The 288358-nt window shown below is 43.9% G+C and overlaps 1 protein-coding gene and 1 long non-coding RNA gene across 2 annotated transcripts; both read left to right on the top strand.

Moving 5' to 3' along the window:
• The first annotated feature begins 70136 nt into the window (after nt 1–70136).
• Nucleotides 70137–77584, top strand: LOC120991611. Its single transcript, XR_005776734.1, has 3 exons — nt 70137–70238; nt 76555–76564; nt 77574–77584. It is a non-coding gene; the product is annotated as an uncharacterized LOC120991611 (long non-coding RNA).
• A 34302-nt stretch (nt 77585–111886) lies between these two features.
• Nucleotides 111887–257481, top strand: GRIN3B (glutamate ionotropic receptor NMDA type subunit 3B). The gene is made up of 9 exons (XM_040420411.1): nt 111887–112312; nt 176835–177433; nt 203297–204344; nt 209528–209673; nt 211922–212037; nt 212339–212490; nt 214034–214198; nt 249621–249688; nt 257160–257481. Exons 1-9 carry the CDS (start codon nt 111887–111889, stop codon nt 257464–257466), a joined length of 3027 nt encoding a protein of 1008 aa, XP_040276345.1. The 3' UTR covers nt 257467–257481.
• The last annotated feature ends 30877 nt before the right edge of the window (nt 257482–288358 follow it).

Genomic DNA, 288358 nt, shown 5'->3' with positions numbered 1-288358 from the left:
GTGGGGGCGGTCTTATCTCAGGGTCCCTCCCCTGCCAAATGGCGACCGTGTGCCTTTTTCTCAAGGAAACTCTCCTCTGCAGAGAGAAATTACGATGTAGGAGATAGGGAGTTGTTGGCCATCAAATTAGCTTTTGAGGAATGGCGCCATTGGTTAGAGGGAGCCAGACACCCTATTACCGTGTTTACAGACCATAAGAATCTGGCCTACTTGGAATCGGCCAAGCGTCAGAACCCGAGACAGGCCAGATGGTCTTTTTTCTTTTCTAGATGTAATTTTGTTGTTACGTTCCGCCCTGGGGTTAAAAATGTGAAGGCGGATGCCATCTCACGTTGTTTTCCGGGAGGGGGGAACTTTGAAGACCCGGGTCCCATTTTCGCTGAAGGGGTGGTCGTCTCTGCTCTTTATCCTGATTTGGATGCAGAGGTTCAGGCAGCCCAGGCAGAGGCTCCTGATCTTTGTCCCCCTGGGAGGTTGTTTGTGCCTCTCGCTTTACGACACAAGGTTTTTAAGGAGCACCACGATACTGTCCTTGCTGGGCACCCGGGGAGCAGAGCCACAGTGGAACTCATTGCTCTGAGATTCTGGTGGCTGGCTCTTCGTAAGGCGGTTGAGGGTTTTGTGGCATCCTGCGAGACCTGCGCTCGTGCCAAGGTCCCTCATTCACGGCCATCGTGTTCTCTCCTCCCGTTACCCATTCCTTCCCGTCCTTGGACGCATCTGTCCATGGACTTCATTACGGACCTGCCTCGTTCCTCGGGGAAGACTGTGATTCTGGTAGTAGTGGACTGTTTTAGCAAAATGGCGCATTTCATTCCCTTTCCTGGGTTACCCAATGCTAAGACACTGGCGCAAGCGTTTGTTGATCACATTGTTAAATTGCATGGCATTCCTTCAGACATCGTTTCTGATAGGGGCGCGCAATTTGTTTCCAGATTCTGGAAGGCCTTCTGTTCTCGCTTGGGGGTTCGGTTGTCGTTCTCTTCTGCTTTTCACCCGCAGTCGAATGGTCAGACCGAACGCGTCAATCAGAATCTGGAGACATATCTGCGCTGTTTTGTGGCGGAGAATCAGGAGGATTGGTGTTCTTTTTTGTCCCTTGCTGAGTTTGCTTTAAATAACCGTCGCCAGGAGTCCTCTGATAAGTCACCATTTTTTGGTGCATATGGGTTTCAACCGCAGTTTGGGACATTCTCTGGAGAGGGGTCTTCTGGTTTACCTGATGAGGAGAGATTTTCCTCGTCTTTGTCATTTAATTGGCAAAAGATTCAGGGTAATCTGAAGAGGATGAGTGAGAGATATAAGCGTGTGGCGGATAAGAGACGTGTGCCTAGTCCGGACCTGAATGTGGGGGATCTGGTGTGGTTGTCTACAAAGAATATCAAACTGAAGGTTCCCTCCTGGAAGTTGGGTCCTAGGTTTATTGGGCCTTACAAGATCTTGTCCGTCATCAATCCCGTTGCCTTCCGTCTTGATCTTCCTCAGACTTGGAAGATCCATAATGTTTTTCACAGGTCCCTATTAAAACCTTATGTCCAACCCACTGTACCCTCCTCTTTGCCTCCTCCTCCAATTGTTGTTGATGGTAATCTTGAATTTCAGGTCTCTAGGATTGTGGATTCTCGCATTATTCGCGGTTCTCTCCAGTACCTCGTTCATTGGCAGGGTTATGGTCCTGAGGAGAGGATGTGGGTCCCAGTGGCGGACATTAAGGCCACTCGTCTCATCAGGGCTTTCCATAGGTCTCATCCTGAGAAGGTGGGCTCTGAGTGTCCGGAGTCCACCCGTAGAGGGAGGGGTACTGTCACCGCCAGCTCTGTGAGAAGGTCTGTTAGACGTTCTTCGCTACCTCTTCCATGAAGTTCTTTGTTTTGGTTTCACTTTGTCATCTCCTTCCCTTCTCCCAGCTGTCATCTATTTGCACTGATTGTCTCCCTTTATATTCCCTCCCATACTGCCTCACTTTGCGGTTTATACTTCTTCCTGGATGAGTTGTTCACTGCTGGATGCTCCTTCTCCTGATTCCTCAGATAAGTCTGTTTCCTTTATTTGTGTTTACTTGCTGGCTTGATTGTAGATGACCCCTAAAGTGGGGAAAATTGACTTGTACCTCACAGTTTTTTTTTGCCTTCGTCTGGATCAACTTGCAGGATGACAGGCCTAACTGGATGGACAAATGTCTTTTTTCGGTCTTATGTACTATGTTACTATGTTTCTTTACTGAAGATAACTTGTATCCAAGCAGTATACAGCTTTGGTCTCTTGATCCCAGCAGGTTTTAGCAATCATTGGCAGGAATAAATACTTCTGCACTTTAAATCTGGAGCTTGCAGGATCAGTCATCTGCTTGGTAGCTTTGTAACTGTGGCAGGAATTAATCTCCTGCACTTTTCTGTAACTTCTGCTTTGTGAGGACAGACTAGCTGAGGAGGAATGGCTTCTCCTAGGTCTCTAGACTTAACTCACAGATGATTTCTTAGGGGATGCTTTCTTCCTGGAGCTCTGGAGGTTGTCTGTGTTTTCTACTTCCTTTTCATCCAGCTGAGGCTGCAGGTGCTCAGCCTGGGTATATGATCAGGTCTCAGCCGAGACAAGATCCTTGTTGTCTGCCCTATGCAGGGTATCTCCTGAAGGCTATTACACAGCCTTCCCCTAGCAGGGGGGAGGCTACACTAACTCTAACTTCCTTCTCCACCCATGCTGCAGGATGTGGGCACAGCCCACTCTGCTAACAGAGCAGGAGCTAAGCTGGAATAATCCATTCCAGCCTTGATATACTAAACTGTGACTAGTACCTGGCCAATGTGTTGCTGCTACCTGCTGGTGAACCTTGAAAATTACAAGAAACAATTACATTTAACATGGTTTTATATGCACATTTGTGAAGACATAATATAAATTACATCAGATAACAATATAAAGGCTCTTAAAAGATAGTGCAGGGTAGAGGCGTTTAATAACACAATTCTGGGGTGTTACAGATGAGGACCCATTCATTTTGAAGATAGAAACATGGCTTATTTTTGTACGTTTTGTGGACAAGGATAGGACATTTCTAATGAAGTGAAAAAGAGCCCTAATGTAATGTGCTGTACACCTAGTATGTCTAAGCATGAGGCAGGCATCGCCAAGGTTAATCATTCTATCCAAGCCATCTCTGGAGCTTAGGGTGTGGGCTGACCCCACCCACTGGGTCCAGAAATTTCACAGTCAGTCTAGCTGTGGAGAGGGAGGAGGTAGGGACAAGTCTCCATGTTCTCCTCTCCAGAGTCGACTCCAGCCCAGAAGTCTTTGGCACCTTCACGACACTACAGCCACGGTTGTCAGATTGCAGTTGCTAGCCAGAGATACCAGCAGGGTTGCCGACCTAAATTTTTATTCTTTCTGGACAATGTATCCAAAAATCATGGCAGTCAATATTTTTCACAAACAAATTGGAAAACTATAAAGAGCTATAAAGAGTATAAGTGATACATGACTATAGGTCAGATACTAATGAGTGAATATATTACCAGCATTTACTGGGTGCTCTAAAATGCTCAAGTAACAACCGCCTCTGACACTGGAAAAAAAAGTACCTTATTTTTATGGACTGTCAAGGAATTTCTGGACGGTTGGCAACCCTGGATACCAGTCCCAGAGACTTTAGCAAGAGCAAGAGTATTCAGAGGGCCATAGCTGCCAACTAACTTGGTTAGCTCATGCTTGGGCATCTGGGAAGAAATTGCACAGTGTACAGATAATTTCTGGATGTACCACCACTTCTATTTTGTACACAGTAAACAGAAACCTTCAAGTAGTTAATCTCGCCTGGTTACTGATACATACCCTAGCCATTTCACCATCGTATGCCATCATATGCCCCGCCTAGCAGCCACCTGGATATTAAACCATGGGCACCTTGGAACTACCATGAGGCAGGGAGGGAGCCCACAGCTACAGGGAGTGCCCTGAGGGAATATAGGCTAACCCTTCTTTACTGCATCGACCCTAGGGAGTAACATCCTGAGGGAGTACAGCGTGACAAATCATCATCAGGATCTCTAACACTCCCATCCTCTCCTATGGCTTCTCAGGGGCTCATTGCAGTACTACCAACAAAATATTTTGGCTAATTAACAATCTATTTGAACCCCCCTTCCCACATGGTTTTAGGGTGTTGATACATGGAACTACACCCTTAGATATTAGCTATGCTCTTAGCTAAGCAGCAGCCTTAACCTGTTCCGGACATAGGGCGTACCGTTACGCCCTGATTTCCCGATCCTTAAGGACACAGGGCGTATCGGCTATGTATTTCCGATCACTGCCGCTCGGCCGGCGGTGATCTGAACCCGGTGCCTGCTGAAATCAATCAGCAGGCACCCAGGGTCAATGCCTAGGGGGTCCTGTGACCCCCCGTATTGGCGATCGCTGCAAACCGCAGGTCAATTTAGACCTGCGGTTTTCAGCGCTTTCGGGATCAGAAACTTCAAAATGGCTTTATTTTATGTTTAACCCCCCCCTGCAGCCCTCTGTGTTATGTGCCAGCGGGCGCGGCGGGATGGGAGTGCGGGGCAGTGTGGCAGTGTGGGCGGGAGGGCCGTGATCATCAGGGCGGTGCTGGGGGGGCGGGCAGGCATGCGATCATCCGCCCGCCCCCTCTCTCAGGATGGCCGAGCAGTTTGCAGAGTGTCAGCACATTGCTGACACTCTGCTTGAAACGCCTGACATCTGCGCTGGCACAGATGTCAGGCGTTTAACCCCTTCCATGCCGCGGTCCGTAGGGACCGCTGTAGGGAAGAGGTTAACAGGGAGGGAGCTCCCTCCCCCATTGGGGGCCCCCCTCCCTCCCCATCACCCACTGCTCTGTTGTGGCAGCGAGTGATGGTTACCATGGCAACCATGGTGCTGATCAGAGGCTGTCCATGGTGCTGATTAGACTTCTGCTAAAGGCAGAAGTCTAATCAGACTTTGTAAAGTGAAAATACAGTACAGTACACTATATAGTGTAGATTATGAAATTTAAAAACAGGCACTCACCATCTAATTCGTATTAAAATAAAAATATTTTATTAAAATAATTAAATGCCGTAATTGCCCATACAATCCTAGAGTATACTGTAATTATTGGATACCAAATTTCTAATCCTAACATTCAGATGTTACAATCATATTAGCTAATTGATATTAGTGCTTAAACAATGTGTCTAAAATAATAGAGTGACAGCTAGTGCAAATTTCCTTATACAATATAATTCTTAAAGCTCAATTATAAACCAATGGTGTATCGATATTAATACTATTAAAATTATGAATCCATACAATGTGATATATAAAGTGTCACAATTTAGTAATTGGGAATTGTCCTCCCAAAAGTGGTTATCGCTATTGACGCTGTAAAAAGTTGCTTGCCAAATATTAAAATAGGTGAAATTAATCTCTTTGGAGGCCAGGTATCAATAATAAGGCTGGCATCTGGGGCGTCCCCCTTGCACAGCCTCTTACCTGTCACCTCCGTTCACTGATCACCTGGCTGCGTCTCCTTGACTCTATGTGACACACGGGTATCGCGCTGTCCTGCAGTCCTCCTGGTTGTTCAGTATGTAGTGCGAACTTCCCAGCTGTGTGGAGCGCGGACCTCAGCGTCTCACGTGGTAGAGTTTGCAGCGGACCTCAGCGTCTCACGTAATAGAGTTTGCAGTCTTTGCCATAGAGTAACAGCTTGTTTGTGTCACGTGACGTCAGACAGATCAGTTACTGCTTTCACTCTGTTTGATTGTGAGGTATCTTTTAAAGGGCCCAGTGCCCCAAATAAAAGTTCCAATTAGAAATATGGAGTACAGTCTCTTTAGGGTGGTCTTAGGTGGGTAGTTATAAGTCCAAATCGGCCAGACGCGTTTCGAGGTGACAACCTCTTCCTCAGTGGCCTCGGTTCATAATGCAACTACCCCCTTCTTATATAGTCATTGACCTTGAAAACCCACCTAAGACATGGTCTGGATTTTAGGGATTTTCATCCAATCACATTATTTTATTTCTCACCTGTTATGGTGGAACTTTAGATCTTATAGAGAAGGGCTTTTGATCTTATAAAAAAATATATATAGATTAAAAACATGTAGTTGAATCTACAAGATAACAAGACGCATAAGTCTGTTGCGTCTTATTTATGTACAGTCGTGGCCAAAAGTTTTGAGAATTACATAAATATTGGAAATTGGAAAAGTTGCTGCTTAAGTTTTTATAATAGCAATTTGCATATACTCCAAAATTTTATGAAGAGTGATCAGATGAATTGCATAGTCCTTCTTTGCCATGAAAATTAACTTAATCCCAAAAAAAACTTTCCACTGCACTTCATTGCTGTCATTAAAGGACCTGCTGAGATCATTTCAGTAATCGTCTTGTTAACTCAGGTGAGAATGTTGATGAGCACAAGGCTGGAGATCATTATGTCAGGCTGATTGGGTTAAAATGGCAGACTTGACATGTTAAAAGGAGGGTGATGCTTGAAATCATTGTTCTTCCATTGTTAACCATGGTGACCTGCAAAGAAACGCATGCAGCCATCATTGCGTTGCATAAAAATGGCTTCACAGGCAAGGATATTGTGGCTACTAAGATTGCACCTCAATCAACAATTTATAGGATCATCAAGAACTTCAAGAAAAGAGGTTCAATTCTTGTTAAGAAGGCTTCAGGGCGTCCAAGAAAGTCCAGCAAGCGCCAGGATCGTCTCCTAAAGAGGATTCAGCTGCGGGATCGGAGTGCCACCAGTGCAGAGCTTGCTCAGGAATGGCAGCAGGCAGGTGTGAGCGCATCTGCACGCACAGTGAGGCGAAGACTTTTGGAAGATGGCCTGGTGTCAAGAAGGGCAGCAAAGAAGCGACTTCTCTCCAAAAAAACATCAGGGACAGATTGATCTTCTGCAGAAAGTTTGGTGAATGGACTGCTGAGGACTGGGGCAAAGTCATATTCTCCAATGAAGCCTCTTTCCGATTGTTTGAGGCATCTGGAAAAAGGCTTGTCCGGAGAAGAAAAGGTGAGCGCTACCATCAGTCCTGTGTCATGCCAACAGTAAAGCATCCTGAGACCATTCATGTGTGGGGTTGCTTCTCATCCAAGGGAGTGGGCTCACTCACAATTTTGCCCCAAAACACAGCCATGAATAAAGAATGGTACCAAAACACCCTCCAACAGCAACTTCTTCCAACAATCCAACAACAGTTTGGTGAAGAACAATGCATTTTCCAGCAAGATGGAGCACCGTGCCATAAGGCAAAAGTGATAACTAAGTGGCCCGGGGACCAAAACGTTGACATTTTGGGTCCATGGCCTGGAAACTCCCCAGAACTTAATCCCATTGAGAACTTGTGGTCAATCCTCAAGAGGTGGGTGGACAAACAAAAACCCACTAATTCTGACAAATTGAAAAAGAAGTGATTATGAAAGAATGGGTTGCTATCAGTCAGGAATTGGCCCAGAAGTTGATTGAGAGCATGCCCAGTCGAATTGCAGAGGTCCTGAAAAAGAAGGGCCAACACTGCAAATACTGACTCTTTGCATAAATGTCATGTAATTGTCGATAAAAGCCTTTGAAACGTATGAAGTGCGTGTAATTATATTTCACTACATCACAGAAACAACTGAAACAAAGATCTAAAAGCAGTTTAGCAGCAAACTTTGTGAAAACTAATATTTGTGTCATTCTCAAAACTTTTGGCCACGACTGTATATGCCAGTGATGGCTAACCTTGGCACTCCAGCTGTGGTGAAACTACGACTCCCAGCATGCTCCATTTATTTCTATAGAGTTCTAAGAGCAGCCAAGCAAGGGGGGCATCTTGGGAGTTGTAGTTTTACCACAGCTGGAGTGCCAAGGTTAGCCATCACTGGTATATGCCAATCAAATTGATTGGCATATACATAAATAAGACGTAACAGACTTATGCGTCTTGTTATCTTGTAGATTCAACTACATGTTTTTAATCTATATATATTTTTCTAAAAATAAAAACGGTGTAAAAAAAGCAATTTTTTGTCACCTTACATCACAAAAAGAGTAATAGCAAGCGATCAAAAAGTCATACTCACACCAAAATAGTGCCAATCAAACCGCCATCTCATCCCGCAAAAAATCATACCCTACCCAAGATAGTCGCCCAAAAACTGAAAAAACTATGGCTCTCAGACTATGGAAACACTAAAACATGATTTTTTTTTGTTTCAAAAATGAAATCATTGTGTAAAACTTACCTAAATAAAAAAAAAGGATACATATTAAGTATCGCCGCGTCCGTAATAACATGCTATATAAAAATATCACATGACCCAACCCCTCAGGTGAACACCTTAAAAAAATATATATAAAAACGGTGTAAAAAAAAAGCTATTTTTTGTCACTTTACATCACAAAAAGTGTAATCGCAAGCGATCAAAAAGCCATATGCACCCCAAAAATAGTGCCAATCAAACCATCATCTCATCCTGCAAAAAATGAGACCCTACCTAAGATAATTGCCCAAAAACTGAAAAAACTATGGCTCTCAGACTATGGAGACACTAAAACATGATTTTTTTTGTTTCAAAAAAGAAATCATTGTGTAAAACTTACTTAAATAAAAAAAATTGTATACATATTAGGTATCGCAGCGTCCGTGGCAACCTGCTCTATAAAAATACCACATGATCTAACCTGTCAGATGAATGTTGTAAATAACAACAAAAAAAAGGTGCCAAAACAGCTATTTCTTGTTACCTTGCCTCACAAAAAGTGTAATATAGAGCAACCAAAAATCATATGTACCCTAAACTAGTACCAACAAAACTGCCACCCTATCCTGTAGTTTCTAAAATGGGGTCACTTTTTTGGAGTATCTACTCTAGGGGTGCATCAAGGGGGCTTCAAATGGGACATGGTGTCAAAAAAAACAGTCCAGCAAAATCCGCCTTCCAAAAACCGTATGGCATTCCTTTCCTTCTGCGCCTTGCCGTGTGCCCGTACAGTGGTTTACGACCACATATGGAGTGTTTCTGTAAACTACAGAATCAGAGCCATAAATATTGAGTTTTGTTTGGCTGTTACCCCCTGCTTTGTAACTGGAAAAAAATTATAAAAATGGAAAATCTGCCAAAAAAGTGAAATTTTGAAATTGTATCTCTATTTTCCATTAACTCTTGTGGAACACCTAAAGGGTTAACAAAGTTTGTAAAATCAGTTTTCAATATCTTGAGGGGTGTAGTATCTAGAATGTGGTCATTTTTGGGTGGTTTCTATTATGTAAGCCTCACAAAGTGACTTCAGACCTGAACTGGTCCCTAAAAATTGGTGTTTTTGAAAGTTTCAGAAAAATTTCAAGATTTGCTTCTAAACTTCTAAGCCTTGTAACGTCCCCAAAAACTAAAATGTCATTCCCAAAATGATCCAAACATGAAGTAGACATATGGGGAATGTAAAGTAATAACTATTTTTGGAGGTATTATTATGTATTATGGAAGTCGAGAAATTAAAACTTGGAAATTTGCCATTTTTTCCCAATTTTTGGTAAATTTTGTATTTTTTTATAAATAAAAATGATTTTTTTTTACTCCATTTTACCAGTGTCATGAAGTACAATATGTGACAAAAAAACAATCTCAGAATGGCCTGGATAAGTAAAAGCTTTTTAAAGTTATCACCACTTAAAGTGACACTGGTCAGATTTGCAAAAAATGGCCTGGTCCTTAAGGTGAAATAAGGCTGTGTCCTTATTTAAAATGATCTGTAATGAAGTGGAATATGGAAATCAGAGCAAAAATTCTAATTTTGACACGATTTTGTCGTCATTGAAGAACATCACAACATAACCACGTCTTGCACCACTACTTCGCTTTCTTGTTAGGTACTAGGATCACAAGTTCACCCCACTAACAAACAAGCAAGAGTCCAAATTATCTTCATGTTTCATTCAGAAGGCAGACTCTTGGCTAGCCAAGCTAAAACTTTCAGTCCTACAACCCCTTACTGCTGTCTTTTCGAAGCACACTGGGGCTGAGCGGACCGTCTGCGCCTGTGTCTGATGCTTGCTTCCCCACTGATGCAAAACAAGATGTTAACAAGCAAAGTAGCACAACAGGAGTGGATCCATTATTAAAACTTTAAATAAAGGCAGACAGTGTACAAATTTTCCTTTATTCGGTCCCTTGCCACTGCCTTACATGGAAACCACATCATCAATGCAAAAAGGAAAAAAATGTTAAACACAGAAACACCTTATGACATGGTCAGGGACAGACAACATTGTTTCTGTCGGGTAGGTGAACACTACCACAAAAAAGCATTAATATAACCAATAAAACCACCATACACTGACCATATGGTGATCAGATGGTGTTCAATAGATTTTTATTGATTTTCTTTGCAAAAGAAAACAGCAACAGTACAGACACAGTGAAACAGCTGTACTAAGCCATGAGCAGAAATACATGCTTCCAGTACAGCACATTATGGATTGATTACAACAAGATGTTTATACCCTCAGATGCAAGTAGATTATGACGGGTATACAGAGATATATGAATATATCATAAGTGTAGCATGTTACAAATAGACATATTAAAAAACAAGGCATGTTTACAGGATATAATGAGGTAGAGCGGTGGCGTATTGGCTGGAAAGCCAGATGATCCACTGGTTGTGGGCCTTAGCCCTTGAAGACAAAGTGGGAGCAAAAACTAACTCGCAGTGCATATGTGAATTGACCGACCGCATAATCTTCAGCTATTGAAGGACTTTTAACCAACTTCCATTGACGAGCTATAATGTTGCGCGCAGCACTTAGAATGTGGGCAACCGACCAATGTAGATTTGCAGGTATATCTATTAACCCTATGTCCAAGATCGCTAGCTCTGCTGGGAGAGTAAAATCATCTGAGGCTACATCTTTGATAAGGTCGGTGATATCAGACCAAAATCTGCTGAACGAGGGACAGGACCACCACATATGGAGAGGGGTCCCTATTTCACCGCAGCCCCTCCAACATAAAGGAGAGTAACCAGGGACTAAGTGAGCTAGTCTGTTGGCGGTCAAATACCAACGGAGCTGGGCTTTCCTTGCCTGCTCTATATGATTAACACATTTGGAACTTTTAAAGGACCAAAAGAATGCCCCCCTCCACTGCAAGAGAGCTCAAAAGGTGCCGGATTTGAAGAAATTGATAAAACAATTATTTGCTGTGCAGCCACTCAAAATCTACCAGAGTAGAATTGTTATATAGGCATCCGATGGAACGAACGCCTTGAGTTGCCCATGCTGCGAGAGATATGGTAAGAATATGATATTCCAGTGCGGTGATAGGGAAATTGACACGTGGGATATGGGATATTTTTTTTGGAAGGTGCAGAGCTGTTTTTGCTACTCAGGGGCGTTTATCGTCCCATATAAACTTTAACATGTCAGACTGAAGTTGTGCAATCGACCCCTTAGGTAATTGGAGTGAAAGGCATCTAAAACAATACAATATTTTAGGGAGGAATAACATTTTAGCCACATTAATGCGGGCTATCCAAGATAAAGCGTGCAAGTAGAGCTCCTGCCCTATCCCCCATGTGATAAAAGGAAGACTTGAGACGACTTAGCACTCTTTCATGCTTATATAGGAGAAGGGATTTTAAGTGCAGTCTCAACTGCTGAAGATTTGCTAAGTGAAATGGGGTAGGGTGGGACTTGTATATAGTGTTGGCTACTTCAAGATTTCTAATGGTCTCTGACAATTCTTGTTCCCTGTTTTTCTTAAGTTGCGCAGCTGATTGCAGCAGGATCCCCCTCATATACACCTTGAGTGCCAGCCACAAGGTGGAGATAGAGACCTCCGGGGTGTCATTAAAACTAAAGAACTCACGTATACGAGTGCAGTACTCCACCACTCCATTGTGACGGCACCTGGTGAGGAACACCATTATCAATTTCAAGTGAGACATGCGCATGTTCAGACCATGTAGCACACCCAATGTCCGATCTTACCACCTTAAGCAATATTTCCCTAGATACCAAAAAATAGTCGATGCGAGATTGTGAAGAATGGGATGATGAAATGTGCGTATAATCTCATTCACCTCCATGTTGATATCTCCATATATCATGTAAGGATATGTCTTTAAGCTAGTTCTGTAAATCTTCACGACGGGAGTTGGCACTTGTGTGGCAATCTAAATCTGCATTGCATATTAAAATCTCCACCCACTACCACAGCTCCTTTTGCCATCTTTTGAATTTTCCTAAAGAGTTTGTGGAGAAAGGTTTTTTGTCGGACATTGGGTGCATACACAGAGACAATAGTGTATTGAGCCCCCTCAATTAATCATAATAAGATAACATACCGCCCAGCAGTATCTGTGAGACATTGCTGAGAAGTGAATGCTACTGAGGACCTAACACATATAAACATCCCAGCTTTCCGCTTTTTAACAGATGGAGAGTGGAAAATGTGTGGAAAGCGGCGGTGTACACACCTATGCTGGTCAGATTCTAACAAATGGGACTCTTGAATCAGGGCCACATTGCATCTGGACCTCAGCAAGTCAGACCACAGTTGAGACCATCTGAACAGCGAATTTAAACATCTTACGTTATTGGAATACATTTTTAACCCCATATTGAGAGAGAGGATAGCATATTATATACAAACTACTGTAAGCATGTGAAGCATATCGACACCATATAGTAATATAGACAGATAAATGCTTAGGATTTGTAGGCCCAGTAAAACCTGCAGAGAAAGTGGAACATAAAACATAAAAAGAAGAGGAAAAAAAGAAAAAAACATAACTAGCAGGGTCTGCAAAATGATCACGGTGTATAAGAATGTATCGATCAGGGACCAACATAGTGCAAGGTAGATGGTCGGGTACAACAAAATGTCTGCTCGGTGAGATATCACCTCCAGAAAGCAGAGCAGACTAAGTGGGGGGGAGTATATCAGATGACATACACTTACAAGTCCCGACAACTAAGCATCCTACAGGATGATAGAGAACATAACTTGACTCAGACTTTCTCCCAGTCCGGGGGGATCCTATCAGGTCTGGAGATGGCTTCCTTGTTTAATTGGAGCGAGGTAGGGAGCAGACCCCAACTGTGCAGCCTTTGTGCTTCCTCTTGAGGGGAAACTTCTGATCATGCCTTCATGCGTGATCAGAAGTTTAACGGGGAAACCCCAGTGATATCGGATGTGTTGATCACGGAGAGCTTTAGTAACTTGGGCGAATTCCCTTCTCTTGGCCAGAGTGGCTGCAGACAGATCGGGGTAGACAGAGATGCCTTTAAATGAAGCTGTGGGAGCAGGGTTCAGTCTCAAAGCCTTCAGGAACTGATCCTTCACTTGATAGAAGTGGATTCGCACCACAACGTCACGCGGTAATGTAGGGTCTAGACCTTTGGGTTTCGGAATGCTGTGGATTCGATCAATGAGCGGATCTCTGTCTGTCACATTGGCCACTGCTTCTTTAATAAGGCCTTTGAGGAGAGGCTCCAGGGCCTCAGGGTCAACCAACTCCGGAACTCCATGTATTCTCACATTGTTCCGCCTGTGGTGGTCTTCTAAATCTTGCATTTTGCTCTTAACAGCTGCCAGATCTTCTTCAAGTGCCTCATGGGCATCAATAAGAGAGTTGTGAGATGTGGCAAACTCTGCCATCTTTCCTTCCACATGCGTGGTGCATTCACCTAGGCTCTGCAGTTCGCGCCTAAATTCCTTCAGGAGGCCCATATAATGTCATCCTTGAGGGAGGAACGTAGGGAGTCCATCATGGAGCGCATAGCGCCTTCAGTCAGCGGGATGGAGGGAGATCCCGAGAGCAGAAGCTGGTCTGTGCCCGACAAGGTCCTCAGAGAGGAAGTGGGAGAGACCGCAGACGGAACCCATTAAAATCAATGGGCCAGTTTTTAACAGCTGTATAGACAGGAGTGCACCTGTCTAACGACCGTTAAAACAGGTATAAGGGTCTTTCAGGGTTTAAAATAAAAAAAATACTAAAAATAGACTCATCCACTTGAACATGCAGGGACACTCGCTACTTGAACTTTTTCTTCTCGGTGGATCCAGCAGGAGCAGCACTTCCAGCGTGATGTCACATGATCAGCATGTCCTACAGCATTCAGTGAGGAGAGACTGCACCTGCAAGTTCGAGTGGATGAGGTGAGTTTTTTTTTTCTGAACTATTGTAGGTTGGGAGGTGTAAAGTGTGCATTTTAGAAAACCGAGGCCACAAAGTGGGCCTTTATCTGTAGCAGGGGGCACTATGGGGAGCAATATATATATATATATATATATATATATATATATATATATATATACTGAGGGGGGCAATGCAGGGGTTGCGTTAAAATAAAAAACCTGAAAAATGAAATTCATCAGATTTTAACAGCCATTAAAAACTGATACAAAACGGCCGTTAAAAACATAGAAAATGGATGCACACACTGATGCAAAATGGCAATGAAAAAACTAACAGTGTATTCATTTTGACAGCATTTTTTTTATCATTGTCATGTGAATGTAGTCTAAGAAGCCGCCAACTGCATCATAGTACTGTGATTCACATCAGTGGAAGGGAGAACGCTAACATGCACTAGCCAGAGTGCTGCTGCAGCTTTTATGTTTGTTTGAACCATATGTTTGCAGTGCCCTAGAGGAACACTACAAAGGGTTGATTATTGCTAAAGGGGTTATTTAATGTTATTAAGTTCAATTTTATGATTTACTGTTAAAGCACTTTTTCTTTGTGCACTATGTATACCTAATAGCAATGTATTTACAGCAAATGGTTAACGAACAGACTTGGTTAGGTTACCAGGGGGATAAACTAAGTCCACCCCCTGGTATGGCAGTGTTAGCTGAGAGATGCTACAAGCAAGATGTGTGTGAGAGTTCCTGCAAAGTACTCACAGAGAGAAGCCTCATTCAGGAGACACAACTCCTGAGACTGAAAAGCTGCTGAAAAGACTGAGAGCTATTTAACCGAGAGGAATCCCCTGAGAGAGACAGACACTTCAGAAGGTCTAGAATCACTAAGGCAGGGGTGGCCAACCTGAGGCTCTCCAGCTGTTGCAAAACTACAACTCCCATCATGCCCGGACAGTCTACAGCTATCAGCCTACAGCAGGGCATGGTGGGAGTTGTAGTTTCACAACAGCTGGAGAGCCGCAGGTTGGCCATGCCTGCACTAAGGCTTTGCACTGGGTTCAGACTATAAGGGACAGATCATTTATGGCATAAAGGGACCCATTTATTAAGACTGATATTTTAGACGCCAGTCTTAATAAAGCCCTGCGCTGGGGGAGGATCCGCCGAAGTTATGAAGAGGCGCCGGCCTTTCCATAAGCTTGGCGTATCCAGCACCAGTTCTAAATGTAAGACAGCTTCCTTGCTGTCTTACATTTAGACCATTTTCTACTCCTAAAACAGGCGTAGAAAATGATAAATGAGACGGGCCTACCGGTCGGTCCCTTCAACGCCAACGATTTTAGATCTGGTGTGAGTGGGGAAACAGCGCCTGAAATGTACATAATTTAGGCATATTTCAGTATAATAAATGACCCCCATAGACTTTACTGCTTGTGGAAAGGGTTAATTAGTTTTTGCACCCACCATACTTTGAGACAGACTGGCCATCCGGATCGAAGATCTGCACCCCTCGGCCCAGAAATTGCAAAACAAGTTAATCATAATGGAATATCATGCCTGTGGTTATCTTTGAAAGATTGCAAAGTGTTTAGAGAGTGACTTAGGGACTACTCTCATCAACATTGCTGCTACGTATACACAGCTATTGGGGAGACGTAAGCTCTGTGATATACCTCGGCACTGTACCAATTGCTGCTACATATACTACTGCGTTCATCATCAATTTAGTAAAGATAGACTTTATTTTTTGCAACGAACAGGCCTGGTTATTTCCTCCACCATCTGTTGGCCCCTACATTCGCCCTCCTGCCTTGCACCCTGTCAACTATCTATCATTGTCACCCCAACTACAACCAGACAGGAGGCCCAGAAAGTCAAAGTGTGCCCCGAGGGAAGAAAGGGTGTGTCCTCTATTCATTGTGCATGGCGCAGGGAGTGTTGTTTTAACAGCTATCCTGCCCAGCGTGCTGTTTTCTCTCTCCACTGGGCAGGAGAGCATGCCTTGGAAAATCCCTTATAGAGTATTATAGTGTATGCAACTAATTTCTGTTTCCTTTTGTGAATCTTTCAACTACAGTAAAATTTGATATTTTCATTTTATATTTTATTCAGTAAGGCTGCATAGATACCAAATTGCCATGATACATTTTTGACATGTTGCTAAGTCCCACTGCCTGACATTAGCTATAATTATACTGGCAATCAGATCATGGTGAAGTCAGACCAAAGCCATGGCAGATTAACCCCTTCAGGACCCTGACATTTTTCACCTTATGTGGTAATAACTTTAAAACGCTTTTACTTATCCAGGCCATTCTGAGATTGTTTTTTTCATCACATATTGTACTTCATAACACTGGTAAAATTGAGTCAAAATATTTCATTTTTATATATAAAAAAATACCAAATTTACCAAAAATTTGAAAAATTTCCAAATTTCCAAACTTCTATTTCTCTACTTCTATAATACAGTCCTGATCAAAAGTTTAAGACACTTGAAAAATGGCAAAAAAATCATATTTTACATTGTTGAATCTTACAAGGTTCCAAGTAGAGCTTCAACATGCAACTAGAAGAAATGAGAGTGAGACAAAACATTTTTTGAGCATTCAATTAATTGAAAATACCGATTAAACTGAAAACAGGCTGTTTTTCAGCTGATCGAAATTTTAGGAGCACATGCCTTTAAAAGGCCAAATATGTGCAAAGATGTGGATTCATTGTCATTTTCTGTCAGGTAGTCACATGTTGTGATGGAAAAGGCAAAAAAACTCTCCCTTTTTGAACGTAGTCGGGTTGTTGAACTGCATAAGCAGGGTCTCTCACAGCGCGCCATCGCTGCTGAGGTGGGACGCAGTAAGACAGTCATTTGGAATTTCTTAAATGATCCTGAGGGTAATGGAACAAAAAAGTCAAGTGGAAGACCCCATAAAATTTCATCAGCACTGAGCCGGAGGATCCAATTGGCTGTCCGTCAAGACACTGGACGATCCTCGACCCAAATTAAGGCCCTTACTGGTGCTGACAGCAGCCCCATAACCATCAGACGGCATCTGAGACTGAAGGGCTTCAAAAACAAAAACGTCTTCAAAGACCTCGTCTCCTTGAACGCCACAGAACTGCTCATTTGGACTTTGCAAGACAGCACCAAACATGGGACATTCAAAGGTGGAAGAAAGTTTTATTCTCTGATGAGAAAAAATGTAACCTTGATGGTCCGAAAAAATGTAACCTTGATGGTCCTGATGGTTTCCAACGTTACTGGCATGACAAGCAGATCCCACCTGAGATGTTTTCTATGCGCCACAGTGGAGGGGGCGCCATAATTGTCTGGGGTGCTTTTTCCTTCAGTGGAACAATGGAGCTTATGGAAGTGCAGGGGCGTCAAACGGCCGCTGGCTATGTCCAGATGTTGCAGAGAGCATTCCTCATGACTGAGGGCCCTCGTCTGTGTGGTAACGACTGGGTTATTCAACAGGACAACGCTACAGTACACAATGCCCGCAGGACAAGGGACTTCTTCCAAGAGAATAACATCACTCTTTTGGCCCATCCTGCATGTTCCCCTGATCTAAATCCAATTTAAAACCTTTGGGGATGGATGGCAAGGGAAGTTTAGAAAAATGGACAACAGTTTCAGACAGTAGATGGCCTTCGTGCGGCCTTCTTCACCACTTGGAGAAATGTTCCCACTCACCTCATGGAAACGCTTGCATGAAGCATGCCGAAACTAATTTTGGAAGTGATAAACAATAACGGCGGAGCTACTCATTACTGAGTTCATGTTTGGAAGTTGGATTTCTTGGAGGTGTGGTCCTAAACTTTTGATCAGCTGAAAAACAACCTGTTTCAGTTTATTCATTGTTTTCATTAAATTGAATGCTCAAATTTTTTTGGTCTCACTCCCATTTCTTCTTGTTACATGTTGAAGCTCTACTTGGAACCTTGTTAAGATCCAGCCATGCTAAATATGATTTTTTGCCATTTTTTAAGTGGTCTTCTGTCACCCCCCAACCCCCAATTTTCAGTTTTTGACTTATTATATTTGTTAATGTAAGCAGATTCCATATATGTCCCTCTTACCTCGGGCTGTGCAGTAATTACAGTAAAAAACGTACTTTTATTATATGTAAATTTCTTCACTACCAGCAAGTTGGGCGGACTTGCTGGTAGCCGCCGCATCCTCTGTTTGAAAAAACGCCCCCTCCTCCACTTGATTGACAGGGCCAGCGAGCGCTCTCCTCCTCTCGCTGGCCCTGCCTGCAGCCTCAAATCCCGCGCCTGCGCCGTACCGGTCGTCATTCGATGCAGGCGCTCTGAGAGAAGGACGGCCGCTCCTTCCTCAGTGCGCGTGCGCCGATGACGTCAGCCCTACACCCGGAAGAGAGGAGGGGGCGTTTTTTCAAACAGAGGATGCGGCGGCTACCAGCAAGTCCGCCCAACTTGCTGGTAGTGAAGAAATTTACATATAATAAAAGTACGTTTTTTACTGTAATTACTGCACAGCCCGAGGTATGAGGGACATATATGGAATCTGCTTACATTAACAAATATAATAAGTTAAAAACTGAAAATTGGGGGTTGGGGGGTGACAGAAGCCCTTTAAACTTTTGATCAGGACTGTAGATAGTAATAACTCCAAAAATAGTTACATTCCCCATGTGTCTACTTCACGTTTAGATCATTTTTAAAGTGAAATAAAAAAATTTTGGGGACGTTAGAAGGCTTAGAAGTTTAGAAGCAAAACTTAAAATTTTTAAGAACATTTCCCAACCCCAATTTTTTAAGGACCAGTTCAGTTATGAAGTCACTTTCTGGGGTTTACATATAAAAAAAACACCCCATTTTAGAAACCACACCCCTTAAAGTATTTAAAACTGATTTTACAAACTTGGTTAACCCTTTAGGTGCCCCACGAGAATTAAATGAAAATGGGAATGAAAATTCAAAATTTCATCTATTTTTTCTGCAACACATCAAGGGTTAACAGCCAAACAAAACTCAAAATCTATTACCCTGAATCAGGAGTTTACAGAAACACCCATTGTGTGCTCAAAAACTGATGTATGGGTGCACAGCATGTTTCAGATTGAAATAGCACGTATGCATTGTACATTGCCATCTGTATAATGTGTACGGCCAGCTTTTTGTACCACACTTTTGTTTTTCGTGTGGCACTGTAGGGCTACAGAAAAAAAAAAACCCATAGAAGGAACGCCCAGGGAGAAACAGGGCAGACTCCACCCAGTATAACCAAATTAGCGAAAATACCTGGGGACATAGCGGGAGAACGGAGCGGCTCCCCGGAATAATAGTAAGTGCAGTGAGATCCCGGGGTGCCGCTCTACACAGCCTGATAGTTACCTTACAATGTTTGGACCAATGAAAGGTCCACTTTAACCGCCAGCATGTTCTCATGGAGGAGAGCTCTGCTTTCACCCATTTTCAGTGGTTGCCCTACCAAGGATCTAGGGAGGCATCTCAAATTTTTTCGCACTGTGCCGCAAGCCACAGTGCTTCTGGCAGTTAGGGACATGAATGCTGGTATAATAGTTATCCACATAGAGGTGGTAACCCTTATCCAGCAGTGGGTGCAGCAAGTCCCACACAATCTTTCCACTAACTTCTAGGATGGGGGTGCATTCTAGGGGTTCTATGCTGGAATCTTTCCCTTCATAAATGCTGAACTTGTGGGTGTACCCGGAGCTACTCTCACAAAGTTTGTAAATTTTTATGCCATACCATGCCCGTTTGCTAGGCAGGAACTGGCGAAATCTAACCCTCCCATTGAAAAGTAACAGGGACTCATCTACACATACATTTTTTTCAGGGTTGTACACCTCAGCAAACTTGGTGTTAAAGTAGTCAAGGACAGGCGTAACCTTGAACAGACTGTCAAATGTCAGATCATTTTGGGGTGGGCACGTTGTATTGTCTTTGCAGTGTAGGAATTTCCGAATTGACTCAAAACGCTTCCGGGTCATGGTGTTACTGTATAATTGGAGTCTGATAGAAAATGTCCGAACTCCAATATTGTCTGACGTTTGGCTTCTTTACTACGCCCATATGCAGCACGAGTCCCCAAAATGTCATCATCTCTACTGCACTTACTGGGGTCCAACATAGGGGTCTAGCATATGGTGAGGTAGGGTTCTGAGCTATAAATTGTTGGGCATACAAATTGGTTTGGGCCACCATTAAATTTGCAAAATATTCAGAGAAGAAGATTTTGAAAAAATCTTATTCTGTGAAGCCCGCACTGTCTATCTGTATTCCGGAGTTGCCCACAAAATCCGGAATTTGGGGCTGATAATCGTCAGGGGTAGGGTCCATATGGGGTCACTCTGGTGGGCTTCCTCCGCTGCTACCTTGGGGCACCTGCTAGAGGGTCCCTCATCAGTGGATGATGATGATGATGAGAGGGTAGTGGAGTAGAGGAAAGTGGCATCCTCTTCTCCCTCACTGGCAGACTCAGCATCAGAGGCAAGATACGTGTATGCCTCTTCAGATGAGTAAACTCGTTGGGACGGACAGGCCATTTTTATTTTATTGGGGTGTTTTGTGTGAAATGTGTAAAACTTTATTTAGTATGGGGTGTGTATGTAGTATTTTCACACGTGAAGGGGCTTGTTATAAATTTGAAATATAGAGAAAAGAGTATAAAAAATAAAATAAATTGCTGGATGCACACACAAACCTACACTAAGGCCCTTTGCAGATGAGCGTTACTCCCGCAGCGAGTCCGCAACGCAGCTCCCGGCCTGACCTCCCAGCGCTGCCGTGGGTCACATATCATTATATTGATTTATGATGCTATGTAACCCTTACAGTTCTGGAATGTATTGGATAACACTGGCAGCATTATGCCAGTGTTATCCAATACATTCCAGAACTGTAAGGGTTACATAGCATCATAAATCGATATAATGCTATGTGAATCCTGTCAGTGCTGGGAGGTCAGGCAAGGTGCTGCAATGCAGACTCGCTGCGGGAGGAACGCTCGTCTGCAAGGGGCCTAACACTACCTAACTAAAATTGATTTTTATATATATATATATATATATATATATATATATACTGTATATATATATACACTGCTCAAAAAAATAAAGGGAACACAAAAATAACACATCCTAGATCTGAATTAATTAAATATTCTTCTGAAATACTTTGTTCTTTACATAGTTGAATGTGCTCACAACAAAATCACACAAAAATTAAAAAATGGAAATCAAATTTTTTAACCCATGGAGGTCTGGATTTGGAGTCACACTCAAAATTAAAGTGGAAAAACACACTACAGGCTGATCCAACTTTGATGTAATGTCCTTAAAACAAGTCAAAATGAGGCTCAGTAATGTGTGTGGCCTCCACGTGCCTGTATGACATCCCTACAACGCCTGTGCATGCTCCTGATGAGGTGGCGGACGGTCTCCTGAGGGATCTCCTCCCAGACCTGGACTAAAGCATCTGCCAACTCCTGGACAGTCTGTGGTGCAACGTGACGTTGGTGGATAGAGCGAGACATGATGTCCCAGATGTGCTCAATTGGATTCAGGTCTGTGGAACGGGCGGGCCAGTCCATAGCATCAATGCCTTCGTCTTGCAGGAACTTCTGACACACTCCAGCCACATGAGGTCTAGCATTGTCTTGCATTAGGAGGAACCCAGGGCCAACCGCACCAGCATATGGTCTCACAAGGGGTCTGAGGATCTCATCTCGGTACCTAATGGCAGTCAGGCTACCTCTGGCGAGCACATGGAGGGCTGTGCGGCCCTCCAAAGAAATGCCACCCCACACCATTACTGACCCAATGCCAAACCGGTCATGCTGGAGGATGTTGCAGGCAGCAGAACGTTCTCCACGGCGTCTCCAGACTCTGTCACATGTGCTCAGTGTGAACCTGCTTTCATCTGTGAAGAGCACAGGGCGCCAGTGGCGAATTTGCCAATCTTGGTGTTCTCTGGCAAATGCCAAACATCCTGCACGGTGTTGGGCTGTAAGCACAACCCCCACCTGTGGACGTCGGGCCCTCATATCACCCTCATGGAGTCTGTTTCTGACCGTTTGAGCAGACACATGCACATTTGTGGCCTACTGGAGGTCATTTTGCAGGGCTCTGGCAGTGCTCCTCCTGTTCCTCTTTGCACAAAGGCAGAGGTAGCGGTCCTGCTGCTGGGTTGTTGCCCTCCTACGGCCTCCTCCACGTCTCCTGATGTACTGGCCTGTCTCCTGGTAGCGCCTCCATGCTCTGGACACTACGCTGACAGACACAGCAAACCTTCTTGCCACAGCTCGCATTGATGTGCCATCCTGGATAAGCTGCACTACCTGAGCCACTTGTGTGGGTTGTAGAATCCGTCTCATGCTACCACTAGAGTGAAAGCACCGCCAGCATACAAAAGTGACCAAAACATCAGCCAGGGAGCATAGGAACTGAGAAGTGGTCTGTGGTAACCACCTGCAGAGCCACTCCTTTATTGGGGGTGTCTTGCTAATTGCCTATAATTTCCACCTGTTGTCTATCCCATTTGCACAACAGCATGTGAAATTGATTGTCACTCAGTGTTGCTTCCTAAGTGGACAGTTTGATTTCACAGAAGTGTGATTGACTTGGAGTTACATTGTGTTGTTTAAGTGTTCCCTTTATTTTTTTGAGCAGTGTATATACATACATACATACACACACACACACACACACACACACACACAGTATATATGTGTATATGGAGATTTATACAAATATATATATATATATATATATATATATATAAAAATAAAACTAACTACATGAAAAAAAAAAAAAGAAGAAAAAGTGCACAGTAAACTGAGCAGACCAGTCAGAAAAATGGATGTTTCTGATCAGCGCTCAGCAGGTGCAGCACGCACACATATATTATGTGAGTGCAAAAATCTACATTAACACTACCTAACTAAAATTGATTTCTATATATATGTTGTGAGGATTCGCTCTGGTGGGCAGGGTAAGCAGATGCAGAACAGAGGCAAAAGAAACATTTTGTAAAACAAAACTTCAGTGTTTATTCACACAGAAAAAAAAAAACAAAGCAACAGTTTTCAGTCTTAGTGTTTGTTCACACAAAGGAAAGTCCAAAGCACAAAACAGTCACCTTATTAGCAGTTTTTTCCAGCGTCCACAACAGGCTTTAGGGGGCCTGTTTTCCCACATGTGGCTCTCAGACCTCTTGCACGGCACCATGCCTCAGATCCCAAGACAGAGACTTTGATTCTGAGCCCAGCTGCCTTTTAAAGGACAGCCAGGTGCTGCCAAAACCCAGACCGGCACTTAAACTCCGGTCCGGTATTTGATCTCACCTGGCTGGAAATCAGCCCAGCCGCCCATGTTGGGAGGAAAATACCTGCCTTCCCAAACAAAACCCCTTGATATGTCACAATGTATATGGAGATTTATATATATATATATATATATATATATATATAACTACTTGGGGGGAAAAATGCACAGTAAACTGAGCAGACCGATCAGAAAAATTGATGTTTCTGATCAGCGCTCAGCAGGTGCAGGACACACGCACGCACACAGATATTATGTGCGTGCAAAAATCTACACTAACACTAGCTAACTAAAATTGATTTCTATCTAACACTAAACACTAAACTTTTTACACCCAAAAAATAGGGACAGGGATTAGGGCTTGGGAAGGGGGGTGGATTAGGGATCTGGAACTTCTGCTGCAGAAAAAAAAATAATAATAATCACTTCAGCAGATGTTACAGATCTTCTTCGTCTTCTTCTATACAGGAGCAGTAAAGGCAGTGAAAGCTGTGGTAGAACCACAAATCCCAGCAGATCGAGCACAGAGAAGCACAGAACCTCTGAGCATACAGTCACCAGCTAGAATGACTGCATGCAGGGAGGTTCTGCCCTTTCCTGTGCAGCTATAGCACTGCCATTGGCTGGAGCGTTGTTCCAGCCAGTAGCAGCGCTGGCAGGGGACTCCAAACACTGGTGTCCCCTGCCTCACCTCGGAGGTGACCGATGCTGACCAGATGTGCCGGTCTTCACTGATCGGCCAATCACAGAGCATGGAGCTGCAGGAGGGCCGAAATACCCGATGATTTATTATTTCATCCGCATCTCGTCTCTACAGTTTGTAATGCAGACACGTTAGATTTCTCAGTTTTTCCATCAATCTCCCCATCCTGGTGTCATCCTGCTGCCACTCCCAATACTGTGCCCGTTGTGCCCCCCAATGTCCCAGGTACTATACTGCTGAAAAAATAGTGACCCTAATAGACATAATTGGGGTCATTTATCAAACTGGTGTAAAGTAGAACTGGATTTCCAAAAGAGCTGTCAAAAATGAATGGTGGAACCTGATTGGCTGCTATGGGCAACTAAGCCAGTTCTAGTTTACACCAGTTTGATAAATTACCCCAAATGTTCCTATAGTGTCCACAGCAGCTATAATGTCCCCTAGAGTGCCCCCAGTAATAATAACTCCCTATATTGTGCTCCAGCAATAATCCCTGTATAGTGTCCCCAAAAATAATAGAATTGCTCCTACCGTGCTTCCACAATAGCAATGCCACCATATAGTAATTTCCACCACACTGCACCCACATAGTAATCACCCCATAGTAATTTGCCCCCAAACAGTAATTTCCCCCACACTGTCCCCACATAGTAATTTCCCCCACACTGCCCCCATATACAGTCAGGTCCATAAATATTGGGACATCAACACAATTCTAACATTTTTGGCTCTATACACCACCACAATGGATTTGAAATGAAACAAACAAGATGTGCTTTAACTGCAGACTGTCAGCTTTAATTTGAGGGTATTTACATCTAAATCAGGTGAACGGTGTAGGATATACAACAGTTTGCATATGTGCCTCCCACTGGTTAAGGGACCAAAAGTAATGGGACAATTGGCTACTCAGCTGTTCCATGGCCAGGTGTGTGTTATTCCCTCATTATCCCAATTACAATGAGCAGATAAAAGGTCCAGAGTTCATTTCAAGTGTGCTATTTGCATTTGGAATCTGTTGCTGTCAACTCTCAAGATGAGATCCAAAGAGCTGTCACTATCAGTGAAGCAAGCCATCATTAGGCTGAAAAAACAAAGCAAACCCATCAGAGAGATAGCAAAAACATTAGGCGTGGCCAAAACAACTGTTTGGAACATTCTTAAAAAGAAGGAACGCACAGGTGAGCTTAGCAACACCAAAAGACCCAGAAGACCACGGAAAACAACTGTGGTGGATGACCGAATAATTTTTTCCCTGGTGAAGAAAACACCCTTCAGAACAGTTGGCCAGATAAAGAACACTCTCCAGGAGGTAGGTGTATGTGTGTCAAAGTCAACAATCAAAAGAAGACTTCACCAGAGTGAATACAGAGGGTTCACCACAAGATGTAACCATTGGTGAGCCTCAAAAACAGAAAGGCCAGATTAGAGTTTGCCAAACGACATCTAAAAAAGCCTTCACAGTTCTGGAACAACATCCTATGGACAGATGAGACCAAGATCAACTTATACCAGAGTGATGGGAAGAGAAGAGTATGGAGAAGGAAAGGAACTGCTCATGATCCTAAGCATACCACCTAATCAGTGAAGCATGGTGATGGTAGTGTCATGGCGTGGGCATGTATGGCTGCCAATGTAACTGGTTCTCTTGTATTTATTGATGTTGTGACTGCTGACAAAAGCAGCAGGATGAATTCTGAAGTGTTTCCGGCAATATTATCTGCTCATATTCAGCCAAATGCTTCAGAACTCATTGGACGGCGCTTCACAGTGCAGATGGACAATGACCCAAAGCCTACTGCAAAAGCAACCACAGAGTTTTTTAAGGGAAAGAAGTGGAATGTTATGCAATGGCCAAGTCAATCACCTGACCTGAATCCGATTGAGCATGCATTTCACTTGCTGAAGACAAAACTGAAGGGAAAATGCCCCAAGAACAAGCAGGAACTGAAGACAGTTGCAGTAGAGGCCTGGCAGAGCATCACCAGGGATGAAACCCAGCGCCTGGTGATGTCTATGCGTTCCAGACTTCAGGCTGTAATTGACTGCAAAGGATTTGCAACCAAGTATTAAAAAGTGAAAGTTTGATTTATGATTATTATGTCCCATGACTTTTGGTCCCTTAACAAGTGGGAGGCACATATGCAAACTGTTGTAATTCCTACACCGTTCACCTGATTTGGATGTAAATACCCTCACATTAAAGCTGACAGTCTGCAGTTAAAGCACATCTTGTTCATTTCATTTCAAATCCATTGTGGTGGTGTATAGAGCCAAAAATGTGAAAATTGTGTAGTAATTTCCCCCACACTGCCCTATATAGTAATTTGCCCATACATAGTAATTTCCCCCACTGACCCAACACAGTAGTTTCCCCCACACAGTAATTTCCCCCAAATAGTAATTTCCACCACATTGCCCCCACATAGTAATTTCCCACACACTTCCCCCATATAGTAATTTCTCTCACATAGCAATTTCCCCCACACTGCCCCCACATAGTAATTTCCCCTCACACTGCCCCCACATAGTAATTTCCCCCACACTGCCCCCACACAGTAATTTCCCCCACACTGCCCCCACACAGTAATTTCCCCCACACTGCCACCACACAGTAATTTCCCCCACACTGCCCCCACACAGTAATTTACCCCACACTGCAGTTTCCCCCACACTGTCCCCACATTGTAATTGCCCCCACACTGACCCATATAGTAATTTCTCCCACATAGCAATTTCTCCCATACTGCTGTCACTACCAGAGCTTTGAGACGTTCTCACAGCTCTGTTTCTCCACCCCTGTGATGATGTCACTACTAGAGCTTGGAGGAGTTCTCACTGCTCTGTTTCTCCGCCCCTGTGATGAGCTCTTTACTTTCTCTTTACTTTGCCCCCACATAGTAGTCCCCCATAATAATTTTTCCCCACAAGCCCCACATAGTACTCCTTCCATAATAATTTTCCCCCACATAGTAATTTGCCCCCATACAGAAGCCCCAATATGGTAATTTCCCCCCCGATGTACTCGATGTCTCTTAATATGTCCTCCTGTGTGTCCCCACCCCACATGTCCTCCAACGTAGGCACATGAAATAAAATAAAAATAATATGAAAAAAATGTAAAAGCTAAATACTCACCTATGTCCAGGACCAGGCGCTTGCTCGCAGAGGAAGGCGGGATAACGCAGGCCCGCACAGTGCTGCGTCCGTCACAGGCGCGCAATGACGTCATCATGCCCGCCTGTGCCGGGATTTCACTACCGCCTAGGCCTCAGGCCTACTAGGCCTGAAGCCTATGGCGGTGATCGGCGGACGGCGGCAGGGCAGGGAACTATGCGCTCCCGTGCCCCGCCGCAATATGAGGGGTGATTCGAGTCAGTGTTGGGACCCCCAGCGGTGCTGGGCCTAGGGCTGCCGACCCGAACGTTCCTATTGTAATCCGCCACTGACATATTATGCAGCAGAGGAAGCTGACCAGATTGATATATATAGTTTTGTGGAAAAAGATTTAGTGAAACGTAATTAATATATTGAATCCCCTGCTCTTTCTGTACTTAAAGGGTTTGTCCAAGTTATTTTTATTGATGTCCTATCCTCAGGATTGGTCATCAATATCAGATCGGCGGGGGTCCTACATCTGCCCCCCCCCTGCTGATCAGCTGGTTGAAGAGAAGGTGCACGCCTTGCCAGTGCAGCCTTCCCTTCATTGTTAACCTGCTCGCCGTCACAACTGCAGCGGTGAGCAGGTGTAATTACGCCTAAGGCGTCCCATTCACTTCAATGAGATGGCTTGTTCCTATTCATCGGTGGGGTGCCAGGTCTGATATTGATTACCTATCCTCAGGATAGGTCATCAATAAAAATAACTTGGCCAATCCCTTTAAGACCGCCCCATGTACAGCTATCAGTGACTGACAGCTATTTACACACAGAGAATGTGGAATCAAACATTGATAACAAACAGAACAGACACAGAAACAAACAACGTTCATGTGCATGTGCAAGGTGCGGTCCGCAATGCACGGGCACCTACCGTGGTCCAGCCGCATCGGGATCGCGGACCCATTCACTAGAATGGGTCCGCGATCCGTCCGTTCCGCAAAAAAGATAAAGCAAGTTCTATCTTTTTGCGGTGTGGAGGCACGGAACGGAACCACAGGAAGCACTCCGTAGTGCTTCCATAGTGTTCCGTTCCGTGCTTCCGTTCCGCACCGTTCCGCACTCCGGATTTGCAGACCCATGGAAGTGAATAGGTCCGCATCCGTGATTCGGAATGCACACGGAACGGTGCCCATGTATTGCAGATCCGCAAATGCAGTCTGCAATACGGCAACGGGCAGCACACGTTTGTGTGAATGAGCCCTTAAATGCATAAATTATAAGTTTTTTACTGAATCTGTACCCACACAACTATATATCAATCTGATCATGCTGTCTGCCTGCAGATTGTATTGCATTTTGTGGTGATAGGTCCTCTTTAAGAACCTCTCCATACTTCAGTGCTAGCATATGACATGCAAGTTTGAGCTGTAATTTTTTATGAGATCACAGTACAAAACATCACATGTGATATGTTGTCATGGAGTCTCAGTTCTAAGGAAAGACGTATCAGCAAATTTGTGTCCAAGGGCTTCACACAGTGTTGGACTGGCCCACCAGAGTACCAGAGGATCCTTTGGTGGGCCCAGACTCTTATACCATAGTGGAACCCAAAGTTTCAGGAGATAAAAAACACTTGACACTAGGGTCTGTTTCTTAGAATCAAAAGCTATTAGACTTTATTGATGCTATGGGTGGGTTGAGAATAAATTCCACTTGTGGACCCATCCAACCCCAGTCAGACACTGGCCTCACACAGCTGTTTTTATCTTCCGTGAGCTGTCATTTTTAAAAATGGACATCACATAGACCCATACAAGTCAAAGGGGCTATTCAGACATCCATTTTTTTAACAGATCCATGTGCCCAATATAAGAAACTCAATGCATGTCCTATTCTTGTCTGTTTTTGCAGATCAGGCTCGTCCATTCAAGCATTGGAGTGAGAGAAAAAAATGAACAGAATTTAAATGTAAGCCATTCGTATGCTATTCGCTTTTCACAGATTTGTTCTTTGAGGACAGAAAATTGGACATGGTCATGTGAATAAGCTAATGGTCATCCTCTTCCAATGCTGTGCTCAGCAGTACAAATATAATATCCTTGTTTAATCTACAAGGCCAGCAAGACAGTTCTTTCTCACAGCTATTTTATAATTAGTGCCAATTTCATTGCAGAATATACAAGGTTTATTACAGAAAAACATGTAGTTCAAACTATTCTCAAGATTCATTTTGAGCATGAAGGTCATCACACTCTTATAGTTCTAGTTTCATAAATATCCGCATTTGTAAAACTTAGATTTTTCTAGTCTTATACAAAAGGGTCAGAAAATCTACGCTGGCAGAAACTGTAATGAGCTTCATGTACTGTAGGGGAGGAGGTGGGCACAGCTGGTATTTAGGCTGGTACATTTCAGAAAAGAGTAGAGCGGCCTAGTCATATTTTTGAGTGGAGCAGTGACCACTACATATACAGTTGCAAGAAAAAGTATGTGAACCCTTTGGAATTATCTGGATTTCTGCATAAATTGGTCATAAAATGTGATCTGATCTTCATCTAAGTCACAACAATAGACAATCACAGTCTGCTTAAACTAATAACACACAAATAATTAAATGTTACCATGTTTTTATTGAACACACCATGTAAACATTCACAGTGCAGGTGGAAAAAGTATGTGAACCCCTAGACTAATGACATCTCCAAGAGCTAATTGGAGTGAGGTGTCAGCCAACTGTAATCCAATCAATGAGATAAGATTGGAGGTGTTGGTTACAGCTGCCCTGCCCTATAAAAAAACACACCAGTTCTGGGTTTGCTTTTCACAAGAAGCATTGCCTGATGTGAATGATGCCTCGCACAAAAGAGCTCTCAGAAGACCTATGATTAAGAATTGTTGATTTGCATAAAGCTGGAAAGGGTTATAAAAGTATCTCCAAAAGCCTTGCTGTTCATCAGTCCACGGTAAGACAAATTGTCTATAAATGGAGAAAGTTCATCACTGCTGCTGCTCTCCCTAGGAGTGGCCGTCCTGTAAAGATGACTGCAAGGGCACAGCGCAGACTGCTCAATGAGGTGAAGAAGAATCCTAGGGTGTCAGCTAAAGACTTACAAAAGTCTCTGGCATATACTAACATCCCTGTTAGCGAATCTACGATACGTAAAACACTAAACAAGAATGGATTTCATGGGAGGATACCACAGAGGAAGCCACTGCTGTCCAAAAAAAAACATTGCTGCACGTTTACAGTTTGCACAAGAGCACCTGGATGTTCCACAGCAGTACTGGCAAAATATTCTGTGGACAGATGAAACCAAAGTTGAGTTGTTTGGAAGAAACACACAACACTTTGTGTGGAGAAAAAGAGGCACAGCGCACCAACATCAAAACCTCATCCCAACTGTGAAGTATGGCGGTGGGGGCATCATGGTTTGGGGCTGCTTTGTTGCATCAGGGACTGGACGGATTGCTATCATCGAAAGAAAAATGAATTCCCAAGCTTATCAAGACAATTTGCAGGAGAACTTAAGGCCATCTGTCCACTAGCTGAAGCTCAACAGAAGATGGGTGTTGCAACAGGACAACAACCCAAAGCATAGAAGTAAATAAACAACAGAATGGCCTAAACAGAAGAAAATACGCCTTCTGGAGTGGCCCAGTCAGAGTCCTGACCTCAACCCGATTGAGATGCTGTGGCATGACCTCAAGAAAGCGATTCACACCAGACATCCCAAGAATATTGCTGAACTGAAACAGTTCTGTAAAGAGAAATGGTCAAGAATTACTCCTGACCGTTGTGCAAACTGCAACTACAGGAAACGTTTGGTTGAAGTTATTGCTGCCAATGGAGGTTCAACCAGTTATAAAATCCAAGGGTTCACATACTTTTTTCCACCTGCACTGTGAATGTTTACATGGTGTGTTCAATAAAAAACATGGTAACATTTAATTCTTTGTGTGTTATTAGTTTAAGCAGACTGTGATTGTCTATTGTTGTGACTTAGATGAAGATCAGATCACATTTTATGACCAATTTGTGCAGAAATCCATATCATTCCAAAGGGTTCACATAATTTTTCTTGCAACTTTACCTCTGAATATGTAATGTTTCAGTGTCTATAGGTTGTAAAAGTAGTATCCACATGAGAACCTTGTGTATGAGTAGGGACATAACAGACACAGAAATCACAGGACCCACCCCAGAGTGAGTGAATTATTTTTTATTAATTTCTATAATATACCTTTTTATAGGGCAGTTAAAGAGGACCTTTCACTGGAATTTTCTGGTTTAATTAAATACCTTTTCTTGCGGGATACCCCTTATAACATAGGTGTCATCTTTCACTATAATCCTCCCTGTCATTTTTATGAGATGACTGCTGAGTAACGATCTTTGCAGAACAGGAAGTGTCAGCCTATTATGAAGTTCAGTGGTCTGTGTGAGAACTGCAATATTTTAGAATTTACATTAATATAGATAGTGACATGGAAAAAACAATATTTTCTGATGATACATTTCCTGGTATACACCCAGCTGCACTTAAACTGGGGTGACACCGGTACTTTTAAATACGTAAACATTTTTTTGTCAATGTGTGTTAATGTACACTCACCTAAATAATTATTAGGAACACCATACTAATACGGTGTTGGACCCCCTTTTGCCTTCAGAACTGCCTTAATTCTACGTGGCATTGATTCAACAAGGTGCTGATAGCATTCTTTAGAAATGTTGGCCCATATTGATAGGATAGCATCTTGCAGTTGATGGAGATTTGAGGGATGCACATCCAGGGCACGAAGCTCCTGTTCCACCACATCCCAAAGATGCTCTATTGGGTTGAGATCTGGTGACTGTGGGGGCCATTTTAGTACAGTGAACTCATTGTCATGTTCAAGAAACCAATTTAAAATGATTCGAGCTTTGTGACATGGTGCATTATCCTGCTGGAAGTAGCCATCAGAGGATGGATACATGTTATCATTCTGTTTACGCCAAATTCAGACTCTACCATTTGAATGTCTCAACAGAAATCGAGACTCATCAGACCAAGCAACATTTTTCCAGTCTTCAACAGTCCAATTTTGGTGAGCTCGTGCAAATTGTAGCCTCTTTTTCCTATTTGTAGTGGAGATGAGTGGTACCCGGTGGGGTCTTCTGCTGTTGTAGCCCATCCGCCTCAAGGTTGTGCGTGTTGTGGCTTCACAAATGCTTTGCTGCCTACCTCGGTTGTAACGAGTGGTTATTTCAGTCAACGTTGCTCTTCTATCAGCTTGAATCAGTCAGCCCATTCTCCTCTGACCTCTAGCATCCACAAGGCATTTTGCCCACAGGACTGCCGCATATTGGATGTTTTTCCCTTTTCACACCATTCTTTGTAAACCCTAGAAATGGTTGTGCGTGAAAATCCCAGTAACTGAGCAGATTGTGAAATACTCAGACCGGCCCGTCTGGCACCAACAACCATGCCACGCTCAAAATTGCTTAAATCACCTTTCTTTCCCATTCTGACATTCAGTTTGGAGTTCAGGAGATTGTCTTGACCAGGACCACACCCCTAAATGCATTGAAGCAACTGCTATGTGATTGGTTGACTAGATAATTGCATTAATGAGAAATAGAACAGGTGTTCCTAATAATTCTTTAGGTGAATGTATGTCAGTCCTATCAACATAAAACGTCTCGTCATATTGAATTATGTATACATTAGTTATGTGGATAATGAATTATGTATACACTATTATTATATACACTCATCTAAAGAATTATTAGGAACAATTATTAGGAACACCATACTAATACGGTGTTGGACCCCCTTTTGCCTTCAGAACTGCCTTAATTCTACGTGGCATTGATTCAACAAGGTGCTGATTGAATTCTTTAGAAATGTTGGCCCATATTGATAGGATAGCATCTTGCAGTTGATGGAGATTTGAGGGATGCACATCCAGGGCACGAAGCTCCCATTCCACCACATCCCAAAGATGCTCTATTGGGTTGAGATCTGGTGACTGTGGGGGCCATTTTAGTACAGTGAACTCATTGTCATGTTCAAGAAACCAATTTGAAAGGATTCGAGCTTTGTGACATGGTGCATTATCCTGCTGGAAGTAGCCATCAGAGGATGGATACATGTTCTCATTCTGTTTACGCCAAATTCGGACTCTACCATTTGAATGTCTCAACAGAAATCGAGACTCATAAGACCAGGCAACATTTTTCCAGTCTTCAACAGTCCAATTTTGGTGAGCTCGTGCAAATTGTAGCCTCTTTTTCCTATTTGTAGTGGAGATGAGTGGTACCCGGTGGGGTCTTCTGCTGTTGTAGCCCATCCGCCTCAAGGTTGTGCGTGTTGTGGCTTCACAAATGCTTTGCTGCATACCTCGGTTGTAACGAGTGGTTATTTCAGTCAACGTTGCTCTTCTATCAGCTTGAATCAGTCGGCCCATTCTCCTCTGACCTCTAGCATCCACAAGGCATTTTTGCCCCCAGGACTGCCGCATACTGGATGTTTTTCCCTTTTCACACCATTCTTTGTAAACCCTAGAAATGGTTGTGCGTGAAAATCCCAGTAACTGAGCAGATTGCGAAATACTCAGACCGGCCCGTCTGGCACCAACAACCATGCCACGCTCAAAATTACTTAAATCACCTTTCTTTCCCATTCTGACATTCAGTTTGGAGTTCAGGAGATTGTCTTGACCGGGACCACACCCCTAAATGCATTGAAGCAACTGCCATGTGATTGGTTGACTAGATAATTACATTAATGAGAAATAGAACAGGTGTTCCTAATAATTCTTTAGGTGAGTGTATATTTACTGATGAATTTATGTTATTGATGTATTTACTCATTCAATGAAGTATTTTAATTTTTACTTATTCATTTATCTATTTATGTATGTACATAAGCATATACCTACAGATCTCTTTTTATATATACTTTCTTATACTCATTGATGTACTTGCCCACTCAATTAAGTGTTCTATTTTACCTACGTATTTATTTATTCATGCAAGTATACCCTGCGTGCAGAATTATTAGGCAAATGAGTATTTTGACCACATCATCCTCTTTATGCATGTTGTCTTACTCCAAGTTGTATAGGCTCGAAAGCCTACTACCAATTAAGCATATTAGGTGATGTGCATCTCTGTAATGAGAAGGGGTGTGGTCTAATGACATCAACACCCTATATTAGGTGTGCATAATTATTAGGAAACTTCCTTTCCTTTGGCAAAATGGGTCAAAAGAAGGACTTGACAGGCTCAGAAAAGTCAAAAATAGTGAGATATCTTGCAGAGGGATGCAGCACTCTTAAAATTGCAAAGCTTCTGAAGCGTGATCATCGAACAATCAAGCGTTTCATTCAAAATAGTCAACAGGGTCGTAAGAAGCGTGTGGAAAAACCAAGGCGCAAAATAACTGCCCATGAACTGAGAAAAGTCAAGCGTGCAGCTGCCAAGATGCCACTTGCCACCAGTTTGGCCATATTTCAGAGCTGCAACATCACTGGAGTGCCCAAAAGCACAAGGTGTGCAATACTCAGAGACATGGCCAAGGTAAGAAAGGCTGAAAGACGACCACCACTGAACAAGACACACAAGCTGAAACGTCAAGACTGGGCCAAGAAATATCTCAAGACTGATTTTTCTAAGGTTTTATGGACTGATGAAATGAGAGTGAGTCTTGATGGGCCAGATGGATGGGCCCGTGGCTGGATTGGTAAAGGGCAGAGAGCTCCAGTCCGACTCAGACGCCAGCAAGGTGGAGGTGGAGTACTGGTTTGGGCTGGTATCATCAAAGATGAGCTTGTGGGGCCTTTTCGGGTTGAGGATGGAGTCAAGCTCAACTCCCAGTCCTACTGCCAGTTTCTGGAAGACATCTTTTTCAAGCAGTGGTACAGGAAGAAGTCTGCATCCTTTAAGAAAAACATGATTTTCATGCAGGACAATGCTCCATCACACGCTTCCAAGTACTCCACAGCGTGGCTGGCAAGAAAGGGTATAAAAGAAGAAAATCTAATGACATGGCCTCCTTGTTCACCTGATCTGAACCCCATTGAGAACCTGTGGTCCATCATCAAATGTGAGATTTACAAGGAGGGAAAACAGTACACCTCTCTGAACAGTGTCTGGGAGGCTGTGGTTGCTGCTGCACGCAATGTTGATGGTGAACAGATCAAAACACTGACAGAATCCATGGATGGCAGGCTTTTGAGTGTCCTTGCAACGAAAGGTGGCTATATTGGTCACTGATTTGTTTTTGTTTTGTTTTTGAATGTCAGAAATGTATATTTGTGAATGTTGAGATGTTATATTGGTTTCACTGGTAAAAATAAATAATTGAAATGGGTATATATTTGTTTTTTGTTAAGTTGCCTAATAATTATGCACAGTAATAGTCACCTGCACACACAGATATCCCCCTAAAATAGCTAAAACTAAAAACTACTTCCAAAAATATTCAGCTTTGATATTAATGAGTTTTTTGGGTTCATTGAGAACATAGTTGTTGTTCAATAATAAAATTAATCCTCAAAAATACAACTTGCCTAATAATTCTGCTCTCCCTGTATATCCATAGATCTCTATATATCAAATTCTATATACGTCTTTTATACATACATATACATATATTTTCTACTATTTATTTTCTACTATATTTTTTACTATTTATGTTCCTTGTAGAGTTGATAAAGGGGTCTCGTAATAAACTTTGTTTTATCCTGCATCGGGTTGTGGTTATGTGCCGTATGATCGTCTATTAGCTGGATCACTCCACCGTGACAAGCTGAGATACGTTTTCCAATCTCATGATAATGACAGGGAGGAATATAGTGAAAGGTGACACCTATGTTATAAGGGCACAGTTTACCTCCTCCCCCATTCCTACAGACTGACTCATGCATACAATGTATTCGGAAAGGTTTCAGACACTTTCGCTTTATTCACATTTTGTTATAATGCGGCCCTGTGCTAAAATAAAAATTTAAAAAAATAATGCTTTTTCTCATCAATATGCACTTAATACCCCATTATGAGAAAGTGAAAACAGAATTTTAGAAATTTAGCAAATTTATTAAAAAGGAAAAATTTGGCATGGACATAAGTATTCATACCCTTTCTATGACACAAGAAATTTAGCTCTGGGGCCTCACATTTTTCTGGATCATCTTTGAGATGTTTGTACACCACCTTGATTGGAGTTCACCTGTGATAAATTCAGGTGACTGGACATGCCTTGGAAAAACACACCCTTCTCTATACATGCAGTACGCAGCCCTGCAGGGTATTGCGAAATTGAGGTCACGGTTACTTAGGCAAACAAGGGTTGCTCTTGGTTACTCAGTTTGTAGGGAAACCCTGGGTAGGCGTACAGCAGTGATGGAGAGGCTGGCACAGAAGTCCTCTGGGGCACTCTCTGTATATAGGGACCAGGCCTGATGGTGGGTGAGGTGCCCTGGATGTAGCAGATGTTTAATGTGCCAGGGGCAAGGTCCCTTTAAGGTTCGTGACGCCAGTGCCTGTAACGGTGGCACACCGGTTGATGATAGTGGTAATAAGTGAGGAACACGCTGTTGTGGTGAACCAAAACTTCCTTTACTGGAAACAGTTAACTTTATACAGTCTTTTGTAAGTTCCAGGCGGGGTTGCGTAGTGGCGTGACGTTCATATACTGTCTTGGCCAGTTCTTCGAAATATATTTTCTGGCGGGTCGTCTTCTTAATAGCAGCTTCCCGCACCTCCGCCATCAGTGCAGACCATTGCATAGATGGCCTGGCAAAGTCCTTCCATGAGCCGAAGTAGGGCTCAGGCTGCGATCCCGGCGGCAGGTTGGTGGGTTTCTCCGGTCCCGGAGTATAAGCTGGTGGAGCTTCTTCTTGCTCCAATTGGTCCAAATCCATTTTCTGGTTGTTTGGTGCAGACATTACGTCAGAGCAGTCTTCACTCATCAACATGCTCGATTCTTCTCTGGAGAGTGACAGGGCGGCACCAATTATTTCAGTCAAGACCTCCCATTGCTCTGGGAGGCCGCCCCCCAGGTACTCCAACATGGGGGAGGTGGAGTCCATACTGGCAGACATGCAAATTTCAAGGTAAGGCGGTGGCGCGGACATCCAGTCTTTCCCGCACTTTTAACAGAAGGCGCCAATTTTTCCCGCCAACAAAATGCAGAGATGGTGCAGCAATAAATCAGTCAGTCAGCTTAAGCTGCCATCTTTTAGTATAACGCTGTCTATTCACTGACAGCAATCGGTGACTCAGAAGCGGCAAACCAGTCCATAAAATATAAACCGGATTCCAAAAAAGTTGGGACACTATACAAATCGTGAATAAAAACTGAATGCAATGATGTGGAGGTGCCAACTTCTAATATTTTATTCAGAATAGAACATAAATCACGGAACAAAAGTTTAAACTGAGAAAATGTACAATTTTAAGGGAAAAATATGTTGAATCAGAATTTCATGGTGTCAACAAATCCCAAGGACAAGGCCATTTTCACCACTTTGCGGCATCTCCCCTTCTTCTTACAACACTCAACAGACGTCTGGGGACCGAGGAGACCAGTTTCTCAAGTTTAGAAATAGGAATGTTCTCCCATTCTTGTCTAATACAGGCCTCTAACTGTTCAATCGTCTTGGGCCTTCTTTGTTGCACCTTCCTCTTTATGATGCGCCAAATGTTCTCTATAGGTGAAAGATCTGGACTGCAGACTGGCCATTTCAGTACCCGGATCCTTCTCCTACACAGTCATGATGTTGTGATTGATGCAGAATGTGGTCTGGCATTATCTTGTTGAAAAATGCAGGGTCTTCCCTGAAAGAGATGACGTCTGGATGGGAGCATATGTTGTTCTAGAACCTGAATATATTTTTCTGCATTGATGGTGCCTTTCCAGATATGCAAGCTGCCCATGCCACACGCACTCATGCAACCCCATACCATCAGAGATGCAGGCTTCTGAACTGAGCGTTGATAACAACTTGGGTTGTCCTTGTCCTCTTTGGTCCGGATGACATGGCGTCCCAGATTTCCAAAAAGAACTTCGAATCGTGACTCGTCTGACCACAGAACAGTCTTCCATTTTGCCACACTCCATTTTAAATGATCCCTGGCCCAGTGAAAACGCCTGAGCTTGTGGATCTTGCTTAAAAATGGCTTCTTCTTTGCACTGTAGAGTTTCAGCTGGCAACAGCGGATGGCACTATGGATTGTGTTCGCTGTTCACTGACAATAGTTTCTGGAAGTATTCCTGAGCCCATTCTGTGATTTCCTTTACAGTAGCATTCCTGTTTGTGGTGCAGTGTCATTTAAGGGCCCGGAGATCACGGGCATCCAGTATGGTTTTACGGCCTTGACCCTTACTCACAGAGATTGTTCCAGATTCTCTGAATCTTCAGATAATGTTATGCACAGTTGATGATGATAGATGTAAAGTCTTTGCAATTTTTCGCTGGGTAACACCTTTCTGATATTGCTCCACTATCTTTCTGCGCAACATTGTGGGAATTGGTGATCCTCTACCCATCTTGGCTTATGAGAGACACTGCCACTCTGAGAAGCTCTTTTTATACCCAATCATGTTGCCAATTGACCTAATTAGTGTTAATTGGTCTTCCAGCTCTTCGTTATGCTCAAATTTACTTTTTCCAGCCTCTTATTGCTACTTGTCCCAACTTTTTGGGGATTTGTTGACACCGTGAAATTTTGAATCAACGTATTTTTCCTTTAAAATGATACATTTACTCGGATTAAACGTTTGATCTGTCTTTTACGTTCTATTACAAATAAAATATTGACATTTGCCATCTCCACATCATTGCATTCAGTTTTTATTCACAATTTGTTTAGTGTCCCAACTTTTTTGGAATCCGGTTTGTACAATTTTCACACCGCAATTTTTACAGTTCTTTGGCCCATCAATATTCCAAATAAACGGATAGGGCTTTATCACTTTATGGGCAATATTGGCATACAGTTTATATTCCACAATGGCGCAGGAATGATCGGATCCTGTTCGTGACACCAAAATATGCAGTACGCAGCCCTGCAGGGTATTGCGAATGTGAGGTCACGGTTACTTAGGCAAACGAGGGTTGCTCTTGGTTACTCAGTTTGTAGGGAAACCCTGGGCAGGCGTACAGCAGTGATGGAGAGGCTGGAACAGAAGTCCTCTGGGGCACTCTCTGTATATAGGGACCAGGCCTGATGGTGGGTGAGGTGCCCTGGATGTAGCAGATGTTTAATGTGCCAGGGGCAAGGTCCCTTTAAGGTTCGTGACACCAGCGCCTGCAACGGTGGCACACCGGTTGATGATAGTGGTAATAAGTGAGGAACACGCTGTTGTGGTGAACCAAAACTTCCTTTACTGGAAACAGTTAACTTTATACAGTCTTTTGTAAGTTCCAGGTACAGCAGCAGTAATAAGTAGGCTTTATAAATATATGGCAGGCACAATGTTCTTACAAGATACACAGAGGGTAAAACACCCACAGACCAGGCTGCACTTCTCCTCAGAAATCCTGTGCACTATTCCTCAGAACTCCTGGCTGTCTTTATCCCAAGGCCTGTATGCCCTAATGCTGGCTTTATCCTTGGTAGAAAACTTCCTCAGGTATATATCCTTGCTTTAGGTAAAATACTTCTGCCCTTCAGCTCTCTTGTCTAGCTGGAATACTGGCTCTGCTCTGCTTGGTTATGGGAACTTGGTTTCTCAGGAGGCAACTCTTCCCCTGGTAACAATCTTCTGAGCTAACTCTGGCTCAATATCCTCAGGCCGGCTGATCCACGCTTACTAGCCTCCTGGTATCAACTAGAAACCTGGGCTGTCTAGTTGCATGTCAGAACCTGCACCTCAGCCCCACTCTGGCTAAAGTGTCTTCTGGCTTCTGACTCTACACTCCTCCCTGCACAGGACCTGACTATTTATATTAGGGGTTCCCTAGCTCCCTCTACTGTCTTGGAGGAGGAACTACACCCTAACAGGCCTGATACACATTTAAAGCAGGAAAATGCACATAAATAACATGAATAAAGTGACATTTTGCATATAAAACACAATAGCCCTGTTCCACAGGAGGTGGAGTACGACGTGGCCCAATTGACCCTTGTGTAGTGCCCACATTTACCTAGTGGGACACTACATACAGTATAAGGTCTCTCAACTGACAATGCATATAAAAGCAAAACATGCCTTGAGGAGAAAATAAGTGCCTGTAGAGATCAGAGACAGGATTGTGTGGAGACACGGATCTGGAGAAGGGTACAAAAAATTTCTGTTGCTGCACTGAAAGTTCCCAAAAGCACAGTGGCCTTCATAATTCTTAAAGGGGTTGTCCAGGATCAAATACATTATTTAAAACATGATATTTTACCATGTCTAGCTGATTCAAGCTACCCCTGTTGTGTTCCTGTATTTTTAGCACTTCTCCTGTGCTCCTACGGTCCCCTACTGAATACTGACATGTTTGTGTATATCTGCGGTAACTTCCTGTGGCACTGCCTTGTGGGTCCCACAAGGCAGCGCAGCATCGCGGCATCCGGGCTGTCAGTCAAATTAGTCTCCACACTTCAGTGCATCCTTCCCCCTCATTAATATTCCGCCTCCTGCCCGCATATCCCTCCTCTCTATCTTCATAGATAAGGCTGCGCAATGCCCTGTGACGTCACAGGACCAGAGGGGTGTTACATATCCCTGAAGTTACCTCCTACAAACCTCCCTCCCTGCTCTCTGCATAATATTCCTGTGTGCTGGTGACGTCACCGGAGCAGAGGGGCGTTACTTAGCGCAGCCTGTGGCCGCCTACTACCCGCCCTCCCTGCACTCTGAATAATGTCCATAGGTGCCGGTGACGTCACCGGGCTCCTTGCGAAGCAGAAGAAGAGGCTTCCCTCTCCACAAAGAGGCCCGGTAACTAACTTGTAGAGAAACCGCACTTCCAGCTCAGAATTTGGAGATTAGAAAACGGGGCATCAGAAAAGGAAAATAAAGGTAATGCAGGCATGTATGTACAATTGTATGTACAATTGAGGTGACTACAGTGCACTTAAGCAAATGTCACCAATCCCAGACAACCCCTTTAAAGGGAATCTGTCAGCACATACCTTGATATAAATCCAGCTGCCATGGGAGATGAGCGCTAAGCAGCTGAATGTAACCCAATTCGTCCCAGGTAGACCCATGGTGCCAATCCAGAAATATAAGCGATTTTATATTATGCTAGTTGCCACTGGCTGGATACATAATGATCTGATGCTCTCAGTGTCAATTAGCACTGGAAGCCTCAAGTGCCCTCTTGAAAACTGTATTGCTGTCCTCAGGATGGTGATAGAGTTGAAAACTATGTTGGGGCATGGGAGCTTTGCTGTTCGCCTTCATACGTCAAATGCCACTACATGGGACAATGTGCAAATGGCGCTGGGATGCAGGCATCTCTGGTTGCAGGCTGGATGAGGCCTGTGGCCTGCATCAGAGACGGTAACTTGGAATGGGACTCAGGTCTTTTATTTTTATGCTTGGGTCTATGATCCAGTCTTTCAGAAGGTCCCTGGCTGCCATGCCAAATACTCTGCATCCTGAGATTGCATTCGTCGGGTGATGTGGTTGGGTTGCTATTGACCACAGCATCTAAGGGGTTGAACTGCCATGATTGGTATTATCCGTCACCCCTGCAGTGACAGTTGGGCAATAGCTGTATAATACAGTTGGCACCTGCAAGTGATGTTGTGGACACAGCTACTAAGGCCACGCCGTCACTATTACAGCACCGATTGTTAACTACAAGCGCTCTGTGATAGAAGGGGTTAAAGGGGCTAACCAACAAAAAAAAAATTGCCAATACACAGGATACATGTGCGGTCACCGGGATACGCACAAATCACTAGAACAGGGTTCCTGAACAGGTCCTGAACATAGGGTCCCCAATCATACATTTATCACCTATGCTATGAATAAGTGACTAATATTTTTCACAGGATACCCTCTTTAAGCATTCCGTGATGCGGATTGTGACCTCCTCATCTTCATCACAAAGAGGTTAGTTACCACAAATGTTGTTAGGGTTGTGGAACTTGGAATAGAAGTAAATATCTTCGGTATCTTGGTCACAGCTATCTCCTCTGACCCAGTGATCAGTCACTGATATATGCTCAGAGCTACTGGCTCATATAGGAGGAAACGCTCTACCACCTGTCTTGCGCATTACTCAGGTTTCTTAATGTTCTCAGTTTTTGACAGATTGACTCACAGCACTTCTGTGTCAACAAAAGTCTTGTCAGATAAATGGATGCTGGGTCACCAAAAATGGCAGGTCATTAGGGATGATTAAATGGATTGCTTTGCACTGGGGGCTGCTAGGTGAACTCTAGATCAACACATATTGATGACCATTGTGTAAACTGGGATTTCTGTACACTCTGTCACCAAGGATTACTAAACATTAGAGCTATATGTAAAAGGTACTTACGGATTTAGTTCATGAGTGGTCAAGCTTTCTGGGAAATGGAATATCTAGCTAATTTGATGTTGTCATCAACATATTGTAGTGAGCCAATGTATCATGTTGAAAATATGCAGGCTCCAGAGGAGTTGAACCATCAGTGCGTCCCCAACATCCTGAGTATAAATGCATAAGTTTGATGCAACATTTTAAGAATAGTCTCTGCATGTTCAAAGCAAATTAATGTCCCACACATTTTGTAAAACACAAAGCTACATAGCTCTATATACAGAAAACTTCAAAAGGAGAGAAAAACGCTATAGCCTGCAGGGCAAACACCAGAACCAGGCATGGGATTCAGCCCATTCCCTCAGGTTCTCCAGATCCGGTTGTTAAAATTACAGCTGAAGATGAGCGCTTCCATTCCATAGTTCAGCTCCTTAGGCCTCTTTCACACGTGCGTCATGGATTTGGGCCGGATAAGATGCGGGTGCGTCGCGGGAAAATGCACGATTTTTCCGCGCAAGTGCAAAACATTTTCATGCGTTTTCCACGCACGGAAGAAAAATCGGCATGTTTGGTACCCAAACCAGAACTTCTTCACAGAAGTTCGGGTTTGGGTTAGGTGTTGTGTAGATTGTAGTATTTTCCCTTATAACATGTTTATAAGGGAAAATAATAGCATTCCTAATACAGAATGCTTAGTAAAATAGGGCTGGAGGGGTTAAAAAAAAAAAATAATTATTTAACTCACCTTAATACACTTGTTCGCGCAGCTCGGCTTCTCTTCTTTCTTCAGGACCTGGGTAAAGGACCTTTGATGACATCACTGCACTCATCACATGGTCCATCACATGGTCCATCACCATAGTGATGGATCGTGTGATGGACAATGTGATGAGCGCAGTGACATCACCACAGGTCCTTTTCCTCCTGCGCAGCAAAGAAGAAGAAAGAAGAGAAGCCGGGCTGCGCGAACAAGTGGATTAAGGTGAGTTAAATTTTATTTATTTTTTTTAAACCCCTCCAGCCCTATTTTACTAAGCATTCTGTATTAGGAATGCTATTATTTTCCCTTATTAACATGTTATAAGGGAAAATACTACAATCTACACAACACCTAACCCGAACCCGAACTTCTGTGAAGAAGTTTGGGTTTGGGTACCAAACATGCCAATTTTCCTATGTTTTTCTTGAGTTCATCCAAAGTATGTGGATTGTTAGCATACACGTTCTGTTTTAAATTTCCCAACAGATAAAAAAAAATCAATTGGGCCCAATATTTGTGTTCCATGACACTGCGCACCAAACACCAATTTTCTGGTCGTGAAGTGGTGTTTTCTGAGTCAAATGGAGGTTTTCAGCGGACCAGTACCTCGTATTCTGTCAATTTACGTGACCTGATAAATGAAACCAAGCTTCGTCTATCATGAAGTACAGCAATGGGTCTAAATGTCTGTCAGCAATCATAGTCAGCAACCAAGTACAGTAATTCATGCTTTATCAGACTCTTTCAGTTCCTACACATGTTATTTGGTATGGTTTCAGGTTCAGAGATTTCAGCACTTGCTGACATGTCGTTCGTGATACACCAACTTGCTGAGACAGTCTTCAAGTTGATTTTTGGGGCTACTTGCAATCCGCTGATGAATTTCATGCACAACTTTGCCATCCTGATCGATGGAGGCCTCGGTTTCACCATGTTTGCAACAGAGCCAGTTTGATGCCATTTCAGAACCAGACTCTGAATACAATGTTTAGCTGTTGGTTTTGTTCCTGGGTTCTTGTCGGCAAAGGTCTTTTGTGTTTCCTTAATTGATCTGCTTCACACATAGCCTTCCACAATCACTATTCACTGTTCCAATGAGAACACCGTCTTTCTGACACAATAGGCCACTTTTATCAAACTGAATAATAAATATTAAAGGGTTTCTATCACTTCGTTTCACCTATTTAGCTTTCAGACACTAGCGATCCGCTAGTGTCTGCTTTATCTAACCATCCTAATATAAGAGCTTATTGTCCTGCCGTTTAGCTAAAAAAATAACTTATATAGATATGCAAATGAGCCTCTAGGTGCTATGGGGGCGTGATTAGCACCTAGAGGCTCCGTCTACCTTAACAAACTGCCGCCGCCCAGCGCGTCCCTCCAGCCCGCCCATCTCCTCCGGAATGCGATGCTCCTCGTATTCGGCGCATGCGCAGTGAATGTCTGATCGCTTCCCTGCTCAGACATCTCCACTGCGCCTGCGCCGATGACGTCATAGTGCTCCGAGGAACAGGCGCAGTGGAGATGTCTGAGCAGGGAAGCGATCAGACATTCACTGCGCATGCGCAGAACAGAGACGCGCACGGAGAGGATCGCTTCAGCTGGAGATGGGCGGGCTGGAGGGACGCGCTGGGCGGCGGCAGTTTGTTAAGGTAGACGGAGCCTCTAGGTGCTAATCACGCCCCCATAGCACCTAGAGGCTCATTTGCATATCTATATAAGTTATTTTTTTAGCTAAACGGCAGGACAATAAGCTCTTATATTAGGATGGTTAGATAAAGCAGACACTAGCGGATCGCTAGTGTCTGACAGCTAAATAGGTGAAACAAAGTGATAGAAACCCTTTAAGTCTTAGTTGCCCATAGCAATCAATCAGATCTCAGCTTTCAGTTCCTACAGGGCTCTGAAAAAATGAAAGCTGAGCTCTGATTGGTTGCTATGGACAACTAAAGCAGATTTACTATTAGGCAGTTTGAGTTGGAGATATTGGAGGAGGGCTACTTTATTGTGGCCCAACCTGTATAATGTTCACTGTCTCATAGTGTATATAGCCAGCTGAAGATGACAGTGGATCAGTGAAATAATGAGAGTTTGTGCTGTCTCCACAGTAAGAAAAGGGAAGATTCTGGAGAAGTTTTTGAGGTTCAGGTGACATGAGCGAGTAATTGTTTGAATATTACAGGTGAAGGAACCATGATAGTCAAACATAATGTCACAGTGTAGGGGGAGGGGAGGAACACCAGAATGACAACATAAGGAAAATGACCAGGAACTAGGCCTCAAGGCTAGGGAAAGAGAAATGATGACCACCTAAGAAAACCCTAAACCTAGCCGTGACTCCTGTCAGTATGAATAGAACTTGAAGGTGGGGATATTCATACACCAGAAACCTAGGCCCTAGTAACCCTGAAAAGCCCTAGGATTAGTGACAGGGTCTAAGACGGCTGGTTCCTTCCCAGATGAATGAACCAGTGTCTCCCTGAGGCCTAGTAAACAACGATCAAATGGGAGCAACAAAATACCAAGAGAAGTACACTTATCTTCAATAGAAAATGGATGAGCAGGAACTCAGATGACGACCCCACACCAGCTCTTCCAACTCCAGGCAGAGAATATCAACCGCATGGTATGAAGTGTGAGTCCAGACTAAATAGCAGTAATAACCACAAGCTACACCTGAGACAAGAGGTGTGGTCATTACCAACAACAACACTGCAACAAGGGAAAATAGATAGGCTGTCAGATGACCTAACATGCAGCCAGTCTATCAGATATTCTAACCTCTGTCACTGGAGGGACGTGACACATAACCCCAAGACAGCATGCATGCTGCCAAGGATTTATGGTAGAGCTGAACACCCAAATGAAAATATCAGGTTTAGGTGGGTTAGCAGATGGGACAAATCAAGGGAGGAGAATTATCAAAGCTGGTATAAAGGAAAATGAGCTTAGTTGCCCATAGCAACTTATCAGGTTCCACCTTTCATTTTTCAGAGCTCATTTGGAAAATTAAAGATGGAATCTGATTGGCTGCTATGGGCAACTAACCCAATTTAGGTTACACCCATTTTGTAGGACACCAGTTTTGCCCTCCAAGAAGTTACGTTTTTAAAATATTTAGTGACAGATAGATAATATTATGTTAGACAACCCATAATAAAAGAAAGAGATTGCTCAGGATTTGTTGGGATCTGTATGAAAACAAATGATGCCGATCATGGATCTGTTCAGAACAGAAGATGTGACGTGGTGTGACTGGCTTAGTAATGGCATTCCACTAAAGAAATATTATATTTCAGCCTGAACCGTACAAGGTCCAAAAGAAATCCCAGCAGTCGTGTCTTGTATAATCGACATGTTTTATTCCATCAAATCAAAATTGTCCTACAGCCAGGACGCGTTTCGGCAAGCATGCCTTTATCAACAGGTGAAGGTATACTTAAATGAACAGGTATATATAGAGAGATAATACCACCCATAATGACGTCACCCACCCACTCTGGTGGGAGGGGCCAAAGGTGTCAAAAAATTAAGCAATGTCAAACAGCAATATATCAGAAGCGAACAAACAGTATACATATTACCAAATATCTTAATTGAATATAACAGGCCATATTTTCCGGTGTATGATCCCTCAATGGATAATAGAAGTCTGAAAAAAATAATAGAATATATAAATAAATCAGATATGCATAATCTCATAATCCCTGTTGAGGCCCCTTGGATGCAGAGTATCCAACATATGAATCCAGTAGGCCTCTCTACATAATAACAGTTTTTTTATGTCTCCACCCCTCCTAGGTTTTTTAACCTGTTCCAATACCTGGAACCTAAGCTGGGCTATACTGTGTTTACACCGATCAAAGTGAAACGGAATGGGTAGCATCAGATTTTTAGTTCTAATTGTAGATTTATGCTTCCCAATACGATCCCTAATTGTTTGTGTTGTCTCCCCAATATATAATAAACCACACAGGCATTTTATCAAATAAATCACATTAGTAGATTCACAGTAGATTCAATTGGGAAAGACCGCCCACTATGTGGATGATAAAATGTAGAACCTCTGATTATATGGGAGCACTGTGAACAGTGCAGACATGGGAAAGTGCCCTTCCGTTGGGTTGCCAACACCATTTGTTTCAATGCCATTTTTGTACTCCCAATGTCAGAGTGCACAAGTTTATCCCTGTAGCTAGAGTTCCTTTTATTACATAGAGAATTCTTCAATCATAGGGTATGCCTTCCCCAGTATATGCCAGTGTCTACGTATGATATTATCCAGCCTGTGATTACACGGATTAAATTTGTGTACCAATTCCACTCTAGACAATTTTGTTGCCCCAATATTATCAGGATTATCAAGTTCCCTCCTAGTTTTACTCAGAATAAAAGGAGGGTAACCCCTTTCCTTAAATCTATTGGTCATCTCGTTAATCCTGGTAAATTTTAAATCTGGGTCAGAGATAATTCTTTGTACACGCTGATATTGGGATTTTGGAATGGCCCTCTTCAATGCCGGTGGATAAGCACTTGAGAAGTGAAGAATACTGTTCTTATCTGTATCCTTTCTGAAAAGATCAGTTGACAGAATACCACATTGATCCTTAATCACCAGAGTATCAGGGAAGCTCACCTTATGCATGTCACAAACCAATGTAAATTGTAACCCTTCATGTATATGGTTCAAATGGTCGAGGAAGGCCAAAAGGGTCTCATGTGGCCCCGCCCATATGCAAAACATGTCATCCATAAATCTTTTCCATAAGAGGACATTATTCTGATACCACATGGTATTATATACATGTAAATCCTCAAAATTTGACATATACGCGTTTGCATAGGGCGGGGCCACATTCGACCCCATCATGGTCCCAAGCCGTTGTAGGTAGAAGTTATCTTCAAACATGAAATAATTTTCATACAACACAAGTTTCAAAAGATGTAGAAAAAAATCCTGTTCATTCTTAGTGTATTTACTTCTATCTAACAAGGATCTAACTGCTTGAATACCTCCTATATGATCAATAGATGTATACAAACTAACCACATCAATGGTTAGCAAGAAACTATCAGTAGGAATGGATTTCAAACTAGCAATTGTATTGAGAAAATGTTGTGTATCAGACAAGAAGGATTTAGTATCCTTAATTAAAGGCGTCAATGCCTTCTCCAATACAATTGCCAGAGGTGATAATATTGACCCAACAGAGGCCACAATGGGTCGCCCTGGAGGGTCAATTAAGGTCTTGTGCACCTTGGGGAGAATATAGAAAACCGGGGTAATCGGTGTATGATTAATCAAAAGCGTATACAATTTTCCATCTATGACCCCCAAGGATAAAAACTGGCTGGCTGTTTGCACGATTTTCTCTTTAATACGAAAAACTGGATCAGTAGGTAGTTGTTCATACGTGTTTCCATCAGAGAGCTGACGCATTACTTCTGCCACATATTTAACTCTGTCCATTAGGACAATCGCACCCCCTTTTTCCATTGAGGGATCATACACCGGAAAATATGGCCTGTTATGTTCAATTAAGATATTTGGTAATATGTATACTGTTTATTCGCTTCTGATATATTGTTGGTTAACATTGCTTAATTTTTTGACACCTTTGGCCCCTCCCACCAGGGTGGGTGGGTGACGTCATTATGGGCGGTATTATCTCTCTATATATACACCTGTTCATTTAAGCATATCTCCATGCTGTCCGTGCTGCTTTCATGCTTGCCGAAACGCGTCCTGGCTGTAGGACAATTTTGATTTGATGGAATAAAACATCTCGATTATACAAGACATGACTGCTGGGATTTCTTTTGGATTTCAAGTGGATATTGTTTCCTATCCCGTTCGGCGTGCATTGAGTGAGTGCCGGCTGTTTCTTCTAATTACCTGAACCGTACAAGGTGGCCACAATAAAATGTGGAAAATTTGGATAGTCAGTGCACATTTTGTCTTTCCATTGTGTAACACAGTTATGGTTGCCGGTAAGTATATGTTCACTGCAATTTAACCTCCCAGTGCTCCAAACTACCCACACAATCCTTTTGTGATGTTAAAATAACTCTTGGGGGTCAATTGAATTTCAGCATTGCCTTAGTTTGGTCATGCTGGTTTGTAAGTAAATATTAATAGGGGACAGTTTTAAATTATCTGGCTGGCATGAGAAGGTCACCCACTGGTTAAGGTCATGTGGGACCCCAATCATTTAAAGGGGTTTTCTAATATTAGTGATTTTTTAATCAAGTGCCCGCAGCCTAGCCCTGACACAGAAGATTCATATGTATCTGCTCCATGCCACTCCGATCCTCCATGCTGTCCATGCTGCTTTCATCTTCTGAACTCCGCACTGTTTACATCCAGCTGGCCATGGTCACAAGCACCACTCCAGCAAATGACTGGCCACATCACCGCTGACCCCAGTCATTGCCTGGAGTGGTGCATTTGACAATGCCCATGGCCAGCTGGATGTGAACAGAGCAGGAACCAGAAAATGGAGACAGCTGAGGCAGCACGGAGGATCGGAGCGGCGTAGAGCAGGTAATAATGAACCTTCTGTTTCAGAGGCATGCAGCGGACACTTGATTAAACATCATTATTTCCAGAAAACCCCTTTAAGGTTCTTTTACCACTCTGGCTAATTTACATTTTACTTATCACTAGTGAGGGGGGGTGAAGGTAAATGTAAAATGAATATTAGTAGGCTATAATAGCAGCGGCCCTGTTTATTGTGTTTTCATTCTATACATTGCTTTAATGGACTTTGTTATTTATTACATATTTAAGGAGTGCCTAGTAAATTGTGTATGTTCATTTGTTAAATATTTCACCATAAAATCTTTCTAGCCTTTATTGTTGAAAAATGGACTGTTTTCGAGTGTGAGCAATAATAATAATTATCTTTAATAATCATTTACAATAATCCACAATTAAAATGTTGTTAATTCCTTTAACTACCCAAATTTATATCCTTCACAGCAGGAAATAATTTAATCTGGAAATCTGCATAGGAAGCTTTGTGATATATAAGGAGGGGAAAGTGTGAGCCAATGACCTTGTGTATGCCATTCACTAACAGATTGATACATCCAATCCAAAAACCCTATCGTCCTGCGTATCAATGTTCTCAATTATGTACAGCTCTTTCTAGACAGAAAGATAGACAGTATTTATCTGAATTATGTTCATGGCGATCAGACCATGACCCTTTAAAGTAGCGTGCTTATGAAATATACATGCTGCATGACTGCTCCGGTTATTGTGCAGCCTGCAGAATTAATTTTTCAGAAGAGTTTTGCATTAAGCAGAGTGCCTGGTGAATGTCTTCCCTGCATAAAGCAACTGGAGCTTTGAGTATTTTAGTGGTTAATCCTCAAGTAGAGGAGAAATAATTCATACTCATGGTGACAGACATCGCATGACTTGATCTGGATATAACTTGTCTCCAACAACCCCTCTTTCAAATTTCTTTGCACTCAATGTTGGGCTGAGAAGGGAATTAAATCAATCGAGCAGTGAATATAAAACTAATGACATGAAATCAGTTAGAATAGTTATTTTACACTAATAAACACAATGACACAAACACAATGACTGAATACATGGAGACTCATGCAGTTTACAATTGTGTACAGGTTACAAGACTTTACAGTCTAATTTATCAATGCAAAATTCTTGCAATTAAGAAATGTAAAGAGCACTGTTACTGGTTTCATATTCGATGATTATTAAAGAGGACCTCCCATCTTCCCTGACCTTACTGCTTTAGCAAATACTTGTATTCCCCATGAAATAACAATTTTGTTGCATCTTTTTTTAACTGTGCTTGGTGCCTTTTCCCTGTTATTCCTACTGGACATTTATGAATACACTAACAACTGGCCCTTGCCCAGTGGCATACCTACTATGAAGGCAGGTCTCTGGGGGCCCAGCTCTGAACATCTTCTTCTGTCCCCCACTACTAAGGGATGCTCAGTAGTGATTAGTTTCCTGTAAATTCAATGGTAAATACAGTTGCAAGAAAAAGTATGTGAATCCTTTGGAATGATATGGATTTCTGCACAAATTGGTCATAAAATGTGATCTTATCTTCATCTAAGTCACAACAATAGATAATCACAGTCTGCTTAAACTAATAACACACAAAGAATTAAATGTTACCATGTTTTTATTGAACACACCATGTAAACATTCACAGTGCAGGTGGAAAAAGTATGTGAACCCCTAGACTAATGACATCACCAAGAGCTAATTGGAGTGAGGTGTCAGCCAACTGGAGTCCAATCAATGAGATGAGATTGGAGGTGTTGGTTACAGCTGCCCTGCCCTATATAAAATACACACCAGTTTTAAGTTTGCTTTTCACAAGAAGCATTGCCTGATGTGAATGATGCCTCGCACAAAAGAGCTCTCAGAAGACCTACGATTAAGAATTGTTGACTTGCCTAAAGCTGGAAAGGGTTATAAAAGTATCTCCAAAAGCCTTGCTGTTCATCAGTCCACGGTAAGACAAATTGTCTATAAATGGAGAAAGTTCAGCACTGCTGCTACTCTCCCTAGGAGTGGTCGTCCTGTAAAGATGACTGCAAGAGCACAGCGCAGACTGCTCAATGAGGTGAAGAAGAATCCTAGAGTGTCAGCTAAAGACTTACAAAAGTCTCTGGCATATGCTAACATCCCTGTTAGCGAATCTATGATACGTAAAACACTAAACAAGAATGGATTTCATGGGAGGATACCACAGAGGAAGCCACTGCTGTCCAAAACATTGCTGCATTTACAGTTTGCACAAGAGCACCTGGATGTTCCACAGCAGTACTGGCAAAATATTCTGTGGACAGATGAAACCAAAGTTGAGTTGTTTGGAAGGAACACACAACTCTATGTGTGGAGAAAAAGAGGCACAGAACACCAACATCAAAACCTCATCCCAACTGTAAAGTATGGTGGTGGGGGCATCATGGTTTGGGGCTGCTTTGCTGTGTCAGGGCCTGGACGGATTGCTATCATCAAAGGAAAAATGAATTCCCAAGTTTATCAAGACATTTTGCAGGAGAACTTAAGGCCATCTGTCCACCAGCTAAAGCTCAACAGAAGATGGGTGTTGCAACAGGACAACGACCCAAAGCATAGAAGTAAATCAACAACAGAATGGCTTAAACAGAAGAAAATACGCCTTCTGGAGTGGCCCAGTCAGAGTCCTGACCTCAACCCGATTAAGATGCTGTGGCCTGACCTCAAGAAAGCGATTCACACCAGACATCCCAAGAATATTGCTGAACTGAAACAATTCTGTAAAGAGGAATGGTCAAGAATTACTCCTGACCGTTGTGCACGTCTGATCTGCAACTACAGGAAACGTTTGGTTAAAGTTATTGCTGCCAAAGGAGGTTCAACCAGTTATTAAATCCAAGGGTTCACATACTTTTTCCACCTACACTGTGAATGTTTACATGGTGTGTTCAATAAAAACATGGTAACATTTAATTCTTTGTGTGTTATTAGTTTAAGCAGACTCTGATTGTCTATTGTTGTGACTTAGATGAAAATCAGATCACATTTTATGACCAATTTGTGCAGAAATCCATATAATTTCAAAGGGTTCACATACTTTTTCTTGCAACTGTATATGAATTCCTTTGCACTGAGCTCCCTCTAGTGGCGGCTGCACGCTGGCAGTTTTATCATATATTATTTGAACAGAATCAAATTATTTAGTGCTATAGAGGAGAAGATTTATAAACGTATTCATGCCAGTTGTCTGGTGTAAATAAAGTGAGCAATATGGTGTTCAGAAAGAATGCCGTATTTATTAAGTGCACAGGTAAAATAGTTTTAAAAAAATCGGACATCGCCATATAACCCATTTGGGTGTGTGAGTGGGGGGGAGAGTACTAAGTTTTGCTAAAGGGATCTTACAGTTCTGTGTATGCTGTTGGTGCTAGGTGTGTCCCTACACAGTCTGTTACTGTTAGCCCCGACTGGACAGTGTCATATTGTGTAGGGAAGAAGAAAAAAGACCAAAGTACACGTGCATAGATGAATGCACCACAAAGTTGAAAAATATAATATAAAGTTTATTTTATATCAAAAAGACATAAAACCCTAAAGAATGAAAACAGTTGAAAAAAAGCACTAAGCTATTTCTATAAAGCATGTCTCCAACCCAAAATAAGGCCAAGGGACAACAGAAGACACACAATACACAGTGGTCACAAGTAGAGGTGAGCAACTTTCCTGAAATGCGAACGTGACAGCAACATATACTGTACAGGTAGGGCTATGGGTAAACAGATGGTATTAGTACACTGCATTGTCTGTTTTTTTATGTTTTTTGTAAAATGGGGGGGGAAACATTCCTTTTTGGGGGGAGGCTTGTGTTTGTACACACACGGTGGTATCGGAAGAAGCAATGGCTTGTTTTTAACAATCTTTGGCTGTAATTGCTGCTCCATACATCAATGGTGGCATTCACCATGACCAACAAGACGTGACAATTCCAAGGAGCAGCATACATTTTGGAGATGGCTTTTTAAAAAAAAATAATTGTGGTTAGGCATTCTACATTGAGGCTGAGCGTTCGCTATCAGTTGCCAAAAGACATGGTATCCATTAAGTGGTATGGCAGAGATTGCACTGCAAGCAGCTTGGCCAGGCAGGAGTTCAGTTGGCACACCATCAGAATACTGGGTGCCTTGTTTCCTGCCCACACATTCTGTTATGGATGTCTGATGATGAAGCAGAGGAGTAGTAGTTGGAGAAGTAGCATCTGATGGTGATGGTGACGACAATGACCATCTACTACCTGTGAATGTTGCCTGGCTTCTAGAATGAAGACGGGAAGGATTAGTACAGGGCTGGCCAACCTGCGGCTCTCCAGCTGTTGCAAAACTACAACTCCCAGCATGCCTAGACTGCTTACAGCTATCAGCCTACAGCAGGGCATGGTGGGAATTGTAGTTTTACACAGGGCTTTTTTTCTCAGAGAAAAGGTGGTGGAACTCACCCCCCCTCTTCTGGCCACGCCCCTACCCAACCCTAGGACCGCCACCTACCCGCCCCTAAGACCGCCCCCTACCCACCCCTAGGACCGCCCCCTCTACCCAAACCTAGGACCGCAAGTAAAATTTGGGGGGGGAGGGGGTATAAAAGTCCAGCCGAGCAAAGAAACCCCCCAGATGGGGATGGCACTGTTAATGGGGGATCTGGGGATGGCACTGCTAATCTGTTAATGGCGGGATCTGAGGATGGCACTGTTATGGGGTGGAGGATCTGGGGATGGCATCCACAGATCCCCCATCCTATAACAGTGCCATCCACAGACCCCCCCATCCTATAACAGTGCCATCCACAGACCCCCCCACCCCATAACAGTGCCATCCACAGACCCCCGCCACCCCATAACAGTGCCATCCACAAACCCCCCCCACCCCATAACAGTGCCATCCACAGACCCCCCACCCCATAACAGTGCCATCCACAGACCCCCCCCCACCCCATAACAGTGCCATCCACAGACCCCCCCACCCCATAACAGTGCCATCCACAAACCCCCCCACCCCATAACAGTGCCATCCATAGACCCCCCCACCCCATAACAGTGCCATCCACAGACACCCACCCACCCCATAACAGTGCCATCCACAGACCCCCCACCCCATAACAGTGCCATCCACAGACCCCCCACCCCATAACAGTGCCATCCACAAACCCCCCCACCCCATAACAGTGCCATCCACAGACCCCCCACCCCATAACAGTGCCATCCACAGACCCCCCCCTCCTTAACAGTGCCATCCACAGACCCCCCATTGCCGCTCCAGTAGAGACTCATAGAGTACTCACAGCCGGCTACTGTTATCGTAATGCAGGCGGCCGGGCAGACGAGCGGCAGCGTCACTGACTGACGTCACCTGCCTGGGCCGCCTGCTTCATTCATAAAGTAGGCGGCGCACGCACGTGACGTCAGTCAGTGACGCTGCCGCTCGTCTGCCCGGCCGCCTGCATTACGATAACAGTAGCCGGCTGTGAGTACAATATATTGAAAGTTATCTTACTGAGCAGCAGCAGGAATCATTATTCATTTAATTACACATTTTATAAGTCTCTACTGGAGCTGGGGGCCGGAGCACAGTGAACGCACCGGCCCCCAGCTCCTCCTCCCAGTCCCTCCCCGCTGATACATCGCAGGCGGCGATGTCAAAAGGTGGCGGAACGCCGTTCCGGTGCGTTCCGCCAGAAAAAAAGCCCTGGTTTTACAACAGCTGGAGAGCCGCAGGTTGGCCAGCCCTGGATTAGTAGGAGAAGGACAATCTTGCTGACATATGCATTCCAGCTAGATATTCCAACGTGAGGATGTGATGCAGCTTCATGTGCTGACGGAGAGCTGTAGGTCTTACATTTGTGCCTGAATTGCCACATCTTATTCTCTCCCAGGAAAGCTCGCACACGGCGATGGTTTTGTTGACTGGCAACGTAGAGAAAAATTCCCACATGGAATGATACTTGTGCTGCAGCCATCCATTGGCACTCTTTTAACAGACATTTTCTTTTTAAGTCTATAATTATGAAGAAAAACGATCAAAAGTCACATAGTCTATCCACTAAATGTGTACTGTATTGCTGCTGATGTTATTGTTGGCCAAGTTTGATGCGAAAAATAATTGTCACTTAGAGCCAAGTATAAATTGCTGTAGAATTGTGAAGCAGAACAATATGTCAGGCACACTATGAGCAACTTTTTTTTAAATGTTTCACGTACATTTAATTAAAACTGTCACTTGGACACAGTTAACTATATAAATGTTGTATAAAAGAATACATCAGGCACAGCAAGATTAATATTTTTTGCAGACGATTTGTGATTGAGAATGATGTGATAAATATTGGGATGATTCACATTAAAATGAAGTTAAATTGGATAGCATTACCTGCAGCATCATTCCCTCACAGCAATGGATACCAGCCTGCCTGAGGCTACTTTTACACTTGCATTGTTAATTCCAGTATTGAGATCCAGCAGAGGATGTCTAACAGAATTAAACGGATCCGTTTTGACTTTGCATATCAGGATGCATCCGTTCCATTAGAATGCGGTTGTGTGAAACCAAAACGGGAAAAAAATGGATCCGTCATTAAATACGTCACTAGGTTACATAATAAACGGATCAGACACCATTGACTTACATTGTTTTCCGTGCCGGATCCGTTTTTTTCCGTTTTTTATGAAAGGACTTAAAACCGCAGCTTGCAGCGGTTTTGTGTCCAGTCACAAAGCAGAATGCTGACAGAACGGAAGATATCCTGATGCACCCTGAATGAATGCATGAGGACTAAGCGGAAATGTTTTTTTCCCTGCCAGATCTCAATACCGGAAAACGACAACACAAGTGTGAAAGCAGCCTAAGTAACACAAGGACACTGACCAAGTCTGACTGTTTCACTCAAAAATGAGCAGCACTTACAGGCACAGGAATGGCTGCCAGCTTGCCTGTGCCTGCCTGAGTAACACACGCTAACTGACTGAACATACAAATCCCTTTAAGCTGGCCTTGTCTTTACTTTAATGGCTACTTGGCAAAAAAAAAGCTTTTAAAAAATATGTGGAAAGTTTGATAAATTTAGACTGCTGATCTCACTACCACTCCACATGAAACTTAAATTGATTCCTTACCACCCGCATTGTCCAGCTGAAAAATACCAGTTAGCCTACCATCGTTATCATGTTACTTTTACACTTGTTTGACTGCTCAGGAATTCTGTGCATTTACCATTTTTCTCACATTTCCTTTTTCCCCGCTCTCCCTCTCCATGTGATTTATGTAGCTTACTTACCCAAACTTCTTGAACCAATACTCATCAACACATACAAAATGCATTTCAGATTAACTCTGGGGAAAAAGGAAACGGTAAAGAGAGGCAAAAAGTAAAAGAAAGGAAATAACATCACACATATATCCTAAAGGGACACTATCCCATCACACAATTTGCCATTTTCTTCCTTCTTTACCTGAAAGCAGTCTCAAAATAACTAATTTTAAATTGTTAATTTAAATCTTGATATACACATTTCACTTTTCATGTCAAGCATTATGTCACCTGTTATTGAAAATACAGACAGTAGCACTCACTGAAAACATAAGCATGTCATGCATATATACTTAATAGGCTTCCTTCTGGGACAACAGCCATGCAGACTAATTTGATGCAGTGTTCGGCGTATGGTCTGAGCACTGACAGGCTCACCCCCCACCCCTTTAACCTCTGCAGCAATGCTGGCGGCACTCATACGTCTATTTCGAAGAGACAACCTCTGGATATGACACTGAGCCCGTGCACTCATCTTCTTTGGTCGACCATGACGAGCCGAGTTCTGAATGGAACCTGTCTTGTTAAACCGCTGTATGGTCTTGGCCACCATGCTGCAGCTCAGTTTCAGGGTGTTGGCAATCTTCTTATAGCCTAGGAGGCCATCTTTATGTAGAGTAACAATTCTTTTTTTTAAGACCCTTAGAGAGTTCTTTGCCATGAGGTGCCATGTTGAACTTCCAGTGACCGTATGAGACAGTGTGACAGCGATAACACCAAATTTACCACACCTGCTCCCCATTCACACCTGAGACCTTTTAACACTAACGAGTCACATGACACCGGAGAGGGGAAATGGCTAATTGGGCACAATTTGGCCATTTTCACTTAGGGGTGTGCTCCCTTTTTCTGCCAGCGGTTTAGACATTAATGGCTGTGTGTTGAGTTATTTTGAGGGCACACCAAATTTGCAGTTATACAAGCGGTACACTGACTACTTTACATTGTATCAAAGTGTCATATCTCTAGTGTTGTCCCATGAAAAGATATAATAAAATATTTACAAAAATGTGAGGGGTGTACTCACTTTTGTGAGATACTTGTAACAGCAGTGCATTTCAGTGAGGGCTTTAGTGTTGCTTATTGGAAAAGGGTGTGGCTTAACAGAAAAGTGGGCACGGCCCAATATGCTACATTTTGTACCAACTACATTTTGCACCAACTAAATCAAACAATAGTTAGGGCGGGTTCACATCATGTTTTTACCATCCGTTTAATGTATACAAAAACATATACGTTAACCCCTTAGTGACCACCCATACGTGTTTTTACGGCGGTCACTAAGGGGCCTTAGGCTGGGCCGCCGCGTTTTTACGGCGGCCCAGTTTAAGCGCCGCGCGGCTCCCCCGTGCAGCGGGGAGCGCGGACCTGGCTCTCACATGAGAGCCGGGTCCCTGCTCTAACAGCCCGGAACGGCAGGAGTGCCGATCCGGGCTGTTTAACCCTTTACATGCCGGGCGCAATGGCGCCCGCTGCATGTAAAGTGGTGACAGAGGGAGCGGACTCCCTCTGTCTCCCATCAGCACCCCGAAAATGCGATCGCGGGGTGCTGATGTGCTGGGAAGCTTACCTTGCTTCCGATGAGGGCCCGAGCCTGTCTTCAGTTACTTCCAGCAGGCTGTGCCTCTCTGGCGCAGCCTGCTGGTCAATGTTCGAATAGCATTGCTATTGAAATGCAATGCATTATAGAGATAATGCATTACATTTTAAAAGCAATCAAAATACTGTATATTATAGTCTCCTTGTGGGACTATTAAGTAGTAAAAAAAATAGAAAAAAAATACACATTTATTAAATAAAAAAAATTCCATAAAATAAAAAAAGACCGAATTTCGAATTTATTCTTAGTTTCCACCGAAAAAAAACGTAATAACAAGCGATCAAAAAGCGGCATTTACTCCAAAATCATACCCATGAAAAATACAAGTCGTCTTTCAAAAATCAAGCCCTCACACAATTCCATATCAAAAAAAAGTTTTGGGTCTTGTGAAGTGGCAATGCAAAATAATTTTTGGGGTTAATAAAAGGTGTTTTATTGCAAAAAAAGTTGTAAAACGTAAACAAAATTATAAGTATTTAGTATCACTGTAATCGTACTGACCCAGAGAATAAAGATATTATGTTATTTGTACCGAAAAATGAACGCCAAAAAATGTATAATGTAAAAACGCAGTGGCAGTATTGCTATTTTTCCCCATCTCCCTCCCAGAAAGAGTTAATAAAAGTTAATCAGAAAGTTATGTGTACCCCAAAATGGCGCCATTAAAAACTACAACTTGTCCCATAAAAAACAAGCCCTCATAAAGCTATATAGATGAAAAAATAAAAAAGTTATAGCTCTTGGAACGAGACCATAAAAAAAGGAAGAAAAACGCTTGGTCATAAAGGCCCAAACAGGCTTGGTCACTAAGGGGTTAATGGATGCCTCAGACTGATGCCATACAGTGGCATCCATCACCATAGAATTCCATTGTAACAAAAACATATACGTAAACGTATACTTTTTTTTTACAGGACTCTGCAGAATACAAAAGTGTGGTGTGCCACATTTTTGTATCCTTTCTTCCCAAAGTATATGTTAAACGGATGGTAAAAATGTGATGTGAATCCACCCTTAGAGGAAAGTGTCTATCCCTGCACCACATTTATCATCCAGCCTGAGCACTTATGATAAATCTGGTGCAGGTCTAGGCAACCTCTCTAGGTCTATAGGGTTAGTATATCTGCCCCAATGTGCCTGGCATAGCTTGATGGGTACTGTATTGTCAATGACAACAGTGAGAACATATGAATGTAGTGAAGTACAATGTGGAACCAATGTTGTGTGAGCTTTAGGCCTTATTCACATGTTCAGTGATATATATCAGTGAATGTAGGCCAAAACCAGGCGTGGGTCAAAAACACAGAAGTGGAAATCTTTTATGCTGTGTAGGTCCCATTTCTGGTTTTGGCTCACAATCACTGATGAAAATCACTGACCAGACCCTGACTGTGTGAAACGCCTTACAGGTTACAGCAATTTAGTAATGTCATACTAAGATTAAATCCTGGGATATTTTGGGAGTGGGTTTAGGGTAACAAGGAATGGTGTTTACCATGGGTTTAAGTCATTCTTGCCAACTTTTCAAAGATATGACCTGGACAGGAGACTGCGGAGCCACAATTGCTTGACACAGCATCCTGGCACACATACAGTTAAAGTTCATGGAGGACTTCTTTGTGGGATAAAGCAGTCCTCCATGGGCCACACGGGAGATATGCCAGTTCTACTGGGAGGTCTCACCTTTGTCTTGGAGCATCCCAGACTTTCGGAGAGTGTTGGCAAGTGTACTAGGGATGCCGAACGCTACAACCAAGCCCAGATCCCTTCTACTACATAATAAAACACCAGTAGCATTCAATGGGATGCAATAGTGTGGGGATCATATTACCCCTCTAGTGTTTAAACATTTAAAAAAGTAACATTAAAGTAAACTAGAAAACTAAAAGTTAGCATGTAACGTCAATAATACTGTTCCCAGTAACATTTAAGTGTCTGATTTCTACTTGTCATTCGCAGTTGTTCATGTGTAGACAATGTCGAAAGCATAAGGCTAAGAAAAGAGTCAAGCTTTTTTGTGTTATGCAGTTTTGTGAGTAACATCTTAGACAGATTGTAACACCAACCTACGCCACTCAGATCCTTGAGCTGTAAAATTCAGTTTGGCATCTTACATATTTTCTCTATTAAAGCTTTGAATTCTTAGGTCACTTATGTGAATACAGTTTTCTTTGCAATGGGCATGTGAAAGTAGTATTTATAATTCTTCTTTATATTACTTTAGAGCTGGGGCAAGCTGCTTTATTATGACTCAATATTTAGGCTGAAGTGTGGGGCCCATGGGACGATATGGCTATGGCGGTCTGTATTCACCTGATATCTATCAGACAGCTTCAACTCCACTGCAAGACTTTCAAAGAATCCAGATGAGTTTCTTTTCCAGAGTGAATCCTTGTATACATACTCCAAAAATATGGCCTCATATGGTAGGAAGGTCTAAATTGACAGGAGGAGGGGCAAAAAAAGTAGAGGGGTCAGCAATACCATAGAGCAAAATACCACATACCACAGTGCCGCACAATATATTGCCCCAAAAGCTATCCCTCCAAGTTGGCCATCAATAGCGGCCATATTCTGCCCTCCTCCTTCTCCAGTTGCCTCTGATTAAGATATGGAGCAGGGGGCTTAGGAGGTGAGATGCGCACCATAGCTGTTCAATTCAGGAGGGCATGTGCGGTCGCTGGCTGGGTACATGAGAACCTCATTCTCACAGAGTTAATTACCACTGATAGCTTATTCTGTACCCAGTCAGCAGCAGAGATGGGGACTTCAGCGGCCCCCTGGGCATTGGCCTACCGGGAAATTTTCCTGTAAGGTCTATGGCCAATGCACCCCTGCTTCCAACAAGGAAACACAGTGCAATAACAACAATAAGACATGACTGTGTACTAGGAAGCTATAGGCACTGATTGTTTTGCCATATGGTGCTTCGTACAGCACAGTATTATGAAATCATTCTCTGTAATATGGTCTAAAATGGAGAATGCCACAGTTTTTATTCAAAAGGAACTGGTGATATATTAAGAACTACAAGAACTACAGAAGGGCACCATAGAAGTGTGTGGGTGCAATAATACTGCTCTGTACAAGTTGGAGGTTATACAAAACCATAATGCATTCATGTACATGAGTCCTGTGTCTCATGATGATGTTGATTTTGCGGCATCTGGCATCCAGTGATGATCTGTTTGGATAATTACTGATTGTTTCCTATCCTGCAGGGATACGTTTCTCCCCTAACAACTACTGTTAGGGAAAAATACTGAGGCCCCTATAGGCATCAGATGGTCATATGATCCTGTCAAAATAAACTTACAACATAAACCTAATGTGTATGGTCAGCTTGCCATGGGTATTATTTTTCGGCCATGTTATCATTTGTCCTTAAGGATGGCCATACACATTAGATATCCTTCAGCTAACATCCCTTCAACTTCTGACCCCCTCCATACACATGCATGCTAAAAGATTTTGGAGAATACTTACATGTCACCATGTGAAGTACACAAGTGCTACAGGCAAACTTTTGATGTTAGGTCCAAATGGAAGTGGCAAGACTGTACCACAGCTCAAAAACTGTGACAAACCATAGCCTATACCAGAGAAGTATACAGTACAGACCAAAAGTTTGGACACACCTTCTCATTCAAAGAGTTTTCTTTATTTTCATGACTATGAAGGCATCAAAACTATGAATTAACACATGTGGAATTATATACATAACAAACAAGTGCGAAACAACTGAAAATATGTCATATTCTAGGTTCTTCAAAGTAGCCACCTTTTGCTTTGATTACTGCTTTGCACACTCTTGGCATTCTCTTGATGAGCTTCAAGAGGTAGTCCCCTGAAATGGTCTTCCAACAGTCTTGAAGGAGTTCCCAGAGATGCTTAGCACTTGTTGGCCCTTTTGCTTTCACTCTGCGGTCCAGCTCACCCCAAACCATCTCTATTGGGTTCAGGTCCGGTGACTGTGGAGGCCAGGTCATCTGGCACAGCACCCCATCACTCTCCTTCATGGTCAAATAGCCCTTACTTTCAAAGTTTTCCCAATTTTTCAGCTGACTGACTGACCTTCATTTCTTAAAGTAATGATGGCCACTCGTTTTTCTTTACTTAGCTGCTTTTTTCTTGCCATAATACCAATTCTAACAGTCTATTCAGTAGGACTATCAGCTGTGTATCCACCTGACTTCTCCTCAACGCAACTGATGGTCCCAACTCCATTTATAAGGCAAGAAATCTCACTTATTAAACCTGACAGGGCACACCTGTGAAGTGAAAACCATTTCAGGGGACTACCTCTTGAAGCTCATCAAGAGAATGCCAAGAGTGTGCAAAGCAGTAATCAAAGCAAAAGGTGGCTACTTTGAAGAACCTAGAATATGACATATTTTCAGTTGTTTCACACTTGTTTGTTATGTATATAATTCCACATGTGTTAATTCATAGTTTTGATGCCTTCAGTGTGAATCTACAATTTTCATAGTCATGAAAATAAAGAAAACTCTTTGAATGAGAAGGTGTGTCCAAACTTTTGGTCTGTACTGTACCATAGCCTATACCTATACGGAAGTGCTCCCCGGTGTCCAACAAGAGCTTATATAGAACGTGGGTGTTTGCATACTGTTTATAGCTTGGATTCAAGGTTGAAATGATACTAATGGTTTGTATGGACGATAGACCATATGCCAGCAATACAACAATGTCTTACCATTCCCGAATATCAACCTTATCATTGAGTATCTCAGGAAATAAGATGGAACGAGCTCAATATCACTTTTGCAGCAAGTTTAATGCCATCATTTCAACGAGCCACAGCATCCTTTCTGCATATTTCAGACATACTGCAGAATCCATATTAATGTGCTAAGATGAAATTGTTAATAAAGTGAAAAATGTTACACAAATTTGTCCACTAAATACTACTATCTACAAATTTTTTATTGCTCATAAATGGATGGTTCTTCTGTATATACTGCACATTCAGGCATATAAACTATGTTACTATGTTACTAATTGTCTATGGCACTTACTCAGGAGCAAGACTATATGATGACAAAATTAAGATCCATGGTCTGAAGGTTGTCAGAGTCCTCACACCTCCATACTATGGAGCTGTAGTCAGTGGCCCAGATTTACTAATATGTCTGTGCCAAAAATATGTCTAAAAATGTTGCAATTTGTCACTTCTAGGGTTTCTACACTTTTTTCCAAAATGCTCAACAAGGGGGCAGACTTAGTGGAAAGCTGTGGAGCTTCATGGAAAAGGGGGGGGGGGGGGGCTAAGATACACCAAATCTGTCTCAACTAATAGTTGGTATAGAGTCAGAAAAAAAGTGTCTATCCTTGCATCACACTTGTCATCCATCCTGAGCCACTGTGCATAATACTGGTGAATGTTTAGACAGCCTGTCTAAACTGACGCCATTTTTAGGATTATTTAATCTTGGCCAGAGTGCTGTAACATGATTTTTTGGCAGATTGAGCTATAGTTTTTATTGGGGCACATGCTACCATTTGATCTTTTTTAGTTTCAAATACTTGGTTTTATTAATGAATAAAATAAATCAAAGTTACAGAAACCAGAAAAGAAGCATCATCAAGAAGGAAAAAAGCACCTCATGCAGAAGGTGTTTCCATAATATGCATATAGTTTAATGAACTTAACACCAACTGTCACTAACTTCAAGAAACAGAAACATGGTATCCTTATGGGTGCAGAGCTTTGGATTTTGCAGAAAGATGTGAAGGGTAGGTGCTGGAGCATAAAATGATTCAGACACCCTGAATTAGACTAAGAAAGGAAGCTACTGATGTCTCACCAAAGTTACATGGACAGGTATCGAATACCATTAGATGTGTAGGAGGAGGTTAGCCACGGCTGCCAGAGTTTTAAGTATGATTCAATTGTATCTCCTATAGTAGCTGGGATGTTTTCATAGATTAGGCTGAAGTGTAGAACAATAAAGGAGAGATACCAATCCTATCTTTTCAAAGGAATATAAAATAAAGCATTCAAAAGGGGAGCAGGAAGTGGATGGGAGGATCCCGACAATGGACCGCTAATAGGACAAAACCTGAATCGTTGTTTTCAGAGGTGGGAATAGAATATTAAGATCGTAGCTGATCTGCAGATGGTAATTTACCAGCAATAAGAAAATCATGCAATCTTGTCAATCGGTTGGCGGACCACCATGAGAAACCACCAAAGTCCATCCCAGGTGGGAAGGCCGGATTGGCCAGAAAAGGAGTGAGGGGCGCAGGTTTAGATTGAAACCTACCTTGAAACGGACTGATCTCCATAGCTCAATAGCATAGAAAGGCAGTAGGGCCTTAGCTTTAAGGTCATTAAGGAGAGGGCATGTATCCCAGAATAATGCAGACCAGGAGAATGGGGCAATCATAAATGACTCCAAAGCCACCCACATCGGCGGACGTCGACGACTATGGACCAAAAGAAGCTGCGCTAAGCGGGCTGCCTTATAATATTTGATGAAATTGGGAACTCAAAGACCTCCTAATCGTTTATGAAGAAACATAATTTCAAGTTTAATCCTCGGTCGTCGACGGACCCAGATGAAAGAGGAAATATCTGTGTGTAGCCGGTGTAGATCAGCTAAGGGAACTGGGATGGGTAAGGTTCTGAATAAGTACAACAAACGGGGCAGAACAACCATCTTAATGGTGTGAATTCTACAAATCCAAGACAATAAGGGGGAGTCCCATTTAGTTAAGTCATACCTGATCTCTTTGAATAGATAGTTGGTAAGTGATATATATTCCTAAGTGGGATAACTTTTCAGAGCAGGTGCGGAAACCAAATTCTCTTTCTACCAGGGCAACAACTGGGGGGGTGTTACAATGGAGGACTTCAGATTTAGAAGGGTTATATTTTAGACCCGAGGCCCTAGAAAACTCTTGTAAGAGGGTATGGAGGTTGGGGAGGGAGACCACCGGGTTGGTATTTGTAAGGAGCAGATTGTCTGCAAATAAGTTCACCTTTAGGTCTTGCGCCCCAATGGTGATGGCGGTGATGTTAGGATCATGATGTATAAGGGCAGCTGACAGTTCAATTGCCAAGGCAAAGAGGGCTGGGGAAACAGGGCAATAATAATTGGAGAGAGGGAAGTAGAGGGCAATTTTTGTAAATCTGTGGGGCGTGAGTAGAGTGTCCCAAAGCTTGAATAAAGGGACCCTGCAAACCCATAATTTTAAGGACTGACAGCATGTATTCCCAAGAGAGACAATCGAAGGCTTTTTCTAAGTCCAATGAAAGCAATGTTAAGGGATGTTGGTATTGATGTGACCATGACATTACATTAATGATTTTGCGTACATTATCTGGGGCTTGTCTTTGAGGGATAAACCCGACTTGGTCAGGGTGTACTAGAAAGGGAAGTAGAGAGTTTAATCTGCGGGCTAGAATAGAGGTGAAAATTTTTGCATCAAGGTTTTAACCCCTTAAGGACACAGCCTTATTTCACCTTAAGGACCAGGCCATTTTTTGCAAATCTGACCAGTGTCACTTTAAGTGGTGATAACTTTAAAACGCTTTGACTTATCCAGGCCATTCTGAGATAGTTTTTTCGTCACATATTGTACTTCATGACACTGGTAAAATGAAGTCCAAAAATTATTATTTTTTTGCATAAAAAAATACCTAATTTACCAAAAATTTGGAAAAATTAGCAAATATCAAAGTTTCAGTTTCTCTACTTCTGTAATACATAGTAATACCCCCAAAAATTGTGATGACTTACCATTCCCCATATGTCTACTTCATGTTTGAATTATTTTGGGAATGATATTTTATTTTTTGGGGATGTTACAAGGCTTAGAAGTTTAGAAGCAAATCTTGAAATTTTTCAGAAATTTACAAAAACCCAATTTTTAGGGACCACTACAGCTCTGAAGTCACTTTGTGAGGCTTACATAATAGAAACCACCCAGAAATGACCCCATTCTATAAACTACACCCCTCAAGGTATTCAAAACTGATTTGACAAACTTCGTTAACCCTTTAGGTGTTGCACAAGAGTTATTGGCAAATGGGGATAAAATTTGAGAATTTCATTTTTTTGCCTAATTTTCCATTTTAACCCATTTTTTCCACTAACAAAGCAAGGGTTAACAGCCAAACAAGACTGTATCTTTATTGCCCTGACTCTGCCGTTTACAGAAACACCCAATATGTGGCCGTAAACTACTGTACGGCCACACAGCGGGGCGCAGAGTGAAAGGTGCGCCGTTTGGTTTTTGGAAGGCAGATTTTGCTGGACTGTTTTTTTGACACCATGTCCCATTTGAAGCCCCCTGATGCACCCCTAGAGTAGAAACTCCATAAAAGTGACCCCATCTAAGAAACTACACCCCTCAAGGTATTCAAAACTGATTTTACAAACGTTGTTAACCCTTTAGGTGTTGCACAAGATTTAATGGAAAATAGAGATATAATTTCAAAATTTCACTTTTTTGGCAGATTTTCCATTTTAATATTTTTTTTCCAGTTACAAAGCAAGGGTTAACAGCCAAACAAAACTCATTATTTATGGCCCTGATTCTGTAGTTTACAGAAACACCCCATATGTGGTTGTAAACTGCTGTACGGGCACACGGCAGGGCGCAGAAGGAAAGGAATGCCATACGGTTTTTGGAAGGCAGATTTTGCTGGACTGGTTTTTTGACACCATGTCCCATTTGAAGCCCCCTGATGCACCCCTAGAGTAGAAACTCCATAAAAGTGACCCCATCTAGGAAACTACACCCCTCAAGGTATTCAAAACTGATTTTACAAACGTTGTTAACCCTTTAGGTGTTGCACAAGATTTAATGGAAAATAGAGATACAATTTCAAAATTTCACTTTTTTGGCAGATTTTCCATTTTAATATTTTTTTTCCAGTTACAAAGCAAGGGTTAACAGCCAAACAAAACTCATTATTTATGGCCCTGATTCTGTAGTTTACAGAAACACCCCATATGTGGTTGTAAACTGCTGTACGGGCACACGGCAGGGCGCAGAAGGAAAGGAATGCCATACGGTTTTTGGAAGGCAGATTTTGCTGGCTGGTTTTTTGACACCATGTCCCATTTGAAGCCCCCCTGATGCACCCCTAGAGTAGAAACTCCAGAAAAGTGACCCCATTTTAGAAACTACGGGATAGGGTGGCAGTTTTGTTGGTACTAGTTTAGGGTCATTATGATTTTTGGTTGCTCTATATTACACTTTTTGTGCGGCAAGGTAACAAGAAATAGCTTTTTTGGCACAGTTTTATTTTTTTGTTATTTACAACATTCATCTGACAGGTTAGATCATGTGGTAATTTCATAGAGCAGGTTGTCACGGACGCGGCAATACCTAATATGTATTCAATTTTTTTAATTTATGTAAGTTTTACCCAATGATTTCATTTTTTAAACAAAAAAAAGTTTTAGTGTCTCCATAGTCTAAGAGCCATAGTTTTTCAGTTTTTGGGCGATTATCTTAAGTAGGGTCTCATTTTTTGCGGGATGAGATGACGGTTTGATTTGCACTATTTTGGGGTGCATATGATCGCTTGCTATTACACTTTTTGTGACGTAAGATGACAAAAAATGGCTTTTTTTACACCGTTTTTATTTTTATTTTTTTACGGTGGTCACCTGAGGGGTTAGGTCATGTGATATTTTTATAGAGCCGGTCGATACGGACGCGGCGATACCTAATATGTATACTTTTTTTTTTATTTATGTAAGTTTTACACAATGATTTCATTTTTGAAACAAAAAAAATGATGTTTTAGTGTTTCCATAGTCTAAGAGCCATAGTTTTTTCAGTTTTTGGGCGATTATCTTAAGTAGGGTCTCATTTTTTGCGGGATGAGATGATGGTTTGATTGTTACAATTTTGGCGTACATGCGACTTTTTTGATCACTTTTATTACCTTTTTTTGGGAAGTAAGGTGGGCAAAATTTCAATTTCATCATAGTTTTTTATTTTTTATTTTTATGGCGTTCACCGTTCGGGTAAAGTAACATGACCGTTTTATAGATCAGGTCGTAAGGACGCGGTGATACCAAACATGTGTAGGGAATTTTATTTTTTTAATTTTTAATCAGTGATAAATGTGTTTTTTGATTTTTACTTTTTTTTCACTTTTTTTAACTTTTTTTTTACCCAGACCCACTTGGTTCTTGAAGATCCAGTGGGTCTGATGTCTGTATAATGCAGTACTGTACTCTATATAGGGTACTGCACTGTATCTTACTTACACTGAACAGATCTATGCTTTCAGCACAGATCTGTTCAGCACCATGGACAGCAGGACGCCTGAGAAGGCGTCCTGTTGCCATGGGAACCTTCCCCGTCTGCCATAACTTCGCAGACGGGGAAGGGTGAGGACGGGGCTGGCGGGGGGCTCTCTGGGAGCTCTCTCCCTCTCCCATCGGGGGGCTGCAAAGGCACAGCAGCCCCCCGATCGGAGAGGGAGGGAGCTCCCTCTTACTGTTAAATTTTTCCATACAGCGGTCCGTACGGACCGCTGTATAGAAAGGGTTAAACGGCTGACATCGCATCACCGATGTCAGCCGTTTATACCAGGGTGCCAGCAATGTGCTGGCACCCTGGTATACCCACTGTACACCAACGATTATTCAATGGGAGGCGGGCAGGGGATCGCAATCCCGCCTGCCACACCGCCCGCCTCCCGCACCGCCCCCACCGCCCGCAACACCCCCCCTGCACCTCCCACCGGGCTAAAATCATTCAGAGGTGCAGGGGGGGGTGATAAATATATATTTTTGCCACACTAAAGTTTCTGATCGCCGCGGTCAGGGACCGCGGCGATCAGAAACTGCAGAAAGCGCAACAAACCGCAGGTCTGAATTCACCTGCGGCTTGTTGCGATCGCGGACATCGGGGGGTCACGGGACCCCCCCGCGCATTTAGCCGAGGTGCCTGCTCAATGATTTGAGCAGGCACCTTGTTCCGATCACAGCCGGCCGGGCGGCAGTGATCGGAACAACACATGACGTACCGGTACGTCATGTGTCCTTAAGGGGTTAAAGAGAAATCGGTCTACAATTAGCTGGAGAAAGAGGATTCATATTAGGTTTGGGGATAAGGGAAAGCTCATCTATGGCTTTATTCTAACTGCACATATGCTGCTTTTCCTAATAAGAGCAGCGCATGCCCAGTTGGCCCCTGCCACTGGCGCGCTCCCTGCTCCGACTCTGTCTCCACAACCGGCTTATTCCTGTCAGAGTACGGAGCGGAAAGAAAAGTAAGAGCGTCTGATCCCCGACGTGCTCTGGTACTATGCAGAAGAGGGGAAGCACTATGGGGGCCCTATATACTGCCACAATATGGGGGGGTACTATGGAGAAGAAGGGGAAGCACTATGGGGGCTGAGTACAGCAGAAAGGAAAAGTTTCCGTTTAATCCTGTTAGGACAGCAGAGCTAAAGAGCAACAGATGTAGTAGGGCTGAGTGTGTTTGCCTGCCAGTTTTAATGCTAAAACCTGCTGGTAACCAAGATAAAGTTGGAAGATTGTTTCCTGACGAACATTTATTCAAGTAAAGCTGTTATCAACTCCAACACAAGTCTGGACTTTATTTCATCATCCCCTTCATCAACTATCCCTTGCTCTGCAGCGCACGACAACGCCTGGGGTTCCAGAATATCCAGGTAGGAGCACCGTGACATGTGCACAGCCACATCTAAAGGGACATTATAGGCTACCCTTACACCACTCTGGCATTCCTACACCTGGGTACCACTAACACCATCTACTTAAGGGGACTCTGTCCCTTGTTGCTTCAATGCAACTGGCATCACAAAAAACACAAAAAAAAGGACCCCTCGCTGTGGTGATAGTGCTGCATATATGCCACAATTTTATTTCATTTGTGGCATGCTATACACAAGGTTTTTTAGATATTTGTGTCACTTTTGTCAACTATTTTGCGCTGTGTTTTGACCTAGTCTTAGACAGTTTTTGGCTCATGTTTTTGACAAAACCTATACTAGCTCCAAAGTGGTTGTGCCAGCTAATAGTTCTTATTTAGAATCTGTATTACCTTATTTTTGGACTATAAGACACACCGGACCATAAGACGAACCTAGGTTTTAGAGGAGGAAAATAATAAACCACATTTTTGAATCAGAAGGTATGCTAAAATATTTAATAAAATAACAGAATAATATTTCAAAAATGTAAACATGAACAGCAGCATTAACAATAATTACTGTCAATAAAAAATGAGGAGACTTTAATCTTTAAGTACAGAAACATCTCTAGTTGTCAGGGAACCCCAAGAACTCCTCAACATTACTGTCCGAATTTATCAAGCCCAGTTGGTCGCAATCATTGGTATCGCTATCTTTGCTCTCTTCATGCAGGATACCATCTTCAGAGCTGTCTAAGGCATTGCTGATGCCACATTTTTTGAGGGACCTTGCAATGGTTTCATCATCCTTCACTGCCTGCCATGATGTTTCCACCCACTCACAAACTTAAAGGAATAGTGGGCCTCTTCATTCGTCAGTAGGTGCCAGGTTATGATTACCAGCAGCAAGCAGCAGGAAAAGTCCAGAGGTTGCAACTAGCAGGTAAGCACCCCAGGAATTATGGCTATTGGTCAAGCCCTAATAGTAAAGGTTTTTTCAGAAGTCCTCCAAGGCGTTTGGACCACACATTTGCAACCTATATTTTCATGCTTTTTTCATACTTCCTTCCTTTGTCATGAACAAGCACAATAACTCCTTGTGGGATCGTCTTGTTTGGCATGTTTTTTTCTTTTGAAAACTAGCATTGGTGACAGTTTGGTGCCATATGCACAGCAGTACAACACAACAGTGTAATGAGTTTTCTCATGTTCTGAGGTTTTCACTGTTATGGTTTTTGCACCTTTTACATCAACAGTACTGCTTGATGGAACATCAAAGGTTAAAGGGACATCATCCATGTTCCCAATCTGGCCTATTTCAACAAAAAATTTTTCCATGTATCAAGTAAAAATGTGTGAAAAGACACAATCTTGGATTCATATTCTTCAGGCATTTTTTGTACATTTCTAGTTTTGGTGTGCATAGCAAGGCCACATCTTAATAAATCTTCATAAATCTGTGACACCATGATAGTGAGTCAGTGAAGTCCTCAATGCCTTTTTCAGCAGCAAGACGTCCGTAAAATGTGTCCGCACCTTTTCCGCAATTATCCGGAACGGCTGTGGACCCATTCATTCTCTATGGGGCAGGAATGGATGCGGACAGTACACAGTGTGCTGTCCGCATCCGCATTTCCAGAGCGCGGCCCCGAACTTCTGGTCCGCGGCTCCGGAAAAAAATAGAACATGTCCTATTCTTGTCCGCAATAGCAGACCAGAATAGGCAGTTCCATGGGGGTGCCGGCCGGGTGTATTGCAGATCCGCAATACACTACGAACGCGTGAATGGACCCTAAGGTCTCATGCACACGACTGTTCTGTTTTTTGTGGTCCGCAAACCGCGGATCCCGAAAAAACGGAAGCCACCCGTGTGCCTTCCGCAATTTGCAGAACGGAACGGGCGGCCCATTGAAGAAATGCCTATTCTTGTCCGCAAAACAGACAAGAATAGGACATGTTCTATTCTTTTTGCAGGGCCACAGAACGGAGCAAAGGATGCGGACAGCACACGGAGTGCTGTCCGTATCTTTTGCGGCCCCATTGAAGTGAATGGGTCCGCATCCGAGCCGAAAAAACGGCAACTTGGATGCGGACCCGAAAAACGGTCGTGTGCATGAGGCCTAAGATGATTTTTGTAGAGACTAAAAAGCTTTTGTTGCTGGGACATGTGATCCACTCTTTCAGGTCCACTTCTAACTGTGGCCATTTTACACCATGCTCACAAAGTATTTTGTTCGGCTTTTTCCAGCAAATCCTCCTATTTCCTCCATTCCTGTATCATTTTTTCAGTTGGAAGCGACCCAAAATGTCTCTCAGCTGCTTTGTTTCAATGTTCCTTGGCATATTTTACTATCTCCAGTTTAAAAGGGATTTTATGTACTAGCCCTTTCTGCTTTGACAAAATTGGATGCAGCAGGAAACTACGCTATTTTTCTGCAACAAAATACAGTAATGAAAGAACTGTCAGCACTGTGTCCTTCACAATTAATGGGGCACTGTTAATGGGGTGCTGATAACATCAGTGGATGATGCACTGTTATGGGAGGGATCTGCTGCTGATGCACAATTATGGGGGGATTTGCTGCTGACATACTCTTATGGGGGGATCTGCTGCTGACATACTCTTATGGGGGGATCTGCTGCTGACATACTCTTATGGGGGGATCTGCTGCTGATGCACTGTTATGGGAAGGATCTGCTGCTCACACATTGTTATGGGGGGATCTGCTGCTAACACACTATTTATGGGAAGGATCTGCTGCTGACACTATTATGGGAAGGATCTGCTGCTGACACACTGTTATGGGGATCTGCTGCTGATGCACTGTTATGGGGGGGATCTGCTGCTGGTGCACTGTTATAGGTGGGGATCTTCTACTGATGCACTGTTATAGGGGGGATCTTCTGCTGACGCACTCTTATTGGAAGGATCTGCTGCTGACACACTGTTATGGGAAGATCTGCTGATAACACACTGTTATGGGGGATCTGCTGCTGACACTGTAAGGCCTCATGCACACGACCGTTGTTTTGGTCCGCATCCGAGCCGCAGTATTTGCGGCTTGGATGCGGACCCATTAACTTCAATGGGGCCGCAAAAGATGAGGACTGCATTCCGTGTGCTGTCCGCATCCGTTGCTCCGTTCCGTGGTCCGCAAAAAAAAAAAAATATATAACCTGTCCTATTCTTGTCCGTTTTGCGGACAAGAATAGGCAGTTATATTAACGGCTGTCCTTGCCATTCCTCAAATTACGGAACGCACACGGACGCCATCCGTGTTTTGCAGATCAGCAATTTGCGGACCGCAAAACACACAACGGTCGTGTCCATGAGGCCTAAGGGTCACTTTATTAGGGGACACTGTATTGGGCTTATAAAAGTTATGGGGGATACTTTATTAGGGGATACTTTACATTGAATTATTATCTAAGCTCGCAGGCAGTCATGGGGTGGAGGCACATACAGGCAGTGAAGGCACGTTATAAGAGGAAAGTCAGCACCGTCCACATCTCCCTCCAGCAACAGCGCACAGCCCACCATCTCCCTACAGCACCAACTCACCGGCCATTGCCTCCCTCCAGAAGCAGAGCACCTCCCACCGTCTCCCTCCAACACCAGCGCACCTCCCACTGTCTCCCTCCAGCACCAGCACACCGTGCGCTGTCTCCTTACAGCAGCAGCACAATGAGAACAGTGGGGAACAGCCCAGAGGACAGCCTGGTCAGGACAGCCAAGTCAGGAAGCAGTTTGAAGCTCTATGGTGTATTGTGTGGCAAATAGGGATTTTTGTGGTGCATCGTGTCACATCTTCCCTTTACCACTTTTTAAAACCACATCACAGATGTAGACACATTTAACAATGCGAATTAAAAAGTTGGCACAAAGTACGAATGGTGCAGCCACAATATTCTGGTTCAAGCGAGTAAATGTCAGGTCAGAGAGCCAATGTAAAAAATGCCAGAATGCTGGTCAATCATCTAAACACTAAGGGACATTTACTAAGACTGGTGTTTTAGATGCTGGTCTTAGTACAAAGTTGGCTGGAATAAGATGCACCAACATTTTAGGCCACTTTCACACTCGCGTTTGGTGCAGATCTGTCATGGATCTGCACAAACGCATCCGTTCAGATAATACGACCGTCTGCATCCATTCAGAACGGATCCGTTTGTATTATCTTTAACATAGCCATGACGGATCCGTCTTGAACACCATTGAAAGTGCCAGATTGTGTCAGAGAAAACTGATCCGTCCCCATTGATTTACATTGTGTGTCAGGATGGATCTGTTTGCCTCTGCGTCGTCAGGCGGACACCAAAACGCTGCTAGCAGCGTTTTGGTGTCCGCCTCCAAAGCGGAATGGAGACGAAACGGAGCCAAACTGAGGCAAACTGATGCATTCTGAGCGGATCCTTTTCCATTTAGAATGCATTAGGGCAAAACTGATCCATTTTGGACCGCTTGTGAGGGCACTGAACGGATCTCACAAACGGTAAGCCAAAACGCCAGTGTGAAAGTAGCCTTACACAGTCTCACAACTCTTTTGGTGCATCTTGGAAGGTCTGTGTACTAGAAACTGAAACCTAGCTTGGAGGTGACCTAGCTTTCACCAGCTTTTTGGTGGCAGTAATCTTAAAATTTAGTTCGGCTCGAGCATCTGGATGTTCAGCATATCGTGGTATTCGGCCGAATACCACGTGTGCTCAAGCGCGATGCTAGAGTCTCCTCCCCGCACGTTTGTTGGCTGCTACGCAGGTAAGTACTGACACTCACTGTAATGCCGTAGCCATGTTGGTTACTGGTATTACAGTGATTGGCTGGCCAGAACGAGTCATCGGGTGCTATAAAGCACCTGATGACACGTGGTTCGGCTCAGTGTTAGCCAGGGAGAGCTGTGCTGTAGAAGGGACAGATAGTGTAGGGAATTGATTCAATTACATTTTTTTGGTTAGGCAGGGTTGGTATTGGAGACCCAAAAGTCCTTTTAATTACTATTGTTGTGTCTGACAGCAATTTATATTTTTAGCGCAACCTTACCTGCGCTACATCTCTAGTATAACGTTAGCGCATCCGAAATATCAGCGACATTCAGTGTAATTTTTTTACTGCTGGTGGCTGCGACATTACCTGCGCTACATCCCCAGTATAACATTAGCACATCCGAAATATCAGTGACATTCAGTCTAATTTTATTCGCTGCTGGTGTCAGCGACATTAACTGTGCTATATCTCCTGTATAACGTTTGCCCATCCCAAATATCAGTGACATTCAGTCTAATTTATTTGTGCATACACTTACAAAACCTGCGCTACTGTACGTGTGACATACTTGCAAGCATATATACCATTTAATATGCGGAAGGCGAGCAGTAAGGGACGAAGAAGTGGCAGTGCACGCAGAAGCCGTGGCCCTGTGCGCAGTGAAACTGCCTGCTGCCAGAGCACAAGAAACACACTCATCCACGATACCTAGCTTCATGTTACGGTTTGCAGGACGGCACAGGACACCACTCTTGACGTCACACCAGTGCGACCAGGTGGTCGGTTGGATTGCAGCAGATAATGCTTCCAGTCGGTTAAGCACCAACCTGTCTTCCACAAAGTCCAGTCTCAGTAGCCAAGAGTATGGTCAACAGAATCCTCGCCCTGATCCTCCTTCCTCCTACCATGGAGAGTCTTGGCAAACAAGTGATCCCACACTCGGATATTCCGAGGAGCTCTTTTCATCGCCATTCCTTAATTTGGGCTTCTTGCCAAGCCCGCTTGAAGAGGGACATGAGGAGATCTTGTGCCCTGATTCCCAAACTCTTGAGCATCCACAGTCAGAAGAAGATGGCGGTGGGGAACAGCAATTAGTGTTTCACGAGGTGGATGATGATGATGAGACAGAGTTGCCAATAAGTCAACCACAATTAGTGTCTCAAGAGGTTGATGATGAGCATGAGACACAGTTGTCAATAAGTGAGATTGTTGTTAGGTCAACAAGTCAGAAGGATGACCAGAGTGAGGAAGTGGAAGAGGAGGTGGTGGACGATGAAATCACTGACTCAACCTGAGAAGGTGGCAAGCCAAGCGAGGACAGCAGTACAGAGGTGGAGGGATCTGCAGCACCGCAACAGGCTGGAAGAGGCAGTGGGGTGGCAAAAGGGAGAAGGCGGGCCACACCAAACAGGCCCGCAACTGTTCCCCGGAGCACCCACTTGTGGAAATCTCCCTTGCCAAGGGGTAGGCGTTCTACAGTCTGGCGCTTTTTTGATGAAAGTGCGGACAATAAAAGAATTGTCATTTGCAACCTGTGCTGTACCAAAATGACCAGGGGCGTGAACACTAGCAACCTCACCACATAAATGTGGCTTTTATGGTGTATTGAATACACTGTATTCCCATGCACCCCTTCCACCACAAAAAAGGGTATATGGTTCAATCTTAATCTTCCTTTTCTCGTCCTCCTCCTTCATATCAACATGCTTATTAGGCTGCCCTCACTCCTAATGTTTTAGAGGTTCTGCTCAGCAGCAGGCCCTCAACCATAATTTTTTCGATGGTCAGCTCAGCAGCAGACACTCACCCCTAATGTTTTAGAGAGTCAGCTCAGCAGCAGACTCTCAACCATAATTTTTTCGATGGTCAGCTCAGCAGCAGGCTCTCAACCTGTCACGGATGGTGTACAGGAAACAAGACAATGCAATACAATTAATGACTCACTGGATCCACAACTAAGGAACAAAAGGGAGACCCCTACATGAGACCTGCCACTCTCCCTAATTGCTCAGCCTATGCGAACACCCCAAAGGTGGATGGGCGCATATCCACGTACCTCGGCTATCTAATACCTGAAGACCCTACAATAGTGAGGGGACACGACCACCGGCTCCCTACACAAGACACGGAGGGAGTCAGGGTCACCTGAAAATCCAGCAGACAGAAAATCACAAATAAAGGAACAGCACTTATCTTGCAGAGGACTGAGGAATAGAAACAGCATGCACACACACTCCAGGAAGTTGTATAAGCCGCAACCTAATGCATCATGGGAAGGAACTTAAAGGGAAGCAATCAGTCCAACTGCATGACAGCTGAGATAGACTAACGAGATGAGGAACTTAACCAAAACAAAGAAACTCAAGGAGGAGGATGTGGAAAGCTCCTGTCAGAGCTTCTCAGCTGTCTAGTTGTGACAGTACCCCTCCCTCTACGAGTGGACTCCGGACACTCAGGGCCCACCTTCTCAGGATGGGACCTATGGAAAGCCCTGATGAGACGAGTGGCCTTAATGTCCGTCACTGGGACCCACATCCTCTCCTCAGGACCATAACCCTCCCAATGAACGAGGTACTGGAGGGAACCGCGGACAAGACGAGAATCCACAATCCTAGAGACCTGAAATTCAAGATTTCCATCAACCATAATCAGAGGAGGAGGCAAAGGCGAGGGTACAATAGGTTGAACATAAGGTTTCAATAAGGACTTATGAAAAACATTATGGATCTTCCAAGTCTGAGGAAGATGAAGACGGTAGGCAACAGGATTGATGACAGACAGGATCTTGTAAGGCCCAATAAACCTAGGACCCAACTTCCAGGAGGGAACCTTCAATTTGATATTCTTGGTAGACAACCACACCAGATCACCAACATTCAGGTCCGGACCAGGCACACGTCTCTTATCTGCCACACGCTTATATCTCTCACTCATGCTCTTTAGATTATCCTGAATCTTTTGCCAAATAGATGACAAAGACGAGGAGAATCTGTCCTCATCAGGTAAACCAGAAGACCCCTCTCCCGAGAAAGTCCCAAACTGCGGATGAAACCCATATGCACCAAAAAATGGTGACTTATCAGAGGACTCCTGACGACGGTTATTTAAAGCAAACTCAGCAAGGGGCAAAAAAGAACACCAATCCTCCTGATTCTCCGACACAAAACAGCGCAGATATGTCTCCAGATTCTGATTGACGCGCTCTGTCTGGCCATTCGACTGCGGGTGGAAAGCAGAAGAGAATGACAACCGAACCCCCAAGCGAGAACAGAAAGCCTTCCAGAATCTGGAAACAAACTGCGTGCCCCTATCAGAGACTATGTCTGAAGGAATACCATGCAATTTAACAATGTGGTCAATAAATGCCTGCGCCAGCGTCTTAGCATTGGGCAAACCAGGAAAAGGGATGAAATGCACCATTTTGCTAAAACGGTCCACCACCACCAGAATCACAGTCTTCCCCGAGGAACGAGGCAAGTCCGTTATGAAGTCCATGGACAGATGTGTCCAAGGACGGGAAGGAATGGGTAAGGGAAGGAGAGGACCTGATGGCCGTGAATGAGGGACTTTGGCACGAGCGCAAGTCTCGCAAGCTGCCACAAAACCCTCAACCGACTTACGAAGCGCAGGCCACCAGAATCTCCGAGCGATGAGATCCAGTGAGGCTCTTGCCCCCGGGTGCCCAGCAAGGACCGTATCGTGGTGTTCCTTAAAAATCTTGTGTCTCAAAGCGAGAGGCACAAACAACCTCCCAGGAGGACAAAGATCAGGAGCCTCTGACTGGGCTGCCTGCACCTCTGCCTCCAATTCAGGAAAAAGAGCAGAGACCACCACACCTTCAGCCAAAATGGGACCCGGGTCTTCAAAATTCCCACCTCCCGGAAAACAACGTGACAGGGCATCTGCCTTCACATTCTTAACCCCAGGGCGGAACGTGACAACAAAATTAACCTTGAAAAGAACAAAGACCATCTGGCCTGTCTCGGATTCAGATGCTTGGCTGACTCCAAGTAGGCGAGATTTTTATGGTCAGTAAACACGGTAATAGGGTGTCTGGCTCCCTCTAGCCAATGGCGCCATTCCTCAAAAGCCAACTTGATGGCCAACAATTCCCTATCTCCCACATCATAATTTCTCTCTGCGGAGGAGAGTTTCTTCGAGAAAAAGGCACATGGTTGCCATTTGGCAGGAGAGGAACCCTGAGACAAGACCGCACCCACCCCTACCTCAGAAGCATCAACCTCAACTATGAAGGGTAATGAAATATCAGGTTGTACCAGGATGGGAGCAGAAGCAAAACTCTCCTTGATATTAGAAAAGGCCTTACACGCCTCTACCGACCAGGAAGAAAAATCTACCCCCTTTCTGGTCATATCAGTGAGTGGTTTAACAACAGAGGAATAATTCAAAATAAATTTCCTGTAATAATTGGCAAAGCCCAAAAAACGCATCAGCGCCTTCTGATTCTCAGGAAGCTCCCACTCAAGCACAGCGCGGACCTTCTCGGGGTCCATGCGAAAACCAGAAGCGGAGAGAAGAAACCCCAGAAATTGAATTTCTGGAACCGCAAACACACATTTTTCCAGTTTCGCGTATAATTTATTCTCCCGCAGGATGAGCAAGACCTGACGTAAGTGTTCCTTATGAGTCTTGAAATCAGGAGAAAAAAATCAAAATGTCATCCAAATACACTAATACAAATTTTCCCATTAAATGATAAAAAATGCTGTTCACGAAATGCTGAAAAACGGCTGGGGCATTCATCAAACCAAAAGGCATAACCAAATTCTCAAAATGGCCCTCAGGGGTATTGAAAGCCGTCTTCCATTCGTCTCCTTCTCTGACCCTGACCAGGTTGTATGCCCCTCTTAGGTCTAATTTGGAAAAGACTTTAGCCCCAACAACCTGGTTAAACAGGTCCGGGATCAGAGGAAGCGGATAAGGGTCACGAATAGTGATACTGTTCAGCTCCCTGAAATCCAGACAAGGTCTTAAAGAACCATCTTTTTTCTTAACAAAGAAAAAACCAGCGGCAACAGGTGACTTCGAGGGTCGTATGTGTCCTTTTCTCAGACTCTCAGAGATATAAGCACGCATAGCGACCCTCTCAGGTTGGGAAAGATTGTATAAACGAGATTTAGGCAGTTTGGCGTCTGGGATGAGATTAATAGGGCAATCGTACTCCCTGTGCGGGGGCAAATCCTGAACTCCACTCTCAGAGAAGACATCCGAAAATTCAGAGAGGAAAGGTGGTACAGTCTTAGTAGAAACCTCAGAAACAGATGTCATGAGGCAATTCTCTCTGCAAAAGTCACTCCAACCATTTATTTGCCTCGCTTGCCAATCAATGGTGGGGTTATGTTTAGTGAGCCAGGGAAGCCCCAACACTAGAGGAGTAGGCAAACCGCTAAGGACGAAACATGACACATCCTCAACATGAGCATCACTCACAATTAAACGAATATTGTGAACTATGCCCTTTAATGATTTCTGAGAAAGTGGAGCGGAATCAATAGCAAAAACAGGAATATCCTTTCCCAAAGTGCATACCTGGAAACCATGAGTTATTGCAAATTGATTATCAATGAGATTGACAGCTGCTCCACTATCCACAAAAATTTCACAAAAAATGCTCTTGCTCTCTAGCGCCACCCTAGCAGGCAGGACAAAACGGGAACTACAAGCAAACGGAAAACCTTCAATTTCCGCCTCAACCCTGCCAATAGTAACAGACGGAACATTTTTAAAAGATTTTTTCCTTTTTGTTTCTTTATTACTCCCAGAAGACTGCCTGAATCTCCTAGAGGGACAAACATTTGCCAAATGATTTATACCTCCACAACAAAAACAAACCCTCCCATGCGGGCTGAATCTTCTATTGTCAGAGGCAATCAACCCCAGCTGCATGGGCTCCTGCTCAGAAGGGGCTGACAGCGACTGAGACCCCTGCGCACAGAAAGAGACCGCTGCACTGTCCCGGGACTGAGTATGACAGGAAGGAGAGATCTCTCCTCTCTCTCTAAGACGCCTGTCAATACGAACGGCCTGAGACATAGCAGAATCCAAGGAGGTAGGTCTCTCATGAAAGGCAAATGCATCTTTCAATCCCTCTGAAAGACCATGGCAAAATTGACTTCGGAGTGCAGCATCATTCCAACCAGTATCAGCTGCCCATCTCCGAAATTCTGAGCAGTATATCTCTGCGGATTGTTTACCCTGGCATAACAGACGTAGTCTAGACTCAGCCAGAGCAATACGATCCGGATCATCATATATCTGACCCAGGGCTAAAAAGAATTCATCCACTGAACGGAGGGGCCGTGCCCCCTCCGGCAGCGAAAAGGCCCAGGATTGAGCGTTACCCCTGAGCAGCGATATAATGATCCCCACCCTCCATTCTTCATCACCAGAGGAATGGGGAAGAAGGCGAAAATGGAGTTTGCAAGCCTCTCTAAAATGCACAAAATACTCACTACCCCCAGGGAACGTATCCGGGAGCGAGATCTTAGGCTCAGAACAAACTCCATGAACGCAAGCTGAACCGGTCACTTGAAACTGAGAAAAAGTCTTATGGAGATCAGCTACTTCCAATGAAAGACCCTGGAAGCGCTCAGCCAAAAGTGAAACCGGATCCATGCTTGAGACGGTTTTGGCGGCTTATAATGTCACGGATGGTGTACAGGAAACAAGACAATGCAATACAATTAATGACTCACTGGATCCACAACTAAGGAACAAAAGGGAGACCCCTACATGAGACCTGCCACTCTCCCTAATTGCTCAGCCTATGCGAACACCCCAAAGGTGGATGGGCGCATATCCACGTACCTCGGCTATCTAATACCTGAAGACCCTACAATAGTGAGGGGACACGACCACCGGCTCCCTACACAAGACACGGAGGGAGTCAGGGTCACCTGAAAATCCAGCAGACAGAAAATCACAAATAAAGGAACAGCACTTATCTTGCAGAGGACTGAGGAATAGAAACAGCATGCACACACACTCCAGGAAGTTGTATAAGCCGCAACCTAATGCATCATGGGGAGGAACTTAAAGGGAAGCAATCAGTCCAACTGCATGACAGCTGAGATAGACTAACGAGATGAGGAACTTAACCAAAACAAAGAAACTCAAGGAGGAGGATCTGGAAAGCTCCTGTCAGAGCTTCTCAGCTGTCTAGTTGTGACACAACCATCATTTTTTTCGATGGTCAGCTCAGCAGCAGGCGCTAGCCCCTAATGTTTTACAGAGTCAGCTCAGCAGCAGACCCTCACCCCTAATGTTTTAGATGGTCAACTCAGCAGCAGGCCCTCGCCCATAATTTTTTCCATGGTCAGATCAGCAGCAGGCCCTCGCCCCTAATGTTTTAGAGTCAGCTCACCAGCAGACCCTCAATCATCATTTTTCCGATGGTCAGCTCAGCAGCAGGCCCTCAACTATAATTTTTTCGATGGTCAGCTCAGCAGCAGGCACTCGCCCCTAATGTTTTAGAGAACCAACTCAGCAGCAGACCCTCATCCATAATGTTTTAGATGGTCAGCTCAGCAGCAGGCCCTCGCCCATAATTTTTTCCATGGTCAGCTAAGCAGCAGTCCCTTGCCCATAATGTTTTAGATGGTCAGCTCAGCAGCAGACCCTCACCCCTAATTTTTTACATGGTCAGATCAGCAGCAGACACTCACCCCTAATGTTTTAGAGAGTCAGCTCACCAGCAGACCCTCAACCATAATTTTTTTGATGGTCAGCTCAGCAGCAGGCCCTCAACCATAATTTTTTTTCGATGGTCAGCTCAGCAGCAGCCACTCGCCCCTAATGTTTTAGAGAGTCAGCTCAGCAGCAGACCCTCACCCCTAATGTTTAAGATGGTCAGCTCAGCAGCAGGCCCTCAACTATAATTTTTTAGATTGCCAGCTCAGCAGCAGACCCTCACCCCTAATTTTTTAGATGGTCAGCTCAGCAGCAGACCCTCACCCCTAATATTTTAGATGGTCATCTCAGCAGCAGACCCTCACCCCAAATTTTTTAGATGGTAAGCTCAGCAGCAGATCCTCACCCCTAATGTTTTAGAAGGTCAGATCAGCAGCAGACCCTTGCCCATAATGTTTTAGAGGGTCTGCTCAGCAGCAAACCCTCAATCCTAATGTTTTAGAAGGTCAGATCAGCAGCAGACCCTCACCCCTAATGTTTTAAAAGGTCAGATCAGCAGCAGACTCTCACCCTTAATTCTTTAGATGGTCAGCTCAGCAGAAGACCCTCACCCCTCATTTTTTAGATTGTCAGTTCAGCAGCAGACCCTCACCCCTAATTTTTTTGATGGTCAGCTCAGCACCAGACCCTCACCGCTAATGTTTTAGATGGTCAGATCAGCAGCAGGCCCTTGCCCCTAATGTTTTAGAGGGTAACCAGCAGGCCCTTGCTCCTAATGTTTTTGAGGGTCACCAGCAGGCCATTAATCATAATTTTTCAAGGGTGTGTATAATGCCCTCCTTTATGTGTAATAATGGGGGTATTGGAGTGTCGGTTCCTTGTAATTTTTGGCAGCCCTTTCACTTAGTGCATAAGCTTTATGAGTGTAAGAGCAGTGGCGTGCCTAGAGGGGGCAGGGGGGGGGGGGGGGGGGGGGGGCGGTCCGCCCCGGGTGCCGGCTCTCAGGGGGGTGCAGTGAGAGCTTCTATCAACACAGATGGAAGCTCTCATTGCTGGATGGCTGACGTGCCCACATACTGTGGTGGGGCACGAGAGCGCATAGTTCCCTGCCTCGCCACCGATCACCGCCATAGGCTTTAGGCCTAGTAGGCCTGAGGCCAATGCGGTAGTAAAACTCTGGCGCAGGCGTGCGTGATGACGTCGGGACGCAGCAGCACAGTGAAGTGTGCACGCCTTCCTCTGCGAGCAAGCGCAGGTGAGTATTTAGCTTTTATTTTTATTTTTTTTTAATTATTTTTTTGTTTTTGTTTTTATGTGCCAACTTTGGGGGGGGGGGAAATATCATGGTGGGTTGTGTGGGGGCAAATTATTATGGGAGGAATTACTATGTGGGGGCAAATTATTATGGGAGGGATTACTATGTGTGGGCAAATTATTATGGGGGGGATTACTATTGTGGGGGGAAATTACTATAGGGGGCAATGTCGGGGAAACTACTGTGTGGGGAAAATTACTATATGGGGCAGTGTGGGGGAAATTACTGTGGTGGGGGCAGTTTGGGGGAAATTACTGTGTGGGGGCAGTGTGGGGGAAATTACTGTGTGGGGGAAATTACTGTGGGGGGGCAGTGTGGGGGAAACTACTGTGTAGGGGCAGTGTGGGGGAAATTACTGTGTGTGGGGGAAATTACTGTGGGGGGGGCAGTGTGGGGGAAAATTACTGTATGGGGCAGTGTGGGGGAAAATACTGTGTGGGGGAAACTACTACATGGGGGCAGTGTAGGGGAAATTACAGTGTGGGATAAATTACTGTGTGGGGTAAATTACTGTGTGTGGGAGAAACTACTTTATGGGGGCAGTGTGGGGGACACTACTGTATGCAGGCAGTGTGGGGGAAATTACTATGTGGGGCAGTGTGGGAGAAATTACTGTGTGGGGGCAGTGTGGGGGAAACTACTGTATGGGGCAGTGTAGGGGAAATTACTGTGTGGGGGAACCTACTGTGTGTTGGCAGTGTGGGGGAAACTACTGTGTGGTAGCAGTGTGGGGAAAATTACTGTGTGGGGGCACTGTGGGGGTAACTACTGTATGGGGGCAGTGTGGGGATACTACTGTATGGGGACAGTGTGGGGAAAATTACTGTATGGGGGCAGTGTTGGGAAAATTACTGTATGGGGGCAGTGTTGGGAAATTACTGTGTGGGGGAAACTACTGTGTGGGAGCAGTGTGGGGGAAACTACTGTGTGGGGCAGTGTGGGGGAAACTACTGTGTGGGGGCAGTGTGGGGAAAATGACTGTTGGGCAAATTATTATATGGGGGCAGTGTGGGGGAAATAACTGTGTCGGGGAAATTAATGTATGGGGGCAGTGTGGGGGAAATTACTGTATGAGGGCAGTGTGGTGGAAATTACTGTATGGGGCAGTGTGGGGGAAATTACTGTGTGGGTGGGCAAATTACTATGGGGGATTACTATGGAGGGCAGTGTGGGGGAAATTACTATATGGGGGCAACATGGGGGGCGTTGCTATTGAGGAGGCACTGTAGGGGCAATTCTATTATTTCTGAGCACAATATAGGGTGTTATTATTACTTGGGGCACTCTAGGGGACATTATAGCTGCTGTGGACACTATAGGGACATTTGGGGTAATTTATCAAACTGGTGTAAAGTAGAACTGGCTTAGTTGCCCATAGCAGCCAATCAGATTCCACCTTTCATATTTGACAGCTCTTTTGGAAATCCAGTTCTACTTTACACCAGTTTGATAAATGACCCCAATTATGTCTACTCGGGTCACTAGTTTTTCAGCAGTATTGTACCTGGGGCATTGTGGAGCACAATGGGCACAGTATTGGAGGGGGCAGCAGGACACCAGGATAGGGAGGTTGATAGAAAAACTGAGAAATCTATTGTGTCTGTATTACAAACTCTGTAGAGACTAGATGCGGCTGAAAGAATTTGTCATGGCGGTCTAACGGAGGAGAAGGGGAAAGAGAAGGTCTAACATGACAGGAGAGATGTCCCTGGATGTAAGAGGTATGTGGTCAAGTATTGGGGGGGGGGTGAATGCCAGAGAAAGGATCGGCCCCGGGTGCCGAATACCCTAGGCACGTGACTGTGTAGGAGTCCCACTACCTGAAAAATTGTACCACAATGTGAATTAGGCCCTCCTTTATGTGATATATAGGTTGTATCGGAGTGCCTCTTCCTTGTAATTTTTGGCAGCACTTGCACTTTATATACAAGTAAATATACAGGAAAGAATGTTTCCTAACAATTTTTCCTCTAAAATCGATTTTATCTTCGATTTTGTGCGTATAATTGTCAGTCTGTAAAAGTGGTGTACTACTTGGACAACATCGTTCCCAGCAGCGACCTGGGAGTCCAAGATGCATCCAGACATCTTCCCCATGCTGTTCCCGACCATTTCAGTGGTGTTTCCATCCATTTCTGACCTTTTCATGTGAGCCAGACACCCTTCCCTCTTCAGAGCAGGGGGTGCCTGGTTTAATGCTCGGGTTCTCCCATTGACTTCCATTGTGCTCGGGTGCTCGATTCTACTTGGTGCTCGATCAACACTATTAAAATTGTCAGTCTTCATAGGCTCTGCCCATGGATAAGAAAAGAGGCAATAGCAAGACTGTTAGGAGACCTGCACAAAAATTTGCATTTTTTTCTACACCAGAAAACTAAATACATTTCTAAAGGTGGAATCTGATTGGTTTGCTATGGGCATTCACACTTCAGTTATTTAGTCAGTTATTTCCATTAGTTATTGTGAGCCAAAACCAGGTTCCGGTCAAAAATACAGAACAGGGGCAAATATTTCCATTATGCCTCTGTGTAGCCTCCACTCCTGGAAATCAGTAACCAAATAACTGAAGTGAAAACCCAACCTAAGCACCAGTATTGATAAAGTTCCCCCTGACTCTTCAACTGAATACAGGGATACACAGAAAAGTGTAGGGCAGGCCTGAGAGTGGTCAGGAGGGATTTGATTGGTGATGATGTTATCCTGTAGTTCACAGGAAGTCAGCTACATGGGAGGGACAGAGTTCCTGTTTACACATTAGAATAGAGTTAGGAAACCTCTGGCACTGCAGCTGTTGTGAAACTCCCAGCATGCCCACGTCCTCTGCTCTTCCTAGAGCTCCCACAGAAGTTAACCACCCCCTTGTAAAGCTCCATTCAGACGTCCGTATGATTTTATGGATCGGATCCGCAAAACACATACGGACGTCTGAATGGAGCCTTACAGGGGGGTGATCTATATGGGGTGATCACCCCCTGTCATTGACTCCCTGATCACCCCCCTGTCATTGATCACCCCCCCTGTCATTGATCACCCCCCTGTAAGGCTGCATTCAGATGTCCGTATGTTTTTTACGGATCCACGGATACATGGATCAGATCCGCAAAACACATACGGATATCTGAATGGAGCCTTATAGGGGGGTGATCAATGACAGGGGGGTGATCATCACCCCATATAGACTCCCTGATCACCCCCCTGTCATTGATCACCCCCCTGTCATTGTTCACCCCCCTGTAAGGCTGCATTCAGATGTCCGTATGTTTTTTACGGATCCACGGATACATGGATCGGATCCGCAAAACACATACGGATATCTGAATGGAGCCTTATAGGGGGGTGATCAATGACAGGGGGGTGATCATCACCCCATATAGACTCCCTGATCACCCCCCTGTCATTGATCACCCCCCTGTAATGCTGCATTCAGATGTCCGTATGTTTTTTATGGATCCACGGATACATGGATCGAATCCGCAAAACACATACGGACATCTGAATGGAGCCTTATAGGGGGGTGATCAATGACAGGGGGGTGATCACCCCATATAGACTCCCTGATCACCCCCCTGTTATTGATCACCCCCCTGTCATTGATCACCCCCCTGTAAGGCTGCATTCAGATGTCCGTATGTTTTTTACGGATCCTTGGATACATGGATCGATGGATCAGATCCGCAAAACACATACGAACATCTGAATGGAGCCTTATAGGGGGGTGATCAATGACAGGGGGGTGATCACCCCATATAGACTCCCTGATCACCCCCCTGTCATTGATCACCCCCCTGTCATTGATCACCCCCCTGTAAGGCTGCATTCAGATGTCCATATGTTTTTTACGGATCCACGGATACATGGATCGGATCCGCAAAACACATACGGACATCTGAATGGAGCCTTATAGGGGGGTAATCAATGACAGGGGGGTGATCACCCCATATAGACTCCCTGATCACCCCCCTGTCATTGATCACCCCCCTGTAAGGCTCCATTCAGACATTTTTTTGGCCCAAGTTAGCGGAAATTATTTTTTTTTTTCTTACAAAGTCTCATATTCCACTAACTTGTGTCAAAAAATAAAATCTCATATGAACTCAACATACCCCTCTCGGAATCCAAATGCGTAAAATTTGTTAGACATTTATATTCCAGACTTCTTCTCACGCTTTAGGGCCCCTAGAATGCCAGGGCAGTATAAATACCCCACATGTGACCCCATTTTGGAAAGAAGACACCCCAAGGTATTCCGTGAGGGGTATATTGAGTCCATGAAAGATTTAAATTTTTGTCCCAAGTTAGCGGAAAGGGAGACTTTGTGAGAAAAAAAATAAATATCAATTTCCGCTAACTTGTGCCAAAAAAAAAAAAATTCTATGAACTCGCCATGCCCCTCATTGAATACCTTGGGGTGTCTTCTTTCCAAAATGGGGTCACATGTGGGGTATTTATACTGCCCTGGCATTTTAGGTGCCCTAAAGCGTGAGAAGAAGTCTCGGATCCAAATGTCTAAAAATGCCCTCATAAAAGGAATGTGGGCCCCTTTGCGCATCTAGGCTGCAAAAAAGTGTCACACATCTGGTATCGCCGTACTCAGGAGAAGTTGGGCAATGTGTTTTGGGGTGTCATTTTATATATACCCATGCTGGGTGAGATAAATATCTTGGTCAAATGCCAACTTTGTATAAAAAATGGGAAAAGTTGTCTTTTGCCGAGATATTTCTCTCACCCAGCATAGGTATATGTAAAAAGACACCCCAAAACACGTTGCCCAACTTCTCCTGAGTACGGAGATACCACATGTGTGACACTTTTTTGCAGCCTAGGTGGGCAAAGGGGCCCACATTCCAAAGAGCACCTTTAGGATTTCACAGGTCATTTACCTACTTACCACACATTAGGGCCCCTAGAATGCCAGGGCAGTATAACTACCCCACAAGTGACCCCATTTTGGAAAGAAGACACCCCAAGGTATTCCGTGAGGGGCATGGCGAGTTCCTAGAATTTTTTATTTTTTGTCACAAGTTAGCGGAAAATGATGATTTTTCTTTTTTTCTTTTTTTTCTTACAAAGTCTCATATTCCACTAACTTGTGACAAAAAATAAAAACTTCCATGAACTCACTATGCCCATCACGAAATACCTTGGGGTGTCTTCTTTCCAAAATGGGGTCACTTGTGGGGTAGTTATACTGCCCTGGCATTTTAGGGGCCCGAATGCGTGAGAAGTGGTTTGAAATCAAAATCTGTAAAAAATGGCCGGTGAAATCCGAAAGGTGCTCTTTGAAATGTGGGCCCCTTTGCCCACCTAGGCTGCAAAAAAGTGTCACACATCTGGTATCACCGTACTCAGGAGAAGTTGGGCAATGTGTTTTGGGGTGTCTTTTTACATATACCCATGCTGGGTGAGAGAAATATCTTGGCAAAAGACAACTTTTCCCATTTTTTTATACAAAGTTGGCATTTGACCGAGATATTTATCTCACCCAGCATGGGTATATGTAAAATGACACCCCAAAACACATTGCCCAACTTCTCCTGAGTACGGCAATACCAGATGTGTGACACTTTTTTGCAGCCTAGGTGGGCAAAGGGGCCCACATTCCAAAGAGCACCTTTCGGATTTCACCGGCCATTTTTTACAGATTTTGATTTCAAACTACTTCTCACGCATTCGGGCCCCTAAAATTCCAGGGCAGTATAACTACCCCACAAGTGACCCCATTTTGGAAAGAAGACACCCCAAGGTATTTCGTGATGGGCATAGTGAGTTCATGGAAGTTTTTATTTTTTGTCACAAGTTAGTGGAATATGAGACTTTGTAAGAAAAAAAAGAAAAAAATAGCCAAACATTTTTTTTTATCAAAGACATGTAGAACAATAAATTTAGAGAAAAATTTATATATGGATATCGTTTTTTTTTGCAAAATTTTACAACTGAAAGTGAAAAAGTCATTTTTTTTGCAAAAAAATCGTTAAATTTCGATTAATAACAAAAAAAGTTAAAAATGTCAACAGCAAAGAAATACCACCAAATGAAAGCTCTATTAGTGAGAAGAAAAGGAGGTAAAATTCATTTGGGTGGTAAGTTGCATGACCAAGCAATAAACGGTGAAAGTAGTGTAGTGCAGAAGTGTAAAAAGTGGTCTGGTCATTAAGGGTGTTTAAGCTAGGGGGGCTGAGGTGGTTAATAGAGTCTGCTGGGAACTGTACTTTCACAAAAGCTGGAATGCCGAAGGTTGCTGGCCCTTGCATTAGAGCAAGGAGTCAGACTTGAGATCATATGACCAGGTTCTTATAATGAAATGGTTAAAAATTTATGTCTGCAACTGAGTTAGGGTATAACAAATTACACTGCTAGAGTGCTTCTTTAAAGGGGTTGTCCGGGTTCAGAGCTGAACCCGGACATACCCTTATTTTCACCCAGACAGCCCCCCTGAGGCTAGCATCGGAGCATCTCTTGCTCCGTGTGCTCCCGTGCCCTGCGCTAAATCGTGCAGGGCACGGGCTCTTTTAACATAGTACATAAGTAACATAGTACATAAGGCCGAAAAAAGACATTTGTCCATCCAGTTCGGCCTGTCATCCTGCAAGTTGATCCAGAGGAAGGCAAAAAAAAAACTGTGAGGTAGAAGCCAATTTTCCCCACTTTAGGGGAATAAAAAATTCCTTCCCGACTCCAATCAGGCAATCAGAATAACTGCCTGGATCAACGACCCCTCTCGAGTAGCTATAGCCTGTAATATTATTACACTCCAGAAATACATCCAGGCCCCTCTTGAATTCCTTTATTGTACTCACCATCAACACCTTATCATGCAGAGAGTTCCATAGTCTCAGTGCTCTTACCCTAAAGAATCCTTTTCTATGTTTATGTACAAACCTTCTTTCCTCCAGACGCAGAGGATGTCCCCTCGTCACAGTCACAGTCCTGGGGATAAATAGATGATGGGATAGATCTCTGTACTGACCCCTGATATATTTATACATAGTAATTAGCTCTCCCCTCAGTTGTCTTTTTTCTAAAGTGAATGACCCTAATTTTGATAATCTTTCAGGGTACTGTAGTTGCCCCATTCCAGTTATTACTTTAGTTGCCCTCCTCTGGACCCTCTCCAGCTCTGCTATGTCTGCCTTGTTTACAGGAGCCCAGAACTGTACACAGTACTCCATGTGTGGTCTGACTAATGATTTTGTTTTCAATAACACACTGCCGGGCGGTAACTTCCGCCCGGCAGTGTGTTCGGTGACATCACCGGCTCTGAGGGGCGGGCTTTATCTCTGCCCTAGCCGTTTTACTGGCTAGGGCAGAGCCAAATCCCGCCCAGCAGTGCCGATGACGTCACCAGGGTTCATGTCAGCCCCATGGAGAGCCCCGATACGTCACCGGAACTCCTAAAAATGCCTTTGCCCTGCGCAATTTAGCGCAGGGCAAAGGAGAGCATCGGAGCATGAACTGCTCCGATGCTCATGTCAGGGGGGTTGCCTGGGTGAAAATGGAGGGATGTCCGGGTTCAGCTCTGAACCCGGACAACCCCTTTAAGAGAAAACTGGAAGCTCAGTGCTGCAGTTGATGAGAAAAAGATGCCAATGATGCAGGTTAAGATCCTCCTTTACTTACTCTTCTCTCCTGGTCACGTTTTCTAGCGGAGGTGAGGCAAAACATAAATCATGTGGTATTTCTGGCAACAAGTCTTCCAACCCTAAAAGGTTTAAGTCACAGTCTTGCTGGAGCAAGTGTAACATAAAGAACCATAAGTATACCATAAAAAACTTTATTTATGAGGCTATAAACTGAGGAGGTCAGTTATGAACACAAAGCAGAAATTGCTGGTTTACCAAATAATCTTTCAGTTTTTTGTATATTTTTGCATCTGAAAATATGAGAGAGGAAGGTGTATATAATGGTGCAGGTAAAATGAAAATAATAGATTCCTAAAGAAAAAATGAAATGAAAAAAATAAAGTGACAAAAATTGAGAATTGGCCATTTTTATTATTATTTTTTCATTACTTCATTTGCCGTATGGAATAAATATTGTTATATTTTAATAGTACGGGCATTTTTGCACAAGGCGATGCTCATGATGTGTATATATTTTTTTTATTGGTTATATATTTAATAGTGTTGGTTGAGCACCAAAGTGCTGGGGTGCTCGAGTAGAACACCTCGGGATGCTTGGGTGCTCTACCAAGCACCCAAGCACAATGGAAGTCAATGGGAGAACCCGAGCATTAAACCAGGCACCCCCTGCTCTGAAGAGGGGAGGGTGTCTGGTTTACATGAAAAGTTTAGAAATTGATGGAAACACCACTGAAATGGTTCGGGAACAGCATGGGGAGGATGTCTGGATGCATCTTGGACTCCCAGGTCGCTGCTGGGAACTATGTTGTCTGAGTAGTATGCTTTTTAGAGGAAAAATTGTTAGGAGAAATTCTTTCCTGTATATTTACTTGTATATAAAGTGCAAGTGCTGCCAAAAATTACAAGGAAGAGGCACTCCGATACAACCTGTATATCACATAAAGGAAGGCCTCATTCACATTGTGGTACAATTGTTCAGGTAGTGGTACTCCTACACTCATAAAGCCTATGCACTAAGTGAAAGGGCTGCGAAAAATTACAAGGAACCGACACTTCAATACACCCTTTATTACACATAAATGAGGGCATCATACACACCCTTGAAAAATTATGATTGATGGCCTGCTGGTGACCCTCAAAAACTATTGGAGCAAGGGCCTGCTGATCTGACCATCTAAAACATTAGGAGCGAGGGCCTGCAGCTGAGCTGACCATCTAAAACATTAGGGGCGAGGGCCTGCAGCTGAGCTGACCATCTAAAACATTAGGGGCGAGGGCCTGCAGCTGAGCTGACCATCTAAAACATTAGGGGCAAGGGCCTGCTGCTGATGTGACCATCTAAAACATTAGGGATGAGGGTCTGCTGCTGATCTGACCTTCTAAAACATTAGGGGCGAGGGCCTGCTGCTGAGCTGATCCTCTAAAACATTAGGGGTGAGTGCCTGCTGCTGATCTGACCTTCTAAAACATTAGGGGCGAGGGCCTGCTGCTGAGCTGATCCTCTAAAACATTAGGGGTGAGTGCCTGCTGCTGATCTGACCATCTAAAACATTAGGGGCGACTGCCTGCTGGTGATCTGACCTTCAAAAACTTTAGGGGTGAGGGTCTGCTGCTGAGCTGACCATCTAAAACATTAGGGGTAAGGGTCTGCTACTGAGATGACCCTCTAAAACATTAGGGGGGAGTGCCTGCTGCTGATCTGACCATCTAAAACATTAGGGGCGAGGGCGTGCTGGTGACCCTCTAAAACATTAAGAACAAGGGCCTGCTGATGACCCTCTAAAACATTATGGGCCAGGGCCTGCTGGTGACCCTCAAAAACATTATGGGCCAGGGCCTGCTGGTGACCCTCTAAAACATTATGGGTGAGGGCCTGCTGCTGAGCTGACCCTCTAAAACATTAGGAGCAAGGGCAGCCTAATAAGCATGTTGATATGATGGAGGAGGAGGACGAGAAAAGGGAGATTGAACCATACAGTATTCCCTTTTTAGCGGTGGAAGGGGTGCATGGGAATACAGTGTATTCAGTACACCATAAAAGCCACATTTAGAGTGCCTTTATGTTCAGCCGCTTTCCTCTGGTGGAGTAGAGAAGTCAGCGGCAATCCAGGCCTTGTTCATTTTTATAAGAGTCAACTGGTTAGCATTTTCAGTTGACAGGCGGGTGCGCTTATCAGTTATTATGCCCCCAGCAGCACTAAATGCACGCTCTGACAAAACGCTGGCGGTGGGGCAGGCCAGCACCTTCAAGGGGTAGAGTGCCAGTTCATGCCACGTGTCCAGCTTGGACACCCAATAGTTGTAAGTCACACAGAGATCACTGAGGACGCTGAAACGGTCTGCTACGTACTTTTTCACCATCTTCCAAAAATGTTCCCTCCTTGTGACACTAGGTCACGCATCAGGTTGAGGGTGCTGGCAGGGTGTCATAAAACTGTCCCAGGCCTTTGAGAGTGTTGCCCTGCCTCTCTTGGAACTGCTGTCTGTTCCCCTCGTCTCCCCTCCTCGGTTGGCCATGGAACTACGTACTCTGCAGCCAGCATTGTCAGCTGGAAATTTTTGGAGCAATTTTTCCACAAGGACCTTCTGGTATTGCACCATTTTGCTCGTCCTCTCCACCACAGGAATGAGAGATGATAAGTTCTATTTGTAGGGTGAACAACCAGTAATCGGTGTTGGCCAAAATACGTACAATGCAAGGGTCACGGAAAAGGCAGCCTAACATAAAGTCAGCCATGTGTGCCAAGTCCCAACAGACAAGACTTCGCTGTCCTCATCAGGAGGATGACTCTCAATCTCCTCATCCTCCTCTTCTTCCTCTTCTACCCATCCACGCTGAATGGATGGAATAAAACATCCATGGGTACTACCTTCTGTAGCGGAGGCAACCGTCTCCTGCTCCTCCTCCTCCTCATCATCATCCAATTTGCGCTGAGAAGACGAACTGAGGGTGGTCTGGCTATCACCCTGTGTACTGTCTTCCACCATTTCCACCTCTTCTACATGCAAAGTGTCCACCTTAATTGTGAGCAGCGAGCATTTGAGTAGACACAGAAGTGGGATGGTTACGCTGATAATAGCGTTATCGCTGCTCACCATCTGTGTTGATTCCTCATAAAACATCACAGAAGTCAGACATCAATGCCCACTCGTCACTTGTGAAGAGCGGAAGCTGAGTGAAAAGGCGACAACCATGTTGCAGCTGGTATTCCACTACTGCCCTCTGCTGCTCACAAAGCCTGGCCATCATGTGGAACGTGGAGTTCCAGCGCATGCTCACATCGCACAACAGTCGGTAAGCTGGCAATTGCAAGCACTGCTGCAGTGTTGCCAGACCGGCGGAAGCTGTTGATGACTTGCGGAAATGGGCACACACGCAGTGCACCTTCACCAGTAGCTCAGGCAAATTGGAGTAGGTTTTGAGAAACCTTTGAAACACTAGGTTGAACACGTGGGCTAGGCATGGTATGTGTGTGAGCTTGCCGAGCTTCAAAGCCACCACCAAGTTACAGCCATTATCAGCCTGGTTGTAGGTTGAGTGGCGAGACCCACAGCTCAGTCTGGTCCCTTATCCCCTGCCACATCTCTGCGGCAGTGTGCTGTTTGTCACCTAAGCAGTTTAAGCACGGCCTGTTGCCGCTTCCCCACTGCAGTGCTACACTGCTTCCAGCTACTGACTGATGTCTGACTGGTGCTGCAAGATGATAATTCAGAGGTGGAAGTGGAGGAGGAGGCAGAGGAGGAGAAGGGGGGGTTGCAGTTACTAACGTAGGTGGTGGCGGAAATCCTGATGCAAGTAGGGCCCGCAATCCTTGGCGTCGGTAGCACCTGTGCCATCCCAGGGTACGACTCGCTCCCGGCCTCCACAACGTTCACCCAGTGTGCCGTCAGGGAAATGTAGCGTCCCTGGCCAAAAGCACTTGTCCATGTGTCAGTCGCTAAGTGGACCTTCCCAATAACTGTATTGGTCAGGGCACGGGTGATGTTATGGGACACATGCGGGTGTAAGGCTGGGACTGCACACCGTGAAAAATATTGGCGGCTGGGGACAGAGTACTGCAGGACAGCTGCCGCCATCAGGCTGCGGAAAGCCTCAGTGTCCATAAGCCTAAATGGCAACATTTCCAGGGCCAGCAATTTGGAAAGGTGCACATTCAGTGCTATGGTCTGTGGGTGGGCGGCTGGGTGTTTGTGCTTTCATTCAAAGACCTGGGGTATGGACATCTGTACGATGCGCTGGGACACAGAAGTGGGTGTGCTAGCTGATGGTGCTTGCGAAGTTTCAGGTGCATAGCGGGAGGCATCCGGGCCTGCATCTTGGACAGGGGATTGGCCAGCACGTAACACAGGGGAAGAGGAGGCAGTGGTGTGACCCGCAGACACTGGTTGTGGACCCAGGCGTTCGGCCCACCTATTAGGGTGCTTTGATGCCATGTGGCGGATCATGCGGGTAGTGGTGAGGTTGCTAGTGTTCACGCCCCTGCTCATTCTGGTATGGCACCGGTTGCAAATGACAATTCTTTTATCGTCCACACTTTCCTCAAAAAAGCGCCAGACTGCGGAACACCTACCCCTTGGCAAGGGAGATTGCCGCAAGGGGATGCTCCGGGGAACAGTTGCGGGACTGTTTGGTGTGGCCAGTCTTCTCCCTTTTGCCACCCCACTGCCTCTTCTAGCCTGTTGCAGTGCTGCGGATCTCTCACCCTCTGTACTGCTGTCCTTGCTCGGCTTGCCACCTTCCCAGGTTGGGTCAGTGACTTAATCGTCCAGCACCTCCTCTTCCACTTCCTCACTCTGGTCATCCTCCTGACTTGTTGACCTAACAACAACCTGTTATTGACAATTGTGTCAAATCCTCATCATGAACCTCTTGAGACACTAATTGTGGTTCACCTTTTGGCAACTGTGTCTCATCATCATCATCATCATCCACCTCATGAAACACTAATTGCTGTTCCCCACAGTCATCTTTTTCTGACTGTGGATGCTCCAGAGTTTGGGAATCAGGGCACAAGATCTCCTCATGTCCCTCTTCAAGCGGGCTTGGCGAGAGGCCCAAATTAAGGAATGGCGGAATATCCGAGTGTGGGATCACTTGTTTGCCAAGACTCTCCATGGTGGGTGGAAGGAGTGTCAGGGTGAGGTTTCTGTTGACCAGACTCTTGGCTACTGAGACTAGACTTTGTGGAAGACAGGGTTGTGCTTAACCGACTGGAAGCATTATCTGCTGCAATCCAACCGACCACCTGGTCGCACTGGTCTGACTTCGAGAGTGGTGTCCTGCGCCGCCCTGCAAACTGGGACATGAAGCTACGTATTGTGGATGAGTGTGTTTCTTGTGCTCTGGCAGCAGGCACAGTTTAACCGCTCCCAGGGCCACGGCCTCTGCGTGCACCATCAGCAGCACGGCCACTTCTTTGTCCCTTACTGCTCGACTTGCGCATGTTAAATGTTATATATATTTACAAGTATGTCACACGTACAGTAGCGCAGGTTTTCTAAGTGTATGCGCAAATAAAGTACACAGAATGACACAGATATTTTTAGAATGCGCACTCGTTAAACAGGAGGTATAGCGCAAGTAATGTCTCTGTCACCACCGCCTAATAAAAAATTACACTGAATGAATGTCACTGATATTTAGGATGCACACACGTTAAACAGGAGGTATAGCGCAAGTAATGTCGCTGTCACCAGCGGCTAATAAAAAATTACACCGAATTAATGTCACTGATATTTAGGATGCGCTAACGTTATATAGGAGATGTAGCGCAGGTAATGTCGTTGCCACCGGCAGCAAAAAAATTTGACTGAATGTCACTGATATTTTGGATACGCAAACGTTATACAGGAGATGTAGCGCAGGTAATGTAACTCTCCGCAGCGGACACCGTCTACAGAAAAAGTACACTGGATGTCACAGATATTTCTAGGCTGCGCACACGTTACACAGGAGATGTAGCGCAGATAATGTCGCTGTCACCAGCGGCAAAAAAAAATTACACTGAAGTCACTGATATTTTAGATGCTCTAACGTTATGCTGGAGATGTAGTGCAGGTAATGTCGCTGCCACTAGTAGCAAAACAATTTGACTGAATGTCACTGATATTTCGGATGCGCAAACTTTATACAGGAGATGTAGCGCAGGTAATGTAGCTGTCCGCGGACACCATCTACGGAAAAAGTACACTGGATGTCACAGATATTTTTAGGCTGCGCACACATTAGACTGGAGATGTAGCGCAGATAATGTCTCTGTCTGCAGCGGCCAAACAATTGCAAGCTATTTAGCACAGGTTGCGCTAAAAATATATATTGCTGCCAGATACAACTATAGTCCTTAAAAGGACTTTTGGGTCTCTAACAAGTTTTAGCAATTTAGTGCAGGTTGCACTAAAAATATATACAGTATTGCTGCCACACACAATAGTTCTTAAAAGGACTTTTTGGTCTATAACAAGTATAAAAGCTAAAATATTCCTATTTCACTCCCTACACTATCTCTCCCTTCTGCTCTCCAGCTCTCCCTGACTAAGGCCTCATGTACACCACCACGCCGTTTTTTACAATCCGCAAATTGCGGATCCGCAAAACACGGATGCCGCTCGTGTGCCTTCCGCAATTTGCGGAACGGAACAGAAGGCCCATTATAGAGATGCCTATTCTTGTCCGCAAAACGGACAAGAATAGGACATGTCTCATAATTTTTGCGGGGTCACGGAATGGAGCAACGGATGCGGACAGCACATGGAGTGCTGTCTGCATCTTTTGCAGACCTATTGAAATGAATGGTTCCGTGTACGGACCGTATACGGAATGCAAAAATGGTCCATAGACGGAACACAAAAAACGTTCGTGGAAACGAGCCCTAAGACTGAGCCAAACACGTGTCATCGGTTGCAATATAGCACCCGATGACGCGTTCCGGACAGCCAATCACTGTAATGCCAGAAGCCAACATGGCTACGGCATTAAAGAGGACCTTTCACCGATTATTACACTATGAACTAACTATACAGACATGTAGAGCGGCGCCTGGGGTTCTCACTGCACTTACTATTATCCCCGGGCGCCGCTCCGTTCTCCCGCTATGACCTCCGGTATCTCCGCTCACTAAGTTATAGTAGGCGGAGATTCCAGTCACTAAGTTATGGTAGGCGGAGTCTGCCCTTGTTCTGCTCTAGCGCTGGCCAATCGCAGCGCAGAGCTCACAGCCTGGGAGGTTATTTTCTCCCAGGCTGTGAGCTCTGCAATGCGATTGGCCAGCGCTACAGAAGAACAAGGGCAGACTCCGCCTACCATAACTTAGGGAACGGAGATACCGGAGGACATAGCAGGAGAACCGAGCGGCGCCCAGGGATAATAGTAAGTGCAGTGAGATCCCCGGGCGCTGCTCTACATGTCTGTATAGTTAGTTCATAGTGTAATAATCGGTGAAAGGTCCTCTTTAAAGTGAATGGAAGTACTTACCTGCACGTTTATTGGCTGCAACGTGTGAGGAGGAGACTCGAGCATCGTGGTCGAGCACACGCGATATTCGGCCGAACACCGTGATGTGCCAAGCATCGCGATGCTATAGTAAAATTAGTGTTCGGCCAAGCATACTCGCCCAACACTAGTATTTAAATTTTGATTTTAGGGAAAGGGGGTGATTTGAACAACTTTAACTTTATATTTTTTAAATTGTTTTTATTTTCTTTACCTTTTTTTAAGTCACCCTGGGTGACTATAACTTAATCATTATATTGCCCATTGTGTTCTGTGATAGTTATAAAGCCATCATAGAACACTTCATTTACAATATAGCAATACAGTGCTGCCACCTGCTGGCCTGTATTGGTATATTCTAGTAATAGCCACCAAAGCCTGCTTGAGGCTTCGGGCTATTTCTGTAATGTAACAGGTTTCCCTATCTCAGCCAGGGAACGCTGTTTTGGGTGCAGGAGCACATGGCTCCCATTTCCGGACTTCTTAGATGCCATGGTGACATTTGAACATGGCATCTGAGAGGTTAAATGTATGCGTAGGGCTGATCGCATACATCCGCGTGGGTCTCTGCTCGGGTGTGCAGCGGGGCTATCTTTTAAAGTGTACATGTACACCGGAGGTCACCAAGGGGTTCAATATAATTTCCAAAAATGACATCCATGGCAGCTATTATCAATCATAATAGACATAATTGACATACCAGTGTTCCACATACGTGTTCTCAACGGACAGCACACGTGCCCATTCATTTTTATGTGTGCATTAACACATCAGTTTTTTACCACGGTCCATGGGTCCATGCATGCCCTATTTTGTCTTTGTTCACAGATACATCACGCCAATTATAGTCTATGGGTCCGTGAAAGCCACAGATGCCGTGTTTCACGGATCATTAGGAAGAGATACTTTCAAAATTATTTTTCAGCTGTGTAGTGTCAGTGAAACACGGATGACACATGGAGCCAACACGGATCCATCACAGACATCTTCACAGAGGCATCACTGACCACCTTTTCACGGATTTAAGAACGGACACAGACGCGTGAATGAGGCTTTATTATGGAATTATTAATTCATCTTCTACCATGATATCCACTTTAGGAAAAATGCTGTTTAAGGGCTCATGTACACGACCATATGTATTTTGCGGTACGCAAAAAACAGATCCGCAAAAAATATAGATAACGTCCGTGTGCATTCCGTATTTTGCGGAATGGAACAGCTGGCCCCTAACAGAACAGTACTATACTTGTTCATAATGCAGACAATAATAGGACATGTTCTATTTTTTGCGGAATGAACATACAGACATACGGAAATGGAATGCACGTGGAGTAACTGTGCATGAGCCCTAAAGCTGTTATGTAATACCTTCTCACCTTTTCAGCTGTTACCTAATGCCTTGTCCACCCGATGCCTCCCACCTCCTCTACTAAGGCCGTGAACAAACGTTGGCCAGTGTCATATGATTTATTATTGGGATGGACAATAAATGAATTATCCTTGATCATTTCAAATACGAGTGCCGTGGTCTTTACTCACATCCGTATTGAATTTACCACTGAGCACCGAAAGCTACACTGAGGAGTGCCATCCACTAGAAATAATTATACATGGGAATAGGGCTGCAATCATAAATAGATTTCCCATATTTATAGCATTCAACTGAGACAAACCTCAGTAGCTCACACTAATTTAGTAAAGCTAATGGCATCAGCATATTGGTAAGTATACTTGAAAAAGGATTATTATTGGCTTGCATGCAATTTTTCAGATTAAATTTTTTATTATGTTTTTCAAATAAGTAGATAAAAATGCGATACAAAAGGTAACAAATTGCAATGTCATGCAATGCCTTATACATTGTAGAGTAATCTCCAGACAAAGGAGGTAACAAGGTATAATTTCCCATGCGTAAAGGCAGTAAGAACATGTGGCAACACATGAGCGGAAAAAACAAAACAAAAAAAAAACACATTGTTTACGTGAAGCAAAGAAGGCTATATGAATCTAAGCCTAATAAGCATGTACATAACAAAAAAGAAGGGGAAAAAACAAACATAGGGGAGCACAGAACAGTAGGACACAGACAAAGAGGAATTTCTTCAAACCATTCCTCCGGGGAGGGAGGCGTAGGTGATTTCCAATGGCGAGGGACGACCGTTTTAGCAGCCTGTAACATATACTTAAGGAGCGAAACCTTAAAAGCAGGGATGGTCAGATCGAAGATAAACAACAAAAGTGCTTCAGGAGCGTTGGGAATGGGTATTCCCGTCACTACCCGCACAATACGGTGCACAAAGTTCCAGTAAGGTCGCAGGATGGTGCAATTCCACCAAATGTGTAGCAAGGTGCCTTCGTCAGTACAGCACCTCCAACAGCGATCCGAAGCAGATGGAAACCATCTGTGGAGCACAGACGGCACTCTGTACCACCTGGAAAGGACTTTATAATTCGTCTCCTGCGCCTTAGTGGAAATTACTGCTTTATGAGAAAGAAGAAAAGCCCGTTTCCATTGAGATGGGGTGAGGTCATTCCCCAGATCACGATTCCAGGCGTGGCAGAAGGAGGGGAGCTGGTCAGAGGTCTGGAGAACAAGCAAGTTGTAAATGGTGGAAATGTCCCTGAAGACAGCAGAGGGGGCAAGACACATTTGTTCAAACACCGTAAGGCTCCTGCGTAAAGTGTGGGTGGCACGTATAGAGGAGTAAAAATGTTGGAGTTGTACGTATTCAAAGTTATGCCTGGGGCGTATTAGAGAGGGCTCCATCAATTGATTTAAGTGCTTCAATCCCGCGGTAGTGAGGACATCACAGAACCGAAGGGGGCGCAATTTAGTAGCAGTGAGGAAGGGTTTCGAAGATTGTCCTGGGCGAAATGCTGGGTTATCAGTGATCGGCGTTAGAGGGCCAGACGTATCAATGAGGAGTGTACGCCGATTAATGGACGCAATTGACGCGAAAGTGTGATTGGCTGTGAAGGACAGTGGGGGGATTTTAAAACCCGGCTTGCCTGCTAACCATGGAAGGACCGTGAGCGCGTATGAGGAAGAGGCGCGTGCAATATTGACCCACGTTTTACTGGAATCTGAACGCAACATGTCCAAAAGTCTGGCGTATACCGCGGAGTAGTGATATAGTTTACAATCTGGCAAACCAACACCCCCAAGTTCTTTAGACCGGGTCAGAACCTCCCATTTTATTCGCGGCCTACCAGGGGCCCACACAAAACGCGTGAAACAGCGTCTGAGTTGTGACCAAAAATTGAGCGGTAATCGGATGGGTATGGTTTGCAAGAGGTAAAGCAGCTTGGGCAGTAGGTTCATTTTCAAAATGCTGACCCTGCCGAACCAAGAGAAGTCTCGGCGGTGCCATGCATCTAGGTCTTTCTGGAAGCTTCGTAGAAGTGGGGCAAAGTTCAACTTGAAAAGGGCGGGTAGCTCCGACGAGATTTTAACCCCAAGATATTTAATCCCCGCCGATGGCCACTTGAATGGGAACGTAGATTTAAGCGATGAGACTAGTGTTTGAGGTAAGGATATATTCAGTGCCTCTGATTTGGTCATGTTGATTTTAAAATTTGTCCATTTACCAAAGAGTGCTATCTCTCGCAGAAGGGACGGGAGGGCGATATGGGGGTTAGTGATATATAGCAAGAGGTCATCCGCAAAGGCCGCGCATTTATGTTCCACATCGCCAATCGTGACCCCTGAGATGTCTGGGTTAGCACGGATCGCGGAGAGGAGGTGCTCCATTACTAGAACGTACAGAAGAGGAGACAGGGGACATCCCTGGCGCGTGCCATTGCGGATGAGAAAGGGCGGAGAAAGGGCACCATTGATTCTAATTCTGGCCGAGGGCTGGTGGTAGAGACTCAGTATTTTTCCCAAAAAGATTTGGCCCAAACCCAGTTTAGACAGGACAGATCGAAGAGAGTGCCAAGATATACGATCGAAGGCTTTCTCCGCGTCTAAGGACAAAATCATAAGAGGGGTGTTGGAGACTTTTGCGTGGTGTATAATGTCCAAGGTCCGGAGAGTGTTGTCGCGAGCCTCCCTTCTCGGGACAAAACCCACCTGGTCGTTGTGTATTAGAGAGGGCAAGAAAGCGTTCAATCTATTAGCTAATAATTTGGCGTATATTTTTAAATCTACGTTCAACAAAGAGATGGGACGGTAACTAGCACACAAATCGGGATCTTTGTCGGGCTTAGGGATAACCGCGATGTGGGCCATAGTGGATTGGGGGGGAAAGGGGTCTTGGGGAGACACCACATTGAAGACCTTCACCAGAAAGGGAGCAAGGATGGTGGAGAAAGATTTAAAGAAGCCAGCGGTGAACCCATCAGGGCCCGGACTCTTACCGCCCGGAAGGGACGCGATCACTTCCTTTAGTTCCCCTTCTGAAAAAGGCGTCTCCAAGGTAGTAGCCTGTTCGGTGGATAATTTAGGACAATCGCTCAACGGGTAGGGAGAATCGTCGGATTCCCTAGCAGAAAGGTCAGGAAGATTGTACAAGTCAGTATAAAAGGACTGGAAGGACGAGGTAATCTCCTCTGTCGTGTGCAATAATTGGTCCCGAGAGTTTTTGACCGCTGGGATATGGGAAGCAGCAATATGACCCCTAAGTGCGCTAGCCAACAAGCGGCCACACTTATTACCGTATTCGTAGAACTTACTGCGACATTTTTGAACTATTCGCTTGTAGGAAGAGTCCAGTAACAGACGCGCGTCCATTCGTGCACTATGGAGGTCTCTGAGCACCGGTAGAGAGAGGGCACGCTTGTGGGCTAGTTCCAAGGAAGCAACTTTCTGCAAAGCAGCCCTGAGTGAGGCAGCTTTTTCTTTTTTAAGGCGCGAGCCATGTTTAATGAGGATCCCCCTGAGAACACATTTAAGGGCTTCCCATTGCATAGGGAGGGGCGTGGGGTCCGAGGCATGATCAGACATGAAATTAACAACAGTGTCAGTGAGATCTTGTGTGCATACAGCGTCGAGGAGGAGAGACTCATTCAGACGCCATGTCCATTCACTTTTAGTTAAGAGCGGGAGGGTGAGGGAGCAATACACCGGGGCATGGTCAGACCACAAAATACTGCCAATGGAGGTGGAGTCCAACCATGACAGGGCGGATTGCTGGATTAAAATGTGGTCTATTCTACTATAAGAAGAGTGCGGGGCCGAAAAAAATGTGTAGTCTTTGTCCGAGGGATGTTGCAAACGCCACGGGTCAAGCAGTTGCAGTTGCAGCAGTGCTCTTTTCACTTTCTTAATAGCTGTATAGGAAAGGGTTGCCCGTCCCGAGGAGTTATCAAGCGTGGGGTCAAAAGTGAGATTAAAATCCCCGCTAAAAATGACCGTTCCGCGAATTAGGGGGAGGGCCTTGTCCACTAAGTCAATTAGGAATGCGACCTGATTTTGGTTTGGGGCATAGGCGTTAATAATTGTGAATTCCCGTCCTCCCATCAGGAGCGTGAGAATAATATAACGAGCTCCGGGGTCAATGACACAGCCCAGCACCTGGTGAGGGAGAGATTTATGTATCGCTATGGCGACACCTTTTGACTTAGTGTCTGGATTATCTGCAAAGTGCCAGGAGGTGTAATATTTATTACGAATGGCAGGAGCCTTACCGTGCCTGAAGTGAGTCTCCTGGAAGCATACGATCTGGGCCCTTTGTCGATGGAGATGATAGAGCACCTGGGATCTCTTTTCTGGGGAATTAAAGCCCTTCACATTAAACGATGCCAGTTTGAGTGACGTCATACCTGTGACAGGGGGGAGGGGAAACACGCAAGGAAAGGACACTAGGGATAAGGATAAGGATAAGGAGGGGAAGAAAAATCGACAAACAGTAGGAGAAAAGCAAAAAAAAAAGGGGAGTTAACTATCAGGGTCCAAGAGACCAAAGGAGGCAGTCACTAGGGAGCTGAGATTCCCCAGGGGGTGCCTCAAACTACGAGGGAAAGGTGACAGCTTAGGAAGAGCAAGCCAGCCACATTTCCTGACATGAAAACAGTGAACCAACAATAAGTCCCGCCATCCAGACGGGGTCTAGAAGAGAGAAACGAACATGGTTAAACGTGGAGCAAAAGTGTCCAAGACCTTTAAACCAACAAAAGCCGCCTAGGGGTAGTCATTCAGACGGCCCGGCCAGTATGATGTCTTCAATGGCAGCCCACCTGCAAAACAATGTAAATACAGTTCCTAAAACAGAAGGAGGAAACAAGGTTAAGCATTATAAGTGCCAATGAGAAGCGAGCACGGGGCTCCAAAAGGGCGTTCAAGTGTCCCAGTCAGCTGAGAATCTCCGGCGACGGTTCATAGGACGCCATCTTCTTTGCCCAGATGGGGGCATTGTGGACGCTATAGGTAGACCAGATCTGTCGGGCTCAGGTGAACGGGGACGACCCAGTTGGGCGGGTTTAGGGTTCAGTATGGTGGGCCAAGGGCCAATAGTGACAGGCGGCAAGTCCAGAGCCAACAAGAAGTCCGGCAAGTCCTCTGGATTATGCAGAACCACTGCTTGTTTCCTGGGTCCAGCAAAGAGGGCAAATGGATAGCCCCATCTGTAGGGGATTTCGCGTTCCCTCAGGAGATCCAGTAAGGGTCGGAGCGCAGCCCTCTGTGCGAGAGTGTGGCGGGAGAGGTCCTGTAGCAGTTGCAGGGAGGAACCTTCATAGGATAGAGGCGACAACTGACGTGCGTAGTTCAAGATCCGTTCTTTAAGAGCATAGAAGTGAACTCTGCAGATAACATCTCTCGGCCTAGAGCTATCTGGATTGGGAGGTCTGAGAGCTCTGTGTACTCGATCAATTTCAATGTGGGTGCCCGGCGGCCGTCCCAGGATTTTATTGAACAGTCCGACCACAGTGGGCATGAGATCAGGTGTCGTGACAGATTCAGAGAGGCCACGGATACGCACATTATTGCGTCGGTTGCGGTTCTCAATATCATCTAGGTGGTAATGAAGCGCATTGAGTTGTTCGCTATGAGAGTGTACCGCATCTTGGAGAGTAGACACTGTAGCTGATAGGGCCTCATGATCACGGACCGTGGAGTCGATTTTAGAGTCCAGTACTTTCATGTCAGAGCGGACCTGAGAGAATTCTTGACGGCATTCTTGCAGTATGTTAGTAGCAAAAGCTGATAAGTCCTCTTTAGAAGGTAATGTGCTAATAAGAGTACGCAAGTCCGCCAGCGATGGAGGCCTGGTTTCCTCACTATGCTTGACCGGTGATGCTGATGGTTGCACGCCTAGAGGGGCAGGGGATGCAGCGTGTGAAGCGGGTCGAGCACTGGCCGAGGGACTGTTTGCGGTCACCTGCAGTTCCAGGTGTTGATGGCGCGGACTGTCCCACGATGATCCAGAAGACCAGTGTGGTGAGGCGGCTAAGGAGTTCACTGGAGAGCGGGATGGGATGCGGAATGGATCTAGAACCCCTTGATGAGTGACCTCTGGGCCGGGAGGAGTAAGGGGCAATTGATGTGTCAGCCCATTGAATAGTCCCATCACAGGAGGGGTTGCAGCTGCCGGCAAGCCTGATAGTGCGGGGCCCGTTCCATTGTGAGTGGGCTCAGTAGGGCCTATCAGAGGCTCATGTGGCCGGAAAGAAGGGGCTGCAGGCCTCAGGCCTAACTCGCCTGTGTGAGCACCAGTGTGTGGGTCTAAGTCCACATTAGGAGGCATTGGCAGATGGGCCGACGGCTGTGTTTGCGGCCCTCCAGCCGGGCTTGAGCTTCCGGCGGGGGGGAGCGATCCAAGATCTCGGGCGGCAGGTGGGGAGGACGCCTGGGGCATCATGAGCGGGCGGGGAGACGGGCTCCGGGACCCGCCGTTACCTGTTGCCGGCGAGGATCGAGGAAGTGGAGGCACCGAGGAGGATCGCCGGCTGCATGAAGACCGAGTCGGACTCTCCAGGGCGACAGGCGGTGAGTGCAGCAGCGGCTTGGCGGCGCCATTTTGCAGGCCTGTGCGGCGGTCTTGGCAGGCTGGAGACAGAGCGGCCGATTGTCTGGCGAAAAGATGAGGTAAGTCTCCTTGGGATGTAGCCAGGGGAGCCAACGGACGGGCTCTACCCTTTTTCACCGATTTCCCCATCAGGATGGCTGCGGATTTGTGCAGGAGTGTGGCGGAGCTCTCAGAGCACGTCTTCACTCTTCCATGGCTGGCCACGCCCCCTGCATGCAATTTTTAAAGATTGCATAAGAAGAAAGTACTAAGTATTCTACTCTAGCAACATTCTGAAGAGTTCAGAGTCTGCTGGAACCTGTTCAGTAATGCTCAGCTACATAGAAGTTAGTGGCATGCCTTTATATAACACTTACGGCCTCCAGCAATATGGTTCAAAATACTGCATCATTTTATCCACAATTTCATTACATAGGTTGCAAAAAGACAAAGTTCTAACAATTCCAATTTTTCATTAACAATTATGCAACAACCAGGCTACAGGGGCATATGTGAGTCAATGGAGGTAGTAGAAACGGTACTGCCGGTTCTGAAGCTCCCGAGCCAGCACACAGTGATGTTCCTCATGACAGACAAACTGTTCTGCTCCATTCTTTGAACAGGTTGCTATACTTACATTACATTTCCACAAAATCCACCTTGGGATCTGGAGATTCACACTGTGGGCCAAACTGTGGCTTGGTATGCTCAGGCACCAGAGGCAACTCCTGGACATGGATGCAATAGAGTCAATAAGTCCTGCCAGACAAGTTATCTCTACTGGACTTTCCCTACACCTCTAGATAAACTATAGAGTCCGGCATCTAGGGAAATTAAGAAGTTATCCATTCAGGATTAGTGGTTATTGTACCCTAGCTAGTATGGAGTGTGTAGAAGGAACAGACACATGGAGTGATTCTAAAATTGCTGGCTAATGGGGTGGTCGGTTTATTATTTAGTGAATAATATTTTTCGTTAGACCATGAAAGGTTGCATTCTACAATATCTGTGAGGCAAAATTCCACATCTGTGATGGAGCAAAGTGGGCCTGTTTTGTAGGATTCACTTTGGCTATTGCCTCCAGTTGGGAAACCTTTTGCTTGAGCTCTCATTGTTCAAGTAAATGTTCACAATGAGATGCAGTCTGCATGAGTCCACAAAGTACTGGTTTATGAGCTTCCCAAAGAGAGACTGGGGAGGAAATGGACTGGGCTTTAATTACCAAGTGTCCTACCAGGCTGCTTTTTAGGGAGGAGAATACCACAGTGATCATTAAAAGGGAGTCATTAAGAATCCAGGAAGGGTTCGGGGGTTTAGAAAGGAGAGATGAATAGGAGATGGACACAGGGCAATGGTCTGACTATGGTGTAGTATGCATACACGAATTATGGGGGTCATTTAATACCCTTTATTACCCCTTTAGCTGGCAGTGGATGCGCCGGCCTCTTCATAATTGCAGCATATTCACCGCCTGTCTAAATCTATGCCAGCTCCCTTGCTGGCATAGATTTAGACCATTTTCTATGCCTAAAACAGGCATAGAAAATGATAAATGAGACAAGCCTGCCGCTCCTTCCCCCCCCCCCCCCTCATTTTTTAGACCTGCTGTGAGTGGGGAAAAGTTGCAGATTGTGGCTCAAATAACATTTGTGCCGCAATCTGCGACATAGATACACCAATAAGTGCCATATATCTATTAGTAAATGACCCCCTATGTACCTGAATGGAGGGATGAATGAAGCTGGAGAAAAAATGTGGTCAATTCGGGAGTAAAGAAGATGTTGGGCAAAAAATGTTTATAGTCTTTATAGTGGGGTGGGTTCCCCACCAGACATCTACCCATTGGTACTGAAAGAGAAGTCTTTTGAAGGGGTCAGAAGACGTAGTTTGAGAAGGACGGTATGTGCCACATTTTTTAAGCAAAGGAATCACAAATTACTTTGATAAAGTAGTTCCCATACCCACCTTTATCTGACCTGGTACCTTTCTAAGGCCTCCTGCGCATGACCGTATCTGTTTTGGGTTTGCAAATCGCAAATCTGCAAAATACGAATGTGGTCGGTGTGCATCCCGCAGTTTTCGCTGGCCGCAATGTAGAAATGCATATTCTTGTCCACAAAATGGGAAAGAACGGACATGTTTTATAATTTGCGGCACGGCCACATCCTTGTACGGTCTGCATTTTTTGAGGTCCTATAGAAATTAATGGGTCTGCATTCGAACCAAAAAAAAACATGGCTCGGACGTGGACTAAGAATATGGTCGTGTGTATGAGCATAATAAAAATTAAATTCACGTATCCAATGATACAATAATTATATCTATCACTAAATAGGCACCAATTCTTAGCCTTATATGGCGTGCAACACACTATTATTCTATGTCATGACAGAAAGGTAATTAAGAATAGTATAGTCATCCATGGTCATTTTCCTATTCTTTGTGGTAGCAATTATTATTCCTTTTTAATGTGATAAAATGTACTTATCCATATTATAACCTGCATGGTGTTTTTCAGCTCCTGTTTTCAGATCTGTTTTATACGTTCTAAGTGTGGTGTTTGTCTTTTGTGGAAGCCTGTAGACAAAACACGTCATGCTGGCAGGAGAAATGGTGGAGCTTCATTAGTGTGTTGGTCACATACACAGCAGAGGGGCTTCTTCTGTCTGTGACAGTCACACAGGCAGGAGATTGACTACCTGGTTTCATACAAATAGTCACGCAAGCTCTGAACAGGCAGTCAGTGGAGCTCCTTTATTTTACACATGTCAGCAGATGCTGGAGGGTTTCCCCTGTTCAGTCACCTGTTAGGAACCGCCTGTTCTAGACAACCATCTGGTGCACCTCAAATCTTTTTCTACAATTTTATCTACATTTTAGCTTTGCCTTTGAGGATCCATGATTATGTATGTATCAGGAGAAGTATCTTTTTTTATTGTGGATTCTCCCTTACAATTTCTACCATACTTCCAAACCTCTGCCCCCTCCTTAGTTGTACCATAGTGTGTGCCTAATGCAGCGTGAACATTGCTGCATATAACTAGTCTCTACCGTACAGTTACCACCACACTCCTGTTGCACAGAACATTAAATCTGGGCTTTCCTCTTCATTTTCATGTCTTGCCAAGCCTTGTTTTATTTCACCAACTCACTTCTCTATAGCATTATTCTACCTGTCTCCCTCCAGCCCAGAATTCTGTCTTCTGTCATCCTTTAACTCCCTTCGTTTTGGCATTGCTTCTTCCCTTCCATCTTCTGTTGACAGTTTTCCTCCGATAGAATTAACTTTCTTTGGAAACCGTCCAGATTCAGCAAACTTACAAACATATAATAATCCCAAGTACCCCCAATATTTACATTCGGGCAGTCTTGATCTGAGCAAGAAACTCATACCTGATACAGTGGAATTTACAGAGTTAAGCATTAGCAGCTGCAGTTCTTGGCAGTGGTACACAGGACACACCATCAATGACCAGGACACCACCGCAGTCTGCACAGAACCTTAAAAATGGCTTTAAAAAATGTATGTCTACTAAAGATTCCCTGTGAGCTTCACTTAGTATGTGTAGTGTGTGTATGGGTTGCTGTCTACTTTGCCTTTCTTTGATTCTGAGCTTGAATTAGACATTTCAGATGAACCTTTTAGTCTTCCACCATAAAATGTCCTTGTCGTGCACACATTCATACAACTCATTTCTATCTATCTGCCCTTGTCAGTGCCCCAGACAGTGTCGGAGATCTGTTAATGCTTCAGGAGCCACCTCTCTATAGATTGGCTTTAAAAACTGTGGTCCTGGATGACAATAACTCACACCAGTCTTACCTTTACAGCATCCTATTATCTGTCTCCAGGTTTCTCCCTCGTTCTAGTTAACCCTTTGAAGCCTTATATTTCAAGGTTTTAAAATCTCCCTGCCTGTCCTGCCCTGCTTTTCTCTTAAGTTTCATCCTTTTTCTGAGACTGGCAGTTTAATTTGTTGACACTTTACAATTCTTCCCTGTCTAGAACCTCCCCTCAGCATTCCTTATCTAATCCTCTTCTGTTTGCTTTCCTTCTCCTGTTCATCAATATTTTTGACCTCCTCTCTTCTGGTCCCTCTCTCCCTCCTGGTCTCTCTCCCTCCCCTCCCTCACCCTGTTCTGTCAGTATCACCAGACTCCAGCAAACAGTGGCAGAGCTGAGCTCAACTCAGCATCCAGTCTGATTCATCCTGGACTGACTTCTTTCCTTAGATTCTCAGCATCTACTTCTCATCGCTCTATATTGACATTTTGCCCTCTTTCTTCATACACCACAACATTTTACCTGTATAGATGATGACCACCTTTATCCTTGTACATTCCCTTTGACCTGCTTTCTCCTGCACTTTATTCTTCCTCATCACTGTTTTCTGCCTTCTCTCACCATCTCCCTGTTGCCTGTTTGGTTTCTTCATTCAGTATCTCAGCTTCATCACCTTTAAATCATTCTCCACATTTCTACATCTGTCGTTTCTTCATCCACTTTTCCTTGTCCCCTCCTCTTTTGGCTTTACCTCCATGGATATTCTGCACTGGTTTTGTGTATACCTTAGTGTATTCTGCAGCTTGGTGCCTTGCTTCGGTCATCCACAGCCATGTCGTATTCTTGCCCGTATTGGGCACACAGTTCGTCTTGGTGCCCTCTTACCCTTGGCTGGACACTCACAGACCAGAATCCAGAATGTTCTGTCCCGAATCAGTCGCAGCAGTTTGCTCCCATACAATCTGAGTTTGGAGGTGGTTTCGGGCGCACCAAGGGAGAGGGATCCTGTCTCATTGGCACAATGGTTATGCCAGGTAATAGTAGCCCAAGGAGTGGCTGCAGTGCTGGCATTCCCTCAGTCACAGGAGGAGCTGCTACAATTGGAATTTCTGTCAAGTTTTTTGGAGATACCATTTCTCAGTATTCTGGAGCAGGAGCAGATCATGCCACTGACCACTAAGGTAACTCCATAAAACCATTTGTCAAACCACACATTTATCAGAGCATGACACATAAAAGTTAATAATTAGTTGTATGCATGAAAATTTTAAATATTAGGGTCCACTAAATATTTCCACCAAACTTTAAGTTCTCTTAAGTTCCATATCCTAATACATCTAACTAAACATTATGTATATCAAAAAGTCCTTCACTCCAGTCATTCATCTGACAGTTATCACAACACATATTCATTCAATGTTTCTTATTCAGTTCATTTCTAGGTCTCCTTCTCCTCAGTGTCAATTATGAATAGATTCCTGTCTGTCCCATGCCCTGTTCATTGGACAATCAGTCTACTGAACTCCAGCCAATCCTAGTGGATCATTAGTCATACTAAGTGTTATGTATGTGTAGTTAACGGTCACGTGTCATTTTAGCTAACATTTATATTGTGTACACATGGATTTTCTCATTTATATCTTTATCCGTTATCACATGGTGACACTTGTATTTATATGTGTTGCACACCACTTCTTGCTAATGTAAGGCTACTTTCACATCTGCGTTTTCAATTCCACTATTCCGTCATAGGATCTCAATAGCGGAAGAAAACGCTTCAGTTTTGTCCCCATTCATTGTTAATCGGGACAAAACTGAACAAAACGGAATGCACCAAAATGCATTCCGTTCCGTTTGGTTGTGTCCCCATCGCGCTCCATGACGGATCTGCAAAAATGCTAATGTTAAAGTAGCCTAATTCATATAATAGTAAGACATGAATTTGTTAGATGCAGTTCAGTTCTGCTATGTATAAAAGTCAACAACACAAACGGGGTCATTTACGATCAGAAATGCGTCTATTTTAGGCCTATTTCTGGTGCAGATTGTAGCCAAAGATTATTTGCACCGCAATCTGGAACTTTTTCCCACTCGCACCAGATCTAAAAAATTGGGTGTTATGTTTCTGTTAACACTGAGTTTATGAAATATCTTCATTTACTATTGTTAAGACAAATAGGTTGTAAGATTTTTCATATACAAATGGGATGGCATGTAAAGCGGTGACAGAGGGAGCATTTGCGGGGTGCCGATGTGTGTGAAGGCTGGCTGGGGTCTCGTGTAGGCCCCAGACCAGCCTTGAGTCATTTCCAGCAGGCTGCGCACTGATATTAAAATGCAATGCACTATAGGAATAATGCATTGCATTTTAAAATCAATCAGAATGCTGTCTGTTATAGTCCCCTATTCAATAAAAAAAAATCCCATTAAAAAAACTATGCTTTTTTTTCCATTGAAAATACGCTTTTCAATGAAAAAAAAATCTCACCCATATGTTTGGTATTGCAGTGTCCGTAACGACCCGGACTACATAAATATCACGTAAATTATCCCCTACGGTGAACGCCGTAAAAAAGTTAATAAATAAATAAACAGAATTGGTCATTTATTCTTAGTTGCTACCGAAAAAACATAATAATAAGCGATCAAAAAGTGACATTTACTTCAAAATGATACCAATGAAAAATAGAAGTCGTCCCGCAAAAATCAAGCCCTCACACAACTCCATAGAAATAAAAATAAAAAGTTATGGGTCTTGGGAAGCAGCAATGCAAAAAAAAATAAGGAATTTTATTGCAGAAAAGTTGTAAAACGGAAAAAATATATATGTATTTGGTATCACTGTAATCTTAGTGACCCAGAGAATAAATATATTATGTTATTTGTACCGAAAAATTAACTCCATAAAATGTATAACGTAAAAACGCTGTGGCAGTATTGCTATTTTTCCCCATCTCCCTCCCAGAAAGAGTTAATAAAAGTTAATCAGAAAGTTATGTGGCGCCATTAAAAACGACAACTTGTCCCGCAAAAAACAAGCCCTCATAAAGCTATATAGACGGAAAAATAAAAAAGTTATAGCTCTTGGAACGCAACGATGAAAAAAGGAAGACAAACGCTTGGTCAGTAGGGTCCAAAACAGGCTGGGGTTAAAAGAAATTGTGCACTACAATTTCACTGGTCGTTACATGGACAGTAGGCCTACAGTATGCATGTAACATGCTCCACCTACATGGGGCAATATACTATGGTGGACGGTGGTAGATATACTTTAGCTTTAGAATGAAAGGTTCCCAAACTTTCTGAAATACTGGGGACATTTAGTACTACTAATTGATCAGTTACACATGCTTTCTGATAAAATTGATGCATGTTGCTGGATATATAGACACTTTTCTTACTCCACTTATTTGGCTCATTTTAGATCAATAAATGAGGCAAAGCCATGCCCTCTTTACAAGATACTTTTTAAACCTGTTTGGTGGGGCACAAAAAGTATCTAAAACAAAAAATAAATCTGCCGCAAGACAATTCTGGTGCAAAGTGAGCTACAATTCAGGCACATTTAGCTTAGAAATTCTCAGTCACTGTGTTTTTTTAAATTCTTCAGCATTTTCATTATTTCTTCTTCTTGTCAATAAATGAAAACATTCATTACGCCTCAAAAAAAATGCTGCAAAAATGCTTTTTTAAGGCATTTTTGGGTGGATTCACACATAGTTTATTTGTCAGGAGTTTACCCAGCTGACATACTGTGTATGGTTGTGCTGGGAGGGTTGCAATGCTGACCGTGGAGGCCTGGCTGGTCAACCTATTAGTGAGGCTGAAAGCCGAGCCAATCAGGTTCCTGGCTCGGCATCCAATCCCAGAGCTAGGTGGGAGATTTGAGTCTGCTACTCAATCATCACAAGTTGCCTGTGATTGCCTATAGTGTCCTGGCTCTGTTTGTACTTCCATGCTTTGGGTCTGAACTCAAGACCTGCTTGTTAACCATCTGTGTACCGACCTTGACTTGTTTTCTGGTCTATTGATTTGGCTTCTATGGATTCTCATGATATCCTGACTATATTTCTGGATTAACCACCTGTCTGCTGAATCGGCAACTACTGATTTTCCTGGTGTTCTTCCCGTGGCAAGTGTCTGAATTCACCCCTTGTCCGCCATTTTGGCACTATTTGTCTCTCACGTTTCTGACTGCTTCTAGCAAACTCGCACCAGTTTTCTGCTACCTTACTCCTTAGACAAAATCTTGGACCCTAGCTACCAAACTAATCTGGCCTTGCAGCAGGATCTGTAGAGGAGCCTAGCCTTAGCTTCCTACCAACAGGACTGGTTAAGAAAGACTGGTAGAAATTTCTGAGTTTGCTGGCTATGGTTCTGGACAGAGAGCATAATTAATCATATTTTTTTTTCTGCCATTTTTGAGGGCTATTGCAGTCTTTGGTGTGATTGTGCAGTATCTTTTAGGCTAAAAATGCCAGCTCCAGATATTACAGGACAAACAAGCATTTTTTGTTCTAGTGGCATTTTTTCACTCTGTGTGTTTTTGGCTCAATGGCATTTGTTTTAAAAAGCATGCTCTAGGACTGCAATTTTTTTCCCTGGCATTTTTCTCCCATAGACTTTAACAGTTTTTTTTGCAGCTTAAAAAAAAATTAAAACTTATGGGCAATGAATATTGTCATTTTTACATTATATACATTCCTATTAAAAAACAACAGGCTAAAATGCTATTAAAGAACACCAGGTGCTAAAACATACTATACAGGGAGTGCAGAATTATTAGGCAAGTTGTATTTTTGAGGATTAATTTTATTATTGAACAACAACCATGTTCTCAATGAACTCAAAAAACTCATTAATATCAAAGCTGAATATTTTTGGAAGTAGTTTTTTGTTTGTTTTTAGTTTTAGCTATTTTAGGGGGATATCTGTGTGTGCAGGTGACTATTACTGTGCATAATTATTAGGCAACTTAACAAAAAACAAATATATACCCATTTCAATTATTTATTTTTACCAGTGAAACCAATATAACATCTCAACATTCACAAATATACATTTCTGACATTCAAAAACAAAACAAAAACAAATCAGTGACCAATATAGCCACCTTTCTTTGCAAGGACACTCAAAAGCCTGCCATCCATGGATTCTGTCAGTGTTTTGATCTGTTCACCATCAACATTGCGTGCAGCAGCAACCACAGCCTCCCAGACACTGTTCAGAGAGGTGTACTGTTTTCCCTCCTTGTAAATCTCACATTTGATGATGGACCACAGGTTCTCAATGGGGTTCAGATCAGGTGAACAAGGAGGCCATGTCATTAGATTTTCTTTTTATACCCTTTCTTGCCAGCCACGCTGTGGAGTACTTGGACGCGTGTGATGGAGCATTGTCCTGCATGAAAATCATGTTTTTCTTGAAGGATGCAGACTTCTTCCTGTACCACTGCTTGAAGAAGGTGTCTTCCAGAAACTGGCAGTAGGACTGGGAGTCGAGCTTGACTCCATCCTCAACCCGAAAAGGCCCCACAAGCTCATCTTTGATGATACCAGCCCAAACCAGTACTCCACCTCCACCTTGCTGGCGTCTGAGTCGGACTGGAGCTCTCTGCCCTTTACCAATCCAGTCACAGGCCCATCCATCTGGCCCATCAAGACTCACTCTCATTTCATCAGTCCATAAAACCTTAGAAAAATCAGTCTTGAGATATTTCTTGGCCCAGTCTTGACGTTTCAGCTTGTGTGTCTTGTTCAGTGGTGGTCGTCTTTCAGCCTTTCTTACCTTGGCCATGTCTCTGAGTATTGCACACCTTGTGCTTTTGGGCACTCCAGTGATGTTGCAGCTCTGAAATATGGCCAAACTGGTGGCAAGTGGCATCTTGGCAGCTGCACGCTTGACTTTTCTCAGTTCATGGGCAGTTATTTTGCACCTTGGTTTTTCCACACGCTTCTTGCGACCCTGTTGACTATTTTAAATGAAACGCTTGATTGTTCGATGATCACGCTTCAGAAGCTTTGCAATTTTAACCACCTCCGGACCGCCTAACGCAGGATCGCGTTCCGGAGGTGGCAGCCCTGCGCAGAGTCACGCATATATGCATCATCTCGCGAGACGCGAGATTTCCTGTGAACGCGCGCACACAGGCGCGCGCTCACAGGAACGGAAGGTAAGAGAGTTGATCTCCAGCCTGCCAGCGGCGATCGTTCGCTGGCAGGCTGGAGATGTGTTTTTTTTAACCCCTAACAGGTATATTAGACGCTGTTTTGATAACAGCGTCTAATATACCTGCTACCTGGTCCTCTGGTGGTCCCCTTTGTTTAGATCGACCACCAGAGGACACAGGTAGCTCAGTAAAGTAGCACCAAGCACCACTACACTACACTACACCCCCCCCCCCCCCCGTCACTTATTAACCCCTTATTAGCCCCTGATCACCCCATATAGACTCCCTGATCACCCCCTTGTCATTGATTACCCCCCTGTCATTGATTACCCCCCCTGTCATTGATTACCCCCCTGTCATTGATCAACCCCCTGTAAAGCTCCATTCAGACGTCCGCATGATTTTTACGGATCCACTGATAAATGGATCGGATCCGCAAAACGCATCCGGACGTCTGAATGAAGCCTTACACGGGCGTGATCAATGACTGTGGTGATCACCCCATATAGACTCCCTGATCACCCCCCTGTCATTGATTACCCCCCTGTAAAGCTCCATTCAGATGTCCGCATGATTTTTACGGATGCACTGATAGATGGATCGGATCTGCAAAACGCATCCGGACGTCTGAATGAAGCCTTACAGGGGCATGATCAATGACTGTGGTTATCACCCCATATAGACTCCCTGATCACCCCCCTGTCATTGATTGCCCCCCTGTAAAGCTCCATTCAGATGTCCGCATGATTTTTACGGATGCACTGATAGATGGATCGGATCCGCAAAACGCATACGGACGTCTGAATGAAGCCTTACAGGGGCATGATCAATGACTGTGGTTATCACCCCATATAGACTCCCTGATCACCCCCCTGTCATTGATCACCCCCCCTGTCATTGATTACCCCCCTGTAAAGCTCCATTCAGATGTCCGCATGATTTTTACGGATGCACTGATAGATGGATCGGATCCGCAAAACGCATACGGACGTCTGAATGAAGCCTTAGAGGGGCATGATCAATGACTGTGGTTATCACCCCATATAGACTCCCTGATCATTCCCCTGTCATTAATTACCCCCCTGTATAGTTTATTTGTCAGGAGTTTACCCAGCTGACATACTGTGTATGGTTGTGCTGGGAGGGTTGCAATGCTGACCGTGGAGGCCTGGCTGGTCAACCTATTAGTGAGGCTGAAAGCCGAGCCAATCAGGTTCCTGGCTCGGCATCCAATCCCAGAGCTAGGTGGGAGATTTGAGTCTGCTACTCAATCATCACAAGTTGCCTGTGATTGCCTATAGTGTCCTGGCTCTGTTTGTACTTCCATGCTTTGGGTCTGAACTCAAGACCTGCTTGTTAACCATCTGTGTACCGACCTTGACTTGTTTTCTGGTCTATTGATTTGGCTTCTATGGATTCTCATGATATCCTGACTATATTTCTGGATTAACCACCTGTCTGCTGAATCGGCAACTACTGATTTTCCTGGTGTTCTTCCCGTGGCAAGTGTCTGAATTCACCCCTTGTCCGCCATTTTGGCACTATTTGTCTCTCACGTTTCTGACTGCTTCTAGCAAACTCGCACCAGTTTTCTGCTACCTTACTCCTTAGACAAAATCTTGGACCCTAGCTACCAAACTAATCTGGCCTTGCAGCAGGATCTGTAGAGGAGCCTAGCCTTAGCTTCCTACCAACAGGACTGGTTAAGAAAGACTGGTAGAAATTTCTGAGTTTGCTGGCTATGGTTCTGGACAGAGAGCATAATTAATCATATTTTTTTTTCTGCCATTTTTGAGGGCTATTGCAGTCTTTGGTGTGATTGTGCAGTATCTTTTAGGCTAAAAATGCCAGCTCCAGATATTACAGGACAAACAAGCATTTTTTGTTCTAGTGGCATTTTTTCACTCTGTGTGTTTTTGGCTCAATGGCATTTGTTTTAAAAAGCATGCTCTAGGACTGCAATTTTTTTCCCTGGCATTTTTCTCCCATAGACTTTAACAGTTTTTTTTGCAGCTTAAAAAAAAATTAAAACTTATGGGCAATGAATATTGTCATTTTTACATTATATACATTCCTATTAAAAAACAACAGGCTAAAATGCTATTAAAGAACACCAGGTGCTAAAACATACTATACAGGGAGTGCAGAATTATTAGGCAAGTTGTATTTTTGAGGATTAATTTTATTATTGAACAACAACCATGTTCTCAATGAACTCAAAAAACTCATTAATATCAAAGCTGAATATTTTTGGAAGTAGTTTTTTGTTTGTTTTTAGTTTTAGCTATTTTAGGGGGATATCTGTGTGTGCAGGTGACTATTACTGTGCATAATTATTAGGCAACTTAACAAAAAACAAATATATACCCATTTCAATTATTTATTTTTACCAGTGAAACCAATATAACATCTCAACATTCACAAATATACATTTCTGACATTCAAAAACAAAACAAAAACAAATCAGTGACCAATATAGCCACCTTTCTTTGCAAGGACACTCAAAAGCCTGCCATCCATGGATTCTGTCAGTGTTTTGATCTGTTCACCATCAACATTGCGTGCAGCAGCAACCACAGCCTCCCAGACACTGTTCAGAGAGGTGTACTGTTTTCCCTCCTTGTAAATCTCACATTTGATGATGGACCACAGGTTCTCAATGGGGTTCAGATCAGGTGAACAAGGAGGCCATGTCATTAGATTTTCTTTTTATACCCTTTCTTGCCAGCCACGCTGTGGAGTACTTGGACGCGTGTGATGGAGCATTGTCCTGCATGAAAATCATGTTTTTCTTGAAGGATGCAGACTTCTTCCTGTACCACTGCTTGAAGAAGGTGTCTTCCAGAAACTGGCAGTAGGACTGGGAGTCGAGCTTGACTCCATCCTCAACCCGAAAAGGCCCCACAAGCTCATCTTTGATGATACCAGCCCAAACCAGTACTCCACCTCCACCTTGCTGGCGTCTGAGTCGGACTGGAGCTCTCTGCCCTTTACCAATCCAGTCACAGGCCCATCCATCTGGCCCATCAAGACTCACTCTCATTTCATCAGTCCATAAAACCTTAGAAAAATCAGTCTTGAGATATTTCTTGGCCCAGTCTTGACGTTTCAGCTTGTGTGTCTTGTTCAGTGGTGGTCGTCTTTCAGCCTTTCTTACCTTGGCCATGTCTCTGAGTATTGCACACCTTGTGCTTTTGGGCACTCCAGTGATGTTGCAGCTCTGAAATATGGCCAAACTGGTGGCAAGTGGCATCTTGGCAGCTGCACGCTTGACTTTTCTCAGTTCATGGGCAGTTATTTTGCACCTTGGTTTTTCCACACGCTTCTTGCGACCCTGTTGACTATTTTAAATGAAACGCTTGATTGTTCGATGATCACGCTTCAGAAGCTTTGCAATTTTAACCACCTCCGGACCGCCTAACGCAGGATCGCGTTCCGGAGGTGGCAGCCCTGGGCAGAGTCACGCATATATGCATCATCTCGCGAGACGCGAGATTTCCTGTGAACGCGCGCACACAGGCGCGCGCTCACAGGAACGGAAGGTAAGAGAGTTGATCTCCAGCCTGCCAGCGGCGATCGTTCGCTGGCAGGCTGGAGATGTGTTTTTTTTAACCCCTAACAGGTATATTAGACGCTGTTTTGATAACAGCGTCTAATATACCTGCTACCTGGTCCTCTGGTGGTCCCCTTTGTTTAGATCGACCACCAGAGGACACAGGTAGCTCAGTAAAGTAGCACCAAGCACCACTACACTACACTACACCCCCCCCCCCCGTCACTTATTAACCCCTTATTAGCCCCTGATCACCCCATATAGACTCCCTGATCACCCCCTTGTCATTGATTACCCCCCTGTCATTGATTACCCCCCCTGTCATTGATTACCCCCCTGTCATTGATCAACCCCCTGTAAAGCTCCATTCAGACGTCCGCATGATTTTTACGGATCCACTGATAAATGGATCGGATCCGCAAAACGCATCCGGACGTCTGAATGAAGCCTTACACGGGCGTGATCAATGACTGTGGTGATCACCCCATATAGACTCCCTGATCACCCCCCTGTCATTGATTACCCCCCTGTAAAGCTCCATTCAGATGTCCGCATGATTTTTACGGATGCACTGATAGATGGATCGGATCTGCAAAACGCATCCGGACGTCTGAATGAAGCCTTACAGGGGCATGATCAATGACTGTGGTTATCACCCCATATAGACTCCCTGATCACCCCCCTGTCATTGATTGCCCCCCTGTAAAGCTCCATTCAGATGTCCGCATGATTTTTACGGATGCACTGATAGATGGATCGGATCCGCAAAACGCATACGGACGTCTGAATGAAGCCTTACAGGGGCATGATCAATGACTGTGGTTATCACCCCATATAGACTCCCTGATCACCCCCCTGTCATTGATCACCCCCCCTGTCATTGATTACCCCCCTGTAAAGCTCCATTCAGATGTCCGCATGATTTTTACGGATGCACTGATAGATGGATCGGATCCGCAAAACGCATACGGACGTCTGAATGAAGCCTTAGAGGGGCATGATCAATGACTGTGGTTATCACCCCATATAGACTCCCTGATCATTCCCCTGTCATTAATTACCCCCCTGTAAAGCTCCATTCAGATGTCCGCATTATTTTTACGGATGCACTGATAGATGGATCGGATCCGCAAAACGCATCCGGACGTCTAAATGAAGCCTTACAGGGGCATGATCAATGACTGTGGTTATCACCCCATACAGACTCCCTGATCACACCCCTGTCATTGATCACCCCCCCTGTCATTGATCACCCTCTGTAAGGCTCCATTCAGACATTTTTTTGGCCCAAGTTAGCGGAATTATAATTTTTTTTTCTTACAAAGTCTCCACTAACTTGTGTCAAAAAATAAAATCTCACATGAACTCACCATACCCCTCACGGAATCCAAATGCGTAAAATTTTTTAGACATTTATATTCCAGACTTCTTCTCACGCTTTAGGGCCCCTAGAATGCCAGGGCAGTATAAATACCCCACATGTGACCCCATTTCGGAAAGAAGACACCCCCAGGTATTCCGTGAGGGGCATATTGAGTCCATGAAAGATTGAAATTTTTGTCCCAAGTTAGCGGAAAGGGAGACTTTGTGAGAAAAAAATTAAAAATATCAATTTCCGCTAACTTGTGCCAAAAAAAAAAAATTTCTATGAACTCGCCATGCCCCTCATTGAATACCTTGGGGTGTCTTCTTTCCAAAATGGGGTCACATGTGGGGTATTTATACTGCCCTGGCATTCTAGGGGCCCCAAAGCGTGAGAAGAAGTCTGGTATCCAAATGTCTAAAAATGCCCTCCTAAAAGGAATTTGGGCACCTTTGCGCATCTAGGCTGCAAAAAAGTGTCACACATCTGGTATCGCCGTACGCAGGAGAAGTTGGGGAATGTGTTTTGGGGTGTCATTTTACATATACCCATGCTGGGTGAGATAAATATCTTGGTCAAATGCCAACTTTGTATAAAAAAATGGGAAAAGTTGTCTTTTGCCAAGATATTTCTCTCACCCAGCAAGGGTATATGTAAAATGACACCCCAAAACACATTCCCCAACTTCTCCTGAATACGGCGATACCACATGTGTGACACTTTTTTGCAGCCTAGGTGGGCAAAGGGGCCCATATTCCAAAGAGCACCTTTAGGATTTCACAGGTCATTTACCTACTTACCACACATTAGGGCCCCTGGAAAATACCAGGGCAGTATAACTACCCCACAAGTGACCCCATTTTGGAAAGAAGACACCCCAAGGTATTCCGTGAGGGGCATGGCGAGTTCCTCGAATTTTTTATTTTTTGTCACAAGTTAGTGGAAAATGCTGATTTTTTTTTTTTTTTCATACAAAGTCTCATATTCCACTAACTTGTGACAAAAAATAAAAACTTCCATGAACTCACTATGCCCCTCACGGAATACCTTGGGGTGTCTTCTTTCCAAAATGGGGTCACTTGTGGGGTAGTTATACTGCCCTGGCATTCTAGGGGCCCAAATGTGTGGTAAGGAGTTTGAAATCAAATTCTGTAAAAAATGACCTGTGAAATCCGAAAGGTGCTCTTTGGAATATGGGCCCCTTTGCCCACCTAGGCTGCAAAAAAGTGTCACACATCTGGTATCTCCGTACTCAGGAGAAGTTGGGGAATGTGTTTTGGGGTGTCATTTTACATATACCCATGCTGGGTGAGAGAAATATCTTGGCAAAAGACAACTTTTCCCATTTTTTTTATACAAAGTTGGCATTTGACCAAGATATTTATCTCACCCAGCATGGGTATATGTAAAAAGACACCCCAAAACACATTCCTCAACTTCTCCTGAATACAGAGATACCAGATGTGTGACACTTTTTTGCAGCCTAGGTGGGCAAAGGGGCCCATATTCCAAAGAGCACCTTTCGGATTTCACTCGTCATTTTTTACAGAATTTGATTTCAAACTCCTTACCACACATTTGGGCCCCTAGAATGCCAGGGCAGTATAACTACCCCACAAGTGACCCCATTTTGGAAAGAAGAGACCCCAAGGTATTCGCTGATGGGCATAGTGAGTTCATAGAACTTTTTATTTTTTGTCACAAGTTAGTGGAATATCATTTTCCGCTAACTTGTGACAAAAAATAAAAAGTTCTATGAACTCACTATGCCCATCAGCGAATACCTTAGGGTGTGTACTTTCCGAAATGGGGTCATTTGTGGGGTATTTGTACTGTCTGGGCATTGTAGAACCTCAGGAAACATGACAGGTGCTCAGAAAGTCAGAGCTGCTTCAAAAAGCGGAAATTCACATTTTTGTACCATAGTTTGTAAACGCTATAACTTTTACCCAAACCATTTTTTTTTTACCCAAACATTTTTTTTTTATCAAAGACATGTAGAACAATAAATTTAGAGCAAAATTTATATATGGATCTCGTTTTTTTTTGCAAAATTTGACAACTGAAAGTGAAAAATGTCATTTTTTTGCAAAAAAATCGTTAAATTTCGATTAATAACAAAAAAAGTAAAAATGTCAGCAGCAATGAAATACCACCAAATGAAAGCTCTATTAGTGAGAAGAAAAGGAGGTAAAATTCATTTGGGTGGTAAGTTGCATGACCGAGCAATAAACCGCTAAAGTTGTGGAGTGCCGATTTGTAAAAAAGGGCCTGGTCTTTAGGGGGGTATAAACCTGTGGTCCTTAAGTGGTTAAATAGAACTTTAAAGGGAGTCTGTCACCCAAGACAAACCAAGAGCATAGTTAGATAGGTGTCGGTCACTTGAAGGAAAGTTTGTTTCCCCTTCCCGATCCGAGGTTCCATTCCTGAAATATGAGCATTTTTTGTGATATGCAAATTAGGTGTTTGGTGCAATAAGGATGCATCAAAGCTCCGCTCCTTCAATTGCCCATCCCCTTCCTCCCTGTTTGATTGACGGAGCCCAGTGTTCTCATGCATGTGCCATAATTTTGTGTATCAACGCATAGCCCTGATACTTGCTAGAGTTGATATCTGCTGTATTGTACTTGTGCCAATATCTGAAGCAGCACTGCATGGGCTAGGGAAACGCTGTATTCCATCTAACTGCCTGATACTGTCAATTGATGCAGGGAGGGAGGGTCTGGGCACTGGAAGGAGCAGAGTTTTGGTGAGACGAGAGCAATGGTGATGTCTCGTTGCGCCAAACAGCTCATTTTCATATTATAAAAAACAGTCATCTCAGAAATGGAGCCACGGACCAGGAAGAGGAAAAAACATTTTATTCAGGTGACCTACAGCTATCTGTGCTCTTGGTTGGACAGGGAGATCTCTGGTGACAGACTCCCTTTAAGGCTATTTCAGACGACGTGTCATGGCTTTGTCCATTTTGTGGAACACAAACAGCGGATACGCAAATAATGGGCACTGGCCATGTGTACAATTGACTTCAGTGGGTCTGCAATAAACAAGATGTGGCCAAAGGGCATTATCTTTTGCGGCACGGCTGCACATGGAAGCCATTTCTTGTGGTTCCAGGTCGGTGCGGCTGTGTACAATATAGGACATGTCCTATCTTTGTCCCAACATGAGTATCACAGACCCATTGAAGTTAATGGATCTTCACAACAATGCAGGGTGCACCCGGCCGGTACCTATGTTTTGTGGATCTCTGGTTTGTAGTGTGCAAAACAGACATGGCCGTGACACAGTGGTGTGAATGGGGCCTAAGCAGTAGAGTGTGGATGGGGAATTCTGCACATTAGATGCTATATAAGGCATTGAATATTTGGATATTTAACCCCTTCCTGACTGCCATACGGCTATATACGTGCTATCTGCACATACCCCGTGCAGATAGCACATATATAAATGTCATGGCAGATCTTTAATCCAAGCGCTGTAAAGCGCTTGGATTAAAGCTTCTGCAGTTGACCAGACCACAGGGGCAACACATGAGTTACGGTGGGCCGATGGAGGTAGTAGTTAATTTACTCACGGTTAGCAGAGCCTCCCTGGGTCGTCATGCAGCACTACAGCACTAAATCCTCTGGAGCACTCTCTATTGCAGGGAACACAAGCCAGATGTTGGTTGAGGTGCCCTTGATGGTATAGGTGTTTAAGGTGCTTTGGGGGCTCGGCCTCTGTGTTCGTGACGCCAGCACCATAAGGTGCAAATGTTGAGAGTTGCAGAAAGGATGAGGAGTCAGTTGTAGTAAAACAGTTGAACATTTACTGAATCAATCGTCTCAGGACAGTTGGTAAAGTTCATCAATACAGGAAAAGCAATAATCCAGATGTTGGTTTAACTGTAATTCCTTATAACAAGTCTGGCAATTGTCAGTTGAGGAGTTCTCTAATGCTGTTACTTTACAGGCTAAGAATGGGTAAATTTGCACTAAGTCCACTTTCTAGCACTCAGGTGCCGAATTTAGTGGTTTCCTTACTTCATATTGAGCAATCCAATAAGGGTGTTCTCCCTTGTGGCAGGCAAACTCTCTGCTACATTATTTGATGCAGGATGCTCTCTTGAAATATTCAAGTCCACTATGTCTCAGAAGGCGTTTAGTGGAAAAGGACAATTCTGCGCACTAATTATCCAGTTGTGTCCAGGTACCTTTAAGTTCCTCCCGGTCACTGGTGCTGGTGAAGTCCCTTGGCTAGAATCAGCTCTAATCTTTACTAGACTTGCTTTATATTCATACTTAGACTTACTGTCTTGTGCTGGGCTGCAGTAAACTCTTGGTTTGACCTCTCCAGGCTTGATCAGGGCCCAGAGGAAAGAAAGACAGCTATATCTTGGACTCAGCCTGCTTTGCTCCTTCATACACTTCCTTCTCCTCTCTCAACACAACTACTTCCTTCCACTTCCTTTTACTCTCTCCTAAGTCAGGAAACCCCTGGCTATATATATTATGTTGCGCCAGCACCACCTAGGGGCGAATAAATATAATGACAATGCCAGCCTGATATTAGGAAAATACAAGACATTTAATACATTAAATATATCAGTTAGCAGCAAAAGTTTAAAGTGCCCACATATAGCACATAGTGGGACACTGCACTTCTGCCCCTGTACTGCCACTGTCAGGGACAGTGCAGAGTCCAGTAATGCCAGCAAGGGACCAATCAGAGTGGTCCCTTGCCGGCGATCACTCCGATTGGTTAGTCTGCACAGACTAACCAATCGGATCGCCGCAGTGTAAAAGTGCCGGTTTCAGGCTCTGATCTGCACTCTGCAGATCAGAGCCTGAAATCAGGTACCATTATCCTCCGTGCCCCCAATCTGTGCCGCCAATATGTGAGCCCCCTGCCCCAATCTGTGCCCCCTTCTGTGCGCCCTGCCTCCAGCTTTGCCGGCCGTGCACTGTGTATGTGCCAGCAACTGTGCCTGCCTGCCCCCATCATGCCTGCCCCCATGCATTTTCTCCTCTTATCCCTTGTTAAAATGAAACATTTGAGTTTTTTTGTGAATTTTTTTCTTGTAAAAAATATAATTTTTCATTTTCACAGCCATGTGTTTCTAAATATTATGAAACGTCTCTGAGGTAAAAGTTGTCAGTAAACCCCTCAATGAGTTATTTGAGGGTTATAGTTTCCAAAATAGAGTCACTTTTGGACAGTTTTACTGTAAGGGTGCCCTAGTGTTTCTTCAAATATGACACGACATTTAAAAGTTATTCCAGCAAAGCTTCTCTTCAAAAACCATATGTTGCTCCTTTTCTTCTGAACCCTGCCGTGTGCCCATACAGCTGTTTACGAACATAAATGGGGTGTTTATGTAAACTGAAGAATCATGGTAATAAATATTAAGATTCATTTTGCTGTTAACCCTTGCTGTGTTATAGAAAAAATTGGATTAAAATGAAAAATCTGCACAAAAACTGAAAAATTTAAATTTCACCTCCATTTTCCTTTAATTCTTGTGGGACACCTAAAGGGTTAACAAAGTTTGTAAAACCAGTTTTAAGTAATTTGAGGAGTAAAGTTTCTAAAATGAGGTCATTTATGGGTGGTGTGTATTATGTAAGTACCTCAAAGTGACTTCAGAACTGAATTGGTCCTTGAAAAAGTTGGTTTTGAAAATTTTATAGAAAAGTTGAAATTGCTTCTTAAATTCTAAGCCTTCTAACGTCCTAAAAAAATAAAATGTGATTTTCAAAATGATGCCAACATAAAGTATACATATAGGGAATATTAAGTAAAAACTATCTAATGAAGTATCACTATCTGACTTTAACGCATACAAATTCAAATTTAGAAAATTATATTTTTTTCCAAATTTTCTGTAAATTTTTTATGTTTTATAATATAAAGGTAAAACTTATTGGCCCAAATTTACCCCTAACATTAAGTACGAGAGATTTGCAAAATTAAGCCTGGTCACAAAGGTGAAAAAATGGCTTGGTCTTGAAAGGGTTAAGAGCCATCAGCATAAGAAAGGAGCCAACAGAGCTAATCAATAATGCTAGAAAAACTGACTAAGAAATTCACGTAAGCACTTCCTACTAAATTAAAGTAATTTGAAAAGTGGCAGAACACTGTTGATATTATAAATCCATTTCAATAATGTTGGATCCATATTACTTCAATCTACTTTACAAATATAATAAAGTGGCGTAGTTTAAGACCAAGATTTAAAACCAATGGACAGGAGCAAAATGGGAAATCCTGTAGGCAGTTATTCACTTCTTTCTAAAATGATCATATGTTGGGCTGCAATTCCCCGTTAATATACCAAGAGCTATCTGAAACCTTTTATTGCAGGGAAAAAAACTGGCCCAAATAGCCCACAGGGAGTCACTTATGAAACTGGTGTAACGTAGAAGTGGTTTAGTTGCCCATAGCAACCAATCAGATTCCACTTTTCATTTTGGCCAGTTCCTTTGGAAAATGAAAGGTGGAATCTGATTAGTTTCTATGGGCAACTAAGCCAGTTCTACTTTACACCAGTTTGATAAATGACCCCAACCGTGCCTATGGGCACACAGTAGCCCTGAATGTAGTACGGCACTAAGGTTACCAGAAACCAATACTGCTTAAAGTGGTATTCCGGTTGTTTCAAGTTATTCTCTATTCATAGAAATTAATGGAGCGGTCATGTTCATGCCTGACATGCCACTCCATTCATTTCAGGGGGTACGGTGACCCCTTTCTCGTAATCGTGGTGTCCTAGCGGCAGGATCCCCACCGATCGAATAGTCTAATAACTTGTAACAACCAGAATACCCCTTTAATTCATAAAGCTCTAGGGCCTCTAGGCCATCAATCCTGGCTCAGGCAGGGAGTCTGCTAACAGGGCCAAACTCAACATTTGGAGAGTTCAAAATGTCTTCTTTCAGAGTAGAAGCACCTGGTCTGTCAATTAGGAACATACTAAAACCAAGCTGACACTATCCCCAATTGTTCTGGACATGCAGAGTCTAATGCAGCATACATTTTTTCCCCTTCTTTTTAAAAGACATTTACAGTCCTGGAAAACATTCTAGATGCTATTCCCAGAACCTGAGCAATGCGACAGTGGATCAGTTATGTGGTTACAGGTCCAGTGCAACTACAAACATACGTGTCAGGACGTTGCAAGTGCTGCTTTACAGGAAGACAAGAGAAGTCAGGAGTAATGAGAGACAACTAGATGCCTGTTTTTCAGAACTCAATCTGGGGTGAAGGAGGGGGGGGGCATTTAAGAATTGGGCATGAGGCCCATCATGCTTATAGAGCTTACAGAATTCACAGCACATGTTACACCTAAAACTGCAAGCCTTCCTACATTTACTACATCACCCATCACTCAGACACTTGACACCTAATAGTGGAACCACTATGGCTGGATGTAGCAGGGATATATTTGGTGCTCTAGTGAGAGTCTATCCTAAGTTCTACATCATGGAGCATCACAAACTGATATATTTACAGGGGTTAATTTACAAATTAAAATTAGAAAAAAAAAATATGTTTTAGGATAAGAGATACTAACTTAAAGTGTTTGTCCGGTTAAGAGCTGAACCCGGACATATCACCTTCACCCAGGCAGCCCCACTGAGATGAGAATCGGGGCCTTTCATGCTCCAATGCTCTCTCTTGCCCTGTGCTGAATCGCGCAGGGCAAGGGATTTTTCTGCAGATCCGGTGATGTACCGGGTCTCTGCTAGGCGGAGGCTTCTGCCTAGCAGTGTTCTCGGTGACGTCAACAGCACTAATGGGCAGGCCTGAGTGCTGCCCTAGCCTGTAAAACTGCTAGGGCAGTGCTAAAGCCCACCCATTAGTGCTGGTGACGTCGCCGGTGGCATCACTGCTAGGCGGAAGCCTCCATCCAACAATATAAAAATGTAAACAAAAAAGCCCTTGCCCTTCGCGATACAGCTCAGGGCAAGAGAGAGGATCGGAGCATTTTATGCTCTGGTGCTCATCTCAGAGGGGCTGCCTGGGTGAAAGAGGGGATATTTACAGGTTCAACTCTGAACCCGGACAACCCCTTTAAGCTTATATTACACTGGCAGATCACACAGCTCATTGTCGGGAGGGAAGCAATACTTTACATGCAGCGATCTCCTCCTCAGTGTAGGGAGGAGTGATCGTTATACCTTCGCTTGTCCCCATACTGATTCATTGTTTCCCGGCAGCAGAACATGATTAGACACCACGATCTGCCACCAGCAAATGATGATTTTTAAGCCTGTTGAAAGATTCCAATTACCGGATGAACAGTGTTTGCTTGTTCATCAGGTTATCGGTGGCAGTATTATACTGCCAGATCATCGCAAACGAGCGTTCATACAAATGCTTGTTAGCGATTATCTGCAAGATTATTTGCCAGTGTAATATAAGCTTTAATGGTGTGGTGCAGACTATTTTATATAAATTAATTAAGGAATTATATTTTCATAGATAAGCATTTCTGACAAGTATTTCAGGATTTGGAACAAGTGCAAGGAACAGTACACTTAAATGGGTAATATTGCTTCAATAAATAATGCATGTTAATGTATAAGAAGCTACACTATTTTCCTGTGTACTGTAGGTATCAATTCCTCACAATTTAGAAAATATCTGTTTAAAATAATAAATTAGGAATCTTTATTATTTATTTCCAGGATATAAATAACTGTCCTGGTAAAGGAATGGGCATACAGGAGATCAGTGCTGGAAATGATCTATTACAAATCAATGAGCTGTCTTGTGTTGAGCGCGAATATTCGTATTATGAATTTTTATCAGGAATATCGGCACTTCGAGAATTCGCGAATATTTAGAATATAGAGCTATATATTCGTAATGACGAATATTCTTTTTTTATTTTTTAACACAGTACACATCAGGTGATCATTCCTCCCTTCTTCTAGCTTGTGGGCCAATGAGAAGGCTTTGTCACAGCTTAGCATCCCTAACAACCAATAGAAAAGTGGCCTACCCCTTAGTATATGAGAACCTCCCCAGCAGCCATTTTCTAAAGTTTATTGCAGTTATGAAAGAGACAACAGTGTCATTGCTGTGCTCTTTGCTTTGTTGTATTACATTAGTTGGTAACTTATATACACTCACCTAAAGAATTATTGGGAACACCTGTTCTATTTCTCATTAATACAATTATCTAGTCAACCAATCACATGGCAGTTGCTTCAATGCATTTAGGCGTGTGGTCTCCTGAACTCGAAACTGAATGTCAGAATGGGAAAGAAAGGTGATTTAAGTAATTTTGAGCATGGCATGGTTGTTGGTGCCATACGGGCCGGTCTGAGTATTTCACAATCTGCTCAGTTACTGGGATTTTTACGCAAAACCATTTCTAGGGTTTACAAAGAATGGTGTGAAAAGGAAAAAACATCCAGTATGCGGCAGTCCTGGGGGCAAAAATGCCTTGTGGATGCTAGAGGTCAGAGGAGAATGGGCCGACTGATTCAAGCTGATAGAAGAGCAATGTTGACTGAAATAACCACTCGTTACAACCGAGGTATGCAGCAAAGCATTTGTGAAGCCACAACACGCACAACCTTGAGGCGGATAGGCTACAACAGCAGAAGACCCCACCAGGTACCACTCATCTCCACTACAAATAGGAAAAAGAGGCTACAATTTGCACGAGCCCACCAAAATTGGACTGTTGAAGACTGGAAAAATGTTGCCTGGTCTGATGAGTCTCGATTTCTGTTGAGACATTCAAATGGTAGAGTCCGAATATGGCGTAAACAGAATGAGAACATGTATCCATCCTCTGATGGCTACTTCCAGCAGGATAATGCACCATGTCACAAAGCTCGAATCCTTTCAAATTGGTTTCTTGAACATGACAATGAGTTCACTGTACTAAAATGGCCCCCACAGTCACCAGATCTCAACCCAATAGAGCATCTTTGGGATGTGGTGGAACGGGAGCTTTGTGCCCTGGATGTGCATCCCTCAAATCTCCATCAACTGCAAGATGCTATCCTATCAATATGGGCCAACATTTCTAAAGAATGCTATCAGCACCTTGTTGAATCAATGCCACGTAGAATTAAGGCAGTTCTGAAGGCAAAAGGGGGTCCAACACCGTATTAGTATGGTGTTCCTAATAATTCTTTAGGTGAGTGTATATAATTCAGATAGTTAGGGGGAGATAGTCAGTGTAGGTTAGATTGATCTATAGTGTAGCTGATAGGTTCTGCTGTCCATACATACATGCTACAGACATAGGGGGTCATTTATCAAACTGGTATACAGTAGAACTGGCTTAGTTTCCCATAGCAACCAATCAGATTCCACCTTTCATTTTGGACAGTTCCTTTGAAAAATGAATGGAGAAATCTGATTGGTTGCTATGGGCAACTAAGCTAGTTCTACTTTACACCAGTTTGAGAAATGACCCCCATAGTGCTATGATGTCACAAGTTGCACGTATTACGAAAAAACTATGCGCATCATTATTTGCCGAAAATTCGCAAGCGCAAATATATTGGAGCACTCTATCTGCATATAAAGCTATTCTAATGTTCTGCCATGTCAACCATTTTCTCCAGTCTCAGGAAACTTATACCAGCTTGAAAAATGTAGCAATAGTGACCCACGCTGGTATTTCCCGTGCATTATGTGAATATTACATTGCTGATTTTTGCAATCAAGAATATAATCTCGATATATGATGAATATTCTACAAAATATTTGTGAAATATCGCAAATTCAAATATTGCCCCTGCCGCTTACCCAGGGCGCACCACATGAGATGAATTGAGCCTCTCGCTTCTGACATTGCTTTTCCAGCACTGCAGCAGATGGCAATTTAGCATCCAGCCATGCACTTCTTTGTAGGGCACTGCGTACATATCTGTCTTTGGGAATTATGTTACATTGTGGCAAAACTGTGACAAAACTTCAATGTACAATGATCTCTAGGCAGATGTCCTCAAGCTTCTGCAACACTCCATAGAAGAGAACACACCTGTGAGAGGATATGTGTGTGTATGCTGACTGAAATCAGTATCTGTCCTTATCCTGTATATTTGGATGCTGCAAAGTATCACTTTTCCTACTCTGTATGCTGGGTGTAATTAGTATCAGTATCTACTTTCATTCTCTTTATATGGAAGCTGCAGAGCACCACTTCTCTTGTCCTGTATGATAGGTTTCATTTTCAATGTTTGCTCTTGTTCTGTATATATGGACACTACACAGTACCACTTCCCGTGTCCTGGAAATTCTGGATGTAATTTTCAGTATCTGCTCTTATTCTGTATATATGGACACTGCACAGTACCACTTCTCTTGTAATGTATACTGGGTGTAATTCCCAGTATCTGCTCTTATTCTGTATATATGGATATACAACGGACCGGGAGGTCCTACCATGGGGTCCCTTAAAGTGGAAGTGTCCACGGCCTGTCATGACGCCACTTGTTTTGCAGCAGGCGGTTGACAGCGTCTGGGGGATCCCTTGTTCCTTGGGAGGTTTCTACAAAATATGTTCCTCTTATAGAGCAAGTAAACGTGATGCCAGTTGCAGTTAAGCAACTAGGACATGGAGTCCCCTTTGTAGATGGTAATGTTGGTACTTAGGGTAGGATTGCCAGAGTGGTGTACAGTAGACTACAATGTCTCTGTAGATGTTGTATACACGTGTCACAGTGTTCCTACCTGGATGTCCATGGATACCAGACGTGGTATTGTCCGAAGCAAGTGCAAAAAGAGTAGTTAAACTTGGATGATGAACAAGTGGAATAAATGGAGTCCAGACTTGTAGTAACGTTGAACAGTTGCTTTTACTTGGCATGAATGGTGATCCAAACAGTTTTCAAACTGTATCTTGGTCATCAGCAGGTATTGGCATTAATGTCAGGCAAACACTTCTCTGCAACAATCTCAGCTCTGCTATGGTAGCTAGAGTAAATAGGAACTTTCCTCTTCTGCTGGAACTTAGTCTAGCTAGCTGTAGTCTGTCTCCTACTTTAATCCTAGGAACTTCTTGTCCTGGCTTTGAAGTACCTCAAGCTTACTTATACTTGGGTGTGCACAACCTCCAGTGATAAGGCTGGCGTAGGACTAACAGAACTTGTCCAGACAGGACCAGGCCTGCTGCCTTCCCCTAGCAGGGGTTGTCAGAGAAGACTCCTTACACAACCTCTCCCCATGAGGGGGTAGGGTAGACCGACCAACTCACTACCTAAACTCCTCCCTCTCTAGAGAGGGCTGGAATGGAACTAGGGAAACTAACCTTGCCAATGTTTCTGCCATCTGCTGGTAGACCAGGTAATCGCATTACCATAACCAGTACAATTACAGATACTGTACAGTACTGCTTCTCTTGTCCTGTTTGCTGGGTGTAATTCTCAGTATCTGCTCTTATTCTGTATATATGGACACTGCACAGTGCCACTTCTCTTGTCCTGTATGCTGGGTGTAATTCTCAGTATCTGCTCTTATTCTGTGTATATGGAAACTGCACATAACCACTTCTCCTGTCCTGTCTACTAGGCTTAATTCTCAGTATGTGTTCTTATTCTGTATATATAGACGATGCAAAGGACCAGTTCTCTTGTCCTTTATACTGGGTAAAATTTTCAGTATCTGCCCTTATTCTGTATATATGGACACTGCACAGTACCACTTCTCTTGACCTGTATACTGGGTGTAATTCCCAGTACCTGCTCTTATTCTGTATATTTGAACACTGCACAGTACCACTTCTATTGTCCTGTATACTGGTTGTAATTCTCAGTACCTGCTCTTATTCTGTATATTTGAACACTGCACAGTACCACTTATATTGTCCTGTATACTGGTTGTAATTCTCAGTACCTGCTCTTATTCTGTATATATATATATATATATATATATATATATATATATATAGACACTGCACATAGCCACTTCTCCTGTCCTGTATACTGGGTGTAATTCTCAGTATCTGCTCTTATTCTGTATATATGGACACTGCACAGTACCACTTCTCTTGTCCTGTATACTGGGTGTAATTCAAACAATTTTTGAAATGTAATTCAATAAAGTCAGTTGTTCAAAGTCTAGTGTGCTTGACTGGACTCTGTCCAAGTTAATTTTTATGAAATTATTTTTTTAATAAATTGAATAATTTCAGTTAATCAGAGACAATTGTGCCTGGCGTATGGATACGGTTATTTTGTACTGGACTCTGTCCAACAATATACTGTACTTTTCGTGTTTAGACTGTGTGACCCCTGATTATCTTTTGTGATAAGTATCTTATTAAAAATAAAATTTCTGATAAAAGTCAGGAAGGCAATAGAGGGGGTAATGTAGAACGAAACATGCTATGTTTTCTGCCAGTGAGAATGTGGGTGGTTGTAGTATAAGCAGCAGCAGCACTATCAGCACCAGTCATCCAGCCAGTAGCAGCAGGTCACAGTTATCCTTCACTTCTTGTGGTCAACTGTGTATTATTGTGGAGGAAGCGGATCGTATTGTGGACTAGATGACTTACTCATCTCATTGATAACAAGATGATATTGATGTTACCTCTGACACCATGCCTTTGACTCAGTCAGTGCATTCCTCCCTCTCCTCCACCATAACAGTTCATTTTAGGCGGATACAGGCATTTCTTTTCTGTCATCTCTGTCTTCACTGACTGCTCCAAGTGGGGCGCTCCTTTTTTCTAGGGGACAACACCCCAGGTGCTATGGAAGATATTCTAGATAGTATTCCTGTTGATAAGTAATAGTAAACAGTCAGCATTTAGACTGCCACATAGAAGAGGTTTCTGTGAATGAGGAGGACATGATGACTGAAATATATAGCTGTGTTGGTGGTGGTAGTAGTGGCACTTGTAGCCATGGTGGTGCTTGTTGTGGTAGGGGCATTGGTAGCTGTGATGGTAGTGGCACTCGGGGTAAGTAAAGAGGTGGGAATCATGAGGGGAGCCAGGAGCCTATGACATATCACAATCTGAGAAAAATATAAAAGAAGAAGGAAGGTTTCTGCCTCGGCGCAAAGTCACTGATGAAGGGGAGTCTGTAATCCCCGAAACGCGTTGTTTCTATTAAAACCAAGAATTACTCTTGCAAACAAGATTGTCTTCTCCAGTGACTTTGCGCCGAGGCAGAAACCTTCCTTCTTTTATATTGAAAATTCTTTTTTGGGGGAGTGGACACCCCACCGAAAAGAACAAACCATCTGCGGCTGCATCCCTGGATAAAAGACCTTACTACTACAAAGTTTACAGTAGAGTTGTGCCTATTTAAGCACAACACTACAAGGTGAGTGTGGATAAATTCCACTATTTTTATTTGTTTGTATAAACAATATTACCCTATTGTGCGCTTCTCTCCACCCCTCTTTTTCCCTCTTTTCGGAGGGAAATCTAGATCTGTCCTTGACAAAAGAAAATCTGAGAAAAGTGGCAGGTATGATTATGAGGACTGGCTCCAGGAACTGGATTGGGGTGATGGGGAGGTGATGACTGAAAGGACCAGAGCTGATGTTCTGCCAAAATATCCAAAAAACCTCCTGGGTTTGATCTGCTTCCATTGTGGTCAGCTTGGTGATCCCACTGATGTTGTTTCTATAAGGTCAAAAAGCTGTCAGACCTGTGATGACTCCTTTCAGGTATATCCAATGTGGGAATTTTTCTCTAAATGGCTGGCCGACAAAACCATTGCAGTGTGCAAGCTCTCATCACATGCTCACATAGGAAAATCGAACTGGCCAGCAATGTGAGAAAGACTGTCCTCTGCCTCCATGTCATTATTCTAGTGGCCAGACTACATGCACAAGTAGTATATGGATGCTGTCATCATCACCATCAGCATCATGAGCTATAGCTTTTCCTGCTCCAACTACCCCTCCTCTGCTCCATCAAGTCATTGTTTATTCACTTTCCAGGACAATGAATATTTTCTTAAAAATAGCTCCAAGCCTGTTGCTACTCCCCAAAAATAGTTAAACTTTGGAGTGTTTGTTAAAAAGCATTGCTTGCTCTGATGACACTGACAGTTCAGTCCGTTTTCAACCCCTTCACGCATTTGGACGTAACTGTACGTCCAAATCGCAAGTAATTTAGTGCATTTGGACGTACAGTCACGTCCAAACTGCGTACCAGGGCTGTGAAACTATAAAGTGTCACAGCCCCGGAGTCTCAGCTCTCCCGAAGAGCAGAGACACCAGGGAAGCCGGCAAGGGACCAATTAGAGTGCTGCAGACTAACCAATCAGAGCGCTTTAGTGTGAAAATGTAGATTTCAGGCTGTGATCTCCACGCCGGAGATCCCAGACTGAAATCGGGTAAGACCCCCAATGTGCCCCCAGTTTCCCCAGTAATTTAGAGGCCCCCCATTATGCCCCCCAGATGCCCCATTGCCTCCTGCAGCCTGATACTCTCTGCCAGCATTAATGGCAGCAACTCAGGAACGGCTGACACTCTGCTGCTACGACTGAAATCGGTGCTGGCACTGATCTAGGCCGTTTAACACCATAAATGCCGCGGGAATCCATGTGGTTGAGAGAGAGGGAGCTCCCTCTCTCTCTTCATTCGAGCCGCTGCTGCTGCGATGGCAGCGGCCCAATGGTTGCCATGGGGACCGGGCGGCTTACAAAGGTGTCTGGTTTGCCAAGTACCCAAGGCTGATCAGACCGTCCCGCAAAAAACAAGCCCCACACAGCTACATAGTAACATAATAACATAGTAACATAGTACATAAGGCCGAAAAAAGACATTTGTCCATCCAGTTCGGCCTGTCATCCTGCAAGTTGTTCCAGAGAAAGGCAAAAAAAAAAAAAAAACCTGTGCGGTAGAAGCCAATTTTCCCCACTTTAGGGGAATAAAAAAATTCCTTCCCGACTCCAATCAAGCAATCAGAATAACTCCCTGGATCAACGACCCCTTTCTAGTAGCTATAGCCTGTAATATTATTACGCTCCAGAAATACATTCAGGCCCCTTTTGAATTCTTTTATTGTACTCACCATCACCACCTCCTCAGGCAGAGAGTTCCATAGTCTCAGTGCTCTTATCGTAAAGAATCCTCTTCTATGTTTGTGTACAAACCTTCTTTCCTCCAGACGCAGAGGATGTCCCCTTGTCACAGTCCTGGGGATAAATAGATGATGGGATAGATCTCTGTACTGACCCCTGATATATTTATACATAGTAATTAGATCTCCCCTCAGTCGTCTTTTTTCTAAAGTGAATAACCCTAATTTTGATAATCTTTCAGGGTACTGTAGTTGCCCCATTCCAGTTAGTACTTTAGTTGCCCTCCTCTGGACCCTCTCCAGCTCTGCTATGTCTGCCTTGTTTACAGGAGCATGTGTGGTCTGACTAGCGATTTGTAAAGTGGTAGGACTATGTTCTCATCACGGGCATCTATGCCCCTTTTGATGCAACCCATTATCTTATTGGCCTTGGCAGCAGCTGCCTGACACTGGTTTTTGCAGCTTAGTTTGCTGTTTATTAAAATTCCTAGATCCTTTTCCATGTCAGTGTTACCGAGTGTTTTGCCATTTAGTATGTACGGGTGACTTGCATTATTCCTTCCCATGTGCATAACCTTACATTTGTCAGTGTTAAACCTCATCTGCCACTTATCTGCCTAAGCCTCCAATCTATCCAGATCCCTCTGTAGTAGTATACTGTCCTCTTCAGTGTTAATTACTTTACACAGTTTAGTGTCATCTGCGAAAATTGATACTTTACTATGCAAGCCTTCTACAAGATCATTAATAAATATATTGAAGAGAATAAGGCCCAATACTGACCCCTGAGGTACCCCACTAGTGACAGTGACCCAATCTGAGTATGTACCATCATTAACCACCCTCTGTTTTCTACTATTGAGCCAGTTACTTACCCACATACAGATGTGCAATCAGCAGGACACTAGGTCAGTGGGCATGCTATGCAGTGGGTCAGATTTAGGTGTAAATAAGTTTGTGACGCCAGTTGCAGCTTGTGCAGGTACTATAGAAGGGCCCTTTAAGATGGTATGAGCACACGTACTAGGTTAGGAATGCCAGAGGGGGATATTGTCTCTGTATTGTGTCAACGGTGTCTCCTACCTGTAGTACGGCTGGACTCCTGTATCCTGGCTCACATGCAACAAAATTGAGTGTTGTAAATAGGAGTAATGGAGCAATAATGGAATTCCACACAGAGAATAGGGTCCAACTTGTCTTTACTTGAGGTTATCTTGTGCAGCTCTAGATCCATACAATTATACAGTGATAGTCTTTAGGTCCCAGCAGGTGTTGGCAATATGTGACAGGAATTTTATCTATATTCTGCATCTGGACATACGCCTTTAGATATCTGGCAGGTATCTGTCTTCTGCTCTGTCTATCTTCTGCTTTGTTTGGGCCTGACTAGCTATGGAGGTACTTATCTTCTCCTTGTATTTGGAATCTGTACTTACAGGACTGCTCGCAGGGAATGGTGCTTTCTTCCTGGAGATCTAGTAGTTCTGCAGTTGCTGCTTTCTTTGTCATCCAGCTGAGGTAAGGAACTCAGGCTGGGAAGATTGCTTTGGGCCTCAGGTTAGGCCCGAATCCTTGGTTGGGATCCCTGTTTCTGGGAGCTCCTATTCACACAGCCTACCCCAACAGGGGGTGGCTGGTACACTGCCTAGAACTTTCTATCCTCCCTCTTAAGTAGGATCTGGGAACATTCCACTCCTCCTCAGAAAGGGGGAAGCTAGCCTGGAATGGTCTATTCCAGTCTAGGTACACTAACTGGCTTTATTCTGTCTACATATTGCTGCCACCTGCTGGTGTACATGGATATCACAGCATAAATACAATGCAACAGACCTGGAAAATGCACATTGTAGAGGAAAATTATGCAAACTTATACCAGATGACATTATGCATATACCTAACATTATGAAGCAGGGGAACAGAAGTTTAGTGACATACTCTGGGATGTTACAGATGTTTTTTCTACATTGGTGAACAAATTTAAAAGCTATGGACTTTAGTATATGACGGGTCAAAATGTAATTAATTTTTAACACAAAAGTGATTTTATGATGAAAAAGTAGTAAAGCATAAAAAAAATTATAAATTTGGTATCGCCATAACCGTATCAACCCACAGAATAAAATTATCATATCATATTTACTGCAAGAGGAACCCCGTAAAAAATTAAAACCAAAAAAACACTGACACAATTGCCATTTTTACACAATTCATATACACAATTTTTTTTTATAAATAGTGATCAAAAAAACTTATGTACCCCAAAATGATACCAATAAAAACTACAACCTGTTCTGCAAAAAACAAGCCCACACACAGCTAAATTGGTGAAAAAATAAAAATGTTATGGCTCCTAAAAACAATTTCAGCAAAGTAAATGTTAATAAATCCCGATGCCGCTCCTTCCCTTCTGAATGCTGCCGTGTCCCCAAACGGCAGTTTATGAACAGATATATGGTGTTGCCGTATTCAGGAAAAAATGCATAACAAATTGTGGGGTGCATTTTCTCCTGTTAGCCCTTGTGAAAAAAAAAAATTAGGGGTAAAGCAACATTCTATTGGAGATAAAAGTAAATTTTTCATTTTCACAGCCATGCGTTTCTAAATTCTATGAAACGCTTGTTGGGTCAAAGAATTCACTTCACCACTCTAGATTTATTCCTTCAGGGGTGTAGTTTCCAAAATGGGGTAAATTTTGGGCGTTTTCTTTCTAGGGGTAGCTTAGGGTCTCTTCAACATGGGACATGGCACCTGAAAACCATTCCAGCAAAATCTGCCCTCCGTTAACAATATGTCACTCCTTCCCTTCAGAGCCCTGTCGTACGCCCATACAGCAGGTTACAGCCACATATGGGGTGTTTCTGTAAATTGCAGAATCAGGGTAATAAATATTGAGGTTTGTTTAAAATTTCCCTTCCATTTTGCTTTAATTCTTGTGGAACACCTAAAGGGTTAACAAAATTTGTAAAATCAGTTTTGAATAACTTGAGTGGTGTAGTTTCTAAAATGGGGTCATTTATGGGTGATTTCTATTAAGTCCCACAAAGCGACTCAATAACCGAACTGGTCCTTTAAAAAAGTGGGTTTTGGCAATTTTCTTAAAAATGTTAAAATTTGCTTCTAAACTTCTAAGCCTTTTAACTTCCTGAAAACATTAAATTACATTTACAAAATGATGCAAACATAAAGTATACATACGGGGAATGTAAAGTGATACCGTAACTATTTTATGAAGTATTACTGTCTTAAAAGTGGAGAAATTCTAATTTTGAAAATAGCTAATTTTTCCAAATTTAGTTTTTTTTATGCATAAAGGTAAAACATAACTCAAATTCACCACTAATATGAAGTATGATGTGTCACGAGAAAATATTCTCAGAATGGCTTGGATAAGTAAAAGAGTTTCAAAGTTAATACCACATAGACTGACACATGTCAGATTTGAAAAATGGGGCTCCAGCATTTGGTCCAAACTGGCTGTCGTTTGAACAGGTTAAAGAGGCTGATTGTTACTTACTGCTACCATCCATTAACCCATAACCAAGTAACCTTCTGTCACATTAATGTTATTAAGGGTACTTTCGCATCTGCGGCATGCCTTATCTGGCAAAAATGCCAGCTATCGGCTGGACAAAAACCATTGCATGCAACGGTTTTTGTCCGGACGAAACACAGCATTTATGCCGAAAAGCATCTGGAACTGTAGAATTCGGCAAAATCTGGCAGGCTGTTCTGCTAGATGCGCTGCCGCAACGGAACGTATCATTATGCTGTCTTGGCGTTAAAGAGCATAAAAGGCTTTGGATACAATCCTAGGAGACTCCTGTGTGTAATACTGTTGAAGGAAGTGTTATATTTAAATATATATGTATATATGCCCTGACATATATACATGTATATTGGCCCTTGACTGTGGGCCCGTCCAGGTGGGACCAGGGGATATACATGGAGATGTATGTAGGCCTCCTTGACAGGCATACATCTCTATGTATATATATATATATATATATATATATATATATATATATATATATATATGTATGGACTTATTGTCCAGTGTGTGTGTGTGTATGCATATTTATGGATGTGCCCCAAACATCCATGAATGTGCATATACTTATAAATATAACTATGTGTGTGTGTATATATATATATATATATATATATATATATATATATATATATATATATGTGTATGGATGTGCCCCAAGCATCCATACACATAGTATAGGAACAAGACGTGCCCCCCCCCCCCCTCCTCATGCATCCCTGCAGGGGATGAGAAGGTCTCCAGATGGCTGGACAATTATGTCCAGGCTCTGGTGACCTCAAAAGGCATGGGATAAATAGAGATCCGATGCCTTTTGGTATTTAACTATCCCCAACCGTTGGGGATAGTTAACATAACAGACAGAGGAACAAATGTCCCTCCCTCTGTTATCTGCACACCTCCTGCGCGATAATTATCGCACCGCATGGTATGCAGATGCGCTACAGGCGGAGGATCAAAGGAACCCTCTGCCTGGAGGCGCGCTCCGGGATGCGCGGGCCGGCACGGTGACGTCATATCACCGCGCCGGCCCACGTGTTCTGGCCGGCGGCGCGCACGTGCACGTCCGGACGTGCTGCCTCGGGAGCGAGCGCCGCCAAACTTAAATAGTCAGGCGGCGCTACGCTGAGGCACTTCTGAACGGAGCCCCAGCTGGAGAGGATCATCCCTAGACGAACGAGCAACCGCTGGACAACGCGCATTTAACCCTAAGTATCTTGATCCCCTCATATATACCCCCCAGCACTCTATCTATATACCCCTGCACTCTATCTATATACCCCCTGCAATATATATCCCCCTGATACCCCACTGCTATATACCCCCCTGATACCCCCCTACTCTCTTGGTATATACACCCTTGCTATATACCCCCCTACTATATACTGTATACCCCCCTGATACCCCCCTACTCTCTTGGTATATACACCCTTGCTATATACCCCCCTAATACCCCTCTACTATATACTGTATACCCCCCTGCTACACCCTATTTCCCCCCATACAATATTCCCTCTACCACCAACGAACCCTTCCTGTTAACCCTTACAACATACCCACCTCTGGACCCTTGATACACCCCCTGATCCCTTGGTTACCCTTACCTTCTCCTGCCCTGAGTCCCCCCCTTTTCTATCCCCTGTGTTCCCCTAGGACATCCCTCCTTGCCCGTAATAACCTCTTGTCATTCCCCGTAGGGATAGTATATTGTCAGGATTGGGTGGGTTGCTGATAAAGTGTATGTATGTGTATTGGTGCTGGTACCAAAGGCAAAACATGTCTTATACAATCTATGGAACTAACTGCACTGAGAGAGGAGAACTCCTCCCTGGAGCGTATTGCACCCTTAGTCCCGTCCTAGGTTTAGATGTCGCAGAGCTACAAGGAAGGACACCAATCACCCCGGAGAAAAGACTCGACATCCGCCCTGACGTACCCGTGAGACTCCAGAAGATCCCTCTTGGCTTTGGGATAGAACTCAAACATCTCCTGCTGGACTTCAGCCAAGAAGATGAAATACTTAGGAATCTTCAAGAAACAGAGGAACAGGCCACCATCCAACTGACGCACGACAAGAATAAAATAACAGCAATCACTACCGCTTTGGACAAAGACTCCAAGGTCTCCTGGTGGGAAAGTCTGTTTGGCTACAGTCCAAAGGCAACATCTTTCTTCAACCTATTGATTCATCCGGTGATAGTTCTTCTGGTTCTGGTAATCGTCATGTACACGGGACTGTGTCTAATCTACAGGAGGGTCAAGAGACTTGCGGACCAACTAAACCAGAACCAGACAGAACTTCACGAAGTTAATCGTAGGAGGCTCAGGACTTAGCTCCAACAAAGTCCTGGAGCCAGAGATCGCATGGACATACTGTCTCCTATGAGGGTCGGGATGAAAATCCAAAAACCATCCTGTGACCTCATAGTATTGTGTGTGGGGGTGTGTGTATATAAATATTGTGTTGTAGTAGGTTTTTCCTATGAGGTTCAGGGTGAACATCCAAAGCCATCCTGTGACCTCATAGCATTATGTGCATGTATATCACGTATTGTAGTAGATTTTCGTAAGAAGGTTAGGGGTATTGTCACGGCTGTATGTGAGCAACAATAGTAATACACAGTACAGAGCTACTGACTGGACCCAGAACTAGGGAGGATAACGGGTGACCCCTGTCCGACCCTCAACGCTCTCCCTATTCTGCTAAAGCACATGCCCGGATCCAAATGGCGGAACGAGGCATGCCCACGTGCCTAAGACTAATGACCACTGTAACCCCTACAATAGTGGAAGGGGCACGGCCACCAGTGCCCTACTCAGTATATGGAGGGAACCGTGGCCACCTCAGATCCAGTCAGAAAATAAACAGGAACACAACAATGTCTGCACACTTAGCTGACGGTGTTGCAGCCGCAGAGAAGACGGATCCAAGGACAGGCTGGCAATATCCGGAGTGCTAGCTGCAGCAGAACACAGGTCCAGTGAACTGATAGCTACAAGTGAAGAAACTAAAGCAAGAGCTACAACTGAAGTGAGAACTATAATCCACATCCTATCATAGGAGGAGGGGTGATATAAAGGGAGGGAAATCAGACACATGAAGAACAGCTGTGGTGAAAGAAACCAAAAGTAAACAGAGTAGTGAGAACTCCTCCCAGCTCTAGTAGTGACATCATCACAGGGGTGGAGAAACAGAGCTGTGAGAACGTCCCAAAGCTCTGGTAGTGACAGTACCCCCCCCTCTACGGGTGGACTCCGGACACCCAGGACCCACCTTCTCAGGATGAGCCCTATGAAATGCCCTGATGAGGCGAGTGGCTTTAATGTCCGACACCGGAACCCACATCCTCTCCTCAGGACCATAACCCTTCCAATGAACGAGGTACTGAAGAGAACCGCAGACAATGCGAGAGTCCACAATTCTGGAAACCTCAAACTCCAGATTGCCATCAACCAAAATCGGAGGAGGCAAAGAGGAGGGTACCGTGGGCTGGACATATGGTTTTAAGAGAGATCTGTGAAATACATTATGTATCTTCCAAACCCGTGGAAGATCAAGACGGAAGGCAACAGGATTGATGACTGACAAGATTTTATAAGGCCCAATAAACTTGGGACCCAATTTCCAGGAGGGAACCTTCAACTTAATGTTTCTAGTAGACAACCACACCAGATCACCCACATTCAGGTCCGGACCAGGCACACATCTCTTATCAGCCACACGCCTATACCTCTCACTCATCTTTTTAAGGTTACTCTGAATCTTTTGCCAAATGGTAGACAAAGACGAGGAAAATCTCTCCTCCTCAGGTAAACCAGAAAGAGCCCCTCCCGAGAATGTCCCAAACTGCGGATGGAACCCATATGCACCAAAGAATGGTGACTTATCAGAAGATTCCTGACGACGGTTGTTCAGAGCAAACTCAGCAAGAGGGAGAAATGAACACCAATCCTCCTGGTTCTCTGCCACAAAACAGCGCAAATATGTCTCCAGATTCTGATTGAGGCGCTCAGTCTGACCATTCGACTGCGGATGAAAAGCAGAAGAGAAGGACAGCCGAACCCCCCAGGCGAGAACAGAAAGCCTTCCAGAACCTGGACACAAACTGTGTGCCTCTATCGGAAACAATATCAGAGGGAATGCCGTGCAATTTAACAATATGGTCGACAAAAGCTTGCGCCAACGTTTTAGCATTGGGTAAACCAGGGAAAGGTACGAAATGAGCCATCTTGCTAAAACGGTCCACCACCACCAGGATCACCGACTTCCCCGAGGAACGAGGAAGATCCGTGATAAAGTCCATGGACAGGTGTGTCCAAGGACGGGAAGGAATGGGTAACGGGAGAAGGGAACCTGAAGGCCGTGAACGAGGGACCTTAGCGCGAGCGCACGTTTCACAAGCAGCCACAAAACCCTCCACCGACTTACGAAGAGCCGGCCACCAAAATCTTCGAGCAATGAGATCTACCGTGGCTCTACTCCCGGGGTGACCAGCAAGAACCGTATCATGATGCTCCTTAAAGAGTTTGTGACGTAGCTCAGGAGGCACGAACAACTTCCCAGAAGGACAACGGGCAGGTGTCTCAGTCTGGGCAGCCTGAACCTCGGCCTCCAAATCGGAATATAGAGCAGAAACAACTACCCCCTCCGCCAAAATGGGACCCGGGTCCTCAGAGTTTCCTCCTCCCGGAAAACAGCGAGAGAGAGCATCAGCCTTCACATTTTTTATCCCAGGTCGGAATGTAACAACAAAATTGAATCTGGAGAAGAACAGAGACCATCTGGCCTGTCTCGGATTCATACGCCTGGCCGACTCCAAGTATGCGAGATTCTTATGGTCGGTAAAAACGGTGATAGGGTGCCTGGCCCCCTCCAACCAATGGCGCCATTCCTCGAAAGCCAACTTGATGGCCAACAACTCCCTATCTCCCACATCATAGTTTCTCTCTGCCGGGGAGAGTTTTTTAGAGAAAAAGGCACAGGGTCGCCACTTGGCAGGGGAAGGGCCCTGGGACAAAACCGCACCCACACCCACCTCGGAAGCATCCACCTCAACAATAAAAAGGTAAGGAAACATCGGGATGCACCAAGACGGGAGCAGACGCAAAATTCTCTTTAATCTTAGAAAAGGCTGTAAGCGCCTCCTCCGACCAAGAGGAAAAATCCGCCCCCTTTTTTGTCATGTCAGTGAGGGGTTTGACAACAGAGGAATAATTCAAAATGAACTTTCTGTAATAGTTCGCAAAACCCAGAAAGCGCATCAATGCCTTCTGATTCTCAGGAAGCTCCCACTCAAGTACAGCACGGACCTTCTCGGGATCCATGCGAAAACCAGAAGCAGAGAGGAGAAAACCCAGAAATTGAATTTCCGATACCATAAAAAGACATTTCTCCAGCTTGGCGTACAATTTATTTTCCCGCAGAATCTGCAGAACCTGAAAAAGATGATCCTGATGGGTCTGAACATCAAAGGAAAAAAATCAAAATATCATCAAGATACACCAATACAAATTTCCCCATTAAATGATAGAAAATACTATTAACAAAATGCTGAAAGACGGCCGGAGCATTCATCAGGCTGAAAGGCATAACGAGATTCTCGAAATGCCCGTCAGGGGTATTAAAGGCCGTTTTCCATTCATCCCCCTCTCTGACCCTGACCAGGTTGTACGCGCCTGTCAAATCCAATTTGGAAAACACCTTGGCCCCAACAATTTGATTGAAGAGGTCCGGGATCAGAGGAAGGGGATAGGGATCGCGAATCGTGATACGGTTCAGCTCCCTAAAATCTAGGCAAGGTCTCAGAGAGCCATCTTTCTTTTTAACAAAAAAAAAACCTGCGGCCACAGGTGACTTTGAGGGACGAATATGCCCCTTTTCGAGACTCTCGGAGATGTAAGTTCGCATAGCGATTCTTTCGGGTTGTGAGAGATTGTAGAGGCGTGCTTTTGGCAGCTTGGCGCCGGGAATGAGGTTAATGGGACAGTCAAACTCCCGGTGAGGAGGTAGCTCCTGAACACCGCTCTCGGAAAACACGTCCGAGAAATCAGAGAGAAATGATGGCACCGTTTTAGTAGACACCTCTGCAAAAGTCGCTGTGAGACAATTCTCTCTACAAAAATCACTCCACTCATTTATTTGCCTTCCTTGCCAATCAATAGTGGGGTTATGTCTAGTGAGCCAGGGTAACCCCAAAACTAGAGGAGAGGGCAATCCGTTAAGGACAAAACAAGATATATCCTCCACATGAGTGTCACCTACAGCTAGCCGGATATTGTGAACAATGCCCTTCAGAGATCTCTGTGAGAGTGGAGCAGAGTCAATAGCAAAAACAGGTATATCTTTATCTAATGTGCAAACCTGAAAACCATGCATGGCTACAAATTGAGTGTCAATAAGATTGACGGCCGCTCCACTATCGACAAAAATCTCACAAGAAATGACTTTGCTCTCTAGCGCCACCCTGGCAGACAGGAGAAAACGGGAACTGCAGGTCAGAGGAAAAGCATCAAATCCTACATCAACTTTGCCCAAAGTAGCAGATGAAGCAGAACCTGATGATTTACCTTTTGAGATTTTTCTCTTATTATCGCTCTTAGTACGGTTCAAGAATCTCCTAGACGGACAAACATTTGCCAAATGACCTATGCCCCCACAACAAAAACAGACCATACTCTGAGGACTAAATCCTCTTTTATCAGGGGCAAGTCGAGCTAGCTGCATGGGCTCCTCCTCAGAGGGGAGCGAGACAGGATGAGGCCCCTGCACACTGAATGAGTCCGCACCACTGCCCCTAGACTGACAATGGCTGGACAGAGAGGTCTCGTTTCTTTCTCTTAAACGCCTGTCAAGGCGTACCGCCAATGACATGGCAGACTCTAAGGACGTTGGTCTCTCATGGAAAGCAAACGCATCTTTTAATCTCTCCGAGAGACCATGACAGAACTGACTCCGGAGTGCAGCATCATTCCAACCCGAATCAGCTGCCCATCTCCGAAATTCAGAACAATAAAGCTCCGCAGACCGTTTGTTCTGGCATAAAACACGTAGGTTAGATTCGGCCAGAGCAACACGATCCGGGTCATCATAAATCTGCCCCAGGGCCACAAAAAATCCCTCCACGGATCGAAGGGAGGGATCCCCTGATGGCAGAGAAAAAGCCTAAGTCTGAGCATTACCCCTGAGCAGGGAAATGACAATCCTCACCCTCTGCTCCTGATTACCAGAAGAGTGAGGACACAAGCAAAAATGGAGTTTGCATGCCTCTCTGAAACGAACAAAATTCTCAAATTCCGGAAGTGAGACCTTTGGCTCGCAACAGACTCCATGAGCCGGAGCAGGGCCCAATGCTTGAAGCTGAGTCATAGATTGACGGAGATCCGCTACCTCCAAAGAAAGACCCTGCATGCGGTCAACCAGGTCAGAAAGCGGATCCATGTCAAAAAAGGACGGTTTTGGTGGATTATAATGTCACGGCTGTATGTGAGCAACAATAGTAATACACAGTACAGAGCTACTGACTGGACCCAGAACTAGGGAGGATAACGGGTGACCCCTGTCCGACCCTCAACGCTCTCCCTATTCTGCTAAAGCACATGCCCGGATCCAAATGGCGGAACGAGACATGCCCACGTGCCTAAGACTAATGACCACTGTAACCCCTTCAATAGTGGAAGGGGCACGGCCACCAGTGCCCTACTCAGTATATGGAGGGAACCGTGGCCACCTCAGATCCAGTCAGAAAATAAACAGGAACACAACAATGTCTGCACACTTAGCTGACGGTGTTGCAGCCGCAGAGAAGACGGATCCAAGGACAGGCTGGCAATATCCGGAGTGCTAGCTGCAGCAGAACACAGGTCCAGTGAACTGATAGCTACAAGTGAAGGAACTAAAGCAAGAGCTACAACTGAAGTGAGAACTATAATCCACATCCTATCATAGGAGGAGGGGTGATATAAAGGGAGGGAAATCAGACACATGAAGAACAGCTGTGGTGAAAGAAACCAAAAGTAAACAGAGTAGTGAGAACTCCTCCCAGCTCTAGTAGTGACATCATCACAGGGGTGGAGAAACAGAGCTGTGAGAACGTCCCAAAGCTCTGGTAGTGACAGGTATAATCATAGGCCACCCTGTGACCTCATCATAGTGTGTATAGATTTACATTGATTATTTGCATGTGAGTTCCTCATGTACCCATGGACACTCTAGGTGTAGATGTGCGACAGCCATACTACAATATGGCTGGACGCACACTTGCATCCTATAGTCCTTTCCCCAAGGACACAAAGGTCTGTTAATTACCAGTGTCTTGGGAGGTATAGAGAGTTGGCCAGGTGGCATAAGTCTCTATGGGTACACACTGAATTGAATTGGGCTGTATTGGGAGGGATATGACATGTTGGTGTGAGTGGGGTAGAGTAGATTCCCTAGGGTCAGGCCCCTCATCTACTAAAGTATTTGCCGCTTCAATATCGACAATGGTGACTTTTTGTAAGGGTTGGATTGAATGATGGTAGTGCGGGGTTCTTTCCCGCAGGTAGAATTTAGGTACTATGACATCACCCCCCCCCCCCCCCCCCCCCAGAAAATCTGACCTGCCTTGTAAAAACCTATGTATCTGTCCATGGGAGAACCTCTCCAACAACTGAGTCTTCAATTAAGATGAAAATAATACTGGTGGTAAAAGGTACGGCCGTCCGTACCCCATAAGGAGGTGCTACATGAATTACCGGCACAAACATTGGGGGTAACGGACGCCAGAAGAACAACACTGGCAAAGAGAGAGAACACGATCACCGAGTGGAGTGACCTAAATACGGCAAGGGTGAAGCCATTCCGGAGTCAGAAATAGACTACATAGGGAGTGGCTGACACCTGAGGAACATAATGTAAGATGCCGAGGAAGTTATCCAAAGAGAAGACAGTGTATTCGGTGGACGGAGACGTTGGTGAAGGGCAGGTCGGAGATGTTAGTCATGATAGGTGATGTCTAGGTACCTAAGGGTCATACTACTTCAGTCCTTCCTGAATTGTCACCTAGAGTGCGATTGAGAGGGGGTAAATACCTTCCAACCCTTCCCCCAAAATGTTTATTGTCGTATTCCCGACAACAGGGGGATTGTTGAAGGAAGTGTTATATTTAAATATATATGTACACTGCGTGCAGAATTATTAGGCAAATGAGTATTTTGACCACATCATCCTCTTTATGCATATTGTCTTACTCCAAGCTGTATAGGCTCGAAAGCCTACTACCAATTAAGCATATTAGGTGATGTGCATCTCTGTAATGAGAAGGGGTGTGGTCTAATGACATCAACACCCTATATTAGGTGTGCATAATTATTAGGCAACTTCCTTTCCTTTGGCAAAATGGGTCAAAAGAAGGACTTGACAGGCTCAGAAAAGTCAAAAATAGTGAGATATCTTGCAGAGGGATGCAGCACTCTTAAAATTGCAAAGCTTCTGAAGCGTGATCATCGAACAATCAAGCGTTTCATTCAAAATAGTCAACAGGGTCGCAAGAAGCGTGTGGAAAAATCAAGGCGCAAAATAACTGCCCATGAACTGAGAAAAGTCAAGCGTGCAGCTGCCAAGATGCCACTTGCCACCAGTTTGGCCATATTTCAGAGCTGCAACATCACTGGAGTGCCCAAAAGCACAAGGTGTGCAATACTCAGAGACATGGCCAAGGTAAGAAAGGCTGAAAGACGACCACCACTGAACAAGACACAAGCTGAAACGTCAAGACTGGGCCAAGAAATATCTCAAGACTGATTTTTCTAAGGTTTTATGGACTGATGAAATGAGAGTGAGTCTTGATGGGCCAGATGGATTGGCCCGTGGCTGGATTTGTAAAGGGCAGAGAGCTCCAGTCCGACTCAGACGCCAGCAAGGTGGAGGTGTAGTACTGGTTTGGGCTGGTATCATAAAAGATGAGCTTGTGGGGCCTTTCCGGGTTGAGGATGGAGTCAAGCTCAACTCCCAGTCCTGCTGCCAGTTTCTGGAAGACACCTTCTTCAAGCAGTGGTACAGGAAGAAGTCTGCATCCTTCAAGAAAAACATGATTTTCATGCAGGACAATGCTCCATCACACGCGTCCAAGTACTCCACAGCGTGGCTGGCAAGAAAGGGTATAAAAGAAGAAAATCTAATGACATGGCCTCCTTGTTCACCTGATCTGAACCCCATTGAGAACCTGTGGTCCATCATCAAATGTGAGATTTACAAGGAGGGAAAACAGTACACCTCTCTGAACAGTGTCTGGGAGGCTGTGGTTGCTGTTGCACCCAATGTTGATGCTGAACAGATCAAAACACTGACAGAATCCATGGATGGCAGGCTTTTGAGTGTCCTTGCAAAGAAAGGTGGCTATATTGGTCACTGATTTGTTTTTGTTTTGTTTTTGAATGTCAGAAATGTATATTTGTGAATGTTGAGAAGTTATATTGGTTTCACTGGTAAAAATAAATAATTGAAATGGGTATATATTTGTTTTTTGTTAAGTTGCCTAATAATTATGCACAGTAATAGTCACCTGCACACACAGATATCCCCCTAAAATAGCTAAAACTAAAAACAAACTAAAAACTACTTCCAAAAATATTCAGCTTTGATATTAATGAGTTTTTTGGGTTCATTGAGAACATGGTTGTTGTTCAATAATAAAATTAATCCTCAAAAATACAACTTGCCTAATAATTCTGCACTCCCTGTATATATGCCCTGACATATATACATGTATATTGGCCCTTGACTGTGGGCCCGTCCAGGTGGGACCAGGAGATATACATGGAGATGTATGTAGGCCTCCTTGACAGGCATACATCTCTATATATATATATATATATATATATATATATATATATATATATATATATATATATATAATGTATGGATGGGCTTATTGTCCCGTGTGTGTGTGTGTATGCATATTTATGGATGTGCCCCAAACATCCATGAATGTGCATATACTTATAAATATAACTATGTGTGTGTATATATATATATATATATATATATATATATATATATATATATATGTGTATGGATGTGCCCCAAGCATCCATACACATATAGTATAGGAACAAGATGTGCCGCCCCCCCTCCTCCTCATGCATCCCTGCAGGGGATGAGAAGGTCTCCAGATGGCTGGACAATTATGTCCAGCCTCTGGTGACCTCAAAAGGCATGGGATAAATAGAGATCCGATGCCTTTTGGTATTTAACTATCCCCAACCGTTGGGGATAGTTAACATAACAGAGAGAGGAACAAATGTCCCTCCCTCTGTTATCTGCACACCTCCGGCGCGATAATTATCGCACCGCATGGTATGCAGATGCGCTACAGGCGGAGGATCAAAGGAACCCTCCGCCTGGAAGCGCGTTCCGGGATGCGCGGGCCGGCACGGTGACGTCATATCACCGCGCCGGCCCACGTGTTCTGGCCGGCGGCGCGCACGTGCACGTCCGGACGTGCTGCCTCGGGAGCGAGCGCCGCCAAACTTAAATAGTCAGGCGGCGCTACGCTGAGGCACTTCTGAACGGAGCCCCAGCTGGAGAGGATCATCCCTAGACGAACGAGCAACCCCTGGACAACGCGCATTTAACCCTAAGTATCTTGATCCCCTCATATATACCCCCCAGCACTCTATCTATATACCCCTGCAATATATATCCCCCTGATACCCCACTGCTATATACCCCCCTGATACCCCCCTACTCTCTTTGTATATACACCCTTGCTATATACCCCCCTACTATATACTGTATACCCCCCTGATACCCCCCTACTCTCTTGGTATATACACCCTTGCTATATACCCCCCTACTATATACTGTATACCCCCCTGCTACACCCTATTTCCCCCCATACAATATTCCCTCTACCACCAACGAACCCTTCCTGTTAACCCTTACAACATACCCACCTCTGGACCCTTGATACACCCCCTGATCCCTTGGTTACCCTTACCTTCTCCTGCCCTGAGTCCCCCCCTTTTCTATCCCCTGTCTTCCCCTAGGACATCCCTCCTTGCCCGTAATAACCTCTTGTCATTCCCCATAGGGATAGTATATTGTCAGGATTGGGTGGGTTGCTGATAAAGTGTATGTATGTGTATTAGTGCAGTTGTAGTTAGATTTTGGGGAGGACTTGGGGCTGCGTTAGTGTAGTCAGAACCGTATTAGTGTGTTGTAATAGTGTGTGTATTCATATTGCTGTGGGCCGCTGTAACTATATAAGTCTATACCCTTGATATAGAAATATATAGTTATAAACCTTTAGATTCCTTGTATATATAAGTTGCCGCAGCAATAGTTGTAGTGTATTGTTGTACTGTATTATCAGTGTATTACATGTGTTATGTTCTGTAAGAATTAATAAATACGGTATTATTTATACCCTTTTGTGTAGCGTGTACTTGTTAGCGGTAGCGAGTTAGTAAGGCGCATGCAGCTAGTTTAGTGAGTAGCGTAGGGCAATCAGTAGCAATTTGTTAAGTAAGGCATAAATGGGCGGAGCTATCATAAGACGACTCACGCCTATTTATGAATATTAACTATTGAGATTTAAATAAATACCAATAGCTAATATCCCCCTTTAACAAATACATACAACTTTTCACGGCAATTGTGGCACTTTTGATTCAGGTCAAATCGATACAATCTGAATTGAAATGACTTTCAGGTGATTCACTCATCTTTACACAGTACCACGTTTCTTGTCCTGTATACTGGGTGTATTTTAAGTATCTGATTCTGTGTATATGACACTGGACTGCAGGGTTACCATTAGTCCATAAATTTATATATATTTATATATTCCACACAAAAAAAAATTGTTAATGCCATCTGTAGTGTAAGGTTAGCAAAATGGTTACTTTAGTGATGTTTGGGGGACATGGCCTATCTAAACTGTCGGCATATTCTGTATCTTGGAATTGCCCTGATAAAATTACTGGAAAGTAGTGAATTATTGTGTGTGTGCAGTATGTGTGTACCTGTTACAAGTGTAAGCTTGTATCTGATTTCCATATGAGTTATTGACCACTTGCATGTTCCTGGCATCGTGTATGGAAGGATTGTGGCACTCAGCTACTGCCAGCCTAATTGTGGACTAGTTATTGGGGCACAAGACAGTGCTGGAGTCTAAGAAGGTGAGTAAAACACTGGACACCTGGTACTTGACTCACTCACATAGTTCATTAACCCTTTTGCTAACAATAATCGCAAGTATGAAATGGAGCAGAAGTTTTCGGAGGAGGACAAGTCCCCAAAATTCATCACATGGCCAGGACAGGTTTTTATCCGCTATAAACAATACAGGTTCCTATTGAATGAAGCAAACATTCTGAGGAATTGATACAGGTTGTATATTGGAAATTTGCTAACTTTTTATTGTTCAATCTCTAACCTTTATTTGCTGAGACTGTAATACCCCTTTAACTCGGCAAGTCCCATAGACGGTTGTTGACAAAACTAGTACCTTATTTTTATTATTTAGTGCCTGGTAGCTTCCATCCATTACTCAATATAAAATGACTAAACAGAAACACATATACACAGTAAAAAGTGGGTAATGCATTTTATTATTACAACCGCTCAATTTTCAGGTTAAAAGCTATATTTTTCATTCACACAGTGGCCTTGCACGTTTTCCGTATTTTTTTTTTATTTTTTTTGCAGTTTACTGCTCATCCTTGCCATGTCCATTACAGATATACTGTAAGTATCATAATCATTTATTGCCGCTTTTGTATGCTGCATTGAATTCTATAGAGCTTAATAAAGTCCTCTAGGCTGGACAGTTTCAGAGAGGCAGCTTTTTATTGATAAGAAGCATTGATGTGTGGTAATGTAGCAGTGAAGATGACTTTTATGAGGCTGCAAGTGACCCAAATATTCCATAAGAAAGCTAATTTATAGACATCCTCAACGTTATGGATGATGTCTTGGCATGATACTGTACATACATAGGTCCTTTCCTGTCTTGCTACATAGATATCTATATAACAAGACAGGAAAGGAGTTAAGTCCTTTTGTATGTGACCATTCCTTTCCTGACTTGCTTCACGTTTCCATTTACCTATAGTTTTACAGCTTTAGATTTGCGGTCGGATCGGCTATCAGAAAGGTGAACCTAACCTATCTAACCCTATCTACAACAAGCAGTGGAGTTATGCCATAACTGCCGTGGTAGGGCAGCCTAAAGGGGCCAAAAAGAGCAGACCTTAGTTTAGAGTAAATATATACATACCGTTACGACATCCGATTTTGAACGGAAAAGACCTTTCACGATGAAGGTGCGGAATATACCATATATATCACAGTGACTTCCATATACCTTACCTCTTTGCCATGTGCACCGGCACATCGTTCTTGGAGATGATTAATGCTGATGCGATTGAAAGAGTGGCCGGTAACCAGAAACAATTTACTCCTATGTTAACTAACATATGACCATATTACGAGAAGGTCTGAATCCTGAGAGCTGCAGACTGAATCTGTTGGAAGGGCCTAGATGAACTCCAACCATCCGCCAAGGGCCCTGATCGGGCACCGACTGTTCCTGGTGGCAAAATACTTTTCCTCTACTTATTCCCCAGGCCACACTTTCTATTAAGGGCCCAAAAGTCAGAAGATGGTGTCTGCCGTCTTACTGTAGTAGTAAATTAAGTGAAATGTGTAAACCCACCAGGCCTGGGGAACCATCCACAGAAATAGATGGCTATTTCGATTAACGAGCTGATGTTGCCTGTAATAAGGACAGAACGTACACATAATACCTGCAGTTGTGACAGAAAATAAGCTTAAGGTCGTGATAAACTATGTATGCTGCACCTGTAGTCGTGATAGTACTTGTCGTGTCAGAAGACATGACAGACTTCGTAATCTGCGCCTTATCACTGTACCTCCTACTGGAAGATGGACCGATACCCAGGACTTAGGCCAGACACCAACACCCTCAGCCCGAGTTTGTAGATGAAGTAAGCATTCCTGGGAGAAGATGATGTCCGCAAAGGCAGGCTTGGGATGACTGCTTATAAAGAAAACAGTGAAAACCCAACAACCTAGAAAATAAAAGTCAGGGAAAACAATAACGTGAGTGAGACTCTAATGGCACAAGCCACGCGTGCGAGCCACCACAAGAAAATTGTATTTCGAGCCACAGATGACCGAGCCATGCGAGCGGGTCTGAAGGCAGAAAAAGACATGGAACTTACTTGTTGTGGGACCACGCAGCCGGCCTTGAATGGCGGAGTTATGTGTGTAAAATTTAAACGGAGAAGCCATGCGTGAGAGACTGATGGCGGAGTCATATGTGTAAAACTAAAACGGAGAAGCCATGCGTGAGAGACTAATGGCGGAGTCATATGTGTAAAACTAAAATGGAGAAGCCATGCGTGAGAGACTAATGGCGGAGTCATATGTGTAAAACTAAAATGGAGAAGCCATGCGTGAGAGACTAATGGCCGAGTCATATGTGTAACACTAAAAGGGAGAAGTCGTGCGTGAGAGACTCTAATGGCGCAGCCATATGTGTAACACTAAACCAGAGAAACCATGCGTGAGAGACTAATGGCGGAGCCATATGTGTAACACTAAAACGGAGAAGCCATGCGTGAGAGACTCTTATGGCGGAGTCATATGTGTAAACCTAAAAACGGAGAAGCCATGCGAGAGAGACTAATGACGGAGCCATATGTGTAACACTAAACCAGAGAAGCCATGCGTCAGAGACTCTAATGGCGGAGTCATATGTGTAAAACTAAAAACGGAGAAGCTATGCGTCAGAGACTCTAATGGCGGAGTCATATGTGTAAAACTAAAAACGGAGAAGCCATGCGTGAGAGACTCTAATGGCGGAGCCATGCGTGAGAGACTCTAATGGCGGAGTCATATGTGTAAACCTAAAAAAGGAGAAGCCATGCGAGAGAGACTAATGGCGGAGCCATGTGTAAAACTAAAACGGAGAAGCCATGCGTGAGAGACTGATGGCGGAGTCATATGTGTAAAACTAAAACGGAGAAGCCATGCGTGAGAGACTCTAATGGCGGAGTCATATGTGTAAACCTAAAAACGGAGAAGCCATGCGAGAGAGACTAATGACGGAGCCATATGTGTAACACTAAACCAGAGAAGCCATGCGTCAGAGACTCTAATGGCGGAGTCATATGTGTAAAACTAAAAACGGAGAAGCAATGCGTAAGAGACTCTAATGGCGGAGCCATGCGTGAGAGACTCTAATGGCGGAGTCATATGTGTAAACCTAAAAACGGAGAAGCCATACGAGAGAGACTAATGGCAGAGCCATGTGTAAAACTAAAACGGAGAAGCCATGCGTGAGAGACTCTAATGGCGGATTTTTTTATAAACCACTTATGCAGCACCAGTATGACTTGGGGACTCGCATAACCATGACCCTCTCCGACAATAAACCTAGGACGCTAACCAGCCTACAACCATATTGTACCCCTAACGAACAACATGAAGAACGGTCATCGGGCCCCGAAGCCATGAGGCCCCCCGAAGCCAAGAGACTGACCTGGATGACCTTACAGTGACGATAAGTAATTAAAACGTGAGCCAGACCTAATGGAAAATGCATAGACAGTGATCCGAACCACTTTCATGAACGAAACATTAACCAACCGCGAACCGTGAAATTGAAACAGATGGGAGAAAAACAAGAGCCAGAGGCATTGCAGTTCGCTATGAAAAGACCCTTGTCGTGACAAACGAATGAACAATTGTGAAAACATAGTAGGAACTTACTCCTATTGGCCCACTGTCCACTAGGGAGCTATTTGGTTAACTGGGGCGGGAGTAGGGTGACCACGTGTCCCGGATCACCCGGGACAGTCCCGCATTTGGAGAGTCTGTCCCGGGTCCCGGTCACCCTCATTCCGGGACAATGCAGTGTCCCGGAATGACCTGAGCCGCCGACCGACAGACAAATCACATTTTACATTGTCCACTGGCCATAAGATCGGATTCTGAAACCCCAAAAGAACAGCTGACACTGCTGGGGAAAGTTTAAAGGGGTTATCCAACAATAAACTTGTTTCTTGGACCTCTTCAGAGTGGCTGAACCCCCGCTGCTGGATTCCAGCTGCATCGCTCCATGGCCACCTCCGCAACACCCTGTTGACAAGTCACGTGACTACTACAGCCAATCACTGGCTGCAGTGGTGACCAGTCACCCATGCAGCACATGACACCGTGACGTACTGCGGTGCCTGGCCGCAACGGTCAGGTGATGACCCTCAACGTGATGTTGATTCCCAGAGACCGTGGACCTGCGGAAGTTGCCGTGGAGCAATGCAGCCGGAATCGAGCAACAGGGGACCGGGTAAGTATGAACCCCATGGTGGGTCCAGCCACTTTGAAGAGGTCTGTTAAAAAAGTTTACTGTCATATAACCCCTTTGAACTAGCCATACAATTGTCCTGCAGGTGAAGTGTGGTATTACAAGCTGGCTGTTCAAACATATGGCCGACCGTGAAACAACTGGGCCCCACCTGCCAGAGTGAGAGCTACTCTCTGTTAGCAGCTATCCTCTCTGGTTCACACAGGGGGCGCTGAGCAGGGGATCCCTCTCTATGACGTTCATATGCCATAACTGGATATCTTGAGGGGATGTTCATAAGACAATTAGAGGCTTCTGGGAAGTTTTCAGCGTGCTTGTGATATTTTATAAAATTAAATTTATCAAAACAATAAATACATGGATTAAATGTTATTTACACAGTTACACAATATGTCATAAAACGCTTACAAAACCGAGAAAATAGGGTTATCTCGTGTAATCGCATCAATCACTTTAACCTCTATTCTGCCAAACAAAGCTTTATTTGATGAAAACGCTGTAAGCATATTAACAAATAAAAGCATTAGTATTATTAAATAACACACAAATTCCTTAAAGGGGTTATGCAATAGTAAAAATACACCCCACAATGCTCGGGCCCCTCCTATAGAAGATACTTACCCGGTCCCTGCCACCCGCGTCCCTCCGGTTCCCTGCATGGCCACAGCTCCATCTCCTGGTTGCTCACATCAAAACATTCCACGACGGAGGGGTTAATAAGCAGCTAATAGCAGGTTGTGACCGTGACCAGCCTCCCTAGCATCGCGGGTGACTCTAGGGAGTCTGGTCCCTGTCACGGCCTGCTATTGGCTGCTCCCCTCGTCGCCGGAGGTTTTGATCCGAGCCACGGGGAGATTCAGAGGTGGCCGTGCAGAGATCCGGAGGGATGCGGGTGCCGGGGACCAGGTAAGTATCGTCTATAGGAGGGGCCTGGCATTGTGGGGGGGGGGGTGTATTTGTACTATTGGATAACCCCTTTAAAGGGAACCTGACACCAAGATCTTGGACTGTTATCAGCACAAGTAGAACTTAGGGTGACTACGTGTCCCGCATTTGGAGAGTCTGTCCCAGGTCCCGGTCACCCTCATTCCAGGACAATGCAGTGTCCCGGAATGACCTGAGCCACCGACCACTGCTGTTGTGACAGTCACTTCTTTATACTATGCGATCGCCGAATCAGATCGGCATCGCATAGTACTGTCCTGTGTGTGTGTGTGGCTCCTCCCCTGCCTTGCTGCGCGGCCGAGTAGCGCGACCGCGTGATGATCTTAGACTCACGTGACTTCGGACTGGCCAGGATCTCTACTGTGCCTGTAACTGTGCGGCCGTTATCAGCATTAAAGAGGACAAAATGTAAGTTTAACTTTGCAATGAATAATGATGTCTGCCTCTTCTTTGGGTTTAGGGCAGCAAATATTTATTTCTTAGAAAGTTGGATCGGATGTTGTGTGACTTGTGAAACATGTACTAAGTTAGTTACTACATGGAATTAGAGGCAGGAAATGGAATGTAAGTGCAAATTAAAAGATAAATGTAGAGAGGCTCAGGCAACATATAAGCAATGGATATGTAGATGTTAGGGCATGCAAGTCTGGAATATTGTTTTGTTCTGTTAGTCGACCCATTGTACAGCGCTACGGAATTTGCTGGCGCTATATAAATAATAAAATAATAATAATTTTGCTGGCAGGGTACATGGATGTAGTGTGTCTGGCTACAGTTTTTGGGGACAGTTCCTTGGTTCCAAAAGCAGGACACCAGGGAACAAGTTTGGGATGGCGGGACAGGAACCTAAAATCTGGACTGTTAGGAAGCATGATGTTAGAGAGCCGGAAGTTCATAAAGTATCTCTTCTGTTGTCTTTGTCTTCTGATCAGAACCAACTGCTACATGAATCACGCAACTAGTGCTAAACCATTCCAATATGGATAGCAGCAGTGATGAACAGGGGCCTTCGACTTCTTCAGAAGCAGCAAAATCAAAAAAGATAAAGCGAATGTGCCGATTCCGAGACTCATGGAAAACAACTTACACTTGCATAACCGCAGTGATTGGTAACAATCATAGAGCATATTGTACTCTGTGTAGGCGAGAGTTTGGAATCGGTCAAATGCACTTGTGAAAGTAAGTGTCCCTGAATGGCAGTTAGGAAATGTGGTCACCCTAGGCGGGAGATCAATCTGAGTGAATGCGAACCAGAAGTAAAGGAGACCAGTCTGAGTGAATGCAAACCAGGACTAAAGAACACCACCAATTTTATTTATTTTTTCTTCTCTCTTCCCCCCAAGTAAATAGAAAAAGGTAGGCCTAAGGAATGTAACAAACCACAGAGGAAAGAAACGTAAGCCTGAAAAGAAAGCAGCTATGTTTATCGGAAGAGCAGTATCAGAGCGGTGTGCTGATAGCCCTAGTAAGAATACTGAGTAACCTTTATGTAGCAATGAAAAGAAATGCAGCTTTAAGTGGAAGCAGAGTATAATACTTGATGTAAGAACAAGTGTGTGAATGCAGCTCTGGATGTGAGTGGTGCCTAAAAACATGGTATGGGCACAGCTCTGAGTATGAGTATGAGGAGCATGGTATAAAGCAGCCGTATGAATGCAATCTGAAAGTGAGCAGAGTATTAATGTAATGCAACAGCAGACGCATGAACGCAGCTCTAGTAGTGAATGGCGTATAGGACAAAATGTAAATGCAGACACACGGACGTAGCTTTGAAGGTAACAATCCTAACCACGATCATTTGACCATTAGCGCCCAACCCCCTTCGCCCCAGGAGCGCTACAAGTCACGGACCGTGTAACCAAGTCCGATCCTACCGTGAATGCCAGCACTCGCCTGGCACCTTCTGCCATTGCCCAGGCGCAACCGAACCTCCACATGATGCTGCAGGAGTTTTATTTTATTTTTTTTTTTTTTTAAATCGACCATTGATCCACATTTACCATCACTTATACCAACTGCAGACACGCGCCCCGCATGTAAACCAGGTATCAGAAAACATACAAACCATGCCTACTCTAAGCACATGCTACCCCAATAACTGTATGCAATGGCCCCAACAGGCCTCTGAATAGCCAGACAAACAATACAAACAACCATGGTTCGACCATTAGCGCCCAAACTCTGCTTCATCCCAGAGCGCTACATGTCGCGGACCGCAGCGTGGGTCCCGTGCAAACAACTCCGATCCTACCATGAATACCAGCACCCTCCTGAGACATTCTGCCGTCGCCCAGCCGTAAGGAGCCTCCACACCATGCTGCTGTATCCTAGCGCTGACTCAGAGGTAGTGAAATCAGCTGAATCGGCGTCAGCCTGGGCCCATAGGTGCCTATAAATAGCCTTGTAATCAGCCAGCCTGGGCCCACAGGTACGTATGAATAGCCTTGTAATCAGCCTCCCCTCCCACAAATGCAGCAATATATTTGCTTAATACTTGTAGTGTTGTCTTCCTTAATAAAATATATTTTTTAGCAAACTGAGGCACAATCGCTATGATTGGACTTGGGTTTAAGGAAAAGAGTTGAAGAGTTTTAGTAAAATTTGGTTTCCAAAAGATGGCGCCTCTTGGTATTACAGCTCAGCCCCATGCACTTCAAAAGAGAGGAGCTTCAAAACCAAACACAACACATGTTCGGGTATGGCACAGTTTCCATAAAAAAGCAGATGTGTATTATTGAACTTGGATAATTCCTTGATCTTTACTTTTTGCATTCTCTTGAGGTCTTTCTTATCATTTTCAAATGCTATTTCATTCTTTATCTCCTGCCCTATACTATTACAGAGTAATGTAGTAGGTTCACCACCACTGGCATTGGGCATTCAGATTGCGACTTCTGCAATTTACTAAAATATGTAAGAAACAATGGTCAATTTCATATACGTATACTAATCAGTCCTAATTGGCCTAATTGGACTTGTGAAGGTCATCAAAAAGTGCAGCCAAAATCCGGCATATATTCTTCCAGTATAAAATGGAGTCTTTAATAAAAGGCTTTTAAAAGGCTTTGTTAGAGGGTGGGCGTTGAAAACGCCGGTCTTAATAAATGTGCCCCAATGTGTGCTGTGGTAAAATACTGGAAGAGGAGTAAATTTTACTAAGAATCCTCAGCTGGGTGAGATAAAAGTCCACAGAAAATCTACTACTAAGGGAAATAGGTGGCAATGAGGTGGAAAATCATAATGAGGTCGTTATTATGGGAAACTTCAACTTCCTAGATATAGACTGGGAAACAGATCTCATAAAGGAAACAGGTTCTTGGCAATAGCCAATGACCTTTCCCAACTGAGTCAGGATCTGACTAGAGGGACGACTATACTGAACTAAGTATTAACCAATAGACCTGACAGAACAGAAATGCAGGTTGGAGAAAATAGTGACCATAAAATAATAACCTTCCAATTGTCATTCAAAAGAGGGACGCACAAAAACAATGAACTTCCAAAAAGCTAAATTTGACCAGCTAAGGCTACTTTCACACTCGCATTTTGGCTTTCCCTTTGTGAGATCCGTCATGGGCTCTCACAAGCGGTCCAAAACGGATCAGTTTTGCCCTAATGCATTCTGAATAGAAAAGGATCCGCTCAGAATGAATCAGTTTGCCTCTGAATAGTCTCCATTCCGCTCTGGAGGCGGACACCAAAACGCTGCCTGCATCGTTTTGCTGTCCTCTTGACGAAACTGAGCCAAATGGATCCTTCTTGGAACACAATGTAAGTCAATGGGGACAGATCCATTTTCTCTGACACAATCTGGCACAATAGAAAATTGATCCGTTTCCCATTGACTTTCAATGGAGTTCATGACGGATCCGTCTTGGCTATGTTACAGATAATACAAACGGATCCGTTCATGACGGATGCATGCGGTTGTATTATTGTAACGGATCCGCCCAAAACGCGAGTGTAAAAGTAGCCTAAGAGAGGTAGTTAAATTCAGCAACTGGGACAATGTCCTCAAAAAAAAAAATGCAGCCACAAAATGCGATATTTTTAAAAGCATCCTAAACTGTCATTATAAGAGAAACACACCCTATGGGAATAAAAGGGTGAGAAACAAGAAAAAAAACTGTGGATAAATATATATATAATGACAAAAAGAAAGTATTTAAATCACTAAAACAGGAAGGTAGCGAGGAAGCACAAAAAAATGTTTACGAAAAAATTGGAATACGTATTATGTATTGCGTAATATGTAAAATACAGATAAAAGCAGCCAAGCTGGAGACAGAGAGACTGAGTGCCAAACTAACCCTAAAAATGTTCTTCAATTAGATAAAAGTGCTGTCCCTTCACAGAGTGATGAAGGAGGAGTTGTAGTGTGCGATGAAAAGAAAGCAAATCTATAAAAAAAAAAAAAAAAAAATCTCCACTGTATTCACTGAAGAAAATAAAATGTCAGATGAACTGCAGAGTGTAAAAGTAAACTCACCATTAAAAGTGCAGTTGTCTTAAAAAGATTAAAATAGACAAATCACCGGGTTCTGATGGCGTACACCCCCGTATCGTAAGAGAATTAAGTGATGTCATAAATAGACCCTTATTTCCGATATTTAAAGGGATTCTGTCATCAGATTTAACCCCTCTAACCAAAACATATGCTCATGTCCAGACTAATAAAAAGAATCCTAAGCTGGCCTTATTAAACCTCACTGTGGCTCTATTTGCCCAAAAAACTGGTTTTTATAACCTGTCAATCACTTACTTAAGTTGCCCAAGGGGATGTCCGTTAATGCAGGGTGCCCAGCCGCACCCCTCGCTGTCCGGTGCCTAGGGCCACCTTCCCTGTCTTCAGCTCCGCATTCCCTGTCTTCAGCGCCGCCTTCTACAGCTCAGCGCCGCCTCCGCAATCCTCCCCGTCCCTCTTCCAGATCCCACGCCTGCGCACTAGGCTCAGCATGATGCGCCCGTGCGGACTCCTGGCAGCGGCTTCGTTCAGCGAAATGCGCATCAGGCCGGCGCATGCACACTTCACTCAGGCGCGGGATCTGGAAGAGCGACGGGGAGGATTGCGGAGGCGGCGCTGAGCTGTAGAAGGCGGCGCTGAAGACAGGAAATGCGGCGCTGAAGACAGGGAAGGCGGCCCTGGGCACCGGACGGCTGGGCACCCTGTATTAACGGACCTCCCCTTGGGCACCTTAAGTAAGTGATTGACAGGTTATAAAAACCATTTTTTTTTGGGCAAATAGAGCTACAGTGAGGTTTAATAAGGCGAGCTTAGGATTATTTTTATTAGTCTGGACATGAGCATATGTTTAGGTTAGAGGGGTTAAATCTGATGACAGAATCCCTTTAAGGGCTGTGTTAAACAGCTGTTGTGGGTAAACTGTTTGAAGGTTTTCAAACAAATGATATACTAAAGTATCTAAATGAAAATAAGCATATATCTCTGTATCAGCACAGCTTCATGAGGGATCGATCCTGTCAAATTCTATAGGGAGGTAATTTCTACAGTAGACTTGACTGGGGTGAGTCAATGGATTTCATATATATTAACTTCTTAAAAGCATTTTATACTGTGCCACATAAAAAGTTAGTATATAAAATGAGAATGCTTTGACTGGGGAAAATGTATGTAATGATCTTGTAGGAGGGTTGCACAATGAAATATCAATTTTTGAAGTGGACACTAAACTATGTAAATTAATTAACAGAAAAGAGGACAGTATACTGCTACAGATGGATTTGGATAGATTAGAGGCTTGGGCAGAAAAGTGGCAGATCAGTTTTAACACTGACAAATGTAAGATTATGTATATGGTAAGGAAGAATACACAACCATTACATAATAAATGGTAAAACACTGGGTAACAATGACATGGAAAAGGACTTCGGAATCTTAGTGGACTTGCAAACTTGACTGTAGAAACCAGTGTCAGTCAGGTGCTGCCAAGGCCAATAAGATAATGGATGCATCAAAAGGGGCATAGATGCCCGTGATGAGAACATAGTCCTGCCACTTTACAAATCACTAGTCAGACCACACAAGGAGTACTGTGTACAGTTCTGGGCTCCTGTGAACAAGGCAGACATAGCAGAGCTGGAGAGGGTTCAAAAAGGGTAACTAAAGTAATAACTGGAATAATTGGACTACAGTAGCCAGAAATATTATCAAAATTAGTTTTATTTAGTTTGGAAAAAAGATGAGGGGAGATCTAATAACTATGTATAAATATATCAGGGGTCAGTAGAGAGATCTCTTTCATCGTCTATTTATCCCCAGGACTGTGACTGTGATGAGGGGAAATCCTCTGCGTCTGGAGGAAAGAAGATTTCTAAACAAATACACTGCGTGCAGAATTATTAGGCAAATGAGTATTTTGACCACATCATCCTCTTTATGCATGTTGTCTTACTCCAAGCTGTATAGGCTCGAAAGCCTACTACCAATTAAGCATATTAGGTGATGTGCATCTCTGTAATGAGAAGGGGTGTGGTCTAATGACATCAACACCCTATATTAGGTGTGCATAATTATTAGGCAACTTCCTTTCCTTTGGCAAAATGGGTCAAAAGAAGGACTTGACAGGCTCAGAAAAGTCAAAAATAGTGAGATATCTTGCAGAGGGATGCAGCACTCTTAAAATTGCAAAGCTTCTGAAGCGTGATCATCAAACAATCAAGCGTTTCATTCAAAATAGTCAACAGGGTCGCAAGAAGCGTGTGGAAAAACCAAGGCGCAAAATAACTGCCCATGAACTGAGAAAAGTCAAGCGTGCAGCTGCCAAGATGCCACTTGCCACCAGTTTGGCCATATTTCAGAGCTGCAACATCACTGGAGTGCCCAAAAGCACAAGGTGTGCAATACTCAGAGACATGGCCAAGGTAAGAAAGGCTGAAAGAAGACCACTACTGAACAAGACACACAAGCTGAAACGTCAAGACTGGGCCAAGAAATATCTCAAGACTGATGAAATGAGAGTGAGTCTTGATGGGCCAGATGGATGGGCCCGTGGCTGGATTGGTAAAGGGCAGAGAGCTCCAGTCCGACTCAGACGCCAGCAAGGTGGAGGTGGAGTACTGGTTTGGGCTGGTATCATCAAAGATGAGCTTGTGGGGCCTTTTCGGGTTGAGGATGGAGTCAAGCTCAACTCCCAGTCCTACTGCCAGTTTCTGGAAGACACCTTCTTCAAGCAGTGGTACAGGAAGAAGTCTGCATCCTTCAAGAAAAACATGATTTTCATGCAGGACAATGCTCCATCACACACGTCCAAGTACTCCACAGCGTGGCTGGCAAGAAAGGGTATAAAAGAAGAAAATCTAATGACATGGCCTCCTTGTTCACCTGATCTGAACCCCATTGAGAACCTGTGGTCCATCATCAAATGTGAGATTTACAAGGAGGGAAAACAGTACACCTCTCTGAACAGTGTCTGGGAGGCTGTGGTTGCTGCTGCACGCAATGTTGATGGTGAACAGATAAAAACACTGACAGAATCCATGGATGGCAGGCTTTTGAGTGTCCTTGCAAAGAAAGGTGGCTATATTGGTCACTGATTTGTTTTTGTTTTGTTTTTGAATGTCAGAAATGTATATTTGTGAATGTTAAGATGTTATATTGGTTTCACTGGTAAAAATAAATAATTGAAATGGGTATATATTTGTTTTTTGTTAAGTTGCCTAATAATTATGCACAGTAATAGTCACCTGCACACACAGATGTCCCCCTAAAATAGCTAAAACTAAAAACAAACTAAAAACTACTTCCAAAAATATTCAGCTTTGATATTAATGAGCTTTTTGGGTTCATTGAGAACATGGTTGTTGTTCAATATTAAAATGAATCCTCAAAAATACAACTTGCCTAATAATTCTGCACTCCCTGTATAGAAGAGGATTCTTTACGGTCAGAGCAGTGAGACTATGGAACTCTCTGAGGTGGTGATGGTGAATTCACTAAGAGTTCAAGAGGGGACTGTATCTATCTCTGGAGTGTAATAATATTACAGGTGACAGTAGGGGCGTACATAGAAATCATTAGGCCCCATAGCAAGATTCAATATTGGCCCACCATGCCAAATCCATAGCCCCTCCCACTACCCATTATTGGCCCCTCCCCTTGCTTCATAAACTGTGCATGCTGCTACGTGTCATATCATGTGCCATTAGGGTTGTATTGGAATAAAAAAATAGCCATGGCACACAAATCTCACCAGCCACATATGAGATTGCATAAAAATAATGGTGTGCAATGCACACTGCAAAGGTGAGGTCATGTTCCTATGTAAACCATCAATTCAAGAAAGGAAATAAAAGTGGAACACAAAAATGCCTAATCACATGGTTAGGGACATTCTTTACCTCCCCAACAGCAACACATATGATGAAGCTCAAAATACTTCCTCAGCAGCGTCCGATACCAGAGTACATTGGCAAATCACCACCCCAACTTCACTATATAAATACAACATTCCAGCACAAAATACAGTATCTCCCCAACAGCACCAAATAAATACCACCAGGAAGTCCCCTCACAACCCCAGATATAAAGTATATGCAACAGTGTGCTGATATGTGAGGTATGAGGTATAAATTACAACTCGTTCCTCACATATCAGTACACTGCTGAATATACTATATATCTGTACACACTGCAGTATATACAGCAGTGTACTGATGTGAAAGGTACGAGGTATAATAGATGCAGTGTGTATAGATCGTATAAAAAAGGGGTTAGGGTCCGCACTGTAATAAAAGGAAAGCTTAGGGGTAACACAAAAATCACTGGCTCTTTTTATGCTGCTTCCTCAAATCTCCTTATCCTTCCTCCTTCGCAGCTTCTTAGTCTCTGAACCAACAAGTGGTAGTGGTATGCTTCTCACGCCTTCAAAGAGAGTATCAACAGAGCACAGACCCGCATGTAAAATAGTTCACACTTCTTTATTATACTTTATTAAAAATAAAAACCGACAGTGGTAAATATAGGTTTGCCTTCGCTACGCAATACTCCACAATGTGTCCTCAGATCAAAGAGGTAATGTGACGGTCACGTAAACTACACGCAGGGGGGAGGATAGTGACCACTGCGCTCCACCCTCAACTCTGGCCCTGCCTACTTGCCTCACAAGTCCTAATGACAGGGGACAACTAGACGGCAGTCCCTAACTTAGGATACGTGCTGGGAAGACAGACAAGACAAATAACGGAACGTGAACGGACCGGGTCAATACCTAGAGAGCTACGCAGTACTAAGGAATGAGCAGACAATAGTCAGGAAAAGCCAAGGTCAAATACCAGGAGAGAAACGACGTACAACAGGAGTCCGCAAAGAATTGTCAGGTGGAAGCCGGGGTCAGGATACCAGGAGAGAAGCGCAGTACAGGAGGAGCAGGCAAAGGATCGTCAGGGAACAGGATCAGGTAGTATTCAGTAGTCCAACAAATAGCCAGGAACCTAGAATTAACAGGCAACCTGTGGCCAGCAGGCTGCCTGTATTTATAGTGGGGTCTGAGGGTCATGTGACAGACAAGTCGAGCACCGAGTGATCAGCTCGGCGCTCGAGGCAGACCTAGGAGCAGGGAGCCTCCCAGCTAGCAAAGCCGCCATGGGAACGAGGCCAAACACAGATGCTCCCTCCCGAAGCTAAGCAGCAGGTCTGCGGCTGATGGGAGACCGAGTGCGCCTTTGGCGCCCCGTGACAGTACCCCCCCTTTTACGAGGGGCCACCGGACCCAAGACTTCAGGCGATGGCCTTTCAGGGTGTTCTAAATGAAATTTTTGAACAAGTCTAGGAGCATGAATCTCCCTGACGGGTACCCAAGATCTCTCTTCGGGTCCATACCCCTTCCAGTGAATAAGGTACTGTAAGGAATTACGCACTCTCCTGACATCCACTATCTTAGACACCACATACTCGACAGCATCACTAACAAGAATCGGCGGAGGCGAGGCTTTCAACGGTACAACAGGTTCAAAATACTTTTTACGTAGAGATTTATGAAATACATTATGAATGTGGAACGACTCGGGCAGCTCCAACTTAAATGATACCGGATTAATCACCTCCGTGATCTTATACGGTCCAATAAAACGAGGAGCAAATTTTCTAGAAGCTACCTTGAGAGATAGATTCTTGGAGGACAACCATACTTTATCCCCAACCTGAAAGTTCACCCCCTTGGAACGTCTCCTATCGGCCTTGAGTTTTTGAGAACTTTGAGCCTTTTCTAGGTTCGATTGAACCCAGGCCCAAACTGTGCACAGTTCGGAGGAGAGTTTATCCGCTTCAGGGTTAAAGGAGGAGACGGACGACCCAGAATGAAAACGGGGATGAAAATCATGGTTACAAAAGAAAGGGGAGACCCCAGCAGAAGAATTAACACGGTTATTCAAAGCAAATTCAGCCAACGGAAGGTATTTAACCCATAATTACTGGTCATCAGCAACATACGACCTCAGGAATTGTTCCACAGACTGATTAAGGCGTTCAGTCTGCCCATTACTTTCAGGGTGGTTGGCGGAGGAAAAAGACAGCAAAATCTGACATCTTTGACAGAAAGCCCTCCAAATTTTGGACATAAACTGCACACCCTTGTCAGATACAAGATTTTCCAGGATACCATGTAACCGTACAATTTCTTTCACAAAAATAGACGCCAGGGATTCGGGAGTTTAGACAGAGGAATGAAATGAACCATCTTGCCAACCTACGACCACTACCCAAACCACAGTCTCACCCCCCCCCCACCTCGCGGCAGCAGGTCAGTAATAAAGTCCATCAAGATATTGGACCAGGGTCCTAGGTGTCTTAGACCTAGCACAAACCTCACAGGCTGACACGTAGGACTTGATATCTCTAAATAGAGTGGGCCACCAATAAGATCTAGAAACCAGCTCTCTAGTGCCCTCAAAACCAGGATGTCCACAAAAGGCAGAATCATGACACTCACCCAACAGCTGGAGACGAAATTGTATGGGGAAAAACAACTTATCTGTTGGGGTGGTTGCTGGTGCCAGATGTTGTTCAGCCTTAATGAGAGCCGAGATATCTTGGGTTAAGGCTGCTATGAAAATATTTGCTGGTAGGATGGATTCAGGCGGTGCCTCTGTAGGCTGAAAAGCATGGAAGCTCCGAGATAATGCATCAGCCTTCACGTTTTTACTTCCAGGCCTGAAAGTAATGGAGAATTCAAAACGAGTAAAAAACAGTGCCCATCTAGCCTGACAGGGATTCAACCTCTTAGCAGATTCAAGAAACATAAGGTTCTTATGGTCAGTGACAACAGTTACACAATGCCTTGCCCCCTCCAGAAAATGCCTCCACTCCTCAAATGCCCACTTAATGGCCAGCAACTCCTGATTCCCTATGTCGTAGTTTCTCTCGGGTGGAAGAAATTTTCTGGAAAAGAATGCATACGGTCTCAGGTTAGTTAGACTAGCAACACCTTGTGAAAGGACTGCTCCTGCGCCGTCCTCAGACGCATCCACCTCCACAATAAAAGGTCTCTCCTGATCTGGCTGGATCAGAATGGGAGCGCTACTGAATGCCTTTTTTAGTGTTTCAAACGAAGTAATGGCCTCAGTAGACCAGTTCTCCAAATCCGCCCCTTTCTTAGTAAGGTCGGTCAACGGTTTAGCAATTACTGAAAAATTCTTAATAAATTTACGGTAGTAATTGGCAAAACCTAAGAACCATTGTAAGGTCTTTAAGGATGAAGGCCTTACCCATTCCTTAATAGCTAGTACCTTACCAGGATCCATCTTGAAGGCGTGAGGGGTCAGGACATGCCCTAGAAACAGTATCTACTGTACACCAAAGACATATTTCTCTTGTTTAGCGGACAACTGATTCTCCCTCAACACCTCTAATACTTGTCTAACATGAGACTCATGAGATTTGAAATCAGGAGAAAATATTAAAATGTCGTCAAGATAGACAATGACAAATTTACCTAAAAACTCTCTAAGAATATCATTCATAAAGTTTTGGAACACAGCTGAGGCATTGCTGAGTCCAAAAGGCATAACCTGATATTCAAAGTGTCCTGCCGGAGTATTGAACGCCGTCTTCCATTCGTCTCCCTCCTTGATTCGGATTAGATTATATGCCCCTTTCAGGTCAATCTTAGAAAACCAGGTTGCCCCCAGAACCTGGTTAAATAAATCCGGAATCAATGGGAGAGAGTATCTATTCTGGATAGTGATCTTATTCAATTTCCGGTAATCGATACAAGGCCTAAGACCACCATCCTTCTTCTTAACGAAGAAAAACCCCGCTCCCATAGGAGAGACAGAAGGTCTAATGTGCCCCTTACCGAGGCTTTCCTTAATATAATCCTCCATGGCCTTGCGTTTGGGCTTAGAGAGATTATAAATACGCCCCTTAGGAAACCCGGCACCTTCTACTAACTCTATGGCGCAATCATAAGGTCTATGGGGTGGTAGAACCTCCAGGGTAGGTGATGAGAACACATCAGAATATTCCCTAATGACCATGGGTAATATATCAGATTCTACTGAGACCCCAGCTTGTACCACAGACAAGCACGAGTCACACTTAGGCCCCCATTTCACCAACTCCCCCCTGGACCAATCAATAGTGGGGTTGTGTAATCGGAGCCAAGGCAACCCTAGTACCACCTCGACCGGTAAGTTCTCCAGGACTAAGAGGGAACATTTCTCAGAGTGGCACACCCCCACGGTTAAAGAAATCTCTGAGGTACATGACCTCACCATACCACCTACCAGGGGAGTGGCATCAATAGCCATGACATGGATAGGTGTAGGAAGAGAAAAAATTGGAATACCCAGTCTAATGGCGTACTCAGTCAATAAAGCTGGCCGCTGAACCAGAGTCAATAAAGGCCTTACCCGGCCATTTATTAACCCCCAGAGATATTGTTATAGGTACCAAAAGCTTACATTTCGTAATATCAGGGTGTACCTGGTCTTTAGGTTGCCTTGCCTTGGGAGACTTAACGGAGAGGGCCTTCTTAGGACACTGGTTGATCCAATGGTCAGGATCTCCGCAGTAAAAACACACTCCACGTCTGCGGCGCAGATTCCCTTGAGTCATGCCAACCTGCATGGGTTCTTCGGTAGAGACCTCAACGTTGTTTTTGGGATAGACCTCAGGCTGGACCACCACCTGAGGAGAGAACTGTCGTTCCTGTCGTCTCTCTCTAACCTGTCGGTCAAGTCGGACTACAAAGGTCATCATCTCCTCTAGAGTCTCTGGAAGCTGATAACTCACTAGAAGATCCTTTAAGTTATCAGACAGACCTGACCTGACCTGAACTGACTCTTAAGTGCTGGTTCATTCCATCCTGAGGGAACACACCACCTTCGGAATTGGGTGCAATACTCCTCCGCAGGTAGATCGCCCTGAACCAGAACCTTTAGAGCAGTCTCGGCTACTAGTGTCCTGTCTGGTTCATCATACAGGGTACCCAGGACCTTAAAAAAAAAACTCCACTGACGTTAAACAACTGGCGTCAGCAGGTAAAGAAAATGCCCAGTCCTGGGGATCACCCTGTAACCGGGAAATGACAAAGCCCACGCGTTGACTCTCGGGGCCAGAGGATACGGGGCGCAAACGGAAAAAAAGTTTACAATTTTCTTTAAAGGAAAGAAACTTCTTCCGATCTCCAGAAAAGGGCTCAGGAAGCTTAATCTGGGGCTCTAAATGCGGACTGGAGGCCTGAGGGATGGAAGTACCTTGTCCTAGCTCAAAAGAACAGAGTTTTTCCCCTAGCTCCTGCACCATCTGCGTCAGGTTAGAGACATGGTCAGTCAGGGTCACCAGAGGATTCATGATACAGTGGTTAGGTTATGGCCTGTTAATCTGTGACGGTCACGTACACTAAACACAGGGGGGAGGATAGTGACCACTGCGCTCCACCCTCACCCCTGGCCCTGCCTACTTGCCTCGCAAGTCCTAATAACAGGGGACAACTAGACGGCAGTCCCTAACTTAGGATACGTGCTTGGAAGACAGACAAGACAAATAACGGAACGTGAACGGACCGGGTCAATACCTAGAGAGCTACGCAGTACTAAGGAATGAGCAGAGAATAGTCAGGAAAAGCCGAGGTCAAATACCAGGAGAGAAACGAAGTACAACAGGAGTCTGCAAAGAATCGTCAGGTGGAAGCCGGGGTCAGGATACCAGGAGAGAAGCGCAGTACAGGATGAGCAGGCAAAGGATCGTCAAGGAACAGGATCAGGTAGTATTCAGTAGTGCAACAAATAGCCAGGAACCTAGAATTAACAGGCAACCTGTGGCCAGCAGGCTGCCTGTATTTATAGTGGGGTCTGAGGGTCATGTGACGTGGCCAGCGTCACATGACCGACAGCCAGACAAGTCGAGCACCGAGTGATCAGCTCGGCGCTCAAGGCAGACCTAGGAGCAGGGAACCTCCCAGCTAGCAAAGCCGCCATGGGAATGAGGCCAAACACAGATGCTCCCTCCCGAAGCTAAGCAGCAGGTCTGCGGCTGATGGGAGACCGAGTGCGCCTTTGGCGCCCAGTGACAGGTAATTAAGAGAAACTGGGGAATCTTGATAAATGACCCGGTTTTAGGCCATTCTGTTCCAGAGAGACCTCCGTTTATACTTAAATGAGCCCCAACAATTAAAGATAAGATCATATATGGCTTGTTGCAGAAAGGAGAACCGCAGCCCATAAGAGGCATCTTCACATGCTGCCGCTTCTGCATACGGTTGCAACGGCAAATAATAAGGAAGAAGGTCACCTATCATGTGAAAGTATAGGAGTTATATACGTGTTGCAGTGTTCCTGTAAACTCTAATACATAGGAAGAACACTCAGGAAACTGAAGATAAGAATCAGTGAACACATAAGAAACATCAGAAAGGGGCTGGAGACGCACATTTTAAGAAAGTTGATAATAGGAATCCAGACGGTCTGAGTTTATGGGGTTAGAGTTAGTACGGAATAAATGTGGAGACCCTGTTAAATATATAAATAAAATGGATGTAGAATGGATTTATATTATGAACACTAATTACAACCCAACGGGTTAAATATAAAGTGGGATACGTAAAATCTGTTTACATGTACTGAGGTAGTTCCTAATTGAAAGAAAAAGAAGGGCTTTATAGTTTGTTTGGCCTTATGGTATATAGTACTCACAATATCAGGAGATAGCATTATGATAGTTGGATATTAAAATAGTAAGGTCACATCTATGGAAAAGGAGGGGGTATTGGGGCTGTAAGGGAAGGACAGGAGGGTAGTACGCATAGAGGGAAGTAGGAGAAAATAACTGTACTAGTTATCAGTATAAGAATGAGGATACAGGGCTCTTTACACATTGTGTAGCGGCGTCCTGTGGGAAGATGATATGGATCACAGTGAGAACATGTGGAGCCTCTCTGTGTAGGGAATGGTGCGGGATGCGGGACCATGTTGCATTGATGCAATTGATGTAGCCTATACCAGTGTTCATTTTTCTTACAGGATACTTAGTATCCAGGAATTCACATGTAGCCCATGTGGGGCAATTATGTGGGTATTGATCCGCTCAAGAGTATCGCTTCACACGGAACTGCTATTTTTGAACATAGTCTGGTGAACATGTAAATGAAGAGAAAGTTTTGATTGTTGTTCTATTTTATTTTATTTATGAGTGTTTTACATATATGCATATGGGTATTTAAATGATTGAGCAATACTGAAAACAGGCCCATAATAATGAGGAAATAGTATAAGGGCATTTTTAGCAATGAGATGAAAGGTGAGAGGATGTGACATGGTGATAAATACCACCCATACCCGAAAGTGAAACTGAAACGCCCCAGACAAAGCAGGAGTGAAACCTGGGTCGGGCTTTATCATATGTTCCATGTGATGTTCAAGATTACGATTTTGTTAAGTATAATAAAGAAGCGTGAACTATTTTACATGCGGGTCTGTGCTATGTTGAGACTCTCTTTGAAGGCGCGAGAAGCATGCCACTACCGCTCGTTGGTTCAGAGACTAAGAAGCTGCATTATACATTTTTGACTGAAAGAAGTGGGGACCTACATCTACAAAGGGACAGCTGCATGCTGCAGCTAATATCTGAACGCAATCTAATACACAAAACTTTTGTACAGTGTGTATAATATATATAGCAGTGTACTGATATGTGAGATACAAGGTTTAATAGTTGCAGTAGCTACAGATATGTATAATGTGACACTTTTAAAGTATGAGAATCAATTAGGCATGGGAGGACCTCCTTTTACCACTCCATTCTAGACTCAATGGAGAGCTTATCTTTCAGTTGTCCATGCTGTTGAAGGAGCTGTGACAATGTCATCACAGGTCCTGGTAGATACTCTTTCCTAAGCTGGGAACTAAACCATTCTCTGTGCAATTCATTTAGTAGATTGTGCAGGACCTGAAATGATGATTATGTCATCACAGGTCCTGGCAGTAAAACTTCCTAACCTGAGAACTACACAATTCTCTGTGCAGTTCCTTTACTAGGTGGTACAGGACCTATGATGATGTCATCACAGGTCCTTTAGATTTCTGCACTGATGACAAGAACTGGAGCCAGATGGGAGCCTGTATTGAATGCAATTAGGGGGTGGGTTCTTTTAGAAAGATGTATTTGTTTCTGAAATCCAAGTTCTTTGTAGATATAATGTATCTATGTATTTATTTGTTAATGTTCTACATCAGTTTTGTACAGTTTTTAATGCTTGACATGTGAAACATTTTATAAGCAAATAATACTTGTTTTTTTCCAGAATCCCTTCCACTTTCGCATGGATACTCGAAGCTCAGTGGGTTCCCTCATGGAAATTTTAAGCAGCATCTTACAAAACAGCAGCTGGGAGGAACTTCTGGTTATCACCTGCCACCCATGGGAAACCACCACCATTCTTGATTATCTAACAACTAATACAAGTATGATGACACGTGAAATCCTCAACATTCGCTCACTCAATGATTCTGCTGTGGGAACTTACCTGCATCATCACTTTGAGGCAATAAAGGATCTTGAGATTCCCTTGCTTCTTCATGGATGTGATGCACATCGATCTTCATTAGTATTCAAGGCTGCCCGTGGCAGTGGACTGGAGCCACAAGAGATTCATTGGATGGTTGGACAGCCTCTCAACGTGGAAGAGATGCAGACAGATGGCATGCCCCCTGGGTTACTGGCCTATGGTGAGGTCAGCCGACCAAGTTTGGAAAAGTTTATAAGAGATGCAGTAGGGTTAGTTACCCGGGCAATCACAAGAGCAGTGCAGATAAGACCAGATCTTGCTCTTATTCAGACCATGGTGAACTGCAATGACAAGAAAACATCAGAGAATGAATCTTCTGGTATGTACCTGTCTAGGTGAGTTGCAGTCTTTATTATGGAGTTGCTATTATCAACAATTATTAAGTCTACATACACTAGTTTTCAGAGTAGTATAGAGTAGGTTATACACACAGTTTGAACCCAGCCTAAGTTGAGCTACAGGTACTTATGTCCACATTCAACCTATGAACCTTTGTATGTAACATATAAGCCGGGATTGGCTGAAAGGGCACAGAAGAGATCACTTGCACACAACGTGACAGATGCCCCATGGATCATGTTTAGTGACTACAGTGTTAGTGCTATAGTCCTCAGTTACTTGCAGATGATATAAAAAGTGCTGATCCCGTCCTTTTGACTACTAACATTGATTTGCAGTTAATTTAATTACATTCATAAATTAAAGTACTCCACAATTTTAAATGGAAGCAAATCTCCACAGCTATCTACTGTATAATCATTTTAACCTGTCATTTAAATATTGTTGATAAAAATTTATTGTAAGTTGTTAACTAATTTTATATGCAGTCAAAAAAAACATTATTGGAGTGAATTGTACTAAATGTATTAGAAGGTGCTGTCCTTAGCTCAGAACATGAAATTTACATATGAGCAGGCATAGATTTGCACTAAAATCTGGCTTTAATATTTATAAATCTGTCTAAAAGTTTATGCCATTACTCCATGCCAACTTTTTAAACTTTTGGAGAGCACTCCAAGAACTGGCATAAAATTATTAATAAATGTTTGAATACATTTGTTCAACTCCTTTAACCTGTTGTTGTACACAGCCATAATAGTATGAAGGCACTGCCAATAACTCTCTCAGCATGTGACAGAGCAGGGACAGAACAGTGATTTAAAGGGCATCTGTCAGCAGATTTGTACCTAGGACAATGGCTGACCTGTTACATGTGCACTTAGCAGCTGAAGGCATCTGTGTTGGTCCCATGTTCATATGTGCCTGCATTGCTGAGAAAAATGATGTTTTAATATATGCAAATGAGCCTCCAGGAGCAACGGGGGCGTTGCAGCTACACCTAGAAGCTCCGATCTCTCTGTAACTGCCACACCCTTTGCACTTTGATTGACAGGGCCAGGAAGTGAAATCATTATCACACCTGGTCCTGTCAATCAAAGTGCAGAGGGTTTGACAGAGAGAGCAGAGATTCTAGGAGTAACGGCAACACCCCGTTGCTCCTAGAGGCTCATTTGCACGTATTAAAACATCATTTTTCTCAGCAATGCGAGCACATATGGCACCAACTCAGATGTCCTCAGCTGCCAAGCAATAGGTTAGCCAGTTTCATGGGTACAAATCTGCTGACAGATACCCTTTAAGCAGAACCAATCAGAACTGTCCCAGCATGATTGCCAAAAACCCAAGCTAAAACCTAATCACTAGCTCTAATCTCCTCAGTTTGTGATAGAGACGAGGAGAACAGAGATGTGTCGCTTGGAGAGCCTGCGAGAGTGGAAGAAACACTCACACTGGCCAAACACTTACTGTATTGTGCCCAATCTGTCACCCCCTCTGCCCTATCCGTATCCTACTGTGCCCAATCCATCACGCTTTATATCCCAGAGACCCCTTGTTCTGCTCACCTACTGCATAGCAATAGGTTCTGCTGTTTAGTCTTCTCTTTGCTGACCCAGCTTATTATTGACCACATTTCTCTGTGTGCCGCCTGCCCTGACCTCTTGCCTGTATTTTGTATTAAGACAATGCTGCCTGTCATTAGTATTGAGAGAATGCTGCCTGTCTGACTTTTTGCCTGTTATCCATATCGAGTGAACTCAGTCTACCCTGACCTTAGCCTGTCTTCACTTATTTTGCCTCAGATCATCGGCAGTTACTAGCAGATACTACGTTGCAACAAAGTTTATCCATATCTCGCTAGTAGCCCAACTCTGATCCTTGCCTTTTTTTTAAATAAATGAATATTTATCAATGGATATATTCCATAGAGGAGGCATATACAAACCTCTGTTCAGTCAATGCTAGTGGCGAGGAGTTCCAATTCTTCTTGTCATCTGCCTCCAGTGACCATGAGGCATAGCAAGGGTGGCATTGAGCATCAGAAACAAACTGGCAGTACCGCAAGCAACATCATCTGGTTGGCATCTACATAAACAGACCTAAAAATTCCTCATTTTATGGCCCTTTCAGGATTTATTGTGAACGGCATGGGTTAAAAGGAAAGGGGTTTTTCTTTCAGTATTTTTTCTCCTAACTTAAATGATTTAATAGTGGGGCAAAGAAACATGTAAGCACAACAGTGTCTTGCCACTCATCCAAACATCTGTATTCGAGAACCCAGAAATCGAAGTTTACCAACAAAACAAAGATGCTGAAATTTTGTGGTCTTTTATTAAATATGGGCCTTATAAAAAAAAAAGCCCACAATAAGGGCACGTTGGACTACATATGTCCTCTATCATAAACATGCTGGGGTAAGCATGAGTCAAAATGCCATCTTTGTCTAAATGCCATCTTGTTTAATTGCCCAGCAGTTAATCATGGCTTGTATGTACCTCTCGCCATACAGGTATAGATCTGCTAAATATTTATCTCTACTGACTTCTCCGCTGTCTTTTGTGCAAGTGTAATTATTTTATGTTATATATCTGCCAAATATTCTTCTCTGCTGACTTCTCTGTTGTTTCTGTTTTCCTGAGTTATCTGATGTTATTTTTGTTACCTTTGCGATCTTTAACATGTTCTCGACCGTCCATAGACTATAAACGTCCGGTTGGTCAAGACTTATTTCTGAACAGACATTCTAGAACACTAATTGTGGAGCTGCTGAGCGGGGGGGGGGGGGGGGGGGGGGCGAGCTGTCAGTGGCAGCAGGAAACCCTATAGAGAAGGCAATGACAGTTCCTCTGTGTCCCTGACTCTTCTAGATCACTGTATACACAGCACTGAAGGAACACTGTGTATAGAGATAGTATACACATGACCGTCTGGGCCAGGACACTGCAGGAGCTGACAGGTCTTTTTTAGACCTCGATCAGCCCTTCAGTGAGACTTTACAGCATTGTATAGCATTGTACAGCCTTTCTGGAGACTGTATTCCCCCTGTAACTCAGACTACTATGTCATACCCAGTTACAGGAGAAATCAGCAGTAAAAAAAAAATATATATAAATGTGATGAATGTCCCCCAGAGGTCTTGTTGTATGCCCTTATGGAGGGGGGGGGGGGGGGGGGGCATAAAATGTAAAAATAAAAACATAAAAATAAAGTGTTTTATAAAAATATAAAAATTTTAAAAAATAAACAGATGCCATTTAAAAATAGAAAAAATAAATAAAAAATACATATTTGGTATTGCCATGTCAGTAACGACCAACGACCAAATATCACATGATCTACCCCATCAGGTGAATGCTGTAAAAAATGGTGCCAGTTTTTTTTAGTCACCACACCATAATATAAAGCAAAAATGGTACCAATGAAAGCATCACTTCATCCCACAAAAAATGAGCCCTCACATAAGACCATCGCCATAAAAATAAAAAGAAATATGGCTCAAAGAAAATGGAAACACAAAAAACTAATTTTTTTTCCAAAAATGCTCTCAATGTATAAAACTTAAAAAAAAAAAATATGTATTTGGTATCGCCGCATATGTAAAAACTGGCTCTATACAAATATCACATGATCTACCCCATCAGGTGAACGCTGTAAAAATAAATAAATAAAACTTATGCCAAAACAGCTTTTTTCTTTTTGTAACCTCGCCTCCCATAAAACATAATATCAAGTCATCAAAAAGTCTTAAAAACCCCAAAATGGTACCGATAACAAGCACAGTCTGTCCTGCAAAAGGCAAACCCTCAGGCATCTACATTGGCAGAAAAATGTAAATGTTATGGATGTTAGTATATGGCAGGGCTGGCCAACCTGCGGCTCTCCAGCTGTTGTAAAACTACAACTCCCACCATTCCCTGCTGTAGGCTAATAGCTGTAGGCAGACTGGGCATGCTGGGAGTTGTAGTTTTGCAACAGCTGGAGAGCCGCAGGTTGGCCAGCCCTGGTATATGGCAATGCAAAATATAACAGATTTTTAATAAAATGTGACTTTATTATGCAAAAGTAGTAAAAATATATATATAAGAGTGGGTTCACAGCTGCGTTCTGGATTCCGTTATGGCTTTCCGTTATAACATGGTTATAATGGAAAATAACAGAATCCTGGAAGGACGGATCCGTTATGCTGCCCATAGACTTCTATTATGACGAAATGAAAAACGGAATCCTTTAAAAGGGGAGGAATAACGGATCCGTCTGGTTTACGTTATGCAGAACGGAGAAAAAAATCCTGTCGACAGGACTTTGTTTTCCGTCTTGCATAACGGGAACCAGACTGACCCGTTATGATTAGTGATGAGCGGCAGCGGCAATATTCGAATTCCCAATATTTCGCGAATATTTGTCATATATTCCTGAATTTGCGAATTCGAGATTATATTCTTGATTGCGAAAATCGGCAATGTAATATTCGTGTAATGCTTGCGAAATACAGGCGTGGGTCACTTATGCTACATTTTGTAAGCTGGTATAAGTTTCCTGAGACTGGAGAAAATGGTTGACATGGCAGAACATTAGAATAGCTTTATATGCAGATAGAGTGCTCCAATAAATTTTCGGCAATTAATGATGCGCATATTTTTTCGCAATACGTGCAACTTGCATAGTAAGGGGCAGGCAACTTTTCTATTGGTTGCTAGAGATGTTGCTAAGCTATGACAAAGCCTTCTCATTGGCCCACAAGCTAGAAGAAGTAAAGGGATTATCACCTGATGTGTACTGTGTAAAAAAAACTAAAAACTAATATTCGTCATTACGAATATATAGCACTATATTCTAAATATTCGCAAATTCTCGAAGTGCTGATATTCACAATAAAAATTTGCTTTTCGAATATTCGCGCTCAACACTAGTTATGATTCGCACATACTTCTATTATGGCGGATCAAAACGGAATGCCTCTAAAGCCATAATGGAATCCAGAACGCAGATGTGAACCACCCTAAATTTGGTATTGCCATAATCGCATCAACCTGCAAAATAAAGTCATATCATATATACTACAAGGTGAACCTCAGAAAAAATAATTTTGCTTACCTCACCTTCCACAAAATCTGATGAAAAGCTATCAGAAAGCCAAATTTACCCCAAAATAAAAACTACAGCTTGTTCTGCAAGAAATAAGCCCTCACACAGCTCAGTCAGCAAAAAAATAACTAAGTTATGGCTCCTAAAAACCAATTCAGCAAATTCCATGTTAGAAAATCCAGATGCCACTTCTTCCCTTCTGAGCCCTGGTATATCTCCATACAGCAGTTTACAACCATAAATGGGGTGTTATTGTATTGAAAATGGAGAAGCAAATTGTGGAGTGATAGTCTCCTGTTATCAATTGTGAAAAAGAAAGTTTGGGCCTAAAGCTCCATTTTCTTGTACAAATTTTTTTATTTTTTTCATGGTCAAAGAAATTCTAAAAATCTGATTAACCACTTCCCGGCCGCCCATTGACTATAAACATCCTTGGGCAGTCGGTTTATGTCTGAATGGACGTTCTGGAAAGTCCATTCAGAGATCGCAGCTGCACTCTAATCATGCAGCTGCCGAGCGGGGCGCCCGCTGTCAGTGACAGAAGGACACCCCAGGGAGAAGGCAGGGACCGTTCCTGGGTGTCCCTGCCTTCTAGATCGCTGTATGCACAGCGCTCAATGAGCGCTGTGTATGCAGATCAGGAAGCGCTATGCCGCTTCCTGTCCCGGCCCGGTGGTCATGTGACAGCCGTGGCCGGGGGAGTGCAGGAGCTGTCAGGTCTTCCATATACCACGATCAGCTCTGCACAGAGGCAGTACAGCACAGTATACTGCTGTACAGTCTCTCTGGGGGGGAATGTATTTCCACTGTAACTGGGGCTACTATGTCAGCCCCTGTTACAGGAGAAATCAATAGTGAAAAATTAAAAAGAATGAAGTTAAATGTCCCCCAGAGGTCTTGTATGACCTTATGGGGGACACAAAGTGTAAAATAAAAAATTGAAAAAATAAAAATATTAAGTGTTTTGAAAGATAAAAAAATAAAAAAAGTTTCACATTTTAAAAAAAATTGCCCCCCAAATCCGTTATTTAAAAAATAGAAAAAAAATAGACATATTTGGTATCACCGCGTCAACAACGACTGGATCTAAAATATCATATGATCTGCCCCATCAGGTGAATGCTGTAAAAAAAAAAAAAAAAAACATTGAGCTAAAACTGATTTTTTATTGAGCTTACCTCCCAAAAAACATTATGTTAATCAATCAAAAAGTCGTATGTACCCCAAAATGGTAGCAATAAAAATGTCACCTCATACCGCAAAAAATTTGCCCCCACAAAACACCATAGCCATATGGCTCTATGAAAATTGCAACACAAAAACATGATTTTGTTTTTCTAAAAATGCTCTTATTGCGTACAATGTAAAAATAGAAATAAAAAATAGACATATTTGGTATCACCGAATGCGTAACAATTGGCTCTACAAAAATATGACATGATCTACCCTATCAAGTGAACGGTGTAAAAAAAAACTAATAAAAATTATGCCATTTTAGTCATCGCACAAAAAAACATAATATCAATCAATCAAAAAGTTGTACCCCAAAATGGTAGCAATAAAAATGGCACCTCGTCCCGCAAAAAAACAGCCCTCACAAATATGTTATGTGCACTCCCCTTTCACATCACTGCTTGAAAAAGGTTCCAGTGTGCGAACTGAAACGTTGTATTTCTGGTAAATAAACACTTACGTTTTTACTGAAGGAAGTGCCGTGGATTTCCTGGATTTAGGCCTCATGCACACGACAGGGTTTTTTCACTGTCAGTGATTTGGCTTCAGTGGTCCGTGTCCGATTTTGCTTCAGTTGTGTTTCCTTGTGTCTTCCTTTTTTTTGTCTGACAGGGGAAAAAAAGGAAGGTTAATGAAAAGTGTAATTTTATTGCACCAAGGTCTTGTAGAAAAAAACGGACACGGACACGGATGACATACCAGTTGTGCATCAGTTTTTTTTGACGGACCCATTGACTTGAATGGGTCTGTCCTCCGTTTTCCACTGACAAGAATAGGACAGGTTATATTTTTTGGACGGACTGGAATCACGGATCACGGACGCGGAGAAAAAACGGAGGACTATCAGTTTTTTTTCACAGCTCCATAGAAATGAATGGGACCTCCGCTAAACTGTGAAAAATGATGGAACGGACGCGGATGCACACAACGGTCGTGTGCATGAGGCCTTATATTGTTTTTGAAGCCTGGAATGCTTCATCAGCCGCTGGCACCCGCCATCACAGACATGTGTTGTGCTGTTCACAGTTGCTGAACACTTGCTATATTATATATTATATATATATATATATATATATATATATATATACATACATACACACATACACATACATATATACAGTCAGGTCCATAAATATTGGGACATCGACACAATTCTAACATTTTTGGCTCTATACACTACAATGGATTTAAAATGAAACAAACAAGATATGCTTTAACTGTAGACTGTCAGCTTTAATTTGAGGGTATTTACATCCAAATCGGGTGAACGGTGTAGGAATTACAACAGTTGGCATATGTGCCTCCCACTTGTTAAGGGACCAAAAGTAATTGGACAATTGGCTTCTCAGCTGTTCCATGGCCAGGTGTGTGTTCTTCCCTTATTATACCAATTACAATGAGCAGATAAAAGGTCCAGGGTTCATTTCAAGTGTGCTATTTGCATTTGGAATCTGTTGCTGTCAACTCTCAAGATGAGATCCAAAGAGCTGTCAATATCAGTGAAGCAAGCCATCATTAGGCTGAAAAAAAAAAAAACAAACCCATCAGAGAGATAGCAAAAACATTAGGCGTGGCCAAAACAACTGTTTGGAACATTCTTAAAAAGAAGGAACACACCGGTAAGCTCAGCAACACCAAAAGACCCGGAAGACTACGGAAAACAACATTGCTTACCGGTAATTGTTTTTCTCGATACCCATGACGGCACCCCATGCGACCAGGGACCTCCTATCCGGGACAGGAAACCTGAGAAGATAAAAGGTTCACACCCCCACCAAGCACCAGTGATAGTAATAAACAGTACTCCGGAGGTGAATACACGTAAGAAAAATAGAGAGAGAGAGATCCAATACGGTACATTATATCTCTTCAATACTTAAGAGAGAAAACTCTCAGAAACCAATATGGAAATAGCGGGCTACCCCGCATATAACCTAATAAAGGAACAACTAAAGGCTTTTTAGTTTTTTTTTTTTTTTTTTTAATATACTTCTATTATAGGGAAGGGAAAATTTCGGGGGTGCCGTCATGGGTATCGAGAAAAACAATTACCGGTAAGCAATGTTGTTTTCCCCTCACCCATGACGGCACCCCATGCGAGATAGACTATTAATGAGAAATTAGGGGGGGACAACTGCCTGAAGCACCTTCCTACCAAAGGCGGAATCCGCGTGAAGCTGGAGCCTGTAATGTTTTAAAAAGGTATGTTGAGAGCTCCAAGTTGAGGCTCTACAAATTTGGGCCAGGGAGGCATCCGCCTTCTCGGCCCAGGACGTAGCTACCGCTCGAGTGGAGTGGGCTCCAAACCCTGAAGGGGGCGAGAGACCCTGCGCTAAATAGGCTTCGGAAATGGCCCTTTTAACCCATCTAGCAATAACCGCCGTGGACACTTTCCGCCCCTTATTTCTACCCCAAAACTGAATAAGGAGGTTTTCATCCAACCTCCAGGCCGAGGTAGACTCTAAATAAGCAAGTAGACATCTTTTGACGTCCAGGCAATGATACTCCCTTTCTAAACTATTAGAGGGATTCGGGCAAAAAGATGGAAGGACAACATCCTGACTTCTATGGAAGTCCGAAACCACCTTTGGCTGGAAGGACGGGAGAGGCCTAATGATAACTTTGTCATCCAAGACCTGGGTATAAGGAGGAAAAGCCGAGAAAGCCTGAATCTCTGAGATCCTCCTAGCTGAAGTAATGGCCAGTAAAAAGGACATCTTAAAAGAGAGCATATCTATTGGCAAATCTGACAGGGGCTCAAAAGGTTTCTGTGACAGGGCCGTCAAGACCGTGTTTAGGTCCCAAGGAGGGGACAAGGGTCTTATCGAAGGGCGGATCCTGGAGGCTGCCGACAGAAACCTTTTAACCCAAGGATGCAGGGCCAGCTGGGAATCGAAGAAGTAACTCAAGGCTGCCACATGTACTCTAAGGGTGGAAGCCCTAAGCCCCTTATCCAAGCCAGCTTGTAGAAAATCTAGAACCCTAGAGACATCTGGAGGAGAAAAGGGGTCAGGATTGATCCCTAAAAAGGAGGAAAAGACTTCCCAGATCTTATTGTATTTTCTGGCCGTGGTGTCTTTCCTACTTCCCAAAATGGTGGAAACTACAGATTGGGACAGACCCCGACCTAACCAATTCTCCCTCTCAGCCTCCATGCTGCCAGATGCAGAATTCCTGGACTGGGATGCAGGATCGGGCCTTGATATAATAGATCCTCCCGAAGGGGGAGAATCCAAGGGGGGGTTATTGCTAGGTCTAGGAGGCAGGAGTACCAGGACCTTTTCGGCCACACTGGGGCCACTAGGGTAATCGTTGCTTTCTCCCTCTGGACTTTTTTCAGGACCTGCGGGATTAGGGAAAACGGAGGGAAGGCATAACCCTCCTCCTGAGTCCAGTCCTGTGCTAATCCGTCTAAAGCTGTTGGATCGTCCAGACGATTTATGGAGAAGAACCTTTCCACTTTCCTGTTCTTTCTGGAGGCAAATAGGTCGATCGTAGGGAGGCCGAACCTCTGTGTTAACTGGGAGAAGACTTCTGAGTTTAGGCACCAGTCCCCCTGCTTTAGCTGGGTGCGACTCAGAAAATCGGCTACTATGTTTTCTTTCCCTTTTATGTGGACCGCCGACAGAGATAGATGTCTCTGCTCTGCCAGCTGAAAGATCTGGTGACAGAGTATTGCCAGAGAAGGTACTCTTGTTCCGCCTTGATGGTTGATATATGCCACTGTAGTCAAGTTGTCTGAGTATAGAACTATGTTTCTGAAGGATATGTCTGGAGCTATTGCTTTTAATGCCATCTCTACTGCTTTCAGTTCTTTGAGGTTCGAGGAGGCTTTCCTGGTGTTTAAATCCCACCTCCCTTGCCAACCCCTGTTCTCCGAGTGGGCCCCCCAACCCCACGGGCTGGCGTCCGTTGTTATTACAATGGGATCCCGAAAGGCCCATGGTACTCCTGCTGAGAGATTTTCTGTCACAGTCCACCAAAGAAGAGACACTCTCGCCTCTGCGGATAAGTGGAAAAGCCGGTCCAACGACTGCTTGCAGCCGTCCCATTGGCACAGGATGCATGACTGTAGCTTCCTTGTATGAGCCTGTGCATATAGGACCGCTGGAAAGGTTGCTGTCAGGTGGCCCAGCACTGCCATTGCCCTCCTGAACGAGCAGAGGTAGGATCTGAAAAGATCCAAAACATGCTCTCTGATGGAGAATATCTTGGCGGACGGGAGGAATGACTTTTCTACTCGGGAGTCTAAAAGGATGCCTAAAAATACACAACTCTGGGATGGAGTTAGGCAAGACTTCTTCCAATTTATTTTCCAGCCCAGGCTCTTTAACAGGGCGCAGGAAACCTCGATGTTTTGAATCAAGCCCTCTTTGGTCTGGGAAATAAACAGGAAGTCGTCCAAGTATGGCAGCAACGGAACCCCTGACAATCTTAGGAAGGAGGCTACTTCCGCAATCACCTTTGTGAAGATTCTGGGGGCTTGAGAAACCCCAAAGGGGAGGGCTCTGTATTGCAGGTGTAGACATTCCCCCTGAACCCAGACTGCTGTCCTCAAATATTTTTGGGAGGACACATGTATTGGCACGTGGTAGTACGCGTCCTCTAAGTCCAGAGTCGCCATCCAGCAATTCTTTGATAGTAGATCTATGGCCGACCTTATGGTCTCCATGCGGAATTTTTTGTAGCTGAGGAATTTGTTTAATTTCTTCAGGTTCAGGATTGCCCGAAAGGATCCATTGGGTTTTTTTACTAAAAAAAGAGGAGAGTAAAAACCCCTGCCCCTCTCTGCCTGCGGAACCGGGACAACCACCCCTTTTTGCAGAAGTAGCAGGACCTCTGACTCTAAGGCCTGTCTCTTGACTAGATCCTTGGGGTAATCTGTTAGCCTGAACGAGTCCCGGGGACGGGTCAGAAGCTCCAGCCGGAACCCCTCTCCAATCCCCCCCAGGATCCAGCCGTTCTTGGTTATGTTTTTCCAGGCTGGGAGAAAGAGAGATAACCTTCCCCCTACCTGGGATTCGGCGTCATTGCTTATCTTTGGGCCTTTGATCTTGGGGTTTAAAGAGGAAACCTCCGGATTTCTTAGGAAATCTATCCCTTTCCCTTTTATCATACTGCCTACCCCTTTGCCTTTTGCCTTGGTATCTACGAAAAAAGGGGGGGCGTTGAGGAGCTGGAAAACCCTTCTTCCTATCCGAGGCCTTTTCAAGTATATCATCAAGGGAAGACCCAAAGAGCCTGTCACCCTCACAGGGGATAGCGCATAACCTAGCCTTAGAACCCTGATCCGCCTTCCAGGACTTCAGCCAGATAGCTCTTCTAGCTGCATTGGATAAGGCGGATGATCTGGCTGAGAACCTAACTATATCTGTGGAGGCATCGGCTAAAAAATCAACAGCCTTAAAAAAGGTGGGAAGAGAGGCCAAAACTTCTTCTCTTGGTTTCTTCTCACTGAGATGCTGTTCCAGCTGTTCCAGCCAGATATGTAGTGACCTAGAGACCCATGACGCTGCAACCGCCGGCCTCAAGCAGGTAGAGGATGATTCCCAGGCCTTCTTCAAATAAAAATCCGCTTTTTTATCCAGAGGATCAGATAGGTTACCCAGGTCATCGAACGGAAGAGCAGACTTCTTGGCAATCTTTGCCACCGCAGCATCAACAATAGGGGCCTTGTCCCAACAGGCTGCTACCTTTTCATCAAAGGGATATTTCCTTTTGACAGAGCTTGGAATAAAAAACTTCCTATCAGGATTCTTCCATTCCTTTTTAATTAATGCCTGCACATTCTCATGAATGGAAAAAACTCTCTGCTTTCTGGGACCTAACCCCTGAAAGGCAACGTCTGCTGTTGATTTAGGTTGTTTCACCTCTTCTAATTGCATCGTCGCTCTGACCGCTTTAAGGAGGTTTTGGGTATCTTCAGGCGAGAAAAGGGATCCCCCTGTTTCTTCTTCTGCTGACGAAGTATTATCATCGGAGAGTAACTGGCCTGCTTCTCTTTCCTCCACGTCCGAACGGTCTATATCCGAATCCCTCATATCCGGAGATCTTCCCGGAGACTGCGGGCGATTCGTAGTTAAGGATTTTAGGGATGCTTTCACTTCAGATCTTATTAAAGATCGCATATTCCTGGAAAGGCTCCGTGACTCCTCTGCCACCAACTTATCAATACATGGGGAGCATAACGGCTTAGAATAGGAGGCAGCTAGGGGGGTCTTACATCCTGCACACTCCTTATGCTTCGTCTTTGAGGCCGCTTTTTTGGGGGGCTTTGCCACCTACACAAATCAAGCAGATTACACCCCATTAATAAAAAAGGATATATCTCACCACCTTCTTTAGCCCCCACTCCTCAGGACTGGTACCGGACTCGCGGGCCTTGAGGGTTCCAGGGGTTCGGCGCGTCCGTCTGCAGGCTCTGACATCTTGCTGACCGCAAAGAGCCTCTTCAGCACCACACTGTGTGCCACATCAGCCGGCTGGGTTCCCCCCCTCTGCCCCATTTATATTTTAAAAGACGCGCCAGGGCACACATCGGCGCTTAACCCAACTTCCGGGTCAAGCCCCGCCCCCCCGCGTCGGGGCGTGCGCATGCGCAGACGCCCCTTCCGACGCCGACAGGAAGACGGGCAACCCGGGAGCAAGGAGGGAAGCCGCCTGAACACGGCCACAGCGGCTCCCTCAGGCCAGCGCCGGAATGTGGGGGAAGAGGCCCAGACTGTAGGCAGCAGCCCCGGAGAGCCTGACGCCACCTGGGGGAGGCCACCCACCGGATAAGAACCTGGGCCTCCCCCCGGCTGTAGGTGAGAACCGACGTGAAATCCAACGTGAGCTTCCCAGAGACTTCCCATCCGGAGGACAGGAAACCTGAACTGGTGCTTGGTGGGGGTGTGAACCTTTTATCTTCTCAGGTTTCCTGTCCCGGATGGGAGGTCCCTGGTCGCATGGGGTGCAGTCATGGGTGAGGGGAAAACAACTATGGTGGATGACTGATGATTAAGAATTCTTTCCCTGGTGAAGAAAACACCCTTCACAACAGTTGGCCAGATCAAGAACACTCTCCAGGAGGTAGGTGTATGTGTGTCAAAATCAACAATCAAGAGAAGACTTCACCAGAGTGAATACAGAGGGTTCACCACAAGATGTAAACCATTGCCAAACGACATCTAAAAAAGCCTTCACAGTTCTGGAACAACATCCTATGGACAGATGAGACCAAGATCAACTTATACCAGAGTGATGGGAAGAGAAGAGTATGGAGAAGGAAAGGAACTGCTCATGATCCTAAGCATACCACCTCATCGGTGAAGCATGGTGGTGGTAGTGTCATGGCGTGGCGTGGGCATGGCGTGGGCATGTATGGCTGCCAATGGACGGCGCTTCAGAGTGCAGATGGACAATGACCCAAAGCATACTGCAAAAGCAACCAAAGAGTTTTTAAGGGAATGAAGTGGACTGTTATGCAATGGCCAAGTCAATCACCTGACCTGAATCTGATTGAGCATGCATTTCACTTGCTGAAGACAAAACTAAAGGGAAAATGCCCCAAGAAAAGCAGGAACTGAAGACAGTTGCAGTAGAGGCATGGCAGAGCATCACCAGGGATGAAACCCAGCGTCTGGTGATGTCTATGCGTTCCAGACTTCAGGCTGTAATTGACTGCAATGGATTTGCAACCAAGTATTAAAAAGTAGTAAATGAATGAGTGGTTGGCTCTACACCTAGTGGCTATGACGGGTGCTGCTAACTCAAAATCGGGTGCCCGACCCAATAAAAATTGATAATGAGAAGCAAGGGAGTGAGCACTCACAACACCTGGACCATAGGGTGCAATATTGATATTTATTCAGATAGGACCTGCCAAGTCCAATAGGTATTAAAATATAACAACCACATGCAATATAAAATATGACAATCACAAATCACATACAATATAAAATGGTACCAATAGACTGAGGTATAGACCGTATTAATACAACCTAAACAGGAATAAGACACTTGAAAAAACCGCATGCAATGATAGTAGTGTCACAGTCTGCAGTCCATAATGTTATCTAATTCTTAGAAAAGGACGGTCACAAGCAATGTAGGCACTAATAGTGTTTGTTATGCCACACACCGCAACTTGTTTTTAAAATGTCTCAGTGATATATGTCATAAATCACTCCAAGTACTGGCTTAAATGGTGACCAGTTTCGGCATCATAGTATAATGAATCACTCCAGATGTAATCCTCTTCTTATCGTTAGTCTAACCGCCCTGAACGGTGAATTCACTGGTATTCAGATTTAACAGTCCGGGTTCCTACCTGAATCCTGGCACCGCGTCCTGCTGTCAGACCTCCCAGCGCTTCCACGAGGTGCGTACAATGTTTGTCGCTTTCGGCGTCCCGCCTTGCACGTCTCAGGCGGATGACGTCACGTTATCGCGGGGCAGGATATGCAGGATCGGTGCTTTGTACAATGAAGTCCGTACTTGTATACCAGGGCGGTATATCAAAGCGGTAGTCGTACCTGAAGAGTCTTCTATTGCATGGCCATGCAATTTAATAGTAGATGTTGAATGAGCGCTTCTTCCTGACACCAGACGCGTTTCGGGGAGTCTGCACCCCTTCCACAGTGGTTGAAGCGCTCTACATCCCACTCCTCCTTTTATACTGCATTCAGTAATCTGGAATTTCCGGATTCTGGATCATTTCAACATAATTAAGTCCATTGCGGTTTTAGTGCGGTATAGTTGCGGTTTTTACGATTTAGATGCGTTTTTGTTAAAAATGTAACCAACATAATATAAAACTATGCCCTACTTGATTTTTGACATGAAAAAACATTTTATTTGCCTGTGTATTAAAAAATATATAACATAAAAGTCGCAATATAAAAATATAAATAGATAAATATATTGGAACACATGGATCCCTTCTGTGGGCCGAAGGTCTTTAAAAATCACAAAGGGAAACTGCAGAAATTTGGAGAAGTGTAAATAAATATATAGAGGGGTTCATAGTAGAATAGAAAGTATTAAAAAGTGAAAGTTTGATTTATGATTATGTCCCATTGCTTTTGGTCCCTTAACAAGTTGGAGGCACATATGCAAACTGTTGTAATTCCTACACCGTTCACGATTTGGATGTAAATACCCTCAAATTAAAGCTGACAGTCTGCAGTTAAAGCACATCTTGTTAGTTTTATTTCAAATCCATTATGGTGGTGTATAGAGTCAAAAATGTTAAAATTGTGTCGGTGTCCCAATATTTATGGACCTGACTGTATATGAAAAATGGCAGCACAGACATAAATGTTGAAGATGTACGGGTGCAAAGCCCAATGGGAATAAGCAATTACCCACACATGAAAATGAAAATGCTTGAGAAAGGCTCTATTGTTGAGCTGAAACATCGCTGTACCACTGGGTGAATAAAAGGTTTTTCTTTTAAATATTTTTTCTGGAGTGCTGCCCTTTTTCATATATATATATATATATATATATATATATATATAGAGAGAGAGAGAGAGAGAGAGAGAGAGACCCTGCATACCAGATAAAGTACAATAATGCCATAGTGCTAATACTACGCTTATTTATGAAGTGAGATGCTTGGCAAATGCATTTTGTAACAAAACCATCTGAGCCCGTCTGCCGAACATCAAGGCAATCTCTGTAAGACGGGTCCTAACACTTAATACTACCTGTTATGCGCCATAATGGCCGCCATAAAGTTCAGGAAGTGTTGGCGCCACATGCATGCTGGGTCCACTCTGCCTTTTACCATTTTTGGTGCCATAATGGCCTCCATTACTTACAAGCGATGCAGGTACCAACATTACTTATCATTATAAAAAAAATATTAATTACTAATTTTTACAAATGTTCTGCAACTTTGGGTTTTTTTCACAAATAAACACAAGACATATCGACTAAAGTTTAACGCTATCTTAAAGTACAATGTTTCACAACATTTACCACATAAATTGACACTTCAGATTCAATAAAATCGTGTTGTGTCCACAATGCCAAAACTGGCTAGGTCCTTGTGGTACTTAAAGGGGTTTTCCGGTAAAAATTATTTTTTATAAAATGCCAACAGCATGGCCCTGAAACAGAAGATAATAATAATAATAATGAAAATATTTATTTATATAGCGCCACTATATTCTGCAGCGATTTACAAGTCAGAGGGTTCATGTACAAAACAAAAGACATCACAGCATGAAACACTAGGAGTGAGAGCCCTGCTCGCAATAGCTTACAATCTATGAGTAAGTGGGGGTGACACAAAAGGTAGTTGATTGTGGTATGTAGTAGTTTTTGTACTGAAAGCAGTGGTGTAGGCCAATCTGCTTTGGGTGTGGGACTGTTAGAAGATCGAGTTCAGGTCTGAGGAGTTGGGGGGGGGGGGGGGCTACTAGAAGAACAGTCAGTTTAGGAAGCTTGATAGGCCTGCCTAAAAAGATGTGTTTTAAGGCATGTTTGAAGGTAGGGAAATTGTGAAATGACCTGATATTCTGGGGCAGAGCATTTCAGAGAGTAGATGCAGCTCGAGAAAAGTCTTGAAGACGGGAGTGAGAGGTACGAATTATGGAGGATTTTTATCTTAGATCACTAAGAGAACGGAAAGCACGAGTAGGGTGGTAGACTGAAATGAGGAGATGTATGGGTGAGAAGTTTGAACTTTATTCTGTGGTGGACAGGCAACCAGTGAAGTGACTGACACAGGCTAGTACCAACAGTATAGCGGGTGGATAGATAGATGAGCCTGGCTGCAGCATTTAGGACAGACTGAAGGGGGAGAGTTTAGTGAGAGGGAGACCAATTAGTAATGAATTACAGTAGTCAAGAGAAGAATGCATCAAAGCAGCCACAAGAGTTTTGGGTGTTTCCAACATAAGAAAAGGGCAGATTCTGGAGATATTCTTGAGGTGCAGATGACAAAAGCAAGCAAGTGATTGGATATGGGGAACAAAGGAAAGATTTGAGTCAAACATGACCCCAACACAGCGGGCGTGTTGCCCAGGAATTGTGATAGTGCCGCAGACCAAAATTGAAATATGAAGTTTAGGTGGGTTAGGTGGGTTAGTAGATGGGGAATACACAAGAAATTCAGTTTTTGAGGGATTCAGTTTTAGATACAGAAAGGACATGATGTTAGAGACAGCTGCCAAACAATTCCTGTTTTTTTTTTAGTAAAGCAGGGCTGATGTCAGGAGATGAGGTGTATAGTTGGGTGTCATCAGCATAGAGATGGTACTGAAAGCCAAATCTGCTGATAGTCTGTCCGATGGTGGCTATGTAGAAAGAGAAGAGTAGAGGTCCTAGGACTGAACCCTGAGAAACCCCAACATCAAGAGGAAGAGGAGAAGTATAGCCAGCAAATGATACACTAAAGAAGCGGCCAGAGAAATCCAGGAGAATCAGTAGAGAATAGTCGCATTCCTTTTTGCTTTCAGGAGACACTTTAGTAAGGGCAGTTTCTGTAGAGTGGAGAGGACGAAAGGCAGGTTGTAAGGGGTCAAGAAGAGAGTTTTTAAAGAGATATCTTATTAAGTGAGCATAGACAAGACGTTCAAGGAGTTTAGAGATGAAGGGGAGGTTAGAAACAGGTCGGTTGGTAATAGCACAGGTCGGGTCAAGAGATGGTTGTTTAGTAGTGGGGTTATGACAGGGGTTCAAACAGAATGTTTGAAAGAGGACAGAAAGATACCAGAAGATTGAGAGAGGTTAAATATTTTAGTAAGGTGAATGATGATAGCTGGGGAGACGGACTGAAGAAGGTGTAAGGGAATAGGATCACTGCTGAAGGTCATGGGTCAAGAAGAAGAGAGAAGCTTGGAGATTTATTCATCTCTTATAGGGTTAAAAGAGGAGAGAGAGCATGTGGAAGAGTGGGAGGGAGGATGATTGAAATTGGTTGCGGACTGGGAGATTATTTCCTTCTGGATATTGCCAAACTTATGTCTAAAGTATGTGGCCATGTAATCAGAGCAGAGGTCAGTGATGGGTTCTTAAACTTAGCTTAGAAGGGAATGAAGAGTGTCAAAGAGTCGTTTTGGGTTATTTAAGAGTGAAGAGATGAGAGAAGTGAAGTACTTGTGTTTGGTAATGTTGAGGGCTGAATTGTATGTTTTAAGCATAAATTTATAATGGAGGAAGTCTGCTGATATTTGTGATTTTCTCCATAAGAGTTCTTCACATGTGGAGCACCGCTGGAAAAAACGTGTTTCAGGTGTGTGCCAGGCTTGCCATGTTTTGCTTTCAGAGGGTCGGTTTGATATTGGAGCTGCTTCATCTAGGGTGGTTTTGAGGGTATGGTTGTAATGATTGGCAGCCAGGTCTGGATAGGAGAGAGAAGAGATTGGGGTAAGAGCTAACTGTAGGGTGTCAATGAGTCTCTGGCAGTTAATGGTGTGTAGATTTCCATAAGAGTGAAAAGTAGGATTTTCGTAAGAAGAGTGAGAGGTCTTTATACCAAAGGAAAGAATATTATAGTCAGAAAGTAGGAATGATGAGTTATTAAAGTTTGATACTGAGCATTCTCATGCATGGCAGAGGAAGTAAGCTTTGATAGGCCAAGAGAGGAAGTTATAGAAAGAAAGTAAGAGGGTGATGGGGAGATAAGTTCATCAATGGGGATATTACAAGAGTTGATGATTCAGAAGATAGAAAGTGAGGAACCCAAGCAGCAAAGTGATCCAGGAATAGGTGGGGGGAGCCTGCAGGACGATCAACAACTGCAACTCACAGGGGGAATGGGCAGAAGAGTCTGATAGTATGGATTTTAAAAGAGGGGACTGTGAGAGAGGGTACAAGTCAGGTCTGGGGGTATAGGAGAAGTGAAGTCCACAATAGGATAAGCGGCAGGGGAAGCATTGTCAGAATGTTGAAGCCAGGTTTCTGTAATAGCCAGCAAGTACAGTGTGAGAGGGAGAAGTCGTGGATTGTGGGGAGTTTGTTACAAACCGACCGTGCATTCCAGAGTGCACAGTTAAAAGAGACTTTCGAGGTTCTATGTGTGGCAGATGAGAAGCTGAAGTTGGCAATAGAGGGAGGGCTAGGGTTTGGTGAAATATCCCCTTCAGTTAGTAGCAGGAGTAAAGAAAGAGACAAATCCGGATTTACTGACTTAATTAAGAACTTGACCAGAAGCCCCAGTGGACGTTGGCTGTGATCCAGGAAAAGGGGGTTTATGGTTTCCTGGTGTCTTAAGTTTATCCAGGTTACCACCCCCCTGTGAAGTGAGTAAAGCTCATACTGTCACTTTAGGATTTTAATTCTTGGTACTGTCTTTTATAATATTTGGAAACAACTCCATTATTTCTTGGATTTAAGTACCGGGATACCTTCACCCTGACCACCTTTCTATTATCTTTTGGATTTAAGTACTGGGTTACTTTCACCCTGATCACCCTTCCTAGTTTGGAAAAGTACTACCTTTTAAGTTTCCTCTCCTAAAGGGATTTGGCGATCCTAGCTGGGATTAAGAACTGGCTTTGCCCTGTGGTTTCTGTACCCACTCGACATAAGCACTTTGTTCTTTTTTTTGCACTTGTTTTACATGCGGACACGAGCAGCCTTTTCCTCCTTATCCTCTATTAGCTACGTACTCCTTTTCCTGACTTGCCCATTCATTAGACAAACCTATAACTTAAACCTATAGTTAATACATCTATCAATACTCCTTATCCATTGGCGCCTCTAGTTTATCCTATCTTCTGGATATTCTTCCTCAAGATACGATTAACCCTCAACTACACATGTCAGAATACTATAGTTTTTCCTTATCCTTTTTTTATTTACTGTAGTCTGTCAAGTTGCATGGGGACCATGAGTGAACAACTACAGTATTTTCAAATCCAATAAAGTCTGAACTCTGATTTGTCATCTCCAGAACATTAAAGGGGTTACCTCACATAAAGTATTACTGTGCAATGAATCAAGCCTTTGAAATGAAGTATATTGCAATATACAGTATTTGCAATAAAAATAGTGTAAGGCTTTTTCAGTACATTACATGTTCTTCTCAGTGCTGGTGTAGTCATTTCATAGTGAGGCAAGTGAAACGATCCAGAGTGCTAGTCTACAGTTGAGCATATGAATTCTAAACAAATTGAATTAATTTCAAATTTTACTAAAAATTGTCCACCGAACAAATCCGAAGTTTTTGCAATTCATTTCGAACAAATCACCTAAAAATGGTGCCCGTTGTCATTTTAATGTTAATATTGGGCAAAGCCACAAGGAAAGAAGGAGACGGAGGATCACATAACACTGGAAGGAAGTGGGGGGAGGGTTTACCCTGATTGGTACAGAGGCTGAAAGACAGCCTTATTAGCCAGTCAAGGGGCAGTAGGCAAGCAGATCTTAATGCTGAGACAGAAGAATCGTCATTCTGTCTTCAGCTTGTGACCTGCAAGGAGTGTATGTGGCAGTGTCTGATCAAAAAAACATTATAGACACAAGCCACTAATGTACTGTGATAGGAACACAATAGGATGAGATAAAGAGATATAATTGTATAGATTTTAGGGAATTTGATTAATGAAAGCTTTGAAGGACTGAGGTGCAGGTCACACAGGCTTAATACAGTTGCTTGCTACTGCTAATGCAGCATTGAGTTGCATTTGAAATCCATTAGCCCAGCAAAAATTTTTATTTTTTTCTGTATATGAATAGAAAGACAACTTTTTAAAAGAAAAAAAATACTTAAGTTTCTACATAGTTTTACACATATAGTGCATGTGTATTGTATCCATTTTGTCAAATGCGTCTCATTATAACAAAAGCATTTTAACGCCAATAATGCTATTTTTATATTGTGTTATTAAATGTGTAGTTCAAAGACATTTTACCGCAAACACAGCACTGTTATATCCTTGTTAGTGGATCCATTGCTGCATCAGACCATATGTTTCATATACATTTTAGTACACAAATGACATTGTTGAACCAATAATATTAAACGCATAGTTTAGACATTTAACTATTAACTCATAATAAAATGCCTATGAACTGGAAGAGTGCCCCAGAGTCAGAATATGGGTAGTAACAGCACCAGCCCTCCAGTCAGAAGTAGATGTGGTAGGCCACAGTTTTGTCTGGCTTCCAAAGGTGCAACATTATTATTGAGGACAAAGAGGATGAGATTATGGACTGAATTCCTCCTGCTCTTCTTCCTTGCAACCCCAGAGAAGCCTTTTAGTTGCATCCTCTCTGTCTTCACTGCCTCCTTCTAGTGGGTCACCTTCTTTTTATCCTTAGAAGAGGCAATAATACCTCACCAAGTGCTGTAGAAGACACTCAAGAGAGTCTCCCTGTGGATGAGTTCTTTGAGAACAGTGGGCGTTTAGACTGCCATGAGGAGGAGGTTAAGAGGGAAGTGGGGGTGCCGGCTCTCATATTTCAGGTAAAGGAGCAGGCTCTTTGTACTAAATCAGTTGCAATGACCCATCACTAGTGGCCCCCAGCTAGCACAACAAGAGTATCATCTTTATTACGATCTTAGACTACTCTTATTCAATCGATAATGGAATGTGGTGCCAGGAAAAACTCCCAGAAATATGGTGATGCTCAAGTTAAACTCACACCTGGCCAAGTTGCTGGTGGTGCAGTCGCTGACTTACCATCTAGTGGATTCTGCTGCCTTTCAGGAGCTGTTGGCAACGTTGAACTGGAGTTGTTGAGCCCATGTGAAGAAATAGTTTTCAGGGCCCAACCATTATATCATCAGTACAGTTTACTAAGTTTTGAATCTATGAAATAAACCCTTGTGGCAGGTGATTAGCTCCAAAGTCAGCTGCAAATATTTTTTTCACCTGAACCTTTGGTGCCCACTATTAAAGATCCTCTGGTATTATAGCGGGCCAGTTCAACCCTGGCTATTGGCATGCACTCAGCCTCACTGGAAGATACCTAACCAGCATTATTTCTCCAAAAATGCAGTCCCTGTCTTGAACTGTCACGTGGGGAGAACTTGAGCTGCTCTGTGCAATTCTTGCTTTGCAGCAAAGTGCACGCTACTGTTGACATGCTGATGCGACAAAGAACAGCTTATGCGTACAGTTTGATAGAATATATGTTTGCTTGCTTATGTAACTGCCATGCACTCTCCACTTTGATTGACAGAGCCAGGCAGTGAAAATGTCATCATGCCTGGCCCTGTCAATCAAAGTGAAGAAAGAGCAGCAGTTGCAGAGAGTGCAGAGCCTCTAGGTATAACAGCAACCTCTCCATTACTCCTAAATGCTAATTTGCATATATTAAAACAGTTTTTCTCAGGAATGCAGGCACATATGAACATGGAACCAACACAGATGCCTTCAACTGCCAAGCGTACATGCAACAGGTCAGCCAGTTTCTTAGGTACAAATCTGCTCATGAATGCCCTTTAAGCAGCCACACAATAGTATAACGTAAATCTCCTGGGTCTGAATGCAAAAATTTGTAACAGTTTTTGGACCCCCTAGACACCAAGGCCAGGGTGCAACTGCTTCTCTTACACCACCTATAGCTATGCCCTTTGGTTCTATCCACAGTCTCTCAATGGGTATTTACAGTTGCAAGAAAAAGTATGTGAACCCTTTGGAATGATATGGATTTCTGCACAAATTGGTCATAAAATGTGATCTGATCTTCATCTAAGTCACAACAATAGACAATCACAGTCTGTTTAAACTAATAACACACAAATAATTAAATGTTACCATGCTTTTATTGAACACACCATGTAAACATTCACACTGCAGGTGGAAAAAGTATGTGAACCCTTGGATTTAATAACTGGTTGAACCTCCTTTGGCAGCAATAACTTCAACCAAACGTTTCCTGTAGTTGCAGATCAGACGTGCATAACGGTCAGGAGTAATTCTTGACCATTCCTCTTTACAGAACCGTTTCAGTTCAGCAATATTCTTGGGATGTCTGGTGTGAATCGCTTTCTTGAGGTCATGCCACAGCATCTCAATCGGGTTGAGGTCAGGACTCTAACTGGGCCACTCCAGAAGGCGTATTTTCCTCTGTTTAGGCCATTCTGTTGTTGATTTACTTCTATGCTTTGGGTTGTAGTCCTGTTGCAACACCCATCTTCTGTTGAGCTTCAGCTAGTGGACAGATGGCCTTAAGTTCTCCTGCAAAATGTCTTGATAAACTTGGGAATTAATTTTTCCTTTGATGATAGCAATCCGTCCAGGCCCTGATGCAGCAAAGCAGCCCCAAACCATAATGCCCCCACCACCATACTTCACAGTTGGGATGAGGTTTTGATGTTGGTGTGCTGTGCCTCTTTTTCTCCACACATAGTGTTGTGTGTTTCTTCCAAACAACTCAACTTTGATTTAATCTGTCCACAGATATTTTGCCAGTACTGCTGTGGAACATCCATGTGCTCTTGTGCAAACTGTAAACGTGCAGCAATGTTTTTTTGGACAGCAGTGGCTTCCTCTGTGGTATCCTCCCATGAAATCCATTCTTGTTTAGTGTTTTACGCATCATAGATTCGCTAACAGGGATGTTAGCATATGCCAGAGACTTTTGTAAGTCTTTAGATGACACTCTGGGATTCTTCTTCACCTCATTGAGCAGTCTGCGCTGTGCTCTTGCAGTCATCTTTACAGGACGGCCACTCCTAGGGAGAGTTGCAGCAGTGCTGAACTTTCTCCATTTATAGACAATTTGTCTTACCGTGGACTAATGAACTGCAGGGCTTTTGTAGATACTTTTATAACCCTTTCCAGCTTTATGCAAGTAAACAATTCTTAATCGTAGGTCTTCTGAGAGCTCTTTTGTGCGAGGCATCATTCACATCAGGCAATGGTTCTTGTGAAAAGTAAACCCAGAACTGGTGTGTTTTTTTTAAGGGGAAGGGCAGCTGTAACCAACACCTCCAATCTCATCTCATTGATTGCACTCCAGTTGGCTGACACCTCACTCCATTTAGCTCTTGGAGATGTCATTAGTCTAGGGGTTCACATACTTTTTCCACCTGCACAGTGAATGTTTACATGGTGTGTTCAATAAAAACATGGTAACATTTCATTATTTGTGTGTTATTAGTTGAAGCAGACTGTGATTGTCTATTGTTGTGACTTAGATGAAGATCAGATCACATTTTATGATCAATTTGTGCAGAAATCCATATCATTTCAAAGGGTTCACATACTTTTTCTTGCAACTGTATATGTTCAGGTATTCAACAGTAGAAACCGCTGCTCTGTTCTGCAGGGTTTGCCATGGCTTTTCATGTGGACCTGCTCTAGGTTTAGCGCCATTGAATGGAACTAAACCGTGAGCAGGCTACCACTGCAGCTTTGCAAGGGCTCCATGCAGTAACCGTGGCAAGAATGGACCAGTACTTTCTTGGAATGGTCTTGAAAGATAGGCAGCAAAAAAACCTTGGCCACATGAATTGCGGTGAAAAACTATTTGAAAACAATTGGAGGTGGAATCACTGCAGGTTTGGCACAGTTTTCAGGACCAAATACACGCTGAAACCCACACCCAAAATCCTCCATCTTAGCATACCCTTAGAACTCCTTAAATGTTATATAAGGTCTCGTTAACTTCTCTCACTACCATGGTTAATTCCTTCCACATTTCTTTGTAGAGAATCATTTTTTTTTGTAGATTTTCTTACTCCGAGTGATAATGATTTACTTTAAGCGCACCTCAGTTTTCAAAAAAAGTTTAGATAATGGCTGTGTTTCTTAAACTGTCTGTAAAATCATAACTGTGTAGCAACAGATCTTTTTTGGGCTTCCCTAATGTCTTTTTTGACCTAATTATTCCCCTCTTCAGCTGCACAGCTAGATGCATTTCTCTCAGAAGCAGGGGGATCACCCTTCTGTGGAATCTGCCAGTACTGTACTGCTATGATGTCCTTCCGCTTATTTTATGCTATGTTTGCTTTCAGGTCCAGAGCTCACAGAACAGATAAGGAGGGAGAGATCACACTCACAGAAAGATAGGAGGCTCCTTTTATCTTCAGAAGCAGTATAGAAGCAGTTCTTTTATCAGGTTTAGGATCTCAGCCAGCTCTGACATGCCCCCACTTCCACTCTGCCATCTTCTTTGTCTCTGTTACTAGGGACATATCTTGCCTGGCAACAGGCAGTGGACTGCAAATTAGGGGGAATTGAGACCCGTAGTGGCAATGACCTTACAGCAATGACACAGGCATATTTTTTAAATAAAGTTATTTAGAAGCTTGCTTTTTTACACCATTCTCTATTAAATTAAATTGTGTGAAAGTACAGTGACTCTTTAAATTTTCTTGTATGCTCTCATTGGCTGATATAGCATAATATTCATGCGGGTAAATTTACTTATTTGCTATTTAATAAGTGTAACTAATATAGACTTTTACTTTCAGATTAATCTTTTTCTGTTAAAAAAACATAATCCACAATGATTTTATGTTGGAGCACAAAAAGCCCAAGAGCTTCGGCTGTGTTCATTTATTTTAGGTGTAGTATCTACCTGAGGCCACATTTATGAGATGATGGTGGAATGGTTTTAAGTAGATGTTAATATTACTTTGTTAATCCTAGGTACTTAGCCAACACATCATTCTCAGGACAAACTGGTCAAGTGTATATAATGAACAATAATCTGATCCACACTGATCACCACTACAAGATATGGAGCTTGGTCCGTGACTCTTTAGGAGATCCCACCTGGGTAACTGTGGGTGGCTGGTATGAAGGGAAAATGGAATTGGAAGAAGGTGTTTGGCAAAATCGCATAAAAAAACTGGAACCAGCACCAGTAGTGATACAACGTACAAAGATCAGGGTGGTAACCCTTGTGGAACATCCCTTTGTTTTCACTCGAGCGGTGGATGCTGATGGAAGTTGTCCAGCTGGTCAAATGTGCCTAAACCCTCACACAAATAACTCTGCTTTATTGGATATGCTGTTTGAAGAGCTTAATTCACTAAATGGTTCTGTGCCACTAGAATACAAAACTTGTTGTTATGGCTACTGCATTGATTTATTAGAAAAGCTAGCAGAAGATCTTGGATTTCACTTTGAGCTGTACATTGTTGGAGATGGAAAATATGGAGCCCGGAAAGGCAACCGCTGGACAGGGCTAGTTGGAGACTTGTTGAGCGGAGCAGCTCACATGGCTGTTTCATCATTTAGCATAAACTCAGCAAGAAGCACTGTTATAGACTTTACTAGCCCATTCTACTCTACCAGCCTTGGTATTTTGGTTCGCATGCGAGACACTGCCTCTCCTATTGGAGCTTTCATGTGGCCTCTTCACTGGTCCATGTGGGTTGGTATATTTGTGGCCTTGCACATCACTGCATTATTTCTTACATTCTATGAATGGAAGAGTCCTTTTGGTATGACTCCACATGGACGTAACAGGGTGAAAGTCTTCTCATACTCTTCAGCACTCAACCTATGCTATGCCATTCTCTTTGGAAGGACAGTATCGAGTAAAACTCCAAAATGCTGCACAGGAAGAGTTCTTATGAACCTGTGGGCAATTTTCTGTCTATTAGTACTATCCAGCTACACTGCAAACCTGGCTGCAGTAATGGTGGGAGATAAGACTTTTGAAGCTTTGTCAGGAATCCATGATCCAAAGGTGGGCAATTCAACTACTTTAAATGTATTTATAACTTGTCAATCTCTGCAGAACATGTATTAATTAGTTCCTATGTTTGTAGCTCTGGTGCATTTATTCCAGCAGTCTTTAACAAACTTTTATTTTCAAACTTGAATATTTAGTCCTTAAGGACTCATTCACACGGCAGATTTTAATGCTTCCAAAAACTGCCTTGTATTCACTTAAAGAAGAACTCCCACAAAAAAAAGTATTCTCTGACTTGCTAGAAAGGTACATGATGTAGTCTGTAGTGAATGTTATCTTCTTACCAGTGTCTGTATTTGTGAGTTGTAACCTCCCTGCTGATCCTCAGCTGTGTCATGGGACCAGCAATCAGATTCTAAATACCACAGCATCTTATGTGCGGACAGGTAGTCAGTTTCTCTATGTATTCTTATGGGGGCCTCAATGTCAGTCTCATAGGAATGAATAGAGAAGTAAAACTTACTTGATCAGTTGATCAGAGAGTTGGTCACAGGGCACAGCTAAAAATTAGAAGAGAATGGATAGCTCACCAATACAGTCACTGATGAGAAGATTGCATTCAGTACACATTACATCATGCACCTTTCTGGCAGGTCAGAGAATAAAAAAATGTGCAGGAGTTCTTTAAGATGCTGTGGACCTACTGTCGGCTTAGCACTCTTGAATGAGGCTCAGCCGCAGGCAGACAGCCACTGTGGCTTCAAGCGGTGGCTGTCTGCACACCACAGCAAGAAGGGATACTGCAGTGATGCCTCTCACTGAAAACAATGTGTGACAGTCACCATGTGGCTCCAGAAATTATGGGAGCAAAATCTGCCATGTGAACATTTGTGGGGTCATTTATTAAGACCGTCGTTGTAGATGTCGGTCTTAATAACCCTGCGCTGGTGCTTAATGCGCCTAAGTTATGTAGAGGTGCGGCCTCTACATAACTTGGGCACTGGCAATCCAAATTGCTGGTGTAGATTTAAGTCATTTTCTATGTCAAAAACAGGCATAGAAAATGATAAATGAGTCGGGCCCCCTTCCCCGCCCACACCGTACCCCCTTTTTCCGCCATCTTGGAAAAGTGGCGTGAGCGGGGAAAGTCGCAGATACGGCCGCAAATCTCCTTCTAAAAGGTGGCATACTTCACATCATAAATTACTCCCTTAGTGTTTTAATAGTTTCTATGCAGAGATATTATTTCTTAAATGGAATATGTAAATTTACCTGCCAATTAAAACTAAATAGTGGCACATATAATTTTTTCTCTAATTTTTTATTACATTTTCTGCACAAGAATGGTTGTTAATAGCATTTAGAGATATTCTTTACAGCAGCCATTTGATCCATAGACACAATTAGTGTTGAACGAAGCATTTTCTTGCGCTTCGTGGTAATGAATCATTTTTCCTAAAATGGCGGCTGGAGTTGTCTTAGAAAGTAAAATAAAAATACTCACCTCATCCACTTGCTCACGCAGAGGCAATCCTCTTCTCTCTTGATTGAAAAAGACCTAATGAAGGACCTGCACTGAGCACTCAGCGTAGGTCCTTTGGCAGGTCTTTTTCAATCAAGAATGGACCGAACTGCCACTGCACAAGCATGTGGATGAGGTGAGTGATTTTACTATTTTTTTTAAACCCAAAAAGCCATATTGCCCTAGCGTATTACCGTTTCTAACGGCCGTTAGACAGGTACACTTCTGTCTAAACAGCCTTTATAAACGGTCCCTTTGATGGATAGGATGAATGGGTTTTTTGTGACAAATTAATTTGTCACAAAATTTATTTTGACAAATTAATTAGTAACATATCAATTTTCTTTACAAACTTTGTCAAAGCTGAAAAATTAAATTTTTCTACACTTCGCTCATTTCTAGACACAATAGACTGTGGAGTAGGAATAGTGGAGTAGGAATAGATAAGCCATGGTATCACCTATTGTGATTGTTGTACAGTATCCTGTGTTATCTATAGATGTTAACTTTCATTCTAATCATGTCTGGGATGAGAATGAGATGACTGGTGAAAAGTGATCTCTACAGAACATAAAGTGACAGCTTGTTATAAGGCTTAGTGGCTGTGTGAAAACTGAAGTTTTTATATACAGTTAAAATGTCAGGTTTCTGTGATGTAAAAAAATGAGACAAAAATAAATCATTTCAGAACTTTTTCCACCTTTAATGTGACCTATAAAGTGTACCACTCAATTAAAAAACAAACTGAAATCTTTTAGGTAGAGGGACGAAAAAAGATAAAAATAAAATAATATGGTTGCATAAATGTGCACACTCTAAAACTAATACTGAAGCACATTTTGATTTTATGACAGCACTCAGTCTTTTTGGGTATGAGTCTATAAGCATGGCACATTTTGACTTGGCAAGATTTGCCAACTCTTCTTTGGAAAAACACTCCAAATCTGTCAGATTGCGAGGGCATCTCCTGTGCACAGCCCTCTTCAGATAAGGCTACATGCACACGAACATATGTGTATTGCGATCCGCAAATTGCGGATCCGCAAAAAAAACGGATGACGTATGGCATCCGTTTTTTTTTTGCGGATCCGTTTTTTTTTGCAGATCCATTGTAATAATGCCTATCCTTGTCCGCAAACTAGAAAAAAATAGGACTATTTTTTTTGCGGAGCAACGGAACGGACATACTAAGGGTCCATTCACACGTCCGTTGTTTCTTTCCTGATCTGTTCCGTTTTTTGCGGAACAGATCTGGACCAGATCTGGACCCATTCATTTTTAATGGGTCCTGAAAAAATGAATGAATGGGTCCAGATCTGTTCCGCAAAAAACGGAACAGATCAGGAAAGAAACAACGGACATGTGAATAGACCCTAATGCGGACAGCACACGGTGTGCTGTCCGCATTTTTTGCGGACCCATTGAAATGAATAGGTCCGCATCCTATCCGCAAAAAAAACGGATCGGACACGGAAACAAAATACGGTCGTGTGCATGAGGCCTTACCCCACAGATTTTCAATCGGATTCAGGTCTGGGCTCTGGCTGGGCGATTCCAAAACTTTAATCTTTTTCTGGTGAAATCATTGGGTCAATGGGTCATTGTCATGCTGAAAGATGAAGTTCCTCTTCATGTTCAGTTTTCTAGCAGAAGCCTGAAGGTTTTGTGCCTATATTGACTGGTATTTGGAACTGTTCATAATTCCCTCTAGCTTAACTAAGGCCCCAGTTTCAGCTGAAGAAAAACAGCCCCAAAGCTTGATGCTGCCACCACCATGCTTCACTGTGGGTATGGTGTTCTTTTAGTGATGTGCAGTGTTGTTTTTGTGCCAAACATATCTTTTGGAATTATGGCCAAAAAGCTCAACCTTGGTTTCATCAGACCATAACACCTTTTCCCACATGCTTTTGGGAGACTTTAGATGTGTTTTTGCAAAATGTAGCCTGGCTTGGATGTTTTTCTTTGTAAGAAAGGGCTTTCGTCTTGCCACTCTACCCCATAGCCCAGACATATGAAGAATACGGGTGATTGTTGTCACATGTACCACACAGCCAGTACTTGCCAGATATTCCTGCAGCTCCTTTAATGTTGCTGTAGGCCTCTTGGTAGCCTCATAGACCAGTTTTCTTCTCGTCTTTTCAACAATTTTGGAGGGACGTCCAGTTCTTGGTAATGTCACTGTTGTGCCATATTTTCTCCACTTGATGATGACTGTCTTCACTGTGTTCCATGGTATATCTAATGCCTTGGAAATTCTTTTGTACCTTCTCCTGACTGATACCTTTTAACAATGAGATCCCTCTAAAGCTTTGGAAGCTCTCTGTGGACCATAGCTTTTGCTGTGGGATGTGACTAAGAAAATTTCAGGAAAGACCAACTAGAGCAGCTGAACTTTATTTGGGGTTAATCAGAGGCCCTTTAAATGATGGCAGGTGTATGCCTACTCCTATTTAACATGATTTTGAATGTGATTGCTTAATTCTGAACACAGTTATAAGAGGGTGTGCACACTTATGCAACCAGATTATTTTAGTTTTTTTTTTGTTTTCTTCCGTCCACCTAAAATATTTAAGTTTGTTTTTCAATTAAGTGGTACAGTTTATAGGTCACATTAAAAGGTGAAAAAAGTTCTGAAATGATTTATCTTTGTCTAATTTTTTACAGCACAGAAACCTGACATTTTAACAGGGGTGTGTAGACATTTTATATCCACTGTATATAATGACCTGGAATTTTTCTGATGACACATTCCCTTTAAAGTTACAGGCCAAAGCCTGAGGTTGCACAACTGACTCTTCAAATTTCTGTTTTGTATGAAGGACATATATGGACTCAAATTATAAAATATTAAAATATCTGCATACTACCTGAATCTAATATCGGTAAATACAGTATGTGTTTGTGGAAAAGAAGTTGACTAGAATCCAAACGTTCTCCAAAACAATTTCATGAGATGTAGAGTTACATAGATTATCCTCATCCTGACCTTAAAGAGGACCTTTCACTAGAATAAAAAATCTAAACTAAGCATACAGACATGGAGAGCGGCGCCCAGGGATCTCCCTGCACTTACTATTATCCCTGGGCGTCGCTCCGTTCTCCCGGTATAGCCTCCGGTATCTTCATATGTTCGGCTCAACTGGGTGGAGCCTGCCGGCATCTCCTTCTCCCAGGCTGTAGCGCTGGCCAATCGCAGCGCTCAGCTCATAGCCTGAGAGAAAAAAAAAAACTCTCAGGCTATGAGCTGAGCGCTGCGATTGGCCAGCACTACAGCCTGGGAGAAGGAGATGCCGGCAGGCTCCACCCAGTTGAGCCAAACATATGAAGATACCAGAGCCTATACAGGGAGAACGGAGCGGCGCCCAGGGATAGTAGTAAGTGCAGGGAGATCCCTGGGCTCCGCTCTCCATGTCTGTATGCTTAGTTTAGATTTTTTATTCTAGTGAAAGGTCCTCTTTAAATACCGCTCCATAGGATTGAGTTATAGACAAATATCAGAATATACAGCCTACAAAAAAGGTATAAAAACAAAAGTATACACTACTGGAAAGCAAACCAGATGCAATTGCTATGAAATCAATACCAACCAAATTATGGTAGCAGAGACACAGTGATATTAGTTTTCAACTCATTTTACAGTCAACTAGTTATTTTACTTATGAAAAAATAGTATTTTATCTACTTTGCTTATTAATGGTCTGTTCTATCTTTACAGCTTCATCATCCTTCTCAGGGCTTCCGCTTTGGCACAGTTTGGGAAAGCAGTGCAGAACAGTACATAAAAAAAAGTTTCCCTGAAATCCACAACTATATGCGAAGGTTCAGCGTCCCATCCACATCAGATGGAGTCCGCATGTTAAAGTGAGGAGGCATTTCAGTGACAGGGTGGGCACAACTGTTAGATAATTTAACATGATGTTTGGGGCATCAGGTGTTTCAGGTTCAACAAGACTAAATGCAGTGGGCTGTAGCAGTCAAACATAACACCCTTCATTCATAATGACCTATTTAAGTAGTCTGATTCTGCCATCCAACTGAACGAGCATACCATACCCACCCATAATACCAATTATGCCTTGTCTGGATGATTCTGAGTGATTTAAGAAGCAAAATCTCCTGTTTTCTCCATGTACATACCTCCCAACTTTTGAAAAGCATGAGGGACAATATGTGTGGCACACATAGCGTGCTGCAGCTAATTTTTTCATACTAGGCCATGCCTCTAACTCCACCCAAAACATAATTATACACACCCAATCCTACCCAGTACCCTTAATGCCGCCACATAGTAATTATTTCCCCTATATGCCACCAACACGGTAGTTATGCCCACATTGTGCCCCATCACAGTAGTTATGCCCACATTTTTCCCTGTCACAGTAGTAGTGCCTATACTGTGTCCCTCACAGTAGTAATACCCACATGTGCACCCTTCACAGTAGTTATGCCCACATGTGCCCTCTCACAGTAGTTTTACCCATATGTGTGCTCTTCACAGTACTTATATCCACATATACCCCCTTCACATTAGTTATGCCCACATGTGCCCCTTCACAGGAGTTATGCCTACATGTGCCCTCTTCCCAGCAGTTATGCCGAGATGTACCCCCTTCACAGTAGTTATGCCCAGATGTGCCCTCTTCATAGTAGTTATGACCAGATATGTGCTCCATTCACAAGTTATGCCCAGCTAAGCCCCTTTACGATAGTTATGCCTGGATGTACCCCCTTCACAATAGTTATGCTCAGGTGTGCCTCTTCACACTAGTTATACCCAGGTGTGCCCCTTCACACTAGTCATACCCAGATGTGCCCCTTAACAATAGTTATCCACAGATGTGCTTTTTTCAGTAGATAAGCCCAGATGTGCCCTTCACAGTATTTATGGTCAGATATGTGCCCTCTTCAAAGTAGTTATGACAAGATGTGCCCCGTTCTCAGTAGTTATGGCCAGATATGTGTCTCCTTCACAGTAGTTATGCCCAGGTATGTGCCCCCTTCACAGTAGTTATACCCACATAGGTGCCCCCTTCAAAGTAGTTATGACCAGATAAATGCCCCCTTCACAGAAGTTATGCCCAGATATGTGCCCACTTCACTGTAGTCATGCCCAGATATGTGCCCTCTTCACAGAAAGAAAAATAAAAACAGTAAAGACTCACCTAGTTCCTTTGATGATCATCACAGCTCACCCTGCACTCCCCAGCAGCACGCTCTGCTGGGCTACTGAGGAGTCCACAGGCTGATTCCTGGGCCTGCACCACTGCTCCTACACACCACTGCACAGCCCACCGTGGAGTGCTGGCAGCTGAGCTGAAGGGTGAAGAGGGAAGCGGATGACTCCCTACTTCAACATTACAGGCAACTGTCTCTGCATCCTATGGATGCAGAGAAAGCCGAGAGCAAGCCATACCTCATCCATTCCCAGATCGCGGGACAGCCACTGAAATCCAGGACTGTCCTGCCGGATCTGGGACAGTTGGGAGGTATGTATGAGAGTCCTCATAGTAACTAGTCTCCACCCACCAGCTCAAGGGAAACTGACAATTAGAAATTGAGTCTGCAGTTGGGGAAAACTGCTTGAAAATATAAAATACAAGTGATGTGATGGCCAGAAATAATGTTATTACTCATGTACACTCACAAGGCAGCTGGTCCTGAAAAGTCATCTGAAAGTGTGAGTACACTTTAAGTAAAGAATCTTTCGCAGAATTTTAGATCTATTTAAATTTACAAAAAAATTAAGGATGTTCATTCACTTTCCAGTTTAGGGACCGTTCACATGGTAGTTTATGCCCCAGAATGTTGGTGCAGACACCAGCTGGCAGTTTAAAGCTCTTTCAGAGGAGCTAAGCTGTGAGCGGATCCGCGTTATTCAAAGTGAACATCAGAAACTGTGGCGGTGCTGGTCTAATTATTAATAATAATTGTAAAATTCCATATTATGTTGCCGTTGTGTAAGGAAACAAGCGTTAGATTACTAGAGTTTGAATATGTCAAGTTAAAGGTATGTAAATGCCTATTCTGTTTATTTCATGTTCTTTCATATGGAATAACCTATCATGGGGGCAAGAAAAAAAGACAATCAAAGCATATCTGTTGTTTGTAGGACAGACCCACCAACATTAAATGCTTTTATTATGGATAAAGCTTTGTTGGATTATGAGGTATCCATAGACTCTGACTGCAAGCTGCTAACTGTGGGAAAACCCTTTGCCATTGAAGGTAGGATTGCATTGATTTTCTAGTTGATAAAATAATAATAATAATGTAGACACACATACACACAAACAAACATATGGGGTCATTTATCAAACTGGTGTGAAGTTGAACTGGCCTAGTTGCCCATAGCAACCAATCAGATTCCACCTTTCATTTTTGAGAGCTCCTTTGGAAAATGAAAGGTGGAATCTGATTGGTTTCTATGGGCAACTAAGCCAGTTCTACTTTACACCAGTTTGATAAATGACCCCAATTGTATAAAATAAAAAAAAAAGTCATATTATATTTCTCCATTTCTATTCAGGTTATGGAATTGGTCTGCCCCAAAACTCTGCCCTAACCTCTAATATATCTGAGTTCATAAGCCGTTATAAATCATCTGGATTCATGGACACTCTGCATGACAAGTGGTATAAAATGGTGCCCTGTGGAAAGCGGGTGTTTGCTGTGACCGAGGTAATGCTATTTCGTTAGTGAGTCCTGCGCGATATGATAGTAAATATGCATATGCTCATGACTACTTTTATAAAATCACTGAAAATAATGCACTAAAACAATAGATGCAAACATAATATATGGACTAAGCCCTCACTCTAATAATAAAATCAGAGACTCTCAGCCAATATATTTTGATCAAAACACATCTGTGCCCGCCTACCAAGGTGGTCTCAGTTAGGCAGGTCCTACTCTAAAACCTACTTATGTCATTAGGCATCTACATTCAGGAGAGCAGACCGTGTACATTTAGTGTGCTGCTCCTAGTTACCTCTGTGTGCATCAAGCAACCAATGAGAGGAGGAGCACGCACACCTATATGTACTACCTTATCAATGTCACCTGTTATATGGGAGGGGCAAAAGTGCACAAGAATTTTACTCCCAAGATAGAAGCGCATTCACACCTGAAGCTGGCATTCCTTCAAGACTAATCAAAAATCCCAGAAAAAGATACAAAACATCCTGCACAATATGATAGTAAATATGTGGATGCGCATGGCAACATTTATAAAATCACAAAAAATAATGCACTAGAACAATAGATGTAAACATGATATATGGACTAAGCCCTCACTCTAATAACAAAATCTGAGGCTCTCAGCCAATATATTTTGATCAAAACACATCTGTGCCTGCCTACCTGCGTCAAGGTGGTCTCAGTCAGGCACATCCTACTCTAAACGTACCTAAGCCATTATGCATCTATATTCAGGAAAGCAGACCCTGCACATATAGTGTGCTGCTCCTAGTCACCTCTATGTGCACCAAACAACCAATGAGAGGAGGAGCACGCACAGCTATATGTACCACCTCATCAAGGTCACCTGTGGGCTAGGCGGGGCAAAAGTGCACAAGAATGCTACTCCGAAGATAGAAGCGCATTCACACCTGAAGGTGCCACTCCTTCAAGACTAATCAAAAATCACGGAAAAAGATACAAAACATCCTGCACGATATGATAGTAAATATGCGGATGTGAATGGCAACATTTAGAAAATCATACCTCAGAACTATGCCTATTGCTGCTGTATGAACTACTACTCCTATTATCTATTCAGTAAAGACAGACTTTATTGCAACAAAAAGGACCAGGCCATTGACTCCATTAACCTTTTGCAGGCCCAGGACCTGCCTTAATGCCTTGCACCCTGCCAACTGATCACCATTAAGGGCACCCCAAACACCACCAAGCAGGAGTCCCCAAAAGGCCCATGGTGTCCCCTAAGGCAAGAAAGAGTGCGTCCTCCAGTCACTGCACGGCCCTAGGGAGTGCCAGAGTGAGGACAGCCACCATAAAACGCTACTACTCCTATCCGTGCCACTGCTACCACCCTATCCTCCTCCCAGCAGTCCACCTTAATTCCATTAATGAGAAAGTTGATAAAATAAAATTCTGCAGCATGGCAAACAATGGACAAAGATAGTTACTCTATAATGCGTTATTAGTCACAGAAATATACTTTTGACATTTGTATTGTTATTTGTTATTTTGTGTCCTACAGACGCTCCAAATGGGAATTTACCATTTTTCTGGATTATTTGTCCTTCTTTGTATCGGGGTTTGTGGTTCACTCCTCACATCATTAGGAGAAAGGATTGTTTACTACCTGATCCTGCCTCGCATCAGAAGAAGGCATAGATTCAAATACTGGCTTCACACTAGTCAGGTAAGGTTTGATTTTAGATAGAAAAGGATAGTAATGATTCATGGCATTACAACATAACATGTTCAAATCATTATATTATAAAAAATATATTAAAAATAAAAACAATGGGAGTCATTGATTTAACAAAAATACGCCTAAATTAGGCGTATTTCTGGGGCAGATTGCAGAGCAAAGTTCCTTTGCACCGCAATCTGCGACTTCTCCCTGCTCACGCTTGGTGTAGAAAATGGTTTAAATGTAAAACCGCTGGGAAGCAGTCTTATATTTAGAAGCGCCGGTGGATACACCGAAGTTATGTAGAGGCCGGCGTAACTCCGACAGATCCACCGCCAGTGCAGGGCTTAATTAAGACCGGCGTCTAAAACGCCTGTCTTAATAAATGTGCCCCAGTATTCAAACAACATTTAACAAAGATCAATCACTTTATCGTATATATATATATATATATATATATATATATACACACACAGGGAGTGCAGAATTATTAGGCAAGTTGTATTTTTGAGGATTAATTTTATTATTGAACAACAACCATGTTCTCAATGAACCCAAAAAACTCATTAATATCAAAGCTGAATATTTTTGGAAGTCGTTTTTAGTTTGTTTTTAGTTTTAGCTATTTTAGGGGGATATCTGTGTGTGCAGGTGACTATTACTGTGTATAATTATTAGGCAACTTAACAAAAAACAAATATATACCCATTTCAATTATTTATTTTTACCAGTGAAACCAATATAACATCTCAACATTCACAAATATACATTTCTGACATTCAAAAACAAAACAAAAACAAATCAGTGACCAATATAGCCACCTTTCTTTGCAAGGACACTCAAAAGCCTGCCATCCATGGATTCTGTCAGTGTTTTGATCTGTTCACCATCAACATTGCGTGCAGCAGCAACCACAGCCTCCCAGACACTGTTCAGAGAGGTGTACTGTTTTCCCTCCTTGTAAATCTCACATTTGATGATGGACCACAGGTTCTCAATGGGGTTCAGATCAGGTGAACAAGCAGGCCATGTCATTAGATTTTCTTCTTTTATACCCTTTCTTGCCAGCCACGCTGTGGAGTACTTGGACGCGTGTGATAGAGCATTGTCCTGCATGAAAATCATGTTTTTCTTGAAGGATGCAGACTTCTTCCTGTACCACTGCTTGAAGAAGGTGTCTTCCAGAACCTGGCAGTAGGACTGGGAGTTGAGCTTGACTCCATCCTCAACCCGAAAAGGCCCCACAAGCTCATCTTTGATGATACCAGCCCAAACCAGTACTCCACCTCCACCTTGCTGGCGTCTGAGTCGGACTGGAGCTCTCTGCCCTTTACCAATCCAGCCACGGGCCCATCCATCTGGCCCATCAAGACTCACTCTCATTTCATCAGTCCATAAAACCTTAGAAAAATCAGTCTTGAGATATTTCTTGGCCCAGTCTTGACGTTTCAGCTTGTGTGTCTTGTTCAGTGGTGGTCGTCTTTCAGCCTTTCTTACCTTGGCCATGTCTCTGAATATTGCACACCATGTGCTTTTGGGCACTCCAGTGATGTTGCAGCTCTGTAATATGGCCAAACTGGTGGCAAGTGGCATCTTGGCAGCTGCAAGCTTGACTTTTCTCAGTTCATGGGCAGTTATTTTGCGCCTTGGTTTTTCCACACGCTTCTTGCGACCCTGTTGACTATTTTGAATGAAACGCTTGATTGTTCGATGATCACGCTTCAGAAGCTTTGCAATTTTAAGAGTGCTGCATCCCTCTGCAAGATATCTCACTATTTTTGACTTTTCTGAGCCTGTCAAGTCCTTCTTTTGACCCATTTTGACAAAGGAAAGGAAGTTGCCTAATAATTATGCACACCTGATATAGGGTGTTGATGTCATTAGACCACACCCCTTCTCATTACAGAGATGCACATCACCTAATATGCTTAATTGGTAGTAGGCTTTCGAGCCTATACAGCTTGTAGTAAGACAACATGCATAAAGAGGATGATGTGGTCAAAATACTAATTTGCCTAATAATTCTGTAAAGGGTGTATATATATTTGTGGTCATGGCTACAGCCAAGAGATATCCGAAGAACCGTAGGGAGAGAAACAACGGGAACAACCTAACCCAGCTAGGCGTGTCTTAACTAACCTGACTAAATGGCTTGTTGTGTGCCCTAAGCCATGATCATGGGTAGGTCTATAAGTGGGCATACCCTGTGGAAATGAGAAGATAAGGGAGGGAGGGTTGGGCACCTGAGAACACACGCCTGTGAGTGAGGCTGTGGCTCATATATAAAGAGCCTCCGCCCCTCCCACAAATGCAGGCTGACTAATCAGCCTTACCAACTTGTGGTCATGGCTACGGCCAAGAGATATCCGAAGAACCCTAGGGAGAGAAACAACCTAACCCAGCTAGGCGTGTCTTAGCTAACCTGACTAAATGGCTTGTTGTGTGCCCTAAGCCCTGATCGTGGGTAGGCCTATAAGTGGGCAAAAACCAAGCTAAGTAGGGTACAAAAGGAACTCGAATGGCATGTGCAAACTAATCCCCAAGCCAACTGCAAGGCGTCAGGGATCTAGAGAGAAAAATTCGGGGTGTATGAGGCAAGGCCAGACGGAGACCTACAACCCATCTTGTGGATGACAAGGCCAGAGACATGATGCTCAATATTGCGGATACTGCCCCAAAGCGGAATGGAGGACCGGGAATACGTTGTGAAATGGATCATGAAAACCAACTGAACCTTGTAAAGCTTTGGTTCTAGGGAGTACTGGCAATGCCCTAGCCTCAGGAGATCGTGGGACCGAAACCTAACTGCCTAGACTATGCAGGAATGAGGGCCAAAAAGAACTATGTAGATAGGAAGAGAATCCTTGAATAGTTCCCCAGACAACAGCTATCTGCTAGCCGTGGTCCGCGCGTTGTTCTACTGTGTGCCCCTGAGAATTGTTTTAACGCTTGAGACGTGAAGACCGACCTACTATCTGAATCTTCTACCGTGAGGAAATACTGAACCTTGTCCAAAACCCGATTCAACGTGGTTGTAGGGAGTCTGAGGTTAGTGCGGCAAGAAGTTATGAAGCCATAATATACAAGATTCTGTCTATGCCCTCCCATGAGTGAGGGAATGCAATTGCAATGAAGCTACCGGCGAAAATGAATTCCTGGTCGTGGTAAAAAGGCAAAGACTTTGTGCGGGGACCTGGTTGACAAGATATGATCGACTACGATCAGAGACTGAAATGCTAGAGGGAATTACCCTACTTGTTCCTCCTCTGGCAGGACCTGAACGAAAGCATGAACAATTAAAGCAAGATGAAATATCTGCGTAAGACATGACAATGATGCTGTAGGGCGAACCGGACCAGTTTGCGGTCAAAACATAAAGTGAGCGATCAACATGGATTAGGAAATTAGGGAAGCAGGTATGTATGTGATACATACGGGCCAAATCAGCCCAGATGCACAGATGGACAATCAACCAGGCAATCAGCCCAGCAGGACTGAAAACAGTCATCGGGCCCCCGAAGCCATGGGGCCGAGTTTTTTTTTTTTTTTTTAAATCAAGAAATTATAATTATAATAAGTGACCTGAAGAAGGTGCAGGTGAAATTAAACCATGAGCCTGACCGATGTGGCAGGCGATACCTAAGATAAACTACATGGCCTGAATGACATGCAAGGCGAAATATCGTTAGGAACGAAACCTGACCGACGTGGAAGGTGACCCCCAACATGAATTCAACTGCATGACCTGAAAAGACGAAGGGAAACGTGACAGAATAACAGACATTAACTAAAATGAAGCCTAAATAACATAAGCTGGCAAGCAGGTAAAGATGTGAGTCATTCAAAACCAAAAGCATAGCTGCACAGGTGGACAGACAACCATTGGTCGGACCCCTGATGCCATGGGGCCGAAGCAACCACCAGGGGCCCATGGGGCCGGGCAGCCGCCGGGATGCGAACCTTAAAATTAAGGACGGCTGGGGAAGAGATTGGGGCTTAACCCGACGGGTTTAGTAATCAACCGGGACTCGATAACCTAGAAAGACAAAGACATGGGGTAAAGCTTCTTAATGAAATGAGGCTGAAATTAACCGAAAGTACTAATCTGTAAAATATAAATGAACAAAAGAAAACTTCTGAAAGGTTAGCCTCTTATGGCGGGAGCCATGCGTGCCAGTCCCATATGGCGGGAGCCATGCGTGCCAGTCCCATATGGCGGGAGCCATGCGTGCCAGTCCCATATGGCGGGAGCCATGCGTGCCAGTCCCATATGGCGGGAGCCATGCGTGCCAGTCCCATATGGCGGGAGCCATGCGTGCCAGTCCCTTATGGCGGGAGCCATGCGTGCGAGACTCTTATGGCGGAAAAAAGTATCAGATGTGTGAACTGCTAATGACGATGCCAGTCGTGAGGTCCTATAAGCGAACAGCCACTCGTGCGAGTCTTTATGGGAGGAGCCATGCGTGCGAGTGTCTTATGGCAGGAGCCATGCGTGCGAGTGTCTTATGGCAGAAAAAAGTATCAGACGGCCGTGCGAACTACAAGTGTCGGTGCCAATCGTGAGGTCCTGTAAGCGAAGAGGCACTCGGGCGAGCTTCTTATGTTTTTTTTTGTTTTTTTTTAAACCACTTATGCAGCACCAGAATGCCTTAGGGACTCGCATAACCTTCACCCCCTCCAACAGCAAACCTAGGACACTAACCAGCCTACAACCATGTCGTACCCCTAACAAACAAAACAAAACATGAAAAACGGTCATGGGGCCCACGAAGTCAGAGGGATGACGTTGCGGTGACGATAAGTAATTAAAACGTAAGCCGGACCTGATGGGATATGCAGAGACTTGAATGATTGGATTGGCTAGAAGGAGGCCTAAAGAACATAACGGCCAACAGGCGTTGAAAATATAGACATTAGTAATCTGAAGCACGTGCATACATAAAACACTAACCACCGCGAACCATAAAACGTAAACATGAAATTGAAACAGAGATGGGAGAAAAACAAGAGCCAGAGGCATTGCAAGTTCGCTAAGAGAAGTCTCTTATCGTGACAAACAAATGAACAGCTTGTGAAAACATAGCAGGAAACGTACTCCTATTGGTCCACTGACCTCCGCTGAGGAGCTGTTTGGTGAACTGGGGCAGGAAACCAATCTGAGTGAATACGAACCAGAAGTAAAAGGAGACCAGTCTGAGTGCATATGAACCAGGATTAAAGAAGACAAAAAAATTGAAATAAAAATTCTCCCTGAGGTGAACAGAAAAGTAGGCCTATGGAATGTAACAGACCACCGAGGAAAGGAACGTAAGCCTGAAAAGAACGCAGTTATGTTTGTCCGGAGAGAGGTACCAGAGCGGTGGGTGCAGACTGCCCCGGTGAGATTATTGAGTAAAACCATGACGTAGCAATGAACAGGAGAATGCAGCTTTGAGTGGAAGTAGAGTACAACACATGATGTAACAACAAATGGGTGAATGGAGCTTTGGATGTTAGTGGTACCTAAAAAACATGGTATGGGCGCAGCTCAGTATGGGTAGCGCATGAAAAGCATGGTATGAAGCAGACGTATATATTGCAATCTGAAAGTGAGCAGAGTATTGACGTGATGCGAAAGCAGACACGTGAACGCAGCTCTAGTAGTGAATGGAGTATAGGACAAGATGTAAAAGCAGACATGCGGACGCAGCTTTGGATGTGAACGGAATAGTAACTTGATGTGACGGCAGACATGGAAAGCGGCTTTGTTGAGTGGAGTATGCAACCTGGTGTGGCAGTAGAAGTGTGAACACAACTCTGGGTATAAGCAGAGCATGAAATTTGGTATAACAGCAGCTCTGGTTGTGAACGGAGCATAACATAGATGTAACAGCGACATGAATTCAGTTCTTGAAATGGGCCTGGAAAGAACCTGTAGTAGCATAGGACGTGTGAACGCAGCTCTGGGTGCGAGTAGAGTAAACTTGATATACCGATAGACGTATGAATGCAACTCTGGTCGTGGGTGGAGTGCAAAAAATGATTTGACAGCGTAGTGTGAATGCACCTCTGGGTGTGGCCTAGAATAAAATTGGTAGAACAGAAGCTATAAATGTGAGTGGAGCATAAACATGATGTAACAGTGAAAGTGAATGCAGCTCTGAAACAAGCCTAGTATGAACATATTGTGACAGCGGACGTGTAAACACAGCTCTCACAGTGAGCAGAGCAAACATGGTATACCAGTCAACGCATGAACGCAGCTCTGGTTGTGAGTGGAGCAAGGTGGGAACACCAGGGTGGTGTGTCCAGAGCATGAAAATGGAGTAACAGTAGCAGCTATGGCTGTAAGCCGAGTATACAACATGTGATAACAGGCATGTAATATGGATCCGACTGGGTACGGAATGAGATGTAACAGCCAACAGGTGACCGCAGCTTGAATGTGAGACCAATCTGAGTGAATACGAACCAAGAGTAGGAAAGTGCTGGACAGTAAAGACGTGCGGATGCAGCATAAGACATGAAATAAAAGCCGAAAGTGTAAATGCCGCTCAGGATAACAGCAGAGCATAAAAGTGCGGCAGGGTTTTTAGGTACATGGAGCAGTGAAATACGTGAAGTCTAAGGATGGTGGTAGCGGGGGAAGGGGGAGACACGTGGCAAGGAACAGCTACAGCAAGAGGCCTAAACAATAACAGCTGCGTCCGATCTCCAAACAGGACGTCACGTGCAGCCCGGGTAACTCTTCCTTTACAGCAAACCAGCTGAAGTAACTTTTCATACGAGATGAACAAAGCGAAGTGAAACTTGTAAGATTTATAGGAACTAACTCCTATTATCAACAAACAAAGTTGAAAAGAAATAGAAGTATTTAGCCCCAACAAGCAACCTGAAGTAGCAGATTCTGAGGCGAAGCCTCCCGTTCGCTAGCAAAGTCGGTTCCGACCGGCCAGGAGAGACGGCCCAACTTACTTACGTAGTATGGCGCGTGCATGCTACAGTAGCAGAGAGCAAAATAACAAGCTCCATGCTGCAAAGAAAGAAAGAAAGACTCCTACCACCAGAGAAGCTAGTTTGCTAATGACACCCAGAGGCAGCTGTGCACCTGAGAACACACGCCTGTGAGTGAGGCTGTGGCTCGTATATGAAGAGCCTCCGCCCCTCCCACAAATGCAGGCTGACTAATCAGCCTTACCAACATATATATATATATATATATATATATATATATATATAGTTTCTAGTTACTGGAACTAATATTAAATACGTGTAAAAAGGTTAGAAGCCACAATCTACACATAGAATTTGTAAAGTACACCATGAGATAATCCTGCATATTTACAAGAAATAAAATGGTATAGCTACATGCAACTTTTTCAATATAATGCATTTCAATGGTGTTGCAGTGGGTGGCGCATTCATTTTTCTTTTCTCTCCAGTGTTGCAGTGGGACCTGTTACATGTTGAGACTGAGACGTGATAGTTGCAGAAAAATCTGACTTGGATTCTTTGCTACTGTGACATCGCAGTCGCAGCATATAGCATGTTCCATAGCGACACCATTGAAATTCATTACATGAAATGTAGCGCAACACATGTCGTCGTGTAGCCGGGACCTTATACAATAAAACATCCCAATTTATCTGAATACAGATGGTTTTATTTCTACTTCAGGATACACATGTACTTGAAAAATATACTTTTTTGTTTTTTGCTTTTTTGTGACTTTGTTAACAAGGGTGTATCTTTTCACTAGCATGCACATATTACAAGAAGATTAATTTAATACGCAGTGCAAATTTAACATTTACTTGGCCATAACAAATCTTCTTGAGGTTCTTGCCTTGTCATACAGTAGTATTTAAAAGTTCGTGAACCGTTCAGATTTTTTTTCCATTTCTGCATACGTTTGACCTAAAACTGCATCACATTTTCACATAAGTCCTAAAGGTAGATAATGGCAACCAAATCAAACCAATGAGTCAAAAGTATTAGACTTACTCATCTACAGTCAGGTCCATAAATATTGGGACATCGACACAATTCAAAATTTTTTGGCTCTATACACCGCCACAATGGATTTGAAATTAAACAAACAAGATGTGCTTTAACTGCAGACTGTCAGCTTTAATTTGAGGGTATTTACATCCAAATCAGGTGAACGGTGTAGGAATTACAACAGTTTGTATATGTGCCTCCCACTTGTTAAGGGACCAAAAGTAATGGGACAGAATAATAATCATAAATCAAACTTTCACTTTTTAATACTTGGTTGCAAATCATTTGCAGTCAATTACAGCCTGAAGTCTGGAACGCATAGACATCACCAGACGCTGGGTTTCATCCCTGGTGATGCTCTGCCAGGCCTCTACTGCAACTGTCTTCAGTTCCTGCTTGTTCTTGGGGCATTTTCCCTTCAGTTTTGTCTTCAGCAAGTGAAATGCATGCTCAATCAGATTCAGGTCAGGTGATTGACTTGGCCATTACATAGCATTCTACTTCTGTCCCTTAAAAATCTGCACTGTGAAGCGCCGTCCAATTAGTTCTGAAGCATTCGGCTGAATATGAGCAGATAATATTGCCCGAAGCACTTCAGAATTCATCCTGCTGCTTTTGTCAGCAGTCACTTCATCAATAAATACAAGAGAACCAGTTCCATTGGCAGCCATACATGCCCACGCCATGACACTACCACCATGCTTCACTGATGAGGTGGTATGCTTAGGATCATGAGCGGTTCCTTTCCTTCTCCATACTCTTCTCTTCCCATCACTCTGGTACAAATTGATCTTGGTCTCATCTGTTTATAGGATGTTGTTCCAGAACTGTGAAGGCTTTTTTAGATGTTGTTTGGCCAACTCTAATCTGGCCTTCCTGTTTTGAGGCTCACCAATGGTTTGCATCTTGTGGTGAACCCTCTGTATTCACTCTGGTGAAGTCTTCTCTTGATTGTTGACTTTGACACACATACACCTACCTCCTGGAGAGTGTTCTTGATCTGGCCAACTGTTGTGAAGGGTGTTTTCTTCACCAGGGAAAGAATTATTCGGTCATCCACCACAGTTGTTTTCCGTGGTCTTCCGGGTCTTTTGGTGTTGCTGAGCTCACCGGTGCGTTCCTTCTTTTTAAGAATGTTACAAACAGTTGTTTTGGCCACGCCTAATGTTTTTGCTATCTCTCTGATGGGTTTGTTTTGTTTTTTCAGCCTAATGATGGCTTGCTTCACTGATCGTGACAGCTCTTTGGATCTCATCTTGAGAGGTGACAGCAACAGATTCCAAATGCAAATAGCACACTTGAAATGAACTCTGGACCTTTTATCTGCTCATTGTAATTGGGATAATGAGGGAATAACACTCACCTTGCCATGGAACAGCCGAGAAGCCAATTGTCCCATTACTTTTGCTTCCTTAACAAGTGAGAGGCACATATGCAAACTGTTGTAATTCCTACACCGTTCACCTGATTTGGATGTAAATATGCTCAAATTAAAGCTGACAGTCTGCAGTTAAAGCACATCTTGTTTGTTTCATTTCAAATCCATTGTGGTGGTGTATAGAGCCAAAAATGTTAGAATTATGTTGATGTCCCAATATTTATGGACCTCACTGTATTTTTGTGAAACTTTTGGATGTGAAGTGAACCGTTAGGATTAACAGTTAATTTGAAGGTGAAATTAGAGGCAGGTGTCTTCAATCAATAAGATGACAATAAGGTGTGAGTGGGTGAATTGTTTTATTTCAAGAACGGGGATCTATCAAAGTTTGATCTTCATAACAAGTTTGTGGGAGTATATCATGGCACTAACAAAGGAGATTTCTAAGGACCTCAGAAGAAGAGTTGTTGATGCTCATCAGTATGGAGTTTGGCAGTGTCCACAAGTTGTTGGATATTGGGATGTGGTGTTGCAATATATATCCCCCCTCTGGACCAGTACTCAACCTAAACTCTCTTCTCCTACTATTCCACTTAATCACGGGGGATGATCTGCAGAACACCAGTGTTGGACAAGTCCTCTTTGTTGCATGCAGTGGTTCTGACAGCCTTACAGCTTCTTTTCTTTCACTGGCTAAATTCTCGAGTTCCATCTGTTTAAGGAATTGGTTGCCCACCTTCGTACATTGCTATGTGTGGAGAGGATTGAGGTTGAAAGACATACAGAAACACTTTCTAAGAAGTTCTTTGACAGGTTGAGACCATTTATAGCTCGACACTGAATGACGGATGAGATTATTTACAGTTGCAAGAAAAAGTATGTGAACCCTTTGGAATGATATGGATTTCTGCACAAATTGGTCATAAAATGTGATCTGATCTTCCTCTAAGTCACAACAATAGACAATCACAGTCTGCTTAAACTAATAACACACAAAGAATAAAATGTTACCATGTTTTTATTGAACACACCATGTAAACATTCACAGTGCAGGTGGAAAAAGTATGTGAACCCTTGGATTTAATAACTGGTTGAACCTCTTTTGGCAGCAATAACTTCAACCAAACGTTTACTGTAGTTGCAGATCAGACGTGCACAACGGTCAGGAGTAATTCTTGACCATTCCTCTTTACAGAACTGTTTCAGTTCAGCATTATTCTTGGGATGTCTGGTGTGAATCGCTTTCTTGAGGTCATGCCACAGCATCTCAATTGGGTTGAGGTCAGGACTCTGACTGGGCCACTCCAGAAGGCGTATTTTCTTCTGTTTAAGCCATTCTGTTGTTCATTTACTTCTATGCTTTGGGTCGTTGTCCTGTTGCAACACCCATCTTCTGTTGAGCTTCAGCTGGTGGACAGATGGCCTTTCTTCCAAACAACTCAACGTTGGTTTCATCTGTCCACAGAATATTTTGCCAGTACTGCTGTGGAACATCCAGGTGCTCTTGTGCAAACTGTAAACGTGCAGCAATGTTTTTTTTGGACCGCAGCGGCTTCCTGTGTGGTATGCTCCCATGAAATCCATTCTTTTTTGTAAATTCTTTATTTAGGTTTTTTAATTTTCCATTTATCCAAATCATAACAAGCCATGAGGACAAGCCATATCCCTCTTGAAGCGCGCTTCAAGAGGGATATGGGCAGCTAACCATGGAGTAGCAGCTAAAGGAGTAGGCAGGAAAGACTGTTCAACTGAGATCCATTGTTTGTACGCCTTATGGCGACGCCAATCCACAATTCTCAGGAGATGTGATGGAAGGTATGTAAGGAAGTCTGGTAGCCCGAGTCCTCCTTCCAGTTTGGGGCAGAAAAGTATTGACCTGGCTATTCTGGACGGTTTGCCAGCCCAAATGAATTGCGTCAACATTTTCAGAAGATTGTGAAAAAAGAGTCTGGGAATGTGGACAGGCAGGGCTTGGAAAAAGAAGAGGATTTTTGGCAATATGTTCATTTTAAAAATAGAGACCCTACCAAACCAGGAAAACGTGCTTTAATGCCACCGGTCTAAGTCAGATTTTATGGTTCGGAGAAGAGGCGGGTAGTTAACCTTGTATAGGTCAGAGAGAGTAGGGGTCAGGTATATCCCAAGGTATTTCAGTGATGATCGCGCCCATTTAAAGGGGAAGTTATCTGATATTGTCGCGACCATGGCAGGTGTAAGGGTGATGTTTAAGGCTTCAGATTTCTGATAGTTGATCTTAAAGTTTGAGAAGTGAGCATATGTCTTAAGTTCTTGCTGCAAGTTTGGGAGGGTGATCCTCGGGTTGGTGAGGAAGAATAGCAGGTCGTCCGCATAGGCTGCGACTTTGTGTGAGGTTCCTTGGATCTGCAATCCTGAGATGTCCCCTTATGTGACATAAAAGCGGTTCCAGACAAATCACAAATATTAAAGGGGATAGAGGGCAGCCCTGTCTCGTTCCATTGCGAATGGTAAGGGGCGTGGAAAATTGGCCATTCACCTTGACTACTGCCATAGGGTTGGATTAAAGATTACCAATTCGCGCCATCATCTTCTCACCTAATCCTATGTGTCGCAGGGTCTCAAACATGAATTTCCAATTGACCCTATCAAAAGCCTTTTCGGCGTCAGTTGATAGGAGTAGTGTTGGGATCTTAGAGGTAATGGCCTGGTAAATCATGTTTATCGCTCTCGTGGTATTATCACGGGCCTCTCTCAGGGTTAAAAAGCCTGTTTGGTCTAAATGGATTAATTTTTGGAGATGTGGTAGGAAACGCGTGGCTAGTATTTTAGAGAACAGCTTTAAGTCCACATTAATCAGTGAGATGGGGCGATAGTTTTGGCATTGCGAAAGGTCTTTCCCTTCCTTAGGGACGACCGTGATGTGTGCTCTAAGTGTATCATTGGGGAGGATACGGACCATATCAAATGAGTTTAAAGGCACCTAGAAATTGAGAAGACAGAATATCCCCGAATTTCTTATAGTAGGATAGCGTGAGTCCATCTGGACCAGGAGCCTTCCCTGTTTGGGAGTCTTTAATAGCTGCCTGTAACTCAGATAGCAATATGGGCGTCTCTAATGCTGAAACAGCCTCTGGGGGGAGAGAAGGTAGACCCGAGGATTCAAGATAAGCACTCATTGAGGGCATAGATTCATGTGAAGCAGACTGGTGAGAGTCATCAAGATTATACAGTGTGTGATAGTATGATCTGAAGGCTTCTGTTATTTCCCGTGGGAGGGTGATTTTCGTACCGGAGCGGACTGACACGTGGGGTACATAAGAGCATAGCCTAGTCTTACGCAAAGCCCGAGCAAGGGTTCTGCCTGGTTTATTTCCATGTTCATAGTAGTGCCTACGGCATTTGATTAAGGTCGCCTTCGCTTTGGAGAGGCAAATGAAATTAACCTGGTCTCGAAGTTGGGTGAGTTCTGTTCCCAGCTGCGAGTCCAGGGTCTGTTTGTGTTTCTGTTCTAAGGCATGAATACGCGTCAGGAGGGCTGTAATCTTTGCTGCTCTTTCTTTTTTCAGCTGGGATCCTAACTTTATAAAGGTACCTCTGATAAAGCACTTATGGGCCTCCCAAATAGTAAGGGGATCGCTCTCAGGTGTAATATTGTTCGCAAAATAGTCAGTCAGGTCTTTCCAGATTTCAGATGTAACCTGTAGGTCTTATAGGAGCGAGTCATTTAACTGCCAGTGCCAGGCCCTGGTCTGGTAGGTCGGAAAAGAGAGTGATATAGAGATCAGGGCATGGTCAGAAAAGGCTATGGGGTCAATCTCAGCCCTGGTAAGGAGGTCTAGTCTAGCATGATTAAGGAGGAAATAATCTAATCTGGAGTAGGAGTTGTGTGAGTGGGAGAAGAACGTATAGTCTCGAGATGTTGGGTACAAGATGCGCAGGGTGTCTACGAGTTGCTGGGGAAAAAGGAGCTCCTTGAGCTTGGATAGTGTTGAGTGGGGTAATGAGACTTGGCCCTTGGAGGAATCCAAGCGAGGGTCTAAGACAATATTAAAGTCACCTCCAAGAATCAGGAGGCCCTCAGTGAAGTCCTCCAAGGCCTTAAGGGCCTTGGTCAGGAAACAAACTTGTCCCATATTAGGGGCATAAACGGACGCCAAGGTAACCAGTGTACCTGCCAACCTACCTTTAACAAACAGGTACCTGCCTGTCCCATCAGTGCGAGAGTCAATCAGATCCCAAGAGATAGCGTTGGAGACAAGAATAGAGACACCTTTCGTCTTGGTATCAGGAGCAGTGCTGTGATAGACATGAGGGAAATGCTTGTCAGAGAGCTTCGGAATGGAAGTAGAGCAGAAATGCGTTTCTTGGATAAACGCCACTTGTGCCTGTTTTTTCCAGAGTAGACGCAAGAGGGATAATCTCTTTTCAGGCAGGTTCAAACCCTGTGCATTAAGGGAGACCAGTAAAACATCAGACATAATGTAATAGTTAGAGTCAAAAATAAGTGCGTTGAGAATATTTTTGTGAGAGAGAAGTATACTGTGAAGAGGGGAAGGGGGATATGGATAAGAGCAGGAGAGGGAGAGAAGAAAAAAAAAAAAGGGGGGGGGGGTTTGTAGCTAAAAGTAAGAAAAAGCTTCAAAGCTATAATTAACTGTGAGTTGCCTGTCCGGGAGTGTTTCTAAGGAAAGGACTCACAGTGCCCTAGTGGGGGAAGTAGAACAGATGGCGCCTAAAGAAGGGAATAGAATGTAACATCTGGGAGAAGGCCCAGTGACCTAAAATTGAAAGAGCCTATATTTGTATCCGGGAGACCACTTCCAAAATGTAATGTAATTTTGACAGCGAGAAGAGAAGAAGATAGGCGCAGGGGCTTAGACCTACAAGATAGAGGGAATGAAGACAGCGCAGGTAAGGAATAGAAATCATAAAGATTAAGATAAGGACAGAGCCACAGAACAATAAGTGTCATCGGAGACTGAGGAGATGTGGTAAGCAAATCATCAAAGTCCCCATCAGGAGTGCAGAAGGAGGATATCATCAATGTAGATCAGGATGGTGGGTCAGCGGGGAGACGGTGGAAGTCGTCTTGGAGGTAAGGAAAAAGGGGGTCAGTCAGCACATCCCAAAGCGCAGGGGCACGTTGCTATGGCTGAGAACAAGACTGTAAAACAAAACATGCAATGCAACAGCTCACTGCAAACCAAATAAAGTACAAAATTGCATCATAATTGCAAATGCTATACTAATAAGTTAGAGATGCTTGGCAAATCGTTTTGTACAAAATTATTTGAGCCCTTCTGCCGCACGTCAAGGCGATCTCTAGTCAGACGGGTTCCTAACACTAAATTTTACCTGTTATGTGCCATGACGGCTATCATATAATTCAGAAAGTGCAGGTTCCGTCTTGGAGGTAGGTATTGAAGCCTGGATGGACGGCCACGGGAGGAGCCGGAACGACCAGGTGATGCGCGTCTTGAAGAAGGTGATGCTGATCTCCGTGGAAAATCAGGTCTTTGTGGTGGATTCTGCAATAACGGAGTTAATGTCCAATCAGGAACCGCAAATGGATGAATGTCGAGGAACTTGAACAGCTCCGGAAGATCGGCAGGAGAGCAGACTAACATAGATTGGCCGTTGGTGTAGCGAACAATGATATGGAACGGATGGCCCCAGCGGTAAGACGCTCCAGCTTCTTTAATTGCTTCTAGCAGGGGTCTGACCATTCTCCGCATGGATAGGGTTAGGCAGGAGACATCTGGCAGGATAGTAATCGGAGTGTCCTCAAAGAAAAGTTCCTTCTTTTCCCAGGCCTTGCGTAGGATGCGCTCTTTCACCGTGTAAAAGTGGACCCGGCAGATGACGTCTCGTGGCCTTTCCATGTCACGGTTTCTGGGTCCTGCGGTTCTATGAACCCTGTCTAGCTCAATCTTGGTCAGAGGCAGATTATCTAGAATCGAGTTGAAGATGTCGACCACAGTAGCGTGTAATTGGTCGCTGGGGATAGACTCCGGAATATTACGGAGTTTAAGGTTATTTCGGCGGCCTCTATTCTCCACGTCGTCAAGATGTAAGGAAAAGTCCTGCAATTGAGAGGCATGCGAAGACAGGGACGGAGAGAGAGATTGGACTGTAGAGGCTGTGTCACGGAACCATGAACCAGACGTACAACAAGAGATAAGTGAAAATAAGAAGGCTTTATTGAAAATAAAGCTGTAAAGCAAAAGTCCAAACGGATGGTGAAACCGAGCAGAGTCTTTGCGAAGCCAGAGGTCAGGAACCAGAAGGGTAGTCAGACGAAGCCAGGATCAGGAACCAGCAGGGTAGTCAGACGAAGCCAGGATCAGGAACCAGCAGGGTAGTCAGACGAAGCCAGGATCAGGAACCAGCAGGGTAGTCAGACGAAGCCAGGATCAGGAGCCAGAAGCAGCAGCAGTCTTAGAAGCATGTGAACACAAGAGGACCAAGCAAGGAACTGAAGCCACAGACCTCCTATATATATGAGCTAGGCATCCAGCTCCTCCCAGGGGAAGGAGGAGCCGCAGGGTGGAAGGCTACAAGAAACCCAGAAACCAAGATGGCCGCCAGCACATGTCAAACGAAGGAGAGCAGCAAGCAGGTAAGACCATGACAGTACCTCCCCCTCAAGGGCCCCTCCTCCGCGGAGCACAAAACGGTTTCTGAGGGAAGCGTGCGTGGAAGGCTCGGAGCAAGGCAGGAGCATGGACATCTGCGGAGGGAACCCAGGAACGCTCCTCTGGACCATAACCACGCCAATGGACCAAAAACTGCAACCGACCGCGGACCAGGCGTGAGTCCAGGATATTGCTCACCTCATATTCCTCACGATTGCCCACTTGGACTGGACGAGGCCGAGGAACCGAGGAAGTGAAACGATTACACACCAGTGGCTTCAACAGGGAGACATGAAACACGTTGGAGATCCGCATGCCAGGAGGAAGCGCAAGGGCATAGGCTACCGGGTTTACCCTGCGAAGCACTCGGAAGGGACCAACAAAGCGAGGCGCCAGCTTGGGAGTGGGCACTCGAAGGTTGAGGTTGCGGGTGGACAACCACACACGGTCTCCGACCTGGTAGGAAGGAGCAGGCGCTCGTCTGCGATCAGCCTGGAATCTCTGGCGCTGCGCAGAGACCTCAAGGGACTTCTGGATCTGTACCCAAGAAGCACGTAGGACGGAAAGGTGATCCTCCACAGCCGGAATATCCTGGGGAGAGAATACCTCCGGTAACACGGCAGGTTGGAACCCATAATTGGCCATGAAGGGAGACGTCCCAGAGGAAGAGTTCACCGCCGTGTTCCTGGCAAACTCAGCCCAAGGCAGGAGGTCAACCCAATTGTCTTGGTGATCGGAGACATAGCAACGAAGGAATTGCTCCAAGGCCTGATTGGATCGTTCTGCGGCCCCATTGGACTGAGGGTGGTAGGCCGAGGAGAAGGAGAGATGAATCCCCAACTGGGAGCAAAAGGCGCGCCAGAACCTGGACACAAACTGACTCCCCCGATCCGACACAATCTCCTTAGGCAAACCGTGCAACCGGAAGACCTCCCTGGCAAAAATCGTGGCCAACTCTTGTGCAGAGGGTAACTTCTTGAGAGGAACACAGTGGCACATTTTGGAAAACCGATCCACAATCATGAGAATGACCGTATGGCCTCGGGATGCAGGGAGGTCCACAATGAAATCCATCCCCAGGTGTGACCATGGGCGCTCCGCGGTGGCTATGGGTTGCAGAAGGCCCAACGGAAGGTGCCGAGGGGACTTACTCTGGGCACAAACGGAGCATGCCGCTACATATGCGGCGATGTCGGAACGTAGGGAAGGCCACCAGAACAGACGTGAAACAGCCCAGGACAGCTGATTCTTTCCAGGATGCCCCGCGGTCTTGGAGTTATGGTAGGTTCGCAACAACCGAGTGCGCAACTCCTCAGGCACAAAACATCTGCCGTTGGGTATCCCAGAGGGAGCACCAGATTGAGCCGCCAAAATCTGCTCACCCAGGGGAGAGGTCAGGCTGGTGCGAATGGCGGCCAGGATCTGATTCGGAGGTATGACCGAAGTCGGAATCGACTCCTCCCTGGACAGCTCGGAGTACTGCCGTGATAAGGCATCCGCCCTGATGTTCTTGGAACCGGGTAGGTAGGAGACCACGTAATTAAAACGTGACAAGAACAGAGCCCATCTGGCCTGACGTGGTGTCAATCTCTTGGCCTCAGAAAGGTAGGTCAGATTCTTGTGGTCCGTCAGGATGAGAACCGGAACCACCGAACCCTCGAGCAAGTGCCTCCATTCTTTAAGGGCCTGCATGATGGCCAATAACTCCCTGTCACCAATCTGATAGTTGCACTCCGCGGAAGACAGTTTCCGGGAGTAAAACCCACAAGGAAGCAGAGGACCCTCTGGTGTTCTACGCTGAGACAGAAGGGCGCCTACTCCCGTCTCAGACGCGTCCACCTCGAGGACAAAGGGCAACCCAGGGTTGGGATGCGACAGAATCGGAGCCGACACAAAGGCGGACTTTAGGGCCTCAAAAGCTCGGATGGCCTCGAGCGGCCAGACATGGGAATTACTGCCCTTCCTGGTCAGATCCGTGAGAGGCTTGGCCAGCATGGAAAAGTCCCTGATGAACTTCCGATAATAATTGGCGAAGCCCAAAAAGCGCTGCAGGGAACGAAGACCACTGGGCTGGGGCCACTGTAAGACAGCCGAAACCTTCTCAGGATCCATGGAGAACCCCTCAGCGGAAATGATGTAACCTAAGAAGGTTACCTGGGATCGGTGAAATTCGCATTTCTCAAGCTTACCGAACAGCTTGTTCTCTCGTAACCGTTGCAACACTCGTCTGACATCCAGAATGTGGGCCTCCATGGATTCAGAATATACCAAGATGTCATCCAAATAGACTACCACACACTGCTGCAACAGGTCACGGAAAACATCGTTGATGAATTCCTGAAAGACTGCGGGCGCATTGCACAACCCAAAGGGCATAACCAAGGATTCGTAATGACCGGTCCTGGTGTTAAACGCGGTCTTCCACTCATCGCCCGCCTTGATCCTTACCAGGTTATATGCCGCCCTCAGGTCGAGTTTGGTAAAGACCGTGGCCCCTTTAAGGCGATCGAACAGCTCGGAAATCAAGGGTATCGGGTAAGCGTTCTTGATCGTGATGCGATTGAGACCCCTGTAATCGATGCAAGGCCTCAACTCACCGCCCTTCTTTTTCACAAAGAAAAATCCAGCCCCTGCCGGGGACGAAGATTTGCGAATGTGTCCGCGTGAAAGCGCCTCCCTCACGTACTTCTCCATGGCCTCATTCTCCGCTACCGACAGTGGATAGACTTTGCCACGAGGAGGAACAGCACCAGATTGTAACTCTATGGCACAATCGTATGGGCGGTGCGGAGGTAGGGCAACCGCGCGCACCTTATCGAATACATCCCGGTACTCCTCGTATTCAGGAGGCAACAGAGAGTCCGAGGAAGTACACAGCAACTTGACAGACCCATGGATGCAACTAGCCCCACACTGCGGTGACCACGAGAGGATCTCGACCGATCTCCAATCGAAAGTCGGATTATGCTTCTGGAGCCAGGGGTACCCCAAGACCACCGAGTAGTGTGGAGACGAAATAACCTGGAGGCAGACCGACTCTCTGTGAACGGCACCAATGGCTATCCCCACTGGAAGGGTCTCATGAGTCACGTGTGGTGGCAGAAGGGGTCTGCCGTCTATCACCTCAAGAGCCAGTGGGGAACCTCGAGCCTGCAGAGGAATGGAATTGGCGGCAGCGAACACACTATCAATGAACAAACCACCAGCACCAGAGTCCACCAACGCCTGGGTCGTCACTGAGCCCCCGACCCAGGAGAGGACAACAGTGATCAGTGGTTTGTCAACACGGGAAACCGGGGACGAGGAGACTCCACCCAAGATCTGCCCCCGACAGGATCTCAGGGTACGAGCGTTTCCCGGACGGTTCGGACATGCCAACCGAAAATGCCCACCGAGACCACAGTACATGCATCGGCCCTCGCGTCTCCGGAGTGCCCTCTCCCCCTCGGACAGGCGAGCAAACCCCAGCTGCATGGGTTCACCCCCAGACAAGTCATCCCCAGGAGGCGTGGGAGGAGAGGGAGGAACGGGTGGGACAGCAAACGTAGGCACCAATCTGTTAGAAGACCTCCGCAGGTTCTCCTTAAAGGAAGGTCTCTCCCTGAGTCTGGTGTCAATCAAAATCAGGAAAGAAATAAGAGACTCGAGCTCAACTGGTAGGTCCTTAGCTGCAACCTCATCCTTCAAGGCATCCGAGAGACCATGAGAGAAAGCAGCGACCAGAGCCTTATTATTCCAGCCCACCTCTGCTGCCAGGGTACGAAACTCAATGGCGTATTCAGCTACGGATCGTGAACCCTGTCTGATGGACATAAGGAGCTTCGCAGCAGAGGCAGCACGAGCCGGCACATCGAATACCTTCCGAAGAGAAGCAACAAAACCGGAAAACTCGGCAACCACCGGATTGTTGTTCTCCCATAAAGGGCTGGCCAAGGCCTTGTCCGAGAGCAGCGAGATCAAGAAGCCCACCTTTGATCTCTCAGTAGGAAAGGCATGTGGCAGCAACTCAAAATAAATGCCCACCTGGTTAAGGAAACCTCGGCACTGAGTTGGCTCTCCCCCAAAGCGCTGTGGAAGAGGGGCAGAACCGGTCATACCCCGAAACACCGCAGGCGCAACAACAGGTGTCGGGGTAGACTCTGGCGCAACAACCGGAGCGGCAGTAGGAGCGAGCCCAGGAGCGACAACCGACCCATCGGCAACGGGAGCGAAATGAGCCGTGCTTTCAAGCAGGGTTTGCAACGCCACAGCGAACCGACCCAACAGGTGATCCTGCTGATCAAGTCTGGCAACCAGCGTGGGTAGCGAGGATGGCCCTGTACCGTCAGAATTCATGGCTTGGTCCTAATGTCACGGAACCATGAACCAGACGTACAACAAGTGATAAGTGAAAATAAGAAGGCTTTATTGAAAATAAAGCTGTAAAGCAAAAGTCCAAACGGATGGTGAAACCGAGCAGAGTCTTTGCGAAGTCAGAGGTCAGGAACCAGAAGGGTAGTCAGACGAAGCCAGGATCAGGAACCAGCAGGGTAGTCAGACGAAGCCAGGATCAGGAACCAGCAGGGTAGTCAGACGAAGCCAGGATCAGGAACCAGCAGGGTAGTCAGACGAAGCCAGGATCAGGAACCAGAAGCAGCAGCAGTCTTAGAAGCATGTGAACACAAGAGGACCAAGCAAGGAACTGAAGCCACAGACCTCCTATATATATGAGCTAGGCATCCAGCTCCTCCCAGGGGAAGGAGGAGCCGCAGGGTGGAAGGCTACAAGAAACCCAGAAACCAAGATGGCCGCCAGCACATGTCAAACGAAGGAGAGCAGCAAGCAGGTAAGACCATGACAGGCTGTAGCTGAATAGTGGCGTTCGAGTGATGACAGTCGGTCGTCTAACTGCTGCACATCTTCACGTACTGCTTAAAAAGCTTGCGCCTGTTTGGTCTCAATACGGGCTACTTGTGCCTCTAGATCTGACCGTGTAGGCAGTGCCCGCACCATTTCCCACAATTCTGCCAGTGTGCGGTCGATGGTAGATGGGGGTGGGGGGAGCCCCTGTGACTCCTCAGGTTGCTGTGTATGCGAGGAGAAGATGGCCGGTATGTCCTGACTGAGAGACTGGGTGTCAGGGGTGGATAATGGATGGGCCAGAGCAGGTGCAGAATTGAGCAGGGCCTGAGGCAACTCCCCAGCAGCACCCCTTGAGAGGCTAACAGTAGGAAGGGGGCTATGGGCATTATCTCTCCCGGGGACATGCTGAGTCCCGCTCGCAGAGCGATCCGCCGGGTGAGGCGAGGAGGCGCGGGCGTGTAGGCCGACACTCGTAGTAGGCCCCGCTCTCGCCTGACTGGCGGTACCTGAGTGATCAGGATGGAACGGAGCTGAGTGGCGTAGTGGGGGATCCGGTCGGGCAGACATCTCACTCAGAGAGGGTGGGGTAGAGTGGTGCGGACGAAGCTCACCCAGATGTTGCTCTCGTATGAGCGGGATCCCCGATGTTGGCGCTGGGGTGAACGGCTGTGCAGCGGGCCGCAATGAGGAAGGAGCGGCAGCCATTGCAGGCGACTCTGAGCCTCCTTGCTGGTTGGAACGGAGGAAACGGACGATGAAATGTTCAGGAGGGACCGCAGATTGACTTCTCGATCTTCTCCCTTTAGTCATGGCCTGAAAAGAGCGAGAAGGAAGGTGATCTCCACTAGTTTTTCTGAGCCAGGTCACGGAGCTCTCCCAACATGCGTCTTCACGCCGCCATGCCGAAGCCACGCCCCATGAAATCCATTCTTGTTTAGTGTTTTACGTATTGTAGATTCGCTAACAGGGATGTTAGCATATGCCAGAGACTTTTGTAAGTCTTTAGCTGGCACTCTAGGATTCTTCTTCACCTCATTGAGCAGTCTGCGCTTTGCACTTGCAGTCATCTTTACAGGACGGCCACTCCTAGGGAGAGTAGCAGCAGTGCTGAACTTTCTCCATTTATAGACAATTTGTCTTACCATTGACTAATGAACAGCAAGGCTGTTGGAGATACTTTTATAACACTTTCCAGCTTTATGCAAGTTAACAATTCTTAATCGTAGGTCTTCTGAGAGCTCTTTTGTGCAAGGCATCATCACATCAGGCAATGCTTCTTGTGAAAAGCAAACCCAGAACTGGTGTGTGTTTTTTATAGGGCAGGGCAGCTGTAACAAACACCTCCAATCTCATCTCATTGATTGGACTCCAGTTGGCTGACACCTTACTCCAATTAGCTCTTGGAGATGTCATTAGTCTAGGGGTTCACATACTTTTTCCACCTGCACTGTGAATGTTTACATGGTGTGTTAAATAAAAACATGGTAACACTTAATTCTTTGTGTGTTATTAGTTTAAGCAGACTGTGATTGTCTATTATTGTGACTTAGATGAAGATCAGATCACATTTTATGACCAATTTGTAGAAATCCATATAATTCCAAAGGGTTCACATACTTTTTCTTGCAACTGTATATTATAAGACTATTCTAATTCACAGTGGATGTGCGCGGCAATCTGCACCAGAAATACGACTAATTTCTGTTTAATAAAGGACCCCCTATGTTTAGAGAAGGAAAACACTGCATTCCAGTACAAAAACCTTATCACATCTCTAAAACATGGTGGTGGTAGTATCATGCTTTGGGCCTGTTTTTGTGCATCTGGACTTGGTTAGCTTGTCATTCTACCCAAATGATTGTTATAGAACAATAAAGTTAAAGTTTTGGAATGGCCAAGTCAAAATCTTCAACTTAATTCAATAGAAATGTTGTAAAAGGACCAAATCAAGCAGATCATGGGAGGAAATCCACCAAGATAACTGAAGCTATTTAGTATGGTGGAATGGACTAAAATTCCACCAAGCTAATGTGCAGGACTAATTAACGATTACCAGAAACATTGCGTTGAAGTCATTGCTGCACAAGGGGTCACATCAAATGCCAAAAGTGCAGTACTCCAGAACAGGTTACTTGCAAATTGCTCTTGATTTGATGTTATTTAATCTTTTTATTATTTGTATTATGCATTGTATGTATTCCCAGAATCTGCCTGTAGATGGCATTGGATAGTTATTATTTAGTTATTATAACTCAGCAGGGGGAATCAGCTTTCCCCTTTGACCAGGAGTTTAGCCTAAGGCCTCATGCACACGTTTTTTGCGGTCCGCAATCCGCGGATCAGCAAAAAACAGAAGCCGTCCGTGTTGCCTTCCGCAATTTGTGGAACGGAACGGGCGGCGGCAATATAAATGCCTATTCTTGTCTGCAAAGTGCGGAAAAGAATGGGAGATGTTATATTTTTTTAGCGGGGCCGCGGAATGGAGCCACGGATGCGGACCCAAAATTCACCCCATTGAAGTGAATGGGTCCGCATCCGAGCCGCCAAAACGGCGGCTCGGATGCGGACCCAAACAACGGTCGTGTGCATGAGGCCTAGGAAAGAGACGCAGCATTGATTCCAGTCTGGGTCTGCTTGTGAGAAGCAGCAGCCTCAGAGCATAGTTGAACACCAGTTTGGCTGTTGCTGAGAAACCCTGCTTTAATGAAGATGATGCAAGGAAACACAACAGCAAATTTGCCAGGAGAGAATCCCTGAAGGAAAGCTGAAGAAGGATTCCAGGTCCAGGATCCAGGATCACAAATCTAGCAAGATATTCACTGTTGTTGGCTGATATAGATAACGTACCCCAAAAATGGTACCAGTAAAAACTACAGTTAATCCCACAAAAATAAGCCCTCATACTGCTCTGTAGATGGAAATATAAAAAATGGACCGCTGTCAGAAAATGGTGACGCAAAGAATATTTTCCTTTTTTTCAAAGGTTATTTTTTAAAGTAATAAAACAAAATAAAAACTATACAAATTTGGTATCGCCGTAATCTTATTGATCCACTGAATATGGACATCATGTCATTTTTAAAGCACAGTAGACATTTTAATATCAAACCCAAAAAAACCTTGGCATAATTTAGTTTTTTCTTTTCAGTTTTACCCCATAAAGATTTTTTTTTTCTATTACCAATACAAGACATGGTAAATTAAATGGTAATAATTAAAATACATTATTTAATTTAGTACAGGGCAGTGCTTTCCAACTAAGTTCCAAATTGCAGAACTACTCATGTGGTCTATTCAATAGTATGCAATCTGTGCAAACGGCAATATATTGGGTGCCCTACAACACCATCGAGAATAGCAGAGATGTGATTAATCCAGGCTCTTGTAACTTTGTTGCCAGCATCTATACATTTCTTGCATGTGCATTTGGGTAATATATACCATCTCAAAGTCTATGGATCGGAGAAGATCACCAAATCCTCCAGAGGAAGGGTAAAGTATTTACAAGAGGAATACTATATCTTACAGCTGAGGATATGGAGGGTCCATTGCTAAGGATGGTGTTTCACACACCAATCTTTGTAAAAACACGGCTGGAACAAGATTCAACCAATTAATTAAGAGACTCATATCGCATCTTCTGCTGTCCATGCACCTAAAACTGAAAACTAAAATCTACTCCAGCCAAAAGTTGGAGAAGATTTTAGTTATAATTTATGGCAGTTTTCTGACGTGAATTTATAGTAAATGGGTTGTGCTTCGGTGACCCCATCCCCTGCCGCTAAGCTCTGCCTGATATTTTAAATGGTGAAAGTGTTGGAAAACACAAAGTTGCAAAAGTTTTGTGCAAAATGTCTTTTGCTCCAAAGTTTGTGGCTTTTTCACACCAAAAACAAGGTGTGAAGCTTTGACACATAATCCAAAATGATTAAATTTGTGCTCTGACATTCTGCATCATTATTAAATACTGTATATACAAATGCATCCACTGGATATTGGTTACCATGGTTGGTGCAGTGTAAATATGTATGTGGTATGCTCAACTTTATGAAGGCTATTGAATTATTGCTGCAATATATACCTGGCTGCTGACTGCGGTGGTCTTTTACAGGATTATATATTATACACATGTGGACAAAATGTTTGTAAATTGTGGTTTAAAAGAATAATGAAATTAGCCTGGCCTAATATTTTTTTGCCCATTCTTTTGAGTCAATCACCACAATCAAGTGATTTCTGTCTCAATGAGTCTCAATGAGACCTCTGCACCTGTCCACAGGTATTTTTGCCCACTCCTCATGAGCTGTCTCAGATTTGAAGGATGCCTTCTCCAGACTGCATGTTTCAGCTTCTTCCAGAGATGTTCAATAGGATTTAGATCAGGGCTCATAGAAGGTCACTTCAGATTAGTCCATTACTTTGCTCTTAGCCATTCTTGGATGTGTGTTTTGGGTCATTATTCTGTTGACAGGCCCATGACCTGGGAATGAGACCAAGCCTTCTGACACTGGGCAGCACATTTTACTCCAAAATGCTTTGGTAGTCTTGAGATTTCATTGTAACCGGCACATATTCAAAATAACCTGTGCCAGATGCAGCAAAGCAGCCCCAAAACATAACTGAGCCTCCTCCATATTTCACAGTAGGTGCAATGTTATTTTCTTTGTCTGCTTCATTTTTGTGTCTTTGAACATAGAGCTGATGTGACTTGCCAAAAAGCTCCAGTTTTGTCGTATCTTACCAAAGGACATTCTCCCAGAAGCTTTGTGGCTTGTCAGTATGCATTTTGGAAAATTCCATTCTCGCTTTTTTATGATTTGGTTTCAACAGTGGTTTCCTCCTCGGCCATCTTCTATTGAGTCCACTTTGGCTAATATAGCTACGGATGGTGTGATCCAACAGTGATGTACCTTGACCTTGGAGTTCACCTTTAATCTCATTGGAAGTTGTTCTGGTCTCTTTGGTTACCATTTGTATTATCTGTCTCTTTAAATTCTCATTAATTTTCCTCTTGCGGTCACGTCCAGGTTAGGCTGGCTACAGTCTGATAGACGTTAAAATTCTGAATAATATGTGCAACTGTAGTAACAGGAACATCAAGCTGTTTGGAGACGGTATTATAGCCTTTGATTTTAACATGTTTATCTATAATTAAGCTTTCTTCTTTCCATGTTCAGTGTGGTATACACCATGATACTAAACAGCACAGTGGCTATTTTTCACCCTTTAAATAGGCACACTGACTGATTACAAGTTTGAAGACACACCTTAGTTTAATATGTCTCTATAGTAAAATTATTTTCAATCCTTTCGAGGGGTACTATCATTTCTGTCCAGGTCAGTTTATTTAGTTTTTTTTTATTATTATTATTCTGTTGAACCACAATTCAGAAGTAGTGTCTGATTCTTATTAGGCTACTTTCACACTTGCGTTCAGAGCGGATCCGTCTGATGTCTGCACAGACGGATCCGCTCCTATAATGCAGACGTTTGGATCCGTTCAGAACGGATCCGTCTGCATTATAGCTTAGAAAAAATTCTAAGTGTGAAAGTAGTTCAGACGGATCCGTCCAGACTTTACATTGAAAGTCAATGGGGAAGGATCTGTTTGAAAATTGAGCCATATTGTGTCATCTTCAAACGGATCCGTCCCCATTGACTTACATTGTAAGTCTGGACGGATCCGCTTGCCTCCGCACGGCCAGGCGGACACCCGAACGCTGCAAGCAGCGTTCGGGTGTCCGCTTGCTGAGCGGAGCGGAGGCTGAACGCTGCCAGACTGAGGCATTCTGAGCAGATCCGCATCCACTCAGAATGCATTAGGGCAGTACGGATGCGTTCGGGGCCGCTTGTGAGCCCCTTCAAACGGAGCTCACAAGCGCACAAGCGGAGCCCCGAACGATAGTGTGAAAGTAGCCTTAGCTGATTTTCAGTAAATTTTTATTTATTTTATTATTAGCCTGTGGCTCCCCATCTATGTACTCTACAGTGTGCCTATGACTTCACATGTAAGGCCATCTCTCTTCTGCAAACAGTAAACACAACATATTGAATGTAATGTGAGAAGAAGTCAAGGTCGCAGAAGGTTGACAGTGCACCTGGGCAGTTAATTTACATGGTGAAGATCCCTGCTTCGCTGCAGCCCAGCAGTCCACGCATCACAATGCTGGGCTGTGTGGGAGAAATGGTGCAGGCCTGAGAATCAGCCTTCTTCTACACAGCCCAGTAGCGTTATGTGTGTGTGACCACATCGTGGTGCTGCTGCTGGGGAACACCAGATGTGCACAATCATCCAGGAAACAGGTGAGTATTCAGTTTTGATTTTTTGTTTTTTTTTATTAATGGAGCTGGAGGGGACACTACTGAAAAGGGCAAACTGTTGGCACAAGGTGGGCAAAACTACAGTGAGGGGGCAGAAGGTGGGTATTACTACAGTGAGGGGCACAATGTGGGCATTACTATTTGAGGAACACAGTGTTGTCATTACTACTGTGAAGGGGAATAATGTGGGCATTTTACTGTGAGGGGGCACAATGTGGGCATTACTACTGTAAAGGAGGCACAGTGGGGGCAAAACTACGGTGAAGGGGCACAATGTGGGCATTACTACTGTGACAGGGCACAATGTGGGCATTACTACTGTGAAAGAGGCACAATGTGGCCATAACAGTGTCGAAATTGCTACTGTGTGGGGTACAATGTGGGCATTATTACTGTGAGTGGGCCAGGGGTGGATTGGCCATAGACCCTACAGAGAAATTTCCCGGTAGGCCCATGCCCGGGGGCTGCCCAAGCCCTGCCCAAGCTGGCAAGGTATATATCGATCTGATGCTCTTAGCTTTAATTGGTTTACGTTGGCCCTGCCTACTTGTGTTGCCCCACCTTTTTTCAATTTGGACTCACCTACAACATGGGGCCACTTTTAGTAACAGCAGAAAGGACACATCGGCTGAGCTGTGATAGGGAGAAAGCTGCTGCAGAAAGGACATGCCTCCTGAGCTGCCAGCCTGTACAGGATCTAGCAAATCAATTGGAGCAATGACCGGGGGTAGAGGGGGTGTATCTGGATTCATGTATGGTACAGGGCTGATTCTAGATTTGCAAGAATGCGATCGTCATGTACTAGATGATGTGTTATTTCCATTTTTCACATTAATTATGGGATAACCCCTTTAATATACTATATTCTATAGTAATTAATCTAGCAATGTAGAGCTTTATTCTTAAAATACAAATTTTATGAAAATGACACTTTAATATAGAATATTTATGCAAGATGCATCCTGTGAGTGCCGGTCTTATCTTGCATAAACGTATATTGGAGGCTGATCCGGGACACGTGCACCACGCCACCGAGAATACAAAGTGCCAACTGTAGTTTGATTGGAACTTTAAAACAGAATGTCATCTTTATATATATTGCTGTATATCCCCATGATAATACAGATTATAGGTTTTAAATGACTGCTCTGCAATACCATTGGTGTTTAGCCAATATAAGATTTTACACAGTAAAATCTCTGAAAAGCTATTCCAGTAAAATTACATTACTGCCTGTGTCTTCGTGTTACCAGCCTCTTTAATGCTAGAACATTACCTTGCTGTGCCCTCCAGCTCAAGGATTTGCACATGGCGTAATAATTTAATCACACAGTGCCATCTTCCTGCAGCCAAAGGAGGTTACAGACTCAACATAATAAAGAAAACACAAAAATGTTTCGAGTCTACATAGTTTACATAGTTATTTTGGAATATATCTTAAGGGGTTGGTCACCCCTTTACATATATATTACCTGCAGCCATTCACTGGCCACGTCATGACAATTGATCATATGATGCAAGAGGATCCTGTTCTAGCCACTGTTCCAATCTGCCTCCCCAGAAGGCCAAGGGATCAGGGAACAGGGTATGTGGTGGAGAAAGGGCACATTCATTTAGAAAACAATAGCTAGCTGGCCAGACCTACTTACTTCCTGATAAAAAAAAAAATTGGTAAAAGGCGTGGAACTGCGCCACATTTGTGAACAATGAGACAATTTTTGCAAACAACTGGCCAGACGGAGTAATGCCTGCTGAACTAAATTCTCAGTGAAGAAGGGACAGTGCGCCACATTTGGAAAACAAGAAACATTGTACAAACGGCTGACAAGAGAGAGTGCCTACTGAATTAAATTTTGGTGAAGGCACAGAAGTGCCCCACATTTGGAGAATGAGATGACAATACAATTTTTAACGGACAGCTAGACAGAAAAATGTGCAATTGCTCTGTGTTTCAAGCAAAATGTATGCAATTGTTTGTTATACACTCACCTAAAGAATTATTAGGAACACCATACTAATACGGTGTTGGACCCCCTTTTGCCTTCAGAACTGCCTTAATTCTACGTGACATTGATTCAACAAGGTGCTGATAGCATTCTTTAGAAATGTTGGCCCATATTGATAGGATAGCATCTTGCAGTTGATGGAGATTTGAGGGATGCACATCCAGGGCACGAAGCTCCCGTTCCACCACATCCCAAAGATGCTCTATTGGGTTGAGATCTGGTGACTGTGGGGGCCATTTTAGTACAGTGAACTCATTGTCATGTTCAAGAAACCAATTTGAAATGATTCGAGCTTTGTGACATGGTGCATTATCCTGCTGGAAGTAGCCATCAGATGATGGATACATGTTCTCATTCTGTTTACGCCAAATTCGGACTCTACCATTTGAATGTCTCAACAGAAATCGAGACTCATCAGACCAGGCAACATTTTTCCAGTCTTCAACAGTCCAATTTTGGTGAGCTCGTGCAAATTGTAGCCTCTTTTTCCTATTTGTAGTGGAGATGAGTGGTACCCGGTGGGGTCTTCTGCAGTTGTAGCCCATCCGCCTCAAGGTTGTGCGTGTTGTGGCTTCACAAATGCTTTGCTGCATACCTCGGATGTAACGAGTGGTTATTTCAGTCAACGTTGCTCTTCTATCAGCTTGAATCAGTCGGCCCATTCTCCTCTGATCTCTAGCATCCACAAGGCATTTTCGCCCACAGGACTGCCGCATACTGGATGTTTTTCCCTTTTCACACCATTCTTTGTAAACCCTAGAAATGGTTGTGCGTGAAAATCCCAGTAACTGAGCAGATTGTGAAATACTCAGACCGGCCCGTCTGGCACCAACAACCATGCCACGCTCAAAATTGCTTAAATCACCTTTCTTTCCCATTCTGACATTTAGTTTGGAGTTCAGGAGATTGTCTTGACCAGGACCACATCCCTAAATGCATTGAAGCAACTGCCATGTGATTGGTTGACTAGATAATTGCATTAATGAGAAATAGAACAGGTGTTCCTAATAATTCTTTAGGTGAGTGTATATTGTAATGTCATATCATGTTTTTTGCATCTGCCATATGCTACAGCAATGAAAAGGTATGTCTGGCGTTAGGAATGGAGCTTACCATTCCATTCCTCCCCTCTTGGTGGGAGTTGGCTGGTCCTGCTTCCTGCCAGGAGGGGGAGTTCTAGGGAGAGTTAGCTTGGCAAGCATGGAGTGAGGGACTAAAGATCCAGCTCGTCTGTGAAGACCACTACTCCAGGGAGACTGCAGGGTCCCAGGCCACAGAAGATCTGCAAGCAACCGAGTTTACAGATAGCAGAGTGATCAGCACTAGGTTATACAGACTCCACTGCAAGGTGAGGGGATAAAAAAGTTAAAAGATAACTGTCACATTTAGACCCTAATTTCAATTTTCATATATGTAGTTACTAATAACATGATATTTCAGATTCAGTTACTATTAGACTGACTTACCCCATATTTACTAAGATTTAGCCCTTAGCAAACAGTCTGCACAAAACTGCAATTTCACTATTCAGTTAAGATGGCCGCCACTGCCCTCACCCTGAGGCTAATCCCACCTGCCCTCACTAGGCAGTAACAAAAGTGTCAGTAACCAGAGCCCTCCCCCCTAAAGGGTTAATCTCCTGCAGCACAAAGGGGTCCTCTTACCACATGTTGCTTTCATTTATACACTGAGCAGATGGCAGATCTCCCTTCTCTGTTGTGCACTGCTCCAACTCTGCATTCTCCAGCTCTGCTGAGTGAGGGAGCGTCTGCCAAGTGCAGGGACAGGGAGAAGTGCACACAGCCCAGGCACTGTTATCAGCTGCTGGGGAGGACCTGGCTTTAATCATTTACTTACAGTCCCTGGCTGTCAGTAATGTGAGCCTGCACCGTGCTCGACCATGCCTAGCAACCCTATTTTAAGCACAGGTAAAAGTAGGCAGTACAGGAAACAAAAATGTGGAATTAAGGGGTAATTGAATACACAGTGAATATCACCTTGGGCCACCAAGGTGATAGTAATCACCACAATCCAATACTCCAAAAAATATATATATACGACAGTTATCCTTTAAGACACCCATCATCACAGTTCAGGACAGGCACAAGCAAAGGCATGCATCACAAAAGTGGACACCTAGAGCCACAAGTGCTGACTTATGGCTGTTAGCGGACTGGGAACTTAAAGTGGCCCTGGAAAAAAAATAAAAGTGGCCCCATTTGTAGGCAGGTCCAGATTGACAGAAGGCAGGGCAACACAAGTAGGCTGGGTCAATAATACCATAGGGCAAAATATTGCAGCAAAACCATATACCACAATACAGCACAATATATTGCCCCAAAAGCTGGCCATCTGTGGTGGCCATCAATAGCTACCATCTTCTTTCCTCCTCCTCCAGTGGTCTATGGAGCAGGGGGATTAGGAGGTGAGATGCAGGTCATAGCAGTTAAATTTAGGAGGGCATGTGCAGTCACTGGCTGGGTACATGAGTACCTGATTCTCACAGTGTTAATTACTGTTGAGAGCTAATTATGTACCTGGTCAGTGGCAGAGAGGAGGACTTGGGTGGCCCCCTGGGGCATCGGCCTATCGGTAAATTTATCTGTAGGGTCTATGGCCAATCTGCTCCTGTCTTTTAACAAAGAGAAATCAGGAGAGAGGTCTACTCTATAGTCCTATTGTCTGCCATTTTGCCTGTCACCATTCTTTATCATCTGGGGATAGAGACATCGCACCTTGTACAGATTACAGCTGGATGTAATTCATCCTTTGCAATCAGTAAAGAAATATGTTTGCTCTTCTACTTCTGCCTGATTCCTTCATACCATCTTTTCACTACACGGAACCTCAGGGAGTGACTTCCTGAGGGAGTACATTGTGAAACAACATCTTATCAGGGCCACTTCTACTCCTGTCCTCTGCATCGGTTCCTCAGTTGATTGCTGTACTGCAGGCGCTGGGAATAAGCTAAAAGAAATGATGAATAGTAGAAGCTTGGGGTTTAAAAAAAAAAAAAAAAAAGCTGGCTGTTCATGCAGAGAAAAAATGATGCATGTGCATCAGTGCAGTTTTTTGCTGTATTTTCAGTTCATTACATGAAACTTCCCACTTATCAGCAGCTGCCCTCAGTATAAAACACACACACAGAACTCTGACTTGAGAATGATCGAACCAGTTCGAACCAAACCGGGTTTAGTTTGAACTTTGCTATTTTTCGGAAGGCAGACGAACCCGAATCTATTCAGGTTTGTTTTGACAAATCCACTAAAATGGCGCATAGCACCATTTTAGTGCACATGTTTGTGGTAAAAAAAAAAGCATTATGGAGGAAGCAGAAGGGTTCTCACATGACCCTGAGAGGAAGTGGGGAGAAGGGCTTGCCCTGATTGGCTTCCAGGCTGACAGACAGTCTGGATGAGCCAATCAGTGCTGTAGCAGGCAGGTAGGTGTCCTAGAAGAACTTAATTCTGTGCTGGGCTGTGAATGAAGGTGATTGGATCTTACAATAGCTGCCAGAAAAACAGTCTTTTAGGGAGTCATGAATAGTGAAAAAACAATCAAGCTTGTATTCTACTGCCAGGGAGAGTGAAGGGAAAGGCTAGAATTACAAAGAAGAAGAAGAAGATTTGTGTGTGTGGTGTTTGAAAAACCGTATATATCAGTTCCAATTTTATTTTTATTTTTTTGGGGGGGACGGTTATTGAATTTAATGAAATAAGCATATAGGTGATCAGAAGACCCATACACATTAGGGTAACAAGCTAACTGTAAGTGTTAACGCAATATTAGGGGTCAGGCCTCCATCGTTCATTTCCTTATATTCAGTTTCCACACGGTTGGAATAATTTTTTGTGGGACTTCTTCAATTTAATTTCACCAGCATATATACATGATTACTACAGCAAAACACAAGGTAGTGCAGCAATCTACCTGTGAGTGTTAACATGAAATTGAGAGTCAAGCCTTAATCGTCTGTTTCCATGAATTCCATGTCCACACAGTTGGAATTTAATTTTTGGGTGGGATTGTTAACTTTAATTAAACCAGAATATATACATGATTACTATAACAATACACACCCATGGGCAGCAATTTACCTGTGATTGTTAACGTGAATTTGAGTGTCAGACCTCAATCGTCCATATCTGTTTATTCTATATCCACACGGTTGGAATTTCATTTTTTGGGGGATTGTTCAATTTAATTAAACCTGCATATGTACGTGATTACTACAACAAAACACAGGGTAGGGCAGTAATCTACCTGTGAGTGTTAATGTGAAATTGAGTGTCAGACCTGGCCCTTAATCATCAGTTTACGTTTATTTATTTTTCCACGTGGCTGGAATAAAATTTTTGGGGGACTTGTTCAATTTAATTAAACCAGCACATAGGTAATCTGTACACCAATGCACAGGCCAGCACACAAAAATATCTGTAAGTAATAATGAATTTAGGCCTAAATCCTTTTCCCTTTATTTCAGTCTTTAAATTATTATTTTAGGGGTTGTTGATTATATTCAGCCAACGCATTGGCGTTGGGGGCAGCAACAATGGCAGTCTGAGAAGAGCAGCGGAGGGAGGCCAAAGAACCCACCATGATATTCCACAGTCTGATAGAAGCGAAAGGGAAGGTCAGGACTCCAATGAGGATTGTGTGCTGGACAGGACCTGGGAGTCAGATTGGGGTGCTGAGGAGTAGGCAACATCAGAGGAGGAGGATGGTGGCAGCAATAAAGAGCAGATGCCACGTACCTCCCAGGGCAGGGCCACGTCTGCTTTAGGATCTGGTGATGCCGCTGATGCTGTAAGTGGGTTAGGCCCAAAATGTGCCAGAGCTAAGCCAAGCTCAGCTGCCTCTACTTCTACTGTATGAGTATCTCCCGTCTGGCATTTTTTCTCCACGCTGCCGAAAGACAAAAGCATTGCCTTGTTCAAGCTGTGCAAGAGCAAATTAGGCAGTGGGCAGGCAAACATAAACATGGGCACCGCAGCTCTATTGAACTGCAGGAAACGGCATCACCCCATCCTGTGGGCAAACAGAAGTGGCAGCCAGCCACCACAGCAGAAGTTCCCTCCTTCTCCTGGTCCCCCTTGTGCCAGGCCGCATCCACGGGCAGTACGGTGTCTTTCACATAGTCATCATGCCTTTTCTCTTATCCTGCTCAGACTCCTACTCCGCTTCATTGTCAGCCATTGCTAATGGAATGCACGGCCAGAAAACAACTCTACGCGCTCAGCAATCAAATGGTACAGAAGCTTAATTCCCACCTAGCCAAGTTGCTGGCTGTGCAGGTATGCCGTAACATTTAGTCGAGTCTGCTTTCTTTAGGGAGCTAATGACGTGTTCTCAGCCTCGCTAGAAGATTCCTAGCCAGCATTATTTTCCCCAAAAAGCCATGTACTGCCTTATACTCTCATGTAGCGGACAACATGGGACGCTTCCTGCTATTCTTGGTGTGCACCAAGGTTCCCGCCACGATGGACACCCGGAGCAGCTCTTACAGGCAGGGACAGTACATGTCTAACAGCCCACTGGGTCCATGTTTATTATGGCAGCGGCGAGGCAGCACCCCGGCAACTAGGCCATTTCCTTTTGAACCTTCATGACTGTGTCATCCTGGCTCCCACACCAGACACTTATCCATCTCCTCCATGGAAACGTTCCCTCCTCAAAAGCATCAGGATGCAGGGTCACTTTCACCACCCCTTCTTCCTATCACATGTGTCAAGTCAAGCGTTGCTACGCCTTGTTGGAGCTAATCAGCTTGGGAGAGAGTAGCCACACTGGTGACCTGTTGCTCAAGTACATCAAGCAGCAAACGTCCCACTGGCTGTCAACTTGCCAACTCCAACTGGGCAAGGTGGTCAGTGACAAAATTCATAAAAAATAAACGAAAAGAGATATCAAGTTTTCTGAGTCCTAGGAGGCTAGAGGGGATTATATACCAACATTTAGGGCAATTGAAGCAACTTCGGTTCAGCGCAAACCGAACTTTCAAAAATTCAGGAAGCCAGACCCGAAACAAATCTGTTTTCTGCACAAAATCTGCGGTGTGAAAAGACATTCTTACAGTATTTAATAAAGTATGTAGTAGTAGTTTTTCATAGCTCAGTCTCGTTCAGTTGAATACACCAAAGCTATAGTGAATCAAAATACTAGGCACAGTCACTACTAAAAGTATCATTTTAGGATCCCGGGTGACTCTTTTAAATAACAAATTAAATCTTGATAATGATGCCTATGATAGCCTACAAGTATTTCAACCTAGACTTTATTATTTACAGAAAATACATTGGGCTTTAAACATGGCAAGTGAAGACGAAGATGTGAAGCTGCCAAAACCTGACAAACGGTGGGTGTGACTTTACCTTCTTTTTAAATGTTTTATTTCACTAGATAGGTGATGAGTGTGAATATAGGGTGCATTCTGTTTTTTCAGCTGCACTCATAGCAAAAAGTACTCATTCCAAAAATGCTGTCTCACAACTGTTATGTCACAGTTACCTAATCTAGAAAAGTAACTATTTTGACAGGAAAATAATATACCTGTTACCTTGTCTATTTTTGAACAAATGGTAATTTGGGAAACATCTCTAATATCTTACATATTTGTAAGTCTCGGTTTACATATCCCCATAGCATAATGCTGCCACCACCATGTTTCATGGATGGTATGTTCAGGGTGATGTGCAGTGTTAGTTTTCCACCACACATAGGGTTTTGCATTTAGGCCAACAAGTTCAATTTTGGTCTCATCTGACCAGAGAATCCTTTTCCACATATTTGCTGTGTCCCCTACTTTGCTTGTGCAAACTGTGGACAGATTTTCCCATCTGAGCTGTGGATCTGTGCAGCTCCTCCAGAGTGACCATGGGCATCTTGGCTGCTTCTCTAATCAGTGTTCTCCTTGCCTATGCTGTCAGTTTAAGTGGACAGTGATGTCCTGGTAGGTTTGGAGCTGTGCCATAAGCTTTCCATTTTCAGATGATGGATTGAACAGTGCTCCGTGAGATGTTCAGAACTTGGGATATTTTTCATAAATATCTGTTGATTACTAATGTTCTGTAACAAACCTCTAAGGCCTTCACAGAACAGTTGTACTGAGAATAAATTACACACAGGTGGACTGTATTTACTAATTAGGAGACTTCTGAAGGCAATTGGTCACACTGGATTTTATTTAGGGGTATCAGAGTACAGGGGGCTGAATACAAACACACACAAGATTTGTATTTCTTAAAAAATTGGAAAACCATGTATCATTTTCTTTTCACTTCACACATTCTTGCTACTTTGTGTTGGTCTATCACATACAATCCCAATAAAATACATGAAAGTTTTTGGGTGTAACGTGAAAGAATGTGGAAAAGTCGCAAGGGGTATGAATACTTTTTCAAGGTACTATATTTGCTTCACCTATCTGTCTCTTGCAGACTATTTATCAAGCACTTCATAAATTAGACTGGGCGAATTGGCATTAGTCTGACCTCTAGTGGTTCTTTATCAGAACAACAGATTCATATTCACTAAAGGCCTTATTACACCTGAAACCAATCTTTCAGATCATCACTAACAAGCGTTTGTATGAACGCTCGTTAGCAATGATCTGGCAGTGTAATACTGCCGCCAATTAAATAGAAATCTTGTAGCAGGCTTAAAAGTATAGGTCATCAATATCAGATCGGCGAGGGGCTGACACCTGGCACCCCCACCGATCAGCTCACTCCTGTGAGCGCTGCCTTCCCTTCAATGTTTACCTGCTCACAGTCAACATCACAGTGGTAAGCAGGTGTAATTACAGCTAAGCCGTCCAAATTATGGATGAGCGAACTTCAAGTTTTGAAGTTCGGGTATATGGTGAATTGCATTATGGATTCCGTTACTACGAACCATAACGCAATTCAATGATGGAATGCATAACGGAATGCCTTTAGAGGCTTTCCGTTATGCATTCAGTCATAATAGAAGTCTATGGCCAGCATAATGGATCTGACAAATCCACTGCTGCTTCTAAATCTAGAAAATGATGAATGATGACTGGTCTGCCGGCCTGCCCACGTCACGCCCTCTTTTTTAGACCTGGCGTGGCGTGCACTTCAATCTGCGCCAGAGATACGCCTAATATAGACTTATTTCTGGTTAGTAAATTACCTCCTTAGACTGATCTAATTTATTTGCTCATGAAAAAAAGTTGCATCTGTGCAGAGAAAAGTTGCATGTCCCTAGGAAACTGCGACTTTTAATGCAAAAAAAAAAAAAGTTGGACTTCAGCACCGAAAACAGAGGATGAAAAGTACACCAGCCCTGGGGTCGCTTAGAAATCAGACTAATTTTGCAACAAATAAATCGGTCGGAAAAAAGTTACAAAAGGTAGAAAACTTCTTAATTAGTCTAAAAAATCCAAATAGTTGAACGAGGTGCAAAAGCCTCCAGAACAGGTGCAATTTTAGTAATAAATGCAACTGAAAAATTAAGACTGTCTAAAACAGAATTTTTTACACTAAAACAGGCATAAACACTATAGTAAATGTGCCCTATCAAATATAGTGTCTGCATCTGTCTTTAGGCGTCAAAAAGCTGTTTTAGAATGTCCTATTTTTTTAAATCTCATTTACTAATGAAAATGAGCCTGTTTCGAGGCATTTGATATTTCGATTTTTTTAGACTAAGTCTACATGCACACAAATGTTAGGGCTCCGTGCCCGTGCTGTGGACCACAAATTGCGGTCCGCAATGCACGGGCACAGTCCGTGGGGCAGCCGCACGCGGATAGCGGACCCATTGAATGGGGTCCGCGATCCGCACCGCAAAAAAGTAGTGCATGTGCTACTTTTTTGCGGTGCGGAGGCATGTCCAGAAACGCCATGGAAGCACTCCGTAGTGCCTCCGTTCCGCATCTCCGTGATTGCGGACCCATTCAAGTGAATGGATCCACGATCCGTGATGTGGAATGCATCATGCTCATGGCCGGTGCCCGTGTATTGCGGACACACTGTATGCGGGCCGCAATACAGCCACGGGGGGGGCACACGGTCGTGTGCATGTAGCCTTATTCAGAAGTTTTCTAACTTTTGCACCACAAAACAGGTGCAGATCTTTCCTTTATACCTTATGTCTGTGAAGGCTCCTATCCTAGTTTGGGCTCAAAATCACTGATGGAAATCACTGACCAAATACTGATCTGTGAATGAGGTTTAGTGAATATGAATCTGTCATACTGATAAAGAACCACTAGAGGTCAGACTAATGCCAATACGCCTAGTCTAATTTATGAAGTGCTTGATAAATAGTCAGCAAAAGACAGACAGGTGAGGGAAATACGCCTGTATAATTAAGCCTAAAAATAGGTGAGCTTGATAAATGTTGCCTAGTAAGTGCAAGATTATATTAATGTATACACTTCAATGTAGTCTGTAGTAAATCTGACCATACTGGCAAACATTACAGAGATGGTTAATATTTGGCTGCTGACAGAGAATCCCTTTAGTGCAAAAAATTGCATTTGGATTTTGTTCATGTGAAGGTTTTAATCAAATGAGAATAGCTGTCTGACCACAGCTGCTAAGTGCACAACTATCCCAAAAGAATTGCAAAACAGTTTCTGGTGCTGCATTTGTAATCTCATTGGGGTCTTAATTTCCCTCTGCTCAACTGAAGGATTCGGCTAATTTATGACAAGGTGCACTTCTCGTCATAAATTAGGCGCACCTCCAGCGTTCTGTGCACTTGGTGTAAAAAGTACTCATGCCCCTCACTGGAGCAGTTTTTCATTAACATTTACTCCTGTTTCCATAACATTTTTATTTTTTCACCAATGTAACTGTGTGTGAGCTTTTTTTTTGCAGGACGAGTTGTAGTTTTTATTGGTATCCTTTTGGAGTATATATGTCTTTTTGATTACTTTTTATACCATTTTTCGGGAGGTGAGGAAGGCAAAAATTCTAATTCTGTCACTATTTTTTATTCGTATGGGGTTCTCCATGCGATATATACGATATGATAACTTTGTTCTGTGGGTTGATAGGGTTATAGCGATACTAAATTTATAGTTTTTTTATGTTCACTTCTTTTACAGCATAAAATCATTTTGTATTAAAAATAAGTAAGATTTTGCATCACCATATATCAAAATCCATAATATTTTTATTTTTCCACCAACTTAGTTGTGTGAGGGCTTGTTTTTTTGCAGGATGGGATGTGTGAGGGCTTGTTTTCTTGTGGGATTGCATGTAGTTTACCACAATCGGGCATACAGTTATGCCTGAACTGTTAACCGGGGCTGTGACACTATAAAGTGTCACAACCCAAGAGTCTCCGCTGTCACAGACAGCAGACATGGGATCAGCTGGCAAGCGACCAATCAGAGTGGACTCTTGCTGGTAATCGCTCTGATTGGTTAGTCTGTACAGACTAACCAATCAGAGCATAGTTGCCCTAATTCTTCTGGTTTCAGGCTCTGATCTCCACTCTGGAGATCAGAGCCTGAAATCAGGTATGCCACCCTTGTGCCCCTTATGCCCACTTTGTGCCCCAGATGCCCTCTGCAGCCCAACATGCGGTTTCCATCTGTGCGCCATCATTGTATGCGATGGCAGCATCACCACCCAAAAACATTTAACAAAAAGTGATCAAAAAGTCATATGTTTCACAAAATGGTACCAATAAAAACTACAGTCCATCCTGCAAAAACAAGCTCTCACGCATCTTCTTGAAAATGTTATCACTGTTGGTATATGGCGATGCAAAATATAACGTATTTTTAACAAATAAGTGATTTTATGCTGCAAAAGTAGTAAAATATGAAAAAACGATATAAATTTGGTATCGCCATAACCAGATATACCCACAGAACAAAGTTATCATATCATACATACCCCATAGAGAACCCCATAAAAACGCACACAGCCAGTATACAATAGAATTGCATTTTTTGCCCACCTCACCCCCTAAAAAAATGGCATTAAAAGCAATTAAAAGGTCATTTGTAACCCAAAATGGTAAAAAAAAATATTACAGCTTGTCCTGCAACAAAGAAGCCCTCACACAGCTCAGTCAACAAAAAAAAAAAAAAATGTTATGGTCCCTAAAATTAATTTCAGCAAATTCCATATTAGAAAATCCCGATGCTGCTCCTTTCCTTCTGAACACTGTGCCCCCAAACAGCAGTTTACATAAGGTGTTGCCGTATTCAGGAAAAAATGCATAACAAATTGTGAGGTGCTTTTTTTCTGTTACACCTTGTGAAAATGAAAAATTTGAAGCTAAAGCATCATTTTATTGGAAATAAAATGTAATTTTTAATTTTCACAGCCAGAAGCTTTTTGGGTCAATGTATTCACTTCACCCCTTGATCAAGGGGTGTAGTTTCCAAAATGGGGGTCACTTTTTGGAGGTTTCCCATCATGAGTACCTGAGCGTCTTCTCAAATGTGACATGACACCCAAAAACCATTCCAGCAAAATCTGCCCTCTGAAAGCAACATGGCGCTCCTTTCCTTCTGAACCCTGCCATGTGCCTACAAAGATATTTACAACCACCTATGGGGTGTTTCTGTAAACTGCAGCATCAGGGTAATAAACTTTAATGCTTGTTTTGCTGTTAACCCTTGCTGTGTTACAGGAAACATGGATTCAAATTGAAAATCTGCACAAAAAAAAGAAATTTTTACATTTCACCTTTATTTTGTTTTAATTCCTGTGGAACACCTAAAGAGTGAACAAAGCTTGTAAAATCAGTTTTGAATTTAGGGGTGTAGTTTCTAAAATGGGTCATTTTTGGGTGGTTTCTATTATGTCAGCTCTTTAAAGTCACTTCAGAACTGAATTGGTCCTTAATTTACAGAATGATGTACATTTTGGATTTTTCATACTTAAAACATAGCAACTCAAATTCACCGCTGACATGAAGTACAATGTGTCACAAGAAAACAATCTCAGAATGGCTTGGATCAGTAAAAGCATTCTAGAATTATTACCAGATAAAGTGTGTAATGTGAATCAGTCGGCACTGCGGATGTAGCGTGGCAGTGCACGTGCCGTAGGATTGGCGTCCCATATAATCGTAAAAAATAGCAAAAGACCGCCACTCACTCTGGAATTCTTGCAAAGTATTTCTTTATTTCCACATATCTGTGACACGTTTCGGCACACACTGTGCCTTTATTAAACAGTAAAGATTCCCCAATACAAGCCCATTTAAATAACCCGCCAAACAACCAAGTGCTGACGTCACGTTGCCGTGACGACCAAGTAAACAATCACAGGAAAACTTCCTGGTTAGATTAGATCTCTCAATATCCAAAATTGTATCTTTGTTTGTGGTACAGATCATATTGCTTCAATTCCGCTGTTGAAAATAATGGTACATATTAAGTATATAACTTACATCAATACTGAAATTATAAAAAACTGTTTAACTCATATTCACGATTAAGACCCATCGGTTCCAGTTTGAAGTCGATAGATCCAAGAAGCCTCACGTTTCATCAATAATTTATTTCTATCACCCCCGCGGCGTGGTTGTGATACACTTTCAATAATCTGAAAACGTAGCTGTGCAAACTGCATGGTTTTTTTTTGGTGCAGTTTTTGCCACACCAAAAACACAGCACAGCCACTAAGTGTGGCAGCACCCTAAGGCCACCTATACACACGTGTGGGTGAATGCACATAAGATCCGCACAAATTTCCATGTGGATTTATGTGCGCTTCTGCAGCATATCCGCACCAAAATCCGCAGTTTCTAATTATGAATTTTGGTGTGGATTAGATGTGGGGTTTGCTTCAGATCTCACCTTCTATTGAAAAGGGTGAAATCCGCAGCTAAAATCGCAAACATTGTTGACGTACTGTGGATTTGGAAATCCGCAGTACATGTCAGTTTCCACACGGAAACAATTTCCACATGAGAATCCATGCAGAAAAACCAAGCGTATTCTGAAACCAAATAACACACATAAATCCACACTTTTTATCATGGTTCTGGTACATTTTTTTGTTGTGGATTTTCTGTTTATGTTAACAGCACCATTGAAGTCTATGGGAAAAACCACTCTACAGAAGGTGTGGAATCAAACCAACAATTGACATACTGTGGATTTTAAAATCCGCATCACAGGTCAATTTCCGCACCTAAGAAAAAAAAACAAAGTGTACATGAGATTTGTCAAATCGCATTCACTTTGCTGTACTGTATTAAGCCGAAATCTGTGCAGAAAACCCATGCGCAATCCTAATTTCAAAACAGAAATTCAGCAGTTTTTTTTGTGCAGATTTTTGTGTGTTTCTGCATCAAATCCACACCAAAAACCACGTGTTACATGTGGGCTTTGGTGCAGATTTGATGCAGTTTTGCCCCAGATCTCACTCTTCTATTGAAAACGGCGAAATCCGCACAAAAGAGAAATCACACAAACAAATGACATGCTGAGGATTACAGACAGGTCAATTTCTGCTGTGAAGAAACAAAATGTCTAATCTTATACACTTTGCTTCTACTGTATTACCGTACACTGCGGTTTTTCCGCAAGAAAATTTGTGCATAAGGGCTCATCCACCAAAACACGGAATGGAATGGAAAGTTCTGCCCTCCATAGAACAGTCCTATCCTTGTCCATAAAACAGACAAGAATAGAACATGTTCTAATTTTCTGCGGGTGCCACAGAACGGACACTTCGTGTGCGCATCTTTTGCGGCCCCATTGAAGTGAATGGATCCACATCCGATCTGCATTTTGGAAAAAAAATATGTTCATGGCATGCGCCCTAATCCACAATATATGCGGGTAGCCCAACAGTAGTAATTAATCTATCTCTTCCTTTCAGCTGCAACCTCCAGAAAGAATCAGATGCAGAACCTCAGTCTGTCTGGAATAACCTGCGGCGCGCACCAATTCGCCTGGAGAAAAGGGTGCACTTTAATTTAGAGACTGTAAATATTAAGGATAAGGATTGTTCATGTGTAAATGGACAAATTTGCAACCCCAAGGAGCAGGAACTAAAAGAACTGGAGTTGAAAATAGAGGGTATGAAGGATCAGCTGAGAGCTGCGCTGGTGAGAAAAAGTGAGCTGATGGTCATTCTGCAACCTCCATGCAACCACACGCAGCCAAAAACAGAGGGGAACAGATGATACACAGACTGCTTGGGTCACGTACTTGATCTAATCAGATGCTCTGTCACAGAGCTTACAGTCTAATCACAGTTTTTCCAGTGAGGAGTTGCAGGCAGTTCACGACTGATGGATTGTTGCATAAGGCACAATAACTAAATCCTCGAGGAAATTCCACCCTAACAGCGTTGTGCAAACAGGTGCGAGCAAATAGACGGAGACCATGCAAGCTCTGAAATGATATCTCCTGTTTCTGGAATGAAAGCCTGCCATTTGTCTTGTTTGCTGTATGACTTACACCATGCTTGTCCTTTATTTCTATTTAGTCTTCTGCAAAATGTTTCCTGGTTTGTTCATTAGTTTTGAAAAGCAGTAAAATGGCACAAAGCTGGGAATACGTTCTACAGTACTGACCTCCCACCGGGTACTGAGAAACATCTCCCTGTGTGATCTGCTTTCTTGTCATTTTAGGATCTTTTATAAAAGCGTGTTCCAGGATTTAAAAAAAGATGACCTGTCCTCAGGATAGGCCATCAATATCTGAGGGTCCGACACCCACACCCCTGCCAATCAGATCTTCTCCACCAGCTCCAGCGCCGAAACTACACAGCTTGGTCCATTATGTAGTAGATAAAGCTGGTTAGTGCAGTAAATGGGCAAGAACTGCAGTTACCAGCTTGATCCACAACATAATGGACCGAGCTGTGTAGTTCCAGTGCTGACTTCCTGCACAGAAGCTACTGCACAACAGCTGATTGGCAAGGGTAAGGGGTGTCAGACCCCCACCAGTCAGATATTGAAGGCCTATCCCGGAAAACACCTTTAGGTCCTATGCACAGAACCTTATTTTCAGTCAACATTCAAAACGCATTTTTTTGCGTACCTATTCATTTAAATAGGGTCACAAAAAATGCGGACCGCAAACCGTGGCCCCGCAAAAAAGATAGGACATGTCCTATTCTCGTCTGTTTTGCAACAATAGGACATTTCTACAGGAGGTGGAAAAAAAGGAGACATGTTTTATGGATCTGCGGTCGTGTGCATAGGGCCTTAAAGGGAATCTGTCACCAACAACCTACCTATTCAGCTGTTTGAATAGACACATACCTGTGGTTCACCTTGATATGTTTTTGTTTTTTCTTTTGTTGAGGTTCCATTTCCAAGCTATGATATTTTTCTTAATATGTAATTTAGGCCTTTAGTGCAATGAGGGTGTCAACCGTTGCCCTTGTTGCTTCCAAGCACCACTCCTTTCTGTAGCCATCTTCTCTCTGGCTGCTTTGCCACTGCCTGGACCTTTCAATCAAAGCAGCAGGGGAGGGGCTGACCACAGAAATGAGTGGAATCGGGTGCAACTAGAGCAATGGTGACGCCCTCAATGCACCAAAGGCCTAATCTGCATATTAAGAAAAAGTATCATAACTCAGGAACAGAGCTTCAGGTCAACAAAATAAAAACAGCTTTTTAAATTAGGTGAACCACAGTTATGTGCAAACAGTTGGGTAGGAAGGTCGCTGGTGACAGATTGCCTTTAATGCCTCATTTTGAATGCAAGATGATCCACATATATAGTACATATTCTTCATGTATGAATTCAATAAAGTCCATTGGCACTATCCCTTAGAACATATGTAATGCAATAAATACTTAGGCAATGTCTTTAAAGGGTCACTGAGTTTCCAAAAAAGATTTGATATGTCATAGAGACATATCAAAAGTTTTAATTGATTGGGGTCTGAGTGCTCAGACCCACACCGGTCACTAGAACGAGGAGAGAGAAGTCCTCACATATCACACTTTCTCTCCTCGTTGCAAGAGAGGAGGTGAGAAGGACTTAATAGAACATCTATAGATCTGTCTCGATTCTCCCTTCTGCCGCGAGTGCTTCTTTTTCCCTCATTCTAGCGATCTGCAGGGACTCAGCGCTTGGACCTGCACTGATCAAAACTTTTGATATTTCTCTATGACATATCAAAAGTTTTCTGAAAACTTAGTGACCCTTTAACTGTGAGATTGGTCAAGTTCAATGTGGGGATCTTATGTGGAAGGCTTCTAACATCATTTCTAAAATAAGCAGACCCTCCTTAATTTCAGTGGGTGCTGTAAAAGGTTTCATTTTCCATATGGAAATGAGTATTAAACTACAGATCCCACCATTGATAGCAGCTGATCATTGGAGTCCCGCTTGCAATCAAGTTGTCATTATGAGAACTGATTAAATGTAAATGTAGTGGAAATACACAGTGAATGGGAGCAATGCTGAGTATTCCCACTCCGGGCTATCCCGATGTGGAGGGAACTGCAGCCCACCCCATTCACGTGAACACTATGTCCGTGCTGCCGCCCATTCATCCTTAGGATTGGTGGGAGTCCCAGAGATCCGTCCCCACCAATCGTACAATATTAGCATATCCTAGTCATAATCACTTTATAAGCTGCCAGTACTTCTTTAAGCCCATTTTACGTGTTTTTTGTATAATACTATTCCAAATAATTTACAGTCACATTAACAGGGCTACTGCATGTAAAACTGGAGTCTACCCCAGTCATAAAAAACACAAAACCTTTCATACAATACCAGTGTCATACCTGTCGACATGTTGTGTCTGGTATTACAACGTAGCCTTATTCACTCAATTGGACTGACTTGCAATACCATACACAACCCATAGACAGGTGTGGAACCCTGGAAAACCCATTAAGGCTTTTCTTAGTATGATATTTAAAACACTGGTGACAGATCTTCTAGACTTAGCTACATTATGGCCTACAGGTATTTGGGACATGTAGATACATGAGGTAAATATACTCTAGTGGCTGCCATATTCTGTCCATTGCAATATACTGTCCATGATATCAACATTAGAGGGGTTATCCTATGACTAATATAAAAAATTAAAATAAGACATCATATAGTACATGACAATCTCTAAAAAAGCTAGATCCAGCCCTGTACCTCACATGGATCCAGAGATCCCCCCATTCATTGCTCTGTTAGATTTATATCAAGCTAGCAGCCTAAGAAGAGCATCCTTTCTGCTGCAGCTAAGGGGGCGTGTCTTTTCTGCTGGAGCTCTCTCCCTATCATAGCTCAGGAGGCAGTCGAAGGAGGAAACTGAGCATGTGCGGCCATCTCAGTGAGCCGGTCAAAGAAAAAATAAAAAATAAAAAAGCAGGTGGCGCTATACAGATATACACTCACCTAAAGAATTATTAGGAACACCATACTAATACGGTGTTGGACTCCCTTTTGCCTTCAGAACTGCCTTAATTCTACGTGGCATTGATTCAACAAGGTGCTGATAGCATTCTTTAGAAATGTTGGGCCATATATATATTGATAGGATAGCATCTTGCAGTTGATGGAGATTTGAGGGATGCACATCCAGGGCACGAAGCTCCCGTTCCACCACATCCCAAAGATGCTCTATTGGATTGAGATCTGGTGACTGTGGGGGCCATTTTAGTACAGTGAACTCATTGTCATGTTCAAGAAACCAATTTGAAATGATTCGAGCTTTGTGACATGGTGCGTTATCCTGCTGGAAGTAGCCATCAGAGGATGGGTACATGGTGGTCATGAAGGGATGGACATGGTCAGAAACAATGCTCAGGTAGCCCGTGGCATTTAAACGATGCCCAATTGGCACTAAGGGGCCTAAAGTGTGCCCAGAAAACATCCCCCACACCATTACACCACCACCACCAGCCTGCATAGTGGTAACAAGGCATGAGGGATACATGTTCTCATTCTGTTTACGCCAAATTCGGACTCTACCATTTGAATGTCTCAACAGAAATCGAGACTCATCAGACCAGGCAACATTTTTCCAGTCTTCAACAGTCCAATTTTGGTTAGCTCGTGCAAATTGTAGCCTCTTTTTCCTATTTGTAGTGGAGATGAGTGGTATCCGGTGGGATCTTCTGCTATTGTAGCCCATCCGCCCCAAGGTTGTGCGTGTTGTGGCTTCACAAATGCTTTGCTTCATACCTCGGTTGTAACGAGTGGTTATTTCAGTCAACGTTGCTCTTCTATCAGCTTGAATCAGTCGGCCCATTCTCCTCTGACCTCTAGCATCCACAAGGCATTTTTGCCCACAGGACTGCCGCATACTGGATGTTTTTCCCTTTTCACACCATTCTTTGTAAACCCTAGAAATGGTTGTGCATGAAAATCCCAGTAACTGAGCAGATTGTGAAATACTCAGACCGGCCCGTCTGGCACCAACAACCATGCCACGCTCAAAATTGCTTAAATCACCTTTCTTTCCCATTCTGACATTCAGTTTGGAGTTCAGGAGATTGTCTTGACCAGGACAACACCCCTAAATGCATTGAAGCAACTGCCATGTGATTGGTTGACTAGATAATTGCATTAATGAGAAATAGAACAGGTGTTCCTAATAATTCTTTAGGTGAGTGTATTTTGTTGACTAGCTCAGTGGCTATGCTAAATGTTTAACTACATGCAGTTACAAAAGTATTCAGATCCAGGCGCTGGATTGAAAATTGTTGAATATTTTTCGTGGGACAACCCCTTTAACAGAGAACAATCCACCAGGCACAGTATATAATAAAATCTCAATATTTCTCTTTAAAAAGTTATTCTGAGACTTTGATATTGCTGGCATATTCTTACAATAAGCCATCAACATCAGATAGGTAGAGGTCTGGCTATGAGAAGCCCTACTGATCAGCTGCCCATTTAGCTTGTGGGGCTCAAAAAGCATTGCATCCATTTCATTATTTACTAAGCACAGCTCCATATATTTTAGTGGCTTTGCCCTTAATTGAAGCTTTGCACCATTCATTTGAATGGGAGTGAGCTGTAGAGAGCTGCTGTGCCAGGTATAGCCACTCCAAAACGTATGATGCTTAGCCTGGTGAACACTGAAGGTGTTTGGTGCTCAACAGAAAGCATCAGCCCTTCAGTCAGTTAATCACAAGGGTGCCAAGAGCCAGACCTTCACCAAACTTATATTGATAGTCTATATTAAAGAGATTTTGCGAGGCTTTAGAACTGATATAGCTTACCAAATAAAGTGCCGTACATTGTATGCACTTGTATTTGGGATAGGTTGAGAAGGCTGCGACGCTCACAGGAGTGCCGATGCCTTGTCAAACAGCTCATCAGCAAGCATCCTGAGGACATCAGTTCTAAAGTCTTGGATAACCCTTTTAAGGATAGACCAGAAAACCATTTTAATAATAAAAGAAACTGGAAGGAACTATTAATTTATATTAATTGAATAAAATAAATGAAAGCCTAAAGGCGGCAGGTCACATTGCTAGCTTACTACCTGGGTGCGGACCTCATTTCTAAGCTCACCAGAATAACTATCTGGTAACCATTAGGAACCATGCAAACGACATAATATAAAAAGAGTCTAACCAACCTTGACAACTACTTAAAACGTAAAGAGGAAGAAGGATATGCTGTCTATACTTCACGACCCGGGAGACAGACCAGACAGACCTCAGCTTGCTTCTAATTTACTGACTCAAGTAGGAGGATTATAGTGATTGATTGCTTTATTTCTTTGTCTGTAATAACATTTGAAGCAGAGCACTATCACATTTATGCCAACTGAGAATGTTACACTTCTTACTTACAAAGCTGTGGTTTGAAAGGTTATCAGAATATCAATTTAGCTTTTGGAAATATAACAAGAACAGTGATTTACAACACTGCTGTGGAATAGAAATACCTGATTTTCATTGTATAATGCTGCAGTATGAAAGGTTGTGTCTGGGAATGAGTCTTTCTAGGTGTCATTTTCTTTACTTCTATCAGCATAATGAAACTCTGTAGACTACTGACATTTTTCGATTTAATTATGTTTCAGTTCCAGCTGAAAAATCATTGACTTATTCATGCAAGCTGTCCATTACAGATAAAATAACGGAATGCACAACTTCTTAAAGGGGTTGGGACATTGAGCATATCGACTAATATATACAGTGTCAGATAGGTATGGGTCCCGCTCCTATCTTCAGAATGGGTCCTGGGCATGCCTGGTCACCCTCCATTCACCACTGTAGGAGTTCAAAAAATAGCCACGTCACGATGCGGCAGTCTCGCACCAGTGAATGGAGCAATGGCCATGCTGGTGCGTTGCGCTCTACATTCACCGCAGTGCGCTCACTTGGCTATTTTCAGAACTTCCATAGAGATGGATGGAGAGCATGCTGCACAATGGCGGTGTGCTCTCCTTCACTACGGGTGCCCATTCTGGTGAGAGGTGCAGGTCCCAGAGGTGGAATCCACACCTATCTGACACTGATGGCCTATTATAGCAATAAGCCATCAATGTCCTAGATGGGCCAATCTCTTTAAGTTCACCATAGATAGCTGTGGCTGTGTTCCTAGGTGTCTCTGCCCCCTTCCCTATATACAGCCATAATTGGCTGAGCATCCATGAGAGAATAAGCTGCTGCTATACCCACATCTTATATCCCAGGGGCACAAAGGTCAACCTACCCAGTCCCACTTTCCTCCAACATTTGACTGTTGGGAGTCCTCCATACATATTAACGGGGTTGTCTGAGTAAATAAAAATGGTGAAAAGAAGGGAAAGTATTAAAATAACAAAAGAATGCATACTTAGGCCTCTTTCACACGGGCGTTGCGGAAAAATGTGCGGGTGCGTTGCGGGAACACCCGCGATTTTTCCGCGCGAGTGCAAAACATTGTAATGCGTTTTGCACTCGCGTGAGAAAAATCGCGTGTGTTTGGTACCCAAACCCGAACTTCTTCACAGAAGTTCGGGCTTGGGATCGGTGTTCTGTAAATAGTATTATTTTCCCTTATAACATGGTTATAAGGGAAAATAATAGCATTCTGAATACAGAATGCTAAGTAAAACAGGGCTGGAGGGGGTTAAAAAAAATAAAAAATCATTTAACTCACCTTAATCCACTTGCTCGCGATGCCGGGCATCTCCGTCTGACTCTTTTACTGTATAGGACCTGTGGAGAGCATTAACTATAGTTTAAGTACCTGGGATGACGTCACTCTGGTCATCACATGGTACGTCACATGATCTTTTACCATGGTGAATCACCATGGTAAAAGATCATGTGACGTACCATGTGATGACCGGAGTGACATCATCCCAGGTCCTTAAACTATAGTTAATGCTCTCCACAGGTCCTATACAGTAAAAGAGTCAGACGGAAATGCCGGGCATCGCGAGCAAGTGGATTAAGGTGAGTTAAATGATTTTTTTATTTTTTTTAACCCCCTCCAGCCCTGTTTTACTTAGCATTCTGTATTCTGAATGCTATTATTTTCCCTTATAACCATGTTATAAGGGAAAATAATAAGGTTCGGGTCTCCATCCCGATCGTCTCCTAGCAACCGTGCGTGAAAATCGCACCGCATCCGCACTTGCTTGCGGATGCTTGCGATTTTCACGCAACCCCATTCATTTCTATGGGGCCTGCGTTACGTGAAAAACGCACAAAGAGGAGCATGCTGCGATTTTCACGCAACGCAAAAGTGATGCGTGAAAATCACCGCTCGTGTGCACAGCCCCATAGAAATGAATGGGTCAGTATTCAGTGCGGGTGCAATGCGTTCACCTCCCGCATCGCATCCGCGCGGAATACTCGCTCGTGTGAAAGGGGCCTAACAGGTTCAAACCCCTTCTGCTCCATCACCACACTCTGGTCCTCGTGGCCAGGCTTTGTTTACATGGCCATGGCAGTGATATACTATATACTGCACATGATTGCTGCAGCCAATCACTGGCTTCAGGGGTCATATACTGTGTCATATACTGTATTGATGAGGACAGTGACCGGCTGCAGCAGTCACGTGCAGTATACAGGCACATAATATCTGCAGCCAAAAAGACGACATCATGGCTGCAGCAGCAGGGAGGATCAGAGAAGCATTGCAGCAGAGGAGGTTTGAACCAGTGAGTATGCATTCTTTTTTCCGTTAACACCTTCCTTGCCTTTGACTAATTGTTTTTCAAAATTGAAAAGCTCCATTAAGATGTTGGCAGCTCCACTAAAATCAGTAGACTTGACATAGACAAAGAATTAATGCTAATGAAAATGAGGTGGTATGAGATTTGAGGGGGTTTCCTTAAAGGTATAAAGCTCATTAACAGCACTTACAGCTCGATTTTTCATCATATTTTTCTTATTAACAAATTAAAGTTTTTCATCTTCTCCTCTATATAAGGTCTGCAGAAGGGAAAAGTGCTTACAAATCAGTGGTCTCCAATGGCCAAAACCATAACTCACAGCATCGTCAGACAGGTACATGCTATCAAGCCATGCTAGAAGTTGTAGCTTTCCAGGACATTTGTTGAACAGGACCGATCGAACTGACAAAAACACAGTACAAAGAAAAAATGATAAATCATAGCATTTATAGCACAAGAGAACCACTAACTACTAAGGATTTATCCTCATCAGTACATACAGTACATATATTCATTCTATACTTACACGGTATCTTTGTCCTCTGATCCCAAATATCATAGTAATTGAATTGTATCTTCATTATCCACATGTAATATACACAACTGCTGCATGCTGAATATAAATAAAATAGTTAATAAAGTACAGTTCCCTGGAGATTAGTTCACAATTATGACGGTGTACAAGTTGCCTTATTTCTTCATTCCATTTCTACATGACAATTATTGTACAATATTGTTTATATAATTGGTTGCTGATATATGTCGTCACATATAGTAAATTTACAGGGAAAAAAAAAATCACTATCCAAGGAAATCTATGAAACTGTTGGCTTCATTAAAGGGTTTGTTATGTCGGCAATGAGTGAACCAGCAGCCGTGCCTACTTCCATAGACTTCAAAGGAGACGTTTCACCTGTCTCCTCCTATCTGTGGCAGCCACCTTGGAGTGTCAAAAAGTTATACATAACCCAAACTGGTTTCAATAAAAACTAAACAATACCCCACAAAAAATGAGCCCTTACACAGCTCCGTAGACATAAACATTAAAGGGTAACTGTCATTTTTTTTTTTTATTTGCTAGTTTTTTAGAGCTAGGCATGTATACCTGAGTTAGTCTGTAAGTGATTGTCAAAAGATCTGTAATTACCTTATAATAACAGCTTTCATTACTGTCCCCAGTCTCTTTCCACTGGTCCCTTAAAAGACCGTTGCTATGGCTTGTCTGTCTTCCTTTTAGTATAAACAGAAGACAGAGGGGCGGTCTCAACACTGCATGCCTGCATTAGGCTTCAGAGTGAGGAAGCGTGTCTCTCAGTAATCCAATCTGATTGGCTGGCATGGAGCTGCTGGCTACAGCAAGTGTGTATGGGAAGTGAGAAAAAGCAGTTTTGGCCTCAGAGAACTGGCAGAGGAGCCATCTTGAGAAGGTCCTCATATTGTAAATGTTTAAACAGCCGTAACTAAGGGAAAAACTCAAGGAAAACAGTGGTGTCACGGTCCCGCCTGTGACAGTGACTAGAAGATCGAGGAGACTGGCTGCACGTGATTGACAGCTAATTTGGTTTCACTTTTCTGTGTTGTTGCTGGGGATGACCACATATCTTGTCTCAGGTGTAGCTTAAGTGGTCATTCCTTCTCCTCTATTTAGTCTGGCCTCACCCATCAGGCTATGCGGTTGATAGCTCCTTGTTTGTGGAAGTCCTGGTGTTGGTTCTCTCGGAGTTCCTGCTCGTCCGCATACTTTCGGAAATTAAGTGTCTTTCCTTCTTTGTTTGTTGTTTTCCCCTACCATCTGGTATTAGGCCTGAGGGGGTCTCCTATTCCTTCATCTGGGAAGGAATAAGCCTGGGATGGTCAACCTGCGGCTCTCCAGCTGTTGTAAGACTACAATTCCCACCATGCCCTGCTGTAGGCTGATAGTTGTAAACAGTGTGGGCATGCTGGGAGTTGCAGTTTTGCAACAGCTGGAGAGCCACAGGTTGATGAAAACATGACAGTTACCCTTTAAAAGTTACGGATGTCAGAATATATTGCCGAAAAAAAATAAAAAAATGTTTTTCTTTTTCCCCCAAATGTTTTGATTTCTTAAAAAGTATTAAAACATAAGAAAAACTATAAAAAACCAACCTGCAGAATAAATGTAATATTGTAACTTGTACTCCATGGTGAATGCTGTAAAAACAAAGCCCATTAAACTAATGGCGGAATTGCATTTTGTTTCAATTCCACCAAATTTAGATTTTTTTCAAGCTTTTCACAACATCATATGCAATATCAAATGGCACCATTAGCAAGTAAAACTTGTCCCTCAAAAATACAAGCCCTCATATGTCTATATGGGCAAAACATTGTAAAAGTTATGGCTCCTGGAAGGCATGGAGTAGAAAAAAAAACCTAAAAATGGCTGCATTAGGAAGGAGTGTATGTAAAAATAAACACCATTAATTTTAGTGTGTTTTGGTGGCACTCTCTATTTTGCCTAATTAGTGCAATTTGGTACCAGCAAAATTTGATGTTCTGAAGAAAAGCCTATAGAGAAAAATGCCAGCCCCACCCCCCGCCTTCCTGCCCAGAAATGTATGCTTCCCTTACGTCCTACCAGCAGAACAATAATGGGGTATTTCTGCCCCTGTGTACTGGTAGTACAGATGGAATTTTAATGAACTAAGAAAATATTCAAACTAACTTCTCCCCTTCCTATATTACTCCCCCAGATATCCAGTGTCTTGGTTGGATAATAAATTGGGATAATAAATCTGGGCTTTATAATACACTCCATTCACACGAGGCTGTCGCTAACTCCCGCAAGGCGGAAGATGTTGATGTCAGCAGTAAAGTTGCTTTCCTGTCCTCGACAGGACTTGATAAGGATCTTAATAAGGGTACTAGGCCTTTTTTTCTATGACAGTAGAAGCAATACCTGGACTCTCTGGCACCTTCAACCTCTTCAACATGAGGTTCTTTGCAAATTGAATCACAACCAAAGGGAATTGGAGAAGTACTCCCTGTCTTTACAAGCTGTCATTCACTCAGATGGCAGTGTCGACTGGAAGATGGGAAATCTTGAATTCAGCCACAGTGGACCTTATTTACCACTAATGCATCTCAACTAGGCTGGGGAACCCATCTAGATAGGATTCCTGTGAAGGGCACATAGAATATATTGGAGGTTTAAGCTACATCCAATCTGAGGGAGCTTAGAGCTATTCAGTTAGCCCTTCTTCATTTTGCTCCCCAGCTTCGGTGAAAGGCTGTTAGGATCAGGTCAGACGTTACCTCAGTCCTGTACATCAACAAGCAGGAAAGCACTCGATCGCTACCTCTTCTCTTCTTCTTTTAACCCATCTATTAGCTGTACACATTCAAGGTACTCTAAATTCCGGGGAAGTGGTCTCTAAATCCAGAAATCTTCCATCAGAGCACTCTGAGATGGGGAGTTCCAGCAATAGATCTTATGGCTATAAGGTTCAATGCTAAGGTGGAGACATTCTGCTCCTTGTATTGGGAGGACAATCCCTTGGCAGTGGATGTTCTGTCCATTCGGTGGAGGTTCTGGTCTATGTATTCCCTCCTGTTTCCATTATACAAGGGTATTAATGAAAATCAGGCAAGACCAAGCCTTGATGATTCGAGGGCAATTTTTTAGACTACCCCCACTGCAGAATCTGATATCACAAGGAGAACAGGTTTGTACAGATCTGAACAAGATCTGCCATCTTAAGACCACATCTCTGTCCACACCAAAAAAGAGTTATGCCTGGATCAGGAAGATCTCTGTCTCTTGGTATGCTGGGAAGGACGTAGACTACCTTAATCCTCCAATTTCAAAGATCCTTGAATTTTTACAAGATGGAATTAACAAAGTCCTTAGTGTTGCTACACTAAAAGTTCAGTTATTAACCTTATCAGCTACCCTGTTGACACAATTTTCCCATGATCCCCTTATAAAGAACTATGGCCTTTAAGGAAATGTGTCATCAAAAATGACCTATTGTTTAAATCACGTTTTTATGTTTAACATATTTTAAAATAATTTTTGATAATGTTATTTTTAACTTTCCATGTCAATATTTATATTTAAACAAAACTATAAAATCCTGCAGTTTCTGCACTGACCACTAAGCCTACTAATAAAATCTACTTCATGGTCTATACAGATCACTTCACTGCAGTTACCTGCTTATCTTTGCTCAGAGGTGATATCATTACAGGCAGGATTAGAATGACAGATATGACAAGATCCACCATACACAATAGGTGATTATCAAATCTTATCTATTCTTTCCTTGTACAATGACCTCTGCACAGGTCACAGAGCATGCGTAGAAAACCCTCCCATAAAAGTCAATGAGGTCCCTCCTGACCATTGTGTCTATGGCCCATGGGTCTGCCATAAAGCAATTTTCTTAATACTTTCTAAATGCTGTTAAGAACAACTCAGGCAAGATGGCTGCCCACATAATTATATTCAGAAATTAGAATTAAAAAAATCTGCATTCAGAAAAAAAAAAAAGATTAGGAAAGAATAATGTGTTGTTATCTAGTTTTAACTGGCAGATAAAAATTTTGGTGACACATTTCCTATGATCGGCTCCCTTTGAACCATTGGATGAGGTTCAACTAAAGTACTTGTCTATGAAACTTTCTTTTCTGCTCACCATTTACCTCAGCTGAGATGATAGGTGATTTGCAAGATTTTTCTTCTGCCGAATAGAGTTTTATTGAGATTCCTTCCTGGATTCTCTCCTAAGGTTCCATCATTTTCCAACCTTAACCAGGTTATATGCTGTGTCTGAAACCTTCTTCCAAGGAGGAAGAAATATTACACACTTAGACATTGCCAGAAACTTATTTGTCCAAAAATCCGGACTTTAGGAAGGAGAATATCTTAGTTTTGCTTTCAGGCAGCAGTAAAGGGTTTAAAGCCTAAAAACCTATGCTACAGGGTGGGCCATTTATATGGATACACCTTAATAAAATGGGAATGGTTGGTGATATTAACTTCCTGTTTGTGGCACATTAGTATATGTGAGGGGGGGAAACTTTTCAAGATGGGTGGTGACCATGGCGGCCATTTTGAAGTCAGCCATTGAAGTTGGGAATTTCACAAGAAAAACAATGGTGTGCTTGGTTTTAACGTAACTTTATTCTTTCATGAGTTATTTACAAGTTTCTGACCACTTATAAAATGTGTTCAATGTGCTGCCCATTGTGTTGGATTGTCAATGCAACCCTCTATTCCCACTCTTCACACACTGATAGCAACAACGCAGGAGAAATGCTAGCACAGGCTTCCAGTATCCGTAGTTTCAGGTGCTGCACATCTCGTATCTTCACAGCATAGACAATTGCCTTCAGATGACCCCAAAGATAAAAGTCTAAGGGGGTCAGATCGGGAGACCTTGGGGGCCATTCAACTGGCCCACGACGACAAATCCACTTTCCAGGAAACTGATCATCTAGGAATGCTCGGACCTGCCACCCATAATGTGGTGGTGCACCATCTTGCTGGAAAAATTCAGGGAACGTGCCAGCTTCAGTGCATAAAGAGGGAAACACATCATCATGTAGCAATTTCGCATATCCAGTGGCCTTGAGGTTTCCATTGATGAAGAATGGCCCCACTATCTTTGTACCCCATATACCACACCATACCATAATTTTTTTTGTTCCAACAGTCTTGGAGGGATCTATCCAATGTGGCTTAGTGTCAGACCAATAGCGGTGGTTTTGTTTGTTAACTTCACCATTCACATAAAAGTTTGCCTCATCACTGAACAAAATCTTCTGCATAAAATGAGGGTCCTGTTCCAATTTTTGTTTTGCCCATTCTGCAAATTCAGTGCGCCGATCTGGGTCATCCTCGTTGAGATGCTGCAGTAGCTGGAGTTTGTAAGGGTGCCATTTGTGAGTAGCTAATATCCGCCGAAGGGATGTTCGACTAATGCCACTCTCCAGTGACATGCGGCGAGTGCTATGCTGTGGGCTCTTGCTGAATGAAGCTAGGACAGCCACTGATGTTTCTTTATTAGAGACAGATTTCATGCGTCCACATTTTGGCAAATCCAACACTGAACCAGTTTCACGAAACTTAGCAAGCAGTTTGCTAACTGTAGCATGGGAGATGGGTGGTCTCGTAGGGTGTCTTGCATTGAAATCTGCTGCAATGACCCGGTTACTGCGTTCACCAGACATCAACACAATTTCTATCTGCTCCTCACGTGTTAACCTCGGCGACATGTCAATGGCTGTAAACAAAGAGAAACTTGTAAATAACTAATGAAAGAATAAAGTTACGTTAAAACCAAGCACACCATTGTTTTTCGTGTGAAATTCCCAATAAGTTTGATGTGTCACATGACCCTCTTCCTATTGAAAAAAAAAGTTGGATTCAAAATGGCCGACTTCAAAATGGCCGCCATGGTCACCACCCATCTCGAAAAGTTTCCCCCCTCACATATACTAATGTGCCACAAACAGGAAGTTAATATCACCAACCATTCCCATTTTATTAAGGTGTATCCATATAAATGGCCCACCCTGTACTTCCGGTTCCGGCGCGCACATGTAGAGAGGCACAGAGAGAGCTCTCCGTCCACCCGGCTACATATAGCGGGGATTTGCCGCGACCCGGGGTGCTAATACCCCGACATCTTACCTCTTGGGGCTGCCGGAAGGTTCATGGAGTGGTACCTTGTGCGCAGCGGCTCCCCGCACACAGAATCTCCTCTCCAGCTGCGATAGACTGCAGCGCTACAGAAGGGCAAGATGGCCGATGCAAGATAGAGAGCAACCCACTCCTCATCCCACGCCCCCCCCCCCCCCACACGCCAGATGTGCATGACCCCAGAGGCGCATGGCCAGACTTTTCTCATCAATCTCAGGGTTTGGAGATGCCCTGCAAAGAAATGGCCATTGCGGTCCCACAGCTACTGGCTCCAGATATAAAAGCCACATTAGAAGCAACGATCACCAATACTTTGAAACAGCTGCAGAATGAGGTGGCCCAAAATCCAGCGCACATACAAGAGTTGGAGCAAAGAGTGGGTGTCATTGAAAATGAGCTAGAAAAGGCCCACACACAGGTCAGAGACGTGCTGCGCTCTAACCAGGCTCTGAGGGATAAGGTGGAGGATTTGGAGAATCACTCCCGCAGGAGCAATCTGCGGATCATTGGCCTCCCCAAAAGCATCCCGGTTTACCAGCTAGCACATCTGTTCAGTGGAGTTGCCACAAGCATTGGGGATCCAAGACCCGGTGACGGTGGAGAGGGCCCACAGGATCGGACGGGTGAGAGACGCTGCTACAGACGGCCCCAGGTCGAGACCTCAACCGGCAATAGTTAAATTCCTTAACTACACCGACAAGGAATCCCTACTGCTCAAGTATCGGCGACTTAACCAACCGCTCAAGGTGAGAGGTCACAGAGTCTTACTTTTTGGGGACTATTCCATAGAAGTCGCCAAGAAGAGGAGAGAATTTTCCAGCATCTGCACGCAGCTGGTGAGGGAGAAGATCAAGTTCGCCCTCATCTATCCGGCTATCTTGATCTTGAGTCTTCAGACGAGACGGCAGAGTGGTTACTTACCTGTCACCCAGCGATGCTCATGCAGCGTTAGATGAAGCAGATATCTCAGGAAGTCCTGGTGGTAGAACACCGCTCCGAGGCCGCCCTTCTCTGCGTGGCAGCCATCAGGGGGAGCGGTCCCACGCAAGCTCTGTGGGGGGCTCTCCACGTTCACCAGGGAGAGACCGAACGTCTGCTACAAGCCCGGAGTGGGAGCGATACCTCTACCTCGAACTTTGTTCTGCTGGCAGCTGGTTACCACTTTTGAGGGGACTCTTTGCCACTTGTCTGTGGAATCAAGAACCTCAGGAGGGGGTGAGAAGTGCTGTTTTCAGAGGTGGAGGGTGGGAAGGGAACGAGAACACCGATTGTTGATGTTGTGTTGCTGGCTTTTGTGGTTGGGGCGGGGAGGGGGGGTGGGGAGGGGATAAAAGACGCTAATTAATCTGTGGTGGACAGAACATGTGCAGAGGGAGATCTATGATGGTAGATTCTGGTTTAGGAGATACCAGCTTTCCTGACCAGTTCGGTGCGAAAAAAGAGAAGTCCAGACAGACTTTAAGCTGGTGGACACAATCCAAGGAGACGAAGGACTATGTTCATGTAAATGTTTGGGGATTTGGGAGGGAATTGTTATTTTGGAACCTTGCCGTGGTACTGGGATGTAACCCTGGGCTGGGATACTGTATGCTAGAGGGAGACCGGCCTCCTCCAGGATGCAGCTGTTGTTCAATTTGTATGCCCCTAAAGTTATGCAGTTAGTCACATGGAACGTAAAGGGACTACGGTCCCCTCAGAAAAGGCTTATGATTCTTAAACATCTTAAAAGAATGAATGCAGACATAGCTCTGCTGCAGGAAACGCACCTGGAGGAGGCGGTCTTCTGGCGTATGAAACGCCTCTGGGTGGGGCGGGTCTTGGGCTTTCCCTCGGATGGTAGAAAAGCGGGAGTGCTTTTACTCATACACAAAAGCGTACGTTGTGAAGTCCTGTCTACTGATACGGATGAGAAGGGGAGACTCTTGACAGTAAAACTGGACACCGACGCGGGCCAGTTAAACATACTAAATGTGTATGGACCTAACTCGGCGCAGGGCTCTTTCTTTCGGGACCTGGAGTTGGCGATCTTACAAGAGGGCAATTCCCAGATCCTGGTAGCCCGAGATTTTAATGAAGTCTATGATATGGAGGAAGACAGTCAGCAGACTAGGCAGGCCACCAAAGAAAAACGAGCCAGCGTGTCAGGGCGATATGCCTTTAAACCTTTTCTAGCCGCCACTAACTTGGTAGATGCATGGAGAATTTTTTTAATCCAACCCAAAGGGAATTCACTCATTTCTCGCACGCTCATCAGTTGTGGTCCAGATTAGACTACGTTCTGGTCTCACCGCGACTTATTAATGGAGTTCAGGCAACAGATTTCGGACATGGTGATTTCTGACCATGCCCCAGTGTCCCTAACGCTATCAGAAAGTGTCCCAAGGGGTACCGACTACTTATGGCGACTCACTATTTGATCGCCGACGAAGACTTTATCGATAGATTGAAAGGCTGGAGGTGGGAGTTTTTAGATAATAATAAGGATCATACGCTATTATGAGAGACAGCAAAAGCGGTCATTAGAGGTCAGATAATGTCTTACACCACTGCAAAAAAGAAAAAGGCACAACTTCAGCTCCAACAAGCTACGGAGGAGGTTCGTAGCGCCTATACATCCTTTCTAGCAAACCCTACAGACCTCAATAAGGTGCGGTGGGTAACGGCGCAGCATAATTACTCTCACTATTTGGAGCAAAAAACGAAATTGTCCCTAGATTACAAATCGGCGAATCTATTTAAATTTGGTAACAAGGTGGGAAAGATGCTAGCTAACCTAACAAAATCACATGGCCCGGGCCCAGGCTTTAAAAGTATTATAGACGATTCGGGGGAAAAACTCACGGATCCTAAAAGTATAACGGAGTGTTTCAGTAAATTTTTTGCTCAGTTGTATATGGAGGATCAGTATGATTCTGCTAGAGCGGAGGACCTTCTCTCCAAAGTCACTCTTCCGAGGTTTACGGAAGAAATTCTGTCACATCTCAATAAACAGATTACGGAGGAGGAAGTCCAACTCACCATCAAATCCCTCAAAACGGGGAAGGCGCCAGGACCAGATAGCTACTCTGCAGAATTTTTTAAGGCTCTCCATAAGGAGTTCACCGCGACCTTAGTGGCCATCTTCAATTCCTGTTTATACGGCGGGGACATATTACCTTCCGGGAACATGGCGTACATTAAACTTATTCCCAAACAGGGCAAAGATTTAACCTCGCCTAGTTCATATAGACAGATTTCGTTGATCAACCAAGATCTAAAAATACTGACCAAATTGATGATGAACCGACTTGCGAATTATATGCCTGATTTAATAGGCCCCCACCAGGTAGGGTTCACAAAGGGACGTGCCTCTGTGACGAATATCCGGACGGTGTTAGCAGTCCAAGATTATTTATTCCATAACCAACACCACGAGGCTGCCCTGCCTTTTTTTCCATCGATGCCGAGAAGGCATTCGATAATGTGAACTGGCGGTGGCTCCAGCGAGCCCTTGATGCCTTCGGTCTCACAGGACCGTTCAGATCCTTCTTGAACAGCCTATATAGACATCCCCAGGCGAGGGTGAGCACATCAGGTTTTTTGTCGGAGGCCTTTGGGCTTGTTAGAGGCACGAGGCAGGGCTGTCCCTTATCTCCCCTCCTCTTCAACCTAGCATTGAAGCCACTTGTTTGTTTTTTGATTCAATCGGACACGTATCAAGGCATAACAGTAGGTAAGAAGGAAATCATGCTTTGCAGATGACATCTTGATATTCATGGACTCCCCAGCTAGACATCTTTGAAAGGTCCTTGATACTATGACGTATTATGGAGAGGCTACGGGCTACCGGGTAAATAAGAATAAGAGCCAGCTTCTGTATCTTCGCGGCCCACCTCAGGAACCGATAGCTCCTTCGGATTCTAATAAAGTTGATGATGTCCCAATACTTAACGTATTTAGGGGTTAAAATAGGACGACAACCATCTTCCTTATATAAGCTGAATTACGAACCATTAATAAGGAAAATAGAGGTGGAAACGGAAAGATGGTCTAAATTGCCGCTCTCTCTGGCAGGGCCCATCTGATAAAGATGGTTAGTTTTACCAGATTACTATATCCAATGCAGACTATCCCTCTACTGATAACACATGCAGACGTAAATAGGATTCAGAGGGAGGGATTGGATCAAAGGAACATCACATTTTTCAAATACCCCACTAGAGAAGGAACTGGTGGTGTCACGGATGTATAGGGGAGAACACCAAAAGACAATCAAGAAGGAAGGGGAAAGACCCTAGGCCTCACCGCTAGGGAGGGAAAAGGGTCACCACCTATAAAACCCTGCTCCTGGCCCTAACTCCTATCCGTATGGGCACCTCTCGATGGTAGAGATACCCATACACCCATGGGAACCTAGAAAACCTTGGTGACCCTCAGATGCCCTGAAGATAATGACAGGGCAGAGACCACTTGTTCCTTCACTGGTGAAGGAACTAGCGTCTCACTGAGGCCTAGTAAACAACCGGGGGGGGGGGGGGGGGGGGGAATACAAAACACGACAAGCAGAACACTTAACTTCAGAGGATGAAGGATGAACAGGACTTCAACACGAACCACACTCCAGCTCTTCCAAGACCAAATGAAGCTATCCCAAGCAAGGAGTGATGGGAAAAGCCAGACTAAAAAGGGCGAGGTAAAGGTCACATGATCCACACCTGAACAGGAGGTGTGGACATACCAGCAACACACAGACAAAGTGAAACCAAAAGAGGCTGTCAGATCACTAATGGGTAGTCTTTCAGACCTTCTGGGATGTGACAGTACCCCCCCTTCTACGGGTGACCTCCGGGCACCCAGGACCGACCTTATCAGGATGAGCTCTGTGGAATGCTCTCACCAGACGACTAGCATTAACATCGGTCTCTGAAACCCACATCCTCTCCTCTGGTCCGTACCCTCTCCAATTAACGAGATACTGGAGGGATCTCCGGAGAACTCGGGAGTCCACAATCCTGCTGATCTGAAATTCTAAATTGCCGTCCACCATGACAGGAGCGGGAGGCAAGGAGGACGGGTCAACAGGTTCGACACATTTCTTTAGCAACGATTTATGAAATACGTTATGGATTTTCAATGCCTGAGGAAGTTCAAGACGGAATGCTACAGGGTTAACAATGGCAGTGATCTTATATGGACCAATTAATCTTGGGCACAACTTCCAAGAAGGTACCTTAAGTTTAATGTTTCTTGTAGACAACCACACAGAATCACCCACTCTCAGGTCCAGACCACTCATACGTCTCCTGTCAGCCACACGCTTATACCTGTTGCCCATCTTTTTCAAGTTATTTTGGATTTTCCGCCAAATAGAAGACAAAGAAGAGGAAAATCGTTCCTCCTCAGGATTCCCAGAATTTTGAGCACCAGAAAATGTACCAAACTGTGGATGGAACCCATATGCCCCAAAAAACGGCGACTTATCAGTGGATTGCTGTCTACGGTTATTTATAGCAAACTCAGCTAACGACAAAAATGAAGACCACTCTTCCTGATTCTCTGAAACAAAACATCTCAAGTAAGTCTCCAGATTCTGATTAGTGCGCTCCGTCTGTCCGTTTGACTGAGGATGAAAAGCCGAAGAGAAGGACAATTGTACACCCAGATGAGTATAGAACACTTTCCAGATTCTGGAAACAAACTGAGTCCCTCTATCGGACACCTCATCAGAAGGAATGCCATGTAGTTTCACGATGTTGTCGACAAACACCTGTGCAAGAGTTTTAGCATTTGGTAGACTAGGTAATGCAATAAAGTGTGACATTTTACTAAAATGATCTACAACCACCAGAATCACAGTTTTTCCCGAAGAATTCGGTAAATCCATGAAAAAATCCATGGACAAATGGGTCCAAGGTCTGGACGGGATAGGCAATGGAAGCAGAGATCCAGAAGGCCGAGTATGTGTCACCTTAGCACGTGCACAGGTACCACAGGCTGAGACATAGTCCTCAACACACTTACGCAACCCCAGCCACCAAAATCTGCGAGAGACGAGATCGACAGTCGATCTGCTCCCAGGGTGCCCAGCAAGCACCATACAGTGATGTTCCTCGAACACCTTGTGACGTAATTCGGAGGGAACAAACAACTTCCCCGCAGGACAAGAGTCCGGAGCATCCTCCTGTGCCTCCAACACCCTGGCCTCAAGATCAGGATAAAGAGCGGATATGACTACCCCTTCAGATAAAATGGGACTAGGGTTATTAGACTCACCCCCCCCCCCAAGAAAGCTACGCGACAAAGCATCCGCCTTGACGTTCTTAACCCCAGAACGGTAAGTGACGATGAAGTTAAATCTGGTGAAAAACAATGACCATCTGGCCTGCCTTGGGTTCAGTCGCTTAACCGACTCCAGGTAGGCAAGATTCTTGTGATCCGTAATTACTGTAATAGGGTGAATTGCTCCTTCCAACCAATGCCGCCATTCCTCGAACGCCAACTTAATGGCCAGCAATTCCCTATTCCCCACATCATAATTCCTTTCAGCAGTAGAGAGTTTTTTAGAGAAAAATGCACATGGGCGCCATTTACTAGGTGAAGGACCTTGCGACAAGATTGCTCCTACCCCTACCTCGGACGCGTCAACCTCAACAATAAACGGCTGAGTCACGTCCGGTTGAATCAGAATAGGGGTCGAAGCAAAACGTTCTTTCACAGCAGAAAAGGCCTGTAATGCCGCACCAGACCAGACAGAAATATCCACACCCTTCCTAGTCATGTCTGTTAAAGGTTAAACCACCGATAAATAGTTCTAGATAAATTTACGGTAGTAGTTAGTAAACCCCCAAAAACCGCATAAGCGCTTTCAGATTTTCGGGTTGATCCCAGTCCAACACGGCACGGACCTTCTCAGGATCCATACGAAAACCTGAGGATGAGAGCAGGTAACCCAGAAATTGCACTTCCTGTACAGCAAATACACACTTTTTCCATCTTAGCATACAATTTATTCTCTCTTAGGATCTGTAACACCTGTCTCACATGATCCTGATGAGTCACCATATCAGGCGAATAAATTAGTATGTCATCAAGGTATACAACAACAAACAAATAATAGTAAAAGTCCAGCTCACCTGCATCAGCAGTTTCAAGAGTGCACGGATGGGATGAGACCCAAACAAATGAACTTGAAGGAAAAGAAAATCCAGCACCTTGTTTTTCTTGCTTGACAGTGTTTATTCCACAAACCAAATGTACAGCGGTAACGGAACCCTCAATGTATAAGCCCCAATGCGGTCTACATGTTTCGAACCAGATGGTTCTTAATCATGACGGTTCGAAACATGTAGACCGCATTGGGGCTTATACATTGAGGGTTCCGTTACCGCTGTACATTTGGTTTGTGGAATAAACACCGTCAAGCAAGAAAAACAAGGTGCTGGATTTTCTTTTCCTTCAAATACAACAACAAACCTCCCCACCAGATGATGAAAGATTTCATTGACAAAGTTAACCCAAAGGGCATGACCAGGTTTTTAAAATGACCCTCAGGGGTATTAAATGCGGTCTTCCACTCATCCCCCTCCCTGATCCTTACCATATTATATGCCCCCCTCAGATCCAACTTGGAGAACACCTTGGCACCAACAATCTGACTAAACAAATCCGGAATCAAAGGAAGGGGGTAAGGATCACGGACGGTAATACGATTGAGCTCACGGAAGTCCAGGCATGGTCTCAGGGTACCATCTTTTTTCTTTACAAAGAAAAACCCAGCAGCCACTGGGGACTTGGATGGTCTAATATGTCCCTTTGCCAAACTCTCGGTAATATACAGTCGTGGCCAAAAGTTTTGAGAATTACATAAATATTGGAAATTGGAAAAGTTTTTATAATAGCAATTTGCATATACTCCAGAATGTTATGAAGAGTGATCAGATGAATTGCATAGTCCTTCTTTGCCATGAAAATTAACTTCCTCCCAAAAAAACCTTTCCACTGCATTTCATTGCTGTCATTAAAGGACCTGCTGAGATCATTTCAGTAATCGTCTTGTTAACTCAGGTGAGAATGTTGACGAGCACAAGGCTGGAGATCATTATGTCAGGCTGATTGGGTTAAAATGGCGGAGGGTGATGCTTGAAATCATTGTTCTTCCATTGTTAACCATGGTGACCTGCAAAGAAACGCGTGCAGCCATCATTGCGTTGCATAAAAATGGCTTCACAGGCAAGGATATTGTGGCTACTAAGATTGCACCTCAATCAACAATTTATAGGATCATCAAGAACTTCAAGGAAAGAGGTTCAATTCTTGTTAAGACGACTTCAGGGCGTCCAAGAAAGTCCAACAAGCGCCAGGATCGTCTCCTAAAGAGGATTCAGCTGCGGGATCGGAGTGCCACCAGTGCAGAGCTTGCTCAGGAATGGCAGCAGGCAGGTGTGAGCGCATCTGCACGCACAGTGAGGCGAAGACTTTTGGAAGATGGCCTGGTGTCAAGAAGGGCAGCAAAGAAGCCACTTCTCTCCAAAAAAAATACATCAGGGACAGATTGATCTTCTGCAGAAAAGTATGGTGAATGGACTGCTGAGGACTGGGGCAAAGTCATATTCTCCGATGAAGCCTCTTTCCGATTGTTTGGGGCATCTGGAAAAAGGCTTGTGCGGAGAAGAAAAGGTGAACGCTACCATCAGTCCTGTGTCATGCCAACAGTAAAGCATCCTGAGACCATTCATGTGTGGGGTTGCTTCTCATCCAAGGGAGTGGGCTCACTCACAATTTTGCCCAAAAACACAGCCATGAATAAAGAATGGTACCAAAACACCCTCAAACAGCAACCTCTTCCAACAACAGTTTGGTGAAGAACAATGCATTTTCCAGCACGATGGAGCACCGTGCCATAAGAAAAAAGTGATAACTAAATGGCTCGGGGACCAAAACGTTGACATTTTGGGTCCATGGCCTGGAAACTCCCCAGATCTTAATCCCATTGAGAACTTGTGGTCAATCCTCAAGAGGCGGGTGGACAAACAAAAACCCACTAATTCTGACAAACTCCAAGAAGTGATTATGAAAGAATGGGTTGCTATCAGTCAGGAATTGGCCCAGAAGTTGATTGAGAGCATGCCCAGTCAAATTGCAGAGGTCCTGAAAAAGAAGGACCAACACTGCAAATACTGACTCTTTGCATAAATGTCATGTAATTGTCGATAAAAGCCTTTGAAACGTATGAAGTGCGTGTAATTATATTTCACTACATCACAGAAACAACTGAAACAAAGATCTAAAAGCAGTTTAGCAGCAAACTTTGGGAAAACTAATATTTGTGTCATTCTCAAAACTTTTGGCCACGACTGTACTCTCGCATGGGTTCCGAAAGATTATACAACCGGGATTTGGGCAATTTAGCTCCGAGAATAAAATTGATGGGACAGTCATACTCCCGGTGCGGAGGCAACTCCTGATTACCACTCTCAGAGAAAACATCTAAAAATTCTGAAATGAACGAGGGTACAGTTTTAGTGGTCACCATAGAGAATGATGTATTAAGACAGTTGTCCATGCAAAAATCACTCCAATCGAGAATCTGTCTCGCTTACCAGTCGATGTTAGGGTTATGTTTGCTTAACCATGGTAAGCCCAACACCAACGGAGCAGGCAGACCCTCCAATACATAACAGGAGATAGATTCCTGCAAATCACCCACTCTTAAATGAATGTCATTCACTACCTGCGACAGGCATTTTTGGGTGAGAGGTGCTGAGTTAATTGCAAAGACAGAAATACACTGCTCAAAAAAATAAAGGGAACACTTAAACAACACAATGTAACTCCAAGTCAATCACACTTCTGTGAAATCAAACTGTCCACTTAGGAAGCAACACTGAGTGACAATCAATTTCACATGCTGTTGTGCAAATGGGATAGACAACAGGTGGAAATTATAGGCAATTAGCAAGACACCCCCAATAAAGGAGTGGTTCTGCAGGTGGTAACCACAGACCACTTCTCAGTTCCTATGCTTCCTGGCTGATGTTTTGGTCACTTTTGAATGCTGGCGGTGCTTTCACTCTAGTGGTAGCATGAGACGGAGTCTACAACCCACACAAGTGGCTCAGGTAGTGCAGCTTATCCAGGATGGCACATCAATGCGAGCTGTGGCAAGAAGGTTTGCTGTGTCTGTCAGCGTAGTGTCCAGAGCATGGAGGCGCTACCAGGAGATAGGCCAGTACATCAGGAGATGTGGAGGAGACCGTAGGAGGGCAACAGCCCAGCAGCAGGACCGCTACCTCCGCCTTTGTGCAAGGAGGAACAGGAGGAGCACTGCCAGAGCCCTGCAAAATGACCTCCAGCAGGCCACAAATGTGCATGTGTCTGCTTAAACGGTCAGAAACAGACTCCATGAGGGTGATATGAGGGCCCGACGTCCACAGGTGGGGGTTGTGCTTACAGCTCAACACCGTGCAGGACGTTTGGCATTTGCCAGAGAACACCAAGATTGGCAAATTCGCCATTGGCGCCCTGTGCTCTTCACAGATGAAAGCAGGTTCACACTGAGCACATGTGACAGAGTCTGGAGACGCCGTGGAGAACGTTCTGCTGCCTGCAACATCCTCCAGCATGACCGGTTTGGCATTGGGTCAGTAATGGTGTGGGGTGGCATTTCTTTGGAGGGCCACACAGCCCTCCATGTGCTCGCCAGAGGTAGCCTGACTGCCATTAGGTACCGAGATGAGATCCTCAGACCCCTTGTGAGACCATATGCTGGTGCGGTTGGCCCTTGGTTCCTCCTAATGCAAGACAATGCTAGACCTCATGTGGCTGGAGTGTGTCAGCAGTTCCTGCAAGACGAAGGCATTGATGCTATGGACTGGCCCGCCCGTTCCACAGACCTGAATCCAATTGAGCACATCTGGGACATCATGTCTCGCTCTATCCACCAACGTCACGTTGCACCACAGACTGTCCAGGAGTTGGCAGATGCTTTAGTCCAGGTCTGGGAGGAGATCCCTCAGGAGACCGTCCGCCACCTCATCAGGAGCATGCACAGGCGTTGTAGGGAGGTCATACAGGCACGTGGAGGCCACACACACTACTGAGCCTCATTTTGACTTGTTTTAAGGACATTACATCAAAGTTTGATCAGCCTGTAGTGTGTTTTTCCACTTTAATTTTGAGTGTGACTCCAAATCCAGACCTCCATGGGTTAAAAAATTTGCTTTCCATTTTTGAATTTTTGTGTGATTTTGTCAGCACATTCAACTATGTCAAGAACAAAGTATTTCAGAAAAATATTTTATTAATTCAGATCTAGGATGTGTTATTTTTGTGTTCTCTTAATTTTTTTGAGCAGTGTACTTTTCTCTATTTCATTAGTAGTCAACCCATTAATGCGTACAAACTCTCCATCAATCAAGTTAACTCCTGTCGATAAATGCTTCGATTGTCACAGTTTTGGACTCTAGCGCCACCTCGGCAGACAGGAGAAAACGGGTACTACCAGTAAAAGACAAATGTAGGTTTTCTTGCTCCCCATCCACACCACCAATAGTAATTTGAGGATTAAAAGGTTTTTTCTTTTTGTTTACACCTTGATGCTGCAAGTACGGACAAATATTCACAAAATGTCCCTTCTTGCCACAATAGAAGCAGACTACTTTCACATGACCCAAGCTTTTGCCAGGAGTAGCTCCTCCTAACTGCATAGGCTCATCACAAGGCGCAACTACCAGTGTCTCTCCACCATAAGTGTCAAAGGAAGCAGTATCCTTATTGGACAGTACGTCCTGAAGGTGAGGACCACTAGATCTCTCCCTCAGGCGTCTATCTAGAAGTACAGCAAGGGACATAGCTGCCTCCAATGACACAGAATTTTCATTAAAGGCCAACGCATCCTGCAGTCTCTCAGAGAGACCCTGACAGAATTGGCTGCGGAGAGCAGGATCGTTCCACTCAGTATCGGTAGCCCATCTCCTAAATTCAGAGCAATAGGTCTCCGCAAAAACGCGACAAGCGGAACACTTAACTTCAGAGGATGAAGGATGAACAGGACTTCAACACGAACCACACTCCAGCTCTTCCAAGACCAAATGAAGCTATCCCAAGCAAGGAGTGATGGGAAAAGTCAGACTAAAAAGGGCAAGGTAAAGGTCACATGATCCACACCTGAACAGGAGGTGTGGACATACCAGCAACACACAGACAAAGTGAAACCAAAAGAGGCTGTCAGATCACTAATGGGTAGATCGTCTTTCAGACCTTATGTGACAGGTGGCCCCTTGGGACCTGGTGGCGATTATGCATACTAGATTGCGGGCCGCCCCCCCCCTGACTTTTAAGCATTATATGGGGACACTATGGTGGCGTGGAGGGGAATCTGGAAATTATACAAGTTACCGATGTATATTACATCACATATGCCTCTATGGTCACTACCTGTTTTTCCAGAGGGCAGACATTCCCAGATGTTTGCTCTGTGGAAGAATAAAGGGATCACCTTTGTGAAACACCTACTATCGTCGACGGGGACTGAACTCCTGTCATGGCCTGACACAGGCCAAATATGGGTTAGGGCTCTTTCACACTTGCATTGTCCGGATCCGGCGTGTACTCCATTTGCCGGAATTACACGCCGGATCCGGAAAAACGCAAGTGAATTGAAAGCATTTGAAGACGGATCCGTCTTCAAAATGCGTTCAGTGTTACTATGGCAGCCAGGACGCTATTAAAGTCCTGGTTGCCATAGTAGAAGTGGGGAGCAGGGGAGCGGGGGAGCAGTATACTTACAGTCCGTGCGGCTCCCGGGGCGCTCCAGAATGACGTCAGAGCGCCCCATGTGCATGGATGATGTGTCCATGCGATCACGTCATCCATGCGCCACTCTGGAGCGCCCGGGGAGCCGCACAGACGGTAAGTATACTGCTCCCCCGCTCCCCACTACACTTTACCATGGCTGCCAGGACTTTAGCGTCTTGGCAGCCATGGTAACCATTCAGAAAAAGCTAAACGTCGGATCCGGCAATGTGCCGAAACGACGTTTAGCTTGAGGCCGGATCCGGATCAATGCCTTTCAATGGGCATTAATTCCGGATCCGGCCTTGCAGCAAGTGTTCAGGATTTTTGGCCGGAGCAAAAAGCGCAGCATGCTGCGGTATTTTCTCCGGCCAAAAAACGTTCCGGTCCGGAACTGAAGACATCCTGATGCATCCTGAATGGATTTCTCTCCATTCAGAATGCATTAGGATAAAACTGATCAGGATCCTTCCGGCATAGAGCCCCGACGACGGAACTCTATGCCGGAAGAAAAGAACACAAGTGTGAAAGAGCCCTTACCCGGCTCTCATTTTCTCCCGTACTGTCAAATAAAATCCTATTGTTTGGCACAAGCCATGACACTAGGAGAGCCAGAGAGATTGTCCTGGTGGTGAGGCCTTGGTGGGATCTCCACAGTCCCCCCTATCCGACTCATATAGGAAAATCCAAGGTGTTCAATCGACCCCTTTGGCAGAATCTATGTTCAAGTGGTGGGAAGTGGAACTAGGGGGAGGAATCGGTGACAGCTAGATTAAGAGAGCGGATGGAGCGGGTGAGACAAGCGATTAGTAGCGAGACGTGGAGAGAAATGCATTTTAGGATACTGCACAAGGCGACGTACACTTTTGGCCTGTCATATAGGGATGCCCCTGCACACTATCTTCGAAGCTGCCCGAAATTTAATCAGCACAAAGCTAACCTGCTACATGGTCTTTGGAACTGCCCCAATCGGAAGTCATTATGGGAGGGAACCATTGAATATATAAAACGAATATGGGGTGTTGCACTGCACTTAACACCGCTACAAAATATATTTCATTATATACCTTTTGACCAAAAAGTTGAGATTACTCAGTCTACACCGGTGAAAGGTATCCATTTATTCTTATTAGCAGTGAAGAAAACAATACTCAGACATTGGATTTACCCCACCATTCCTACATTGCAGGAAGCTATAGGTACGATGAAACACATCCTCTACATGGATAGGTTAGACACAGAAAAGAATAAGGAAAGGAATACCAAGAATTTCTTTCATAAGTGGAGGAAGTTTATAGTTCACGTTTTGACTCCAGAGCAACGGTCAGAATTGATGAAACCTTTCAGGGATACCAAATGGTACTTGGAGGAACAATTGAGGGGAACCTTGGGGAATTTGGCGACAGAATAGCGGGGTTACCTTAAATTCCGAACTGGAGAGTTCAGTCTGGGATGACTTGAATGGGTCCGCAAATTCGGAGGTGCAGAACGGAAGCGCAGAACAGAACACTACAGAAGCACTACGGAGTGCTTCTGTAGGATTCCGTTCCGTACTTCCGACCCGCAAAAAGATAGAACTTGCTCTTTTTACGGAACGGACAGATGCCGACCCATATAAGTTGAATCGGTCTGCATCCGTCCCGGTGGCCGCATCGAGGTTGCAAATTGCGGTCCCCAATGCACGGAACGAATACATTCGTGTGCAGGAGGCCTTAGTGTGAGTCACAAAACACTGCAGTTCACTATACAGTGTATTGTAGAGCCATCAGAAACACAGGATCTTCAAGAACCAAGTGGGTCTGGGTACAAAAAGTGTTAAAAAAATAAATCTAACTTTTTCCTATATCTGCACATATAATTGGTTAAAAATGAAAAAGATAAAATACACTACACGTTAGTAATGATCTGATCTATAGAAGGATCATGTTACTTTTCCCGCACGGTGAACGGCAGAAAAAAAAAAAGAAAAAACTATGATGGAATTGCAATTTTGCCCACCTTACTTCCCAAAAATGATATAAAAAGTGATCAAAAAAGCCATATGTACCCCAAAATAGTACCAAATAAATAGTCAGCTCATCCCGCAAAAAATTTGCCACTATATAAGACAATCGCAAAAATAAATAAATTGAGACACAAAAACATGATTTTCCAAAAATGTTTTTATTGTGTAAAACTAAAACTAAAAAAAAAAATACATTAGGTATGAGCATGACCGTAACAACCTGCTTTATAAAAATATCACATGATCTACCCCCTAAGGTAAATGGCGTAAAAAATAAAATAAAAACTGCCAAAAGCCATTTTTTGTCTCCTTAAATAACAAAAAGTGCAATACCAACATAGCCCAAAATAGTACCAGTCACATCACCCACAAAAAATTAGCCCCTACATAAGACAACATCGTCCAAAAATTAAAAAAAATCTATGGCTTTCAGAAAATGGAGACACAAAAACATGGATTTTTTTTTTCAAAAATGCTTTTATTGTGTAAAACTGTGAGGTGAACATCCTAAAAAAACCTGAAAATAAAAACGGTGCCAGAACAGCCATTTTCTGGTTACCTTACCTTGCCTCACAAAAAGCGTAATATTGAGCTATCAAAAATCATATGTATCCCAAAATAGTACCAATATCACCTTATCCCGTGGTTTACGAAATAGGGTCACTTTTTGGGAGTTTCTACTGTTAACCCTTGCTGTGTTACAGGGAAAAATGGATTAAAATGGAAAATCTGCCAAAAAAGTCACATTTTGAAATTTCATCTCCATTTTCCTTTAATTTTTGAGACCATCCAGAGCTTCTGGTTGATCTATTCTGGCTAGAACAGAATTTTTTTGTCTTCACATTACGAGTTGACATCATTACACTGATGTCAGACATTCCAATTCTGGATGTTATTTGACAGAATATGTCCTTGTTCAGGCTACATTCTCCAAGTTTCAGAAAACTGCTGCTGACTCAATCTGCCTGATGATTCAGGTGTCCCTTTTATGGGGACTGCTGTCATAATCTTCTTGAACTCTCTCAGTGAGAGATTAAGTACGTTGACAAGGTTGTTTGATTGAATGACCACTCTGCATTGTTTTATATGAGCAAAGTGAAGAAGGGCAAGGCAAAATGCTTTAAGAATTTCCGAGACTCTTTTGAAGACCATTTGTTCTGTATTCAACTGTGTTTCATGTAGGCAGCCCATCCCTGTTTTGAGGCTTCTATCAGGTAGATAGTTGCAGTGACCTTCCTAGTAAAAACTGGATAGGAAGGAAGCTATAATATGAGATCTTCCTTTGCAGTGGAAGATATTACTATCCCCATACCTATAGTTCTTGGAGATCTGTTGCACTTGGATAGCATTTTTTCCTGCAAGCTTCTGAAATTAGTGCTTAGCTAAGGCACTGCCTCTTACATATAGATCTTACACCGTTATAGCTTCCCTGACCTGAATCTTGTGAGCTGCAATCAACCAATGGAGCTTGGCATTCAAATAGATAAATTCATTGACATATTTACGCTGCGTTCAGACCTGAGCGTACGGGAT

This window comes from Bufo bufo, chromosome 2 (genome assembly GCF_905171765.1).
Source record: "Bufo bufo chromosome 2, aBufBuf1.1, whole genome shotgun sequence".
NCBI classification, from domain to species: domain Eukaryota; kingdom Metazoa; phylum Chordata; class Amphibia; order Anura; family Bufonidae; genus Bufo; species Bufo bufo.
This window is presented reverse-complemented; position numbering and strand designations above follow the sequence as displayed.

Bases quoted from the DNA above. Each gene is read 5' to 3' on its own strand.
- GRIN3B (XM_040420411.1), top strand. From the start codon at position 111,887: ATGGATATTCTGCACTGGTTTTGTGTATACCTTAGTGTATTCTGCAGC. The intron at 177,434-203,296 runs GTGAGTTGCAGT...TGTTAATCCTAG, and splicing joins TCTGGTATGTACCTGTCTAG to GTACTTAGCCAACACATCAT. The intron at 214,199-249,620 runs GTAAGGTTTGAT...TATTATTTACAG, and splicing joins ACTGGCTTCACACTAGTCAG to AAAATACATTGGGCTTTAAA.